We start from the raw sequence: 288,358 nt of genomic DNA, 5'->3' as shown, positions 1-288,358 counted from the left end.
GAAACAGGCTTCCTAGAGAAGTGGTCGATGCCCCAAGCCTCTCAGTGTTTAAGAGGCATTTGGACAATGCACTTAATAACATGCTTTAACTTTTAGTCACCCCTGAATTGGTCACACAGTTGAGCTAGATGATTGTTGTAGGTCCCTTCCAACTGAAATACTCTACTCTACTCTATTCTATTCTATTCCCCAGTACTTGGGGGATTCTCACTTTCAAAAGCAGATTACAGTTAGATTTTTAGATCTAGCCTTCTTTTCATTATTAACCATTCCCTTTTTCAGCTTTTGTACTCAAAAATCCACCACCAGATATATTCATGTACATGGTAGGAGTGTCAGGAGTGGAAGTATTGACTAGAACCAATGTTTTAGCCTTTCCTTTCTTCTTTTGTCTGTAAAAGGCTTTAAGGAGTCTTATGATCTTAGTGAAGTACTTCATCCTATGTGCTTTACTTCTTACTTGGTTTGGTCACGATGCTTTTGATTTTATCCTTGGAAGTTTCATTCTGATGCATTCTTATGGCATTATTCATTTCTAGTTGGTCTGTTTATTGTGAACAAAAGCACTAGGAGAAAACACCTGGCTCTGTAAAGTGTGATGCAAGCCATGAATTTGTAGCAAGTGAAAAGAAAAAAAAAACAAAACCAGAGCTCAAACCTTTCATTTATCATGCATGATCCAGTAAGTGCATCAAAGAAAAATAAGGAAGTTTTAGTGTTCCTTTTCTTCAATGAGATGACTCAAGGAAACCCAGGGACTCAGTCTGTTTGGATGAGGTTTGTTTATGGGGTAGCACAAACATAATTTTGAAGGAAACCTTGTACCAATAGGTATTTATGAGATAGTAATGTGTTTTGGCACTTAACAGGTTACTATCTTACAGTGATAGAAGGAAAAAAAGGGACAGTTGCTGCAAGAGACCTAGGTTATCTTCTCTTTTCTTCCAGCTGCTTACTCTCAAGGGATGCTAATGAACCCTCAGCTGAGGTGTCTCCCCCCCACTGTCCAGCTGCAGTTTGCTGGTAATGCAGGTGGAAGGGCAGGGGCTTGTTTAACCCACATTCTTATTCATAAGGGCAAATTCTAGTAATAGGATACATGTATGGTATAAGTATTGGGGAGGCAGGTAAGGTAACAATAACGCTTATTTCCTTTAGGGGATTATATACAACCAAAAATATCCTGTTTGTCACAAAATGAAGGGAATTGTCTTATTACCTTGATTTGTGTAAAGTGACAGTCCCTCTGAGAGATGAAATAGGGGCTTGTAGTGCCAACTGTGCGTGGGCGGGTCATGCTTTGGAGGGACTGATTTTTATCCATGGAGCATATTTCCTATGCCTGCAAAAAGAAAGCAGAATGTGCTAAGAAAGCTGTCAGCACTTCTGTCTTCATTGGGTTCCATGATAAACTGTAGGTTTTTTTCAGTATCTGTAATGAAAACACAGACTGTTAATGTGCTTGGAAGTGAACTCTGAAGGCCAAATTTCATCCTCTGTTCTCATGAGTTACAAGTGCAGTGGAGATGCTGAAGTGTTGCCTGCTTACATTAGAGATGAAATTTGGCCCAGAACATGATGGAAGATAATTTTGAATATCATTTAACCAACAGCTGTGACTCAGCCTTTTCTGATTAAAGTATAAAAACAGGTTTGGTTTTCACTGAAGCCTACTGCAATAAATTTCACTCCAGATCAGTTCAGAATGGCAAGTAAGAATGCCAAATGAAAATAGCCACAAAATGTCTGTCAAGAAGAGTGACTAACAAAGAATACAGAATCTGTTTGTTCCTCAGAATGGCGAAAGTTTATTGACTATGGATATGGTATCTGAATAAAAGCATATAAATGGTTATTTGGGAGCTCATTTCCTCACGGTTCTGTCTGAAGTCCTTTGCATGGTGTACTCTGCTTGCACAGAGAAACTGTATTTGAGCCTGTGTTTGTCTTGCTCCTTCTGCACCTACTGCAGCCAACCCTCGTACTCTGACTAGGATTTCTAAGTGCTATGGCAGTAGAATATGTAACAGTGTTCAGGCAATACTTGGAATTCTTAAAATAAATTTTACTTATACAAAACCAAAGCTATACCTAAATATTTTATATAAACCACATATTTTCCTTAATGCTAAGTTGAAAAAAAAAAAGAAGCAACAGGTAAAACCTGAACTGAGTAGGGATCCATAAAGAAAGCCAAAGAACACTTAAGTCTTGAGAGTATGTAATTCTACGTAGATAGATAAGAACTCCCACAGTTACAATTTGGCAAATGGTCAGGAGACAACAAAGACTAATACAAGAGAAGATATCATTGCTACCGTTTCAGTCACGGGGTATCAAGCTCCAGATGTAAGCCAATGTGCATCAATTATTGAATGAGGTCAAAATGAATATGTTCCTAGCACTCTTTCCCTTTCCCGTTTGATGTTGTTTCTAATTTTTCCAGATTTACTTTTGTTACTTTGAACATGGTAAAGGAGCTATTTCTTATTCACTATGATCTAAAATATTTAAAGGATATTACTTTATTCATGCATGTGTCTGCATTTTAAGTATGATCTCCTGAATGCATTTGTCCTCAGAAGACATTACTGTCTCATAGTGATTATTTTGTGTGCCGTTTGCATAGACATTTTATATAGGTCCTATTTAATACATGCTACTGGGGAAAATACATACAGTGAAACAAAATAAATTTGGAAATTATTTATTTTTATATAAACAGAAGTTAATTGGTCATGAAACCTTTGTTGTTATAAAATGCTCTGTTAGAAATTGCTCCGTTAAACCTCACTTTATGGAATACAGGTACTTGCTTCCTCATTTTAGATGACAGGTGTGGGTTATTTGAGAAGCTTGTCTCTAGTATTTAGCATATGAGGACTGAATTTATGAGTAATTGGGGATACAGAGAAAGAAATGTCTTTAAATGCAAAAATTAGAAAATATCCTAATTATCATAATGAGTACAACCAAATAAAAGCAGTAGTGAAAAAAAACCTCCATACTTTCAGGGAGGCACATTGGTGATATCACATGCAGTGCATTGTACACTGCAAATGCAAAGCAGACTTTTATTTGCACCCTCATTATTTAAGGTGTGAATAATGTACATCATCATTTCTTGGGTAGAGGGCAGCGACGTGCAGCTTGTTATCAAGCAGTACTCATTTTGCCTTAACTTGGTATTCCCAGACCCTTCAACCAGCTGAGAATCTTTTTATTAGTAATAAAGCGATCTTATTGTGCATCTTTGAAGTTCCCAGCTTTGCTATTTAATTATCTTCTAACTAAAATACCCATTTAAAAAGTTTATTAGATTAAGCAGAGACAGTTAGTAAAAGGTGTGTGTTGTAGATTAAAAAAGTAAGTCAGTAGCGTTTAACCTGATCTTTTTTTGGAAGTCACTAATCAAAAGGAAGGACTGTAAAGTGTGGCATAACTTCAACAATGACAGTCCAAATATGTATCAAACTTACAATGCAATCAATATTTTTCAGGCTTTCCTTTGAGATTGCTTCAGGAGTAGGAAAACTTAATTAGCAGGCCATAGTCCTACAAAATTTCTGTCACTAGGGAATACAGGCTTATTTTTCATCAAAATGTATACAAACACATTTTCAGGTTGGTGACGCCCCTCTGCATTCCTCCAGTTGCAAATGAACTTCCATCAGGACCTGGGATACCAGAAGAAATGTTTCTGTAATTTTTTTTTGTGTGTGTGTGTGCTGCTGTCTTGTTGACCAATGAATCAGTAGAAAGACACATGTCAAAATATCTTTTACCATAGAGAATGTGCAGCTGCATTAGTAGTGAGATTAATCTTTTCCATATTAATTAAAGCTTGGTAGTTCCTAGTACATTTGGCATAGAAAATCAATAAAACGCAATGTTGAATCTTTTCAGTAAAGATTTGTTTTATTTTTTTATTGTGGAGCCATGCTCCTTTCCTTGCTGTCTATGTTGAGAAGCTGATCTGCATCTGTGTACTTATCAGGGAGCATTCATTATTTGAGATTGTAATGTATTTGAGTGCCAGGTTTTACCAGCTACAATTATAATCTTTCACATCCTGATGAGCCCAAAAGACTAATAAATAAAGCAAGAAAGAAGCTAAAATCAAATTCAAATTGTAATCTAGTCAATGTTGTTAAGATGTGCAAAATATTTTTTTTCAGTAATGGGGAGTAAAGAGGGTACCTGTGTCCTGGTTGAGTATCTGCAATAATCCAAGAATGGATATTGAAAACTCTTGAAACATAAAATACTTGACTGTGGCATGAGATCAAGTGACAATGCTGCTTTCACTTGTGGGTGGAACTGTCAGTATGGTTAGTGCTCTTTACCAGCACTAAAGAGAAAAAAATGAATCCTCTTTTGTGACTTCAGTGATACCACAAAGAGGGCTGATCTCTGAAGAGGTGGCATATAAGATTCAGTAGATCTGATGTTTCATGAAGGCATCTTTTTTCTCAACTGATGCACTGGCAGATGGCATGAAACCTCTTTTATATGAAAGCATAATTTTTTTTAACTGGCACGACTATCAATGGATGTAATAATACTTTCTGTTGAATAAAAGGCACACTTCATTTGGATAGAACATGAGTTGGAGGTCTTTTTCTGTGTAATGGTGATATACCACAAAAATAAGATAGTGTTTTCTTTGCAGAATAACACATCTTGAAGAAATGTAGCCCATCTCTGCATGGAAAAAACAGAAGGGGAAAAGATCAATGAGATGAACTTATTTTAAGATGTATATTTAGAGATGGAAGTAAGGTGAAAAGCTGACTGTATTACAGCACAATGTGTGTGTAAGCATTTTTTTAGTCAGTTCATGCATAAAAAGCCTAGTTATGGTAGTCTAAAATATAAGCTTACCCAAGAAGCAGGACTAACATAGTTATGCAGTTTGTTTTGATCTGACCTATTTGGTGACACAGCAAGAATGCTAGCAGCTATTTTAGATTTATCTCTAGTCTAGTCGAGTCACAATGTGATGATGACAGACACATGCTATCTAAGATTACTACCTATTAACAAGGTACAAATGAAGACATTGATATCCATAACAGATTGTTTAACCTTTAACTTACCAAAAGACAAAATCTCTTCTGCTAGGATTTTGGATCTCTATACTGGGGTTGCATTGAAGAAAAAGGAAACAGATAAGTAAAATGAAAGCCTTTTCATGCTTTTTTTTCTTCTTAGTTTTTCCATCTTCTTTCTTTCACAAGTGTGTTCCAATGGTTTATTGATCTGCCTTTACTTGCATTCTAGTGAAAATGTCTGTTGTAATTGTTTAGTCATCCATGTGTTTACTTTTCTTTCAGTCTGAAATTGTAAATTGCCAATAAAATTACTGTAAGCCCATTCTAAACAGGATTTATGTGGCAATTGGTAGTTGGAGATGCCAAAGAAAATTGAGCTGTAATCTTAGAGGAGACAGTGGAACGTGAAGGAAATTATATTTACGTGGATCACAAGGGGAGAGACCACTGTGGTCGTTGCAGCAGCGTTATAATGTGTCTACTGAGGACTGCTGAAAAGAGCGAGAGAACCAAATCTAAGGTACTTCTCTTGCCTCCAAATAAGCTAGAAAAACAAATATATTTTCAAGATGTGGTATGAATTACCTGCAGAGCAGAATAGTTACCAGTAGACTGTGAAATACCATATTTTACGAAATGATAGTGCAGAAGACTTGTGAGCACAGTTCCTTGGAGGAAGACTTCCCAAAGAAAATTCTGGCTGCACTGAAATGGAAATAGTGACTCATTTGGGACTGATTTCTGGAAAACTAATGTCTTTAAAAGTATTTATTACTGGCAATACTGTTGGAGAGGTAGAAACTCAGGAAAGCCTGAGTTAATTTCTATAGATATTTTCCTTCTCAATCTCATATGGTTTCCGATCTCCTGTTATACAAGGTTATTTGTTTATTGTTTCCAATAATTTATTTTCATTTTGTTTGCTTTGATTCTTTTCTAAATTATCTTCTAACAATGTATTGTCCCCAGCTTTCATTAGCATTGATCCAACCTGCTACTACACAACAGGTAATGATAACAATATTACTCTTTTACTAAATTACTAAGCCTTTTTTTTTGTATTTACATTTACGTTTTTCATGGTTTTACAATAACAGGCAATTCTGCAACACCATGGTCAGCTTCACTGTCATATTTAATACCCTTAATAGCATTTGGTGAAGTGATTGTAAAACATACTCAAATAGTTTGCAGTATGCAGCCTATTTGAAGAAATACTGATTTTTGATCTGCATGAAATCTTAGTAAAGGAATGGAAACATCATTAATAAGCACAATAGGAGGATTTCCTAAGTAGTTGAAAATGTGCTAATTAGCAATTCCTGTTAACCAAGGAAATGAGGAATTTTGCAATGCACTGGCTAATATTCCAAGATAAATTCATTATTTTTCCTATGGAAAAGCTGTGACATTCCTTATTTTGACTCTTTTGCTCAGGAGTCTTCAATTCAGCTGAAATCTTGAGTTTAACATGTTGGTTTAAATAATTCAAATATGAGAGATTTGCTATGTGTAATTTCAATCAAACTCTTGAATGTCATGTTGTATTGTGGTTTCAGTGTCTAGAGCCTCTGAATCAAAACTGTCAAAATTTTTCTTCTAAGGTCCAGAAAACCAAATTCTAATTCATTTTTGTACTTTATATTTGGATTTTTAAATAAGTGAAGTAAAGGCATTACTCTACCATAATATAATTGAGTTGTACAAGAAATATTCAGAGAACTTTCTGCACTAAACATTGTGCCAATCTTTAGCCAGTCCTTCTTCAGAGTAAATCAGCAATTGATTTGGCAGCTTTTGTGGAGAATAATGGGATCATAAGTTGGAAGATTAAAGAAAGAAGGGAATTTAAAAGTGAACAGAAAGTTTACAAAGCAATTGCTTCCAGGAAAAGTGGAATACTGCTTAAGATCTTGTATGCATTTTTGTTCTGTGTATATGTTCATGCACGCTTATGCTTGCAGTGTTGTCTTAAATTTGTAATCACTTGCAGATCCCTATTTTGCTAAATCTTCTTTCTCTTGTTTTGCTTCAGATTTTTCTCTGGTTGGAGGGGGTATTTTTCCATGACTAGACAATATTACCTGAGTGTTCCCCTGATGAAATATAAATTCTTAAACACGTTTTGAAATATTAGTTTCACCTTAGACCATAGGTGCTAGAGGGAAAGCAGAAAGATGTACTTGTCAGATTAAGGTAGGATCATTCCTGCTTAGGATAGGCTAAATAATTTAAAGAGAAGGGAAATTAGTCAGATATTTTTATCTCATAACTTCTGATCCATTGTCTTGTGTAATGTGACTTAACCCGCAATGCCTTTTCTTTCATCTATCTCTCAACATTTTTGGATGTCATCTGTTTCCACAGGGAGATGAGATGGACAAAGAATTGTTTTAAATCTCTAGCTTCTTTTTTAATAACAAGTAATTACTGATACATGTTTTCAAGTATTGCAGTTGCCACCTGAGAAAATCTATGGTTATGGCTGTATGAGCTACTTCTTACTTGTGTCCTCCTGAAGAGCAGCAAAGTGGCTTCATGCAACCTGCCTTCCTTCTCATTTCATCCTCTCCTGTCTTGGTATTCATGCTGATGTCATTAATCTTAAAAGCTTTGTAAGAGTCTATTTCTATAGAAGTGTAAATCACTGTGATTTAATATGAGTCTTATTTAAGGTATTGGAGGATTAGGAAACTTCTTAAAAGTAATGCATAAATTAGACTAATTCAGGGCAATTTATAAACAAAATGCCACTCTGAAATTACAAGCACGATTTGAATGAGATGACCTATCTAATGCATGAAATGCAGAGAGGGAACATGAACATATACTAATTATCTTTGAGAGATGTTAATTTTCTTACTTTTTTGTTCTTAATTAGTATCTTAAATTTTAGTAGGCAATTCATTAGGGAACTGGGGTTGTTCAGTCTGGAGAAGAAGAGGCTGAGGGGAGACCTGAAAGGAGGTTGCAGAGAGGTGGGTGCTGGTCTCTTCTCCCAAGTGACTAGTGACAGGACTAGAGGAAATGGCCTCAAGTTGCACCAGGGGAGATACAGACTGGATATTAGGAAAAAGTTCTTTACTGAGAGAGTGGTAACACAGTGGAATAGACTGCCCAGGGAGGTAGTGGAGTCATCCTCCCTGGAGGTATTCAAGGAGCATGTGGATGTGGCTTTGTGGGACGTGGCTTGATGGGCATGGTGCTGTGTGGTGGGTGGTTTTTTGTGTGGTGGTTTTAGTGTGTGGGTGGGGGTATTTTGTGCGTGGGGGGTTTTTTTGTTTTTTTTGTTGTTGTTGTTTTGTGTTTTTTTTAATGGTTGGACTTGATGATCTTACAGGTCTTTTCCAACCTTAGTGATTCTGTGATTCTGTGATTATGGAAGACCAGGGAAAGAGTATTAGAGATATAAATTAGGATGGCCACCAATAATTAGTACTGAATCTCAAAAGATGTGGCTCAAATAATACATATTGATTTGCTTTTCCTGGGTTCATACAACTGCTTTGAATATGACACAGGTTGCTGGAAACGTAAAGTGATTTTATAAATATGTTTTTAAATCTAAAATGGCTTGCAGGTATCAGCCAACCTCAGATGTCAGTGAACGTGGATAAAACATCCATCAGTTAGGAAGCAACCTAGATTAAATGTAACATATTTTGACAATTTTCATGATTCTTAAGGTATCAAACTTGCGTAGATGAATGAACTGTGAGAGTGAAACACTTTAAATCTTCGCCGTACACATAGAAGCCCTTTCTATCAAAAATTTGCATATGCTTTGAGTGCAAATGTTAGCTGAGTTGCCTATGACTAAAAGTTAAGAAGAAATCAGAACTGTTCTCTTTTCCAAGTCACTTGTCTCTTTCATTTGACAGCACTTTGTGTATAACATTTTACCATTTTTTCATCTGTGTGGATGATATTGCTCCTAACTTAAAAATTTAAAGTTTGTTCCAGTCTTACAATTAATGACTAAAACATTAAAGTACATATTAAATAACACTTCCATTTAGTACAGACCTGGAATAACACACTGACTGATGCTCAATGTATGTATCCCACACATACACCTCCATGACTTATATGAAGTGATATATATCACTTACGAGACTTAAATTCTGTTTCAAATTTGTGAGTCTAGTTTCAGTTTCTACCTTTGGTACCTTCTTATTCATATTTTCTACATCTCAACCACTTTGCACCTATTGTAATTTCAATATTGGGAAACTCATGGTCTTAGTCAATGACAAAAATATTGTATTTTCTTCTTTCTCTGTAAGCAGGAACACACTTCTATCAAATTCAGCTTTTTTCAGCCACCTGCAGGAGATTCATAGTGCAACAAGAGTTAAGTTCCTTGTTCCACAAAGCCAGTAGGAATGGCAATAGGGTGAAGAAGCACTGTATTTTACTGCTCACAAACTCATGACTAACACTGAAAAAGCACTTGCACTGGATGGCAATGTATCCAGCCATTACAACAGCATTGTAAAAAATAGTTTAAGATACAACCCTTTCGCATATAAGAGCAAAGAAGAAGAAAAAAAAAAAAGAGCATATAGAAACATTTCCACAGAATTTCTTCCCTGTCCACCCAAAAAGCAATTCCATACCTATTCTACTTCATTATTTATATATTCTTACCCACTGGAGCACCTTTTGCTTCCCACTGATTCAGCCCTAATTTTCCATCTACCCATTAAGGCAATTACTAGATTTTTAAAGCAGGAAACAGCTTTCACTTCCATAGACCTGTGTGTCTTACAAGTGCTCCCAACCATCTATTACTTCTCTCTACTCTTTACAAGACCAAACTATTTCTAGTCTAATCTTAGTGGTAGAAAAGTGATGTCCATTATTATCTTGACTACAACTGACTGAAAGTACACTTAAGGCAGTGTAAAAGAAAATATGTATATTCTGAAGAATTTGCAAACTGACTACAGTAAAAAAGACACAATATACTGGGACACACAAGGTATTTAATTACTTATTATTTCACGTATTTCAAAAAAATGAAATAAATAAACTTTTGAATCTAGAACTAGGATTGGAATGAACAAAAAGACTATTCTGTATGCCAGAAAAATAATTTTAAAAAAACCCAACAACCAAAACAAAACCCTCATAAACTGAGTATGAGGCATCCAACTGGTATTATTGGAATGTGAAGGTGGAAGACAATCTTAACAGTAAGAACAAGTATACAGGTTGATGATTACGCAAAACTAAACAGTATTTCACCTTGAATGCATGTGTTGCATGATTAAATGAGACACAGCAGAAAAGGGTGGCAGGTAGGGAAATCTGTGGAATGATTAAAAATTAATTATGTACTGTGAAGAAAAAGTTAGCAGCCTATTGCTACATGGCAGAAGGGACAACATAACACACAGGTGAAATAATCATGCCTGTTAATGAGGCTGTTAAGAAAAGATGGAATTTTTGTTAAACACTTTTGGGGGAAGAGATGGAAGAAAGAACATTAAATGTAGCAGGATTTAGAAGTGTTTTTTCTGCAGGGCAGAGACACGTGGTGACATTCTGAATAGTGTTATTAATGTAGCTTCTTGTTGCTCTCCATGCTACTTATATAAGACTCCTACACTTAAAATAAAGAACTCTTACTTACACAACAACTATTGCTGGGAAAGTCGGCTTTCCCAAAACTTCACCCGAACAAGACATTAATATCCTACAGAAAGCTGCAGCAGCCAGTTACTATATGCAAGCAGATTTTTTCCAAAGAGGTTTAAGAAACTTTAGTTACAAGGATCACCTTTACTAACACCCATTAACATGAGCAATTGAAGTTTGGTCATACTAAGAACTTCAGTGTCTCTAAATTTTGAGTTATTTGAAATCAGTTCAGTTAAACTAACTCCTTCCATTTAAAGATAAAGCTTCCATTTTTATAATTACTTGTCCCTTGTAAATGCTGTCCTTGCCCCAATTTCACCCTCTCAGAACCAGCAAAATTTTTTGGTTTTTTTTTTCCTTTGGAGGCTCTGAAGGTTTTGTTTTTATTGTAAAAGTCAAAGGAAAGTAGGGGTTCAATACTGCCTCAAAAAGCCTTTTGTCTTACTCTAACCTGTTCACAAATCTCTAGCTGTCTCTCAAATTCTGTGCTCCCTAGAACTACTATAAAATTTTCTCTATAAATGAAAGCTTTCTTCACAAGATCTTTTTCAACTTTATTTTTCTTCTACCTCTTATTTTTACCTGCATCAGTTCTCTAATCAGTCCTTCCAACGGTTTTCATTCTTTACAACTTTCATTAATCATCTTTTGAAAAAACAAAACAAAACTCTGCTTTGCTAACAACTATATCGCTCGTCTGCATTCAGCTTTATTTTCAGTAGAAAGATACTAAAGCCTTACCTACTATTATTGAATTCTCAACATGAGGACATTCCAGTACCTGCCTAGTTTTTGAACAACTGCAAAATTAAATGGCATAAAATGAACTTTTCTAAAGAAATAAGGGAATATTTCCTTTTTCTGCATACCTAGTAATATCTAATGCTAAGAAATAAATTACAATACTTTCTAACGAATGAAAGAAAACCCACAACCACTTTCATTTTCAAATACTATGAAAACTCAGAGTCCTTTAGAAGAGTTTTCCAAACTAACTGCATCTTTTTTATTATGTATGCATTTCCCAGTAAGCAGCAATCTTTCACATTTAGACTTCTGGTCTGTGTGTTTATATTTAAAATTGATCTTTGGTCCATCATTTTAACTCTCGCTATTTGATTTCTTCATGACACAGTGAACACTGTTGAAAGATGTATTTTATGTTTATGTGCCATGAAAAATATTTCTAATAACAATTCATTTGTTTCACTGTAGTTATTCTTACAGAAAAGGCCAATATATTTTAATTTTTCTGGCACAGTAAGGGTGTTTGATATTACTGATATAATTAAATTCCAGATTTATTGATTTTTTTTTTCCCAGGTATCTCCTCCTTTCCAGTAGGAGTCATTTGCCCTGCAGAAATTTGTTATAATATTTAAATAAATTGTTAACAAGGGACTATTTACTGCTACACTTGCTCTTATCTGTAGCATTATACTGTGTAATCACTGTCACTTTTTCCTGACTCGGGTATTTTCTGGATAAAAGCAGAAAAATTAGTAAGAACTTTTTTTAGGGACTAAGAAGTAAGAGGAGGCTGAGGGGAGACCTTATCGCTCTCTACAATTCCCTGAAAGGGGGTTGCACAGAGGTGGGTGTTGGTCTCTTCTCCCAAGTGACTAGTGGAAATGGCAAGGACAAGGGGAAATGGCCTCAAGTTGCGCCAGGGGAGGTTCAGATCGGATATTAGGAAAAATTTCTTTACTGAGAGAGTGGTGAAGCATTGGAACAAACTGCCCAGGGAAGTGGTGGAGTCACTATCACTGGAGGTGTTCAAGGAACGTATGGATGAAGCATTGTGGGACGTGGTTTAGTGGCCATGGTGGTGTTGGTTGATGGTTGGACTTGATGATCTTACAGGTCTTTTCCAACCTTAGTGATCCTGTGATCCTGTGAAGTAACAATGAGTCGGTTGAAATCTTAAATGTATTGAAATGTGCAAATCTAAGTGTATTTCATAAAAAAAAAATCATCTGAGTAAAGCCCTCACAAACTAGAAGATAAATCACTGAAGGAGATTTTACAATACAGGAGGAAGAAAAGAAACTGTGTTTTGTCCTGTAGTATCAGCTCTTCTCTGACTGTCTTCAGCCACTTTTCATACGTTGTCAAAATTCTGGTTTTGGATAAGGAGGCAGTTGTATTTTGGAAAGTAAAATAGTAGCGATTTTATCTTACAGCTTCTGAGCATACTGGGCACAGAATAAATCTGTTGTTCCCTCTATAATAAACACATATATGTGGAATTATTAATTTCTTGGTGACCATTTTGGGCATATTAAAAAAAGAGAATAAAAACGAAAAAAAGAAATCTCTCTAATCTCTAATTTTACCATTCAACTTGATGATTTTAAGGGTCTTTTCCAACCTAAACAATTCTATGATTCTATGATCTAGAAATGCTAACTCCAATTACATCATACAGTTAGTGGCACATTCCTTACTGATTTCAATGCTCCCATGATTTCACCCAGCTTCTTGTTCTGCTGCTATACAGATTTTTAACTACAGTACACCAAACAGCAGCCATCTGAGCAACCACTGAGCTGGGTTGATGATTTGCTATCAAAGATTAATTTTCAAAAAGTGTTTTGATGATGATCTCACCCACTTCCAGAAACCAGTACCAATGGTATTGTATCATCAGTTTCTACAACTCTCTTTCCTACCAGTTATTACTTTGTATTTTCGATGTACAGCTCAGGCTGAGTTCAGATATCTCCCTTATTAGTTATTTATTTGAAATATATACAATCACATATAAGACAAGCTCCTTCTATGAAGATTACAACTATGACCCTAAAAATAGGGTATCCTATCTTTATTATTATCTCAGTATCACAGCTTATCAGATAAGTCAATATAAAATCTTATTTGTTACATCTTTCCTAGCTGCTATTCTTTGTAAAATAATGAACCAATAAATTTATATATAAAGAACTTCAAAGAACTAATTTCTAAGATAAATAAAATATTTTATTTTTTACTGCTATTTAGAAATCAGAAATCTGTTAATTTATTCCCAAACATTGAGAAACCCACAAAGCTAAACAAAACAAACATTTATGCCCAACATTTTGGAGGCTTTAAAATTTACAGATTTTGAACTTAATGTTTAATCTACTACATAAACCCCTTGTTTTATTTACCTTAAACAATCCATTAAGACTCCTCACCTAGTTATTTTTTTAAATCCAACAGGATCATAAATGAACATCTTGCTGCATAGCTGAACATGAACTTGTGACCAAAATGTTTGGATTGGAGACTGGGAGTTCAGATTGGAACACAGGTTTAGTCCCAAACTCAAAAAATAATCTAGCCCTTCCCTCATGTAATAAATAGCATTTAGTATACCTGTTTTGAAATTATCTTTTCAGTTTTAATCTAATCCAAGAAGCTTTGATTAAACTTGATGTTTACATTACTTAGTTCTCTACCCTAGAGCTCAGCATGAAAGTATAAAAGTGCAGTGATCCTTTGGATACGTTCTGTTTCATAAGCCATATTTCATGAATTCTTCAACTGCAGAGAGAATGTTAATGTGGTGAGCCTTGAACTACAATAATGGTGTTTAAAAGTAATTGTAAATAGTACAGTTTTCAGTTCAGAAACGATCTACTTTATCCCAGCCACTGCAATCCTAAAGGATGTTTGTCCTGCATGACCATAGAATCAACATAACACAAGGTGACCTCACATATGGAACCTAAGAAAATATAAGAAACAAATTAGCACTTAATTCATGGGCCAAGAAGCAGGAGGACTCAGTTGCTTGATTCTATTTCATTTATTTTGCAAAACTTCAAATTTACTACATTTGATTGGTATTTTTGTTCTTCACATATCTATTCCCCTTGCTTTAGGTACCATTTTTCTTCCTGATTAAGAAAAGGCAACTGCCAGAGATAAACATATTAACAGTACTAATTATTTAAAATTTCCTTCTTTTTTAACCATATTTATAGTCATTGCAGATGAATTTCACCTATTGTGTAAACTACTTGTGCTTCATGGTCAACAAAAGAATTGGGATGTTTGGACAAACAGGACCCAAGGAAAGATGCATCACTTGCTTATGTCCTACAGAATCTGTAGTTTTCTGGTTTTGCAGAAATTACTTTTTGGTACAGAGAGAGTTATCTGATTTGTTTATTGTTGCAAGAGAATTTAGCGTGGTCCCAGAATGACTAAGTGTTTATAACAATATATAGCACTAGAATTTTAACAAGAATGTTAATGTATTTACCTTTGCTTGTAGGGTCTGTTCTTGATATAATTAATAACACCCTTGAACTGCAATCCTAGTTTGTCTGGCAGTGTTGCAGAACTAGTAGGTGGGTAGGTGGCTCTAGTAAAGTAAAAATATGGTCAGTGGCTAAGAAAATGCTCATAGTGGAAACATTGAATTTTCTTTTAGTTTTGCAAGCTGTCAGTCCTAAAATTTTTTTTGTTTGTTTTCTTATGTAAAACAATTATGGAGAATATATGTTTCATTTAAAAACAACCAACCTTTGAACTTTATAATGGCTGTAGAAATCTGTGGAAATCTTGAACACCTGAAAATCATAAAGCAAATAGAATAACTGTCTGTCTTGGAAAATGTTCTCCAGAACAGTATTTTGCCATGGATTTCTATATGAAATTTGGGAATTTTACATTTTTCCTGCTTAATATGGTTTGCTAGGAACCTGCACATTCTTCTTACAGCAGAAATTTAGTAAAGGAAATATAGGCCTCACCTTTGTTTTTTGCACTGAAGGAAGCTTATTCTGTTTCTACACTGTGGCATGCCCTTTTTCTTGCTGCATCACCTGAGCCCGAACATAAGCCTGGCACTGAAACTAATTTCCACAATGTCTTCTTGATTTTTTATGTATTTTTTTAAAGATCCAGTCAGGTAATACCAATTTATTTTTAGGAAAAGTCTCATTTTTCTGATTTTACTAGTTATTTTCTAAATTTGAGTTTGGCAATAAGATCAAAAGTTTGAAATTATTAGGATCCAGTAATATTTGTTTCCACTTCTAGACCATTCACAACAGAAAATTACTCTAATGTTTATTTGTGACATCTGCTGTGAATAGCTGTTTTCTGACATGAGTGGTGACCGTTGAAAACAGTACCCATATAAATTAGTCTCAGAACTAATCTCTTTTTATGCTAATGTATTTTAAATGCAAAACAATTAAAAAATTTAAGTCTCAAAATAGTAATGCTTCTGAAGGCCTGGGTATCATTATCAATAGTTAGTACTAAAATCCCTAACTTATTAGAATAGTAAGGGGGTGTGTACACTTATAAGTACTTTCTTTTTGTAATTTATGGCACACATACATAGGTGAGTGGGGAAGAATAATTTGTCTTGGGGTGTCTTAGAGTTGTGTAAATGTTTTATTTACTGAATCCAAAAAGTGGAAGTAAAAGTTCTTTCTGACCTCTGCTGAATTAAAAAGACCTTCAGTTAGTCTACGTCTCTAATTCTAGGCAAAATGGAATCTAAAATAACATTTACATTCTTTTCACACACTATCCTTTCTAACCAGTTATTGCACCTCTCTTTAACTGCTGGATTTTAAAAAATATACTCTGGATTAAAATAAAACTGATTCTGTGTTTTTTGATTGGCAATTTCTTTAACTGTCATTGTGGTGGGGCTTTCCACCTGTTGACGTACAGGCTGGGGTTACCTTTTTCTTGTGCTTGTTTTAAATTTACGTAAGGCTTTTGGAAAAGGTATGAATTGTACCTGAATAAAAAAGGGCTTTTTTAACTATCAATGACAGAAAATACATAATAACTTTTCCAAATTATTTAAATGGTAGTTTGGGTACATGCCTTTGATTAATTTGTGACTGAAGTATTTTTGTGCTCTTAGTAAATTCTGTATAATTTATCTAGGTTTTTTATTATTCCTATTTTCATATATTGGATTTCAGAATAGTAGAGCTTGACAGAGATTGCCGCTTTGGTTTCAAAAGTAGGAGAGCGTTTAATTTTCACATTAGAATTAAGAGCTTTAAAAGGTAAGCACTCTCACATTAGAACTGTTATTAAGAATTTTGAAGTATACCTTAGGAAGGATGCAAAGCTTATGTTACCTGAACAAAACAGAGAACTAATAATGTCACTGGAAACTTTGTAATATTACTGAGATGGTGTTTGATTTAAGCCAAATTTGTGTAATGAAAAATTAAATATTGTCCTTTTTTAGCTTTAAAGTAGAAGTTGATGCCACTCAGATCTGTGTGCAGAAAGCTTTGAAGGTAACAGTTATGTCCCTTAGACAGGAGTGATGATTTTTTTTTTTTTCATTTTTGTTTCTCTAGAATGCGTACTGTCAAGTGTCTTTTGATATACACAAGAAAAAAAAATTCAACAAGTGAGCAAAATAGTTGTGCTTTGTTGTTTGTGATGATGGAAAGGGTTTGAGGCAACATAATTGGTTCATCTACAATCTGTAATTCTGCCTCAACAAGGGAGAATGTATATAGAAATGACTGATGAGCAATTCTCTGTCTTCTGGACTTGTGCATAAACAGTAAGAAGTAATTCTTGCTGTAGATCGTGACAAAAACCGTAGATGTATTTCCTGAAGAAATGTTATCTGTAGCTACACAAACTGAACTTTGGAGTTGCATTTATTATGTAATGTGTTTTAAAGTGATCAAAGCATTTTTGCCTCTGTGTAAATTCTGAACAAAAGTATATAAAGTACAGATTGTGGTCATGCAAAAACAGCTGGAAGCACTGAAGGACTAGCATACTGTGAGAGGCTTGTGCTACTGCTGTCAATGTATGGACCTCTATGAACCAGCTCAGAGTCCTGGAGAGATGCTTAGGAAAGTTGCTATGTATATAACATAGACTTGGTTTTTGCTATGGGTTTTTCTTTTTGTAACAGTTTTGGTCTGTGTTTTTGATGTAGTGTGACTGGTAGCCAGAGAATTACCCCTACCAGTGCCCACAGTGGAGATCTAGTGCGTCAAAATGGTGGTTTTGCCTGTAACTTGAATTTTTCAGTAAAATTTTCAGAATTTTACTTGTCTGGATGGAGAGACGTCAAACTATATTTAGTTTAAAAGCTGTTTTCTAGTTTAGTATGTCAGTATGGATCTGGCTTATATCAGGTCTCTGTAAAACAGGTAAATGAGTGGATGCAGTTTTAGGCCATATAGACTCTATTCTCCTATCCAGTTCAGGCAGGTGGGTTACTATTACACAAAAGTTTTATATTTTCCATGTCCATATTCATTGCATTGCCAAAGTTCTAGCAGATATTGTGAACAGTGGGAGGTACGTGGCAGCTGAAAAGCTGGTAACAGCCCAGTTCCCATGTAAACCACGATCCCAGTGGCAGAGGCAGAAGTATGTAAACAGAGATCACACCTTAGATCCAGGTAATCTGTGCAGAGGACTTCTGCAAATCTCTTGGCTATCAGGTGTATTGTTGATTGTTTCTGTGATTGTTTCTTGTTCTGCCAATATGATACATTGGTCTGGCTCTTTCAAGCGAAACCTGTAGCTGACATCTAGTCTGGCGTGTGGCTTATGGTTCCTTTTTACGAGGTTTTAGTATGAATTAGAAAACATGCCCTGTCTGATGATGGCTACATTCAACGCATTCAGAAAAAAAAACACAGAAAAGATAGGAGAAATGCTGGGGGTTTTGTGCAATCAGGGTATGAGTTCTGAGTCACTTTGCCACTCCAAGGCAAATCAGAACCAAGTAGCAGGCTTGAAAAATGTATTGCAAGAAAGAAGTATTGCTTTAGAAAACTTTTCTGGGGGACTATTTGCTATGTACTGCTATTGACAATAACACAGTTTAATAAAAGAAATATTTGATTCATTGTTGATAGAGCAAATGGCATATATTGCAATTTCAAGCCAGCAGAAGAAATTTATCACTTAGTACCATCTGCGTGAGTCAGATACACAAATATCACAGGGTGGCTTACATACACAGGCTGTTTCTCTAGAAGGTGCTAACAACACTAAACAATATATAAAAGTCCATGATCAAAGACAGGAATGATGAATCCTCTAATGAGGAATACTTACATAGGGTAAGGAATAAATACTGATTATAGAAAGTGTTCTCCTGCTTTTCCAGTTGATTGCATGTTAGAAGCTATCTCCAACAAAAGATACATCCTCTACCAAGTTGTGGAAAGTTGATGGACTTGTTTTCTTTACAAATTTCAGCAACTGCATTGATGTTGTCTTAAACAGAATTTATTACAGACTCAAAGCCAAAGCAAATTTGCTTCAATAGTTTTGAAAATGTTATTAAAAGTTTGGCATACAGTATTCATATACACAGAGAATTCTTCACTATACCTGGCTTCTTTCCTGTAATACCAGCATTTGTCTGGAGGTTTTTTGTGTTGGGGTGGGTTTTGGGGGTTTTTTTGGTGGGTGGGGATGGGTTGAGTTTTTGTTTCCTTGTTATTTTTAACTACACTGGCTTATCATAGGCTTCGGAAGCTTTTTTACTGGAAGTGTTGCCATGTACTTATTGCAGAGGTTAAGCTGAAGCTCTTTGCTGTACTGGACCCTGCATAAGTAGTGTAGTCTTCTGGCAGAAAGTTCTGCTATGCTCAAGGACTAATGCTAATAACTGTGAGGTTTAAGCCAGTCTATAATGAAATCTGAGAGGAGCTGGAACTGAGCATTTTAAAAAGCTTAATACTCTATGTTAGAGGCATTTGTAGAAGTCTGGAAGAAGCTATAACATTAAACAGTTTCTTAAACAGCTGATGGCATCATGTCATGTTACAAAAACAGATGTGAGGCAGCAGAAAGTCTGGCCAGCTTCAATCTTCCATCATAAGTTCATGTTTCCTGGCTGGAAGCTCTAGAAAGTGTTACCAAGGCTGCAGTGGAAGAGCTTCAAATCAACAAAGAGTTCACGAAGCAACTGAACTGAACTTCAATAGCAAACTGTACCAAGAAGGTCCCAAAGTATTGATGTTCATATTAATGGTATTGAGGTTCAAATTAAATATGTGAGATTGAACCTAACTATGGTATGGGAAATTAGTCAGAGAAGGAGTTAGATGGAATTGCTTGGAAGTGTCCTAGTGAGGAAATTAATGATCAGTGAAAACATGGACATTCCTGAGAATAAATTCAGTATGATGCACAGATATGCATAGAAAAAGCAAGATGGCTTTTACACTAAGTTTGCATGTTTTCTCTAGATGAGCAGGTGCATTTCTCCCTTTTTCCCCTTTAAAAAAAAAAAAGGCAGGCCATGTTATTTTATATTTGAAACAAGACCTGAAATTATACAGTGAATATTAACGTATCTGAACTGATTATTTTTTTTGTGTGTAATTCGGATTTACCTGGTGAATGTGTTCCAACAGATTTTTCTGTTGAATTATTAGCCATACTGTGAATCTCATATCATTCTTATACAAAACACAGGAGTTGACAGCAAGCAATTTCTGACACAATCACTATCATATGATCAATTTTAAATTCGGGCAGCATGTATGTTTAAGTTTGAAGAATGTTCCTAGTTTATACCCTGTATACCAATTTTGGAATTACTTAGGCTGCTGAAAGTGTCTACCAATCAGTTCTGCTTTTATGAGTAACTATCTCAGTTGTGAAAATTTCAAAACGTTCACTTGCATGATTTACTATATATTTGTACTTGTGAACTTTCACACTGATGTAACTCATTTGAGTAAAGAAAAATTAGTCCAGGATTTTACTTCTAATTCTCTGTATAGGATTAAATGTGTTACAAACAGTTTTAAGAGGTTAATGACTGGTCAGCTCATTTCAAGTATGACTCGCAGTAAAATTTAGAACTGGCTTCTGTAATCAAAAAAACCTAAGATTTGGGGTGCTAGGTAAGGATGAAGAGAAGTAGGGGTATTTGTGGTCAAAAAAGAGAAGAATCTTCTGCTTTAATTAGGGTTTTGTAGCTTTACTTTTGTACGATTAAGTTTCAGAGGTAGCCTATGTTATTAATTATTTAAGTTTAAAAGTGTTTTTGTTAGGGAGGAGAATATGCAAACACTTATATTCATGGGTATGATTAATACAGGCTATTGTATGTTTTGCATAAGTAAATCTCTAGTAATCATATTCTTAATTATACTTTATACTTGCCTCAGTAACTAATGATTAACATTGAATAAACTATTGTAATACAATTTAATGCATTTTAAGCTTTCCTTTCAGTTGCATCAGCAGTGACATCTATTTGTGTATTTATATATAGTCTTTCTTCAAAGTTTTAATCTTAAAGGAGGCTTCAGAGCAAGTAGTTTTGTGCAATTCAGTGTTTTGTTAGTACAGTCCAAAGTCTAGCATCTGCCACGTTTATTTCCTAACATCCAATATAGATTATAACGTGGTTTTTCTGTGTTCCCTGCCTGTACTTTAGAAAAACTTCCATTTAATAAAGGAGCGCAGCCTAATCACAGACCGAATAAAACAGATAAAATTACGTTGCTGAGTGCCACTTCAGTAGTTCCATGTTCTTGATGGAAGGCTATGTATAATAAACAGAAAAAGCAGGTCAATGCGATTGCTAATGCACTTGTAACAGTAGTTTGAATAGAGAACGTTATCATCAAAACATTGGGAATAAAAGGAATAATTCTTACACAGAAATAGGATACCTCATATCGTCTGTGCATTACCCACAGAAATTCTTTACTGATAAGTCAGAGAAATATATTTAAATTATAACACACCAAATAGGTAATTTCTTTCTGTGGTTCTCCATTTATTTCTGGGGTTGCTAGAACAGCCTGCCTGTAAATGTAGCTGAAAGGAGTTTTGCTCATCACAGTGTAAATTCAAACTACTGTTTGCTCATTCTTTAGCAAATGAACATGAAAACCAGAAGGGAAACTTGTGCTGGGCTATAAGTGCTGTAAGTCTGATAAGTACTAGTTTCAAAATCATGGATCAACTACTGTATTCTACTGGCTTTTCTTTTAACTACAGTGTCGTATGTGGCCAAGAGCTAGATCAACACAATTGCCCTGCGGTTAGGTGCTGTAATACTAATAGTTTTGCCATTGACATTGGAAATCAAAGCCAGGGTTTACCTCCTATGTCCCCTGTAGTGAGAGGGACAGGAAGGCACCTCAGGCTGGAAGACAGACATATGCAATGGGTGATCTGGGGCTGTCCGCTGCCCAGCACTGAACATGGCGTGGGATGGTTGTACAAGCTACATTTCTAAGTTTTTGTGGAAGGGCAGGGTTTCCTTTGGACCTGCTGCTTAGTATGTAGCTGTAGGAGAGCCTAAATATATTTAATGTTAGTTCAATTTATATATGATGAATTAAATCTCATCAGAATAAAATATCAGCTGTTTGTTGTAACAAATTATATGTTTATGTGGTATTATACTTTAATGATTTCATGATTAGTCTGATAGCTGCTTTCCCACAATTTTGTCTCATTAATGTCAATGTAATCTGCTCATCTCATTTGCCCTTTTATTTTTGCACACTTCAGGTTTTTTTGCCCCTCTTCTTTCAGAATTCCCAAATCTTTCACATCTGCATTATATCGTGTCTGCATCACATCTTCAGAATATGTATTGGTGTTTTGAAGTGTTTCTTACACAGTTTTCTTAATAGTATCAATGCCCATTAAAACTTTTAAATTTCACTTAACAGTGAAGTGTTAAACACTTTTCAGCAACTCCTGAGCTTCCTATCCTTTTACCATTTTAATAGTTATGTCATGCTGCTATTTCTTAAATACTTTGCCTCTTCTATATTGTAATTAATGATTTTATGCTTCCAGTCTAGTTTCAGACAAGACAGTTATAATTTTTGAGTTGTGTCTATAAAGATTTTGACTTACATAATCAAGGTTTTTAAATTGAGTGTGTGTAGTTCTGTCTATATTAACATATATAAAAAATTTTAATTTCTTGGACTATAATAACTTTCTGTTCACTTGTGCTTAATCAAGGGATATAGGACATGATTGCTTGCACCTAGAAAGCAGGTTGCAGTTTATATTTCATTGATCAGTTCACCTTTATCCGATGGAGGAAATTATAAAATAGTTACAAAATTGGTAAAATAGATCATATTCTGAATTCAGTTCTGGGTCATGAAGTCATGTACATGAGGGCAGAATCATGAAATGCCCAGAGAAAAGGTTATGGAAAATGTAGTAGATATTATACATTCAGACTCCTATGAATCATACTTCTTTTTATGATTCTCATTCTTTTATTTGATGAACAGTATATATGTATCTTACAATGAAGGGTATGTGGTTTTGATTTAGTTTTCTATTTAGTTGTCTTATGTTCAGAAATTATTCTTCAGTTTTACAAAGATGAGACAAGGAGACTCCACAACAGCAGAGTAACAAATTACAGCTCATCCCTTTTTCAGTTGTGGTACTATAAGCCTGTTCTCATTGCTCAAAGTCTAGGAACCAAGTATTTATCACCTTATAAGGAAAACCTCAGCATTTTAACTTCTTTAGATGTCTAACGAAAATCTTGCAGAAGTTAATAGAAAGTCTTTTTGGATAAGCCTCGGTTTTTAATAGCTTCATCTGCTGACACACTTTAGGATGGTTTTACTACTAAAAAGCTACACCTAGAATTGCTGTTTGGGGTTTTTTGCGCCCCTCCCCCCCCCCCCCCCCCCCCCCGGCCCTAAGCTGCAACAGTTGACACATTTCTGTTGGTGAATTGCAGTGCTGCATTTCTGTGGGCTTTCATCTTTTTTTGGGAAGTAAAATTCCTGACCTGCTAAAGGAATGTCAGTTCCCACCAAATACATTTAACAGTTTTAGTCATGCTACCATTGATTGTTAAAAACCCAGTAAGCTCACGACACTTGAAACAGGAAAACCGACCGTGTACGCTGGGTGCCAAAAGCCTTGTCAGTCAAGCCTGTGCTGGTTTGCTTTCCTTCTGCATCCCTGTTTGTCCGTGTAGTTAAAGACAGATTTTATGCAGATATGCAACCACTCTACTAGTATGTAGATATCTGTAGCCTAGGTCTTGTGGCCTATCTATAACCCAGTGATTGAGACATTGGTCCTGGAAGCACAAATTTAAACACAAGCAATGAACTAGACAACGAAAAGCTTTAAAACAGTTTCCTACATTCCTAATGTCTGTGTTACTGAGTGAAAGCTAATAGATGAAAATCAGGGTGTTCAAAGACTATTCCAGTAAGCCATGTAATCCATACTCATGGGTCCAGCTACAGTCTTTTTAGCATATTCTATTCCAGCTGCATCATTCCTTATTTCTTCTGTGTCTCAGTTCAGCAAAGCAGCATTAGCTGGTGAAATCGTTCTCGGGCCCTTTCTGATCCAAAATGGAGCCTGAGGGGGATGAGGAGAAGGAAGTCTTTCCCAGTATACAACTCAAATTGAACTTGCACAAGCTTAGCAGATTCATGGAACAATTTGTATTTTGAAAACTTAGACAGAATTTGCATTGTAACAGATCACGTGATAAAAATGTGTATTTCTGCATTGCATCTTGCAGTGTTGAATTATTACTGGCTTGATTGATAGGTGATTCAAAATGAGCGTGTTTTCAAAAAATGTTTGAATGAGGAGTAACTGCAAGACAACTTCAGTTGGTGAGAGTTACAAATAATAAAAATGGAAGCTTAAAGCAGGAGTTGAAAAGTTTCTGTGGAGTAGCGAAAATGAAACATACAGAAGGAGGAATATTCAGAATACAATACAGTTGAAGGGAAAGCAAAAGATTATCATGGTAGAAGGGTGTCAGTTACAAAGATCTGAGAAAGACGGGTTAATAAAGTCTTAGAGAGTAGTGACAGTCTCTTCTTTAGACATTCCCAGCAAAGTGTGAAAATAAATAGGTTTGGATAGGTCTAGAAAAAGATCAAGAAAATACCCAAACTTGTAAGATCATACGGGAACCTGATCTGGTGTTGCTGTCACTGAGACTCTCAGCCTGCATTATGATGGCTGCAAGGAAGTGGGACAGAGGTGGGAAAGCAACCTCCTTTTTTACTTGACCTTAAGTTATTTTTTCCATCTATAAAAGGTGTGTAAAGGACGGAAATGTGAAGATCTCAGGTATGATTAAAATGAAAAGCAACTGGTAAGTTTCTAAATAAGAACCCAAAGTCATAGCCTCACTGCAGTGTTTCTTCTTCATTTATTCCTATATTCTTTATACTGTTCCTGTACATTTACTGTATACAGTATGTTGTGCATACAATATATTTATATATAAATATATATTCTTATATGTTATATTCATATGTTCCTTCAGTACTCAGGGAACTCTCATTCACTGAACATATTTAGAGGTATATTATGGCTAATAATGTCTTTTTCTGCTGTTTTGGTTTGTTCCAGTGTTCAGATTAATTAATATAATTTCAGGCATTTATCACAGGATGTTTATGCTGAGAGACGCTTAGTTTCTCTGCATGGTTCATATTTTGTTGCTGGACAGTGAGTGACACTTTCTGAGGGCAGTTCATCCTAAATGAGTGCTGAATTACCATGTCAAGGTGCTTATCTTTTGCTACTATAATAAAGTTTTAGATAAATAGGCTGCCAATCTGAGAACACATTTAAATGACTGAATTGCACTGCTGAGTTAGATTTGAGTACAGTTGGTGTGTGGGTCTGGGGTGTTTTTTTTTGTTTGTCGAGTTGGGTTTTCCCCCCCAGCAGATATTTTGAAAAGGTCTGGGTAATTGTGTGGTTGCCTGCTTATTGTATATTGTACGTATTGTTTAGTATACTTACGCTACTTGTTGATTAGCACAAATCCGGAGCAGAACAACTTTGCACTTGTGTCTTGCGTGACAGGAAAAAATATACCTTTCACCTCTTAAATTCCCCTGAAAACTAAGCTTGGCTCTTCTGTATTGATGGGGATGCAGCCAACTCTGCAATATAAAGCAACAGAAAATTCAGTAGTAATTGATATATTTTTAAACTAGATAGTTGGTGATTAGTATTATTTATTTGTGAGTTGTAAATTTGCCTTTTAATTATGTACGCTGAGAAAACTGAATAATATTACAAGTAGGTAAAGGAAATGAACACTAATGAAGAGTTGCCAGCTTTTAATTATGCAAATGAGCACCACTGCGGAAGAATTATTTAGTAATCTTTTTGTGCTTAGAATTGCAAATCTATCTCCACAATTGTGTTTAGAACAAATGAAACTGGATTTGTGTAATCTCTGTTCTGTAGATCTTTGCAATTAACGAGATTGAGCAGAAGTATCAGTAGTCTTAAAAGACTGTATGTAATGTCAGGGTAGTAGAACTGAAATATTTACTGCCAATATTCTTCTTGTAAGGGATCCTATTATATTGTACTACATTACTCAAGAAACAATAAGTACTTGTTTTTCCTGATTTGTTTATATTATATTTTTATTAAATGTTTTATTAACTTTTTATAGCTCTATATTTTTATGTTCTCTTTCTGCTGTGGAGCCCAGCTGGGTATCTAAGCTATGGTTCTTCCCCTATTTTGTCACAGTCTCTCCCACTCTTGCAATACCCTAGATTATTTTCCTGGGGTGCCTTTTTTTCTTTTTTTTTTTTTTTTTTTAATCTCATGTGAATTCTTCAGCCTGGTGCTGCTCTTGCTGGCAGAGTACTTAGCACTCTGGCACTGGTTCAATGACTAAAGAGTACTGAAAGAGCAAGTTAATTTATAGTCTCTTCACATCACCCTAAAAATGTATCTGAGCTTCAGTAATGCTGGTAGGCAGTAGGAAGTATATTTTTTAAAATTCTTTGAGAAAAAAAGAAGGAATTAAAACCTCTGCAAAATAGTATGATGACAGAGGGATACATGATGAATAAAGTGCATTTAGGGGACTGTACACTAAACAGTGAATATCCTTTCCTAACCAGGGAAAGAGATGGGAGTTAGATGTGAGAGCGTTGTCCATCACTGTCCAGCTTGATTGAGCTTTCCTTTTCTGAGTGAGAGAGAGCTCTTGACTTTCCAAGCATAAAAGTCAAACTACGCTATACAAAACACTACACAGGGACACATGTCTTCCTGAAGAATAGGCATATATGGATGAGTCATGGAGATAATCTACCAGCCACCCATAGCCAGAAATATTGTTTCTTACATTTCAGTGATTTATCTATGCTACATAAAAAGGACTGACATGAGACATTGCATAACATTGTATAGTATTAACATTTTGTAAATCCTTTTTTTTTTTTTCTTTTCCTTTGTGCAGGACTGGGATTGTGGCATGGAAATGCTATTTGGAAAAGAAAAATGTGTATTTTTAGAGATGAGAGGGCTGAAATTCAGAATGTGACCAGAACTGCCTCTTGCCCATGGGCATTTTAGATGAGATCTCCCAAAATCTAGAAATATCACTTCTGAAAGCAGTGTTCCCCAGAATATCATTAAAATCTCACCCTTTGATGTCTTCTGCTTTTGCAGTATTTTTTTTGGCAATGCCACTTTATTAACAGTGACAGAAAGCACCACATGAGAGGCCAGCCTCAGAAGGTATTTTTGTGTCCTGAGCATCCAAGAAGTCTAGCTACTTAGTTTAAGTAAATAAATTAACCTAGATATGAAATAAGATTCTAAAAGCATAGCTGGTATTATTTTGTTTTTTTGTAATTTTTTTGTATAAGATTATGGCTAAACAAGGATTCTGAAGTTAATACTCTTAAATTTTAAAGAATTGTATGTCATCTCTTATGGAGTTCAGTTGTAAAGTTTAGCTAATACTCAATTTATGTTAATGATTTATCTTCAGTTAACATGGATATGAAATTTTAGTTATCAAATTTAAAATGTTAGTGGGAGGACAAGTAGTTAAAAGGGGGAAATTATTTTTATGGAAAAATAAAAATTCCAAGAAATTAACAAGTCTGATATCCAAACAAGCCCTTTCTCAAGACAGGAAGGAGAATTTGCTGTAAAGATTATGTGGAAGTCAGCTTCGAATATACACTGTGAGTGAAACACAGCAAAGGAAAGCATATGCTTTGATTCACCAGATGAACTCTCATAATGAAGTGTTGCACAACCTGTGTTCTTTGCTCTGAATGGGGAAGTTGTGGTGTGAAAATGTTCCAAATTTCACAACTTTTAGGAAGTTTTGCACTTCTCAGGTAGTTTGTTTGGTTTTTAGTTAAATATTCTACTCAATAAAAAAATCATAAAATAGGTTTCATTCTTATGTCAGTTGTTTATGAGCACTGCTCATTTGTTTGGTAAACATGAACAAGACAGTGCAAACCACGAAAATGTTTGTCTAAATGGAAAAACCATAGAAGCATTTGTTTGTATTTAAATGCACGTTCTGCTTAGGCCTTTGAGGCATTCAGTTGGTTTGGAGAACAAGAAGATTCTCTACATTATGTTTACTATTTTAATAAATCTTTCTTGTTCAGAAAAATGTTTTCATCTTGTTTCCCTGTCCTTTATTTCTCCTATCTCCTCCTAAAATTTATCCTTTTAGAGGTTTATCCCTTTAATTATTACTCTCTTTCAATCTGATGTATTTATTTATATGTTTAAGTACATTTACTACCTTGCTGTTACTAGTGCTTTTCACAGCATGTTTTTCACTATTATCAGTCTGAAAGTATTGCAAGCTTGATTTCTACACAAGTCAAAAGTTTAAATAAAGAAGAGAGATCATGGTGTTTCCATGAACTCTGGAAGTTTTGCAGGGATCAGCTTCAGTTTATGACTGGGCTACATACAGAAAGTATTCTTTCAAATTATCATTGTAACCTTGGTCTTGCTCTCTTCTTTTTCTTGCCGTGACCTACTATAGCTATTTTAAGTCTGCCATATAGGAATGGCTAGTATAAATCTGAGGTCTTGGCACCACACTCACCAAGAAAACCTCCTCACCCCAAGCACCTTAAAATTCAGATATATGTTTCTACTTGGTGCATACATGATATAAAATTGTTCCTCATGAGAATTATTAAACATGATAGTGTTTGGGAGACATAAAGGACAGGGAAACAGACCAAAACATTATTCTGAACAGGGAAGATTTATTAAGATAACAAACATAATATAGACAAGTTTATTGTTGTCCACCATTAATTTTGAGTGGTTCTCCTGAAATTATTATTAGCGTAGAAATAAACATGACCACTTAGTCATTCAGGATATTGTCCGTGAATGGGTTCTATTTCCTGAACATGTTCACTGTAATGTATTACAGGAGATTATGACTGCTTGGTATTTTGTTCACCTTTTGACATGTCCAAAAACATAAATTGTGGGTTTGTGTTTGCTTTTCCTGTAAGGGCTTTAAAACCTGTCTCGAATTATTTATATATGCAGCCATCAACACAATTCAACAGCCAAAGTCATGCTTGCATGTAGCTCTGGACAGGGAAATTGAGTCTAGTGACTGGAAAAAGGAATTTACCATCCATTGGCATCCATGAAGAAATAAACATTCTTCACTGTTCCAAATACTGATAAATTTTCAATTTCAGCTTTGATTGTCATTATCATTTATTCTCATAAATTCCAAGAAATGAAATGTTCAAGGCTGGAAAAAACTCATTGTAATATTAGTTCTGCTACATTCAGATTTAAAAAACAATAATGGCATAGTCACAGCAAGTATTATGAAATTTTACATTGTTCTTGCTATTAGGTTTGTCAGCAGCAGCGTGCTTTTTTCTCTTTATGCTTTGGCAGCAGAGGCATTGATGCTATTTAGAGGTAGGCTGGCATAACATTGATAAATTCTGCTCATTACCTGTTGATGTATAGAATAAAGAAATATATATTGAAAAAGGGTGAAAAAATAATGGTTATTTGTCCTACTGAACTGAGAAAATAACGCTCTGTCATTAGAAAGAAATTTAGGCCTGTGGGTAGGTATAATTCTGTTTCTTCTGTTTCATTTGCTTCTAGCTGGAGATGTGCTAATTTGGAGTCTGGGCAGTGAGTGACTTTGGTCATTCCTTGCAATTTAGAAAGACTTTGGGAAGACGGAAAATGCTTCTTCTAGAAATTGTGTGTTTTATAAGGGAGAAGTTAAAATAGGAAACTAGAATAGTTAAGTGTTATTAGTGCTAATAGTGCTAGGGAAAAAGGAAGAGTTCTAGGTTCATAGGAATAAATTATCCTTTTTATGCAAGATATAAGAAATATAATACATAATTATTTTCCAATTGATGAAGGGTATTATTACAGGATACTTGGTGTGCTGCCTGTCAAGGCTGTGGGTGGTTGAAGATAGTTTAAACAGTTTCTGTTTGCCTCTGTTCATTTAGGATTAATGAATTTCTCATCAAAGCAGCAGTGTATGCGTTTTATGAAAAGGAAGAGCAATATGTTATTTTTAGAAGCTCCTTAGCTTGAAGACCAAAACCCAAATTAATGAATGACATAAAAAAACTTACACATAGAAAACTGTGGAAAAACACATTTCCCACAGGACTTTCAATTATCATCACAACTTTAGCATTTCTGTCCATATGCATATGCAGCTTGACTTTAGGGAATTTTTTTTCAGAAATGCAAAATAAAAGTCACAACTGCCTCTTATCTAATTCTTTCCTTTTTTTTTTTTTTTTTTTTTTAACAAAATTAATTTAAATAGCTTTCCAAAAGGGATGTTTTTTATGTAATGTTAACTGTTCCTTTCAAAGGCATATGGTGGTGAAATGTAACAAATCTGGAAAATTCTAAACAAATGCTAGTTGTTGCAGTTGGCTGGTCAGAAGACTGAAAAAATGCACTAGATCCCTCTTCTGCTCTGGCAAATTTCTGTGCCTGGTTTTTATTAGTCTAGTTGTCCGTATGGTAAAATCTCATGTTGGTTACCAGCTCCATATATATAAAAATGAGCATAGTTCCTTAATTTCAAAAGTCTACGTAGCTCGTATAAATTTTGCTGTATTTGTGGGGGGGTTTTTCTGGGTGTGTTTTGTTGGGTTTTTTATTTTAATGTTTGTTTGGTTGGGTTTTTTTGTAATTCCTGAAACTAGTCTGAAGGGTCTTGATATTTCAATAAGACCCAGACCTCAGAATTCAATCAATCCTCATCTTTAATTGATGTTTCTCCTGGAATAATCCAAGGCTACAAATAATGATAAGGAGTACAACTACAGAATCAGAACTGAATACATGTTTCATTAATGTGTCCTTGGAGTGCTGATTAAATTGTCTTGAATTTCTCCCAAATTCATTGTCATGGTTGTGGGCAAGTTACCACTGCTTTATAGCTAATGTATTCCCGAAATTTTCCAGCATCCTATTTTATAGTTTCATATTCAACTCTTCACCAGGTATTTGAGGAGTTTTAAAATGTTTTGATAACTTTGTAATTGTAAAGCTGGTGCTTCATGTTGGGTTTTTTTTTTTTTTTTTGTTTTTTAGTATTTTTTAAAGTATTTTTGACACAGGCAGCATGTAATTTGAATAAAACTTGAATTTTATAGAAAATGTTGCTATTTCTAAGATGGTAATAAACTAGTCACTGAGTCACTTGAGTCAAAATATTTACATACTGCATCTGTTAACTTTTCATTGTAAAAATAAACATGGACATTTTTATTTGTTATATTTATAAGGCCTTATGCTTGCATAATTACTTTGTCACCTCTGAAAAAATTAGTGCTGTCATAGCTGAATCCTGTGCCCTCCATTTAGTCAGCCAAGATTGATTCATGGCTATAAGGACCTTCTTAAAGTGGTTGTGCTGTTTTGAAAAATTCAGAAATTTATTTATTGTTTTGTGTATTATCTTTTGAAATGGCTAAACAACTTATACAACATGGGGAAACGAAATGCATGCAGATTTCTTTTCTTGAATTTCACATAGACTGTTGGTTTCTTTTTCCTGTATTATGTGCTTTTTGTTCTTATTATTGCAGCAGCACTCACATAATGAAATGTCATGTAAGATTTTTTTTTTCCATTTCGTTGTTGAATTTTGAAGGGTTAATAACTCCAGATATAAATTGCATTGAGGCAAAAATTGACACTGAAGAACCTTCTGCAAGCAGACATTCTTTTTTGATTTTTTTTTGTGATTTGAAGGATTGTGAGTATTCTTAATTAAAAAAAAAAAAACCCACATTATTTCAGACTTTTTCTTCTCCTGCAAAGCAAATATGTCTGAAATGCATGATATGAAATGTACCAGATGCTTTCTTTGTTACTTGTCTACGTTCCATCCAAAAAGGTGGGGGGGGGGTGCGCGGGGTGGTGTCAAAATTAAAAAAAAAAAAAAAGTTTGATACATAATGTAATGTCTGCTGGTGCGGGAGAGAAGTCCAGGATCAGCCTATGCCTCAATTTAATCCTGGAAAAGTTTAAAGATATTGCTGCACAGGCCACGTCATCTCAGGCAGTTGTGAAAAGTTGTGTTGAAGCTGGGAGATATATTGCTATTCCACTATGAGTATCTTCATAATGATGTGTTATCTCAAAAATAGACATTTATTAGGGTAGGATTCTACCTACATCTTGTGGTTTGCATTTTATTATTTGGAATATGGTAAGCCTGCAAGAAGAATGCTCTGGAGATCTTACTGATAAAAATAAATGAATAATACAAAATTTTTTTTTTTTAAAGGAAACAGGCCTAAAGGTTACTTTTGGAATCTCAGGTGTTCCAAAATTATGTTAATTCTGGGGAGACTTTTCTAACCTCTTGAAAAGATATATCCTTTCAAGGTGTTCCATTTGTCATTATAATTTGTGGTGTTATTTTAGTAAATGTTGACTTTACAAATGCATTGTACATATTGTATTGGGTTAAAATATTAATTTTATTGGTAATCTAAACTGTAACAGTTTTATAGCATTTCTGTTGATCATTTTGACTTTGCTAAACAGTTCAGAGAAATATTGCTAGATGTAGAATGAGATGCAACTGTTGACGCTGTATGTGGCAGGCTTCTTGAGATTTCTTAAAAGGAAAACTGTTACAAAAGGATATGGAAGATCAAAGGGCTGTGTATTTTCTGGACACAAGAAAGGATGAAGAGCAGTTCTGAAGGAATATTTTGGACAGGAGGTAGGCAGATGAAGACAGACTTTGGTGGTCGTTGTCTGGAAATGTTCGTAATACTTAATGGAGGGGCAAAGTCTTAGTGCATGGCTGGCAGGATAGTGCAGGACACAGTAGTTCACATCCAATGGGCACTATCATAATTTCTGAAGCTGTGGGAGCTCCTGAAGTGATGAGAAGCATCATCAAAAGCCAAAGGGAAGTGGTTTAATACTTAGGTAAATTGAACTAAATTACATTCAAGTTAATTTAAATGGTTGTTTATATGGCTTCTTAATGAAAACAGTAGGAAATAATACATGTGAAACAGCAAGAGATTGAGGATAACGTGTTTTAGAAATGAACTCATGTAAGTTCTGTTTCTTCAACCAATTGATAGGTAGGGGCAAAATTCAAGTGTGAAACGGCAAGGAACAGCCAGGAGAGTGAGAGTCCCAAACAGGATGGAGACAGAGAGAAAAGAAAAAAACAAAACTGTTTCAGTTGCAAGTGTTGACAAAATTGATAAGGGAAAAGGAATACTGTCTTTTTGTGAGGATAATGACCTAACTGACACAGATTTGGTGGAAGGAAGATAGTTAAGGAGAACTGTAATGCAAAAGTACAGAGTATATAGGAAAGTTTAGGGCAGGGGGATTGGTGGCGATGATACACATTTTAAAAAGAGAAATTATAAAAGCTAGTAATAAATCCTTTTGTTTTTCTGATGGTATCAGAAATAAAAAATCTTTCAGACATTGTAGGAGCACCGTATGATCAAGAACGCAAAGCCTCTGAAAGATAAGGCCATGGAAGAAAGATTAAGTGATATTTTGGCATCCATTTTCTCTGTGGATCCACTTTTTCTCACAGTATGCTAGAAAATCTGTTTCAGATCAAACTGTTGATAGAAGACAAAACCAACTATAGCAAACCAGTTACTCTTTCCTTAAGAATTCTTAAGTAACACAGCAATGGGATAGAGGAGCTACTAACCATCACATATAGCCTCTTGCTTGAAGATGCCTTTGTATCAGGGGATGAGAAAGTGGCAAATACGATGCAGATTTTTAAGAAGGGCTGTAGAGTGCTAATCCCCACCATGAACTGTGGTAGGAGACAACAAAGTTTAGGGAATCTGCTTAGAGAAATCTGAGTATTAAATAATAGATTTTAGATTATTTTCTTTAGAACTTTAAATACATTAGGAGAAATTATAATAAAGAATAGAATTAGTGAATAATATAATGAAAAGAAATCAGGAAAAAACAAGTATAGCATTTGTAAAAGGAGCTGATTGATATAATCTATTAGAGTTTTTGAAGAATTCACTGAATATGTGGATAGGGGAGAATTTCTTGGTAGTTTTTAGTCAGCCTGGATTGCCAAAGGTCATGCAGCAATAACTCTGGCCAGATGGAGAAAGCGAAGTAAATTATTACCTGTAGGATGAGAAGGAAGGTGCTGATGTAGATCGAGAGCTGTTTAGAGAACAGAAAACAAAGGGATACAATAGATTAATGATAAAGTTTAGAATTGAACTCATTCTGCTGATTTGTGGCCTGATTCTCCACACGCGTATTGATATTAAAGTACAGTAAATGAACGCAATTCAAGTGTGTAAAATAAGCAGGTTTACAGATCTTTTCAGGGGTCTGTATATTTAGATCCTGTTGTGTTTTCTAAATAGTATGGAACTGTTCTTTAAATAGTATGGGACTGTTATATAAGTAGTGTGCTAGACTACAATGAAAGTAATGTCACTGTCATCTTGAGGTTATATTAAATGACATAAGCAATTTTAATTTTGTGGGGAAGGGGGCTTCACTTCTGTATACCAATCTAAAACAATTTTTCCATAATATATTAATGTGATATATAAGTGTATATATATGTATCTTATACCTTTTTCCTCCTCAAATTTGTCTCCCCATGATCAATTTTGTACAATATCTTTATCTCTAGAAAGCTGTGTAAAACTAAACAGTAACACGGTGACTCTAACATAAAATTAATTAATATTAACGATTCTTATATTGATTGTTAGTGACAGTCCCTTTTTCACTTGTTTCATCTGGCAATAACTTTTTCACTATTTTAGATGGTCCTCTGGGGTGAAAGCTACTCAGTCCAGGTGACTTACCAACATCTAACTTACCTATTGATTTAGTAGTGTACATAGACACTGTTAGACTGTTAAACACCTTTTTTTGGGGGGTGAGGTGATAGAAAGAGGAAAATCCTGGCTTGGAGGCCTCCTGAATGGCTAAGAAAGTCTCAGTAAGCACGCGGCCAAGGGGAACCAGTGGGTAAAAATTATTTAGATTTTCAGAGAGGCACTAACAAGCTTCCACAGTAAATGAGTTAGAAAAGCTAAGCAGCTGTTGGTGGAGAAAAAGCTTTTGGTTAAGACTGGTACTCTTTTCCCTATTTATTTTTTCTATTTGTTTGCTAAGTGTCTGTGAGCAGTTACTTATTGTTTTTGTCAAAATGCCAATTGCACCCTTAGATGTTTTCACAAAGAGTAATTAAGAAAAATTAGGTAAAATTGAAGACATAACCTTATCCTAAGTCTATTGGTGAATATTACCAAAATACAGGGATATTGGTGTGTGGACAAATGTATAATAGCTGGAATAGTTAAAGGGAAAATGCTAGCAACAGTTAGATGCAAGACTCAATCTTAAATATATAAAATATAAGATCCAGAAAATGGAATAAACAGAATTGGGAAGACTTTTATAAGAGAGAGTGTCCTTTGAATCTCTTTTTTTTTTTTTTTTCACCTAAGTTTGCCTCAATGTTAGGACTATATGTAGTGCTTTGTTATCTTCCAGGCCCTCAGTTAAGCAGCATTAATCTGAAAACAATTCCATATGAGGTGTGTTAGGATAAAATATGTGTGATTCTGCACAGATACAAATACTAACCAGCTTTAAATGTGCTGGAGTTGGATTTTCTATCCACTGTTTTATAATAAGCCAAGAATTCTCCTTTAATTAATTATGCTTCTACCTTATTAGTCTTTTCAGCATTTGTTAGATAATACAATTGTCTGTAATCTCTATAAATTGTGAAAAGCGTCAGATGGCATCTAGTCATGGTGATCATTAAAATCAGCCTTAGTTTCTCAAATCATATAATGCTTATCAGGATAAAGTTGCTCCACATATATATGTTTAAATATGTTTATAAACAGTTAAAAACTGTCTTATGTCCCAGTTGATAATAGATTTGAACCTCCAGGATTTTTTTTAATATCATGTTCATAGGTGTAGTTGTGAATATAGTTAGCATAACTAGAATTCTTAATTAAGCAATTATATGCTGCCACGTATTTTACCATTAGAAAATGCTGAGCCTATCAGCTTTCTTTTTGTGGCGTGTTTTGAGTGTGTGTATGTATACATGTCATAATAGATTGTGTCTGGATTTCAGACTCGCATATTCATCGTTTAGCATCGAGTTTTTCACTTGACAGTGGATGTAATGTCTTTGCATTGTTTAGCTTTCTTGATGAATGTTTAATAACCAGAGGAAACTAGATTTGAAAACGGTCCAATCATATCATTATAATTCCTGAATTGCTCATGATAAAAATGAGTTGACTGGAGTGTGCTGGCCAGCCAGTTTCAGTTCAGTTTTGATCTCTCTAGACTGATTCTACTTTCACATGCCTTAACAGGTGATACTCTGAAGTATAGATACAGCTTTTGTTTTGTTTTGCTTTCCAGTGATGCTAATGATCTTGAACTCCATTTCTGGGTGTGCATGTGCTTAGCTGGCTTCCAAACAGCATGTCACACATGGCCATTCAGAGCTTCTGTTAAGACACAATTCACATTATGGGACACTGGAAGATTTTTTTCCATCTATTTCATGTGGCCACATTTGTGTGAAATAGTCTAGAAGGATAATTTAGTAAAAAAACAAGTTCTGTCATTGGTGAATAAGCTCAAATATACAGTTCTAAGAGTTATTTTTGAAGGGTTAAATTCACCCTTGTCAGATGGACAACTTGGGTTAGATTGGTGAAATAGGTTATTTTGCGTGGCACTCCAGTATTAATTAGCTTCAAATTGAACTACTGCTCAGGGAAATTTTTTTGTCATATTGGGCATTTTAAAGTTGGGGACAGAGCTGTGTTATGTACTTTCCTCTTGGCTGAATGTGTCAGTCTATATGTAGCTTCCTGTTTGCCTTTATTTCATAGGTAAAAAGTTCGTATGTTAACATATTTCACTCCATTTTTTCTGTTGTCTTTCTAGTTGATCTAGTGAATTTCAATGACTATTAGTTATTTTGGAAAGTATGAGGAAATGACTGATCTGTTAATAGAAAGTGACAAACAACTTCAGTGATTTTAGGTAAAAGTTTGAACTGCAGATGTTAAATTTCAAACTTTTTTTCTTAAAGTAGTTGTTTAAAGAAGGAAAAAAATGCAGAGAACATGATTTTTCCTTGTGGTGATTAATTCACTGTAACTCTGTATTACATTTAAGTTTCAAAGCTTTTTAAGATTAGTCGTTAGTAATTAAATAATGGTAAGTCTTGAATTAATAATGGCAAAATTAATAGTTGTTTAATAAAGAGGATTTTAATGCTTGATAACTTTCAGAAGCTCTTTGGATAAATGGTGTTCTTTCAGATATTTTAAAATATCTCATGTAAGCCTAATCTTTAAGGAGATACCCTGCACATGAGCTGTGGTTCTGCCCATGGCAAGCTTTTGATGTTGCAAGGATGTTGTCCCTATTTAAGACTTTAGTATATATGCACTAATGAGCTAGACACTTCCATTGACAAATACAGTTTTTTAGGACAGTAGAAAGCTGTTAAGTGGAAAACCAGAGCCATGTGCTGGTTTTTTTTTTTTTTTTTAAATTGTGATCCTATTAGAGAGAAAGTAAGTACAGGGCATAGTGGGGTAAAATGCTTGTAAATACCATTTCATATTTCTATTTAAAGCTACAAGTTGTACAAAAGATGAGGTGGAAGAAATCATAAATTATTTCATTTTCCTTTATGCAGCACCTGGTGTATAGCTTCGTAAAATCTTGTACATCTGCCTGAAATATTAGGAGAATGAAAATAGAGCATAAATTAAAAGAGTTTGTCATAACTAATGACGAGGTAATTTGGCTGTCAAATACAATGCAACACAATAATTCAAGCAAGCAAATACTAATATGGCTAGAAAGAAATGCATTACCTTTCAAGTCTCTCTTTGAAGTTATCTTGAGAAGATTTGGATGGAAAGAAGAAACATTTGGAATGCATCGAGTACTTCATAACAGGAAAATGGATACAGCCCTTCCTAAAAATACTGCTTGAAATTCTGCTGTCCCTTAATCAGACCATCATATGACAAATAACATCATTCTGGGTAGTTTCAGTTGAAAATAAGGACCTATTTCCTAATCAACTTTATTAGGTTTCCTAGTAATTATTTAAAAAGCAAACAAACAAACAAACCAACAAAAAACCCATGGCATCAGCAATCTGTACGGCTAAGATTAACTCTGCATTCTTTTGTGACTTCAGGCACTAGGTCCCTGTTCACACATTTATCTAAGAAAATTACTTCACAATGCAGTTTAATCTGATAAAAACAAAGCTCCCCCTTTGGAATCTTCCTGAATGAAATAAAAAGGGACAAGAATTAACATCAGCTTCCAAAAGAGCTAGGACCTTATCTCACAAAGAAAATAATGAAATTGAGATGTGGTAAAAAATGAAGATAAGAATAAGCTCCAGAAACAAATCACTCTACTGACTGAAAAGAGAGGCATCTTTTCAAAAAAGATGGATTTTAACATCCTTACAAAATAAACAGAAAACAAAACAAACCAAAACCAATCAACTTAAAGCTTTGAAGAAGATGCCATCAAGCAGTGATCCTGGATGTCCCTGTAAGGAACTCCAAACTGAAATGTTGAAATTCTGTTCATTGTCAGTTTTGCCAAATTGTGTGCTAGAAAGAGATTATTTTCTTTGTCTTTTTAAGAAACAGTGCTTTGAGGTTTCTGGTAAAATGGGGCATTATTAATTTCTTCTAGTGTTGTCTCTGTGGGTAATCTATTATACAAGTGTAACTCTTCACCTTCAAATACAAATATTTGAAAGCCATGTGTCAGGATTGAAGAAAATGAGTGCAGTAACACTGCACCATGTCTCACCACTGTCTTTGGTGGACAAATTCTACATATTTAATTTAGTTTGTGTATTTTTGATATGGTGTTTCTGGATGTTTCAGAAGAAAGAAAACTTTTAAAATATGAGACAGTTTCTTGCATTGAACTTTATAGGGAAAATTGTGCTGCTGTTGAAGGGTTTACCCAAAGAACGAAAAGCTGTCTGCAGATTCCTCCTTTGAAATAAGGAGCAGAGGCTACTGTTGCAAAAGCACGTACAGAATTAGGGTAAAATTCCTTTTTTTTTACCTTTTTTCTTTTTTTTTTTTTTCCCCCCTCCCTTCACTTATTTCAGACAGTATAAAGCATTCTTGTTCCCTTGTCAGGAAGGTGATACCAAAATCTATCTAGACTAGAATACTACGTGAACAAAGATCATTTTAATAAATTGCTTTTTAAAAACTTCATCCACTACTGTTCAAGTTTCTATCCATTTTTTCTCCAATGGGTTTGTGATATATCTTTTAATATGGAAAAGCAGATAATTTAAAGTGAAGGTTAACATAATGTTATTGTGCTATTTTTTTAAATGACAAATTTATATTCAGAATAATTCTGACATACTGCGTATTTTGGAAAAAGATCAATTAATAATGCAACCTATTTTATTATATATACTACAGCTGGTAGTTTCGAAATTAATTATTAATAAAAGTCTACCATTTCCTCAATTCAATTTGGCTTAGTAGAGATTTTATCAACTTTTATTTCCCCATAGGAAGGTAAGTATATTATCGTGTGAGTACATTCCTTTATGACAAAAAAAAAAAAGCCTTTTATTTAACTACTTGTATTTCTTTCTGAAACAATTTTTTGTGTTTTTTTTTTTAAATAAATAGTATTTATTAAAACATGTACATGTACTTTGGAGAGGCCTGATGACTAAATTTGGAAGTTTTCATGCAAAATCAGATTTTTTTAAAAACAAGAGATTCTGATGTCACTGAAATAGGGCTACAGATGGAGATTAGATTTTCACTTTCAGACCATTATAAACTATATTTGTGGTTGGCAGACCTTATTAGGGTTAGAGGTATCCTAAATCAAACATGACAACTAATTAATTAATTTTGGGCACATTGTTCTCTCCTTTTCTTCTCCTTGCCTCCTTATTTTCACTACTTCCTTTTTTTTCTGGAAATAGGTAGGAAATTTTTGTCCAAATGACAACAGCGATTAGAACAATTATATGACTGAGAAGGGATGGAGTGGACATGCTGTGTTTAGGATCTTAAGGATCCTCCTGTCAACCTGCCAGTAATATGTATTGAGACTGATCTTGTGCTTGCCCCATTTAATTATTTCTAAATATCCCTGGATCAGAAAGACATTTTTAGTCTTACCTGGCAGTTGTTGCATCAAACTTGGACAGTGTGGAGACTTGCAGTTTTTATTAATGTAAATTATACTTTCAAGTCACAGATTTAAAAACTTTTTAGATTTTATTTTAAGATCATATGTGTAAAAGAAAAAACGAAATACCTTTTGCAACACAGTGATAATATTTTAAGGTGTTATAACACATATTGTATAAAAATATTGATAATGTATCTACTTTTCAAACAGCAACAAGTCATTAATTATAAGCTCAGAAGAAATGCCTGCAAGGACCAGTTTTTAAATAGTGTAGGATGGTGACTTATCCACAGCAATACCATTATAGTCATGCTTTTGAGAGATACTTGTGTCAATTTGAGATTTATTTGAAGAAGCTAGAAATCCATAGGTTGTAAGCAAATTAACCTCAGAAATTTTGATTTGGATGTGACTTTTGTTTAAAACAACTAATCAAATATGAAATCTGAGTTTTATACTTATTAAAAGCGCAGTAGGTCTTAGCTCCCTTGTGAATCATCTATTCATAGTATTATCCCCCGAATCATGAACAAACTATGAATATCTACAAAAACTTTATTTTGTAGTGAGGCATGGCTATTAGAGGCTTCTGAATTTATACCGTAATTGTGCTTTCTACATGTTTTATATAGACATGTATATATAATTTTATTTTACTAAAATATACTGTCTAACACAGAAACTTCAACAGCACACAAACAGGTCAAAAATCAATTGCCAGTGTGTCATAAGTACACTATTGACTGTAGAGAATGATACCAGAATGCTATTGAATATTGATTTTAAGTTCAGGCATCTCTTCAACAATCAGTAGATACATGCTCTGTCACTCTTGAAGTAGAAACAGCATGCTTATTTTCTTACCTATAATGTTTCCTAATTGTCATAAATAAGCTCCTTGGTACGCTGCTTTTATGTATTTTTTTCCCTCTCCTCTCTCTTTTTTTTGTTCAGTGTTGTTACTTTTATAGCATACATTACTCATTTTATGGCACAGTAATTGAAATACAGCTAAAGTATATTTTACTTTTTTTTTACGTTGTGGAGTGTAGAAAATACACAGTGGAGGGTTTGCCTGTGTGTGATGCTATGTTGCTGAAACTCACAACTTGGATTACTAAGTGAATTATACTGTTCGTGTGGAATCTACAGTGGCTTGTTGCTTTCAGTATTAACCGAGTTTGAGTGTATATTTAGGCATATATCCTCAATACCCATTGGCATCTTCATTTTTTTCCCACTGGTTTTGAGATAACATTTTTTTTTAGAAAAGGGTGGAGTCAGGACATAAAGACCTTTGTTTAGCTGAAATAATGATACAATGGGGGACTTGATTCCTCTGTTTATTCCAAGTCATCATAAGTTGTAGATGCCTTTAGTGCCTTTCAGTTCTTTTCCATTGCAAGGCTCTATCACCAGTCTTGAGCAAATAATATGATAAATGATTCAAGTGAACAAACAGTACAGTGAATAAAATTGCAGCAGGAAATCTTTACCAACAAATATAAAGCAAATATAAATATATTTTTGCAGATAGTAATTCTTACACTTTGAAGAATCTGCCTCATCATAAAAAGAGTAGAAAGGAAAATTCCTTCTCAGAAAAAAGAATTTCTTAGATAAGAATATGTTATCTTTATCTTTAGACAGAACTGGGTTTCCAAGGAGTCAGATAATCAGAGTATGCTGATATACCTGACCTAGAAATTTAAACTGCAATATTAAATTCATTCCCTCCCTGGTACAGAGGTTCCACTTTAAATTGTATAGATGCCAGGTTGCCTTGAAAATATTTCCCATGGATCTCATGAGATGATGTCCCAGGAACTTGACTTTTAAGGCAAGAATGACTCACTGTCTATAGACTGAATGCATAAGACAGAAAGTAGGGGTAAAAGTTACTTGCTAACCAATTTTGTCAGTGTTTCAGAGAGTAGAGTATTTCAGTGGTATTTTCTAATATGGTAAAGTAGAACTTTATTTCCTTTTCTTTTGGCAGTAGATACTTCATAATTACAGCTAATTATAATTAAAGGATGCAATGAATGTCACCTTTAAGCATAAATATCTTTTAACTTTTTTGCTTTTAACTTTTATCCATATTAATTCAGACCAGTTAGCCTTTCTCAGGAGCAATGCTGCTCATCATTAAATGGGTATAAGTTTAAATTGCACTACTTTACATTCTCCTATACTAAGTATAATGCAGACAGTGAAGAGCCCACAAGAAAAAATTTTGTATTCACTAGGTGAAATATCTTCCCATACAGAGGGCTCAGGAAGAAACTTAGCAGTTTAATTTTTTTGGTCTGTCTGAAATTTAAGAGCCTGTATGGTAAAATGAGATGCTTCTTACATAAACAAGAAGATCAATCTGAGCTCTCTGAGGGAAACATATTATGAATTATAGCAGTTGCTCTGCTTTTTTTTGTCTGTTACATTGATTTATGCACTATAAATGTTTGATTTCAGTCTAGATATATGAAAATGGGACTAGCGTAACATAGTACACATAGATTTTATTTAGTTTAGCAGGCCATAACATCACTAAAATTTTGGGTTTAAATACTTACTGATTGCAAAAGCCAGGCATATTGCTCTAAAACAAAGCAGTAAGCCTATCCCTAGAGTTAAAAAAAGATACCAATTTTTTTTATCTTTAGATCTTGTAAGCAAATTAATTGCCTTTTAGGCCTTATAATTCCAAAAGGGGTTGATTACCCACTCTCTTCCAGTGTTTCAAATAGATAAATAAAAATTCTTATCCAGTCATAGAGTCCTGAAGAGGTGGGCATTACTTTTCCAGCCTAGTTGTACATATTATAAGTTTACACATGAACAGCACAATATTTCATTTCTGATAATGAATGGCATTGTAGGCTCAGGGAAAAACAGTACTTTGGATCTGACATTTCTCTTTGTCACACAACCATTTGTAGTACTTATTGTCAATATTTTGTTATGTTTTCCCACAATGGCTTAGTGAAAAAAAAAGAACCCACTGATGTTTGAACATGTGCTTGATGTACGAGTGTGGAAGAGGTCAGAGTTGACTGAAGACCTTGTGCCTGGTTACGGGGGTAGAGGCTTCAGATGGGAAGAAGTCTACGCTATTTTGGCAAAGCTCAAAGCAAGCTTTACATACACTAAGAAGCTTTGAGGAGGAATTGTGCTTCATCAGGCAGCCTAACAAGTAGCTGTGCAATGCTTCACTACTCTGGTAGCAGTTTCCAGTGATGAGCATGCAAGGTGAAGCCCTTCTAGAGAATTTAGAAACAGAGTATGGTAGTCGCTGTACTTCCAGTAGCTAGAATCTGTGTGCAGATTGAGTGACTGACTCTTAATGCTCACTTTAGAAGCCAAAGATAATTCACATCTATCATTTTTATCAGTCTGGTTGTTTTTCTTCTTTTTGCCTTTTCTTTGTGAGGTGTCATAAATGCAGTATTTGAAGTTCTGTCTTCTCTGAGGTGTAGAAATAGTGTTATTACCCTTCTTTATGTCGTGGTTTAAGCCCAGCTGGCAACTAAACACCACACATCTGCTCGTTCACTCCCCCCCTGCCCCAGTGGGATGGGGGAGAGAATAGCAAAAGTAGAAGCAAGAAAGTTCATGGGTTGAGATAAGAACAGTTCAATAAGTGAAATGAAATAAAATAATAGTAATAATAATGATAATAATAATAAAAATTGTAATGAAAAGGAAAATAACAACAACAACAAATAAGAAAGGCAAGTGATGCAAATGAAAACAATTGCTCACCACCCTCTGACTGATGCCCAGCCCAAGCAGTGGTCTCCCAGCCAGCTTTCCCCCTAGTTTATATACTGAGCATGACATCATATAGTATGGAATATCCCTTTGGTCAGTTGTGCTCAGCTGTCCCAGCTGTGTTCCCTTCCAACTTCTTGTGCACCCCCAGCCTACTCGCTGGTGGGGTGATATGAGAAGCAGAAAAGGCCTTGACTCTGTGTAACCACTGCTCAGCAGTAACAAAAACATTTCTGTATTATCAACACTGTTTTCAGCACAAATCCAAAACATGGCCCCATACTAGCTACTATGAAGAAAATTAACTTTATCCCAGCCAAAACCAGCACACTTTACAATATGATACTTTTGACTATGAATTTTGAAAATTATTGCTATTCTTATCTGTGCCAAACACGTGTCCTGGTTTTGGTTGAGATAGAGTTAATTTTCTTCCTAGTAGTGGGTATAGTACTGTGTTTTGGATTTAGGATGAGAATGATGTTGATAACGCACTGGTGTTTTAGTTGTTGCTGAGCAATGCTTACACTAAGTCAAGGACTTTTCAGCTTCTTACACTGCCCTGCCAGGTGCACAAGAAGCTGGGAGGGGACACAGCCAGGACAGCTGACCCAAACCGGCCAAAGGGATATTCCATGCCATAAGACGTCATGCTGAACAAAAAAAACAAAACTGCGGGGAGTTGGCCAGGGGAGTGCGACCGCTGCTCAGGAACTGGCTGGGCATCAGTCAGCAGGTGGTGAGCAATTGCATTGTGCATCACTTGTTCTGTATATTCTTCTATCATTATTATTGCTATTTTCTTCCTTTTCTGTCCTATTAAATTGTTTTTATCTCAACCCACGAGTTTTACTTTTTCTCCAATTCTCTCCCCCATCCCACTGGGGAGGAGTGAGCAACTGGCTGTATGGTGTTTAGTCTCTGGCTAGGGTTAAACCACAACACCCTCTTGGTTCCACTTACCTTTTTTCCGGTTCACCACCAGCCTTACTTTTCCTGGTTCCTTTGATGATTTCTAAAATTGTTTTTCCCACTTAACAACTGACTTTTTATTCTCAATTTATTTATGAGAACCAGCTTGCATTTTGAAATAAAAAATTGCTGTATGCTTATTTTACCATTCATAATACTAGGATTTTTAAAGTTCACAGTTTCTTTATCTTCACTGGCATTTGTGTGAATAAATGATGCTGTGTAACCATTCTCTGAAGTTTGTAATGAAAACATTAAGTAAAAAGAGACTCACAATTCCTGCATCCGATCAGGTATTTCATTAATCAGTTCAGCAAATTATCCTTATATGATGTCATAGGTAATCCACTGGAAATTAATTTTGCAAAACATTTATAAGCACTAGTGTAAATGTTTTATGAAACCATGTTTGCATATTGTTCTTAGTTCTATTGTTAATTTTTAGGTTGTTATTTTCCATTTTGCATTTCATTAGACGGACGATTATTATTTGAAACAGAGTTGAAACAGGTATGTGAAGTGTTTATATTTTACCTCTTTTTCCTCAGTTAACTTTCTGAAAGGATCCTGATTTGTTGACCAGCATTTCTGCTAAACAACTCCGCCTAAATTAATGAAGTATTTAGTTATTGCTGCTTACTTTCATAGGCCTACTCCACTGCTCTTAATCAAAAGCTTATTATATATGTTAGCTAATTCCCGTAATTCCCTGAAATGTGTATTTCCTATGCTTGACTTGTATTTCTTCAGCCTCTCTTAACTGTTCTTTTACCTGACTTCATAGGGACTATTTTTCATGATCTCTCATGAGTTATAAATTGAAAACAAATACAAACCCAGGAATTCAGAATCATAGTGATACTCTGCTGATTTGAAGGCTTATGGTTGTGTAAGATTGCACAGTAGGTTTATGTTCACCAGATTCCTGTCTCCAGCGATATATTTATGTCATGCAACAAAAGAATCCCAACCAAATAAAATCAAGGCTTCAAGAAAATATTCTTTCATTGATTAGTCAGTGAGATTTTGCTTGCCAGCTTCTTTTCTGTATTTATATAGTACTAACTTTTAAAATTATCTGTTTTAAATCTTAAGAACACAAACTACCTGCTTATTCACTCTGATTCCAAAACTGTAGCACATCTTATAGTGCATACTTAAAAGTTTTGGACTGTGTTTTTCACAGTTATCAGTGTACCTTCCAGTAATGCATTATTAGGCCAATGTTTTTTATTTCTATCTTTCTACAAGGAGGATAATGGAATGTCTTAGAGTTTGTTACTAAATACTACATTTTTGTTATTTAATTTAGCTAGAAAAGCCAAGGTTGAAGAGATGTGACTTCTAAGTTTTGCAGTATGGTATGTTTTGTGACAGCCTCCAGTAGTTTTTGCAATTAGATAGTGAGGATGCTGATTTTCTAGTTGCATGTAATCCTGCTTGACAAAATGCTGATTATGTCTCCAGCAAATTAGTCTTTTTGAATCTGAATGCTGGAAGAAGTAAAGACTAAGATGGCTTTTAAGCCTGATCATGGGTTACTTGAAGAGATGGGAGGCTGAAAAAAGAAAGCAATTTCAGTAGCTATTTTAGAAATTAAGCAGGAGGAGCTTGTTTTTGGAAACAGTGCTGCTTTAAGTCATCTTGCATGGGTCTCAGACCACCGTCCATGAATTAGAAATGGCGGTCATGATCCAACAGCAAATTATAGGGTCACCAAATATTATAATGAGATTTCTCACATTAACTGTTAAATCCCTAATATTTTTCAGAACTCATAAAGAAGACAGATTTTTGTATTTCTGCAGCTCCCAAGTACCTTTCAGGTGTCCAAGAAAGCAATTCTTTTAATGACACAGAGATACATGAGCTGGATACATGGCATTTGTCAAACCTCCTATTTGGTTAATCTGAACAAATGTAGGGTGGAGGATCAGTCTGTTTTATTAAGTCTCTGTGTTGTGGATGTCACATAGTATGTCATGCAGTCTATCACACAGTACACATAGACTTAGGAAGACATAGCGATTCATTTATTCAGACTGTAATATAATTACCCACTGCTTGTTCCAGTAGAAAAATACTATTTATGTGTGACTCACTTGCCTGAGGAATTAGGTGTCTTCAACTGGTGTTGCCTATAAAATCCTTGAAATGAATCCATGCCAAAGAAAGAGATACCTTGCTCCGAAGGAGAAGTCACAGTTTGGAGAGGAGGAACAAGGAGTGGGATATTTAATTTCTAAGAGGACTCTAATCAGAATCCCTAAAATATTTCAGATAACTAAGGAAGCTGAGTCAAGAAAATAATTATAAGCATTTATTATTTTCAGTGTGTTTATTTATTATGTTGTTGTGAGGAAAGGAAAGCTTTGGAACCCTAAAAAGGTTAGGTTCCCTGTTGCTTTAGCAGATGAGTGGGAGCTTGACAGGGATGTTGAGGGTGGAAGGAATGGCTAATGTTAGGGCAATGATGAGGTAATTTTCTATAACTGCCTCAATAATATGCTGAATTTAGTGAGAAATTAGCTTTCCATAGAGCTGGAGTTTACTGGGGAATGGCCCTACTGTCTTAAGTCAAGATCCTAAGTCTGTTAATGTTTGGAAGCAGGAAGTCTTCAAAGGCTGCATCACCAGAAGTTTGCATAAAGAGGAAAAAATAGACCAAGAAATAGGATGCATCCACCAAAAATGAGTGTTGCTAGGGAAAAATCCATCAATGCAGTAGCAATTTTTTTAAGTGTTAGGGGCTCTATTTTCAGACTTTAATATCAACTATTAGTAAGTCTGTTGATCAGAAATATAAAATCTAGGAATTCTCATAGAGAATATTCTTTATCAGAAATACAATATAGAGAAAGAATTTCGGTATGCTGAATTGGATTTTTGCAAACTCTGCCTTTGTACATCGTTAATCACTACAAGTAAGAGAGGAACTATTCTGAACATTTCTGACCAGAAGGCTTGATTCATTGAAACAAACATGGGTGAAGTATAGGAAGATGATCAAATGGGAGATTCTTTTCTCGTTCTACCATACTTCCAGCATTTTGTCTCTGCCACATTTACAAAGTTTATCATTCACGTTGAGATGCTGGTGAGAGTATTCATTAATGACTTTTAATTATTGGTGAGCTTACAGTAGCCAAATTAACTCTGAGGAATAACATACATTGTTTATCAATCTGACAGACTTTATCTAATGGAAACTGCAGAGGCTTTTGCTTATTGATAAGACAAGCGCAATAGGGTGGTAAAGGCAAACTACTGAAGAAATAATCTCTTCCCTTTTTTTGTATTTTTTTTGTTGTGTTGCTGAGGATTTTTGCTGACTCTGGAAGTTTCATTAATTTCCTAGATTGTGCTCGGTAAGAGTTGCTTCTTGCTTTTTGACAGTCACAGCCAGTTTCTAGGGTATGCAAAGGTGTTTTCTGCTGATGCATTAGCTGCCTTCCGAAAATACAGAGAGAATTAGCTTACTTTTGCCAATTTTAACAGTGAATGTTTGGCTTCTGTCCCAGTTCTTTGTTTACGGCAAAATTTGTTGCTTCTTGAGCCACAGTTCTGTCCCTTCTCCTTTTTTTGGTGTTCTTCTTCTTTTCTTTCCATACAGTCTTCCTTTGCATAACTGTACTGATTGGATCATGCCAATCTTCCTCACAGCTCATTAGGTAGGCTTTTCCTCCTTGTGCATGGTTATCTGATTAGTTACAAATTCTGGTCTGAATCACTTGTAGGGCTAAAATGGACTTCTGGAGAACATCTGCTTGTTGTTCTGTCTTTTTATAGCTGTCTCCACACTAGCATCTTCAAAAATCTTTGGTTTTCAGTCTTTTTCTTCTTCCAGATCATTAAGGAGTTTGTCTGTCCCTCTTTGCTGTACCTAATCTCCCTTGAATATCTTGTTCACAAGAATCATACTGAGTAATGACATCTGAGTACACCGTCTCCAATAAATGAAGTGTTTCATGTTTGTCAGTTTTCCATTTTGCTGACCCTAGCTTCTTGCAGGGACGGGCAGCTGCACACTGTCTATTAATAAAGCTGGCTCAGTATAGTTCCAAAGAAGAGCAGTTATTTTTTCTTCCATTCTTCCAACAGTACTTACAAGTATCTTAGAAGATAAAATGGCGTAGTCACTGGATCCTCCTTCTGTCTCTTCTTAGTATAAAAAGAAGGCTTTGCTTGTTCGATTCCAATCAGTCTTCTCTTCATCAAGCTATATTGATTCTTTTTTCTTTTCACAGCAGGGACAACACCTTATATGTGGGGTGAGTCTCATCTAATTTTTATTACTCATTTGAGGAAAGTCGGGAAAAAGCTCCACCTGCATTAGACTATCAAAGGATTTAGCCCAGTTCCCTCCAGTAAAGAACTGAAGGTAGGTGAATGCAGTGAAGATGAGTTATAGATGACCACATGAATCTAAATTTCCCACAGTGCTTGAAAGGATTGGAGATTTGTACTCCAGAAATTATTTGAATTCAGTTCTATTGTTTAACCCATGATGTTGGCACCATCCATTTGATTGCTTAAAAAAAAAAAAAAAAAAAAAAAAAAAGAAAAGGAAAAAGATTAGCTCAGTATTGCCAACTTAGCTAGTTAATGTGTTAATGTGCCTGGCAGAAATGTGACATTACAAATTAAACATCTTCATTATTAGCAAGTTCTTGGAACCCCTGGTCAATAATAAAACAATTCTTGTGTGGTTAAGTTTCCATCCTTAGTGCTTTGTATCCTGCTAAATCTGAACAGGTTGACTGTTAGGGAATGAATGTAATTCTGCATGCATTTTCTCCTTAGAGAAAATGCAAACAGAAACGGAATGGAGAAAGTAAAAATGTGGAGATAATTGTAAGAATAAAATAAAGCATGTACTTCCATTTTTTATGGAAAGAATTTCCAAGGTGAAAATTTTGCCAAGGTGATTTAGGAGTTTAGATCTCCTTTTCCAAAGGAATATTATGCCTTTAATACCGTCAACCACATTTAAAATAGATTTTGAAAATATTGTCAAAATATTTTTCACCTTCAGATCTTAAGTCATTTAGGAGCTTTCAAACATACCTATTATGTTTCTTTCCAAAATACCAACTAAAATCTGAAAAGAAAGTAAAAGTTCTTTTGGTTTTTAAAACTGAATTGTGTAGTTATTAAAGATAGTCTTAAAAGTGAAGCAAACAATAATTCCAAATTTCATGTAATAAAAAAGCAGATGTTACTCCACTGTTGTATTTGTAATGCTTTTTTCAGACCATTGAGGAAGGTGGTTCTGAAGATTACTCAAAAGTTTTACAAATTGCACGTAACAAGGAAGATGAGGGAGCTTAATGTATGAAGCAAATGCTGAAGACTAAAAGGAAAACAAATTAGGGACTTGGTCCTATATATCATATTAAAATCAAAACATGTAAACTTAAGCAATGGAGCTGTAATTTCATCTTAGATTCCTGTTGTCTGCACAGACAATTTCAGTGTTCTCCATTGTTTTATCGTAATATCTGAAATACATGCTCAAATTATAGATTAATAACTGAAATCTGTATTTATTTTCTGTTTGTTTCTCCAACCATTTCCATCAATGCAATTTCATTAAAATACTCTCAGAATATTTTAAGTAATGGGTTGTTCATGAGTATTATCTCAGCACAATGGTGATAACCAAAATGTTAATATTTATCCTGTGGTAAAATGCACCTGTTTTTATAATTTTTAATTTTTGTTGTTTTAGACTGGAGCAGGACCCCATGGTGGTAGGTGCTATAAAATGAGCTATAATCTAATTCTGGCAGTGTGATCTATTTTCTTATATTAAGGTAAATTCTGCTATTTTCTGGCTATATCCTATCAGGCAGACAGGTGAAATACGGCTTATATTTTTAGAGCTGTGGATAGCAGTAAGATTTGATCCATGCTCATGTTCTTGTAAGACCAAGACTTTTGTTTGCATATTGATATCGTTATAATTACTATCGATTAGGAAATCTTCTGAAAGGGTGGGGAATATGATTCATACTGAATATGAGGTCATCAAATTCACATTAAGGTTAAACTGGTGAATTAAAAGCTCAGTGTCACTTTGGGACATGGTATTGTTGCCTACTTACATCACAGAAGCAGCTCAACAAGTACAAGTCAAACCCAAAATGTAATCATTGTCTTTTTAAGGCATACTCCTGTTCTTCATATCATAGCACTTACTCAGTGCGGCTTGTTCTGTAGTCTTTAATATCTGGTCCATGTATTTTTAATTTGAATTAACAGAGATGTACATATTAGGGCAGAAGAGACATGCTTGTCGCTTTAGATCTACAAGCATTTGTTTTCCAGCCATACGGCAGAGTTGCACTACACTTTTATGCAAATTAGAGGAAAAGGAAAAATACTTAAATGCTTGTTCTTCATCTTTCTAGCAATCCATTATTTGGTTCATATTTCCCATCTCTTTCCTGTTCTTTGATTGTGGACTACATGATTACACTACCACATGTATTTTAGACTTCAACCTACAGGTAGAAATGAACTAGTTAAAGAGGACGTTTCCTCTCATAGTTTGAGTGTTCATTCCACCTGTTTCTTCCAGTCCAGCTGAGTTTGTTTCCCTTGGTGAGTCTCCCACTCTTAAAACTTCTGTCCTGACTCTTGAAGATTACACTTTTCTGTGCCAACACCTACTAGAACTGATTTAACCAAATGTATCACCCACAGAGGAAAGCTAGTGCCAGTTTGTGTGAAGCTACTGAAATATTGGTCCTGCCATCTTCCATTGATGGTGGTTACCAGGTTTCCTCCTGATGGAATATCCTTAACAGAGACATTCTCCATCTTATCTTCTCAGTGGCCTTAAGAGAGGGAGCTGAGCAGAAGATGTAAAGTGATGGTCACAGTGCTTGTCGACATGCCCTGCCTTATTGAGATATGTAGAGTGACAAGGATGAAGGCCCACCAGGATTAAAAGAAAAGTGGTGTTTTTTAAACTGAAATATAATGATTTACTGTGGTTTTCCTCATGTTGTTGCTGTTTTAATAGACTTTTGGAATTTCTTCAGGAAGACAAATTTAATCTGTTTATCTAGTAGTAGGAATATTTGAGATAAAGTCCGGAGAGCTATAACAGGTGCTAGGGCTGTATGCTGCTGTATCTTTCAGCAGTCTACTCATCATCTACTTCTTTCCTCAGGTATTTGCTTTTCCCTAAGGCAACTCAGCTATGCTGAATCTTGTGTTGCTGCTACTAGACTACTTCTGTGATCCCACCTAGTTTAATTAAGGTTATCCTTATAATATACTACATTGGCAGTGTAGCTAGATAGAACACCTCAAAAGTTATTCTAAAACACAACATGCAAGTTTAGATGATTATAAAGCTAAATAAAGTGAAGTAATGAGTAAGCTTTTGAAACGAAAACTTCTTTAAAACAGTACACTGAAAGTACACTGGAATTGTTCTGGTTATTGAAAGTGTGTCTTAAAAAGCGTATTACTAGGAAACATCATAGCCTGAGATGTATTTGTATCCAGCTTCCTGAAGAATTTAGTATAACACATTACTACTTAGAAACATTTCAACTCACAGAATAGTGGGAAAAATATGATTCTATTCATTACATGATTATTTATTCTTGTTAACATACTGTGAACTTCATTGTGCAGTGAACATTACAATTAAATATGTTAGACACAGAACAGCCATGAATGTTCTCACTAAGTAATAATGGTAATAGTATCAACTCACTGGTATCTATTTTTGTGAAGTGATAATTTTATTGGAGAGCAATATTCAAAATGCAAACATTTATTGTCCTTTTATAGATAATTGTTCCAATAACTGTTTAGTGAGTACTGGCATCATAGGGAGAAAAATGTGTACCTCAGCTGCTGTCCTGCCTGTGGCTGTAATGAAGTCTCTGTAGTAATCTAATTGTATTGACTTTGCAAAAAAATGGAATTCTAATTGACAACATAAAGCCAAGCAAATTGTCAGTAAAGACATGCTGACTTAAGCCTTGTTGACACTGATGTCAAAACTGTTCTTTGTGGCCCAGAAGAAAAAAACAGATTCTTCTGAATTATTGAACTTCAAAACACATAAATTATGTAATCAACTGACTTTATGTACAGCTTGATGGTGAAGGTACTTGCATGTTCTTTCCTTTAGATTTTCAGGGTGCAAATGGGTTTCCAGATGTGTTGCCCAAGAAACATGATTTTGGAGTTTTGAGTACAGTTGCACCTCCATTTCTGAAAGTGGCCAGAGCAAAAATCCATGGCTGAACCAAAAAGGCATCAAACTCAGATTAGAATCTTGAAGTCCCTTGGATTTGGCACCTCTTCCTGGCAGAAGTAGTTGGGTGTCCCTATGTAGTCAATCTGGAAGTAAGTTTTTCAAGTTGGAGATTGAAGACTGAATGAGTGAAGTCTCCCCTGAGTCATCTTTCACTGTAATGTGGTACTGACTAGGATGTGGCCTAGCCATAGCCAATATAAAATATGGAGAATAACATTTTTCCAAAATCTTAGTGGTCCGTAAAGCTTGACTGAGGGCCTACTTAATGTAAGTACTTTCTCCTCAGTAATCAGTATCTGAAGAGATTAATTCTGGGATTAAGTGCTTTTTAAAAAGAAGTGGTCTGTAGGTCTGTATCTATACCCCAACTGGAAGTATTTTTCAATAGAAGATAGGACATGAGACAGCAATGTACCCTTGCCAGAAAGAAGGCTAACAGTGTCCTGGGCTGCATCAGGAGGAGTGTTTCCAGCAGGTTGAGGAAGGTGATCCTTCCTCTCTATTGAGCATCAGTGAGGCCACATCTGGAGTACTGTGTGCAGTTCTGGGCTCCCCAGTACAAGAAAGACATGCACATAATAGAGAGAGTCCAGTGAAGGGCCATTAAAATGATTAAGGGACTGGAGCATCTCTCCTATGAGGAAAGGCTGAGAAAGCTGGGACTATTTAGCTTAGAGAAGAGAAGGTTCGGGGGGATCTTATCTATGTGTACAGCTACCTGAAGGGAAGTAGCAAAGAGGACAGACCCAGACTTTTTCAGCGGTGCCTGATGACAGGACAAGAGTCAATAAGCACAAACTGAGACACAGGAGGTTCTGTCTGAACATCAAAAACCACTTTTTTTTACTGTGAAAGGGACTGAGCACTGGCACACGTTGCCCAGAGAGGGTGTGGAGTCTCCATCCTTGGAGATATTCAAAAGTCAGTTGGACATGGTCCTGAGCAACCTGCTCTAGGTGGCCCTGCTTGAGTAGTGGGTTGGACTAGATGACCTCTAGAGTTGCTTTCCAACCTCAAGCATTCTGGATTCTGTGGCATACCCTAGTGCAGGTCTCAGAAGTACCACACTTTCCAAATCTTTTTGAGTTACTGTAGCACTTTTAACAGTGATTGATCCATTTTATACTAAACAGAAAAAAAAATCTGACAAATGTAAAATTGTTCATCAGGGCAATAAGGATCTACACTGATTTCTGTTGCCAGTAATGTACAATAGAGTGATGTGGCTTTTATCATATCTGGCCAACAATTTGTGGCCCAATGACCATTTGTACCAGGGTCAGTTGCTGACATGCTTTTGGCTGCCTTTAGAAAGGCTTGAATGGCTAATACCATAAGGAGGAGACTTTGCAGGTGTCAGGCGTAGCCCAGATAAAAGAAGTTTTCAGAGGAAGCTGCTTTCTCCATCCAATATTTAATTCTCTAAGAATGCAGCTCTACTACCTTGTCAGTCTATTCACAGTGGTTAATATGATCCCCACTAGCTCAAGATGATACCATCTTTTTCTATCATTTTTGGAAATCAGCTGTAGAGTACCAAACCCTTGCAGAAGAGAACAAACAGTTTAGCTGCTTCAACACATGCTGGGAGTGAGAGCAAGAGCTTTGTGTACAGCCGTTTGGCATTTTAAAAGCTTTCCAAGAAAATCCATCCTTCTATTCATAGGACCTTTTCAATAGATACAAGCCACTTGCTTGCCATCTTCCTATTTATTGTTGTAATGAACTTACCACTTTCATCCCAACCCTTGATTTTAGAGTCAAGGTTGGGATGCAACGTACTAAGTATTTGTGTATTTGCTGTATAAGAAATGTTATGGTTCTTACAGCACTTCCTGCTCTGTGTGATACATTTTTCACTACAAATAGTAAACATCTAGCTAAAGTCTATAAAGAAAACAGTGAAATAATATTTCAACTGTAAGCTTAATTAATGCCACATACTGCATAGAGTGGAAGCAAAATGAATGACCGGCTGTAGTGTCATAGCAAAAGAGAGCTGTCCACAGCATGAGCTGCTGGCCCGTGGCCGTGTTACTGTCAGGGTGAGTGGAGAGTGCCAGCTGGTTCTGGTAAATCATCTATATGATCTCCTGAGCTATGGCTAGTTACAAGCAGATTGCTTTTTGATTTTTGTGTTTTTTTCTCTAAATGCTGATGTGAAGAAATTTCCCTGCTAACTGTAGTTTTTCTTCTATCTCTTCACCTCCACACCTCATCTGGTTGCTAATATGTTCCTATTATATTTTTATATTATAAAATTACTTTATGTTTTTTATTCTGTCTACGATTTAAGAAAATAACGCACTGAGAATCAATCCGTAATGAAAATGTCTAGAAGCAGTGTCATGTGCAAGGCTACAATTATAATACCTGAGGTAGCAAAAATCATATTGGTTTTTGGTTTATCTGTTTCATGATGTGAGTAGTAAACAGTTTCAGATTTTATCTGTCAAAATAGATGTTGATTTCTTAGTTTTTTTGAATATAGCTAAATATTTGCTCTGATAATATCTTGTCAGACTTGAAAATTCCTTGTAGCTTTAAATAAACATTTTCCATTCAAAACATAACAATTATCAAATCATTCCCAGAGATATACTTCTACCACCATTAAGGTTATTTTCTTACTTAAGTCTTGATATACCTGTGTCAGTAATTCCTGTTAATAAGAAACATCATTAAAAAATTGAAGTCTCAAAAGAATAGTCATGGAAGAAGTAATGCTTTTATTTTTGTTTCATATATAAATATAGCAAAAAAATAATTGTGTTGAAGTTCTAGATGTTGAATGTAGTAAAAAATGTTGGAAGCTCTTTAAAAAAAATAAATAATAGAATGAAAGTTTTTCTGTCCCGCCAAGGTATGAGTGAATGTCTGATGGCATCCATCTCCATTTTATTGGGTGTTTGTTTAAATGGATAAATTTCAATGAATCTACATGCTCGCAATAAGAGCACTCATCACTGAAAATTTCAAACCACTTTTAATCATTGTATTGATGTTTCAAACATACTCAGTTTGGTTTTTTCTCTTCTACACCCTTAGGAATGCAGGCAGGCTTTATTAAACACTTTAAAAAAATATGATACTGAATAATATTTTTCTCAAAGATAAGAGTATGAAAGCTTGGTTAATAGCAAGGACTGTCAAGTGAAATGTATTAACTGAAGCAAGCAGAAAATCTGGGTAAGATTAGAGAGCGCTGTGCATCTCTATGCAATCTGAGTTACAGAATTTGCTGCAGGGGTTGTGGAACTCTTGAGACCTTCGACTTGAGCTTCTCAGTAAGTTGAAAAGAAACTGGGAGAGAGCATGAACTAGAAAAACTAACTTTTGACCAGCTGTCATTATAATGCCCCCAAACTTGTATTGCCTCTAAAATGGAAAAAAAAACACCTGAAAGTAATGCCAAATGGAAGGCAGTGGAATGAGACTTAAGTGATTCGGGTCTTCAGTTCTTCATCAGTTTGCTTGTTGTCTGCGGAGAAGTTGCTTTTTCTCCCTCCCTGAGCTTCCGTTCCTCATATGTACGAAGACGCTGACACAGGTCTTGTTTGTTGTAAAAAGCTTTGCTTGCTTGAGACATAGATTTGGGATAGGAAAAACACTGGAGTCCCAGTGTTTAATTACAAGAGAAGAATGCTTGTTTTAGATCTGAAGAAAATGGTAGTTATCCTGGCAAATCATTTATGAAGTTTCTTTCTTTCCTCCTACCTTCCCCCATCCCCACTGGGATACCAGGTTTTTGTTAGACTGCCTGATTTTCAGACATGTAGAAGCCATATCAACCTGTGTAAAAGCCCTCTGATAACTTCTGCTGTTTCTGTTAAGTATAATCATAATCTTTTGTAGTCATCTTCATTTCTTAAAGCGTCTTGTGCTTTGATCAAAGGTATTGCACTCAGTTTAGCCTTCCACCTGTTTTAGCAGCTGGATGCACATGCAGAGAGGTGATGTCCCTAAAAACTCCTCAGTGTGTCATGGAGAAGCTATTGCATTAATCTTCATTTTCATTCAGTCAACCACACTGCGAGAAGAATTCTTTAATTGCCTTACTGAGATCTTATATCATATGGCATCCCACTCCTACCATTTAAGATTATGTATCTAAATGTATCTTTTACCACTTTTTTTGTGTGTGTGTGCAAAATGGTAAAAACCCTACCTTTTAACACATATACTTGTATTCTTGGGTGACTTTTTAAAAAATGTAGGATAAATGGAATCAACATAGGTTTAAAGTATATGTAGAGCTGATCCAGAAATAAAAATCCTATTTTGTCTTCAAAATACACAAAATAATATAATTTTCTTTTCAGAAAATCAGTCACCTGGAAGTCAAATTGCCTGCCCAGATGTTAACAGGAAATATTGGATTGTTTCTGGTGTTTGTCTAACTATTTGTAATTAAGAACAATGATCCTTTTATTTCATTCCTTAGTTTTGAATCTGATTCTTCTTTTGTGGCACTTAGAAAAGAGCTGTGAGCCATTAAGTCGAATTTATATTTGTCTAGAGAATTATTTGCAGGTATAATCATGTTCTAAACAGTTTTTGTTAACACTTGTTTAAGTAGATTGCCACCCCTAACTTCAGGAATTATACCAGCCACCTCACCCTCTGGATTTAGTTCATTTGCTCTTTTTCTTCTCTTTCATTTTTCTGCTTTGAAAATTTACCTCTGTAAGAAAGTTTCCCAAAGACTAAAATAAACTTTGAAAATGTAAAATGTCTCTGCTCCATTCTTTAATTACTTTTACAATTTAAGATATCTGTTCCAATAGTACATTATAGCCCTAAAATATCGATAGTTCAAAGGTCATTGCCTTGATTGTGATCTAGATTTCATGCTGTGTGCTTACTCAGATTCACCTGTGCCTAGTGAATATGCACAATCACATTTTTTATGGTACTGAAAAAGATCAAAAAGTGTAGGAGTAACCAAAAATGAAAATTAAAAATTGCAAAATATATTCAGGTACAGTTGTGACATGACTAAATAGTTTACAGTGCTGTGATAGTTTCCTTTCTCTTGTTCATGATACTTGTTCAGTGCAGTGTAAGAACTGATTTAATTTCTTTGTAGTTACTGAATAATGTATCCCATATTACTTTTTATTTGAATTAGAAATCTCATTACTTATCAGAGCACAGGAGTTATTTTTAATTTCTTTAGCATGTGGCTCTGTGTTGCTTATGACTCTGTGTATGTATGCATGTGTGCACCATGGAGTTTACCAGTTTAAGGTGCTAGCATTGAAACCCTTCAAATATTTAAAGGAGCACTTCTGTAATTCAATTATTTTTGTTTTGAGACCCTCAAGTATCCTAATGGCAGAAACCCAGGTAAACTTTCAAACCATAGTTCTTGTCTCATCTTGAAATGTTGTCACCAGTTATTTCATATTTACAAGACCTGAATAATGGAATAGCATTAAGTTTATATGGCAGTCATATTTTTTTTAAATGTCCATTTAATGATAATTCCTCATCAATAAGACCTGTCAGTCACTAGTTTAGAATGTGTATTTTTATAATGTATTTTGAAAGTTGAATAGGATGAAATAGCAACTCAGTCATCAAAAGTTTGCATGTATATTTGTATGTATTTCTATGATCTAGATATATACATATGTATTAATAAATACCTGTGTGTATGTATTTTTCTATATAAAGTATATGTGCATTTTATCAGTCAGAATTCTTGGCAAAAATTTGTCAGATTTTTTTAGATGTGACCATTTTTTTGAAAGATGTTCTGTTATATTGCATGGTTTAGCAAGGGTCATGCAAATCACTTTTAAAAAATATATAAATAGCTTACTTGTTCTTCTAGTATTCTAGAATTTCTTTTCCTTTTCATGATTTACAAAAACACAGAGCTCACAGCAGCTCCTCCTCAGTTAAAAATGCTTATCTGAAGTAGATATGGTGTAGTATCTTTTCAGTTACTGGTGATAAAAACATGATACTAAACGGAGATATTTATCAAACATTTATGTGTTTTTTGTCTTAATGCTCTTAACATCTCCAGGTACTAATTACCAGATCAACTAGGATTTGTTTTGGTTTTCAATAGCTTAAAAATCAGCTGATGATTTTTTACATGAGTATACAAATCAGTAGTCAGTGTTGCCAATAATTGTAACTGGCCAGATTAATAACCATAAAAAATAAAACCAAAATCACAACAATATTTTTATATTCATAGCAAATGGCAAATTCTTTGGGCCTGCTTATTATATATATATATATGTGCAGTTCTTAGAAAAACGAGGCCTTGATCCTTGTGGATGGTTGGGAAGAACTGGTGTTATGTGACTTGGGTCTGACCAACTTGCCTGAGGCCCGAAGGCAGCTGGTGATATGTAGTTTTATATTGAACAGTTTCAGAATTAAAAGGTTTGGTTTGGTTTTTGATTGGAAAAATATTCAAAAGATTTAAGAAAAAAATTGCTTGTAGATCATTGTGGTAGGTTGACCTTGGCTAGCCACCAGATGCCGACTAAGCCACTCTATCACTCCCCCTCCTCAACTGGACAGGGGGAGTGAAAGTATGACAAAAGGCTTGTGGGTCAAGGTAAGGACAGGGAGATCCCTCAGCACTTACTGTCATGGGCAAAACAGACTCGACTTGGGGAAATAAATTTAATATATTGCCAATTAATAAGAGTGTCATATTATAGAATCATGGAACACCAGGTTGGAAGGGACCTCAATCTCAGACCTTCATCTCAGCCAAAACCAATACAAAAAATGTTAAGTGACTTTTTTCTCCAAACTCAAATTTTTCTGAATGACCTCATAAAAACAGTCTTCAGAAATAGAATGTATACATGGATACACAGAATACATACATGGTTTACATTAATATTTTTCACAGTTTCTTGCTGATAAATTTGAAATGCAAATCCAATTTGAAGTATCAAACCAAAGGTTCACTTTAAGTTAATGAAAACCTCAAAATTCTTACTAAATGCCTAGTAAAAATAACATTGACGTGGTTTATGCTGAATGAATGCATCCCTTCTGTGCCCATAAAAACTGATTTTCTATACATTCTCAGATAATCTTAATGTAAGAAAATCTATGAAAAACAGGCCTCTCATTTGCTTACTTATACTTACATCTTTCTTTTCCAGATGACACGAGAACAGTATATATTAGCAACACAACAGAACAGCCTTCCAAGGACTGAACATCCTCAGTTTTACCCAGTAGGGATTTATGGATGGCGAAAGAGGTGCTTATACTTCTTTGTCCTTCTGCTGTTGGTTACCATGATTGTTAACTTAGCAATGACAATATGGATTTTGAAGGTTATGAATTTCACAGTGGTAAGTATCAGAGTAACTTTATGTATCCTGTTTCTTGAAGTAATAACTTGTAGCTTTAGTCCTTTTTCCTTTACCATGTCATATACAAATCTTGTAATTTGGGAATAAAAAGATCATATATCCTTCTTTGAGTGTTACTTCAGGTATTTATACCTTTTGTGTATATTCTGCAGTGAGAGGACCTGTGCCCTATTTATTCAGATATTTTTGGTTAAACATATCTGCTGAAAATATATCTGGATCTTAGATTTTTTTTTTTGCCTAACCAAAAGCATCATGGTGACTGCCCCAAGCATCTCTTGGTTACTTGTCACAACCAGTGATAGCAATCAGCAGGCATCTACTATGTGTGTTCTGTATGGTATCTCTCTTAGGAGGGAACTGGGTTAGTTAGGTCAATTTAGGGTGGCTTTTTTAGTTTATGTTGTTCTTAGTATTTTTTTAGAGTTCACTGACCTTTGGGACTGTGTTTCACCTAGAACTTAGGGGAGCTGTTTTGATGTTGATAAGAGGGCGTAGGTGAGTATAAAAGCCACAGGCTTTTATGACACAGCCTCCATCTGGAATCTTTAAGTGTTACCAAGTCTGTATTTCAGATGTACACCTGAAAGAACATCTGCGTTCAGTGGAAACTGTGTTATCTGCCCAGCTGTTGCCAAAGCTTTGTTTGGATAAAGGTGGTAGAAGTGCTCACTAGTTGGCAGTGGAGTAGTGTCCTTTTGTATATAAAAAGAAAAGATAGAACACTCCACAGTTTAAAATAGCTAAGATCAGTATAGTCTCTATCTCTGGATTTTGACATTCATAAGCCATATTTTGATGTAGCTAGTAATACATTCCTAATTCCTAGGTTCATAGCACATTTCTATTCTCCATTAGTTTATTGGAAGTAAAAAACAGCCAAAAAACCAGCATTAAACATATGTGTAAAATTTTCTATATCTGCTAATGCTCTGTAATGCATAGGGTTATCTGAGATCATAGCCTGGTGAGGCATATTCTGCAAATACATTACTACTTCTGTGTTGCCAGTAGTGGATGAATATGTTGGATTCATATTTTGCCAACTGTATGACTTCAATATTCATGTATTGGAGAGTTTGTTAGAAGTTTGGGGGGGGGGGGGTTGCTTGTTTTTTTGCTTTTTGTTTGTTTGTTTGTTTTTGTTTTTTCTTTTTTTCAGCATAATGTGCTTGCAAAACAGTATATCCACATATGCTTTTGCTATTTGTATTAGAAGCATATTTAGGCATACCTGTTTACTTCAGTAAAATTGTCTGCTATTATTCCAGAGGAGAATTAAGCATGGAAATTTAAATAGGTTAAGATGCAGTTTGAAAAAGCAAAGATTTTTTCTCTGTGCAGGAGATTGCTTTCCAATAAAATATCTGAAACTACTGCTTCTATATCTAGGCAATGTTTGACCTTCCACACTACAAGCTACTATAGCACTATCCAGTTTAAAAGTCTGACAATTTGAACATACAATCTTTTTAAAACAAAACCGAAAAAGATATTTTGAACTATTTTTCTTTTCCATGTGTCAAAGCTTTGTTAGAAGGATAAAGATTTACGGTGAACCACTAAAGCAGTGCTGGAATCTTGTGCAGGAAACAACCGGATTGTTTCAGCAGTTCTGGTTACTAGTTAGTGGATTGAAAACCTTTTTTCAGTAGCTTGAAAAATGTATGTACCTAAAATAATTACACAAACACTGGCTTAATAATGTCACCAGATTAGTGTTTGAAATGCCATGCACTTGATTTTCAAATTCGTTATTTCATTATTACAATTCAGAAATCACAAAGCTTATGTTCATCTGTAGTAATCCCAAATTTGTTATGAATACAGATAAATGGTATGCCACTGACTAGTGTGAGTTAATCTTTAACCCTCCTGTTAAAGAATCATAGAACACCAGGTTGGAAGGGACCTAAAGAATCATCTGGTCCAACATTGCTTGACAAAAGTAAAGTCTAGACAAGACGGCCCAGCAACCTGTCCAGCTGCATCTTGAAAGTGTCCAATGTTGGGGAATCCAGCACTTCCCTGGGGAGATTATTCCAATGGCTGATTGTTCTCATTGTGAAAAATTTTCCTCTTGTGTCCAGTCGGAGTCTCCCCAGGAGTAACTTTTACCCCTTACCCCTGTCTGTTCCATGTGACCCCTTGTAAAAACGGAGTCTCCATCTTCTTTGTAGCCACCCTTTAAATACTGGAACATGGTGATAAGGTCTTCCCTAAGCTTTGTTTTCTCAAGGCTGAACAAACACAGTTCTCTCAACCTTTCCTCATGCGGCAGGCTTCCCAGTCCTTTGGTCATCTTTTTGGCCCTTCTCCGGACCCTCTCCAGCTTGTCCACATCTTTTTTGCATAGTGGGGACCAAAACTGAACACAGTATTCCAGGTGTGGCCTGACAAGCGCTGAGTAGAGCAGGATAATGACTTCCTTATCTCTTCTGGCGATGCCTTTGTTGATGCAATCCAGCATCTTATTGGCTTTTTTTGCTGCAGCAGCACACTGTTCACTCATATTGAGCTTGTTGTCCACCAGGACCCCCACGTCCCTTTCCACAGAGCTGCTCCCCAGCCGGGTAGATTCCAGCCTCGATTATGTTCTCCCAGGTGCAAGACCTTACACTCGTCCTTGTTGAACTTCATAAGGTTCTTGTTAGCCCACTCTTCCAGCCTATCCAGGTCTTCCTGCAGGGTGGCTGTCCCTTCTGAAGTGTCCGCTTCCCCACTCAGTTTGGTATCATTGGCAAACTTGATCCCGTCATCCAGGTCACTTATGAAGATACTGAACAGTGTTGGGCCCAATATCGATCCCTGGGGGACCCCACTTGTGCCAGGTTGCCAGTTTGAAAAGGAGGTATTTACTACCACCCCCTGGGTGTGACCTGTCAGCCAGTTCCCCGCCCACTGCACAGAGCACTTGTCTAAACCATAACGTATCAGTTTATCTAGGAGGAGGCTGGGGCAAACCGTATCTAAAGCCTTGGAGAATTAAAATTAATTTTGTATATTCACATTTACCATAGTCATGTATACCAGTAAGCTATTTGGAAAACAAAAGTGGAACATATCACTCCTCTTTCATATGAACCCCGCCCCCCGCTCCCCCCCCCCCCCCCCAAATGTTGCATATGCTTGGGAACGCTGTTCTTTTGAAATATCATATACCCCTTAACAACCTCAGAAATGCGAATTCCTGCTTAACAGTTTGTTATGAACAATCTGGAAAAATTACTGTTCCCAAAGGATTTTGTACTTAAAAAGAATAACAGAAGCATTTTATTTAATGATAATATCACTACCAGATCATTCTTACTCAAATTTATATGTAGTATATCCCTGTTGACATAAAATTATTCTTTTAATGGCAAAATATTTCATGCTTTTGTTTAATGAAATGTACTGCTTTAGGACTGATTTGGTTTTGTCTTCCAACTTTTATATAAATTTATGGAATGATCTGTGGTTAAACTGTTGCAAAAAGCAGGATCCGTAGGCATAAAACTGTGGTTTACGACCTGATATTATGTATCTTAAAGTGCACACATTTGTTTTACAAAAAGACTGTTAAAAAATAGAGTAATTAAATGACATGGGTTATTTAATATTATAAAGCTACATGTAATAGCTGTAAGCATATTAAACAACTTAAAGCTGAAAGAATGAAAAAAGTCTGTGAGTGTTTGCTTCTGCTTTTATAAGCACTGTTACGTTGGATCATGTTCAAATCCATTTTGTTAATTATACTCTGAAGAATACTAGTTTTCTTCTGCAGATTGATGGAATGGTAGTCTTCTACTTGGACTAGTTAGTATTCACATTAGAGTCTCTGTATGGGTTCAAAAATTGATTGCTAGAAGATTGCCATATAAAAAGTTCAGTAAAATCTTCACGCTTATGTCCACACATGCACATTTGAGCACCAGTGGGAAATTTGTATCAAGTCTGAAGGAGTCACATTATTAGCGACAGATGTCTGAGAGTAAAATAATTTGGTTTTAACCAAACTCAGATATCTGAGAGTAAAATAATTTTGGTTTTAACTTCATGAATTTAAAGAATGCAATAGCTTTGAAATACACATATATTTCTTCCATGCACACGTATATAGGTATAGAAAGATACAAACTAAGAATTTATATTTGTATATCTGAGCAGTGATAGGAAATCAGAAGTGCAGCTAGAAACCTTTTGAAAAGGAAAATACTGTTGCTAAACTGGTTTAAAGAGTATTCGTACAAAAGAGGAATCTAGCCATGATAAAATAAATGCTGAAATTGAACTGCTTTGACATTTTGACATTATTTGAAATTATTTGCTGTTTTAGCATAAGCCAATGTTGAGCTTTTTATAAATACAATAGTAATTGCACCACTTCAAGGGGTCATGAAGAGCCAGGGCATGTGTTTGTCATTGCTGGCTGACAATTGCAACAATGTTAATTTGTATTAGCTGTTGACTTTCTATTTTTAACTGTACAGCTGCAGCCACTGGCCAATTGGCACAATAAAAGCCTTTCTGAGATCAATTTATAGATTCTCCAGTTGGAAAAGTTTTCTGAATATACTGACCTTGCATGTAAAAGTTGCATTCTGAATCTGAGCTAGTTACGCCATGCTCTTTTTATACACTAAGTGGAGAAATGGGGTCTCCTGTAAGGCCACTCATCTCATAGTAAGACAGGAAACTGAAGCGAATTGTCCTTAAGGGTGGATGTTGAATAGCTCATCAAAGTTGTTATTAAAATGGATATATGATTTATTTGCAATTGTGTAAAAACATAGTACAGGCAAGTTGTGCAAGTCTACTTTTTTCAGATTAAGTTGTATAGCTGGGAAAGGTAGAGAAACTTTTCTGTATAGAATCTCTTCTTCCAGTGTACAATGTAAGAAAGAAACTTGAAAGGTAAATAAAATTTACAAATAATTGCCCTGATATAATATGTATCAGAGGAGCAAAACTGAAGGTAATTATTATCTGTGTAGCAGAAGGAATATTAGATGGTGGAATCAGAGATGTAGTAATCATTTTTTGAAAGATATTGCCCCACTGGTAGTTTAGTGTTACAGTCCTTTAACATCTAGTCAAGATCTGTTACCTCACTGTTTGATCGTCTGTTTAGAAAGATACATGTGAAAGCATATAAGAACTTCAGGACAAAGAAGTCCCTAAACATGTCCACTGATAGATGCATGGAGCTGTAACACACCATACTATTCTGGGTTTACGTGGAAAGTAATCATTCAGGAGTAGGCTATATTAGAGGAAGACCTGACCTTGAACAAAATGCTCTGCCAATAACTCAACCCTGAAATAATCCCTGGGCTAAACTCGTCATTGGAATAAAACTCTTTGTCGTCTTACGTGCATCAAGTGGATCTTCTCTGTCCTGAGTGGTAAGGATAAAATAATTTGACAGCCTCTACGATATATTGTCCCCTAATGGAACCATCAAAACCTCTGAACCACATGCCTGAACTTCAGACTTCATCTATTGTATCAAATGCTTTCCTGAAAAGTAAACAACTGCTGTATTCAAGAATGAACTCAACTTTCCTCATGTCTCTTAAGCCTGATGTTCAAAGGAGACATGCAAAACTTCTTCGAAAAATCAAGCTGGGAACTGAAATCTGTAGCTTTTGTCAATATCAAAATAATAGACTTAGGAGACTTGAGTTTTGTGGAATATTTATAATTTCCTTTCCTTGTACTAACCTTGCCATGGTCCACAGGTTCCCCCATGGAAATGTCTGTCTTTCACTTTCCCTCAGGATTTAATTGCCTCTCACTTAGTCTAGGTTTTTTATGTGTCTAATGAAGCTCAAAGCTGTTGGTTACTTTTTTGTGTCTATACAATTGGCATGCTAGCTGTCTCAAGAAGGATGGGACACACAAGTAATAACTTGGTGACCTAACCACAGGGTAAAGTATGGATATGTTGTGCATTTATACATCCTGGTTATTTCACTTATGTAATTATATATGAATTTTAAAGGATAGCAAAGAAAGAAATATTTTTTACTGTGCCTGCATTCATGTTGTCATGTATTTGTATGGTCCATAGCATAGATAATTACCTTGCTTTTTCTTTAAATGTTTAATCACTTGAACACTATTCTCTGATATAATTTTTATCTTGTATCATCTTTAAGTTAATCTAACCTCAGTAGAACTATAATTTTATATAATTTATTCTTCATATAGCTGTTAACAAATAAAGTATATTGACAGTCTGTCAATCTGATTACTTACTCTGTAAAAGAGATTTACCTTACATTTTTGTCACTAAACAAAGACCAGTGTAGAATTATGCGACTGAAAGTTTTCTGCAGGTATTTCAAATTACAGTTTTAAAACAGAAATTCGAAGTATTCCTCTTACTGCTGTGAAGTGACATTGTGAAGTGACATGGGGCAATCAGCATAGAAACCTAAGTCACCCTTTTGGCGGGGGAGGCATTTAATATCAGTGCATTTATACGTTTTCCAATATGCACACAATTGGCATTGATATTGGCATTTACTTGATATTGCATTATTCCATTGCTTATTACATTACATTGAAGTTTAGAGTTTACCAAAGCTGAAAAAATTGTAATGGTAGGAAAAATGCAAATGTGAACCCGTTTAGTTCTTAGGATCTCTTTTGGGTAGGCCTGTCACTCAGCCACATATCCTAGGAAATATCAGCACCAAACTGTTTTACTGGTTTTGATTTTACATCTGGTTTTGTTCGTCTCCATATTCTGCTTTCCCCTTAGGAATTGATGTATGAAAAGACTTACTTTGTTACCCCTGTAAGAATGCAGTCGCCCAATTCTGATATTTTCTCTTGCTGTAGTTACTTGCAGTGTTGTAGTCAATTTTGACTGCTGTCATGGCACGATGTTTTCTGCATTGATACATGTTAAACTCCTCTTGCCAGTACCATGGGAATTACTTTTAAGATCGGGAATGAGACACCTTATTGTCTGCGTTGAGACAGTCATTTCTCAAGGGAACTTGAACATCAATTTAGCTTCAAACATAAGCAGAGCATAAACAGCAGTTTGAATTTCCTGGCTAGAATTCCCGTGCTTCATGCTCACAATTGAACATACTCTGGTTGCTGGCTGCCTCGCTCCAACTTCACATTGTTTGGACAGCAGGCGATTTGCAAGATGGTTGAATGTCTGCTGGAAGATACACATGCCAACTAAGCATGGTTTCTTTTTCAATGACAGCAGATATAATAATGCAGATATATGCAACCATTAACTCCTCTCTGTTTGCATCTTTGTAGAATGTCCTATATTCCTTTAGGAGTTTGACTTTTAGAGTTAGAATTTTTCGGATCTGCAAAAATCTAAATCTGAATGATAATATTTTATTAACATTGCTTACAGAGACCAGTAAGCACAGGTATATTTTCCTGGGTTTTGGTTGCTGTGCAAGAATGAGGAAATCTTTCAAATTTTTAACTTTCTGTGTTGTTGGAACACACACACCTGCACGCAGACATGCACACACTTCTGATCTTAATATCTAATATGGAAAAAATACTTATAATTTCTTTAAAAGTACAATTTGTCCATTAAAGCTATAATTTGATACTTAAGGTTTTAGTGGTACAGAACTAAAGCAACTGTGTTCAATGCTTTTATCTAGACTTATAGCAAACTGTCTTGGCATACTGTAGAATAAGAAAATAATTTATTTGCAAAACTATACTGTAATACTCATTATCCATTTATCAACAAGTATGACAGTGATATGAGCTGTCAGGTTTCTAAGATTCTTTGACCACCCAGGTTGCTTTATTTGATGATCAAAACAGTATTTGTTCTGTTACCAGTTCAGTTAGTTCTGCTGATCTATGCAAAGATTTCAATTAGAACTAAGAAAAAGCTTTTTTCCATTACTTAGCTAATTTTTATTGAGACATGTCTAATTTGTAGCAGATTGGCGTTTGAAATTTATGAAGTTGTGTAATAGCTGCACTTATCTCTACTCAAAAATAGTTTGGTTGTTTTGCAAATAGACAACTTCTTTCATTTAACAAAGGCAGCAGTTTAGTATTAGGTTTTGAATAAATACTATTATGATTTAATAGTAGCAGTTGCTGGATATTTAATAAATATGTTCTGTCACATATGCAGATTTCATTTATTTCAATGGCAATCATTCATTGTCAATAATTTATTTTAAAATGTAAATGATCTCATTTTCAAAACTTGTTATCTCTTAACTAGATAGAAAACTATTTCTCTACATCCCTCAATATTTTAGTTTTCAAGAACCTGATGTCCCATTTTGGGATGAATGCAAGAAAGCTTTTGTTTCCTTTTTGTTTGTTTTTTGTAGTGAGAAAGATCCAGTCCAGAGCAGGCAATATCATAAATTATTAATGATTAAGAGACTTAGTCAAGATATTGGAGACCAAGGTTCAAATTCATGCAGTGTCCAATATAGATCATGTCCCAGGTAAGTGTCCTACTCATAGGCTATTAGTCCTTCTGATTTCTGATGTTCCTTTTTAATAGATACATGACTTCTATCTTACTATCTTTTAGTCTCAATCATTAGATATCATCCTTATAATAAATTTTATTGAAAATTCCTATGAAATAGATGTGTATTCCTCAAGAATATTTTTTGCTCAGGTTTCTAATTCCTTTGAAAAAATGTTTAGAAAATTGGCAGCCAGCTAAAATGAGTATTCGAAAACCATATGCGTGTGCACGAGCACATGCATACACACACGCACAGGGTCTTATTTGTATTATTGGCTATGTTCTCACCTCCATTTTATGTTGCACTGGAAAACAGAGACGTAAGCTTCTTGAACGAACCTGTCAGCTCCATGCATGATTCAAACACTTGCTCATAGCATGTCAGCAAAAGAATCTTGCTACGAGTTAATTTTACTTGTGCTTTTTTATCTCTTTTGTTAACCTTCATGTAAAAGCACAACATTATGGAGCTGGAGGGTATTTTGTAAAACTTGTGTCCTCTTTCATTTGAAGTGCAGTGGGTAGGAATGAACTGATTTATTCTTACTCTCTTTTGAGTACGTCACATAGTTGTTGTCCTGAGTACAATGAAGAACATATTTTAAGTATTTCTAATACCATTTTTCTAAATCACTTTTTATCTCATTTTGTATATGTACCTCCTGTATTGTATATCTCCTTTCCTAGCACTTATGAGGGAAGAAAAAATCAATCTGTCAGTGCAAGTAGGGTGTAGGTTTACTTGACTGTATAGTAATTAACGTGCACAATCCTAATTAATTTCTGTAAATCTCTGTTATCTCCTTTTTTTATTTTTTTCCCCAATGAAAGGGAGGGGAAAAGTTAAAATCTGTCATTTCACAGTGGGAAGGCAAGTAATGTGAAAGCAAGTTTGCAATCTCCTATTTGTTACATATGTGTACAGCAACAGTTTGCATGAACAGTCAAGCCACTGTTACAGATATTTGGTTAGCTGTTTTACAGTGCTGGGCATCTCATGCAAATGCATCTTCCTGTAAAAAGTAGGAAGGTATTGTTTAAAACAGTGCTATTTAATAGCACTTCTTAGGAAATAAGAATTGCCTTGGTTTGATTTGCAGGTTACATTATTAATTCTGGGTGGCTGAATGCAGATTCTAAATATTTTATTTTATTCCTGGGATATACATCTGTACATTTTGGCGTCTATTGTTACAGATTGTCTCTGATGAAGAAAAAATGGAATAAAATTCATTTCTCATTTTTATTTTTGTTTGGTCATGCAGATTTAATGACAGAATACTAGTAAAGTTCCCAGCAGAAAAAGGGAATAAATACTTTGCACCCTACTTAACCTTGTAAAAATGTGATTTGATTCACTGTAGAAAAAAAAATCATCTATTTATACGATAGTTTAAGCAATTTCAACCTGACCTTGCAGTGGCTTTGGAAAATTGTACTGTAGTACCCAGAACTTGAATGCTTAGGGAAAACTGCCTATAGACAATGTTTACTTTACAGAGATTCATTAAGAACATAAAGAGGCGTTTGCCTGTACAAGGTCACTGCTTATTCATTTGTCTCATTGCTTCAGATTTGTTTCATGAAGTGTCAGGACTGATTTAGAATCAGCTTAAGGGACACAGATTCATAACTTGTACCTTTATCCAATGTCAGCAGTCCAGCATGCCACAGGTAGCTTGCCCCATGTTTCAAAAAAAGTGTGGATGGCTACCATTCACTGCAGTGGTTCTGATATGCATTAAACTATGACTTGTGCAACCTCTTGTAAGAGTTTTAACATTCAAAAAGAATGCTGAGTGTGGCTATAGAAAGTATAGAAGAGGGCAACAACAACTTCAATTCATGTGATAGGTTAGATTATAATGAATAGATATATATTTGTTTTCAGTTTCTGGATGTTTACCTTCTATTAAATAGTAATAATGTGTTTCAGCTGAGTGAAGAATGTTTACTAGACAGCTTATTCTTAATCATTCACTGTGTAAATAGGCTGGAACAAGTATCTCAGACATTTTTAAATACTTGCTTTCATGAAAATTGAATTAACTTAATTTTCATTATTGGCTTTCATCTGTGTTCCCTTCCCCATGTGTATTCTAGCATGACATTAGTGTTTATGGAAAGTGAGATTTTCAAGAGACTATTGTACAAAGTTCATTTTGAATTCTTAAAGGTTTATCCAATAAGCCAGTTCTGATGCTTGGATTTGTCCAGTTGCATAGCTTGAATAGCAGATGTTTGAAGAGAGTTGTTGGCGTGCAATCCTTTTTAATTGGGGGGGGGGGGGGGGGGGGGGGCGGAGAGAGAAAAAACTTAATTTTGGATATTATGGTTCAAGAAAACAATCAACAGAAAGTTATGACGTGAAAAGAAAAGGAGGCTAATGCATCAGCATGTTTGTCTCAAATAGGGCAACTAAAGCAGACCAAGTTAATTTTATAGTTCAGGCTAAGCCATAATGTTTTGTAATGTTATGTAGCAGTAATTAGAAAGATCTCAAACCACTTCAACAAACTTTAGTTACTTAAAGGCACCAACAATCTGTACGAATAATGAAATGTGTCATGGTTTCTTCTTTCCCTTCTACTATTGGAATGATTTATGTGGGTATAGAGAACAATAAAAAAATTACAGTCTGTGCTTGGAATCCTGCTTTTATTTGTACGAATCTTCCATCTTGGAATCAATACAAGTCTGTGTACAGGAGCAGAATGTACTCGTGTCAATCTAGCCTAAATTAGACCTAGTACATCTGGAAATTATAATAAAAAAGAAATAGAAGATAAGATAGAATATGTAGTGATATGTATTTTACATGGCAGAGTATTTCCTCTTCTTTCTTATAAGTCAGGATATTAGATGTGTGGTTGGAATCCCAGGCAGGATTAAATGATGAAATCAAATGTTTTAAGCAGGAATAATACAGCAACAAGAAGTTTTTTTTAATCAAAAATGTGAATAAGATATTTGTGTGGCCCGCAGGGGGCGAGGACAAAAAATTTTAAGATCTTTACCCAAAAGATGCAACACTGATGGGATATCTTGTTTATGTTTGACAGTCATATTTTACTCTGCTGCTAGATACAATCAAGGAGTAAAAATCAAGAAATTCAATAAAAGCAGAATATAAATGATATTGCCAGAGGCAATGTAGAAATAGTGGAACCACCACAAAATAGGAGTCAACATTATTACACAATCCTAAAGCTCTTGATTGCAATATAAATTTGGATGCCTTTCCTGGAAAAACCTGGTCCAACAGAGCTTGTCTAACAATGCGTTGTTGCAGGCAATATGGTGCATACCCTTTCTGTCACATCAGTGTCCATCATGCCAATAATATACTCAGTTGGGCATCAATCCTCAGAAACTCAGTGCAAATTTTTTTACTATGCCATTCAGTTAAGTAAAACAAATTGTGCAGGGCCTCCTGTAAGATCTTGAGAGTTTTGCATCTATTTATTAAATCTTAGAAAGAAAGAAAAAAGAATCAAGTACATATTTTAACATCTCTAATAATGAAATGTGCATTTTTATGGTGCACAGAATTGTTTTTAACTATAGATCTCCCTTTCCTCTGATCCCATTGAAATCTGTCTACACAGTAGAACAATACCAAGAAAAAACTTTCCCAAGCAAAACTTTCTACTTACTGTATTTACTTTTCATGTTACCTTCAAAGCTCAGGTTTATAAAAGCAAGGATGTGCAAGAGGGTAACAGATTTCTCTCTACTTCAACAAAACCTAATTGAAATAAGTATAACAAAAATACAGTATGAATTAATATATACAAATTTTGATTGACTAATTCAACTTTTAGTTAGTCATTTTATTTTTGTATACTGTGATGGCACAAGTCAAAAAAGGAAAAGGAGTCCTTTTCATGGAATGAAAATCAAAATTACTATCCTGCTCTCCTCTGCTCAGTAGAGATGATATTTTAATAGCGAAGGTAGATGAAGGTAGATGTATAAATAGAGAGAAATAAAACAAAAGTATACTTGGTCATCTTCAAATCATGCTTTTATGATATTTTTAATAGAGGTGGAGCCCTTTCTCATTTCCTTCATTGTCTTCAGGAATATACAACTCATTTAAGCCACCTTTCTGGGTCTGGGCATGCTACATAGAAGTAGTAGAGGAGACAAAAATCTATGTTAGCTCTATTGGATGAACATGCAATCCAAAAGACATTGAAATCTTTTTTGTCACATTATATTTTAAGGCACATATTCTAACATTTTAATTTATTTACCAAATGATGATAATAACTATCAAAGAACTTGTTCATTTTTACAGTAGTTAATTTAAAAGAAAAATGTATGATGCAAACAGTTAGTAATAAAAAGAAATTTGCCTGTGGATTTGTTCTCAGGGCTGGTTGATATAAGCTCATGTGTATATACACATCCAAAACTTATTTTTTCTCAAGAGGGATCTAAACTGTTTGCACTTCAATTTCCTGATGGCTTCATGTTGGTTTTGGTTCTTCCATAATTAAAATGCTAATTATAAAGGGAGAGCATTGATTTTTAGGCTTAGTTCTAAATTATCTTACTCTCAGTTTTAAATTTCATAAATTATTTGCAGTCATTTAAATCACTTTATGACTTAGCAACTAGCTTTAGAATTATTTTATTGATTATTATAATTATCTTGAGTGTAATTTTTAATATGGATACATTAGAATGCTTAAAGAGAAACAAATTTAGTAATAAAAGTAAGATACATAAAATTTTAAAATTAAAAGATGGTATAGAATTACTCAAGCTAGAATCTAGTGTGAGCTAGCAACCACATCTTTCTGGCACTTCTGAAGTTTTAATGGAAAGAACCTGAAAGACAGATAACCCTTGCTTTGCTCTTTTCCATTTCAGTCACTGGGCTCAGACATCATATTATCGTTATGTGTTTTGGAAAGATTACTTACATAAAAATACATTTTAGGGGGTTTTGTCATTATTTCAGTTATGAAGACTATATTGCTACTCCGTAACATTTAAAATTAACTGTTTTCATTTCTGCCATTTCATAAAACAGTCCTGTTAATGTGATCAATGGGGGCTGGAGATGGAAAGAATTAAAGCCTCAAAGAAAAGACTGGGGCAGAGATCAAGCATGCATCCTGAGCCTTTCTTGCTGCATTTGGATATAAAGATAATAATACTGTGGAAACACACAGGGAATAAAACCCCACAGTATCTTTTCCTTTTTTCTGGCTATACTGAAAAGTCCTAATAAGAGGAAATAGAATGATTCTGTAGAGTCTCTTAAAAAGAATACAATTGGATCTTTTTGTAGGTGTAGATCTGTTTTCCTTCTTGAGAAATAAGTTATGGTAGCCTCTTCGTTTTATTTTTTTATTGGGCCCATTGGGGAAGATCCTTGTAGGAAAGATCTGAATGGGAGAACTATTCGTGTCCAAGTAATCAAGTAATCTCTGATCAGGTTTTTTGTTTGGTTTGGTTCTTTTTGGTTTTGGGGGTTTTTTGCATTAATGATATAAGTAAGAAAATTTGGTATTTAAGTCAGGCAGATGAAGTAGGTAAACTATTATAAATTAGGTAAATAAAGTTTAGGTCTTTCTATAATTGCCTTCAACTTAAACCATTGCCACAGCCCTTTAAAGAAACCCTATCTACAGGATGCTACTGGTGAAATCCGTTTGTCATGGTTACAAAAGGATCACACTCTTCTGCGGTACCTAAGCAGGATCTGTTGGACAGCAAAAAAGGGCAAAAAGTATGGCAACACAGAATCTGTGGTGGAAATGAAGGTTTTGGGGAATATGCTTTCTATAAACTCTCAAGTCACTTCTGAATTTTAACAGGAGTGTTCCGATCTCTAGTTCTTAATAGGAACTGTGGAAAAATAAATATCCTGTTTTGAATTGTTATCTGAGCTTTGACCTAACTGTCAAAGGACTGCTATACTCCTGTTTTAAGATTTAATAAAGCTGTAATCTGTAGCTCACTGAAGGATAACAAAGCATTTACTTTCAAGAAAATAAAATTCAATGGCAGATGAAGGTTTTTATTACTGTACAAATTAAAAAAAATATTTTTTGTAGTCTGAAGGGAAATATTTATAGATTTTGGATTCATGGTGTGTGCGAATAAAATTACTTCAGATACCCTAAGGTTCAGGTGAAACCTGAGTCACTTATGTAAAGCAAGAGTACAACAAAACATCTGGTGAGAATTTTTGATTGAATAAGCTTGTAAAGGGGAAGCTGTTTTAAGAATTTAAAACATTCTTAAACCTTTGCTTCAATGAAAATCAAAATAAGTATAGATAATACCACAGGATACAGTATCATCACAGATTCTCAAAGGTATAAACCTGGCTGAAATATCCTGGCAGGCTACTAGTATTCGTTGACAGAGGGTCTAAGGAGTCCATCTGAGTAATCCAGTCATATAAATATTTCACAATATTCTGTCCTAGTTAACTGAAATTTTTTATTCAAATATTGCTCAACATTTAATAAGTTCACGATGTACAAATCATTTATTGACACAAAAAAGATATCCCTAACTAATCAAGTAATCTGTCTGTCTGACAGAAAAAATTTCCGAAATTCTTATTTGCTAGCTTTGTAGCTTACTGGGCATTAAAGTGTCTGACTACATGTAGTGTATTTTGTTGAAAGTGATAAGAATTATTTCTAGAAACTTTTTCACACTTCTGTGCGGTATTTTTGTATGCTATAACACTCAGTATTTTTCTTATACACACAATACAAAAAAGTCAAGTTTCAAGTTAGCAGTTAATGGCTTGGTTTTCAAAAGTAATTGTAAGTCAATCTTGATGATATGTATGTTGTTTTAAAAACACCATCCTGCACAGTTCTTTGCCTGTTGCTCTTGTAAAAACACCCTTCTGGAGTCATTATATGTTGAATATTTCCTTTTTGAGCACTAGGATGGCCACAGTATTTTTTGTGTGTGATATGCACAGTATGCTGGGTGGACCCTGGAAAATAACAGATGTACGATAAACAAATACTATGTTATAAAGGGTGACGAAGAGCAGTATGTGATGACTTGCACAGGCTCTGAAGCCTCAAAGCATGATGCTGAAAGTACTGATTCTCGTGGAGGTGGCGTAGTAAAGTGTGCAAACACATCATTTCTGTGCCTGGGCAGGATAGTGAAGATCAGTAACTGTATATTAAAGGTGTACATGAGTGACACAAGTCTTCCAGCTTCCTTATCATTTAGTGACAATGCAACAATTATAGGTGCTAATTTCAGGGGGAGTCCAGGGAAATAAGGCAGTTAGGAGGTGTCCATAAAGTGGAGAAGCAGGTTGAACATCGGCTACAGAAGAGAGACAGCGGTTTAGCCTGCACAAGGAACGTGCTATGGTGTTTTTTTCTTTCACATTTACAAATGTAATTATGTTTGTATTGGTTGTATAACTTCTGAAAAATATTCATATAGCTAAACTTCAGAATCTGTTGTATACATTTGAGTTCCTACATACTGCAAAATGAAAGTAAAAGGGTGTGCAGGAAAGACATGTATTGGAGAAGGATGAAGAAATGGAAAGGAGAAGAAAGAACTAACCTAATGTGGTAAAAATTATGAGATTGAAAAAGAATTATGAGATCAAAAAGTTGAAATAAGTAAAGAAAAAAAGCCATTTATGATTCATATAAAAAAAGGTTTCTTAGATAATAGATGTAATAGCCTCAGGCAGCAATATGTTTCAAAATGAAAACCAAGACATACTTTTTAGACCACTAAAATTAAAATGGTGACAGCCCTAGCAGATATGATATACTGCAAAGAAGTATTCTAATCTTCTGAGTAAATCATTGGACAAGGACTAAGAAAATTGGAGTTTGATTTTTAGCACTCTTTGCAGTTGCCTAGCTGTGAATATTAATGATTTATTACTTCAAAATGGAAGTTATTGGAAAACCCACTTGAATATTTAAAAACTAGATAATGAAATCAACATGGATATATAAGTTACTAGAATTTTACAACTGAAGAAATATATGACCCAATGGATCAATTAAAGTACCTGTGGTTTTTGGCAGCTAGTATATTCCTCTCAGTATTAGAGGGAATAAATGCAAGACGGCTTGATTACAATGTAGTGACGGAATATGTTTTGATCTGGGGGGGCGGTGTTTCATCTTTGTTTGGTTTTTCATGCTGTTTGAGTAAAAAGATAATGTCCTTTGGTGAGGTAGAATTAGCATTTTTGTTTATTAAGAAGGTTGATTTTTGACTGATTAAGTGTTTACCTTGAATATTGGTAACAAGCAGCCTTGGTGAGTTTCAAAAAGTACTCGATTCGTGTTTTTTTTCCATGGATTTTGTCATGCTCTTTAGTTATACAATGTCTTTAAATAAAAAAACCATTGTAATTAAAAAAGCTTTTCTTATAGTAATCAACTTAATGATGGAAACAAGATTTTTTTTATATATAGTTTTGGAAAGGAAAGAAAAAGAAAATGAGAGCCAAGAAAAAAAATTGTGGGAGAGAACAAGCAAAAGAAGACATTAAAAGCAGGACAAAATCAATAACTCTACTCCTTACTCTTTCAAAGTGTCTAACGTAGGACTATGCCAAGTTTTACTAGCACAGAGAGGTACTTGGAAATATACCTAAAACTAGGTTCTTGAAATGGTTCTGGCATTTTATTCACAGAGAACTATATTGAATATACTTTATTATCTTTCATTGGAAATAGGCACTTGGTTCAACTTTCTCTGAAAGTCTTTCCTAGAGGAAATACAAGTCTATTCTTATCAGTTATGATTACCTTTCATGTCACTGTAAGATAAATTCTACCATATTTAGCAATACCAGTAGTGTTATTTATGTGGGTGTGAGTTTTCACAGTGCTACTATAGAAACTTGCATATATGTGTTAGCAGAGAAGTATGAGGTACATGGCACATTCATTTTTATATGATTTATAGGTTTAAATGCATCTTGAAATATTTAAGTATGCTAAAAGTGCTTGAAATATCTAGAAGGTATTCATTAGTTGTTCTTTTATTACTTTGCCCAATTAATGAAGGGCTATAAATTTTATATTAATCTAGAAATGCATTTGGCCTCTAACCATTATGATCTCTCATGATGTGATGGTGACATAAGATAAACACAATTGCTGGATGCCTGAATGATTTTAAAAATATTTATTACTTACAATAAAACTGTCTCTAAACTCTATAATGATACTATAAAAATTACAGTACCAAGAGGGAAAGGTTTTTTCTAAGAAGTGGTTTCGGGGTAATAGTAAGGCAGAACAAAAAGGAGGAGAATACAGGCTGAGTCTTGAAAATGAGAGAAGATTTAAAAGGAAGAAAAGGAAAGAAAAGGAAGAAAAGAGAGAGAGAAAAGAAGAAAAGATCATCTCTTCAATACAAATTAAGTTGACAGTTTCTAGGTGTTGATCTGAGGCTCATTAGCCAGGTATAGCTAGCTAAATGAGCTCCAAGGAGAATAATTGCTGAGACAAAACATAGGTAAAGGTTGATGGATTAGCATAGAATTATCAATGCTGACAGACCTACGTTTTCCAGGGAAACATTTGTGTGGAGTTAGGAACAGATGCTGAACAATATGGCACATCTGATTTCATGCTGCTCATGCAAGCTGACCCCTGGCATTCTGTGTGAGGTCAAAAGATTTCTGAAATTTCAGTCAGCAGGAACAGTGGACATGTAGGTTGATGGCTCAAATCAGGTATGTGTCTTGCCTTTCAGCAAGTGTCTGATGACTGTGGATTTAAAATAAAATCTTAGGCTCAGTGAAGAACACCTGAAATGCTGGTTGTTGTATAATTTTGCTGCTTTTTAAGATGTGTTGTATAATCTGTAGTAATTTATTCCTTTCTTCATTTGATTATTCAGGGTAGAAACTATAATTGCAAGTTACTCTTACCATTGGGAATTAATTTCAACAAAACCACTTGTAATGCACAGTTTAGGAACGGATATACAGAAATAAATTGCTGGAGTTAGCTAGAATTGCATTTATTACCTAAAGCACTGTAATTTTTTTCTTAATTGCATAGGAAAAATAATGATTCATCCAAATAAAGATCCAATTTTCATTTAAAACTTAAATAACTGTTCTCTCTGTCCCAATAATTTACATGCTGATTTTCAACATTTAAATACTGTTACTTAACCAAACCCAGTGTATTTTAGAATCTAGCAGTTAACAGAGACATTTGTCTCCAGTTGCTTTCTCGCATGCACTTTTGATACAGATATGGAGAAAGGGATTTAAGATAGTCAACAGAGAACTATTCAAAACCTGTGTTCCTGTATGGCCTGCACTAAAACTAATGTTATTGGGATAAATTATTTGATGACATTTATCACATATCAGACGCAAGTTCAGTGTCTTATCTCTGACAACAGCCAAGAGTGTATGTGTAAGAAAGAATGTATACCAGAGCAAGTGTATAGCAGTGCTTCCTCAGTGCTCTCCCATGTTACAGATTCAAGGTTCAGACATTTTGAGTGCTCGGTGATAGCATTGTGTTAAGAGGCAGTAGATTAAGTTGGGGAAGAATGACAAAGGTTTAACACCATCACCCATAGTGGAATAGAAGACAGACAAAATTGGCTTTAACCCCTTGCTTCACAAAGTTTAATTGGATCCTGAAATATCAGGAAAAATACAGGAGGAAAAGGGAAAAATAACATGCCTTGAAAAGTGGTGTATTTTGTGTACTGGCAGACAAATAACACCAAGAGGGTAAACCATCCTTCAGTGTTCCTCAATCAGCCCCCCTCCTCCTTCCAGATAATGCTACAAGTCATTTATAAATGGGATATGGATACCAAAGTTCTTGCTTTAGTGAAGGTTTCAGCTGGCTCATAAGTATGACTGTGGCTTTCTTCTGTAAAATACCATGCCACTTTTTTTGATAAGGTACAATATTATAAACAATATCAAAATGAAAATTTGGGTTTTCAAAGAGTCAAATCAAATAATCCAAATCATCAAAGTCTAAATTCTACCTGCATTTATAAAATTACAGGTTATGAGACTAAGGTTTTATCCAGCTCTGTAAGAATCAGAACTGAACTCAGAATCTGGATCAGAAAACTGCTTTCAATATTGAGAATTTAAAGGGAAGAGGAAGAGAAAATAATTGCCTAAGATACTATGTTTCACTTCAGTTTTTACAAAAACTGTTACTGAGATCTTAAAGGTAGTTTTGGTCATCCCAGACTACCATACTCATAAAAGGAAACAAAGTATTCATGGGAAAGATCTGTTGTTTTGGACCACCTTCTTTCTTAATATAAACAATATGATTATATTTGATGGCAGTATTCTAGAATAGTATTTTTGCTTTCTAATAGCAGTGGAATGCAACAGGTTTTTAATAGTCAAGGACTTATTATGAAGCCTGTTATTGTTTGATTCTTTTGCCAAAAACTCTAGAATGTATTCAACTTCAATTGATTAAAAGAGCTTGCTTTTATTTTCTGAAGTGATAACCTTTTACATATAGATGCCATTAAAATGCCATAGAAATATTCATTGACTGAAAAAGCTAGTAAGAAATTTTATTAATTTTCTAATGAGGTAAAAAAACAACTAATAAAGATGTAATCTAGAACAACATATCAAATAGCACAGGATATAATCAAAAACATAAGCAAATACAACAATTTTCCTGAACAGTTATTTGCAAAAAGAAACCAATGTAATGAACGTCTAGTGCTGGACAATTTTATAGAAAACCTCATTATTTATTCTTTAAGATAAATCTTTCAGAGTATTCTTAGTACTGTTGTAGGAAAAACCTATGTGTGATGGTAGATGATGATAAAACTGGGGAAGGCATTTGCAGTGTTGTAGAATGACTGCTTTGATTCTAGGCTTTCCTTACAAAGGTGATTTATTCATACAGTGCTCTATGGCACTCAAGGACATACAGTATTTATTACACTATAAAGCAGCACAAAGAGGAAACAGCAGTTGTTGTCTACAAAATTGTGGTTTTTGTTAATATTGTGATATTCCAGTTAACCCCATGAGCTAGGTGAAAAAACCTCTTTGATTGTCATTCCAATTATCCAGAGCAGCAACCTGGGATGGAAGACAGAAGCCAGAAAGCAGGCCACCAAGGGAATGGAAACTCTTGAGAAGCAAAAGAGGTAGTAGGTGAAGAGTCAGGCCAGTGGTGTTAGCTTTCAATTTTTTTATTTTACAATTTTGATAACATTTTATTTTGTTTGTAAATAGACTAAACCAACATTATTCCTGTGGGCAATGTTTTGTTCAGACTTTCTGAGCTAATCATATATTAAGCAAGCAAGGAAAGCCTATCAAATAGTAAAAGTCTTTAACCTATAAAGTGAATGCAATATCTGATGTTTTTCTACATACAGTGTGTGCTGTTTAAGCCCATATTTGCAGTACTGATTCCTATGAAACAGATACTGATCATATATTATAGGGAATATATTTCTGTGTTTATAACTGTGGAACTGGTTGGCCAATTCCAAGGTGTATTCACAAAAACCAGTAAGTTCCTAAAGATTGTGTGAAAATAAGGAGCTCTACAGACAAAAGAAACCCTATAAATATCTCAAGTAAAGGGAAGGCTTTACTTGACAGATCTTACTTTAAAAGATGGGAAAGAATTCACTTTGGAGCAACATGGAAAAGCTCCAGTCACAACCCATGCCTCCCTTAACACCAAAATCAATCATCAGTGAGACAGGCTGCAGGATATCTGGAACTACTAGTCCAATACTTAAAGAATTATTTGGTTTTATATCTTCTGTCATCATCGTATATATCAGATTTCTTCCCCTTGCTCACAGAACTCCTTGTCATTTCTCTGAAGCAGTAATACAACTGGCACTCAGGGGTAAACTTTTTCAAGAACAAAAAACAACAAAAAGAAGGAACTGATCCTCCTAGTGTAAGTGAATTCATATAAATTGGGATACAGTAAAGGTTTCCAGAGAGAAAGAGGGGAAGAAAACCAAAACAGCCCCTTCCCCATTGTTAACAGCTTCAGAGAAGGAGTTACCTACCTTAATGAATGTTCAAGGAGGAAGTCTTAAAGGCATAGGAGCAGGCCATCCCCATGTGCTGGAAGACTAGCCAACCGGGAAGAAGGCCGGCCTGGCTGAACAGAGAGCATTGGATGGAACTCAGGAAAAAAAAGGAGAGTTTATGACCTTTGGAAAAAGGAGCAGACCACTCAGGAAGACTACAAGAATGTCATGAGGTTTTGCAAGGAGAAAATTAGAAAGGCCAAAGCCCAACTAGAACTTAACCTGGCAACTGCCATAAAAGACAATAAAAAATGTTTCTATAAATACATTAATAACAAAAGAAGGGCTAAGGAGAATCTTCATCCTTTACTGGATGTGGGGGAAACAAAGGATGAGGAAAAGGCTGAGGTACTTAATGCTTTCTTTGCCTCAGTCTTTAATAGTAAGACCAGTTGTTCTCTGGGTACCCAGCCTGCTGTGATGGTAGATAGCAGCGGGTAGCAGAATGAAACCCCCACAATTGAAGGGGTAATGGTTAGGGATCTGCAACACCACTTAGATGCCCGTGAGTCTGTGGGACCGGATGGGATCCACCCAAGGGTACTGAGGGAGCTGGCAGAAGTGCTCCCCAAACCACTTTCCGTCATCTACCAGCAGTCCTGGCTAACCGGGGAGGTCCCAGTTGATTGGAGGTTAGCAGATGTGACACCTATCTACAAGAAGGGCCAGAAGGAGGATCCGGGGAATTACAGGCCTGTCAGCCTGACCTCGGTGCAGGGGAAGATTATGGAGCAGATCACCTTGAGTGCCACCACGTGGCATGTGCAGAACAATCAGGACATCAAGCCCAGTCAGCACGGGTTTATGATCTCCTATGACAGGGTGACCCGCTTACTGGATGAGGGAAGAAGGGCTGTGGATGTAGTCTACCTAGACTTTAGTAAAGCCTTTGATGCTATTTCTTACAGCATTCTCCTCGATCCTCATGGCTTGGACAGGCACACTCTTTGCTGGCTAAAAAACTGGCTGGATGGCTGGGCCCAAAGGGTTGTGGTGAATGGAGTTAAATCCAGTTGGTGGCCGTTCACAAGTGGTGTTCCCCAGGTCTCAGTTTTGGGGCCAGTTCTGTTTAATATCTTTAACAATGATCTGGATGAAGGGATTGAGTGCACCCTCAATAAGTTTGCAGATGACACCAAGTTGGGTGTGTTGATCTGCTTGAGAGTAGGAAGGCTCTTCAGAGGGATCTGGACAGGCTGGATCCATGAGCTGAGGCCAACCGTATGCAGTTCAACAAGGCCAAGTGTTGAGTCCTACACTTGGGTCACAACAATCCCATGCAATGCTACAGAGAGCGTTGGTGAGACACTGGAATAAGCTGCCCAGGGAAGTGGTGGAGTCACCATCACTGGAGGTGTTCAAGGAACCTGTGGACAAGGCATTGTGGGACATGGTTTAGTGGGCATGGTGGTGTTAGTTGATGGTTGGACTTGATGATCTTACAGGTCTTTTCCAACCTTAGGGATTCTGTGATTCTGTGATACAGGCTTGGGGAAGAGTGACTGGAAAGCTGCCCAGAAGAAGAGGACCTGGGGGTGTTGATCGACAGCTGGCTGAATATGAGCCAGCAGTGAGCCCAGGTGGCCAAGAAGGCCAATGGCATCCTGGCTTCTATCAGAAACAGTATGGCCAGCAGGACTAGAAAGTGATTGTACCTTTGTACTCAGCACTGGTGAGGCTGTACCTCAAACACTGTGTTTAGTTTTGGGCTTCTCACTACAAGAAGGACATTGAGGTGCTGGAGCAGTCCAGAGAAGTGCAATGAAGCTGGTGAAGTGTCTAGAGAACAAGTCTTATGAGGAGCAGTTCAGGAAGCTGAGGTTGTTTAGCCTGGAGAAGAGGAGGCTGAGGGGAAACCTTATCTCTCCCTACAGCTACCTGAAGAGGTTGTAGAGAGGTGGGTGCTGGTCTCTTCTCCCAAGTGACAAGCGATAAGACAAGAAGAAATGGCCTCAAATTACGCCAGGGGAGGTTTAGGTTAGATATTAGGGAAAATTTCTTCACTGAAAGGGTTGTCAGACATTGGAACAGGCTGCCCAGGGAGGTGGTTGAGTCACCATCCCTGGAGGTACTTAAAAGACGTGTAGATGAGGCGCTTAGGGACATGGTTTAGTGGTGGACTTAGCAGTGTTAGGTTAATGGTTGGACTTGGTGATCTTAAAGGTCTTTTCCAACTTAAACGATTCTATGATTCTATGATTCATTCTAAAAATCTGTAGCTTGACTGCCCTTCAGATATAATTTGTTTGTGTTCATAGAATTCAAACAAATGAGAGTTCTGACACCTCCAGTTTTGAGGTGAAAGACAGAGAAAGGCTCAGTGACACAGGTCACCACAAGATAATTTGTGGTCAAATAGGGATTGATTGAACAACTGTCTCCCATAGTTCTTGGTGGAGTCTCAGTGGATTACTCATCTTCTAAAAATTATGTTTAGGTTCAAATATATGTAGCCTTTCTCATTTTTTTTTTTTTTATAATCCTCAAGATAAGATTCTAAGTAAAAAAATGCTTTAAATGAGCTCCAATTTTTAAGACTTTATTTATTGTGATGTTTGTAGATATCTGAGACTCTTTCCCCCCACCCTGAACTGTGATGCAAGTTAATGAGTTAAACTCTGGGTAAGCCTGAAAAGGAAAACTAGGAATTCATACTTGTTTGTGGTTTCTTTTTTGTTTTCTTTTCTTTTTTTTTATTTCTAACTTGAAATACTATTATGATGATGCAGTCTTTATTAAATAGGGAGAAACGAAGGGTTGCAGTATCATAAAGATATGATATGGCAGATTGGCCAAATTAAATGTTGACAGGAGGATATGTCTAAGAGTGGGAGAAAAAGAGACATGCTCAGATATAGGTCCTCCAGGCATTTTCCCTAGGAGAGTATTGGAATTGAAAGTAATCAGTTATCTGCCCCAGAATCAAAAGGTTTCGTCAGAAGGGTGAGCTGGAATCAAGGTTCTGTGCCTTGGCCAGGAAGAGACCTGCGGCAGTGGTGCTGGGATTGGGAAAGATTGTTATTGCTTGGTTTGATTTTTCTGAAAAGCAGATTGACAGAATTTCAACATGTTTGAGAAAGAAGATTCAGGGAGTGATTTCTCATATGAGGGGTTTGTTTCTTTGTTTGTTTACAACAATACATCATATGCTTCTCTTTCCTCCCATAGCTTCTTTGGCTTTTGCACTGTTTTACTAAGTATTTTCTTCAAGATAATAGACCCAAATATTTATAAGTCTTAAACTGAAATGTAAGAGTGGGAAGTAAAACTCTGTTATCTTTCCTGAACTTAATTTTCACTGAGGTAGTCTGAGACAAATTGGTACTCAATACTCAGTGAAGTGTTACTACTCTGTATGTTCTATGTTAACCATATAGAAGAGTAATTAGTGAGTAGATGATGGTTTCAGCTTCATGTCAGTAAGAACTATGGGGGATTATGAGAAACTGCAGCTGAATTAAACACACTGGAGTGTGGAATATCACAACTGTAGATATAATTTCATGTGGATAAACTTGTAGCAAGCAGGTATTAACAGAGCTGCTCAGACTCAGTAATAGGTTTTTTCTTGATTCTTTGAGAAATAATCTATTGAACATATATTACAGCTGAGTCAATAAACATATCTGCTGAATGTATTTTCAATATAAGTAAAATGTACTAAACAATAAAGATAAATAGATTATACAACAGATTAATGCAATCTCAATAGATCTGGTAAAGATTATTTGATTGCTTTTCTTGAAACAAGCTATAGGAATGATTGACATGAGTGGAACAAAAAAGTTTGTTCTGGACTGGGAAAACTTGCATTTAGGAAGTGACTATTACCTTTTGCAAAGGATTCAGTCACCCTCTCTGTCTCAATAAGTGTAAAAAACTTGGATGTGGTGACAAACATTAATTGTTAAACATGTTTACACAGAGAGATTTATAAATTAAAAAGCTAAGCAGGTAATAAGAAAGGATAGACATAGGACCACAAGAATTTTTGTATTTTGTATAAAATCCAAGGTAGTAAATATAGTGGAATGGCACAAAAGTCTAACTCCTGTTTAGTATTAATTTCTTATTATAGATGGCTGATTTCATGCCTGCTGATTTCATTTATGATAATAATTTTAAAAAGTGTGATGCAGTATTATTGTTTTGGATGTACATTGAATATTTGCTGGAAAGGGTAAAACTATTTTCTCTACTTAGTTCTTGAGCTACTGTATTGTATACTTTTTATTGAAATCTTTATTTTGCCAAGTAAAGACTACCATGGCATTGCTCTGGTACCTAATTGTGTGAAAATTATGACTTTATTGCAGCCACAAGGAAAAAGAATCATGAATAAGGCCTATGTATTAGTAACAACAATATACCTGCGGAACATTTTAGGTGTTGGGTACCATTTTGCCGTTCTAGATTAACCTTGGTGGCCTTTTATAACTTGGGTGTTGCATACCATTCTAGGTTATTGTCGGTGGCCTTTTATTTCTTGAAGGTGACACATATTTTGCAGGTCCTGTATCACGTATCATTGATGATGTCTTGTATATTCCCGGGCATTTTACATGCCTACCCTCAGCACCTTGGGGTTTTTTTATTCGTTTTCTGTTTTATGAGTCTTTAATATACGTGGTTTCAAGATCTTTTCTGTAACATTTTAATATTTTACTGAAAACTGAAGGAATCAAGTGATTCCAGGTGTTGAGGCACTTGGAAATGGAAGAAAAAGTCCTCATATAGTAGGATTTTATAGTCATAGGAGCTGGCAGGCCTTGCTTGCTGGCAAAAGATGTATCTGATATATAAACCTGTTATATTACTACTATCAACATGATAAAGGCAAATTCATTTACATCTTTTATAAAATTGAGCAGAAGAAGAGCTGCACTCTAAGATGCCTCAGATTCATGCAGTCTCAAATCTTTGGAATAATTTAGGTTGGAAGGTGTTATTTGATCTGACTCCAGTCAAAGCTGGGCCAAGTTCTAGAGACTTCTGCAGTCTGGCTGGTGCCTGTTGTGTTCCTGAGGGGGAGATGCATTGCTGCAGCCCTATGGGAGGCAGCAGATCTCTCCTCTTTGAATCTGACTAATCCTTTTAGCCTGTGATACATCCACAGAACATGACCTGATTGATCCCTTCTGCCCTTTATAGACTCTTTCTGCATGTGAGAAGAAGGTAATTGCTGCCTTCAAGGAAACATTGAAATTACTACTAAGTAATTACAGCTGGTCTCTTCCTAACCCCGTTCTGCTGTACTTGCTCCTGGGAAGCAGCTGGGCAAAACTGAGTCTAAATATGTAGACAGATTCCTACCTGCAAGAACAAAGTCTGCAATACTCATTTCAACAGACTTCACGATGATCTTAATAGGAACAGTGTGCATCCTCAAGGGCGGACTATAGCCTTTGTCCTTGTGAAGTTTCTAACAGATTAGGAGACCTTTTTGTTAACGGGAGTAGTTTGGTACTTTTGACTATATACTTAAATAACATATTATGGGGATGCATGAACATGGTGATGAAAAAATCCTTTCTAGTAACAGGAAAATTAATGCATATTAAGCGTGTTACACAGTCTATTTTTCTTATTTTTTGCCAAATAGTTATGTCTGGGATTTGAGGACATTGAAAATCAGGTGATTTGAGGCACTCTGTTCTCACAGTGACCTTTAACACTGTGGTTAAATAAATTCCCACTCACTAGAGGAGCACAAGTAATCTACTTAGTAAAAAAAATCAGGTTTACTCAGGTGGTTTTAAAATTTACTAGAGTGTCCTATTGTGGACTAGTTGTTCTTGGCAATACAAACGTATTAAGAAAAAAAAGTATTATTAATCATATTAATCAGGCAAAACTGTTCTGTTCTTAATTCAAATCACTCAGTGTTTACTGTTTGCTCCACTTTCTTTATGTTGAAGTGAGACAATGACTTTTGGTGGCTGAATCTCAAATTCATTTTTTAGACTATGGATTATGACATACCTTGTGCTTAAACTGCCACTGCCACTAAACTAAAGATACATTGCAAAATATTTGTTAATTTTCCTGATGGAAGAAGGGAAATTTTTCAATAAGGAAACTATATTTTCCCGTTGTACAGGAAGAATATTGTATAATTAATGCCATTCTTACATATGCACTAGAGAATGTAAAATACATTATACAGTTATCACGGGGAAGATTTGTTTATCAAATTAGATCAGATAATCTCCATGTTTCAATATAAATTCATGTAGACAATAAAGAACAGAAAATCTCAGTGAACAGTGGGAAAACATTTGTCCCAAAATAGTTTTTCCATTTCTGACCTAATTTCTGATCCCTAATTCTAAAGGGGAACTTGCAAAATATCTTCAGCAAATAGATCTTGGAACTAAAACTAGCAGCACCAAAAGATACCACAAGAATGAACTCAATGGAAATACTGGGTTTATGACACATTATAATTTTTCTCACACCTCTCTCCCAGATTACCCTTAATTTTCCATAGGTAATAACTACCTTTCTCTCTCTTGCTGTCCCTCCAAAGCTAATGCCTTAGTCCCTTGCTAATATCTCTTCCGCTCCATGGGTGCTAACCATACTTGTGTCTCACAATATCTAGCTGATTAACATAATTAAGTTAGAGTCAAAGCAATTGTACTCAATTTGTATTTGCTTCTGTTTCAGTGTGAGTTCAGTTCAGTGTGTGAGTTTATCCCTTTAACTATACCAGTCGGGCTAATAAGTGATATTACTTTTTCCTGTGTCTTTGCTTCTGCTTTCCAGCTAGTTACTTCTGATATTTTTCATATGTCATGGGGGAAGAGTGGTGAGAAGATGATCTACACTTGCACATGATCTACGTAAATCTTCACTGATCCTGCCAAATTATCAGAATGTAAACGCAGGAGAATGCCACAAGAGATTTGGTAGCAATAATGGCTTGTGAAATTCCTGTCCAAACTTTGTATTCATCACCATTTTAGACATTACAGTTGAATTTTTGTATCACTAGATGACTGGAATAACCCATTAAAAAAAAAAAAAAAGGCACCCTAGCCAGTGATACAGTTTACAGGGGAGCATGGCTGATAGAGGTGAACTGTGGCTGGTGGGTGCAGATGAGCAGCCAGGAAAATACCACTTCAGGCTGCCTGCATTGCTTTGAACCTGTTCTTACCTGCAAACAACCAGTTGTCCTCTAAGGGTTACTTACAGTAAGAGCTAGGAAAACCAGATTTGTAAAAAGCAGCGTCACTTTTATAAGAACAGATTTATGCTTTTTCTTTGGATTTCACATCCTGTTGGTCACAGAAGTCCCCCTGTGTCATTACTCATCTGTCTCACTAGATGAAAAAAATTATCCTTATGTTCCAGCACATAAACCAACAGTGCTTAATTCACAGCCTTCTTATATTAACAATAGTCTAGGTAAATGAATAAGTTTGATTTTATATTTTTCTCTTTTTGTGTATTGTTTTTCACACTGTATCGTAACTTGACGTGCTCTTTTCTGGTTCCTTGTGGGCAAGACTATCCAACTTTATTTACCAGGCATTAAGTTTAAAGCAAGAAAACCCAAAGATAAATGAGGTTACAGTTAGAGAATGGAAAGTCGAGGCTGTCAGAAGACTAGAAAAGCATTTAGAAGGTGTCAGCAAGGAATGCAGGAATAAAGATCTATTACATAATCGTATTAAACAGAAATCTCATCGAGTTATGGGCTCATCTCTGCTGCTATGGAAACTATTTTATGGGTAGTCATAGAATCAGTGCACTGAAGTGATTACAAACAGGGTAGGATGTGAAATACAATGTGAAATTTCTTTTTGAAATACTGATAAATGTCTAGACATATAAAAATGTGTTTAAATAAATGAGGAATACATAGTCAAATATTTTGAGCTTTTTATAAACTTTTCTTGTTCCCCACTGAAACAAAAATAAACTTTTAATTATTTTTAAGAACTATCCAGTAGTCTGGCACTAACAATGCAATTATGGGATGTAGGAGGCAAAGTTCAAAGGAGGTAATATAGCAGCTTGAATGTGATTGATCATGCACTCCAGTATTTCTGAAGAAATCTTTCTAAATTAGAAGCCAGCACAGCTGATAGATTTTCTAGTAATCATGGGGAGGTATCTTGTGAATTAGTATTTTCATTGGAAAAGTTTATTACTTGAAAATTTTGCAGTTACCTGAATAATGACAAATAATGTATCTGAGTTAATGGTATGCACTTCTTGGGATTACATCAATGGAACATATAATTCAATTTCACAATTTTCTTTGTGAGAATTTGTCATTGTTTTCTCTAGTTTCAACCACAGAAAAGCTCCCCATAGTGAATCCTCAGCTTTGAAATGATCTCTTATTTATTTTATTTTGTGTTTTTAATGAGATATCCTGCATGTAAAATTGCTTACAATTTTTAGTTGCTGCTTTGTGAATTATCTCTATGTAGTCTATTCTGGTAGTGGCAATGGCTTTCAGTTCATGACCTGCTAATGGCTGTATGCAGTCAGACAAAAAGGCAGTCCCCAAATATATCTTAAAAAACAAACCAACCCACCTTTTCTTTCACAATAGTGAACTACTGGCAAGGTAAAAATACTTTGTCTGTTCACTAGGAAGGCATATGTCCAAAATTAAACATTTTTAAACTGGTAATAAGCAAAGAGACTGCCTTGATCAAAATTATTTACTCATCAAGTGTTCACTTGGATATGTGAACACAGTCCTGCAAAAATGACCACTCCAGCTCTTCTCTCATGTTCTCTTACCAGCAGAATGAGTTCATGGAGCTTGTCATGGCATCTGTGGAGCACTGGCAGTTTGGATGGGGGGGCAGTGTCAGAACTCCCTTTCAGCTGTCACGGGTTATTATATCAGGTCACTTTTCTCTCAGGACTGCAGCCTGAGGCTGGATGGAGTCATACTTTCTCAGACACTTGTAAACCTCTGTTCTTCTCTTGATTTTAAAACAAGGAATAATGTAGCTTCTGCATTGTACCCTAGTGCCAGGACAGGAAATTTTCAGCAGCAGTACCATTTTCACATATCCTCTCCTCTATCTCACTACACATTTCTGTCCGTTCAACACAATAGCCTAGCTGTGCAGTTCTTCTATGTGAATATTTTGGGGGTTTTTGCATTGGGGCACAGAATCAGGAACTGTAAGGAACTATAAAGAAAATTAAATATTTTCATTTTTGTACATGTATAAATTTATATATATCTATTTTTCTCCTGCCAGTTAATTTTCCCCATGGCAAAGGGCTGGGAGACAAAAACAGAAGGAACTGGAACAGGAGCTGCTGCTGCTGCAGATTTCATGTTGTGAGACCTCATCTTGAGCCAGTGTAAGTCAGTGCTGCATGCAGCTACTGTCGCCCAGGCTATCTGCTGCTACGGGTGTCTCCCGGCTCTCATGTGTTCCTCTTCCACACTCTCCCATTTGATTTTGTAGAGTCTGACAGGGACCTTGATGGGTGTTTTTTGTGCTCCCTTGATTCAGGTAATAATATGGAATTGTGGATAGATGACAGGGTTTGTCCATGGCTGTCACACCTATATGAAAAGATGTCACGATTATAGTCAGTGCTTGTATGATGGGCAATTTATGCCTTTATTCAGAAGACATATATTTTAAAAGTTGGGGGTAAAATAAGCTATTGCAAACTTAATAGAAGCTTTACAGAAAGGCTGCGTCCTCAGCTTTTATTCATACCTTCTGTCGGTTTTGCAAAATCCAGATTCTTCATTTTGGCAATACTGAATAGCCAGTTTACCTCTTCTGTAATTGGTATTAAGTTATTTCATTTGCCAGTTAATAAGGATAGAATGCATATTTAGAAGGACAGAATTTAGCACCGTGTATTTCATTAGGCTTCTTGCCTTCTCTACGGTGTGTTTTGTTCTCATTTATATGAAAACCCCACAAGAGTCTGCCACACGAACCTATTGGCAACACAGTTGTGAACTCAGGAACACTTGCCAAAGAAGTGATAACTTTACTGTAGACAAATAAGGGAAAATCAAATGCACCAACTCTCCAATTATCTCACTTCTGGGTGTAAGACAACATTAATAGAATATTTTTTTTATTATCTGCTTTAGAACTGAAGTGGTAGAGATTGAAACAAATCTTGAGATAACTGCATAGTGGTTAGAACTAGATAGGACAGGCCTACTGCAATGAATTCTAAGATATTTTGAAAAATAGTAATATATTATTAGATCCATTTGGTACTCTTATATGAGAAGATAATTGCAAACAATGAAAAATACCAATAACATAAACTATTACTGAGATACACTATGGCTGTTTGAGTGGTGGAGAGATAAACAATTTCTGAAACAAAGTCAGTTCTAATTGTGCCAAAACCTTCAGCAGTTAAATAGGTATCATATAGATAGTGTGTATATATATATATGTATATGTATATAAAACTTTGTTTTGCCAAATATTATTTCTGTAAAAGCACATATGACTTATGCTGCTCAAAAAAGAAATACATTTAATATATGGACTGAACATTCATTTCACTTAACACACGTTCTGAAAATGAAATAGAATACTTTCTGATGTGTTGAATTCTTAGCTACTTGTGCCATAGCTACTTGGTAGGTAAGAAAGCACTGAGGAAAAAACTAATAGCATGTTTTCTCTGCTAGCAGTAAGGTTTCAAAGCCACCATGTTACTGCACTGTAGTTTCCATTTTTCAGGCTATTGTGTGAAATTAAACTGTTCATTTGCAACTCCGAAAACTGTTTTGAGACACTAATTCTGCTTCAGAAGGAGCAGTATTCTTTTTTATGGGATTTAGTATGAAGAAGTCTCTTCATAGGATTCTGCTCTATCTGCATCCTTCTATCCACCCAGGCCTACTCATTCACTTGAAATCAACCCTTTATGAAAAGATTAAGGGTGCTCTGTTTCCCTATGAACAGCAAGGAATTATAAGTCTGCAAAGGGAGCAAGTGGAGTGGGTCTGGGACTCTCTTCAGAGGCCTTCTTTCAGTTTGGCACTATCCTGAAATGGAATCTCTGAAGTGGGGATCTGTAACTTCATACAAAAGAACGCGCTTGTATTCAAAAGTCTGTATAGGTTCAGTAATGTAAGAAATAGGAATCTGTGCAAAGCAATGGAACATGCATTTTTCAGTCAATAATCGATAGAGACAGAACACAATCAGTAAATTTCTTCAGAAGCTAAAAATGATTCAATGGTATAGCATGGGTTGAAAATTATTTACTTTAGATTTTTTGACATAATGTTGCATTTCCATATGCCAAAAGAAGTGTTTCCCCACAGGCATTTGTAATATTGTCTTGATTAACAGATTAGTGACTTCTTTATACGTGCTGCTAATAGCATCTATTTCTTTGAGCCCTACAATGTTACCTTCATGTGGATTTATGGAACCGTGCTTTCGTGCTTTCTGGAAGCTCTGCAAAAATCTATACTGAATTAAAGAACGTATTCTGAAATTTACTTCAATGTCTTTCATGGAATTTTTAAACTGTTATAGCATTAGAATTCAGCACTATAACTAAGCTCTAAATGTAAGTGAAGTTGGAAGATCAAAAGGAAGGGACTTTAACCTAAATGTTTTAGTTGAAATTCTTTTATTAAGTCCAGTTGGAACTTTGCTTCAGTAAACAGTGAAAAGGATGCTAAGATTTGATCCTAAAATTTTTGAATACCTGGATATAAGGAAATAGGATATATCTTAGGATACCTTAAGATTCAAGAGTTTCATTTTTTTAATTATTTTACTGTAGCAGTTTTTCAGCATATGCAATTTATGCAGCAATCATCTAATAATGTTGGAGAATTAACTCCTAATTAAAGACTCCTATACAGTGATGCAAGGCATGGTAAAATAATAAGTGTCTTACAGAGAAGTAGTAACGTCCTTTCTTTCACAATGCTGTGTGGTTACTTCTTTTAATGCAGAAATATCTGACATTTTCAGTGCTTTTTGACAGTTTGACAGGCCATGTCCATGTCCACCTAGAAGTGTTTACTGTGATTCATTGAAAACTGTACACTTAAAAACCCTAAAACTTAACAGCTTATATGAAGAAAAAGAATTTATAATTAGAGTCATATACTGTGCCTAAACAGCAGCTGATTCAAAAATATTAAATGTCATTTGCTCAGTGACTATAGTCTGTGTATTTGAGTATTACCCACTTTTGTTTACTCTGGTTGACCCTTTCTCTGCTTACATTTAAACCATAACATGAAAGCAAGGATTAAAGTTAAAAAGTAGGAAGTGTTTGCTGTAACTTACAAGCCATTGCAATTTTTCAAGTGTATTAACCTCTCCGTGAGCTCTTTGCGGACTTCCTTCATCAACATCCTTGATGATCTATTGATGAATTTTTCTGAACATTCACAAAGTTCTCAAGAATGTTAACCAAAATCTAGCAGGATGTAAAATCCGACTGGATAAGATGGCCTCTTTTACTCCATTAAGTCCAACTATTATTTTTATTTTGCTGTACATTAGAAAAAGTTCTTGTTTGTCGATGACAATTTTAATTTTTATTTTCCGTTCAGAAGGATTAAATCTCCACTAACTAGATTAAAAGTTAGGTACAGGTCATAAATTGCACTTAGGTACAGGTCATAAATTGCACATAATAACGAGCGTATGACAATTTATAAATCTCTTTGTATATGCCACTACTTTATATACACTCGAATGCTTATTTACATAGATCTAAACTAATAAAGTAGAAGGCTTGATTATACTGTCCAAATTAATAGCCTCCCTGCACAACTCCGCAGGTGCATTAGCACAGTCTAGACCTAAGGAAAGAGCAAGTACAGAACCTCCTCACATGTCTGTTTGGGTAGTGTTTATTACTGAACTCTGACACATCATTCTGTTTGTGTGAATAATAGCAGAATGTTAGCTTTTCAGTGTAATGGCTACTAGACAAAAAGTTTGGGATTGGTTGATTTTGATTCCATGTGAAGCGATGTGCTACTTCGTCATATGGCATTGCTTATCAGTGTTGCTCTGTCGCTCCTTTTAAGTTTTCCCCTTGACTGTTCCTGTAGTACTGATGGTTTGGCCAATTTTCTGCCAATTTTACTGTTCACTCATCCAGTCCACATGTCCTTTGTTTTGGCTACCAGGTTACGGTGGGAGACTGTATCCAAAAGCTTTGAGAGGATCAAGATAAATTACATCATCTGCTCTCCCTTCCACCTACAGAACCAGTCATTTGATTATAAAAAGTTACTTTAATCAGGTGTGATTTGCTAAAAATCACCTTTTTGTCCTCTTTGTCCTTTAGTTGGAATATTAAATAATGTCAGCTACAAATTAGATTAACACAATATATTTAGAATATTAAACCACAAATTTAGTATTAAATCTTTCAACATAGAAAACACTTTGCGTTGCAATGGAATAAATTGTGTTTACTGTTAGCTTTTGACATTTTAATGAGTTACATTTAAATTTCCCCTCGATGGGAGCTGGGATTGGAGGAATAGATTACAAATAAATGAGAAGTAAAGTAATATGTTAATTATTAATGCCTCTGTGCTGCTTAATAATTATTAGATTAATAAAGTAGCCTTAGGGAAGATACTTGGTATTAAGATTTAAAATCAGTTTGGGGAGAATAACTGAGTGGACCAGGGAACATCTGCACTTGAATTGAAATTAATTACCAGAAATACAGCAGGTGAACAACCACATTTTCCTATATACGTTCAATTGGTATTTAGTCAATAAGTAGAATAAAACTTCAGATTGATCGATATATCACATGATATAGTCCCTATACTAGGAAAGTATATAGGAAGTCAAAGCATTCATATCTTGTATTCAAAAATTCAGGCAAATGAATAATCAACAGGAATGGGAAGAATCAACTGCAGTCTAAAAAAGTTCTAACTTTAGAAACATATCAGCAATAATTTTTACAGCACTTTGGATTTCTCTGGAATCATTGCACTTTGCATAAATTAAAGGTCAGCCAACCATTCACAAAAAAACCCTCAAAAAAATGAGTGGTCACTATCTTTTTACTTTGAAAGTATCAGCAATACTGGTTACAGTGAGAGACAGAAGTCTACCGAGAGGCCATTCTAGTAAAAAAATAGGGATCCTTATCTGCTTTTTTTTTCCCCCCGATAGTCATATATTAGATGTTAATGGTAAAGGAAAATGATTTTCAACTCTGGTCCTAAAGATTTCCACCAACAATATGAAAAAATATGTATTTTCTTTAAATTTGATTGAGTATATTTAGATGCAAAAAGAACATAAAACTTACATAAAAGAAATTTGGGAGAACAACTGTTATATGGGCAAAAGGTCAAAGAAAAGGACAGTAAATGCAACTGATATACTGTTCATATTTATTATGAGTTGAAATTGAAGCCCGTGGTCACTTACTTTGATACTATCTTAATGTGAAATTTAGCCCTAAAAGATACAGGACATTAGATATGATTAGATCATAGAAGAAAGCATATCACACAAAATAACTTTATATCTGAAGAGCATTAGTCTCTGTAAGTGCCTTAGATAGCTGAGACTTATATTGCAGTGGGCAATATAAGTAAGTATCTGTGCCTTGTTTCTGTAACTATTTCTTTGCAGATGATTTTCATTTCAGGCAAAGGTTTGTTTCCATACAATATTAACTGTGTTGGTTTATTGCTAGTATTTTAATAAGGTACCTCATAAAACCAAAATTAGATAAGGTGTTTCTTGTTTGAAAAGAAGTCACCTAAAGCTTGATGATATATGCTAAACTTGTCTTATGTGAAGCTGCAAACATATTTTAAAATTTGATCATCATCTGCTGAGATATTAACATACTTTAAAAATGCTGTAGCAGATAATAATCCTGTTTGAGGATAATCTTATAGTGATGCAGAGCTCCGTTACTAGAGATGCAGTGAGCTGGTAAGATAGTAGCGCATTCAATAACACTGCTAGAGAAATCAATTTATATTTCAAGGGCCAAATTTCAGAAACTCATAGCATAAACTTTGTGTTATTTAAGTGTCATATTAGCTGTATGCCTTCATGGTTTAATTATGTAGCAATCATTATCTTTACAGAATGTGGTGTATGGGATAGTAGTAACACAGAGGTAAATTCAGAGGTAAATAACTAAAGCTCTAAGAGCATTGCCAGATGCAGTGCACACTCTCAAGGTTACATGATTGGAAGATCTGCCATGCTGCTGCATGCTGCTTCTCCACTCTCATTCCCAGTGAGTGCAGCTGTGTCTGCCATAGATTATTTTCAGACTAGTCTACATTTGTGTATGTCTTGTGTTGTTCATTAGAAACATCTCAAAAATAAAATGTAAGTGGTGATAGAATAATTTAGAACAGTTTGTGGGGAGGGAGGAAATAGCAAAATGGATTCATCCCTAGGAGAGGGGAAGAAAGTTCACAGAAGGATTTGGAATAAACTCCAGTGATACTCCAAACCATAAATCTTACCTTTATGGAAAACACCATTATGGTGGTGTTCTCTTATAAATAGAAAAAAATCCTGTTAATCAGCATGGTGTCTTTGTCATCAGAGAAAATCATCTCTTGCCCCTACTTTCCCTTAACTCTCCTGCTGCTGGGGTATGGAAGGGATGATTGAGTGTCTGTATCTGTGTGTTTGTGGGAGATCTAACTTTGCTATAACCTTTTTTACATGATGGCAGCAGGAGCAGCTTGTCCAGTCAGTCTTAGGGACAACCTACCTCTCTCCTTGTCTTTCCTGGACTTTGTCCTTGGAATGAGTAACCTACCTCTTTCCCCTCCATGTTTGAGGAGAACAGTCTGAGAGGAACAAGACAGACTACAAGGAGAGGGAACAAAGTGTAAGTGCTGAGCAGCAGAGTAGACAACTTTGGAGACTTCTCTCGTCACCCCCCAAATCCCCACTAGACCTCACAGTTCCTGTGTTCCCACAGACTCCTATTTCTTCTCCATTGTTTTCACCACTGGGGAGTAACTCATATATCCTCTTTTCTCTGATAACAACTGCATTTCAAAGCAGTGAAGATGATACTGCTTTAGTCCTTACTACGTTTTCTAACAGGAATTGTTATTAAGGATTATTATAAGTATTTTAAAGGTTATTAAAATGTTAAGATAATTCTTCCTATTAGATTCTGTGCCACAAAAGGTTATTATAATGGAACAGTCTTTTCCCCTGCTTTCAAGGCAATGAGTTCATTATTTTCTGACTTTAAAGAAAAATACCTCATATTTGGTAACTTGTACAAAGCCACCAAGACCACATATGTCTATGAGTATTTGGGTCAGAGGTCCATCTGGAAAAGAGAAGCGACCTCAGTCTTTGTCAGTGAGTTGTGGAAAACACCTGACCGTTTTAATCATGACCAAAAAAAGTAAATAAATAAAATCACATGCTAGTGAGATTGAAACTTAATTGTACCAAAAATGTAAAAATTATAGACTGTGATCTGAGAATGCTAAATAAGACCCTTTTCTCTTCCTTATAGGTTCCTCTGTCACTAATCCCAAAAGTGAAACTCATTAGCTTAAACTGCAGTGCTATTTTAATGCCAAGTCAATCATACAGTAAGTTCTAGTCACCCTGACCAGAAGACAGAAAGTGTAATCCACCACTAGAAACCAACTTAACATTTAATCTATCTATTATAGAAGTTTTATGATAGTTTCTCAGATGACAGAGTACAAATAGGTTAAATGGGAATTGCAGGATTATAAAACAGTGGTTTAGCTGTAGTACTGTAGGTTATTGTCACCCAGCCAAAGAATTGAGTAGAAATTGTGCAATAAATCCATGAGCGATAAGAAAATGTTCATATTGTTAAAAGTTGCTTTCGTGTGAAACAGATGGCTCAGGTTTTTATCAGGTCTGCGCTTTTGATCATTAGTTTAACTGCAGTAATACGATGCTATCTTTGCAATACCAATGCAATTCACATCATTACTCTTGGGTAAGTCACACTTGTTAAAATCATTACAAATCTTATGTTTGTGTGTGTGTGTGTTTATACAGGAGATTATATTAGTGGGTGATGCAATTACTACATCAAGCACCTAAGAGAAATATTAAAAACAAGTTGCAGGAAAAGATATGGTTTGGGTTTCAGGTAGAATAAAAGCATCTTGTGCTCAGACCAGAAGAGAACAAATGAACAGAAAAAATACTCATTCCTGAATGAATGACCCTAACTTAATTTTTTCTGCCACCAACTAAGTCTTGAATACAGCAAACAATTTGCAGTATCACCCTACAAAGATTCATGTGGCTACTAAAGGATCATAAAAGATAAGACAAAATATTTGGTATCTGTATAATATTAGTCATTGAACTGAACAAATCCAGCAAGATAACAGCATATACAAGTTATTACATAAGCTAAGTTCTATGGTATTTTATAGAAATGAATGGAAGCAATGTAAATATTTCAGTCTCTATGCATAATTACACTGCACTAAAGATTGATGTAGGAGGAATGTTTGCTATATCATTACAAAAGAAATGTATCTTAAATTAGGTGCGTTTAGATATTAGAGTCATGCAAATGTATCAGTTACTTAAAAATTCTCTTTAAATACTGACTCTTCAGTATTCTTAAGGGAAACTATACATTGTAGTGTTGCTTTAAGTAGAAATTATCTATAATATTTCAAGGCAACACTGGTGTTACTTGACTGGTTGAAAAATTCTGTGAGACCTTCTTAGAATAGTAATTTTCTCTATCATCTTGATTTCATCAAGATTTAAAAAAAAATTTGTGCGTGTGTGAAAATTGCTTTTGCAGAAATGCATAAATTCTGACAAGTTCATCATGTTAAGGGTTGAATTTCGAAATTCTGTTTCCAAACTAGATGGAATCAAATGGTCCTAAGTGCCCATTAGAGCAGCTACCAGAGAAGTCACCTGGGATGTACTAGACAATCATTCTAATGCTTTCTTACATAGGGTGCGGAGAGTGGATCTGTGGCCCACCACCAGCATTGCTACCATGGTATACAGGTAAAGAGCACTGTGCAGAGATTCCTGATTATGTTGGTGGCATACAGATGATGCAGTTCAATAGTTTTTGGTCAATGCCTGGAAAAACTGTGTGTCTGTCTGCACAAAATTGACCTATATTTCACCTGAGTCTGTAACAAAATTGGTTGTCGCTTGTGGATCTCTATTTTCAATGTTGAATAGAAAAGGTTTCTAGAAGTTAGGTTTCCATTTAGGCTGATTCACAACAGCTGTAGATCATTGAATTTTATTGTCATGTAGAAAGTTTACACAACCTGTTTTCTGGTAGGTTATTACATACAGAGCTGGAAATAAAATTAATTTGGTGCAAGTCTTTCATATTTGGTCATTTTAATATTGTGAATTGGAAATGTGCTGCATGCTGGATTTATTTATAACTAGTATTATATTTCTCATCAAAATTGATGCCATAGAACCGTATAAATCCTAGGAAGAAAGATATATTTAACCTAGTTTATAAATTACACTGGAAGAATTAACACAAAATTGTTCTTGCATTTGTCATTAACATTTTCTTTAGACTGTACAGTCAGATTTGGTATTTTAAATAAGTGAATAAAAATCTTACTTCATTAAGCCTTGGCTATTATCTTTAAAGGGGACATACTTTCAAGGTGACTTGAAATTACTTCAGGTAATGGCTAGGCAGGGGAAGGTAATAGAAAACCCCCCTCAAAGATAGTTTCCTACACCTGTACCTAGATCCTCAATTTAGTAGATTTCATTGCTTGGAATTTTTTTTTTCCATTTCCGGCATTAATCAGCTCACAGGATAATTGACTGATTTTAATTATGTTTAGTCGGTTTCCTTTTATGTAGCTGTTGAAGAATTTGGATGCTTACTGGACTTAGTATTTTAAAATAATTTTTGAATTACTGATGTTTGCAGTGACATTATTAAAATAGGGGAACACAAGAAAAAAAGGAAAAATATTGCCAATTCCTTTCAAATAATTCTGTATGACCTGTACATTTCTGAGACTTCCACCTCCTTTTGTGGGAGTTCCCTCACTGCAGGAAGAATTCCTTTGCTTTGAACTTTATTGTGTGAGAGCGAGAAAATCTATTAAGACTTTATGAAATGTGACATAGGATGGAGTTCCAACCAAAAGAATAGGTTGCACAAAGCTACCTCTGGCAGCGCAATCTCATTTTCATAGTTTAGAGCCTCCTTTGGCTGTCACATTATGTTTCACTCTGTTGTTAAATCCCTACAGTAAAACAATGCTGAACCAAGGGAAAATGTGGATCTTAAATTATATTCCTGAAAAAGATACAGGTAAAATACTAGTAACAAAATAAATAGTGGACAAAGTAAAATGGGCTAACGTATTTATAAATACTGTTTTCCTAGAGGTCTCAAAGATATCATTGTCGACTGTAACGCACCAGAGAACTCTAGAACTGACTGATCAATCATTTCATCTCCTGGTGTAGTAGAAAAGTAAAAAGAAGCTGATAGCCTATCTCCGTATAGACTCTATCATCATATGATAGGTAGAACTATCCATCAACTGTGGCAAAAGGCTTGAAAGAGCTAAGGTTGGGGGTTTTGTGGTTTTTAAATGCAAAGGCATCACATTCTAATTAGGTGTAAAGAAGTTTTCAAAGCTGCAATTTTTCTTCCATTTCCAGAAATTGTTGAATGTTCAAAAAAATGGCTTTTTGAAATAAAGTTAGAATATTTTAGAGGGGAAACGTGAAGTTAATTTCTACCAATCTTGATGATACTTCTGTTTTCTGTTTCTGTAAAATATCACAGCAATAGTGGCAGAGAGAAGAATTTGGGGTATGACAATATTTGAGGGATTTTAAGCAGAGATTTCATGACTTGTTTTAAGTTTACAACATGAAGGAGTTGTGTTTTCTCAGATGTATATCTTAGACTTGAAAGAAAAAATGCTGCACACAATTAATGGCATTAGGGAAAAGATTGCAGAGCAAATAACCAAGTTTAGAGCTAGATTTGTTGCGCTCAGTCTAGAGGCTAAAACATGTTTATTCCTGAATAATGCCTTACCTGCCTTACTAAATGGATACATAGGAGCATGGAAACTAAAATCCTGTAGTCATGCTTCAGTCAGTTACATTAAGGTCATCTTATTTCAAACAGTTCAATCTTACCTTCCTTTTCTTCCTTGTACGAAAATGAAGACCAAGAAAGCCAACTATGACTATGCTAAAAGAATACACCACTAGCTCCTCAGATCAGAGAGTACAGAGCAAGAAAATATAAAGTATGACTCAGTAGCCCATAGGTGGGATTTGAATCCCAAATGTTTAAGCTCAGTGCTGCTCTCTATGTTGTTTCTGGCCACAACGCTGTCAGCACAGGTTGGATAAACATTTCCTCCATTAAATCTTCCCTTGTATTTCTTACATCATCTCCCTATTCATTGTGGTATTATCTACAGGCTAAGTATTTTCCAGGATATTTTTCATGGATGTGTGTGTGTCATAAGAATACTTTAGGGTTAATTTTATTGATGTTGATAGTACTAACACATATCAACATGAATTCCTTTGAAATTCCTCTGATTAACACTGTTTTCAAAGGGATTGCATTTTAATTCAGCAGCAATAAGTAGATGTTACATGTGTTAGTATGTTTTCTGATATCTGGTACCTTTACAGTTCCTTGCTAGTTCTTAATCATTGTGAATAGCTTTGAAATTCCATTGGTTTACAGAAGAGTTAGATATAATTCAGACATGTAACTAAAGCAAGTATGTTTATTTATAACCACCTTATTTGTTTTGCTTTTGCTTTAATTAATCCTTTGTTGTTTTTTTCCCAATTTCTCATTTCTTTTTCTCCAGCCCCTGAAATTAAATGGTTAGAAACTGTGTGTTCTGTTACTTATAAAAATATAGATAACTTACAGTATACATGTGTGAGTGGTTTCTGTACTTGCTCTGACTATGGAAATTTTTTGCGTACATATTTGCTGAACTTATAGAATATAGAAGGGTAGGAAAGAAAGGTGATTATAATTTTAAAATACTTTTTTTTTTTCAAAACAAAAGTCTTAGAATTTACTCCAGTAGTTTTAAAGGACATAATAAATTATAAGTTAATATAATTTTATTTAATGAATACTTTTCCTGGAGTGTGTTAACATATATTTAAAAAATAAAAAATTCATACAACTTGCACAGTGATTATTGAAGAAAACTGTAGAGAAGTGTAAAAAAACATGCAGTGTATGAGGGATTTCCATTAACATTGCAAGTTCATTCTGTTACATTTAACTCTAAACCGGTTCTTGAATCTGCTGATCAGCATTGAAGATGTCCAGTGTAAAACCACTATGATAATGCACTTGTTAATGTCAGTATTTCTGCCTCATTTTAATCAGTTTGGTCATCTAGGATCTTTGCATGTCATTGTGTACTATGTCCATGGGAATAGGAAGTGTATGACTAGAAGAAATATAATCAAATCTTTCAACAGTTATTTAAGTAACAGTGTTCTTGTTCTCTTCCCAGTTGGACCTTAATTTAGCTTCTTTTCAGCCTTCCATTTAGTAAAAAAAAAAAGAAATTGAAGAAATTTAGTCACGTGGACCTAATTTATATTTGTGCCTGAGGTATTCATGAAGGAATTTCATGTAGGTTTAAGAAAACTGTCTGGACTGTTTCCTTACATGGTTTACTGATATTAGAGAAAAGTTCTGTAACTTAAAGGCTCAGTAACTATCAACAAATTTGTCTGAGTCAGGAAGTCCTAATCTGGGAAGTTCTGTAATCACCTCTCACCAAGGGAATGATTAAGTTGGGACATGGTATCTTGAAAATGTGGTAAAACCTATTAGTGCCATGCCTTCTGTAAAATAGCAAGGACTTTGCGAATAGATGCACAGTATCTCAATACAAATGACTACAGAAGTGTATCATAAAAGTAGTCTCTGAAACACTTCAATATCAAAGGCAACAAATATCAGTATGTATTCCAAAATAACTTAGATAAGGTTTTGCTGCCACACAACTCCTTGGTGAAACAAAACCTCAAATGTATTAAAGAATCACACAGTCTGCATGTGGAAGTGAAATTGCCTCATATACTCTTGGTCCCACAGCTGCTTGGTCATGGCCATGTTCTTACACTTCCTGGTATGAAAGCTCCTGAAACATCTGGATATACTAATATTCCCCCTATAAGAAGTCTGAACACCATAATTCCAAGCTGTTGATGCAAACCATTATCTGTCCGTTGTGGTTTTTTGTTTGCAGGACCTTTTTTTATTTTTTCTTTATTTGTCCTAAAGAGTCTAACAGTGTGTTGGTGAATTTATACCTTATGATATACACTTCAAGCTGTTCCACAGGGACAGAATTATGCTGTCGTCCTAGCTCATGTTCCTCCATAAGGGGATCTCAGAAGTACACCTGAATCAGCCAGTGCATCTATTGTCTTTCAAATTATACATGACAGGATGCATACGAAGAATGGATATGGTCAGTCCTATTCTATTACTATAAAGAAATGGAAGTTGATCAGGTTCTATGGCTGGGCTTAATATAATTATCTCAGGGGTCCCAAAATACTTATATTAGCTGAATTTGAATCTTTAATGTGAACGCACCTTAATACACCATGGCATAGATCCTGCTCCCTACTCCTACCAGGCCAATCCTTAATTTTATCAATAGAAGAAAGCCAAATCTAGTGTGTGTGCCTGCCTGTGGCCATATATGGCCCTTCAGAAAGGGGTCTATTTAATAACAAAGAACCTGTAATTAACTGAGCAGTCTATTTGGTTTTAGATGTCTATTACTTGCCCCAAAATTTCTAAGCTTATCAAAACAGAATGCAGGCAACATCTTCTGCCCCTTTTAGTAACAGGCTGATAACTCAGTCTGCAAGGCAGGAGTGTGTCAAATAATATATCTTGGCTCTGTGGTTAGATCAGATATTTTCATTTGACTACTGAGTTGAAACCTGCCTCCCACCAGGAATATTTCTCAGCTGTCACCTAAATGGGAATTAACAATGACATATCAGGGAAAAAAGTAGATATCCTGCAAGATATAATTTATGAGTATCATAGAGTAAAGCCTATGACTCATTTTCTAAATTCTTCCTCTTCCAAATCCTCACCATCAACGTGCTTATAATTGTGAAGCCATGAAGACTAAAAAACTTTATGCCTTCTTGTAGGGTGCCCCTACAACACCAGCAAATTCTGGTATTCAGTGACTCAGAGCATGGATTCACAAATACAGTTGGACTTTCCTACATTTTCTTTCTAAAACTTGCTAGAAGTCACATCAGTAGAAAACAGCCTAAACAATGAACTATCAAAAAATCAATTTTTCCCCAACTTGCAGCATACGGATGTGTTGTGATGAGCTCTGTAGTGTTCATTAGAGGATCTTTTTATGAAGGAATACAATGAAGTTTCCTACAGCTAGGTAGAAATCTGTTTGGATGAAGTAAACCTCTCATTTTTACATTCTTTGAAATGAACAATGATGCTTATTTTAAGAGGTCTGGAAAATGGCAGAAAACTTGCTCAGATTCTAGTCTAATAACCTTTGTACAATGCTGTGTTCTTTCCTTCCTGAATGGCACTGGTGATTGATAGAGCCATACAAGAAAGAAAACTAAGCTCCATCCTTCCTAGCACAGAGAAACTGTATCAAGGAGCTTAATGAGTTTTAACTTCATAGCTTTATTTGCAACAAAGCAATGCCAATCCCAAGCTCTATTGTTATTGAGATAAAGAAGCATGTTCAAATTGTTGTAGGTTAATCTAATGTAAAGCTATCTTTGACAAAAAGGTAGTGGATGTGAATATTCTAAGCCTATTTTGATAATGATTTGATGATAGTAGAGTATGGAAATACACATTTTCATTTAATGTGGGACTACAGAAAGCCTTAGAAAATGCTGATTATGTTTTCTAAATTCACTAAGGGAAGTTTTGCATAATATATTAATTCTCTAGTAGTTTATGCCAGTAACAGTATCTCACCAAGTTTTTCTCAGCTGAAGCGTGCTCTAGGGTCATTGCTGACAGTGCTGACCCCTCCTCCTCTCATGATATATCAAAGTGTCAATAACATTCTAAATTATTTGTAGAGTAATGATAAATATCCACACTGAATTCAGAAAATAAAAATCTTAAGCCAAAATAAAAAGCTTTCCTCAAATTAAAAATGCAAGAAATAAAGGTTGATGTTATTTTTCATTAATGTATAGTTGATTAATTTCTTTGGTCTTTGGAATTTTTGAAAACTTTTCAAATCTGTCCCTTGCCTTCCTCTTCTTCAAGCATCTAAAGTAAAAAAGACAGTTATTTGGGTTTTTTTAAGACAGAAGTTTCAATATTAATTTCTTATCAATGAAAACCACCATTGTTTTTAGAATGGCAAAATAATATTGGTAGCCAGAATCATGGATTATCATTCTGGAAGTTATACTTCACAAGTTATTCCAGTATTGCATAAAATAACACACAAAAATATTTGAAGTGACTAAATAGTAGTAATACTAATATATTAAATTAATATTTAAATACAGACTTTCTGGGGCCTTATATTCAGATCATTATGTTTATCAGTGAAAATAAATGGGTTTGAATTTGCTTGTGAAATGAATACAGCCCCGATTATATATTAATGTACAGTGGAACTCAAAATTATGTATGTAGAAATAAAAGACTACTGACAGTATCAAAAGGAGAGGAAACTTGGAAACCTAGCAAGTACTCGCCACACACAAGCTCCTTTTGCTGTGCTCTGGTAGGTAAAGCCAGTGCATTGTGACATGCCATATAAAAATATTGTATAAGTTCCAGGATGTGGTCTTTGCTATACAAGATATCAAAACTAGATATGATCACGTAAGTCTGATACAAGCTTAGTGTATATAAAACTCAGGAAATGTGTTTTGACCCTATTAGTGGCACATCTCCCAACTACCACCACCACCTTAATTTTAAGAACTTGTGCTGAAGAATGAATCATCTCTGAAAATGAAAAGTTAAAGAGAACATTGCTATTTTGGGGTTGGTTGGTGTTATGATGAATTAAAAGGTTCTATAGTCTAGAAAATAAAAAGCAATTTGAAATCCAAATAACTTTTGGTGATAGAGATGTAGTTAATTTACATCACTGTTTCAGTGTGTATTCTGGACTGCTACATTTTTTTGTGGAAATATTTAACTGCATTCACACATTGAAATCCACTACAGAAAATAACTGCTTAAATGCATTAGCCATATCACACTGATCCACAGACCTGCAGTGTTTGAAAGGCTTCATTGTTTGGCTAGGGCTTAACTACAAATTGCCTTACGTGATGAGGTAATACAGGAATCTGAGGCTGGAGACTCACAAGATTATCTGTATCTGTTTCTTTCATGTGATCAGACAAGAATGGTGGAAGAGGGTGAGTGGAGTCTTGGCATTCACCCACTGATAATGTCAGACAAGGCATGGTGATGCAACCAGGAAGCATCCAGGACCAGCAGAACCTGGACCAACTGCAATGTACAAATAGGTTGTGCCTATTCCATCCCATAACCTGTGCATTGCAGTCTAAGATTACACTAGAGGAGTGATCTTGATTCTTAACAGAAACTGGCAATCAAGTACTGTCCAAATCAAAATCTGTCTGCCCTTGGAAGGAATAAACATACATTGTCCCTTATGACAAGGATGTAATCATTTACAATTTAGAGCTATAACAACTCTTTCCTGCTACCAAGAGGACTATTTATTTATTTATTTACTTGCTAACTGCATGCTAGTGTAGATGTGATTTTCCACATTGCCTTTACGTCAATATTGCTACAGCATGTGTGTGAATATTCATGATGCTACACTTTTCTGGGTGTTCTTCGATAAAGCCAGTGCCTGGCATTGAAAGGATGATAAAATCAGAGACCTTACTGAGTGAATAATGTTACTGCTCAGTGACAGTCAAGGGACTGGACTTTATGAGTAGAGATATCTCTTCTAGTTCTATAACCCTGTTTTAAGTCACAACTCATGTTCCTGTCTCAGCAAGTAAAAAAGTATTCAGTTTAACAAAAATAAAATAGGATTGAAACAGAATCTTATCGTTTGCATATGTCTCTCCTCAGATAGTGTTTTAAGGCCTAAAAATCAGCCTTTTACAGTCCTTTCTGATAGTGGCATCTAAATGATTTTCCTAATGATTATGCTTGAGAAATCTAAGGTTTTTTATGAATATGATCTTGAGCTTAGTAGAATTTTGACTAATGAAATAGTCTGATGACTGCATGAATTATATTTTAGTTGCTTTTGATGATTGACTCAATTCATAGAGATTAGTGCTCATGTAAACTAGAAATGAAACAGCAAAAGAGAACAGAATATAGACACTATGGTATAATTTGCCTCTGTTTTATTTGGATCCCTTTATAGTCTAAAACATTAGCATCTGGTATGTGATCACATATCAAAGCTGTGTATTGATATTGTAAATAGGCCATACTTGAAAAGAAAACAAAAACCAGAAAACAAAAAAATACAAAACAACACTGACAAAAATATTCCATTGTTCACCCAAGTATTATTACTGCCTTTTTGAAAAGCTTAGCCCAAACTTTAAAGCATAGACTGCACTTTTGCCTATTGAAAGCTGTTTTCTAACTGACTTCTCCAGATTGGATTGACACATATGATAATTTCAGTTAGTCTTTCTTGCTGGTACTAGAGAAGTGGCTTTGTGTAATCCTTTGCCATCTTAGGTAATGTGCCTCAGCAATGGATTGAGTACCATTGACTACTGACAGGATGTGCTTGGCAGCAGTAGACTCCAGATGGTGAGCTAAAAAAAATCTGCTTTTCTGCAGCAGCAGCGGCATCTGGGTACGTGACTGCCTTTCTCGTTGATTTCTGCTCAGCCTACTGGGCTCATTTTCTTGTTTTATATTATGATAGATATCAAACTGCTTATGAGAAAGGCTCCTTTTAGGATGCATTTTCTTGTCAATGAAAAGTGATTAACTCTTTTGATCTGCTTCATAAAGTTAAAAGTTTTGGGGTGGAAGTGGTAAAATATGAAGCATGCTTTTATTGTCATGAGTCGTATTTCCCATGGACTGAATACCCATTAGTGGTTAGAGCACATTAGTAGTTTCACTAGAAAAGATTCTGGTTTTCATGTGCTTTGACAATTAAGCAGCATAAATAGGAATGATCTGGAGATAATCTTCAGCAGATTCACACCTGAACTAAAACTATAAATTTAAATTCACTCCAGAGTTGTTTCCAAGGCTTATGCAGGCCTGCAAGAAGTTTAGAAAATTAGTATCAAGCTAGATAAGGAATATAAAGCACAACTGTTTTGCAGTGAAATTTGAGATGCAGGAATTTAGGATGAGGAACACTTATCAAATATGTTCTGCTGTATCAAGAGCTTGAGCTAGATGAAAACAAGGCATCTTTTTCTGTGATAATACGATGAAGTTCTGCATCTTTTCACATCAGAGTGAAAACTAGATCTGTCATTACTTTTTTTGTAGGGAAAAAACATAGAATATATTTGTTGGTGTTTGACAGCGTCAAAAATGATAGAACACCAATATTGGTCAGTCTTTGAACTTTTGTAAAGACGCTTCAAAGATGCTAAGGGCATCCACACTAGCAATCCAAGCAAAGGCTGCCTGTAGTTGTCTGTATGCACCACATCAGATCTCTTCTAAGACAAATCGTGTAATTGATGTTGTTCAGATATAACCGTAGGGTGAGAACAGGTGGGTTACAGCCTGACAAGTGGGTCATACAGCATGTAGATGTGTATGCAAAGAGGCAATGAAGATCTGTGTCTTCCACTTCTAAACATTTTCATTGTTAGGTTGGATTTGTCCACGCTTTAAGAAAACATTGTCATGGGCAAAAGAGATGTTGTGCACGCAGGTAATTCAAACTTCTTTGTTTCTTTATTAAAGCAAGCATCATATCTTAAAGCCCAAATTCAACTTCAAAGTAGGATTTCTCATGCCTCCATTTCACAGAAAGAACAGTTTGGTTGCAATAGGTAGCTGAGTTGCTACTCTATAATAACTCATGGGAAAGGTCCAAGCATAAATGTCATTATTTGTAATACTTACAAAGTGATAACAACTTTACAGCTCCATTTGTCAGGTAAAATCTCACACATTTTATGTGTGATTGGTTTTAAAATACCATCTTTGATAATGGCTTTCTGAAAAACTATAAACATTTTCTGTTAATAAACATGCTAGAATGCCTTGGTGTTATCCAAATGTTTGCTTATTGTAAGTTTATGTAATTGTACATTCCAGAAGCAATACAAAACTAATTCATATAAGTATTTGAATTCACATTACATTTATCTGTCTCTCATTTATGCTGCGTGTTGTACTGGCTCAAATATTTCTTTTTTCAAAAAAGTTTGGTTTTTTACTTTTCTGTGAGGTTACACTCTAATGTAGAGCACTAGGGGTTCCTCAATGTATGGAAGTTAATACATACAGCTTACATAAATTGATACTGAAATGATACTAAATGCTTCATAGACTCTGAAACCCAGACTATAATTACAGTTATTTAAAAGTAAACAAAAAACCCTGTTTATATAGTAACAACTTAATGTTTTTGAATAATGAAGGCAAGTTTATTTAAGATATTGTTCGCCTCCAAATGACCATATTTATACTAACATGTTCTCACCGTGTAACATGGATGGCCTTCTCTCTATGATGTCTTAATGTTTTTCTTAAAGTTTTTCAATTGTTTTCTTAAATTCTTAATTGTTTCTTAATTTACTTCTTAAATTCTTAAATGTTTTCTTAATGTTTTTCAATACTTAATGGGGCATATAAGAAAGATGGAGAGAGGCTTTTTACGAGTGCCTGTATTGATAGGACAAGGGGTAGCGGTTTTAAACTAAAGGAGTGTAAATTTAGGATATGAATAATGCTACACTATTGTTTATAATGGGACATGACCTTTAAGAAATTTACTTACCTCCCATGTGTACTGATATAAAGGGGCTAAGTCCTGCTATGCTAATCAGACAAAACAAATAGACAATAAAATAGCCTAATTTAGGACTGGAAAATGGGAGTCTAATAAAGAAACAGAGAAGTGAGGTGTATACACTTCATGATTTTGTATGGATTTCCATACTTGGGCTGCAGAGAAGATTAGAAAGACTGGGGTGCTAAGAGGAGAGTATGTGTGTGTATGCCTGTATCTCTTTTGCCCTTACGAGATTTTTTTAGTGTAACACAGATGAACATACTTATTATAAATAAACATTAACATGTTTAGCACAAAAATACTCTGTGGAAATGCCTCACTTTTTACCCCTTCAACAGGAAAAAAAAAAAGCTGGGGTGATTACAAACAAGGGCAGGATGACTTTTGGTATAATATGTGTAATGAAATACAAACTGTGTGGTTTTAGTTGCTGTTACTGTTGCACCACAAAAGTGTAGAGAAGGCCCCCAGGTCTCTCCTGAGAGCTAGGCTTCTTTCTCAAAAACACTGTCTGGTTCCTAACAAAAGAAAGATGATGGTGGAAACACTATAAAGGATTATCCTCTTCATTTTACATATGAAATGAAGCACAAGAAGATCTTGATCTACTCAATCTCACAGTGGCAGCCTGAGGCACAAGTGGGAAGAGCAGTTTGAGACTGTCCAATCTTACTTATTTGCCTCTTCAGCTAAAACCTCAGGGTTCCCCGGAGGGAACCTGAAATTATCAGTAGCACCATGAAACCTCTGTGAATAATTCTGAGATACATGCAAGCCAATTGGCAGCATTAACTCAGTTAATCTTCTACTTGATAATTTTCCCCAATAGCTAGTTATACAAGCTATTTCCATGTACTTGATTGCACCGATTAATGCTAGTGCATACTTTTTTATGGCATGGCTGAAACCAATCAAACTATGTAATGTATACAGACTTCTTGAAACTCCTAACTCAGTGGTCACACAGAAAGAATGTTTTATCTTCAGCCAGATTAGTTCTCAAATAGCTAAGAGCAGCACAACCTGCAGAAGTGCTAACGTTGGCACAACGAAGAGGCCAGGTACACTTGGCCAACAGCAAGGGTGAACAGATGCCCCAGAACCAGCATCAGCCTGCACTTAAATTGGCTTCAGCTGGTTTTATTTCAGCCCAGTTTCACAGAAGGAAAAAGAAACAGCAACAGCAAGTAAAATACCAAGAATGGAAATAAAATGCTCATTTTAACCTTCCATCCAAAGGAAACAGGGCTGTCTTGTATCACTTGTAAGACCAAGGGGATAGACTTCCACTTCAGCTCTGATCCCATTCATATCCCATTCCTTTAGTGCAGCAGGCACTTGTCATTGTTCTGGCGTTAGAGGAATTTAGGTTAAACTGAGGAGATCAGGACTGCATCCAAATATGCTAATTTACTCAAAGGATTTGACAACCAATAAGGAGCAGACAAACTCTGTAGGCTGTAGAAGAATGCAAGAAATAGCAGTCTCCTTGACCTTCTACCCCTACATTAGCAAGGCTCTTCTTCACAAATGAAGTTGTTTTCTCTCATGTCACCCACATTGATCTGCTTTGCTTAATGCTTCCATGTACCGCTTTTGTAAGCTGATCATTCAATTTGCATTGCAGTTGTCCAGTTCAACTGTGGCAAGGGGAGATTTGGCAAAAAACACTGAGCAGTGCAACAACTCAATTAGTCATGAGGTTGGTGTTAGTGCTTCATTTTTCTGGATAACGAGTAGATTATCATAAGTACCATGTTACTATTGATTTTGTTTTTCAATTGATGTTTGTAGTCTTCTTTTTTTAATTAATTTTTTTGGATGGTAGCAATGTGCATATCTAAACAGAGCTCCACTCTTTAAAATTCTTGGATGTTCACTGAATCAATTTAAAAGAAGTAGCTACAGCCACTGGTACTTAAAAATCTCTTCCAAATTACTTGTCTTTGTCTATTACAACAGGATTCACCTAGTACTGCTTAAATTAAATTCAGCTTCATAAAAATTCAAGTACAATAAGCTGTCATACTAGTTTCTGACAGCATAGACTTTTCTGTTAGGAACATCAGCCATGCTTTTTTTGGGGGGATACTGTATTTCCAATTATGGGATGAGAGTACCTCATGTTTTATAAAATATCAGTGATTTGCAAAAGTGTCACTTGTAAAATAACAAAAAATATTAGCATATGTACATGGGATGGATATTTTGAACTTATATTTTATGAGTTCATGTGCTGCTTGTTAAATTTTCTGTGATGCCTTTTCAAGATGCCCTGAACTTAGGGGAGAGTAGATCTACCTATTTCCTAAAGCTACACTGAAGCTGTCATTCTGAAATACTGTTTGCATCTGTAATAAATGTTCTCAGAGAAAATTTTTTGTTGTCTGGAGAAAATAATGGAAAAAGAACTGCTGTCATAGCTTCATATTGTCCATGATTCGTCATGGTTGGGGTTTTGGGGTTTTTTGAGGTTTTTTTGTTTGGTTGTTTTTTGATTTGGTTTAGGTTGGTTCTTTTAATGACAGACACCACTGGAAAACTATGCTAACTGAAGCTGATTTTGTGTATTGAAAGGCAGTTAAACTCCTGTGACTATGACTTGGCAAAAATAATCATAAAAGGTGATGGTTGCTTTGAGACACTTTGGCGAGAACGTCATTGCTGAAGAAGTTATGTCCGTTGAACAAGTGTCCAGATCAAAGAGGTTCAGATTAAGCCATGAATGTAGGGAAGGAGTTACATATATTCTCCTTCTTTATAAGTGACAAAATGAGGTACATTTTGCCATTGTTTCAAGGTGTTAGTGATGGATTGGTGTCTTAAAATTATACAAATGATAAAACTTCTTTTTTTTCCTGAACATCTTACTATTTCAACATCTTATAGTAATAAGTGTTACTACTATTCTGTCATTGTTGGCTGTGTGTTTATTGCTAAGTTAAAGAGGATCAAAGAACAACCACTGTCCTAATGGCCAAGTAGCATAGATTACCTACATCTCTACTACCTAGTGTTTGGCTTGTCTCCCCTCTGGATGCCATGTGGTCCCCTCTTGTTCAAAAATACAGTTACTATTTTTAGGTTTTAGTTTAAGTTGTATGAAATATTGTAGCCCATGCATACTTTTTGCATAGTACGGAAGTCAGGCAGTTGCATAACCTAACGTGTAACACAAAGGCATTTTGAATTTGAGGGTGCAGGGTTTTTGTGACTGCTGAAGCATGGTGAATAACAGGAGGATGCAAATCTGATTCAGGCTTGTACATGCTGTCTGCAGCAATAGTCAGTGGGGTATGTGTGTGCTCTCCCCTGTCATTCTGCTTGTGCTTGAGTGCAAAACTTGGGCAAAAACTGCCAGGAGGTGTGCTAACAGTCACTGTGTCAAGAGCTGGTGGTCCAGCTCTTGAGCTAACTCCCTAGCCCTATTTAGCAGTGTAGATGTAGATGTTTCCCCATTTTTTTCTTTTATAGTATATCTGTCTTTACATTTCACAGTTTTACTGCTATTAACAGAAGCACCTGAGTTACTCATTAAAGACATTTTTATTGAAGATTTTAGTTCAAGATGTAGTTAAAAGTTTTTAAATGCTACTTTTTCTTATACAAAATATGTATATGGGTGGGGTTCATCTATTTTGGAATCTAAGCTTTGCTTCTGAGTTACATAGATTTGTTGGTTTTAATTAGAAATCTGTATTTTATGGTACAAACATGACATTTTTCTCCTATTTCTTCCTTTATGTACTGTGATCAAACTCTAAACCCAACAAATGATTCAAGAATTATGCAGTAATTCTTTAAGGAAAGATATGCAGTGAGCATTCTGGATTGATTTTAGCTAACCAGTTAGTAGGCTATTCATTGGTTTAGCGTCATATAGATCAGAAAGTAGTGGCAAAAAATTCATTTAATATGCATATATTATTCATGTACAGAACAGATGTAGGTCCTCTTTGTAAAATTGCACCCAGTCAATACTATTCTTTGCAATTTTTGTTCTCACTGTATTTCTTTTATAATGTCTTATCTGTGTTCTGTTTTTAAAAGATCAGAATTGCCAAATTCTGACCACATAGAACTTCCATTTTGGTCAGCAAGATCCAATCAACAGTGCCTCTTTTGTACACTTACTCTTCAATGTGTCCTTCAGAGAGGTTTAATTATACACAATATTCTGTGACTTTGGCTATTTTATAGCACTCTTTCCATAAATGAACCTACACAAAAATGAGGTTATTCCTTAGAAAGATATGGTTGTTCTCAGCTCCCTAAAGTGGCCATCAGCCAAGATATCTCTGTTTAACCAGTCAGTAAAGAGATATTTCACTACTACCTCATTGTAATCTTTGTCTTTCCTGTTGCGTTACTTTGCAAACATCAAAAATAGTTTTGTTTTTCATGTCTGTTTAGCAACTATCATAATCACTCTAACATGATTAGCTTCTGTAAACAATACTGTAATTTAAAAAAAAATGTAGGAGGGGGAATTAATTCATCACACAGGTGGTAAAAGATCTACTGTGGTCATTTAGTCTAACTTCCTGTGTAATACATATGGAGGAAATACATCCTTTTTGTCTGTATTGTGCCTTGCTTTTATATTTAGTTCCTAGGTACTGGAATTTCTAAACTGAACAAAATCATTATAGAATTCTTATTCCACATAATGGGTGTTGTCTTTCAGATTGTATGCCTTAACTTTGACTCCTCTCTGTAACTTTAAAGATGGAGCTCCTTGAATATTTCAAAATAAAGTATAAGGTTTTGTAGTATTTTTCTTAGTCCTTTAATAGTTTGTCATTTCTCTAAACTTTCTCTTCAATGTATCGATGTATTTCTTCTTGAGTTTCTGTTGACCTTTACACTTTGAAGAAGAAAGAGCCAATATTTTAGCTCCCAGAACTTGGCAGGTGCCTCTCTGTTCCACCATGAAGATTTAGAATAAAGTTTTCACTTTTGAGATGAATGGTCTGCAGAAACTCGTTTCCCATCTGAAAGTATTTTTACTTCACTGTAAAGTAAAGTTTCTCAATTCAAAACCTTTGGTCATATATTTGAGTCTAAAAAGTGCTTTGCGTAATCAAAATAGTGAAAGCCTAACATGCAGTGATTTATTTTGATAAATTAATTGTTTCATTTCTAATGAAACAAGAAATGTTAGGCTTGTTATCAGCTGTGTTTCCAAACTTTACAAAAGTCATAAACTAAATGTTCTAAATTCATACCTACTCTTCTTGTGGTTGCATTTTGAGCCATGGAAAAATAAAATCTTAAAAATAAAGTAGTTTAGTTAAGTTATTTGTCCACCTGATGCTGTAGGAAATAATTTTGTCAAACAGCTTCTGGGTAAGGGTTTACAAAAATGACGTCTGTCATTGATTTCTTTATTTACTTCTTGGCCTCTTATTTGTTGCAGGATGGTAACCTGCCTAATTCACCTGAGCTGTTTAAAGGGTAATGGTTGTAACTAAAGGTGGATACAGAGCATAGGTACCCATCTGACAGTGTACATATTTTGTATAAAGTATATATATTTTTACAAAGTGAAGCTAGGAGAATTATATCATACTGTAATTCTCTATATGATTATAAACATACCTCTTTTTTACTTCATTATTTATGAATGGATAAATTCTCCAAAATATTTCAATTCTGTATCATTAATCTTGTATTATGCTTATTTAATGTTCAAGATTTTGTAATGACTATAGAAATGTATACCTAGTATGCAGATGTAGCTGTTCAGAATAATGCATTCTGTGGTTAAATATGTGAACAAGTAAGATTCCTTTTATATTTCCTGTGTTTATAAGCTATTAATGGAAATATTTACATTTGATACTAAAACTGAAATTATTAGTATTGACCAACCAGAAAGGCCACATAACACATTTCTGCTCACTGAGTGAATGGTTCCTGCAGTTAACATAGGTAAAGCTTGAAGGAGTAGAAGAGGGTATGATTCGTAACAGGAAAAATGGAATGGAAGAGTACTATACAACAGTGTTCATATATGACCTGTAGAAGTGTACAAGAACTTCTATACGAAAGACTTCAATAGAGATGTTTGAATTATTTTAATCCTTTTTTTGTAACAAGTGTGATATTCCACAGTTTTATAGGGAGGTTTTAAGAGTTATGTAGAAAGAAAAAGAAATCTTTTACATTTTCTAGCTCCTCAGCACAAGGCCTAGAAGTCCAATGGTGTTTCATCATACGTGAATTCAACGTGATTGAACTTTTCATTAGATAGTTTGTTCTTGGGGTAGCTACTGTAAGAGAACACAAGAAAGACATTAATTTGAAATCATTAGTGTTTTAGCTGAGTATGTACATATAAAGGCACACCATATCTATCCACATACAAATTATAGACACAGAATTTCAGAACTTGTCCAGCTTTAAGACTGGATCAGATTAATTTTATGTCAGTAAAATGTCTTGATAGCCCATCTTTATTGCCTCCTCCAAGTCATTGATAAAGACATTAAACACAAGAGATCCCCGTGGTACTCCATTTGTCCCCAGCCTCCAGATAGAGGATGACCATTGACCAGTACCCTGTGAGTCTAATCATCCAGCCCACTTTTGCTCACATAGTTATCCACCCATCCACATCCTTGGATTGTCTTCTTGCCCTCTTTTGAAGATGGGTGCAACATTTGTCTTTCTTCAGCTGCCAGGGACCTTCCCCGATCTCGATGACTTTTCAAAGATGATAGGGGCCTTGATAGTACATCAGCCAGTTTTCTCAGCACCCTCAGATTCAGCCCCTTGGGTCCCATCACTTATATGAGTTGAGTTCTCTCAGTTAGTCCTTGCTTCAGTCCTCATCCACTGCTGGTAGCTCTCCTCTTTGAACTGTTTCTCTAAGCGGAGAGGTCTGGGAGACCTAGCTGGTGAGGACTGGGTCCCCACTTTGTGTAACAGTTACTTTATGTTTACTAGAACTATGCAACATCACATTATATGTAATGTTTATTACCTCGTATGTAACATTTAATGTGTCTTTATGTTTTCAGGTAAAATAAAATGTCTCCTGTGATTTTTTCTTTTTTTTTTTCTCTGTCTCTGTATTATCAGTATTTGTAAAACAACATAAAACTGCTGTTTAAGATTTAACATTTACTGTTAAAATTCAGTATTTTGCAGCTATGAGAAATCCGTGTTTTGATGGCTGGGTTCTTTGAATTTTTCATGTAACTGACTGATAGAATAACTTGCCTAGTAGAATCTAAGCTGAATTGGAATTCATTACCATTGTTTGTGGGATTAGGCTTAGAGAAATAAAAGAAGAAAACAGGCTTATGTTTTGGGTTTTTTTTTTTCTACTTTAAGAAAGTAAATCCTCATCAGAACCCTGCTGTTAGTGATTACCAATTACCTGCAACTGCAGGAGCCCTAGTAAAGCATTGCCTTAATTAGGGAGGGCTAAAATGCCCTTGGGAACTAAGCAAGCATAAATGTAGCTGAAACGGTTTGTTTCTCCTTGACAGGCATCAAATTTTGTGCAAAAAGCGCTGATAGGTGTTCTTGGAAACACCTTCACTGAGCTGCTATGAATGTACTGCTATTCAAATTAGGTAAATTCATCATCTTGATATTAAGGGGTGTTTATATGACACTGTCTTAAAATACTGTTTTTGTAATCTTAGGCAGAAATACAATGCCCCTTCATTCGGAATTATTTGCTGTAATGTTTTTGCTCTTCCATGCCTATCAAACTCCTGAACCTGTAAGACTTTCCAGACTATATGTATTTTAAAAAGTATTTTTAGAAAGAGGAATGTGGGGTGGGTTTTGGTGTTTTGTTCTTAGTATGACTTTTTGTATAACTTCTGTATGGTCAAACAGACCTGTTCTTTGCTCTCTAACTCTTTCTATTTCTTGTATTACAACAGATAATGACTCTGAGCTATGGTAATTAAAGCATACTGAATGTTTTGGTTAGAGAGAACCCTATTTTTAACAGGTATCTGGTTTGTCTAGATATTCTTATTTCTTCTTGAACTGTGTTGCCAAAAGTAAATCTCAGTCTGCTAATGTATGCTGAGTAAGCTTTAGAAAAACCTTAATTACAGCTGTGTATTATAATAGTGCTATAGATGAGCTTTAGTTCTGTAGAGGGAATGCCTGCCTTTCTTTCTTTCTTTCTTTGCCTCTTCAGTAGTGTGTAAGCACAACAGGTCGTGATTATCTAGCAGCACATACTAGGTGCTTCCAGTAAGACTGAAAATAATGGTTTGGTAGGCATAAGGTAATGAGTATGAGACGTCTAATACTAAAGTGGTTACACTCAGAAGCAGCTTTCCATGAAAATGTATCACTCATGTTCACTTCAGACCTCCCTTTGCAGGTCAGGCATACTGTCATGAAGTTGTCAGTTTTTCTCAAAATAGCAGTCTTCCATCTGAAACAGTGTGGTTCAATGTGTCAGACACTAGACATGCTGGATTTCTTACTTGTCTGCTTTCTCCTGCTCTCCTGTTTCAATGTAAATGCTTTGTCTTTGGTCTTTCAAATGAATAGTGCATATGGACTATTTAAAACCTACTGGCTTTACAGGAATACTGTAATAAATACAACAATAAAAATACTACTTCTAACTTTCATAAATGAGCCAAGACTATTTCAGCTGATACATAGTAAAACAGAAAAGCAAGAACAGTCAACTTTGATTTAAAAAGGATCAAACTGTTTTGAGTAGTGTAAAAACCTGAAACTACTAGCATTGTAGACATAGCTGCTTTTAATGTTCACATTTCACTGTGCTATAAATCTTGTGATGACTCTGATATTTCTTTTTGCTTTTTACTTCTCCCTCTTTATGTAATGGTTGAGTTTGAGTGTTAAGTTACCTTTACATATGACTTCTAATCAAGTCTTTTTAATGTTATATTTGCAATATTATAATTAGCAAAATTAGAATTGAGGAAGGTTTGGGCATAGTTACATTTATAAACAGGAAACATTGTTTGTTCTAGTTTATCCAGGGATTAAATTATGAAACTTGTTTGTTTCCCAAATTTAAAACACCTTTCAAATTCACCTTTTATTGTACTGTAAGATATACAGTGAAGGCCCATTTGATGGTGTTGATAAAAGGTACTGCCAGATGCTTTGATAGGCATTTACAACAGTAATTCATTTAGTTGCTCCTTAGTTATTCTCTAAGTTTACTTATTTTCTGGCTGATAGAAAATTAATACTGGAATGTTTCTTGCAGTCAAGATGTGAAATGTATCCTTCTCCTATACTCTCCATTATATTTTACAGCCCTGCTTGCATTACCTTGGTAGAACAGTGGTTAAAGCACAGATGACTTAAGAGCAACAAGAGTTAGGGGTTTTTTTTTTTTTTTTTGCTTCGTTTGGTTTGGATATTTTTGTTTGTTTGGACTTTTTTTTGCTTGGTTTTTTAACTTTCAAGACTTTATTTTTCAAGTGTTTACAAGGTCATCTTTTAAATGTACAGATATCTAGATACTATGCAATGTTCAGGCATTAATTTTTAATTTGTGACAATAAAATTATGTTGGAGGTGATTGTTTCTACATGTGTAAGCGTCCTGTGGCTCTAGGAGGAGTGGAGTGAACTGGATTTGGAGGAATGGTTGTGAAGGTGGAGGATGCCAGCCTGATTCCAGAGAAAGGAATGCCTTACTCACTAGGTCCTAAAATAAGTGTCTCTGACTCTAAAGCCAGAACCTAAATAAGGTGTCCAAGAAAAAAATCATGAGAAGAGAAGCTTCTGCACAAAGTAATTCCATATCATTAAAACAGTACATATTGCCATAATCTCATTTGTTTAGAACTAAGTCTAACAAAAAAGCTACCTGGGTCCTTTTCCCAATACTTCTGTGGCTTTTCTGTATGAGCTGTGATAAATAACTACAGACCAGATTACTCCTGCTGCTTTTCAAGGACGAAGGTACAATTACAACTTGTTGTTCTGTCCCACAGTATAATATAGGTTAAATTTGTATTGGTAGGTCATCTGAGCAACGAGGGTTCAACAAACCATGTTGTACTAACCATATCTGAAAGAAGAAATACAGATAAGAACAGCAGTGTCTGGATACCTTTTCATTGTTTCTAGGGGAGAAGAGGAGTATTTTCCTTGTGAGGATTTCTTAATTCATAGTTACGGATTTTTTTTTCTTTTGAAATTAATTTGTAAGTAGACATTCCTTATTGAAATAATGAAGTTTTTTTTCATGTGCAGCTGAATGACAGAAAAACAATCTTCTTTAGAAGTGAGAATACCAGGCAATATTTCTGGAATAAAAATTTCGAACTGCCTATTTTGAAGTTTCAAGTTTAAACAAACCTTTTAATATCAATAATAGTAGTATATTTTTATAGTTTGTAGACTGTATGACTTCTTTTTTTTTTAACCTTTATTTTGGTCTTGCTTACCTTGTATAAATCTAAAATTTCCTTGAAGTTGAGCACTAGGATGAAAAAAACCTGATGCAATCAAGAGCTTTCTAGCCTTTATTTTTCTTCTTAGTTTTAGATCTTTTTGTCTCTACAGTACCCTTTCCTTTTTCAAAGGATCTTATCTGCAGATTCGACATGGTCTTTGGGGTGAAAAATTCACTAGGGCAGTATCTCTGATTTTCAAATGTTCTTATTTTCTGAAGAAGAAATATGATTTTACTAGGCTTTTTGGAAAAAGAAGAGGAAAGTTAAATTCTTGAATTCTGGATTTAGTGGTACTTTTATGGCTCATGGCCACTATGAACAGGAATTTTGTGAAGGGATAGAAAAATGTGTTGTTTTTTTTCTTCATATGAATTAAATTGCGTGGAGTATTGATTTATGCACTAGTCTGTGCTTTGCAAGTAGCTGAGGGGTGACAGAGTGGTGATCCTCTCAATAAGAGGGAAATCTGCTAGTGATCCTTCTAAGGCTCACTGCTTTTGGAGAAGGTGGTGTTCTCATGTGCAGCAATTTTTCTCCCTTATTTGTTATTTTATTCTGCAAAATGATTTCATATAAATATTTTGAAGGATCAAAATTATGAAAAATAGTAATCTTTTTATAATAAACTTTAGAAAGTGAAGCTGGGATGAAACAAAGCTTATAAAAGAGACGAGTGCTGGTACAAATTGCTCAAGTGAAGAATAGGTGTATGGGCTTGGCGTTAGTTTTGCATAATGCAATTGAATGTAATCAGGAAATGTTCACACTGAGTATTTAATTAGACTCGAGATGATCAATCTTGGTAGGGCTTTGCTAATTATCAAGTGTCTGAGTCACTGAGAAAGTCAAAGTAATGTTTCAGAGGACTGTACTTCACTGAGGAGCCTGGGTGTGTGAAAACTGTTTGAGGTGATAAATGTTAAAGAAGGTGGATGGAATAGGGAAAGATTTAATAAATGGTTTGAAGTTAATAATGATCCCTTCCCAGGTAGCAGGAATAATGGGCAGAGGTACAAATGTATGAGTCACTGGAATTGTAGCCTACAGTAATCTGTGTAAACTATAATTGATCATCTAAGACAACAATGAACTTCTGTGAGGGCAAGTATGTAGCGGTTAAAAATAAATATACATCTTAATACAAGAGGGGTCTGCAGTGAGCAGAAATAGTTAAGAGAAAAGCCCTACCTCTCCTGAAGAGGCTATGTTAGCTCTGAATTACAATAGTAGGAATAATTCTATTTTTCTCTACTCTTCCTTCCTTCCCTGCTTGTACACATCTCCCTGCTGTATTGTGTGAATTTTATAGACGTACACATACTTACAGAGAGCAAGCAAAATGGCTGTAGACCTTCTCCCTAAAAGAGATAAAGTTCCACTAGTTGCAAGAAGGGGTGGAAGAAAGATTGCAAAATCAGCATCTGTCTCATCTGTTTCCCTCTCTACCCAAAGATTTGTGTCATTCCTTTAAATTGTGCTCTGTTTCTATATGGCTTCTGTTAATGCCTTGCATTTCCCCACCATTCCAGCATTTTCTGGAATTCATTATTTATAGCATCCAAGAGACATGTAAAATGCTGAATCTGGCCACATCTCATTTCTCAAACATTGGACTTACTTGTTCCATGACTCTACCAAAAAAATTTCATATCCATTTGAATCAGTTCCTGATCAGTTACTGTGATCCTGACACCTCACCTAATTTTTTTCTGTTATTAGATCCTTTCTTTATTCCCTCAAATACATAATTCTAGTCCTTTTGCAGTCCTGCATAAGTCATCCTTCCTGTATAAGCAGTATCAAGACCTTGCTTCCAGTTACTGTGCCTGGCTGAGAACACAGAAATAGCAGTAACTTGATTTCAGTCTTAATGTAGTGCTATATATGACTACTGTAAAATGAAAGAGTTCAGTGTTAACGTGCGTTTGCTTCTCAGTGTCTTTTTTTTCTTTCTCCCCCTCTTGGTGTCCTGGGTAATTCACTCCCTCTGAATTTTGGAATGGCTGCAAAATGTAATTTTATAAAGTTTAATTATGAAAAAGCTAGGCATTGAGATTATTTTCCTAGCTCTTTCAGTGTCTCAGTGACTAATATTTTCTAAAGACTATCAGGTGAACTCAGGAATAGAAAATATTTTCCCTTTGAAGTATTTTACTAAATAGGAGTATCATTCTCTGTTACTGTCTGCAAAACCAATTTAGCTGTAGTCTGCAGATATCTGTCCCCTGCTAAGAAAAGCATAGTCTTTAATTACATTTAATAAATTATTTAATGAGAAATATAAACAGAGTAGGAGGAATTTGTTTTGTAATTGTAAGCACATTTATTGAGGTGAAATATATTTTAATTCCTCAAATAATTTAACTTTTTTCTGTTTTTATGAAGTGTCCCCAATGTCATGACCTCTTATATTTGAGAACTAAACACAGTGTTCATGGGGTGAGAATGTTTATTTACAGGACAGGATATTCGATAGGTGTATTTAAAGCTTCAAACTTGTATGTGCTCCTTCATTGTGTGAGGGGCAAGTTACCCTGCTGAACTCTTCAACATCAGATAAAGAAAAAGAGCTTCCCAAGCTCTACACGTGTGGAAAAACAAGGAAGGTATTTAAGGCCTTCAGAGTTTTAAATATTTCTTTAGTATATGAAGGAGATGGAAAAGATCCAAAGGAATCTTTATATGTCCTAAAGTTTTCATCGTCTAACTAACTACGGAAATTAACAGTAATTCATAAAATAACAGTCTAGACACCAATTCCATTATCTGAGTGAAGTTATCCTTGTTAAGAATGAAAACAAGCCAGTTTTCTTCTACAATGGAAGGTCTTTTGTTTTCCATTCACTGTTATTTTGGTGAAGGTAGTATTCTTCAAGTATACTATCTATATTTATAACAAGCTACACATTCAGAACTTCTGAAAACTTGAGGCCAGTGCTTGGGTAAATTCCAAAACCATCATTTCTTATCAGGAAAGTCCTTAAAGCCTGGAGAAAGCTATTATCCTACTCCATCCATCCGTACCCAAATTCCTACTGTAAATATGCCATGAAGCTCTTCTCATTGCATCTTAAGAAAAAATATTGGAGAAATGGATCATAGCATGGAATATCTTCCTTATGAAGAATTGCTCTCAAACAAGCAAGAAGAGATAAGGAACTATAAAATTAGGAGTGGAAACATTAAACACGTTACTTCAAATTCCTTTTAAACACATTTGAACTGTGAAGATCGCAGCTGGGCAAATGTATAAATAGATTAAAGAAAACATAGACCAACTAATAGAAGATATATCCATCGGAGATCATTAAACACAGTGATCAAGGTCTCACCTCAGAGTCTTTAGAGCAGGGAAAGTATCATTCTGTACTTGTCCTATTTTATTCTTTTCCTAATCAAATGCTACTGACAGCTGGCAGGACAGGGTGTGCTGCTGGACAGACCTTGGGTCTGACAGTACAGTAGTTCTTGAGTTCTTGAAACTTCTTATAAGGCTATTATAATGTTAATGTATTGTTCTGGATTGGACTTTTCAAAGCAGTTTCAGAAATTTTGGAGGGGTTTTTTACATTGTTTTGATAAATCTATACCTTTAAACAAAACCCTCTTGCATCCATAACTGAATGTGTCAGTTTTGATGTTATTCAGAAATGTTTCTAGATTTTGGGTCATGTGTGCGTTTGTTTTAATTTTTCTGATCAAAGCTTTTTGCCTCTATAACATATTAAGAGTTGATGAGAGCAATACATCCAACCTGCAGTGCTTGCTAGTGACCACCTTCATGGGCATTTCGGAAGTGGTGAACTGAACAAATTACTCTGGTCACATTAGTCTGCTCCTAATGTATACGTTTTCTGGGGATTGCCAGAAAACAGTGTCCAAGCAATTTCTGCAACTTGCATCTCTCTGCCTTACAAGGGAAGGATTGAATCTCCTGTTCATTTTGAACCTCCTGCACTGTGTATGTGCAGTAGTCCTATGATGGGAGCTGAGCAGTCCTTGTGTTCAGCCCTTCTCTGTACTTGCAACAAGCTGTATGGCTATTCAGCTGGAAGTAATGGAGATAACTGGACCACACAGAGATTACATCTTTAGCTTAGCTGTTATGATACATTATTTTTATCTATTGGGGTGTAAGATAATGTCAGAACAGGATTCTACCCTCCAGGGTATCTCATACCACGCATTAATAATAAGCCCTTCACCTACAGAAATATCAGCTATTTGAGAGTGATGTGATCTTTCACTTTAGTCCCTGGTATGAGAAAGTAAAACTAACACTGATAATAATAAAAAGTGCCAAAAATATTGGGAGGGACCTTTAAAAGCTGTTAAATTTTTTTCATAAAAGGGAACATTCAAAAATGTCACATATATATTAGGTAGGGATACCTGGTTTCCATCCATCTTTTTAATATATATTAATTTATGAGGTTTTATATATATGTATATCCTACTGTTTGGAGTTTTTGCTTCTTCATTTTGTTTTGAATTAACATAGGCATTTAACATAAAAAAAGGAAACATTGGAAACTAGTGTAAGTGATCACTGTTCATGTTTTCCATGCTTCAGGCAAGTTACAGTGATATAATGCAAACAGGACATAATGTAATTGCTTTCCAGCTGAAAAATAATTCATCTAGTGTTTTACAGTATATCATTTTCTCAAAGCACTGGCAGAACACTGCAAAATTTTTAATTAAAAATCCTTTTTATATCTCAAATTTTTCCTGTAATGAAAATCTTAGCAAATATTATTGAACTTTTTTTCTTTTTTTGAGAAGACAGAATAAAAGTGGAAATACTGTGTTAGTCTCTTTAAAGTGGCTTCAGGACAGAAAGAGAGACTTTTATTTTGATTTTACGTGAGAACTATGCTATGCACATACTCAGATATGTGTTAGAAATTTGATGTTCTCTTCTCTAAGGGTCACTCTAATTATCCCTGCACTCAGTCAGGGAGAGGATCTTCCCCTCCACATCCATGGTGGGTCTGGTGCTGTAAGGAAAACCCAAAAGAGGCTTGGCAAAGGCATTACTGCAGTTATTCTCTGGCCAGGCATGTAGCATACATAACAAGAGACTATGTAAATGCTAGGGCTCTACCTCTGCATGCCTGGACACTTACATTTCTGCAGAAGAATACTGTTTAAAGCTTTATGTTGCATCTTTGCTGCATTCACAGAACTAAGTTACCTTCTGACCATAGGTTCTAAGAATATTGTCTCTCTATTGGAATTAGTATTTAAGACAAAATTTTACCTACACATGCATCCATTTTTCAGCCTTTGTCAATTAGATTACATACTTTTTGATAAAGTAGTAGTGGTGATCAATGAATTTTAAGGCTTTTGACGTAATTTTATATTACCCTTTCTTATTCAATATAAAATGAAATAGTAAGAGATGCATTTACAAGTTTGAAAACTGGCTTGTCAGTCTTGGAGCATAAATGGATGTCATAATCTCTCAGGTGATTTAATAATCAATATTTTTATCGGTGACCTGGAGTTGATGCCAGACATTATTATTGAAAGGTGATACCTGCACATAGGGCATAACATAAACATTGGATGTGTGAAAATTATTTAGGATCACAAATTGCTAACAGTACATTATAACATGATATAGACCAAACACTTGTATAAATGCCATGTTAAAACAAGCAAACAAAACCCAAACCAACCTTAAATGAAAGTTATTTAGCTAGGGACAAAAACCACTGACAGTGCCCACAGGTTGAGGGAAGTTTTCTTGAAGAAAAGTGTTTAGAAAAGACTTAAAAATCATAACGGGGTCGATGCCCAAGAGGAATACTGGGGCATTTCTTGCATTTTTGCTCCCAAAAGATGAACAATAAGCTGAAAAGAACTTTAAGGCACAACTGTGTACATGTGCAGTGGTTCAAGAATGGAATACTTAACATGAGGAATAAATTGAGATCCTTAAGGGGGACACTTAATTGTTCTTTAGGTGTAATGTTGCACTTGGTGAAGGCTCTTAGATAACTCTCCATCTCACCAAGGAAGTGAATGCCATTAGAGGTCTTTATGCAAGGCTGGTGTGAGTTCCTTTGACAAGGAAAAAACCTACCTATACTTCTGTAAATATACTGACTATGCCATCCCTGAAAGATTACTTTTTAATTGAGAAATTAGCAATTTGAATTCCCTGAGCTCTCAGTACTGTGTTGAAATCCTTTATTGTGAAAACCTTTATTGTCTTTAATTGTTTTTTATTGCCTCAATTTTCTCATAACCATGGCCCCATTAAGAAAAGCTGTAGTGTCAGTCTGGGAAAATTTTATCTCTTGCCTTCAGGTAGAAAGGAGTAAATTTCTCTAAAGCCCAACTGCTGATGGCACACTTCAGCTGAAACCATAGCTACAAAGTCCTTACATTGTTGTTGTCATCTGTTAAGTGACATAATTTAAGTACCTGCTTTGCATAACATGACTCCTTAAAATGCCCAATACTGAAGAATCAGTCATGTTATATAAAGGGAACGTACAGCCATCATGATGTAATAAGTGTATGATTGGAGCCCCACGCTACTCTTTCTGCCTCCAGCTAAATCTCTGAAATAATATCGTTTTCCTATAAAGATAGTTCATGATCAATTTATTTCCTGATTTGTTTCCCCCTTCCCATGAATCCTGCTGGGTTGCGTTATGCAGTGCTAATGGGTGCATTTATTTGCCCCTGATTCAGAGTCTGTTCACATATTTATGACTCTGTAATTATTTCTATTATTTCTAATCAGGAAATAAAAAGGCATTTAGAAGATAGTTTTAAAAAAAGGTAATCATGTATATTTACAGAAGTATAATGTAATAATATATAAGATATATAAATGTAAGATAATAATGTAGTAATCCTAATAGTGTTTGAATGAATTTGGGTTCCTTTTTCTTCCCTAGGATTTCTTGTTTTAAAAGTCTGAAATTCTAGATTATAATTGCTGCTAAAGCTAAATGCTAATTACTAGATATAATATTTTTGCCTGACTATGTTTCTGCTTATTTAAAGAGGAGAACATCCTCTAGACTTATTTAAACTTTAACCTGACACCTGGCCTAATGTACTAGCCAGACTGATTTTCATTTTTTGCAGTCTCTATCTATCATGGTTTGGAATGTCAAACAGCTTATGAAACCAATAATTTTTAATTAAAGCTGTGTCATTCCTATGTCTATGAAGAGAATTTTGATGCCTTGTCATTTTGATGAAAAATACTTTTTTTTCTTTTTCTTGACTATACTTGCAAGCACAGTGTGCAAAAGCTTCACCACAGTTGGTGGTTATTCCTATTTGCTATTTGCTGCAAAGTGAACTCCAAAACTGGAATTATAATGTTGCTTATAGAAGATGCTCTCTGTAAATTGCAAATATCTAATCTTGATGCAAAGCACATTAAATTACCTAGTGAGTAGGTGGCTTACTTAAACTGAACAGCACAAAATGTTTCTGATAAGTTCTTATAATTTGATGGGTTTAGACTGGAAAGATAACCAGCTGGAAGATTTCTGACACTTTTAAATTTCAAAGGATAGCCATCAAAGGATACTTTGTATCCTTATTTTACATTTTAAGAGTTGAGTTGGCTTTGCCCTATAAATAATTAATACCACTAAGAATTTAACATCTGAAATGATAAATAGCACTTGGCAGTAATAATGCATTGTTTTGGAGCTAAGAGCGCATAATTCTAACAGCTGGACTTCAAAAGGCGTAGTAGAATAACTTGCATCATCACTTGATTTATCATTATGGAAAAAATGAAAGATCAAATTCCAGGGTCTCATCACATAGGTACTTCAGTGCTGTCAACCTTTTAAAAGGTAGAAGCTGCTTCAAACATGTCTTGTGTTTGTGAGCCTTTCCACTGTTCAAAGCCTTTTCCAGGTACACCAGTGAACTGTCTTGCCCTACATACTGGTAGTGGCCAGTACTGGTCGCAGGAAATGTTTCAGAAAGTCAGTTAGTGAATGCTCAGTTACTGAAATCCTAACTGGCTTTGTTTCCTGCTGTGAATTTCTGTTACTTAATGATGGGCTTATATTTTGAATCACCGGGATTTAATGTTGAATTGTGGCATGGAGTTCTACCATTTAGTTATGTAGATAGACTTTTTTTTTCAAATTTTAATTTTACTTTTGCTCCTGTCTTTCATTTTCATATAAGACACCTATCTCTGGCACTCACTTTTTCTGCTCTACTTCTAGCTGTGTTTTATCTTTTCATCAAGTTTCACTTTGTTCATATCATCTCTAAAATAAATAATTTCCTTTTTTTCTACCTTGGTTTTTATACGCAAGGTTTTCATTTCTTTACTCATTTTTGTTCCATTTCTACATTATTTTATTTTACAGGAAGCAACACTTTTCAAAAGCTTATACCTCTTCTGTAGCAGTAAATATGTACAGATATTTCCAATGGAATTTTTTAGTTACAAAGACTGACACAAATATTGGCAGAAAGGATGTCTGAAAGTCCTCTATCCCAGCCTCCTGTGTGAAGTGTCACGAACACCAGAGCAGGTTCAGCTGGTGTCCTGACAAATTCCAAGGATGGAGCTTCTACAGTGCTTCTCAGCATCTTGCTCACACATTGTCCTCTTCTCCTAGGAAAATAGGTTTTCCTAATGTTCAGCCTGAGGCTTGCAGGATGCAATTTGTGGCGATCAATCTTTGTTACATCGCTATTATTGAGGCTCCGCATCTTTGTAACTGCTCCCCACGTAATTAAATTCTGCGTTAAATCTCATCTCGGCCATCTCTTCACCAGACTAAACAGCTCCAGCTCAACATCATCTTGTAAGTCCTGTGCTCTGGGATCCTGACCATCTTAGCAGCCCTGCACAGGACTTTCTTTGGTTTTAAACATCACTCTTGAGCTGGGGTGGGGGTTACCAGGATACAGCTGGTTTTCTGGGCTGCAAGCACACATTGCTGGCTCTTGTCCAGCTTTTCATCCACCAGTACACCCAAGCCCTTCTTTGCAGGGCTGCTCTCAATCCCTTCATCCCCCAGACTGTATTGATACTGGGGGTTGCCCCGACCCAGGTGCAGGATCTTGCACTTAGTGTTGTTGGACCTCATGTGGTTCACATGGGCCCACTTCTTGAGCTTGTCCAGGTCCCTCTGAATTGCATCCTGTTCCTCAGGCATGTCAACTGCACCACTCAGCTTGGTGTTGTCTGCAAACTTGCTGAGGGTGCACTCGATCTCACTGTCTATGTCACTGATGAAGATATTGAACAGTACTGGTCCCAGTATGGACCCCTGAGGGACACCACTCATCACTGATCTCTATCCAGACATTGAGCCGTTGACCACTACTCTCTGGATGTGACCATCCAGCCAATGCCTTATCCACCAAATAGTCCATCCATCAAATCCGTCTCTCTCCAATTTTGAGAGAAGGGCATTGTGGGGGACTGTGTCAAAGGTCTTACAGAAATCCAGATAGATGACATCTGTAGCTCTTCCCTTTTCTACTGATGTAGTCACTCCATCATAGAAGGCCACGAGGTTCGTCAGGCAAGACTTGCCCTTGGTGAAGCCATGCTGGCTGTCTCGAATCACTTCTGTCCTCCATGTGCCTTAGCACAACTTCTAGGAGGATCTGTTCTACGGTCTTCCCAGGCACAGAGGTGATGCTGACAGGTCAATAGTTCCCAGGGACCTCCTTTCTACCCTTTTTAAAAATGAGTGCAATGTTTCCCTTTTTCCAGTCACCAGGGACTTCACCTGACTGCCATGACTTTTCAAAGAGTGACTTGGCAACTACATCAGCCAATTCTGTCAGGACTCTGCGATGCATCTCATCAGGTCCCATAGACCTATGTATGTTCAGGTTCCTCAGGTGGTCACAAACCTGATCTTCTCTTACAGTGGGAGGGACTTTGCTCCCCCAGTCCCAGTCTTGCAGTCCATCTACTCGAGAGGTGTTCGTCACTGTCTGCATACATACGTATTTCCATACGGAAGTCTCTTGCTCACTACATAGAGTGTGGGGATTTTTTACATTCAGGCTGTTGAATTTACTTCAAGCATATATGACTCAGAAGTATATTTAGTCACACTGAAATTATTTTCTGCTCTTATTGTCTGCATGAAGGGACTGAAGTGTTTTTCTAGGGAAATTGGAAATTGAATATAGCTCAGTGTTCATGATAACTGTTATAGAATGCTCTGTATTTTAAGCGGATATTAAACATCAATCAAAAATAATCTACCTCTAACAAAATTTTCAAAACATGCAATAATATAGAAAAAAATGTTGTGATGGAGTTAATAGAGAACTACTGTGGAATGTGTAGGGGTTTTTAATTATTATTTTTGAAAGGAACATAATGAGTCTCATTTCTGGTACAGGTAGAAATAAAGGCTATTTCACAAAAAAAACATCCATTGCTTATTTCCAAGAACAGTAAGGAGAAGCATGAGTACAAAGACTTATGGAGACCCTTACATGTAAAAGGCCTTGAATATAGCTAAAGTCAATCCACTCAGCTTTTGAAACCCATTAAGTTTAGTCTGTGTCAAGGTCATTGCTAAATAAGACTGAAAAGCAGGGCAGCTATGCAGTAACAAGTAACAAGCAATGGGTCTCCTAAGTTACAGCTCAATGGAAAGAGAGTTACAGGAATGAAATGACAGGATTGAGGGGGCGTGCACTAGCAGTAGAGAATTGCGCAGAGGTAAATAAAGGTGAGAAATGGAGACTTAACACGTCAAAATCCATCTTTTATACTAGTTTTTAGGATCTGAGGAGTTACAGATTTTTTTTTTGTATCAGCCATTTTGTAATCACATCTATTATAGGACTATAGAGAAATATTGTATTTCAGCTGATGAAACTAAATATCCTGACTACATGACATTAAATATTTGTATAGAAGTAAAATATCTATTACTCATTTTTAGGCATTAGCAGAGGTTTGGGAAAAACTCCTTTTAATCCCATTGCTCTAAGTATCTTTAAAAATACCATTTTTTTCCCCCTAAACGGTTTTATCTCAAATTTTCAATCAAATTAATTTTTTTAACTTCTGATCCTTAAGGGGCTTAAGGACTTCCCTTTTTTATGCAGTATTTTAAAAACACCATATAAGAAAATATTTTTACTATATTCTAAAATTCTTTTTAACTCATATTATTTGGGTTTTTTTGAAATGGGCGGGGGGAAATGTAATGTGCTTCTGACCTGCTTTGCAGCTAGAATTTGGCAAACAGTGTCCCAAGTCAAAAAAAACTTGGATCAGGATGAAAATTGTTTTGTGTGTATTTTATGTTTGTAGCTATAACATCATAGTGATGTGCTATTCACTATTTAAAAAGGTTTTGTCTCATTTTCAGTGAAATATATTTTGAGAACAATGGGGCTACACAGATTACTTACAGATCTGATAAAATATAAGCAAATAGTATTTCTGCACTTTACTGTTCTCCTTTTATTCCCAAGGTGGAAGGAAGAAGGAGACAAAGCTAGTTTCATTCTTTTTTGTGTGTGTAATTTTTATGTATAGTAATATTTAAAAACTTGTAATATTAATCATTTCTAAAGCCATGCCTTCACCCCTTCTCAGTAGTTCTAGTTAATCATTAGCGTGTACTGTCATTAAAAAGCCATTAATTTTGATGTATACTGATGCCAATATACAATTAAATTAATCTAATAAAACAAAATATAATCTATTTTAGACCTGTGTGATAAATTTAGCCTGTGCCAAGGGGAGTAATAAAACAGATGGACCTGCCAACAATTTTTAGTTATTTAAAGTTAGAAGCTGTATGATATACCAATGTAGAAGAAAAAAATGTTTGACATGTAATGTATACCTATTAACATTCTTTTTTTATTACTATTGCTTTGACTGATGTAAACATAGACTCTAATCTCAGAATGGCAATGCATATATTTCGTCTCAGAATCTGTAAAGATAAGACAACATCAGATTTTTTGAGAAATGTGGTAAAACAGAGTACATGTTAGAGATTAAAAGGCAAAAGAGTAATCAGGATTCTGGTAGTTTGTTGCTTGTTTTAATGTAGTCTTTTATTTACCACATGTTAATATTTCTTTTGTTGGCTAATTTGGGGTTTTTTTCCTTCTAATATGGTTCAGTGGCAGCATTAATTCATCACACAATTGTTACATACCTTCTTGAAATATACTGTGGTTTCTTAGATAACAAGAAAACTTGTTTGTAATGTAGGACACTTCAGCTAATGCAGTCTGTCTTCCTAGAGTGGGTGCTGTATTATAGTGCAGTTACTCGGCATTCTGTGACTGTATCTGTCAGAGTTATGCTTATGAGACTAGCTAATGAAAAATGCAATTAAAATCTGAAAATACATTCTGGAAAAGGTGAATGCGATTTGCCTTTCTAAAACTGTTTAAGTTCTTGATATAACTGAGGTTTTTTAAGCTCTATGGCATTGAAAATCAGGAGCTAGGAGATAGAATACTTTTGTTGTGATATTTGGGGTTAACAACATATTTTTCCTCCTCCTCTCATTATTACATAAGTTGTTTATGCTGAAGATAGGGACTAACATGGTTCTGAATGTTTGCAAACTTTGGATTTGTAAAGGTAGGGTTAGGAATATAGGGTTAGGATGCTTTTAAGTCTGCATATAGTATTAATCAGACCAGTTAAGAAATACTGTGGACTGTCTTTGTATGGGTATTTTTAGAAAAGGAGAGTGCATGGTGCAGCAGAAGATATTGCCAACAGATATGATGACTTATCTATTTCTTGGTATCATGGCATCAACAGTCAATACCTATCCGGGAGAAAAACTTCAAAGTTTCAGGCAAGCTCAGTGTAAGGATAACGAAGTAAAATTGAATTGCTGAAGGAATCAACTCAGGTACTTTATGGTCTCCATTTCTGTATGAGAATTATGGTAACTCCTGGGCTTCTACAATATCAATATGAAATTTGAAATAAGTTTCAAATTTGACCAGGTTGTCATTGGTTGATATTCACTGGGGTGGGGGGGGAAGACAAGGCACTAGATCTCATCTTTTGACACATTTATTCAACTTTTATTGTGAAACAACTACTTCACTAGGATATTAAAACTCAGATATTGAAAATTATATTGCATATATCTGCTGAAATACTGACTATAGTTAAATTTGTGGCAGAAATCTCAATGCCTTCACCTGACCCAAGATCTCCCTCACTGTAGGTACCAGGAGCCTCTCCATTTCTTTATATGCACTTCATGTTAGTTCTGTATATTCCAGGTTTGAGTCTGAGTCTGACAATGTGTTCTGTTCTCTTACTGGTTTTCTAATGTAAAAAATTGAGATAGAAACCTTAGCTTTTAAACTTATGTAAAGTGCATCTAAAAAGCCTGTTTTTCCTGTAAAGTTGATCAGGCAGTGAAAGAGGTTGCCCAAGGAGGATCTGGAGTCCCTGTCCTTGGAGGCAGTCAAAGCCTGAGTGGAGAGTGTCCCAAGTAAGCTGCTCTAGCTGGCACTGCTCTGAGCCTGCGGGTGGCTGGATAGGCAAACACCAGAGGTGCCATCCCACTGCGGTGGTTCTGTGTTTCTATGGCTTTCTTAATTGACTAAAGAAATACAGGCATCACTACTGATACTGCATGAAAATGTGTTCTGTAATTGAAAATACTTCTAAGTTTCCATGTTTTCTAGACCTAATTTTCAGGTGTATATGAGATTAGTTGATATGTATGCATACCAGGCAAATCAAATGTCATACACAATGTCTTTGAAAGCTTGGTGCCCTTACCTGTGTTTGAGTATATTCTTGCTGTTATTTGACAGCTGCATTATGTCTGACTATGGCATAATCTTAATACACTTTTATCACCCCAGTATGTGTCCACCATCTGACACAGACTTTTGCATCAACAGATATCTTCATTTTGCAGTGCATACAATGGTAGACTACCCACAAATGGATTTGTGCTCTCTGGGGTTTCATTTACGTTTTTTGTTAAAAGAATGTAATCAAATCAATTGTTCAGACTAGAATTCAAGGATGCCTCCTGATAAAAATGCATACCACTATAAAAAGATTCCTGTGTTTAATGACACTGTAACAGGCTGGTATGTTTTTAGAACATATGATTGCAGAAAGGTAGAAACTCATGTTTATGAATGGACCTATATTCACTCAGATGTATATAAACTTCAGGTTTATACAGCCAGAAATTATTATATCTGGAAATTCAGCTTATAAAGAGGTTGAGCTGGACATCTAGCTCACAAACTAAAGAAATATTGTTCTTTCGGGGGTTTAAAAAAACTCTTGCTGAGGTTTGTCTACATACAGTCTTTTGCCTGCTCAAGATCATTTTATAAGCCTAAGCATGAAATGTGTACTAAGTACAGTTTTCCTCAGCTAATAGAGGGATCTAGATAGACTGGGGCATCGGGAAATCATTAATGGGATGAAATTTAACAACTCCAAATGCCAGATCCTGCATCTAGGATGGAGTAATGCTGGGCATGAGTATAAATTGGGGGAGGAGTGGCTGGAGAGCAGCCCTGCAGAAAGGGATCTGGGGTGGCTGGTCGACAGCAGGCTCAGCATGAGTCAGCAGTGTGCATGGGCAGCCAAGAGGGCAAACCGCATCCTGGGTTGTATCAAACACAGCATAACCAGCCGGTCAAAAGAAGTGATTATCCCACTGTATTCAGTGTTGGTCTGGCCTCACCTTGAGTACGATGTGCAGTTCTGTGCCCCACAATTTAAGAAGGCTGTGAAAGTTCTTGAATGTGTCAAGAGGAGGGCAACAAAGCTGTTGAAAGGGCTGGAAGGCATGTCCTATGAGGAGTGGCTAAGGACTTTGGGGTTGTCTAGTTTGAGAAGAAGGAGGCTGAGGGACGACCTGAGGAGGGGAAGTGGAGACGGAGATGCTGATCTCTTCTCCTTGGTACCCAGTTATCGGACACGTGGGAATGGTTCAAATCTGCGGCAGGGGAGGTTTAGACTGGACACTGGGAAGGATTCCTTTATCGAGAGGGTGGTCAAACACTGGAACGGGCTTCCTAGAGAGGTGGTCGATGCCCAAGCCTGTCAGTGTGTCGTTTAGACAATGCTCTTAATAACAGGCTTTAACTTTTCGTCAGCCCTGAGTGGACAGGCAGTTGGACTAGATGATCGTTGTAGGTCCCTTCCAACTGAAATGTTCTCCTCTGTTCTACTTAGCAGGAATGGAACGCATGAGGGAACTACAAAGTGTTGGCTAATTTATGCTTTTATTCTACATGTGTGTACTTAAAAATGTAAGTTAATTTTCTTGTTTAAAAGAGTGTATGTTTCTTAAGACTGCCTGGATGACTAATGCTATCTGAGATTTCCCTAGAGTAAAAATTCTGGCTAGTTGATCCATAGCTAGAAATTAAGAAACTCAGTCTGAATCAGTGAGGAATATCATATTTGCTGTCAAAGTGCCAAATTAAATCATGAGGTTTTGTCTTACATATGAGCAAAGCAATAGGTATAAGACAATGTTGCTCAGTTAAGCAACTGTTACACTGACCAAACTTAGAGCAGAAACGCAGTTTTCAAATTCTTCAGGGATAAATTTTGTGTAATCTGACTCTACTCTCCAAGTAACATCGGTGAGTTGTCTGCTGATGTACAAAAGGATTAGCCATAATCTCACTCATCTCACTTTGTATGATTGCAGTGTTTCACAATTGACAAACTGCCTTAAATTACAAAAATGGCCAGCTTTATAAGGAGTATTGTTTTTAATGAGACAAACTTAAATAGCTGGAAAACCAGAAGAACTTTCAGAAATTAAAGTTCTTTGCACCTAAAAATGAAAAAATAAATCTCAAAACAACACAGCTGTGATATCACTGCTGTAAGTTATAAAATCAGTTTAAAGACTGGTTTAAAAATTCTGCCCAAGGTATAATAGAAGTTTACTGATGTTTAGGCAGTTAACATGCTCTATTAGTAAAATGATAATTTTTTTTTACCTTTTTTATGTAAATAAAATTTGTGGACATGACTGGAAAAACACTTAGCATCAAGGAAAACACTGCTCATACATGCTATAAATGCCATATCAGCATTTAATTAAGTTCTACCTATGTAGGTATAAGCATAAATAAATTAGTTGAGTTTTTTAGATATTAATGGACTGACTGGTAATTGTGTGTTTTTCCTCCAGTATTTTGAAGGATTAGCCAGTAGTCAATCATGCTGCTTTTTAATTATGAAAACATCTGAGGACAGAAGAGACAGTTTCGACTCAGTACTTTAAAAATCATTGTAGTACACAAATTGTCCAGCATTCTGTAGAAGCATCTTTTGTCCATGACAAGGCCATTTATTCAAACATCTGGGCTGTTAGCCAAAGTGTTGTAATGTCACCAACAACATTTTTTTTGTTATAAACATCTTGGTACTGATTTATATGGAATTACATTTTTTATGTGGCTTAAGTTCCCAGATGCCCTACTTGGATACAATTTGCAAGGTAAATGTCAAACAAATAAGATGGAGTTAAATTAGAAATAAAATGTAATGTTTAGAGTTTAAATAAAAATGATGCTTTAAAAAAATGTGATCTCTTTCGATCTAAATTGGACCTCAGTTAAGAGATCATAACTTGTAGTTCAGGTTATACTTGTTCTATAGGAATATTTTTACTACTTTAATAATGAATCTCACAGTATTCACTGTGTCATAATAGTGCATGAGACAGTTATTTTGTCACTGGTGAAGAGTCAAATCACTGGTGCTGTTTTTCAAAACACTGGGTAGGGAAAATCAGACAGCAGAGGTAAGTAGAAGTACCCATTAGGTTGCCTATACTGCTTACAAAACACAAGTAGAGATCTTAAATTTCTGTACTTGCACTACATTCTTTTTTACTTTTGGGAAAAAAGTGAATTATTCGCCATACTCATACGTGGAATTTTTGACATAAAGCACATAACGTGCAGTTAGGGTAGAATGGTGTTTTCATGCAGATGACTCACATTATTTTTTTTCTTTTTTCCCCTGCTTTTTACTGATTCTTAATTTTGAAAAAGTGTTCATTGCCAGTTATTTAACCTTCTTGGGAAATTGACTCTCTCTAAATGCACTTAATTTGGAAGTCATGCTACCAAAAGAGAAAGGCTGTATTGCAATTTTTTTTTGTCCCCCTTTTTTTCCTTTTTCCTTTTCCATCAACATCTTGCTGATGACATATTATGCAAGTGTACTTTCATATGCATTGCAAATGCATCATTCCAAAAACTTGCATGTCCCAACAGATGGATTGTTTCATCTTCACTGGAAACTGAAATTTTTGATCCTCTGCATACATACAAATAGCTTCTGAACTATAAATATAATCAAAAAAAGGATTCCAATTAACTTCATAGGACATCAGATACAATTCCTGCTTATGATGTGTGTTTGGGAATAATTTATCATTTGTTCTGTTCTTAAACACGTGATGGAGCAAACAGTGAAGGATGTCTTCCTTTAATATTTTTGATCAATTATTTTGTTTGGTTTTCTCATACTGCATCTTTCTTCCCTACCAAAAATACAGTCAAAATTGCATTAGCAAAATGTGGCTAATAAATCTCAGATGAGTCTCTTACTGGTGGTCATACAGAATGCTACTAGTAGTGAAATTCAGCAATTTCATGACACATGTAAGTGAAAGAAAACAACTCAACGAACAACTATTTGTTGAACATTTCAAAGCTATAGAGATTGTAGGCTATTAAGGATCTTTTCCTTCTGGTTAAGTCTGCACATTATACTGAAGAAGCGTATTTCCTTTGAACCAAGATAGAAGAACTAAGATAACCTTGAAATAACATACCTGTGAGTACTACTACTTTTAAATTAAGATACACAGAAGATGATAGGTCTTGAAAAATAGGTATGAAAGACTGAGTTTTAGACACTTCAGAAGTGACTTGACATATGTTTCTCTCCATTTTGTATTTTTCTTTAGTGAATCATTAGACACAGAGTACTTACCTAAAGTTTCAACAACTGCCAGATTCATCGTTAAATAATTTTAAGTTTCGTTTGTTCAGTAGAACGAAATGCCCTCATGTTGCAGATAGTGAAGATCATGAATTTAAGACTTTAAAGATTTGAGATTACCTTATTGCATTTTTTTCTTTTTTCCCCCACCATACCTTTTTTCTTAGTATACCTTTTTCATATGTTCAGGAAACCTCTGTACACAGAAAATACAGTTAGAAATCAACATAACAGCATTTAGTCTGACCTCCTTGTAAAAAGTTAAAAAAAATAATTTGACAAGACAGGTGACTAAACTGTGACTCTAGTGAAAGATGATGATAGATCAAAGGAAATGTATGGTGGGTGACACTGAGGAAAGAGTATGCAAAGAATAAAATTTCCAAAACATTTTTCCCCAAGAAATGCAGGCTCGAATCAGTCAGTTGTGGTCTTCCCCTGCCCACCCCAGCCTTCTCTGTCTTCATTCCCATGCCTCTCTCAGCATATGAAATGAGATACCTGTCTCTTAAGGTGAAGAGAGAAATGCCTCTACTATTTTCCTTCTTCAGATGCTATGGTACATCCTCTCTGTGCTAGCAGAAGTGGTTTGCCCATAAAATCTCCTCCTCTAAATCTCTCCTGTCTTCTTACTTTGATCTCTCTAAGGGTCTGTGTTCATAGGCATATTTTTGTACTTTTTTTTGTTTTATCATTATAGAAACTGATTTTCTTGCCAAAACTGACACTTATCCTGAATCCGTGTTCTCTGGATAGACTGTGCTGCATCTGCTTAACTGAATTTGTCAGTCAGAGCCTGTCACTACTGTCTGGACAGTCACCACATCCCAACTCATCTTTACTGTTTTCAGTCTGTGATCTGTTGTCAGCCCAGTTTTCAGAACCTTCTTTCATTTATCTTCCATCCTGTATCTAAACGAGGACCCTGTTCACCCGTATCCTGTGAGTGATGAGGAATATGAGTAAATGAATGTATGAAAGTGTTGATGTGAATAATTTACTGCATGTTTAATTGCACTACAGAATGCCTTATGTAGGTATTCTCAAAACTGCCTTACTGTCTGCACAATAAGAAATTATGCTTGTTCCATTACTCTACTACTTCTGCCACAAACACACCCCACCCCACCCCACCCCCACTTATGGATTATTTTAGTTGTTAAGACTAGGAACAGATACTTTGTTTTCTTGCAATCCAATCAACCTTTTTCAGTGTTTACTGCTGATCAGGACAGTAATTTTATCATAATCCTGAAACAGTCAAGACAAATCGCTTGCATAGTTCTTAAACCAACTAAGTGTACATACATTTTGCGAATTAGTGACATTGGCAATAAATATTGAAATTGAGATCATGCGTTAAATATAACGATTCTGTTTGGATTCAAGGGCAATGTTAGGACAAATTATGATGCATACAAGAGCTAAAAGGGCAATCACTGAAAATTCAGATATACTTCATTCTTTATCCCTTAAAGTCTTCCTTCTTTCTCATTATTTTTAATATTATCTTAATTTTTTGATTAAAAGCTGTCTGGGAGAATATGCAGATATGCTGCACTTGGACTTCTGTAAGATATTGTTTGAAAACAGCATTCTTATTTCCATTTCTCTGGAAATATACTCAGTAAAATACAGTAAGTACAGTAAACATGGGAAAAAATATTCTTAAAAGTATAAATTCCAATTTATTCTACTGTGTCTTTTGATTTTTCTTTAATTGCATGTCTTAGACATTTGCAGTGTTATAAAGTGGGTTTAAAAGAGCTTTAAATGCATTTTGTACAAGGACTTCTTCAACAAAGATGAGGCAAATATCCAATTCTGCACCTTGTGTTTGATAGTCTCTGCATGGAACTCTAAAAATAATTGTAGACAGAATGACAGAAGGATATTTCCAAAAGCCACCTGTTTCACCCTCTGCCACAACATAGCTTAAACAGTACATCATTCCTGGGACATGTTTGTCCAAAAAGTTCTTAAAAATCTTCACGGATGGATATTGCACCACCATGCAAAATCTTTCAGTTCTTATAGTCAAAATGTTCTACTAATAATCACCCGATTCTCAGTTTCTTCATTTTGAGTTCGCTGTTTATTGTTTAATTATCAGTGGACATGAAGAACATGTTTTCATGCTTTAAGATTATTATTGTGTGCCTCCTTAATTTCTCTTCTCCAGTCTGACCAATGTCATCAAGTTTAGCCCTTCCTTGTATGTCTTTTTTAAATTATTATTTAGTGCTTATTTGTATTGCCCATTGTTTCATTCTTACCCTGTTACTGTTTTTTTCATTGCTTTGCATCTCATTGATCTCATGGTCATCTTCCAGCTGCCTACAAATTCCTTTTTTGATTATCTATTCTGGTATAGAGCTCATGGTATTTTTGAAAGAGTTTGAGGTAAGTTGATCTTTGCTGCCACTGTTTTGCCTTTTAAAAGATAAATACCAATTCTGCCTTTCTAGTTTTCACCTTTAGAGTTTGCTCTCATCCATCCTTTACAGGCTTTCACAGCCTATGAGAACAAAGTCTATGTAATTGTGAGCCACACAGCAAAAACATGCAGTGCAATATGAACAGATCAGTAGAAAAGAAGCAATTTGTACCCAGAACCCCAAAGCTAGACTATAGGTATACATATTTGTTTACTTTATGATTAATCTGGTCCTCTGGACCAAACATCCCTGTTGCACATGTTGCTCAAAGATAGCCAAAAGAAAGTGATCCTACAAACTTGCTTTCAGATGTGTAGGCTTCTCAATGTTGCTTCAGCAGGTGCCAGAGCATCCTTTCATCCATTTAGTGGAGATGACAGCAGCACATGGGTGTTATCATGCCATTTTCCAGGGGAGCAAGTCTTATTTTTGTTCCTGTTCACTTATGTGTGACACATAGTGCCTGCTGCTTCCTGACTCTGAATTTGGGTATTGGCCAAAGAGAGGCTCAGTATGGAAGAAATGGTGTCTTAAATCTTGTGGCAGGGGCAAAAGTGGACACCATGAAAGTAATGACTTCCACTGTCTCAGTTGTTGAGGAAGAGGCAGGGTAAGTGAGAGAGGGTATGCAGAGTTTGGACACATGGAAATCCAAAGTCCTAGGGATGACTGGCAGTAGATGCAGAACTTAAAGATGCAAGGGGCATAGCTGAGACCCTTGACCATGATCTGGCACTATGACTGAAATATATTGAATCTTCTATGAGACTAAAGAAGTTGATTGGGAAGGAAAGATAGAAAAGGGAAATCATTATTAATTTAACAACAAAAAAAAGAAGAGGCATGTGAGACAAGCAATTCAGAAAAGCACTGAAAAGGGATACAGCAGTTGAAGGAAGACAAAGTATATTGAAACATAGGAGGTCTTTGTGTAATATAAAGGAATGCGCTTAGCTAGGAGCTGAGGGCATCTGTGTGAGCTGGTTACTGAACTCAAGACTTTCAGCCTTTTAAGTGGCACAAGAAGCAGAAGAACACAGGAGATCTCTCTGGTTTGAGAGCGTTCTGTTGGTGCATGTGCACTTGGTACTTGCTGTGGGACTTGCTTGTGCTGCAGATCACGCATTGATTGGGACCTTTCTGTTCCTTTTAGAGACTGTTGCTGCACTTTGAACAGATCTTCTGATTTAATTTCATCCAAAAGGAATCCCCTTCACATGCAGAAAAACTGCCCCACAGTCTGAACCGACATGGAGTAAGTGGGGAAACGAGGGATTGCTGCACTCTACTGCTCTGTGCTATGTCACTGTTGTAGACATATTTTTAGCTAATCATTTATGGCTTGCAGATTTTGGGTACCTCAGGATGAAGTTCGTTTTACTCAGCTGGCTTGAAAATACCTAGCTTATACAAGTATTTGTAAATGCATTCATCCTTTCCCTGCAGGATCTTAATCCTTTATCACTAGTACACCAATTAAAACAGAGAACCAATTTATGTTGACCTTTTGACTAAAGAAGAAATTTTAAAAGCACACAAAAAAAGCATCAAACGTCAATATTCTTCAGAATCTATCAGAAGTCTTTCTTCTCCTTTTGGTAAATTGGTTCATTAAGGAGCTACCATTTTGCTGTAATTTCTTTTCCCCCTTAGGCAAGTCTCCCAGGAAATCTTCTCAAAGAGTCCTTTTACTGAAGTCTGCCTTCTTGAAATACATTGCTTTTAGTTTGAGTTATTTTCCTTCTTATCTAACTTTCGAGAATTCTGTCCTTTTGTGACCAATCTCAACTGCATTACTACTAAATCTTCACATTCTTAGCTGTTTCTTCTCTGTTAATTAAAGACAAATGTGAAGCAGCCCCTACCCTCTCATTACTCTTATCATGAAAACATTTCAGCAGCTTCCTCTTCAACCTGTCTCCTGCTGCATTCACAAAGGATGTTAGTAACATACGTCGTCACTGAGGTCTATGCACTGGTTTACTCTTCACAAATACATCATCTACTTGATCCTTCTGGTCTGGGAGAGAAATCCCAAAGTGGCAATGTTTTTTTTAGATTTATAACTGTCCCTTGCAGTCACTTAGCAATTTGTTCTCCCTTTTGGTCTGAACCTCAGAACAAGTGTATTCATCCATGCTCCCTTACTGCTCTTCTTCAACAAGATGTACTACATGAATCTGAATTCTTCCATCTCCTTCTCTCCCTAGATTGTTATATTATTAGTGTAGTTACAAATGAGCTGCATGAAGTAATAATTAGATCGCTGGTGAGTCTCAAATCTAGTCAGACTCATGATTCTTGGTGTTAAGGATGTACAGTTTCTTTTTCACTAGCACTGGGATGGGTACTTCATTTGCTATTAAGGATTGGAGCATTGGCTGCTTCCCTAATCAGCTGCTTCTCTGGCGGGTGTCCAATTCATCCTCCATGTCTGGTACTCCTGCATTTCCTTCCAGCTGGTCAATGACTTTTTCACTGGAAGTCCTCATGCCTGGCATGTTATCGATATCCTTTTGGGTCATATGGGCTTCTCTGCTTCACCACTTTGCTTATGGGTCTTCTACCAGTTTCCTACAGGATATTTGCAGGGATTCTTTCATTCCTGGTTTCTGCTTTTAGAAGTGTGTAGGTCTGTGTTCCTCAGTTTGAGCACAGAACCTGGATTGAAGAATTCCCCTCTAGGGTTCCTCTGTGGACACAACTGCAGAGGGCCACCCTGTATCCACCCTGCCTCCTCAGAGCTGTAGACTGAGAAAGATTTGATGAGAGAGATGACCCTGATGCTGTGCTTTTAAAGGGCTGAATTGTGATACTAAACTGTGCTTTCTACAACTCCCTTCTCCAATCAGTCTCTTAAATTGCCTTGTTACAAAAGTCAGTGAGATACTGAACTGTTGATTCACAAATACATAGCTTTCATTGTCCTTCAGTGATCGGGTGTTCAGCCATACCATAGGAAGTTTGTGATATCTGAGAACACACTATGCAATACATTTGGTTTTAATATTTCTCTTGAAATTATCCCCTTTACAAGGCTTCTCCTGTTTGCCAACATAACTGATAACTTCTCAAAGTCCTTTGCCATGCTGAGCTATCTGCAAGGATATTAGGTAGGTCCCTTGATCATTGTGGTTATAATACTCCTCAAAAAAGTGGAGGTTATGATTTTTAATCACTTCGGACTGCAGAGAAGGAACTTGAAGCTATCAGTTAGGAGATGAGTGTTCTATTGGGCAGACTGTTATTTTCAAGCAATTTCATGGAATTTCTTACACTTTTTCATTTCCTTTGCCCTGATAGCAAGAGATGGATCTTTGCAGCAAGCTACTTCGCTCTTAGTCCCATTTATTTTATTGAGTGTATCAATAGAGCAAGGTGTTCTTTAAATAAAGATGTGTGGTAGCTGTTTTGAAAAACATGCAGTGTTTGTGCTGGAATACTAAGTAACGTGTATGAACTTAGATGCTATGAAGACTGTAGTGTTAGATAGTCACCCTTCTTGAAAATAAAATTCGGCAACAACCAAGTTTGATACAACGTTTTTTCCTCACATTAAAATGATCACTTTTGGTTTTGACAGTAATAGGTTTCTTAGACTGTCTTGAAAATTTATTTCTTTAATGGTTTTTGCTACAGTGTAATCAAGGAAGCAGTGTAATAGCTCCTACTTAATGATATTTGTTTTGTTACAAGAAAAGCACACTTTGCTGAATATAAGTGCCAAACCAGGGAGTTACTGAAGGATGTGCTTGTCTCTGTAGGTACTTCAGTAGCTCCATGGTATGGCTCATGGGTTATTGTATGTTAAGCCTTCCTCTATAACAATTACAGAGTCACACTATAAGAAAATATTTAGGAAGGTAGATGTGCCTTAATACATGACTGCAAAATATTAAGAAAACTCAGGGTAAGAAAGGATCTTCTGGGTCATTTTGCCTAGTTGTTATCATAAGCAACCCTGAGATGAGTGAATCCTCATAAAATTGATAAATTGTATCTTAAAACTTTTTAGGTGGGTTCCCTAGCTGCTATTATTAATCTGTTGTTCTAGAATCCTATTTCTTTAGATTCTGCAATGTAAGTTGGGGAATATTTTAAATCCAGAACTAAAATCTGCAGATGAGAGTCCTAACTTGGAAGGTTTATCTTAAAATGGTCCTCAGTCTTTTCTGATGGAGCAGCATGGGTTTACTGGTAATATTAAAAGATCTCTTGAAATGAAGACGCTTGGTGTTAAGGGTAGTGATGGGAATGACAATTTTTTCCAATAAAATTTTAATTATTTATACAAACTGGATTTTTACTGAGAAGAGAGCAAGGATTAGAGTAATGTGATTATAACAGTCATCAGTAGATTCTAGTTGTCTCAGGCTAAGGAGGAAAAAAATTAGGCCCTGTCAGATACAGAGTAAGTACTCTAATGAGTACATAAAGGAGGAGCTATCTTCCAGCCAGTTTGTGGAATCCAATCTTTAAATTAAATTAATTTGTTCTCATAACAAGTATCTGATTGTAAGCATATCATAAATTAGTAACAGAACAATATTGCAAAAAAAAAGATCCTCTGGAATAAACAAGTGAGGTAACTTTTCTCTGCTTAGCTATTGTAAGTGTTCTCAAGCTGTGTTGTTCTGTTTCTTTGGTTTTTTTATTCTACTTCTTGAAGAGATGTGGATAAACTAAAGTCAGACTAGGAGCACTGGGAAGCATAAAGATGGAAAAGGACATACAAGGAAAGACAGTGAACTGCAGTTATTTAGTCTAAGCAGTAACATGTCTGAAAGACAAACAGAAGTAAAGCAATTGCACTATAGCATTGGAGGTTCAGATTACCTATTAAGAAAATACTTCTAACCATAAATATAGTTTAGGCAGTACAGTGAATCATCTAAAGAAGGTACAGAATCTGCCTTTAAGTACAAGAACAAGAGAAAACCAAACCATTATGTCAGGAGTAGATGATTTTGCAGTAATGCAAGAGAATAGTATTTTGCAGAACCTCGCGACTAAGCCCACCACTCAATTCGAGACATGCTTTATCATTTTGTAATGGGAATAAATGCTGTTGGAAAGGCTACTAATGCTTGTTTAGCGCTTGCTTTCTTTGCTGCCCCAGTTTTTCAGTTTTGTAATGCCCAGTCCTGAATTGCTTGGGAACCATAATAGAAATGTGAGATGAAACTTGAGTTAAACAGGTACTAGGCATGGGTGAATGTTTTATCACAGCTTTTTTTCATGGACAATAAGGTTTAAATATTTAGGAAAAATCTTATTTTCTGTAACAAACTCTATTCTTTAGCTATAAACTAAAACATATGGATTTTGAGGAACTGTCTTATTGTGTAAGTTTAGTTGTCTTACATGATTATTCTCTCCTTCTGATTAGCTAGTTTCTTCTGAAATGGTTTTGAAATATTTTTGAGTAGAAATCAGCATGAGCATGCAGTAGATTTTAGTGCCACAAGCATTGAGTTTTGATTGTGTCAGGCTTATTGAAATGGCAAGGTGCAAACACGAAAAACAACAAGCACGTAATCCCACCAACACAACCTATTTTTTTGTATGTGACTGAATGAATTACAAGGCATCTCCACCCAAATCACATTTATACTTCTCAAAATCTAGGTAATCTAGCATTAGTTCAGGGTAAGGACTGGAATACATGAGAAGAGTAGATCCTAAAAATTTCTTGTAGAGATTCCTAGAGAATCAATCACAGAATCATTAAGGTTGGAAAAGACCTGCAACATCAAGTCCAACCATCAACCCAACACCACCATGCCCACTAAACCATGTCCCACAATGCCTCGTCCACAGGTTCCTTGAACGCCTCCAGTGACGGTGACTCCACCACTTCCCTGGGCAGCCTGTTGCAATGTTCCACCACTCTCTCAGTAAAGAAATTTTTCCTAATATCCAGCCTAAACCTCCCCTGGCATAACTTGAGGCTGTTTCCTCTTGTCCTGTCACTAGTCACTTGGGAGAAGAGACCAACACCCACCTCTCTGCAACCCCTGTTCAGGTAATTGTAGAGAGAAACGGCAGAGCCTGTGCTCTAACATTTTTAATTAAGCCTCATGTGTATGTACAAAAAATGGAAGTGTACAAATTTCTTATAGGTAAATATTTCTTACAGATTTATCGACAAAGATGACCGCTTTTGTAAATAGCATATTTGTTTGTTGTCCTCCAATATCAGTATGCTAGGCAATCTGCAGTTTTTCATTGTTCTTTCTGAAGTCAGGCGACTACTTATTTGAAAAATAAAGTACAAGGATAATGTGTGATTAAATTTTCAGCATGACTAAATTATCTTCAAGATGTTGTGTCAAAATTACAACCAAGCCTCAAAGGCAGGAAAGCAGATTAAATAACCTGTGCAATTTATGTAGACTAAATAAACACACACACCCCCAATAATTTATTATTAGTCTAATTAAAAAATTAGCAGTCTTATCAAAATAGTGTTATTAGTACATTTACAGTGATACTAACACCATCCAAAACATGCAATTATTACAGCTTTCTCCCAATAATGATAGAATTAAAAGGGATAAAATAGTAAAGCAGAAAACATGCATCCAAATAAAGAAAAGAATTAATTTCACGTCCAAAAGTTTGAGATGTTAGGTTTGAGATTGTTAATTTCTATACTATTTGGTCTAGACTTTGTATCCTTCTCACCACATAGTTTCTGTAAGATTTGCAGGTGTTCAATGGGTCTGAAAATTTTGTCTTTATTGTTTAAATTCCTGAAATGTCAGATATTTAGGGGGAGAAGAATTGTGTAGTTAAGTCCTGTATGTTTCCTAATTTATTAATTATGTTTGTTTTAAGAACATACAAATTAAAATTTATTGTAAAAAAAAAAAAACAAAACAAAAAAAACCAACCAGCAATACAAAATATAAGAATTCGAGAAAGATCATACCTTAATCTGAAATAGTTTATGAGAACAGATGACTTAAAATTCTGTCTTTTTCACTTGACGTTAAAGGATACATCTATGAATGAATGAAAAATAACATAACTACCCAGACCAGGGAATAAAATCAAACTTCTAAGCAAGAAAGATGCATTTGAACCTATTGTCTGGTCTGGATAGTTATATTTTCTGTTACTGCATGCACATACAGACTTTTATTTTCATTTAAAGATTACTTGTATAACTGAAGAAGCCAGGCTGTGATCCACATACTCAAAAACCATTCTAAAGGACAGAATATATTCAGGCTATTCTAATTCCATTTAATTTGAATAGTTTTCCACTTAAAATCTCATCATCAGTACTGAATTTCCACAGGGTATTTTTTCCCTCAGTCTGTATCCCTTTAAACATTGCTGCACTGTACTATAATAATTCCTTCCCTAACTTTTCCCTGATATCTATTTCTGACTGTCATTTGCACAGTGTCAGCTAGTATTTTCAGCAGAAGGATGAAGGCAGATATTTCCATCAGTCTGGATTTTTGCCATTCCAGTGTGCTTTCCTCGGTATATTTCTTTCATTTTACCTTTATTTTTGGCTACTGAAATTCACAGTTATCTTTCCTGGTAATCCAGGAAAACACACTCTGTTTTCATTGCTGATACCACTCCTCTTTTTCTGTTTATACAGGACGGTAGCCAACTACAGTTTTTCTTCAGATTGTACATCCACAACCATGTCCAAGCACCATTTTTCTCCAGCTGGAATTATGTTCCAACTCTGTTTATGAAATCCAGCTTTTTCTGTATGTGAACACAATACAAATAATTTCCCTTGTCGTCTTCTTCCCAAACTTTTGTGTATGTCTAGCAGCTACGTTGTTGACAAAATGGAAATGTCTTTCATCTTCCTAATCGTCCCTGTCATTGTCCCTCTACATTATCTGGTTTTTGCACCATGACATAGAATTCAGTATTCTTTTTCCATCTTCAGTATAGTTCACCACTGTTTCACTGCTTTAACCACCTTTATTCTGATATCTTACCCTCTTTCTTTCTTCCTTTTGCGTAGCATCTTTGTACACTTACAGATGTTTCATCTGTGCTCTTTCATAGTACTGCAATCACATCATCCAGATTTGTTTTCATGTTTAGCCTCTGCTATGATGCTTACAAGGCAACAGGCAGTGAATGTTTATTAATTTGTAGGATATTGTGTTTAAGCACTTTGCTTAAACACTACAGTTTTTAAATTTTTTTTTCCCCTCCATGTTTTGTGCAATGCTTCCCTCTTCAGCCTGTGAGCCTTTGGAGACAGAATCTGGGGACATATAAATATATATATAAATTTGTATATAAATATATACTCAAAAAACAAGCAGAATATCACATCTAACAGCAGAACTTTCGAAAAACTTGACTATTATTGATAATAATGTATTTCCTGGCCCACCAGCTACTTTGTTGTTCCTGCTGTAAAGTACTGAAACAGATATTTGGTGTATTTTATTATGAAGGAAAACAGGAAAAACACCATACAAAACCAAAATACAAAATGTTATTTATTAATGTTTTAGTCAATTCAGATTAACCAACACTTCAATTTACGTTTCACTGTGCCTGTGGATGTAAGTCCAATATATAACCCCAAGGAAAATCTTGCATTCTAATTAACAGGGATTTTGCTGCCTCCGAACTGCCCACTTTGTGAGATGCATGGCAAATTATTGGAGGATCTAGCAGAACTCTGTTCTCAACTCACTTAATGAGAGTTTTAATTCCTGAACTGCAGTATCACACTCTCCTCATTCTTCTCTCCAGACCAAGGAATTTTGAATTCTGTGACCTTAAGTAGAAATTGTAGGTATTTTCTCCACTTTCACATCTCTCACATAACAGTACTACCCACAGATTTGCAGGCCTTTGTAATATTAAAGGTAGAGATTTGATCCAACTCTCATGCAAAGAGGTTTTATTTCATTTAGGCTGAGTGAGTTGTAAGATTTCATTACTGTCCTCCAGAAGAAATGTTATTTCTAACTTAAACAATCCACAGCTTGGCTTCAAACCTGCCATTTCTGTAACTTAAAGATCTTCCAAGCCGGTATTGCAAATCCTGTCCTATGTCTCCAGTTCTTGTCATGTAAGGCACAGAGAGCTGGCTATCATGCAGACTGCTAACCTTGTTCTTGCATACTTCTTGTTTATCAGCAATTTGTATAGAATTCCTTATTGACTTGTTCCTTAGAATGCCTTAGTGTTTAAATATTTAAAAAAAAAGAGAGAAAAGAAAGCACAACACACTTCATGATACAGCAATATGTGTGGTACAGGATTAGTTACAGCAGATTGTATTTTTAGCCAACCTCCTGGCTTGTTGAGAAGTATTCATAGTTTTATCGTATGCTTTACTATTTGTAGTTGTCATAAAATATGCTGCTTTATTAGTTTATTTGGCAGAAAGAAAACATGCTATATAAGCAGTACACCCTTGTAGAATTTTCAGCACATTGTCAAGAAATAACTTACTTCTTTAAAAGAGCATCCTTTCTGTTTAAAAGCAGCTCGAATTAACTTCAGAGTTTCTTATATACCATTTACAGGACCATTTGAGAAAATTAATCTCTGCCCATTTATATACAAATCAAAGATTGAAAAAGTTCTGAATGTCAGTATTAGTTGTTTGACTCCTAGAACTTTTTTAAATTTTTTTAATATTTTTTAATAGATTTATAAAAAGTTATACTCTTCATCAGAGATTTATAATAAGTATAGTTTGGGATTTCATTGACTTTAATGTAGTGTTCAAATTCAGTAAAACTATTTCTAGATTGCTGCAGTTTTAAGACAAGCACCAGCATAAAATAAATGTTTAGTTTTCCTATTTTAATGTTTTAATAGCTGCTTGTTTGAATTTCTGGGGTTCATAACTGAAATATAATGTAATCTAAGAATGCCGTAAAATATTGATAGTGAAGATTTATTTTTTTAACAATGTTGGAAAGGTAGGTATATTTATGGGTATAAAGATGAGGGCATTGCTCACAGGTAGGGAAAAGAACAAAATAAGTGAGGCAGAGTCACTGGTAGTTTGTTTATCATCTTACATAGGAAAAAGGGAAAGTTATACATGGAATAACAACCTGAGAATAATCATAAATATTTAATAATCATAAAGAGGAAATAAAGTGATGCAAAGACAATCACTCATGACCTACCACAAACAGACTGATGCCCAGTCAGCCAGTCAGTCTCCAAGCAGTGGCCACCTTGAAAGACAATCCCCCTTCTACCTCCCACTTCTTCCTCTACCACCAGTTTTTATTGCTGACCATGATGTTACAGGTATGGAATATCCCTTTGGCCAGTTCAGGTCAGCTGTCTTGGCTGTGTCCTCTCCCAACTCCTTGCCCATTGCCACTCTACTTGCTGGGGGGCAGAGAGGGGAAAAAAGAGAAAGGCTTGACGCTTGCAAGCACAGTTCAGCAATAGCCAAAGCATCGGTGTGTTAGGAGCACTGTTTTAGCTACAAATCCAAAACACAGCACCATACAGGCTGCTAGGAAGAAAGCTAACTCCATCCCAGCCAGTCCCAGTATGTGAATTCAGCATTTACTTATTGTAAAAGAAGTACTAGAATAGTTAATTCAAGTGTATTTTTGCACTTGAATAAAATCAAATCACACCAAAATAATAATCTGGGTATTCATTGCCTGGAAAGCATAAAGTAATTTAGGCAGTTTATTTCAAAGATTAGCAGAAGGAATGCCTAAAATGAATTATACTAATAATATTACATCAAAATCATAACTACAGGAAGATGCAAGTGTGTTTTAAGACAGAATTCTTCTGTGGTTCTGTTTTAAACTCTTATATTAATTTTTGTCTTTCTGGAGGAACCCCAAAGTTGAACTGATCTTCATGGTCATAAGTACATTAAATAATCCAAGAATCCTCTGATTAATCTTTTCAATCCTAATAACTTTTTGACCAAGTTATGTTACTTCTTAAAACCCTTGAATTTTTCTCTATAACAGCATAGTTCTAACTCAATGAAACAAGAAACTCTCCTTATTCTAACTTCTGTTTAGACTGGATGGGGAATTATTGATGAAGAAAATGTACTGGCAGTGATTCTTTCAATGGAGAGAGCCTCATTAAGCACGTCGTAGTACATGTGTTACTATTTTCTTTATTTTAGTATTCAGTCTTATTTCATAGCAGTCATTACATACTTTCTGGAAGGTTATTGCATTTATCAAGCGACTAAGGTCATAGTCACTCTATTTGAGTTTTATAACACCATTTGTGGTTTATGCTCCAGGATGTAGTGTCTGTCTTCTTATATTGAATAATGTAATTTTACTGAAAATAGAATGCTCCTGTCTGTCCAGAGTCTGTCTGCATTCAAACTGTTGGACTCCAGTAGGTGGGTAGCCCATTGCTGGAGAACTAAAGAATGAGGGCTTAGAAATGTCACTCAGAAAAGGGGAAGCCCTTATGGATGCAGTAGGCTCTGTTGTTAGTTTGTTTCTGAGACTGCTGAAAATAAGCAGGGAAAATATGGTAAGTACCAAAACTTAGTGAACAAATTAATTTCTGTGCTTCAGTTCCCTTTCAGTAACATAAGAACAGTATCACTCGATATAAAGCCTCCAAAAGCATTTTGCAAATTAATTAATACTTGTGAAGAACTGTGTAAATTCAGTAATAAACACTTCTGAGAACAGAAGCTGTGAGGGAAAAGCAGGGTTTTAACAGAGTACAATAAATGTGGAGCAAAGCAAGTAATGAGGTGAAAGCAATATAGTGAGTAGCTGCCAATTAAGAGTAGTGCCAACCTTGTGTAGAATTAGTTGGGATTCAAGAGGGTAAATATTACGTCAAATTATAGACTTTATCATACACGTACATGCAAGATGGAACAGATGGAATTTTCCTAGGCAACATTAATTTCAGCATTTCCAGTTTTCTGGAAGTTTGACTTCGTATTTTTCACTTTTTTTTTCAGTTTTATTATGAATATTATTTTGTGCCTGGCAGTTACGAACATTCCACAGAAGCAGATAAAACAACATATTGAATTTGCCTTTTCAGTTAGCAAATGTGTTTATATCCAAATCAATAAATCACTACCTAATTCTTGTTGAGTAGTTATTCACTGCCAAAAATAAAGCATGGTTGCTGTCTTTTCTCAGGTTATTCTTTCCTATTATAATTTTATATGCTATTACTATAGCATATACAGAAAAATAGGATTGCTGAAACTGAGAATTAATGGGTATTAATGCAGATTGCACATTCAAAAGCAAAGTCTAATTTCTTTATCTTATTTTCTTTTCAAAAATAGGCACCACTGTCTCATATTGCGCTCTTTGTTAGAAAGCCTACAAAGGCCTGAAGTTTTATATGTGAAATGATTTGTATAGACATCTCCTATCTTGGTTTAAGAAAAATATTTTAGGATATCACTTCTTAAAGAAGCATTATTTGATAATTCAGCTGTCATAGTGTACTGGCTTTGGCTGGGATAGAGTTTCTTCATAGTAGCTGGTATGGGGCTATGTTTTGGATTTGTGCTGAAGACAGCGTTGATACGCAGGGATGTTTTAGTTACTGCTGAGCAGTGCTTACACAGAGTCAGAGTCTCTTCCGCTCATTACACCACCCTACCAGCGAGTAGGCTGGGGGTGCACAAGAAGTTGGGAGGGGACACAGCTGGAACAGCTGACTCTGACAGACTAAAGTGATATTTCATCCCATATGATGTCTTGCTCAGCAATAAAAGCTGGGGAAAGAAGAAAGAAGAGAGGACATTCAGTGATGGCGTTCGTCTTCCCAAGTAACCGTTATGCGTGATGGAGCCCTGCTTTCCTGGAGATGGCTGAATGCCTGCCGATGGGAAGCGGTGAATGAATTCCTTGTTTTGCTTTGCTTGCGTGTGCAGCTTTCGCTTTACCTATTAAACTGTCTTTATCTCAATCCACAAGTTTTCTCACTTTCATTCTTCCGATTCTCTCCGCGCCCCCCCCCCCCCCCCATTCCACACTGAGGGAGGAGTGAGCAAGCAGCTGTGTGGGGCTGAGCTGCCTACTGGGGTTAAACCATGACATATAGTTTGAATACAAATAGCACTTTTGCTAATAAAAAGGCAGGTCTTGGCTTTATGTAATCAGTCACAAGTTTTGGTTAACATTATATGGACTGTTACAGAGTCTGTAAAATTCTTTTTATGCCATATTACTTCAACAAGTTTATCCTATATTATACATAGCCTTAGCAGTAGCTTTTGGTATTCCATATTTTCTCTGCTTTGGAAAGGAGTTACATTTATTTTCTGACTCTGGTAGTTTCTGGTTTTGTAGTCATAGGCATCTAGGCTTCTAGTGCTATAACTGACATGTGGAGGCATGATTCCCAGCAGTATGTTCATTGTAAATCTGTTACAGTGTGGAAAGCTATCTATCACTATATCCTTGTTGTGTTTGGAAGATGATATCAGCTGAGTTACATTGCATAAAATGTAATTCTTTTTGTTGTCTTAAAGAATTAACATTTTCAGTCTTGCTTCAGATGTGGATGCAGTGGTGTCAGTCAAATATCTGCCATATTGGCATAATTGTTTTAGAAAGGTAATAGCTATAGTGGCATAGTGGCTACAATATCTTTAGACAAGCATAATGTTGTTTAAGTCAGTGTCCTCTTCCAGATTCAGCTATAGCAATTGGGAACACTTTTATGCAGCTGCTTACGACTGCCCAGCAAATGGAGGTTACTCGTTTCACAATTCAGGCAACAGGGCAGAAATGCAAGTTCTCACTGTTCTGCTACACTAGAGTCAGCAATTGTTTCAAAATATTTAATCAGCAATTAAGTTAAGTTTGCTAATTTTGCACTTAAGTGAATCAAAGTTGAATTCCACTGGCTGTATAGCAAAGAACTATCTTCTGTCAGGAATATAGTAACAAGCATCAAGGGATAAAAAGTCTTGAATTTCTATCAGTGTGCAAAATGATCCTGTCTCTTAAGTATCAAGGAGGTTTCATTGTTTTTCCTGTAAGAATACAGCTGAAGCCTTATTATGCCACCTCTCTATGTTTACATTTTATTTAACATTGAATCATTTACTTTGCTTGTTTCATCCAGTTTTTGTGATGGCCCTTTTCCTATTTCTATTCAGATAAACTAAAACAAACAAAAATAACCCTCAGCATTTTGAAGTTCTTCTCTTCACTAGCAACGCGCTCTTAGTAGCGATGAGCAACTTCTAATAAAAAACGCTTTTTCTTTCTTCCTATAGGACATTTTCCTATGTATTTTAATTGGTGGAAAAAGCAAAATCAGTTGATTCAAGACATAACAATGACATATTTTTCCAATATTTCACTACATAAAATACATATAAAATTTGGTAAAGCAGTCTATTATTTTTTAGAGATAATTAGCCATTTGTTTTACTTAGCAGTTGTAATTCAAGACCTAGTTTCACCTCTACAGTAAAGGAATACTTATGATCTACACTTGCATTAGGTCCAGCCAAGGAACAATGTACGCAGTTCAGCATTAGACTGCACAGTTAAATACCTCAATCCTAGGTGATGCTTTGCCTATAAATCCCCCATCTAGCTCCTGTCCAAGATCATCAGGAGAGCTGGGGTGAGTGGGACACCACTCATTATTCTTAGATATTAGGCCAGCTACTGTGTTCTTTTTACCTTGTTCTGGATAAGGTTATTTCCTAAAATGAATACATATGTATATTATTGATTGTAGGATGGAATGGGAAATTTGAGAGTCACTAAAAAAGGAATACGACTTGAAGGAATATCTGAATTTCTACTTCCACTGTACGTGAAAGAAATCCATTCCCGAAAGGTAGGTGTTTTTCATCTTTTTTTCTTAATTTACAGCTAATATAAATTAATCTCTTCAGTCTCAAACTACAAAGTTTAATTCTTGCACCTCCTAAATTAGCAATCAGTAGAGGTGTTCTTTGAGAATACCTTAACAGTGAAACCTTCCTTCATGTCAAAAATTATTTTTTTTTTTTTCCTGAAACCTTGCTTGCGTCTTAAAAGACATGTCTTATGCTAAAGAAAGGAGATTCAAATAATGTTTCTCAGCATTGAGAATGGAACATTTGACTCTTCATTTGATGAGAACTTCAGAAAAACGGGATTGGTGCTATGTACAAAATCCAGTGAAATAAAGAATGGTTTTGTATATGTTTAAGTTCTTTCTAGTATTTAGCTAGTGTGATTTATTTTCTTTCTTTCTTTCTCTCTCTCGCGCTCTCTTTTCTTTCTCTCTCTCGCGCTCTCTTTTCTTTCTCTCTCTCGCGCTCTCTTTTCTTTCTCTCTCTCGCGCTCTCTTTTCTTTCTCTCTCTCGCGCTCTCTTTTCTTTCTCTCTCTCGCGCTCTCTTTTCTTTCTCTCTCTCGCGCTCTCTTTTCTTTCCTCATTAGGTACAGGCAGTCTTGCTAAACTACATCATGTCTCTAGGATTTAATTTTTCCAATCATTTTTGATGTTGCTTATATGTAATTGTTTTATCATTTAGCAGCAGGTTGTTACAGAGGAAAAAAGAAAATCAATATATTATGTATTCAGAAATTCAGTGTAGCTCATTTTAACTAATTCTTTTTGATTCAGTCATGCTGTTTATATTAACATCATCAATTAATTAAAAATTATGAAATACTGTAAGTCTCCTTCTTTTTACTATGCAAGTGATGACCTATGATCAGAGAGGAATGTTACAATGGCTTTCAGTCAACCATCAGCAAAGGATTTTAATATGCATGCTGCAAAAGTTGACAGGAATGAAAAGTATGTTTACCCTGAATGCCTTTCTGGAAAATTCTATCTGTTGAAATCTGCCTTCTATGTATATAACAAATGTCTCAATTACATTCATAAATGAGAACATGACAGTTTCCCATTTCTCTTAATTAGTTCACTCTGGTGTTAACACATGTGTGAGATGAACGGGTAGTCTCTTGGTCCTCTTTTTCTATAAAACTAAGATGTTTCAATGTTTAACAGAGTAGCAATATTGTCCTAGGTAATGAAAAATTCTATAATATTTAAGTAACAGTATATTCCCCAACAATGTTGACTTTTGATCACTTGATTGAACAGATATTAGTTTACTTTTCAACTCACCATGCATAAAATGTTACAAAATCTTTTTCATAATCTTTCTTTTATAACAGTAGCTAAAAATACTAAATACTAGTTAAGGTAAATCTATAATCAAACATTTGGTAATTAATTATTTGTAAATAAATGCAAATATCATAGCTTTGACATTGCTCAGAATCTGGGGAGGGAACAATGGAGCAGTTAACGCATAGGTACATAAGTGACCATTTAAGTACCAAGCACTGCTACCAAGAATAAACAGATAAGGCCAGATTCTGCCTTCTAAAATTGGAAAGACATCTACAAAAGGGAACTTTGGCTATAGGTTTATTTTTTCCTAGACCACTTTGCCTCAGAAAGGTGTGAGCACCTCTAAAGTAGTTTCTGTAATCATCTAATATTTTCTTTACAACTTTGAAACTGTAGAATTCATCAAATTAACTAGAATACCTTGTCTTTTATCTATATCTAAATAGAAAAAATATTTTAAGGACCTTAAAATCTAGTACAACAAATCCATTTAAAATCGTGCCTAAAGCATGACCGTCTTTAGTATGAATATTCCAATATGTAGACTTTATGAAATTGGTGTAAAATGTCCAGGCTTTATAACCTTTCAGGGAGCATACTTTTTCTTAAAGGTTGCAAAACGTTAGTCATGGTTTGTACATTTTTCCCAGTTCCTTTCTGCAGGTGGATGGTGTCTTGTACTGTTCTATGTCTTGTTACTGTATGTGAGTTATGATGTGGGATATTAGCTTGCACAGGGCTTCAAATTGGAGACCACTGGTTCTGTTAAAGTAAACATGGAAACTTTTGTTTCAAGTGAGAGTAATGAGAGACTCAAGTAGGGTCCTAATTTCACTCTGAGCTGCTAACCAATCTCAGACAAAAATGCACACAGATGTAACTACTGTAAAAAAACAGGATGCAAAGTCTACCAGTAGCCTAACACAAAGTCACACTAGTCCTGCGAGGCTCATGAAAAACAGATAGACCTGTCAGTAAGTGCCCTCAAACCAGCAGAAGAAAAGAGATAGGGTTGATCATCAGCTGCATAAAGTATTTCAACTAAAATATTTTTGGTGTTGCAGGTCTACTTATATCTATTAACATGAAAACACTCATTACCTAGCTAAAAAAGTGGTATGTATGTAGACTTGGTTCTCATCTTGCAGTGCTTGTGAACTAGGTTCATGTTCCAGTCTTTTGCCAACTTGCTCAATAGTTGTTGTTATAAAGTTTCAGTAACTTGTGAACTATCCAAATGAGAATGTCATAAGGGAATGATGAAAAAACCCTCTGGAGCTGTATTAAGCTTCATGGTAGGGATTTGTGATGTCTCTGCATGGTGTTTCTCCAGGCATCTTGTCACTTACAGAATTGATCTCGGTGCTGTAGTGAGTGAGCCAGGTTTTCTGATCTCTTGTTATAGTCAGTAGAGACCAAATCAATACAGAAAATGGATTCTGAAGAGCTATCCTCTACCATTAGTATTTACTTTGGGTGATCCATCAGCCATTAGTGTTTACTTTAGGTGATACAGAAGGAAATGCTTTTCCCACCTTTTCCATGGAAGCAGTAATGATTTAAGTTTGATGTACACAGGAGTTAAAATGTACCATGGAATCGAGAACACATTTGAAGCTCATGTCTTTGCAGTCTTTTACATGCGTATGTTGCTTATTTATTTTCGGAAAGGAGAGTTTGCTATTCCTCTCTAAAAGAACACAGACATTGAAGTGACATTGTTTGATTAACTCTTGAGATGACTCGTAACATATTCAATAACAGCTTTTTGGAACGGGTATATTTCCTCTGCACTGGTGACATGGATTTTAGAATGGCTGCTGGGGGACCTCCATGTAGGGCTCTCAGCCCTGCAGGTCAGGGCATCACCGCTTTCCCGTTACACAGCACAAAGCAGAGTTAGGTGGGAAGACCAATGATATTAGCAGCAGGGTACAGCAGCAGATGTGCTATATTGTGTCTAAGAGGCATGAGTGGAGTTCTTATGCATATACTGGAGCTATCTTTAAGTTATCTAGATCTGGAGCTGATAAAATGTGTTCATTGATAGCACAGGGTTCACCTCTGATTCTGATAGTGAACTACTTCTGATAAGAGTCCTAGTCAGTCTGTTGCGCAGCTAGGCTAAACTGAGCTCTTCGCTGCTGCAATTTAAATGTGAAGGGTGGCTAGGTATGCTAGTGTAAAGTTCACATATGCTTACAGGTGCTGAAATCACCACTTTCGCATGCAGCACACCCAGATCCCCAAATAAGATCATGTATGCAGGGTTAAATGCAGACCTTAAACTGCCTTTATCAGAAGAGATGTATTGAACTTTGTATATAGGTTGAAAAATTGCCTTTTATCTTGTGATTGCTTTCTTAAAACCCTGAATATTAAAAGTAAATGCTAGAATACTTCAAGTTAAGTCAGTTGGAGAACAAATACGCATGAATTCTTAAAAACAAAACAAAACTTCTAGTGATATTTTCTCTTGCCAATATACAATTTTCTATTGAAAAGCAGTAATGAAAAATCCAGGTCCTGGGTAAACTGAATATTCATTCACGTTTTGTCTGTAGAAGTTGTATAAATGAGAAGGCTGCTCAGAGGGTGCCGTTTCCTTAACCTTGCTCTTCTTGCTTTGCCCTTTCTACTAATTTCAGTTAGTGGTGTCTGCAGAGCCACAGGTTCCTACCCAAAAATCTCATGTTTACACAAAAAAAATACTTCTGTATTTTCATCAAATGACTTAACTGCATATCAGAACTTGAACTGATACATCAGAACCTGAGCACACAAGGGCTCATTTGATCCTGAATTGACATCTTTATATCCCTGAAACAAGAGTACACATACTCTGAACTGAATTTTATGGAGAATTTAATTTTGACTATGGCTGGTCTAGTTGTATACTTCTGATCCAATTAGTAGTCTGAAAACAGTAAGTTTAATCTACACAATGTTATATTTTCTGTGTTTATATCATTTGCATTGATATGATACAAAGAAACAACGCAAACTACATTCTTTGTAGTGTATCATTTACAAGATGTATGAAATCAAATAACACATAATGCAAGAACCTGAATTATTACAGTATTTCAGTTCTTCTGAATTAAATTTCTTCATCCTACTACTGCATCCATACTACTGCATTTGAGAATGGAAACAGTCAAGGTACAGTTTTATTAGTTTGTTATATAACAATAAAAGCTGTTCATAGTGTTTTCTTGAGAATGTATTCTTAGCTTTATTGATCTTTTTCAGTCACATACAGTACTTAAGTGTTGAAGAAAATCAAGTTTTCTCTTTGTTAAACTGATTCCATTGAAGATAAAATAAGTAACTCATTGTCCCTTAAACTAGGGGGGATTGTGTTGTTTTTTCTGTACAATTCAGAAGGTTAAAAGTGTATTCTCTGAACTTAGAGCACATGTGTTTTTAAGAGATATCCTTAGAGAACACAGAACTTAGTTATTTAGTTAAAAGTCATTAGAAAAAGGTCTAGAAAACAAGAAGCACTGAGTACAAATAAACTTCTAACTGAACACAAGGAACTATGAAAACTCTCTGTGTATCTTGTATTTTTAAACGTGTGATTGTATGAGAACTAAGAAATTGTAGGTAGGTTTCAAAGCAGAACTTCTTTCAGGCATTCCTTCTCTCTAGATTTTCACTCTGGAGACTGAATATCCTTATAAATATTTAGAGAGCTTTTTTCATTTTGTTCTATTTCCAAACCTGAATCAATCTTGACAAAAGCAATTCTACAATGTATTTCTTCACTGTCTAAGTATGTATAATCATTAACATAGAATTAACCTTTTTAAGTTCCAGCTGTCACATTGCACATATTTAGGTTTGTGTTTGGGCCTTAGATGCCTTTGTGAGAACACCAAATTCTTTTTCTGAGAGAATGCCTTTGTTGAGCTTCTCTCTCTGATAGGGTTATAAAGAAGCAGCATAGGAGATCACATCAGAAGCCTTTCTGAAGTTGAGGAAGGACATCCACTGTTTTTGTCCATTGAGCCAGTCTTGCATTATACAAGACCACCAAATCAGGTGCCGCTTGCCCTTACTAAACCCATGCTCGTTTTTTTCCAATTGACTTCTTTTCCTTCATCTACTTAGCAGTGATTTTCAGGGGGACCTGAATCCATAATCTTCCTAGGAACTGAAGTGTGACTGACTGGGCTGTATTTTCCAAACTCTTCCCTTCTTGCAAGGTGTTCATAAACTCCTGTAAGGTCCTGCAAGTATGTCATATTTGTTGATTTTGGTGTTTGGGAGGAGGAACATGTTCCCCCACCATCCCTCAAAACATATTCTAAAAATTCAAGGCCAAGTTGTTTGCTATATCCACTCTCTTTTCTGATCTATAAGATAACCCACTGACAAGCAGAAAACTAGTTTGAGAGTCCTGAAGTCCTACCACTACTGAGGTTTATAGGTATCAGAGAAACTCCAGTTAGCAGATGTCGTTGCTCACCCTTTTTGTACTCTCAAAAAAAAATCACAAAGGCACCTAACAATCTGCCACCTTTATTGCTCGGTGTGAAGTGCAATGTTTGTTTCTGCAGCTACATGTCACAATCCTCTCAGATAAAATCTGAAATGCTCCCCAGTTCATTTTTCTGATACCTACTCTTCAGCCTTGCCCTTGGGATCACTCGTCACTGAGAATAAAGTCATTATTATGGCATAAAGGACTCCTTAAGTCATTTTGTCTCTCAACATGATATGGTTCCAATGTACTAAAAGCCTAGTGTCAGTTTATTGGCTATGAACAAGATATAAGGTTTTGTTAATCACAAGCTTTGCCAAAAGGCAAGTCACTCATATTTGTTGGTGGCCTCTGTAGGGACTGTCACTCTGAAATTGAGTTGGATGTGCTCGTTCTTCACTGACAGCTGATAAGAACTTTCATGATTCATGATTTTGTCCTTGATTTCCTATACTTCACTGAAACCTGTCTGGGGGTCATCCAATTGAACAACTCTATCTTTTGAACACATCATTTTTTCATGTCAACCTGTACTCCTCTTACTATTACTGTGACTACTTCTTCAGTCAAAGAGGACCTTAGCTTTTTATACTGAAAATTCTTAGTTACCCAAGCTTCTTACTTTGGTTGATTACAGCTCATGAATAGTGTCACAAGTGGCTGTATCCACCCAGTTTTATACCAGCCTAAGGAACTGAATTTGATTTGGGAACACTTCTTCAGGAGGATGTGGGAAAGTTAATGAAGTAGCAACTGTTTTTCTGGGGTTTGTTATTGTTGTTTTTGGTATCAATTGTATTTTCAGTTTTCCACCACGTCTGTGTCTGATCCTAATACTCATTCAAAGTGCATTTGGTTTGAGCTGTTTTAACTGTATGGGCATCTTAAGCTGAGGAATGATCTTTTTTTCCTGAACAACTTTAAAATAATGTAGTTGCAATTTAAAGAAGCTAAGCAATTACTTAAAGAAATCCTGTATGTTTAAAATGAAGAAAAATTGTTATTAATATTTCCATAGAAAATCTGATCCAAAGCAGATGAATTGCAAGAGTCTTGAAAAGGAGAAAAATCTATGTCTTCCTTTATCTCTTCATGCAGGAATTTACTCGTGTTTCTTCATGGAGAGCAACATTGATCCTTTGCATCCCATTTTATAAACTTAAAGTAGACCTTACTTTTTGCTCCTCTGTAGAAACCTTAGAACTACGGATGCACAGATAGAGCCAAGGGGAAAAAAATGGGAGTCGTTGGGGGTGGAAAAATATCCATGTAAGCTGTTAAGCACAAACAAACTACATTACATAATTTTATCTCCCCAAAAGACTGCTAGTCTGTTAGCCCTGGCTTGAGGGCTGCCGAGATCATTTGAAATGTATTTCTTGCAAGTCGGGCTGTGCAGTGCCCTCATTTGTAGGCCTTTGGTAGGCAAAGACAAATTTTCCCAAAAAAACATTGTAAACAGCATGTTTGTTAAGTTAGGAGGAAATCTATTTCATATCCAAAGACTTAGTGCTTTAACAGAAAAGAATATTCATGTAATAAAATTATACATTTAATGCTGCTGGGAGTTGTCAGCATGGATTTCTGAAGGAGACATCATGCCTGACCAACCTGTCAGCCTTCTACAACAAAGTGTCTAGCTTGGTGGATGAGGACAGCTAATATTGTTAATCTTGCCTTTAGCAAGGCTTTTGACCCAGTCTCCCATCACATACTCTTAGACAAACTGACAATGTACACACTAAAAGGACAGTGAGGTGGGCTGAAAACTGGCTAAACTTCTGGGCTTAAAGGGTTGTGACAACCGCAATGAAGCTCAGCTGGAGGCCAGTCACTAGTGGTGTACTCAAATGAATATAAGAAAGATTCTCAAGGTATTCATTCTGAAACAGAAGTTGTTGTCCTAAAGTTTGAATATGTAATTACCAGAAGTGTGAGCCAACTTGCAAAATTAGTTTTACCCACTAGATATAGAAAAATTTATTTCTTATCTTGAAATGAAACAATTATATTACAGTCCTTTTTCACTTGGTCAGCTTTGCTTTCAGTATACTTTGTGTCTTTTATGATGTTTCTCACTTTAAAAAAAAACCTGTAATCAAATTATATAAAGTAGATAAACCATTCATAATATGCAAAAATAAATATTAATAAAATTCAAACACAAAATCTGGTTGTTACTTTAAAGGAGATGTGAGTGGTCAAATAGATGTTTTAAAGCAGTTTTTGTTTTAATGATATCTGTGGTAAAGTTTTAGAAGCTTACTTCCGGAGTGTGATGAGGCAGTTTAGAAAAAATAATTCTTCTACCCTTTTACATAACTTATCAGATCTGTATTGTATTAGACTGAGGGGTTTGGGGTTTTTTTTTTCCAGTTATTGTTCTCAGCATTTCTGTATTCTATTAGGAAGAAAAAAGTTCTAAGAAAGGAAAGAAAACTACATTCTAACTGTTGAGAAATACCATATTTTTTTTGGACACTGAACAAAATGTGGTGTCTTACATGATAATAGAGAAAATTAATGAATATTCTGAGGTTTAAGATGAAAAAAATAAGAATTAATCTTACCTTTACTACCTGGAGTGAAATTCACAGGATAAGATACAGTATATTCATCACATCTTTTTGACAGTCTCTGATCAGGACACCATTGCTCTCTTAAAGGGAAAAATTCCTTGTCCCTTCGCAGCTTCTGATAGCTGACTACCACAAGCAAATATCATAATGATTGCTTTTATAACACTGTCCATCTCCTGTTTGAAATGAGCTTTGTATTTTCTTGCTATTCAGTAAGAACTAAATTGGATGTTACTGTTTCATAATCACCAACATTCATTCATTTTTCTTTTTTTTTTTTTGCATATGAACACACATATATAACTTGCATATTTAGGCATAACACTTTAAAATTACTAGTCAGTCTGAAGAACTGGAGCCTTTTATTCCAGATAGCAAGTATGCTTTCTGAGTTTCTACTATACAGCCTTTGTTGTCATAAGAAATCTATCATGCTATAAAACTCTAGTTTCAGAAACAACTTGTCATCAGCAATGAAATTTTCTGGTTTCAAAATGCATTTACAGAGTATTTCTTGTTTATTTTTTATTATTCCCTGAAGGATTTTCCTATGCATCTAGTACCGTGACTTAAACTTCAATCTCCTTTGTATAGTTCTGAAATCCCTCCCTCGATTACTTTAAAATTTCGTTTTGTGTTGCCAGATCAATTTCTCAGGAAACCTGCTGAACTTCCATCAGTTTTAGGAAGCAATGTAGCTGCAACATTACCTGTAGTGAGGAATTATCAAGTTAAAATAAGGTAGAGAAGGTAAATAGACACAAGAAGTTCTACAAGCATTTTAATTAAGTAGTATGAATTACTAAAATATTTGTAGGCACAAGTAATGTATTTTAGAACAAAAACTATCATTTTCCTTTTTAGGCAATACAAGAAACATATCAGTTATTTTTTGCTTATAGATCTTCAATATATGGTTAATTCAATCCCCCCTTAAAAAGGGAGATGGAGAAATCACTCTCCTTTTAGATGCAAAATAAATAGGTATCAAATTAAATAAGTATCAAACTTCATCATCTTACGGATTATGCTCTTGAATCTTTGCTAACATTGTTACTCCAAAGGAGTTTTGACTTTATTATTTGAAGAAATAAAATGGAAGCATTGATTATTCGATAACAAGGACCTTGCTTCCACACTGGCCTGCATCCAAGAGTGATGAGTAATGCTAACATTGAAAGCTTTGCTGACTTCAAGAGCATCCTCATGAAATAACTGCACAAAGCAAAACAATTGAAATACTTTTCATAACCAAGTGTATGGTCAATGATTTCCTTTGAACTCATTTTATTAATAGAAATTAAATTTTCAAATAAAAAATTACCTGAAAATTGTAACTGCTCACCTGTAGGAGGTAATCTGAAATACCATGCATTCTATAGATAAAAAAAAAAATAGATCGGACTTCCACCAAATTAATATATTCTATGCTTCCTTCCTATTTCTAACTTCGGATGTAATTATGCTGTCCTTTCTCAAGTGTAATTTCCTGTGGGTTTTATAGAAAAGCATTAAAATTTGCCATATTCCAATTTTTCCATTCAACATTTCTATGGAATGTGAAACATTATTTTCCCATTAAGACTATTCTCCCTTTATGTGAAGTTAAGGAAATGAGAAACTGACATAAGACACTAAAAGTTCATTTTTTCAAACCTTTGGTTTCTGACATCAGCATACTCTGCTGATTTGTAGGTGATCAAAAAAGTTCAGTTGTATCCATTTGTTACATCATAAGATATTATTAAAAGCTGTTTCAAAAAACCTCTGTGGTCGTCTTGAAAGTTTCCAGAACTTCCTCTGTGTAAGGATCTTCCAACTAAATTCCAGTTAATATCTTTATGAGTTACCTCCTCTTGCAAAATTAATACATGACATAAATTAGTTCTTCAAGTTAATCAAAGGCCCAGTGTCTCTTGTCTTCTTGAAAAAATAGTTCCTGATTTTTTTTTTTTTAAGTAGTGACCAAGTGGATTTATCTTTCTTGTTGTTGTTTTTGTATCTCTTCTTTGTTATAGCTATGCAATGATATACCTACTTAACATGAGTAAACAGCATTCTGTGGAATCCTCTTTGTATTAACCTTGGGCCCGCTCTAGAAATGTGAGCGTACTGTTGTCTATGTTACATTTTAAAACTCAGCTACAGCGCCAATATGCAGCCTGTCTAGCCTGTAGACACGTAAATTGTTTCTATATTAAGTTAGATTTTAAAAGCTTGGTGTTGATCAGACTCTGCTGATTTGCTATGAGGTTTTTTTAAAAAAAGCTTAGAGTTAAACTTCACGAAAATTTTTCAGGTCGTAACTAAGTGTGTAAGTTTTTCAAGGATAAATCTCCAAGCTATATAAAGATCTCAAATTAAAAAAGAAAACCATAAAACAGTAAACTAGTGCGCTGCTGTGCAATGTATTATTTATGTCTCATAGACACAAATTAAGGGTAAGATTATTTTTTATTATTTTTTTAATTTTTTTAGAAATTCAGTTGGAAATAACCACTGGCAAGAACTTCAAACTATAGATGTCAGAATTCATGGGTGGGACTGGGATAAAGATAACTCACAAGGAAAGCAGAAAACTTGTAATGGAAGCAGCTGAACAAGTTAGCATCCTGTACTGGAATTGGTAATTACAGTTTCAGCATTATGACTGTACAACAAACATCTGGGGATTTATAGTAAAGTTGGCTCTTGGGCTTCAGCCAGAGGCTCATTTGTATCTTTATCTGAATTCAAATCAGTTCTTCTGCAAAGAAAGTAACTGTTGTTCACAAAGTTTGTAAATTTAGGGTGGCAATCTGTCATGCACAATTTTGCAACAGCTACTACGGTATATACTCTTGCTGAAGTCTTTGCAAGTATAAGTGGTAATTGCAGTAGCATGGGTCTAGGTTGGTGATGGTGAATTTTCTTTTGGTCTGGAGCCAAAGTAATTTTTTAAAAATACAAAGTTACTGTACATAATTCTCATTAGTAAAAGTGAAACCTGTGTTGATACTAAACTTGTCACTCCAGTAGTGATTTAAATGAAAGATGCCACAATCATTTTTAGTAGAAAGGAAAACTGAAGTTTACATTAAGAGTATAGAATGGCTAGCAAGATTATTTTTTTTCTCTTGCTAGATCAATATATAAATGCAAGGTTTGGGCAAAGTTTATTTTTGTCTGAGTTTCTCCAATGGTATCCACCAGATCAGAATCTTCCTATAAATCTGTGGTCTCTCTCTGAGTAAACTAACTACAAAATCTCAGAAGGAAAGTGCTTTATACTTGTGTTGTTTTAATAAAATGTAGGCATTTTGGAATGTCGATTAACTCTCCTGACAAGCTGAGCCAAAACGCTGGCACAGAAAATGCAGAAAGCAGATCAGCTTTTTGCAGGCGCAACTACTGTACATTCTATAATCAGAAAATTTGTTTTTAAAAATATTTGAGTATAAATATCATTATGACTATTTAGATCTTGGATACTACAGCATGTTCTTTTAAGATGCAGGTGCTGCTTCTCTGTAAGATATACCGCACTAAGCATGCAGTAGTTTTTTGAAACACTGTGATTCATATTGAATAGTATACTAATTTTTGGAGTAGCTTCATTGATTGTTCAGCATGAATAAGAACAATCAAATTTTGTATTTACGAAAGTGAGGAAAATGATATGTTAGTGTATGAATTGGTAGAACTCCTATACTGCACAGATAAAGTGCTGGGATTACCTGAAAGCAGCTAATGCAAGAATGAAGTGGTGCTTTTTTTTATCTTATGTTAAATGGTGGTGATTGGATACTGGGGAAAAATTACGGTAACTATATGTAAAAGACAGGTATGTTGGGGAAAAAATAATAGTGTTTTTACTTATCTGTGGCACTTACTGTTCCATTTTATTTCTTCAGGTTTTCTCCTATTAGTTGAAAAAGAATAGCTTGAAATGCTTCAAAAGTTTTCACATGCAAACCACAGAAAATTGATATGAATATCTGAAATATTGTCAGTAGAATATGCAAAAGGCCATGTTTATATTCTCCCAATTGAAGACTACATTTTTTTTTTCTTAACTTCATACATTGTTCTTAGCATTTTAAGGCATTTATCAATTTCTCTTCACAGAGTCAGAGGAGCATTAAGAAAACTATTCTGAGCTACAAATAGGGTTGGTGTAGTATTTCTGTATTTATGGCTGTTTGTTCTGTACCTTTCTTAGGTTTGCAGTTGTTGATTGGTCTGGGTTTTTAACTGTGGATTTCAGAAATTTAGTGTAATTGCCAATCAAAATACTGGAAGAGGCACCTGGTGAGCATGGCACAGATGCTTTATGTGTGAATTAAAGTAGTATAAATCAATAACTAATGAGGCATTCTACAAAGAACACTTTGTTGCATGTGTGTATTTCTGTCACAGTATTAGGCATAAAACTGTTTTTGACCTTGAGTTTAGTGCTCAGAAGATGGTATCTATGTACATCCATATTACTTGATCTCTCCACCCATTTTTCAGTTAACGGACTGTGTATTTCACACATGCCCCTATCTCTTAGTGCAATGAGAACCAAGTGGGTACCAACCACCTCCTTATCTCCTATGTATCTCAGTTTCTACATAGGAACCACCTAAGGACATACAGACTACAGATACCTGTATGCATGACAGTTGGGCCAGAATCACAAGGTGTGCCCATAATTGAAAAGGAGTTGCAGATACATCCAGCATAACATAGCCTTGCTGCTAGATTCCCTTCCATTGAATAAACCAAGTTCAAATTTGGAACACAGCAAATAGAGTAAATAAATATAAACCAAGCCTTAATTGTGGATGAGTCCAAGCTAAAATCTAACATAACTTTAGCCTGAAAAGACCCTCCTGCCCAGGCAAAGGAGTCTAAAGCCCTTCAGTTCCCCTAACACAGTAATGAAATTATCCTTTATGAGGTATATAGAGACACTTGCTTCAGACCATCTGAGATTACCAATGTCTTCCATGTGGATTTCTGTGTGAAATGAGGAGACACATTTAATTGTACATTTGGGTCAAATTCCACTTCATCTACAAAAACTTTGCTGTTGCATCACTTATCCCTTAAAGCAAACCAGTCTTAGACCAAATAACTAAAAATACTAAGCATATGAATGTTTCCCTTAATTGTATGAAAGTCAATAGATATTTTTATCATTATTTTGATCTTCTGCAGATTTGTGATTTTTAATAGTTTTGCTATTTTAATTTAATAATAATCTTAAAATAAACATTTTAATGACTTTTTATTTATTTTTAACAAACAGAACTGCCATTCTAAACTGCATGTGATTTTGTCATAAATTGTGAATAAAAATGTGTTAATAAAAAAAAAAAATCATTATTGTATGAAGTTAGGAAACTCAACAAGTATCTGCCTAACTTTTTGTATGCTTTCGTTTTCCACCTTAAGGCAAGAATGAGGGGTAAGGTTGGTAAGACACTTTGACAGGTAAACAAATTTGCTGTATTTAGACTGAGATAAGCATTTAAAGGTAAAAGATTGCTCCAAAGAATATCTTGCTGCCCAGCACCTTCATGTTTCATACCGCTTTTGAGACAAGAGGGTATAATTTCTAGGAGTCATGTGAATGCTTAGAATTTAGACTGTTACTGTCTTTATGCCATTTTTTTTTTTTGTACTATGATGGGTACAAAAGTTAGGAGAAGCAGAACCAGGAACATTTTTTATTTCTAAATGTCGATAGCTTTTTCTGGGATTTCAGACAAAATGGCCTCTGCACCTCAATTTCTTGTCTGCAAAACAGGGATAATAGCACTTTCCTATCTCACAGAAGGTTATATGGATAGATACTTTGAAAGATTGTGTACGCTCTTAGAAAATGTAAGCAAATAACATCAGGTCATGGTGGTATTAATACAAAACACGGAAGTATTGTATTTGTATGGAGTATTCTATATCGAGCATACTGAGATCATCCATTAAAGCTCAGTGCCCTCAGTTACTATTACAGTTATTATTTTGTTTCCTGTCTTGAAGATCAAGCTTATAGGCATCATTCTAAGCTCATTCTTTTCTTATAATTTATTTCCTGTGTGTTTTGAGACTGATGAGCTATAAATTGCTCGTGAGGTGTGATGTTTTTTCTAATCAGAAGCTATAAAGAGTAGAGCCTGGCATTATTTTATTGCTTTACTAAACAGTTTTGCTAATGAGGCTACCAATACAATGTCCCCACTAAAAGATAAAACTGATAATGATGTTGCTCCTGATTGGGAAATATGGATTAGCAGTTTTATTATGAACTGTCTTTAGCAAATGTCTTCATCCTTTGCAATGCTTTGCGGGCAGGAGCACTAACATTAGAAATAGAGCATATGAAAGTAAGCAGCACTTCTGTCAGGGTAAGATAGAAAAATAAGAAGAGTCAATTAATCCTGCTGGTCTCAAATATTTCCTTCCAAAATAGTGCAAGTAAGCTCTGACTCTCAGCGAATGTATTTATAGCATCATAATACCTTATTTCTTAGAAAAATGCATTAGAAATGCAACATCACATCCTATAACATTTTCACAGGCCTGATGTTTCCTACAGCTTCTTTTGCTTGTTCCCTTTCAAAAGTGAATAAAGTTTGATCATAAAGACAGTATGCAAAGTGTACCATTTTCTGAGCAACTGAAGGTGTCATTGACTTACTGGAGACAGACAGCTTATGAATTGCCTTCTTCTCTCTGTGAAATGTTACTTTCTCTCTAGCCTCCAGGAGAATTAATCTTTATTCTCTGCAAGAATTAATCTAAAACCTTCTGACTCTCTTCTGTGTGCATGTACTTCTGCGTGTGTATAAAAGAGGGAGAAAGCGATCCTCATCCCAGACATAGAGCTGTGAGAGATTAATGTTCAAGTCTCTGATCTTAGTCAAGAGGACTGTAGTCACTAAGCTGATGTTTGCTGAGGAAAGGATTTTTTTCCTGGTTTTGATCTTAAATTCTTTCTCTTTCAAAATTTCATCTGATTTTATGTAACAATTCCTAATTAGTTTGTTTCCAGGCACCTCTTGAATTTCCAGAACAAGTGAGGAAACCTTGCCTACTTCTCATGCTTTTAAAGCACAGGAAGGAATGAAAGGCACTTCCTAAGAGTGTTTGGACAGCTTGGAAATGCTGATTACAGAAAGTGTTAGAAATTTGACCAGTTTGCCTGGTAGTAGATGCACGGTGCCAGGCTCAGGAGGAAGTTCGATACAGTGAAAAAGTATTTGTTCTTTTGAGTCTCATTTTGCCTTTTGGAATTGTAGAAGTGGGCAAATAGTGCTTTCTGATGTAGGTGCAAGTCTTGGTTTGAAAGATAAAGGTCTATGTTAGGTGAGTGAGTTAGTGTCTCTTCCTCTCACCCTTTACTGGAGGAAGCTACAGCTGATTGTTGGCTGGCCTTTGGATCCACATTCACATTGAGGTTGGCCATGTTTTCCTGGCTCTAAGAACCCGTGTCTACAGTTTTAGGTGTGGCTCTCATGTTTAATGTGTACCACCACCGTTGTAAATTTTTTTAATTGCTGGAAAATTTTCATGCTTTTTTGAAAATGATCCGATTTGTAGTACAGGCAAGCATATTGTTCCTTAGCCAGAGAAGAAGGCAGGGTCCGGGAAATTTTCTCTTCCCATAATTATTATTCTCAACAAAAAGAAAGCACAATGTATTGGCATACAGGCCAATGTGACAGTGAAATAACATCCATGCCATTTTGAGCAGGTACAATGCTGGACACAAAACGTCCAATATAATTTGTATTTCAAAATGTGAAGGCTCATTCAGTGCCAGAAGTACCTTAAGTCTGATTTCTCAGTGTGCATACAGATACCAGTGTAAGTGAAACAAAATGATCAATCTAAATCTATTTATATATTTGTTCAGGTTAGGAAAGTAAGTGGTTACTTCACAGAAATCTGTAAAGATGAATTTTCCATAAAGGTTCATATGATCAGTTGAGATATTTAATTACAACAGAAGCGTGTTGTTTTTTTCGTGAAACATTAATTATTTGTGCCCTATGTCTCATCTCTTTCAACAGCCACAGTACTGAGTGGTCATCTCAAACTTCAGATATCTCTCACTCCTACTCTCCTCTTGTGTGAATTATATATTATTCTCAGAAGTGCCTGGCCTTACAGTCTTACAGGAAATTCTAGTCATCATTCATAGTGATTTCCTCCCTTACCTAGCCCATTTAGGACACACTGAAAGGCAATTAAAATTAAAAGAAATCATGTACCAACCTTGAGCTATTAGTTTTACACTAGCTGAAAGCCAATAATTGAATTGAAATAGACCAGCAAATGGACCAAATTTAAATAGCAGTGATTTAGAAAAAGTGTACCAAACCTGAGGTGTTACTGTCAGTGGGGCAGATAAATACATTGAAAAATATGTCAAATAAAGACCTTGGTTTTTTTTCTATATCGACCATATAAAATAGCTAATTGCACTTTTGTTAAAATCTCTGGGATCTTGATTTGACTTGAACAAAGGAAGGATTCCATTTAAATACATAAAGTGAAAATATTTCAGTGTTGTTCAGTCCCAATACAAATTCTGACAGATCTAAATACTATCAGTTTCAGGTTGCAGAGAAACACATTTATTGCTAGTAAATGTATCATGTTGCTAGCAAGATCAGCTAGATTTTTCTAACTTGTAAGATCTTGTAGCAGTTAATTGTGTTTATGTCTGCATGCCCTATTAGGAAGAAATTAGAAAATATTCTTATTTAGGGTTTATCTTGTAAGAATTTTATTTTTATTCAGTCACATCTGTTTTTCAGTTTGGAAGTAAAAATAGCAAAGTATTGGTAAAAAAAAGTATTCAGGGGGAATTTGTGGTGTTTTCTGGTTTTTTTGTGGGGTTTTTAGCTTTTGGTAAGTAGTAGTATATACCTACAGCATTCTTTTTCAGTAGTTTTGTTAAGTCTGTAGTTTCTCATGGATTTTAGAATAAGGATACATCTGTGGAGAAAGCCAGAAATAATGGATAAGGCTTAGATTTGGGTCAAAATACAACTGCTGTTAAGTACAAAGTTTTTGGGTTAATTCCATAATAGATTAGGATTGCTTCCTCCTTTATAATTGAAAATTAGTAATTTTCCATAGAAGTAAGGTAGATGTAAGACTAGAGTAAATTAATTTTTTCAGACTTAACTTAAAATATCGGATGGAAGATGGGGAAAAAAAAAGTTAATTACTGTAATATTCACTGGCAATGCCCTTGAGCACAACAATTACTACTGTAGCTAATGCTAGTAACTGATCTGCTGTTCTAGTTTTCTTTCTCTGGAATTGTCCAATACAGAAACCTTGAGAGTGAATCACAGAAATATGTGTGATGTTTAATTATTATGCTCCTTCAATCTTCCCAATTTCTGCTACTTAATGAATGATTCAGAACCTGCAATATGAAAATTTAGATAGCTTGTTTTCTTTTTGTTTTCTATGTATTATCTATCGTAGCAGTAGGTATTCTGTTCCCATGTGATAATCTCTAATCCTTTCTTAAACAATGTAGGCTGCTGTGTATCCCTGGTAATTCTCTTAGGTCAATTATTTGTTTTGTAAAAATAACCCAAACACTCCCTCCCACCTACACCCCCCCCCCCCCCCCCAAAAAAAAAAAAAAAAAACAACACCCCACAATTTAAGAGTTTTAAATTTGTTGACATTGTGCTTTATTAGATATCTCTTGTTAATGTATTAGAACAGAAGGGAAAGAGAAGCCCTAACTTTCTTTCAGTATATTATGCATTATCGTCTTGATTCTGTTTCCACTTAAATCAACAACAAAACTCTCAATGGTCTATCTAATTTAGCTCCTGTCAGAAATAGGTACTTCCAAATCACTAGTTTAATTTTAAAATTATGGTTTTAGTCAATATCATTATTTTAAAATCTTTAAAATGGGATTCCTGTATAAGCCAGGGTTTTTATCAGAGCTTTGACACAGTGCAACTAAAACAGAAGTCAAGATATTAACTCTAAAGTCTATAGACAAAAATACAAACACTTTAAATTGTCAGTTATTTTTTCTGTTGATGGCTTATTTTGAATAAATGTTTCTGTTGAAGCATTCCAGATGTGTATCCATCAGCGGAGATTAAAAACCCAGCTATCAGTTAGCCAACAGCTCCAATCTTCAACTTTTTGACAACTTCTATGATGTAACTTATTAATTGACAAAAAGCTTAAAAATCGAAAAGCTGAAAGGCCATTGATACACTAAAATACTTTGTATTCATCAGCCTAATAATTCAAAAGAGCAGTTGTTCTGATTTTAATTTATATTTTCATTTTTAATCCAACAAAGGTCATTCTTAATTATAGAATGGCTGCAGTGAGATTTCACCTGCTACACCAAAGTGCAGTTGTAACCAGGAGCCTTTACCTAATAACATAGGTTCATCTGATTGCGCTGGGTTCTCTCTTGGTCCTTAATAATTTAACGTTGAATGTTATCTGAAACAAAATCAATAGCTAGCAGCTTTTAAAGATTTACTGAACTATAGAAGCAGTGCCCTTTAAACATGCTAGCCTTGTTGAGACACCGTTTGTGCATCCTCTTTATTTAAATCACAGAAAAACTTTGATCTCAAATACATTTAAGCTGATATTTTGAGCATGGTTGAAATATGTGTACAAACCTGTCTCTGACTTGCCTAATTTAAGCCCACTGTCCCTGTTATCTTATTCAATTACTCTGCATTTATGCAAATATACTTTATTATAGCATGAGCAAGTTCCACAGCAGAGTGTGCACATTGCATACCTGGTCTTCAGAGCTGCTTCTTCCGTTATATTTTATCTGTATTTATGAGGGATGGGGGGAGGCAATCAAAACATCAGTGAAGATAAATTAGTCTTATGTTAACATAAAAGAAATGCTCTGAAATATTTTGTGATATTTCAAAGCTGGCACAAATAGCGTTTTTAACAGATAAATAGCTGATCATCAACATCTCTCTGGTTGGCTTAAATGCAACCAGAAAACATCAAATTCTGTTGTGAAAACTGTAGTCAATAAACATTGTCAATTAACATTCCTGTGCAATCTGCTCTAGGTGAACCTGCTCTGGTGGGGGGGTTGGACTAGATGATCTCCAGAGGTCCCTTCCAACCCTTATTACCCTGTGATTCTGTGAACATTAACCTGCAGGTAACTAAAGGCCTGTGCCTTTAGTTCCCTTCCCAGAGCTTGTAAGTGTCTTTATAGCATTTTATTAATATGCCTGACATTTGTGGAGGCTGGATTTTTGTATTCTAAGAGCATATTTTTGTCAGGCAAGGTTTCCCTGACATTTTAGCTTCAAATTATGTTTTTAGGTATTTTCAGCTTTTAGTATCTGTAAACTTACAGTATGGTACAGCATAGGCACTTCTGTTTTCTTACACATGGGCTAATGCTACTGTCTTACCTTCCAATAACCAATAATAATTTGAGTCTGCATAATTTATACTTTATGTAATCACATTTTTTCTCTACTAGCTTTTATATGTAATAACTAGTGTGGAACACATAGTGGTTTTGTATAACTGCTGTGCCTGTGTAGTGTTTTTCTGATATATCTCAGCTTGTCCTTTTGAGTTCAGTCCTACCCCACAAGTCTTGTTCTTTTTAAGTTGTGCTACATATTTATTTTAATGAATGAAAAGAAGTGAAAGAACATGAAACTCTGATGGTTATGGTATTACACAGTATTAGTGGGAGTGACAGTTAGTTGCTTGGTGACTATATACATCTTGTCTTTGAGTTGCTTACTTGTTTTGAAGTTCTTCTAAAACTCATAGTTGAAACACATTTTTCTTCACGCTGGAAATGATCCCAATTTCTCTTTGGTTAAAATACCCTTGTTCTTAAGAACAAATGAAGCCTTGATTGCATTTTCAGTCTTTCTGATCGGGAAGGCGACTGTGAAATCAGAATAACAAGTTATTTAATTAGTTATGAGGCATTTTGCAGTGCTTTCTGTCCCACTTCCCCTCTCTCTCTTTCATTCTTTCTCAGGCCCTCTTTCTCTCTCATTTGCTCCTCTTCTCCTCTCTATCATTCTATGTTTCTCTCTTTTTCTGGTTGTTTTTTTTTTCTTCTTTGCTGGGTCTGTTTCATTTTGTACAAATAATTAAATATTCCTGAGGATTAGGAGGTATCATGATTAAGAGATCATTAATGTGATACTATGCTCAGGTGAGTGTTTGGAGCACTCACCTGGAGGATTTGCACCTCAGTTCCAGTTCATGATCCAAGTAAAATTTTGTAGATTTAACATGAACTTTGAAATGTTTTCAGACAACTTTAAAATTTCCTAAGAACAATTTGCCCAACTCTCACTCAACTTATTAGAGTAAATGCCTTTCCATAAATTTCATTCATCAAAATTTGATTCTTAGTCCCTAGAATATGAAGGATGTATAGGGCTGACTCATCTTCACTCCAAACACAGTTCCCAGATGATTAAAAGTGCTTCCTTCTACCATTGAAATATATTTCTATTTTCTCATCTGCATGGTGTACTTTCTTTGTATAATGCATCCTCCACAATGATTCTAATCCTCTCCTGTTTCAGAAATTCCTACTAAGCACAAACAGCTTCTGTGTTTTGGACTGGAGAGATTTGGTTTATGTTTGCTCTTCCTGATTGTAGAAAGCAGTAGTTTATCTAGCTGAGTCAGATGGCATCTCTCCATTTTCCCCAAATATGTAGAGGGAAGGGAGAGAGAATATAATGTGGGAAAAGGCTTAAAGGAATAAGTATCCTTTTTCTCCAACAGTTCATACAAACCTTTATATTGCCATGGAAATTATCAAGTATAGTTTCCAGCCTTTCATTAAAAAAACAACCAAGTAGGTCTAATCATAATCCCAAACTAACACAAGAGAAGCCCACAAATGGGATATTCTTACCACAGGAAAATGTTTCCTCCTCTTGATATCCTGCAAAGAGACTCAGTCTGTCTCAAGCAGAATAGCACTGTGATTGTGTCAGTATCTGCTCTCAGTATGGTATCCTGCAAGGTAAAGGAATTATGCTGAGAAATTTTGAACAGACTTTAAATAATCAGCAGGTTGTTACCTTTAGGACTAAAATTTTGCAGAGCTGTCAGAGATTTCAAAGCATGTTAGGAAGATTGCAGTTTTTTCAGCTGAAATATTAAATAAACACAATCAAGACTAGGTATAAACAGAAATAGAACTGGCAGGGTTTATTTGAGGGAGGGGGAACAGAAAGGAGGATATAGATACTTGGACACAGAAAACATTATCATATACTAACTTCTCATTCTTTTGGCAAATGTATTTAGAATCCAGACAGACTTTTCTGGTATATCAACGTAAGTGTGACTCTGGAGGAGGAAAATACATAAAAACCCTGGAACATTGAAAAGGTCCAAAAAACATTGTTTAAGTTTTAACTCCAAAATGTAAATAGAAAACTCTGGCAGATACGTGTAGTGAATACAGAGTTCTAAGGGTATTTTTATCCTCATGTTGTCACCTCCACCATTCTTTGTACCTTCCAACAATTACAAGAAATTAAGCATGGACCCTAAGTGTAATAGTCTTCTAGTGCAGTTTTCATACATTATATATAGACTTTGTAAGAATGACACCTGTAGGAGAAAAAGCATGAAATCATGTAAAGAATGGTTGTTGTAGTAGCGTGCAAAAGTAAAAGAGATACTGGTTTAAACTTGCACAAGCCATGATAATTTGGTGATTTTGTAATTTCTTGACTTTGCTGTGTTAACACTATTTCACTTCCTTAGTTTGATTTCCAAGTTAAACAAACCGAATGAGCAAAGAGCAAAATAGGCAAAAAAAAAAAAAGTAAAATGAGAAAAGAGCTCTGTATATTTTATTACACAAAATAATACCTACTTTAACAAGGTCATTGTCAGGGATAGAGCTCAGATTCTCAGTTCAATTTCTGCCACTTGAGCAAAAAGATTAAATGACACTTGCAATAAGCTTTTCACCTCTCTATAGACCTACCAGTAGACACAGATAGCAAGAGCCGTATGTCAGTGTGTCTTCTGGTAACTTGATGAAAGCAGTAGCACCACTGCTATATAGACTCTAGAATACTGGGTTCTATCTCACATTTCAGAGGGAATGTCTTTCAGAGATCAGAGATCTCATAACAGAGTTATGTCACATCTTCTAAAAACCACCTTCCTTTTCAAGTCTTCTGTTCCATACATCCTTGTGGCAGAATTCATCCCAAGCCAGGGCAATCTCTCCTGTCAATGATAGTTTTGGATTCAAATTCTGTATTTCTATAATACCTAGCTCTTACAGATTTTAAAAGAAATTGTGTATCTTAAGCTTCAGATATTTTCTCTCATTAAACAACCAAATAAGAATGCTATTTTTGTAAACTTGATTCTAGCAGGTGCTTCTTCCTTTCCCTGTACTCATGGACAATTTTTACAAAGCCAAATATGTTTAGAGTGCTCCCTCTGTTTTTTCTGAGCATTTTCAAAAGAGGAAAGACTGTAATAGAGATTTCCTGAAGTTGCCTATCCTCTCCCAACTCCTTGCTAATACCACCAAAATATATGATCAACTTGCATGATTTGGAGACCTTGTGTTCTGTTCACATCCTTCATGGAAGAACATCTGCTAATGGGAGTGTTTCCCAGAGATTTTAGAGTATTACCTAGTCAACACTGGCGAGATGTCTTGATGTTTTGAGCTCCCAGTGAAGATAGTATATGTTTAACAAACACTGCTAAGTTCATAAGCTTATTTGAATGTGTGTGTACACCCTCCTTCCCCCAGAACTGGAAGTGCATGCGTGTGGTTTGCTGCAATTTTAATTATGATTCTTTCATCTGTCTGCTTCTCAAAAAGAGACGATATTCGATGATGACCAATAACAGTAGGGATGATACTGTTATATAACGCACATGTTGATTGCAGTTTTACAAACTGGCTGCATAAAACATACAGTAAACTGTAATTCTCAGAAACCTATGGACATTTACGCTGAGTCATTATAGTTTGGAAAATGTGCACTGATTCAGATAGAAATCTGCTGAGTATTGAAATACACTTTCCCAGATACAGAAGAAGAAATGATTATGTAGATTAAGTCTGCAGCCTTTAAATAAATATAATTCTTTTATAAAAAGTGAAAATCTGAGGTTAATCATTTGAAGCTTGGAATTAGACACAGGGAGAGATAATGATGGAATGTCCATAGTGGTCTTCATTACAGTTCCTCTTCTTTCTCCTCAGTTTTCTTTTTCCCATCCTCTGCTGCACTTGCAAAGTAGACTTAGAAGTCTACTAAACTGCCTTCTTTTGGGGAGTTGCAGTGACCTCTGTGAGGCAAGCTTTTGTACCCTGTGCTGCTCCATCATCATTCACCACTTAAGCAGCTTTCAAGATACCTGCTTTATTCTATAGACATGTTCCATCTGGCTGCACATAACAAAAATCTTCAGGGAAGTCCTCCGAGGTAATTTTTCTGAGTATCCCAGCCCTTAAAGGGTTGGACTCTTCAGTATTTCAAACCTATAGTCTTCCTAATCCATATTTTAAACACTGTCATAGTGGTTACTTGTCCAGGTCAATGCACACATCCATTGGATCAGATCCCAAGCCATAGAGCAAACCCACAAATGCCCTCAATGGGACATTAATTCTTTTTCAATAGATGGTAAGAAAGAAGAACATGAAACCAACACATCTGTGCTTTCCCCAGTTTTTGGCCATTTATTTGATCAAATAAATAGAAAAGGCAATTTGCCTCTACTGTGCTGATCACCACAGTATCCAAAGATTATTGGATACTTGCAGCATAAACACACTTACTTTGTCTTATGCATCAGTGCTAGCACATATTTAGAACTGCAGTGCTTTTACTAAAGCAGGCAGTTTATTCAGTCCATGGTTGTAAAAGTGTCTCCTCGTTTCTTCCTAAGAGCATCCACTCATGATTGCTCTCATTCTGCAATGCAACCACACAGTAAACTGATAGTGGGCCACACTGCTTCATTTCCAGAGCCTTAGCCGAGTGATACTTCTCAGATTTCTCTAACAGAAGGTTAGTGAATAAAACTGATAACTGGATTCATTATTTCTCCAAAATACTAGAAATCTGGAATTGAATAAATAAATAATAGTAATAAATAACTACATTATAAAGAAATAGAATAAATCTGGAACAAAATAAATGTTTTTTTCAGTTTTGTGTTGCAACGGGATTGAAATATAGGAGAACATTCTTGTGCATTTGTAGAATTTCCTGTGTTTCAGATTAATAAATTCAGTTGCTGCTTGTGCAGTCCACTATTCTGAATATTATAAAATTGTAGTTGAGATTTCCGCGTTTTAGTTTGTACTAATATAATCATGTTTTTTCCATTGGTCTGTTTTTTGTTTTGTTAATCTTTTCTTTACTCAAATCAGATTTTATTAAAGGTATTTATACATTAATGTTGCAAGGCAAAGTAATAGGAGCAGAAATACAAATGCTCTGAATCTTAATTTTGTATTATTTTATAATTTGAACTCTAATATTTTTTTCCCAGAGAGCAGAACTTGAAGCGGTAGTTCACTATTGATGTTTGTAGTAACAACCTTTAAATCATACCACTACTATGAAAATCAAGTTAATGATTGGTGATAGCATGTGGCCTGAATTTCAAAGAGACTTTTCAGTCTTTGCTATTGTCGAATCAATAGCAGCATTGCAGTTAATAGACATACTAATAGATATTTAAGGCTGAGACAGTTGGGGTTGTTCAGCCTGGAGAAGAGAAGGCTCCAGGGAGACCTTATTGTGGCCTTTCAGTACTTAAAGGGAGCTTATAAGAAAGATGGGGACAGACTTTTTAGTAGAGCCTGTAGCAATAGGACAAGGGGTAATGGTTTTGAACTAAAAAAGGGTAGATTCAGACTAGATATAAGGAAAAAAAAAAATTATGATAAGAGTGATAAAGGAATTGGAACAGGTTGCCCAGAGAGGTGGTAGATACCCCATCCCTGGAAACGTTCAAGGTCAGGTTGGAGGGCCTCTGAGCAAGCTCATCTAGTAGATGTTCCTGCTCATTGCACGGAGGGTTGGACTAGATGACCTTTAAAGGTCCCTTCCAACCCAAACCATTCTGTGATTCTATGATATTACTAATTATAATTTTGTATGCACATATTAGAACATCCAAGTTAAATATGAGGGTGATTAGGTATAAACAACAACAAAAAAAGGACTCCCCTGAATGTTAGGCCTTAAATAGTTATTGTTAGGCATATATTAATTAACTAAAGAATTGACTGATAAAAATAAACATTCATTTATTCTTTGTGATTATTTAAGACAAAATAAGAAAATCTTTAAATAAATTAGTGAACCTTTCAAAATCTTGTTTCAGGGTTTTTTCAGATGAGGCTAGAAAGCCAGTCTTAAGCATATGCAGGAACCATGTCTCTAATGGAAGTCAAAAGCCATCAGTACTGCACAGCAGGGTTGGGTTTGGAAGGAGAAAGGAGTTTGGTGTTTTCTGAAGTGTCTAGTGCTTAAATATGGTTTGTATGTTTAGTATCTTTATGAGATTGTGTCGGATTTGTCATAGGTGTTTCCAGCTGGAGGCTTGAGGACATGACACAATGGAACTTAGAAATCACTCTAATTATTAGGTTATAAAATTACAATTCCTGTTGTCCCACAATGAAGCGTTATTTATCTTATTTTTGAGTGGTACAGCACCATCATTTTCTTCTTGCTCATAACCTGGTTGGCACAGTTGATGGTAAAGTGAGAGAGAGAGATTTGAATTCCCTCAGGCTAAAAAGGGAATTAGACCATATCTCCTACTTCTTGGGCAAATGCTCTACCTATTAAACAACTATAAAAAAAAATGGGTGGCAGTAGTGACGAAATCAACACATCTAGGCTCAATGCTGTATTTGTGGGTTGATGTTAAGAATCACCACAAGTAGTTAACAAATCCCAAATAGTTTTTGTCAGGACAGAGGTGCCTAAATAATACAGTTCAACCAGGACAGTGTTACTTTTGTATATGGACAGGACCAAAACTTTCAACACCTAAGTAATTTTTTAAAAATAAAGGAAAACACTGAAGGTGCCTGAGGTACAAGAGTGGATTAAATAGATTTTTATGGGATAGGTTTGATTTCAAATTAGCCTTCATATAAGACATCTTCGTGCTTTTTGCACCTCACCTTTAAATCCTTAGATGAATTTGAACACAGATTTTCAAGGATTGTATGATTTTCTTTTTTTAAATGTGTTTGATACCAGTTTAAGAACAGAACTGTATTTTATTCCCTAACCATGCCTATAGAAAGCGCACTTGGCTCCTTTAGAACAAGTGACTTTTTCCACAGTTTTTTTTAGTTCTTGCTTTCATGGTAATTCTTGATGGTTTATCACTGCTTATAAATCATAGAGGTTTTTCAGCAAGAGTAAAAGCCCGTATAAATCTCTGTTGCTGATTCCCTGCTGGAAATATACTTGCATCAAATTTGTGTATAAGCTTTTTTGCAATAATGACTTAAAGTTTACGTGATATAGCTTGGATTTCATATGTTATAATCGGAGGGTATGTTTAAATAAGAACAGTGCATTTTTTTATATTTTAATCAATGTTTTGAAAAATATATATAAGACAAAATTCTGTGCTTTGTATCTGCACTGAAAACATATAGTAGGTACAAATATGTCCTGGAGCTACCTTAGTACCCCAGTGATTTTGGTAACAGCCTGTAGAGATATGGTCCCTCAGTACTGACTTAAAGATGCTCTTATTTACACAATTTGCTGTAGGTCACTCTGGTTCAGATATGCTACCAGGACTGATTTGGCATGGATTTCTCCATGGATTTTTACTTCAGAAATGTCTCTCTTTGTATGCCATACCAAAAGCAAGAAATTACTTTGTAGCTGGCCTCAGTGTATAGAAGTTTCCATGCCAGTGGATGACTGTTGGTAGAAGCGTTCCTTTGCTCCTTCTTGGTGACACATCTAGTGAGTGCAGTAATGTGTCTCCTCAGTTAGTCAGCCTGCAGAGCTAAAGCTTATCTGATTTGAAGTAAGACTGGAAAAGTTTCATGTAGCCTGCAGAATGAAAGGAACTAAGAGATAAACGTATTTTGAAAATCAAAGAAAAATTGATTTCCACTTCAGGTTAGTCTCACTGTTTTCCTATTCTTGAATGGGGAATATCTTTTGAGTATTTGCTACTAGAGCTAAGATATGAGTATTAGTTATTTTAGAGGAGTTTTTGGTAAATAAAACTACTTAAACTTCTTCGGGAAGACCCAGATATAGCATTAAGGTACTGATATTTAAAACCCAGAAAGTTTAGAACAGTACTTTAGAAAAAATGGCTAAGTTACACTAAATTAATATTTTTAATATTAGTTAATTTATTAGTATTAATAAATAATGTACTCTTGACAATTGATTTAGATGACAACATGATGATATAGGTGACACAATTCTAAATTACCAGGCTGTTGTATTCTTCAGAAAAGGAGAGTTAAGTTTTGTCAAAGTACCTTTTTAGTCTACAACTTTTATAAGTAAAATAAGTGTGTAACTAGACCGAATAAGATACTGCCTGTTTCTGTGAAGGTTATCAAGTTCAAGAATAACCTAACTGTTCTTTTTGGGTGCAATTGTAAATGTCAGTCTAATCCATGTCTTTTTTTGCACTGATAAATACTGTCTGACAGTCTCTAATGCAGTTCTGGAAGAAAACTTATATCCATGTTTGTCACCTGGAGATCTCATAAGGTTCTAAGGGATATGCTTTTGAAGAGCTTCTCACTGAGGTATGGTGAGATAGCAGGTTTCAAGTAAAGGCAGGTCTTCATGCATGAACAAATACACAAATTCTCCTTGATCCAGATTGACTTTTTTAATTGTAATATTTATTAATTTACTTCTGAGGAAAGAAAATGCTGTCAGCTTTACTGGGAGTCATGTGGGGACCTAAGGAATAAAACTTACTATCATTCCTTACTCGTTTACATTCCTAGAATCACATAATCGCTGCAGCTGGAACACACCTCTGGTGGTCATCTGGTTCCCCTGTTCAAAACAGGGTCAGCTAGAGCAGGTTGTCCAGGATTGAGTCCAGTGAAGGTTTTGAATATCTCCAAGGACGGAGACTCCAAAAGCTCTCTGGGCAACCTGTTGCAGTGCTTAGCCACACTCAGACTATATTATTTTTCTTATGTCTAAATGGAATTTCTTCTATCTCAGTTTGCACTAATTGCCTCTTTTCCTGTCACTGGGCACCACTAAGAAGAGTCTGGCTCAGTCTTACTCCCTCTCATCAGGTATTTATAGACATTACTAAGACCCTTCGCCCTGAGGAGCCTTGTCTTCTCCAGGCTGAACAGTCCCAGCTCTCTCAGCATCCTTTCTTATGGCAGATTCTCCAATTCTTTCATCATTTTTGCAGCTCTTTGCTGGACTTGCTCCAGTATGTTGATGTCTTTCTTGCAATGGGGAACCCAGAACTGGTCCTAGCACTCCAGATGGTTCTCACAAGGGCTGGGTAGAAAGGAAGGCTCCTCTCTTTGACCTGCTGGTGATGCTTTTCCTAATGCAGCTCAGGAGGCTGTTGACCTTCTTTACCTGTTGAGGTCCCTCTGAATGACAGTACAACCATTAGGTGTATCAACCACTCCTCCCAGTTTTGTGGCATATGCAAGGTTTCTGAGGATGCACTCTGTGCTATTGTCCAGGTCATCAATGACAGGATTAAACACTGTTGGCCCCAGTATAGATCCCTGAGATAAACCCCGAGTGGACTGGCCTCCAGCTGGGCTTTGTGCCACTGATCACAACTTTTTGAACCCAGCTGTTTAGCGAGGTTTAGTCCACTTAACTGCCATTTTATATAGGCCATCAGTTTGTCTATGAGGATGTCATGGGAGACAGTGTCAAAAGCCTTGGTATAAACAACATCCACTGCTCTGTCCTCATCTATCAAGTTAGTAATTTCATTGTAGATGGCTGTCAGTTTGGTCAGGCATTTTTTCTTCATAAATCCATGCTGACTACTCCTGATCACTTTATCAATTTGGGGTTGCTAAAACTGTTTTGAGAGTGCAGTCCTTTAATACCGTATAAGTATTGAGGGGGGGGAGCAGGGAGCTATTCTAAGTGAACTAAATCAAAGAAAATAGATTAAGAAATGTTTATAAACATACTGTTACTCCAAAGTTTTTACTTTGGTAGATTGTTGCATGCTTTGTTTTCCCCACAGAAAGACAAAGAGAAATGTAGAATGTTCTTTATCAATCAAATAAGATTACATTGAACACTAATATAAAATGTATTAATGAACTTTACCACATTAGATAGTATTTCAAAATAAATAAGGCAAAAATATGAGTCGAGATGTTGACAGAATTTCCCTCCAAGCACATTTCTAATATAACATCAGCAGGGAAGAAGGCCATCTGTCCATGCATTTTTTTGTAAGGGTATTCAGGCTTGTTTGGAAAACAGCCAGACCCTCTCCTTGTAGAGGTTGGCAAATCTGTGATATAAAACGGAGTCATTTAACAGATTGAAGGGTTTTATGTAATTCAAGAGACTAGAATAATGGGGAAGGCAACTGCCTCAGCAGTAAAATTCAGTCTATGCCCTGTCCTCATCAAATAATAATAATGGCAATACTTAGTGCTTGATAGCTCTTTAGATGTTAATATATACAGTAAACCCTAAGCTAAGGCAATATCAACTGCTGCACTTACTTTTAAAGTTCTTAGTATGTTCTGAAATGCCAGGTAAGGATACAGACTTTTTTCTTCTCTGCCTTTCTTTGGTACTTTCAGTCCTGATATATTTCCTGAAGTGTGTTCTCTTCCTAAAGACATTGAAAATGGCATGCATATGTGGTACCTGTAGTTAGTATATTGAAACTTGAAGTTACATCAAGAATTAATTTGAACTGTAAAACTGATCTAGAGATCTTATGCAGTTTCTCCGAATACAGCAATCTTGTTAAATGCAAGGGAAAGTTTTCCTCATGTAAGAATTTTACCATCAAGCTATTTATGGTAGAGGTATTCCACTTAACAGCCATAGATGCTCTCACCTGATAGCCTCTTAGAGTTTATCACTAACTCACAAATCCTTGAAGGTGCACAAGAACGTTACACATTGCTACTGATATAATTAAGGTTGCTTCATAAAGAAATCTTCTGGATTTCGACTCTGCCTATATTTTTTTTTTCCTATATTTGAAATTAATTCTTTCAGAAATCTTGGCCTGTATTGATATTTTAATAAATATAATTAATTTTGCTTAGTTGGGAAAGACCATGGTGGTTTGCCTAAGGGATGTGGGAGAGAAACCAATGCAGAAGTTACTGGCTTAAGGCTCCATGGGCTACATTATACTGAAAGCCAGATTAATTAATTGTTCTGATTTGAAAATCTATGTATATAGAAATTTAACCTTTTTGTTCCCTGTCAAAGAGGCAAGATATTAGTTTCACAAATATCATTGGGCTCAGGCATATCTCAGACTGTTGAGAGAAATTATACTTTCCCTCCTTAATAACTTTTGGTTTACACATGCACTGTTTTTCTTTGATATCCTTGGTGATGCGTGCTGTTGTCATATACAGGAAGATAGACTATGCTATGTATAATTTAATTTTGGTCTCCAGATTATATAGAACTTCACAGTTTTACAACAATACCATGTATTGTGCTCAGAAGATGAGAGTAAACCAATTTAAAATTAACGCAATATGTTCCTTGAGGATAAAAGGAGGGGAAGCTGCAATCTGCTGTTGTGGTTTCAGCTTCAGGACCCTGTAGAGAAAATTCAGTTCAGCAATGATACCATAAATGCCAAAATTGTTTTGGGAAGGTCTTACAAATAATAAGCTAGGAGCAAGTGAAAAAACTGCCTTTAGGCAGTTATAATTTAGACATTTGAGTACCAAGCACAAGTTCAAGAATACCTCTTAAAAAGGAACAACCCTAGATGAAGAATAAACAAGATTTTTCAGGTACTGAAATTTTAAGAAAATGGGATTTTTCAGATTTCTTTATTTTTTTTTTAATCTCTCTGGAACACCTGATAAAAAAAAGTCTGTGAATGACAAATTTGGAATCCATAATATTTCAGCTTATATATTTATTTCATAACCTAGAGAGAACCCAAAGAGGCATTCAAGTTATGGTCTATACAAGTTACATGAGCATTAAACTCCCTTGAAATGGTTTTGGTATATTAAGCAATAATGACTCATAAACTCAGTGATTCAAAAATTAAGTGACAGGACAGCCAATGTGGATTCAATATACTTGTTAGTGCAAGAGAAAGTAACAGTTTGTTTACTTTAGGGGTTTTATGATCTTTCTTTAAGGGAAGAGTAGTGAGGCAGGAGGATCAGGAGGAGACAATATTTAAAATAAATTTCTGAACAGATCAGCCATAGAGAAAATTAATTCCATTTTTTAGCTGAGAAAAGAAATTGAATTGTTACATAATCTGTTGTTTCTGATAATATTTCATGATGTAAAATTATCAATTTTGAGTCCCAAATTAGCCAGTCCTGTGTGTTACAGATGTGAAATGTGTATTGTTTCATTTCAGTAGGTATAGCATGAAATAAGTTCTTGAAAGCAAAAACAGATATGTATCATAGGAATTGAAGCATTGAGTATTATTTTTGTATTTTCTTTGTTGAACAGATCAACTCATCTTACTCTTCTAAAAGACTCTTACACTGACAGTGACATTTGGGCTTTTATACATCCAAAGTTTGTAACTTTAAAGAACAAATAATCCCTGACAGCTGGCCTTGTGATAAAGCCTGGCTTTGTCTTGAGAAAGAATGCTTGAAAGTGATTTATTGGCCAAAGTAATTTTCTACTAAATTGTGGCAATTAGAATAAATATGAATTGTCATTATGACATACAATTTTGTCTTAACCTTTTGAAATCCCTGTACGAGTGAGCATACAGAACAGCTGAAGCAACAACAGCCCAGGGACACTGGTCTGAAATATGTTTCATTGCTATCTCACTCTCAGTAGTGAAGTTATTTTAATAATTCAGAGATGTTTCTGTAAGCCCTGACACTTAGCAAATTGAAAAAAATTGCAAACAATTTTTAGTACTCCAGGTGTAAGGCAGAGTTCCTTATGCTTGACCACTATGGTGTTTTACATGTATCCTAGGTTAGTCAGTGGCTGGAGAAATGGAAGAGCTTGCCTCAGAGAGAGCCAAAGGGACCCTATGCACTGTGCCACTTATGGGAATTCTAAGAGTCTGAAATGCTGCTAGAATAGATGGACAATTTTATGTGTCCTTGTTGGAATAGTTCTTAAAGGCAGCATAGATCTGGCCAAAAAGGCTACGGGAGAAATTGCCAGAAATTCTGGGATTTGTCTTGACTTCCTTTAAGTCCATGTATCTGTGTCTACAGCCTTATCCACCTTGTCCTTTTTCTCAAATGCAAGACGCCCATGGTTTTAAATACAAGTATGTGTTCTCTCCCTATTGTTGCCTGAAAATTCTAAGTGATCTAAAATATGGTCATTTGTTAATTTACTAAATTGTTGGTCATTCACAGAGTTAATATTTGGTTGCAGTTTTAACTCTCTTACTGTTTAGAATGGGTATGAATCTTGGTTTATGACCTCAAATCACTGTTTCACAGATTGGTTCCTAATGCCACACCAGTATTCCCTGATGATTTGTATTATTTATTATTTAAAACAAACCCCTTTTTTTAACCTCAGTAATGAACTAAAAATGATACTGCAACTTTTCTGAATTAGTGAATGAAGAAATTTAACGTAATTTATGGTTTACAGGCAGCAAAAGGTATAAAACACATACTTCTGTTGAAAATCCCATCCTTTTCCAAAAATCAGTTAGTGGTGCAGAAAAGGAGCTGCACAGATCCAGCACCCAGCTCAACCAGACAGGTTCATTATCAGCAGTGTCAGAGCAGTAGGCTTTGGTTCTTTGATGCTACAGTGACAAAATGGAAAAAATCGCTTAGAAAAATACTGCTGGTTTTTCTGTTACGCTTTACTTTGTTCCTGAAAGTTCAGAAGATTCAGATTTTGCCATCTATTTTGCAATTATAGTTTTATATCAGAAATATTTCCTCAATTTAGATAGCAGTGAAGCATAGATAGTACAGATAGATCATTGCTGCATACAGATACTGAAAGGCCATTTTGTAGTAAGCAGAGACCATCAGAAATGGGTTCATGAAGGGCAGGTCCTGCCTGACTGACCTGATCTCCTTCTATGACCAGGTCACCCGCCTAGTGCATGAGGGAAAGGCTGTCGACATTGTCTACCTGGACTTTAGTAAAGCCTTCGACAGTGTCTCCCACAGCATTCTCCTGGAGAAGCTGGCGACTCGTGGCTTGTACAGGTGCATTCTTCGCTGGGTAAAAAACTGGCTGGACGGTCGAGCCCAGAGAGTTGTGGTGAATGGAGCTAAATCCAGTTGGCAGCCGGTCACAAGCAGAGTCCCCCAGGGCTCAGTTTTGGGACCGGTCTTGTTTAATATCTTTATCGATGATCTGGATGAGGGGATTGAGCGTTCCCTCAGTAAGTTTGCAGACGACACCAAGTTGGGTGGGAGTGTTAATCTGTTCGAGGGTCAGAAGGCTCTGCAGAGGGATCTGGACAGGCTGGATTGATGGGCCCAGGCCAATTGTATGAGGTTCAACAAGGCCAAGGGCTGGGTCCTGCACTTGCGTCACAACAACCCCATGCAATGCTACAGGCTTGGGGACGAGTGGCTGGAAAGCTGCCTGGCGGAGAAGGACCTGGGGGTGTTGATCGACAGTTGTCTGAATATGAGCCAGCAGTGTGCCCAGGTGGCCAAGAAGGCCAACGGCATCCTGGCCTGTATCAGAAATAGTGTGGCCAGCAGGAGTAGGGAGGTGATCGTGCCCCTGTACTCGGCTCTGGTGAGGCCACACCTCGAATCCTGTGTTCAGTTTTGGGCCCCGCATTACAAGAAGGACATTAAGGTGCTGGAGCGTGTCCAGAGAAGGGCCACGAAGCTGGTGAGGGGTCTGGAGCACAAGTCTTATGAGGAGTGGCTGAGGGAACTGGGGTTGTTCAGTCTGCAGAAGAGGAGGCTGAGGGGAGACCTCATCACTCTCTGAAAGGGGGTTGCGGAGAGGTGGGTGTTGGTCTCTTCTCCCAAGTGACTAGTGACAGGACAAGAGGAAATGGTCTCAAGTTGCTCCAGGGGAGGTTGAGGCTGGATATTAGGAAAAATTTCTTTACTGAGAGAGTGGTGAGACACTGGAATAAGCTGCCCAGGGAAGTGGTGGAGTCACCATCCCTGGAGGTGTTTAAGGAACGTGTGGACGTGGCATTGTGGGACATGGTTTAATGGGCATGGTGGTGTTAGTTGATGATTGGACTTGATGATCTTACAGGTCTTTTCCAACCTTAGTGATTCTGTGATTCTGTGAAATATCTTGCATAGCACTCCCTGTGTACACACAAGGCCACTTTACCTGAATAAACATAAAGAAACCTATGTGATCTCTAGCACCAGTCTTTCTACAATTGTTATTAGCTATTTACACCTATTGGATTTGCTGTGTAATACTTGAGCACAAAATAACCTCTGGTTAGTAAAACATCTTTGAGATTTTTGTAAGTTGGCTACTGACTGACTGATCTGTGTGCCTTTATCCCTAACATCAGTAAAGCAAAGCCAGTGCTTTTTCTTCCACTTTCAGAGACTATAAAATATATTGTGATTTAATTTATGTCAAGCAACTGAACAGAAGACTTAAGAAAACATTTTAAGTTTATCTGCAGTTTATCTGCAGTCTATAGCAGTCTATCACTTGGTGACTGGACTTCTTATTCAAGCAATCTAAAATTGAAAATTAAATTAAAATTTAGTAATCTGTTGTAATTAACGTTATGAAACTGTTTACTTACATTTTCTAAAGGGGAAGTTCAAAATTCATCATGTTGTGCAGAATTTGATTTTACTTTTAAATTCTATGAAATTTCCATTGTATTTGTCATTCTACTGCAACACTTGAAGAAAGTTCACCCCGATTCAATCAGTCCTGCTGAGTTATGGCTTTAGAAGATCTTCCAAATATCAGGAATCACTGGTAATATGGTAGATTTGAATGACTCCAAATAAATCTCTATTAATAAAGGAATACTGGTAGAAAGATTATACAGTACATTAGGGAAATAAGATATGAGACAATAAAAGGCAGAGATGTTTCAACCTTAAAAGGAGACTGGGATTTATGGAATCTTCTTACAAAGTTAAAGCAAAGGCTGAAACAATTGATGTAAAACAGTTGTGCAGAAAGTAAACTGCCTACATGGGTTAGATTTCAATCCTCTTCTGTGGAAATTTGTTTTAAAATCATCTCAGATTAAGCCTCTTGCATTAATATCTAGCAAAATCTGTGTTTGGTCCTGACTATACTGGGAGTGAATTCTTTTGAGTGTAGCACCTCAGTTAGTGAAAAGACATGACAGTGATGTCTGAAATGTGTAAGGCATGGGGAAGCAAAAATCTTCAATCTTCTGGGGAAAAAAAAAAAAAAAAAAAGAACTTACAACCTGGGAAATATATTTGTGTTGGGTATAGAATTTGAGATTGGGAACTCTGTTCTCTCTCCCTTGCAGCAGACTTCATCTGGAGCATGAATTTGGTTTTTGCTTCTTTACCCTTACTTTAGGATAACATTTCCTAAGTGTTGATACTGAGCTGGCAGCAGAGGACATCATTGATTTAAATGCTGAATGAACTAGAGAAAATCACCTTAGACAATGCGCCATTTTGACCTAAGGAGAAGGGAGCTTCCATGACCATGAAGGACTTCACTTTAACAATGAAGTCCCTTGGCAAGATCTCCATCCACCTCATGGGAATTCGTAGCTTAGTCACCTGAAAGAATGATTAAGGGGGTAAAAATGGACAGAGTATTTGACGTATTTAACCTTTTTTAGAACCCCTGTGCAAAAGGTGCCAAGTTGTATAAATCATGTGCTTCCTTTAGAGTCAAATTGGGAAGAAATTCCATGGGACTCTGGAACAAATTAGGGAACCTGCCCTTGAAATGTGCAGTGCAACCTTGCAGCTCAGCTTGTCAGGAGAAAAAGCTGATAGAGTAATGTATTGGGGGACTCAGAGTGCTTCCCAGGTCCTGGGTTTTGGTCTTCTCTGTTCTTGACTTCACACTGGCATGAATGCCAGATGAACTGCATCTGTCCCTCCTTGCTCACCCTTCAGTAGTAAGAAATTCAGATGTTTGGGCCAAGAAAGAGGTGGCTGCCTTTAATGATTCCTTGAAAAGGAAGCCAGGGCTATGAGGCCTGTCATATAGACCCCCTGCCTTATTGTGTACGCATGACATAAAAAGGGTTTGTACTCCCAAAGGGATGTTGAGAGATAGCAAGATTAAAAGCTCTAACTCTGTCCCTGACTGTTTCTTCAGGAATTAGCTGGGGCTTTTAAAAGGATCACTGTATCAAAGATACTGGAGAGAAAATTATGTGGGAGAGCATTTAATTTCTTTTTATTTTGACTGATGGGAATTTTCTATTTGGGCAAGGTTTTTTGGCAGGATGTTGTTTTGAAAATACAGCCTTCCTGGTTTTGAAATGAGATATTCATTATCTTTTATCAATATAGCATATAAAAAGAAATCTAGATAAAGATAATGAAATTGAATGTCTCCTTCCTGATTGTGTGTCAAAATGAAACCAGTATGGAACTCTGTCTCATGTGACACAGTGGGAATATCATAGGTTTTGAAAATCTCCATTTCCCTCTATATAAACTTTGACTAGTGTTCTTATACTTCCACTGCTAGAATTCATTTTGTATAATTTATAAGACATGAAAATACGGATAATAGTGTAGGTTATGGTTACGTTTTTCCTTGCCTTTTGCATTCTATTTTAAAAAATTTTTCTTGAGCTTTTCTCACAATAAGCTACACGAACATTGACTCAGGGTAGAATTGTTCCCAACAATTCTTCCTTTTCCCTCAGGATGTTTGACGCTTCAGAAGTGCTGACCTAGAAAGAGCACACTGTTAAAATACAGTTTTATGGTAGACCCTCAAAAGAGAAACTGATAGATGACTAGCATTCAAAACCTTTGGTTGAGGTAGGACTATTTGCTGATGGCTGTACAGGAAACAAATTAGATTAAAGTCAACCTCAGGAAATGGGGAAATGCAATTGTGTTTCACCATGACTTTTGTAATTGTATTGGTTGAAAGCAAAATCCACTAGCTAATATTAGCCAGATGAAACCAAACTAATTCTGGTGGTTTTCCCACATCTGATGCATAGTTCTACATTTATTTTATTTTTTATTGTAGATAGATGAAAGTGTTGCATTTCATAATTGTTAGCACAGTTACTGAAGTTATCAAATAAGAGATATGAAGAGAACATAATTTTTTCAATGTATCAAGATCATATTGGAGTGTATTGTGTAGATTTATTGCCAGGCTATTAGAGGAATCAAAATAAATTTCACGCTATAGGCATGATTATTTATGTTTTCATTCAAAGGTCTCCTGGTGCAAGCTGATAGATCCATTATATCATCTATATATAGAAGGACATCTTCTACCACTCACTGAAATATTATCACCCTGGTTAAAAGATTAATGAGTTCAAAATATAATACAAATATAGCATTTTCAGAGGATGAAAATAGAACAATTCAGATTTCCTTATATAAAGGTTATAGGTTAGCAGAAATACAGCTAAAAGCAGCTGAAATTTATTTTTACATTGACATTTAAGCAGAGAACATTTTCTTGTATTATTGAAATAATGCACTTAACCTTCCTCCCACACCCCCATGGCATTGACAGAACACAACAGGAAGGATGATTGAAAAAAAAAATTGAAATACTGTATATGTGTCAGTTAGCTATGATTCTCTTTAAACGAGTTAAACTTTGCCAGTGATGGCAAACCAGTTGTTCCAAAGAGATGTTTCGTAAAAAAACTTACCAGGCCATTTTTTACAAGAAAGAATACTTCACTGCAGAGTGAGAATCAGTTACAAAACTTGACTTTAAATGGCTTTCCACTTCATTGCCTGGCAATCTCATGTACTCAGGTTGCTAACCATCTGCATAATCCCCCATGGCAAAATGGATAAAGTAAAACCAAAAGAAATGTGCTCTTCAGGGGAGGAATTATCACGCAGCCGGTTACCAATTAAGAGGCAGTTACAAACGTATTAGAGTCCAACAGGACTGAGTTTGACTGACAGGATGGTGCTGCAGTTTATCCTGAAAGTCTTTGCCGTTCACTAGTTAAAATATTTTTGCACAAAATTGTATTTTATAGGGTCTATAAGGTCTTAACTATAAATGTCACCCTGATATAAAAACACAGAATTATCATTTATTTACATTAATGTTGCATGTTGTTATGTGAAGGAAAACTGGAACCCTTTAAATCAATTCTTGTTGGTCTCTGCTACTTTGAATGCTTGCTATCTGATGTTGGTTTAAATCCTTAATGAATGTGACAAATGAATGCACGGTCACATTCTGAACAAAGAAAGGTTCTGATCCAGTTTCTTCCACTTTGCCATAAATCATTTGGACAGAAACAATATAAATATTGGAAGACATAAGCTCAGTTTCACTTTAGATCCTTTGGCAGAGAAATATTTCTCTATTCTCAAACATAGTTTAAGAAGTCTCTGCTCTTTGCTACCCTTGTTGGTCAACCCTATCCTCTACTGCAGGGCTTCCTTCTTACTTGTATCAGTTCAATGGTTTTAGTCAAGTTGCATTTTAGAAGACAATTAAATTATCTAGGTAAGCAACTTAAACTCTTTTTTTGTTATTGTGTGGGGTTTTTTTTCCCTTTGGTAAGTCAGATCATTTCAGTGATGGGATAAAGGCTAGAGGTAGAACCAATGTAAGCTTTTTCTTTGCTGAGAAAAGTTAATGAAAAACTGCATTCTGAGAGAAGATAAAACACTATTCCTTTCATTGCTGTTAGTTTGGCTTGGAGAAGCTGAAAATGCAGTCTTACATCATTGAAACCAGTCCTAGGAAATTTTCAATATATGGCTTTTATTTTAGTTCTGAGCCCATGTCTGTCTGGTTTTGTTTCCTCTATTATTGTTGCAGCTGAATAAATAAAAAAAATCTGAAACATTTTTCAGTGTAATTTTTAAATGTTTTTAATTATCTTTCAGCTTCTGAGGACTACTTCCATCTTTATTATTATCTCTATAGCACCATTCTTTCAGTCTATTTTGTCCTTAAAATTCTTGAGACTTGTCATTCCCATCTTTGTTAAAAAGGGTTACAAAGCCACTTCCCTACATCAAATAGTCTATGAAAGTCTGTTTTGTTTTGGGGTTTTTTTTTTTTTTTTAGGAAAGGTTTTCTCTGAGGAGGCTTGGTGTTATTAGCTCTGAGAATGTAGATCAGATGATAAATGTTTTTGGTTGGTTGGTTTTATAGTGTTAAAAGCAGCTTAACAAAATTAAAATTGAATATATGACAAACTAGTAAATTCTCTTCATTGCCTTTTAGAATCAAATGGGAAGATACATTGATTTAATTGCAATACTAAGAGTAGGGATTTTATTAATTTTAATATTTATTAAAATTTGAATTAGTAGACTGAACAATATGTTTGCTTAGTTCAATATCAGCTAATTTCTCATGACAAATTTTCTTGATTTTATTACAGTTGTAGGAATGAGTTTAAGGACAAAATGTTTAAAGTCACATTGGTTTTTAATGAGCATAAAGCTCTGGAATCCTGGAAGAGCTGACAAGGTTCAAGGAAGAAAGAAGTTATTAGACAGGTTTCTTAGGGTCCTGAAGAACTTAATGAAAAAGTTAACTGTTAAATATTTTAATTTATTATAATGGTGCATGTACAACTTTTAGAGTACATTTGGACAAAAATTTTCATATATACAAACGCTTTGAGAGTTCTAAACCAAAGACTATTCTTTAGAGGAAGCATTCTGTGACAAGCATGAACCAAGTCTAAATTTTCTTACCTTTGCTCAAAAGTCAGAGCTCAAAACACAGAGCAGAACTTCTTTCACTGCTTTTCAGGATTAATGTGGGGAAAAAAATTAGAGTCTTAAGTTTCACTGAAAATAACTAAGGTGCACTAGAAATATTTGACAGAGATTTAATAAGGTTATAGAAGAATATTTATGAGATTATAAGGGAAACTTATGTATAAATTTTTTTCCTGACAATTACTGTAATATCCTGATACAGAATTACCTAGAACTGTTTGATCATCCCTTTACATTTAGTAAATCTTGACTAGTTGCCAGAAATGCAACATAAAATATTACAACCACTATCATGCCAGTAATGAAGAAAAAAATGCAGAAGGAATTCTTAATTTTTGGGTATGCCTGCATGTGCATTGTTTTCCTTATGCAGAATTATGAGACGTACTCAAGCACTAATGCAAGCCTGAATGAGATCTTTTTGGCAGTTTAAAATTGTTGCTAAGGAAATGCAACAATTTTTAATTTCCCATATTGCTCTATGATCTTGAATTTAAAAGAAATTCAGTCTTTTGAAACTTTTCTGATTAATTCTGCAGGTTGCACAGATGATCCAGGTCCATGGCATTTCTCATGCTGTTTTAATCTAAGTGTCATCTGTGGAAAACTGCAAAGTCACGGAACTATATTTGTTGTAGTCTCTGTCAGTGGAGGCAAATATCTTCCATGTTTTAATATCTGCAGTAGAAAAGTTTTTGGTATGGAAAAATTAGCCGGTTACTGAAACAAAAGTAAATTCTGAATAGCTAGAGAGTAGAAAAGAAAGACAAATTGTTAATTATATTCTTTGGAAAAGATCTGTGTTATTAAAAAGTGGCAACTGCAAAGTTGACACTAGTGCTGTTCCCACTGGAAAATAATATGCTTCCCTGAAGGGGCATGTGCTGTCTCTTTCCCTGAACCATAATCCTCTCTACAGAATTTTATTTCCTCAATTTTGACCTTCAGAACAGGGCTGGTGACTTTTTTTTAGTCTGTGATTGGCAAGTCTCAAAGCAAATTTTCTAACAGAAAGACAATTTGTTGAACCACCAAGTCATGTCCTACAATAAAGGTGGGGATGAACATCTCCTTTCCAGACATGACAAGTTTTAAAGGAGACATGAAACAAATTCTGAGCTTAGATATTGGCCCAATTTGTGTCATACTAATGGCAAAGCTTCTTATTAAATGTTTTTTGCAAGGTTAAAGAATGTACAGCAAAGCCTGAGGTAATACTTTTCAAGGTCACTTTCTAGATGTTGGTATGTCAGAATTAAAGGTCAATGCATGATGTGTAGGGGATGGTTTTTTAATCTTGAAATACTCTCTTCTACTTGTTGTGTTCAAGATAACGTAGTTTTTTTATTGCTTTGTCATAACTTATGGTGATAAAAGGTACATACTTTATTAAAAAATAATAATTCAGATGAAGAACTTGTAGTGGTTCTGCCTGGAGAACTGGAACACAAAGACTATTCTGTCTTACTTACTGGCTGTTCACATACCTATTCAAAAATTGAGAAGACTACAAACCAAATAGGTATGAGGCATCTTAATTCCTTTTTATGTGAACAACCTTTGTTAATAGAGGATTTTATTGTTGTCTCAATATGAGACAACCACACTCTCCTCCCTTGGGTGGGAAAAAAGTTGCCAGCAGATGTTGTTTCCCCTGGGAATTCAGAGCAGCCCTAATCATAGAATCAGGAATGGTATGTAGTAGGGAAAGGAGGAGGAAGAAGACGTTTTACAGGTGCAATATAACCTAGGAAAGCCTAATGACCAAGAAGACAAAAGGATAAGAAATAATGAGATTGATCCTTTCTTATGAGCAGATAGGAGGCTTCCTGACCCAAATACTTTTGGTCCTGAAAAGAAGACTGTGACTGACTGCAGGGAGTATGGAAAGGTGTCTAAGTCATGGTTCCATAATTAAAACAGAAGAGTTAAAAATTAGCTTCTCCTGCTCTCTTAAAGCCAGAGTATGTGGAAAGTTGTATGACTCTTCTAGCTAGACAGCCAAAAGTGAATTTTCTCAATAACACTACAGATGTTACTTTCATGAAAGAAATGCTGCAAAGACATTTTTGGACTGAATTCCTGTGCTTAGCAGCTGATAAAATACATGCTGACACCTTTGCCATAAATGTGGAAGTCCTCAACCCTGGGCTATCAGGATCAAGATGTTTTCTGAAAATTTAGAGAATTATACTTTTCATAATAGACATTACTAAAGATAATCAGTCGATTATCTGTAAATCCTGTAATTGCCATTCTTATTCTCGTTCTTTTTGATGCCTTGATCAAAGCCTCATTATATATTATGCTAAACATCCATGGAATTGATAGTGCTTGCACCAAGTGAGTGCAATAATGAAGCCTGAAAGCATCTAACAATTGATATAATAAGCAATGGGTGCATGCAGGGGAAGGTTCAGTAAAGTAACAATAATAATATCCCTTCTTTTTGGTAGCGTGTTTCAGAGTTCATTTGAGATATGGGTGCTTCTGATTATTTAATACAGGAACAGTAGAGAGAACTAGCAATGCAGAAAGCATTGCCAAGGTGATTAGCATCCAGCAGTGAGTCATTCTTCTTGAATGAAAGCTTATCAGGAAATATCAGCATTGTAGAAACTAAGCTAGCTACATGAAGAAAGAAAAAATTCAGATAACCATTTCTGACTTTTGAAGCTGCTGGTAATACTAGTGACATCATTTAATCATATAGGTTGCTACCATCTTAACTTTCTGTAAAAGAATAAGTTTAATATTCACCTAAAATAAACCTTCTAAGTCTGTTTGAAATTAATGACTAGTCTTGCCTTACTTTTGGGTCTTATATTTTTCTTTAACATATTAATTTTAATATGAAATAAATAGAATTTTTAATACTTTTATTAATAGCAAGTCTGTCTTTTCTGCTTTGTCTGAGCTATACTATTAATTCCAGATTTCTGCTACAATTTATGTATTTCTGAAATTCTATTTTGTACCTTAACCTTCCTTTTAGAATTTGTTTATCCTTCTTCAGCTTTAGAATTTGAAAAGTTCTGTTGTAGAAATCATAGTGAAATAAAAACTGGTGATGGAAATATTATTTCCATATAGTCCTTCGCTGGATGTCTGCAAGGCACCACAAAAGTGGAACACAGAACCTATTGATATGCTGGAGAGTTCACATTTTTCAGAACTTTTATGTCAGATTTTCCATAGGATTAGGTAAATATAATGGAATAAGTTTATTTTGGCTATTTTTTCATTTATCAACATGTAAAACTGATATATATTTCCAGTTACGCATCAAGTGAATAGGGTTGGACACACTTTTTTCTATCATAGACATCTCAGGAACTAGGAATCTGGTAAAAGACTTACATATATCCAGGTTATCAAATCACTGACTACAGCATGTTGGGTTATTTTTTTTCCTCTCAGCTAGTGAGTCTAAAATAAATGCAATTCAAATTCTATAGATAAATACTCCCTCAATAGGGAATGGTGGGAAAATACTTTCAAATGTGTGAATAGACTTTGATTCGTATCAATTTTCCTGTAATGTCTTCAACCTCTTCCTGGAGTTAATTGCTGGTATATTTCAAGTTTTAGCACTTTAAGTTAAAAAGGCATGAGAAACGCACTCTTGTTTCACTGTAATGAATATCGTGGTTGACACCTGCACAGAAACAGGAACCAAAAGACTGCTTTCCAAGATTTAAAATAGCATAAAGGACTGTTAGACTACTGTTGGGCTTAACTTTAATGGCAAAAATCCATTCAATAAGTGATATACCCACACTGCAAGAAATGATAGTTTGAAAGGCATGAAGTACAGTGATTCCACCCTAAATGTCCAAACTTTTTGCAACTAATTCCTCCAAGGCAGTCTTCACACTTATTATCCCTCATTTGCCTGAGCTGCAGTTGTCCATGTAGTTATTGCAAAACTACTTAGTTGCTCTTTGACTCCCTCGGGCTGCTGGACTGACCAGAGGACTGAGTATTTTCTATTTCTTTCAGTTCCCATTTTGTTGCTATGGTGTGGTCAAATAACTCATGCCTTGTTGGTGCTTCTGTCTGGGTCATTGACCAGACACAGTTGATCAACTTGTTCACTATCACACACAGTATAAGCCTCTAAAGCAGTAGAGAAACTGTGGTGCTATGCAGCAGTGGAGAAACGTGTTTCCTCTCTTTGTTAGTGTCTTGCAATGCATAGCCATTGTGTGGTTGGTTATGGGGAATGCCATGGTGAGTTTCTCAGCAAACCAAAGTCTTAACACTAATTTATTTTTTTATATTTTTTTTATGCAAATGTACCTTGGAAAGACAATGGTCATTCTGAGTCACTAATTAAGAAATGTTAGTCACTGTATCGGGGTAGGTTTGTTAAATGCCCTGTAAGGAAATGTCCTGCCATAACTATCTTAGCTGCCCATGCCAAGGATGGGCTCAAATGACAAGAGTAGTATATAACCATACATCCTCTCACAAACTGCCAACAGATAGAGTTGGCGGATCTAGACCTACTTATTGCATTACTTTTTACATCTATATGATGCTGTGTGGAGGTCCAGAAACCTGAAGTGGTGTGCTTGCCCAAGCACAGGTATCAAACCAAACGAGAGCTAGTGCTTGCACTGTTAAGCCTATGGTATACATATTGCTACTATTCCTAAGAGTGTCAAAGTGGGTGGTGTTATCATAATTAACTGTGTTTCTGAGTGAAAGTCTGGGATTATATTTAATTATACAGTGTACCATGTTACCTAGAGTAAACTAAAGTTGTATTAAACTAACTGTAATTAAATTGTTCCGCTTAAACTATTTCTAATTTAAAGGGTGCATTTTGGAAATATTCTTCAAAACTGAGCTAATTAGCTGGGATTGCCTATTTGAATCGTGTACAAAAGGCATGAAATTTGTCCAAAATATGTTAAAAATAATTGAACCATCTGTAAAAAATGAGTTTTGCTATGATTGCTCGTGCAGAATATTTTTTAGTAAAATGACTTTATAAAGCGATCTATCAGTCTTTCATATACTTGCAGTAATCTGCTCATTTAATTCTAAAAACAAAAGTTGATATTTATTAGTACTGCACTGTGATACTTACTCCAAAAAAAAAACCCTACAACATTTTTTCTCTGAAAAATTCCATTGTATTTATAACTAGATTCAGAAAGCTTTTTGAAAATATCCCCTAAATTCACTTATGAATCCTAGCTGCAAACCTGTTTCAGATAAGAAGTGACTATAGTAACATCATGTTCATCTGGCTTGCCTTTAATACACTACTGAAAATCTTGAAGTTGTAACATTTTGGGCTTTATAACAGGAGTCATCTCATATGGTATCATGAGTATCAGCTAGTCCTTGAGGTCCTCATATCTGTCAGGGAGCAGCGAGGGCTGACTGCTCCCTAAGGGGTGGGGGGAGCCAAGCAGGACAACCCTGCCAGGAGGGGTTTAAATGGGGCTGGACTGAAATGGGCACCCCTGGGGGTGGGGAAGGCCATGGGGAGGTTGGGCAGGGCCAGTAAGGCCTGGTGGTGCCCTCATGGCCCTGAGACAATCCCTCTGCAATATTTGAGTTATTAGCATATTGTTGTTATTAAAAACTTTATGTAACTGTAAGAATGTTCTTACTATGTTGCTTGTTACCTACAGTATAATTTTTGAAATGGCACAATAAATCATTTACTACCTCTTTTCTGAAGACCACATTTACATAGCAGTGCCAGGAATAGAAAGTTCAAGTGTTCTGTTAATGAGAAGGTGTATATATTGCCTACTACGCTTCACATAATATAATATCTGTTTTTTTTAAGGAATTATTAATGAATTAATAACATCAAAGACATTTCTGTGTCAATGTGATATAAAGGATTATACTTCAGTACAAAATTTAAATCAGGAGAAATTGTATTTGAGGTGAAAAGTTCTTACTCTGATACATGGGATTCATTACGGATTGGGGAAAAGCACAGAAAGTTGCGTTCCCCAAACAAAATGTTTTGCCTGAGATATTTTCTTTTAAAAGGTTTAGATTAAAAAAAAAATGGACCTTTTCAAGACATGAGATTCAGTATTTTATTTTGCACAGCTGAAAAATGTTCCTTATTGAGATAACTGAGTTCAGAAATCATTTCCAGAAAAAACAGAACTGACAAAATCTCCCTATCTGAAATTCTTTGTTCTTTTTGGGTTTTCATGTGTTTGCAAAGCAAGCTTTTCACTGTCCTGTAAATGGGCAGTACAGCTGAAGGAAAGCTACTTTCCACTAAAGAACTAGCTGCCATTGGTGTGCATGAAGAATACTTACAAAATCATCACATGAACAGTATGACTTGTTCCACTTAAAGACTTTTCACTGGCTTTGCAGTATACGTGAAACTATTCAAGGAAATGCTTAACAAATACTGGTAATCTCAGAGCAAATTTATATAGCACACTAACTGCTATGCTTAATTCATCACGCATTTTTGCAGTTCAAGTTAGAATTATAACGAGTGGGAAAGAAGCCATGGTTGTATGTATGCTATGCAAAATGAAGAAACAGGAGGGCAAGATCTGAATTTCCATGACAGAAAGGGGGAGGAAAAAGGTCAATTCTCCAGTTGCAACTTTTTTGCATGTGCATTTTATGGAGGAAGATTTCATAATACAGGTTTCAGATTGTAGTATTGGATTTTAGGGACTACTTTGCTCCAAGATTGAGTAATACTGGTAATCTGAAAGTGGTCTAAGTTTCCTGTACCTCACGAAACTCCCTGTTCAAGCGTCCCATACTACAAAGTTCAGGCAGCAAGAACAGCTTCTGAAATCAGAGGACTGGGGCTAAAAGTATGGCATGGCCTTTTCCAGGGTTAGAAAGTAGGGATGGGCAAGAGACCTGCCTTTTTATTTCTTTCTTATGCATTCAAATTAACTCAGTGTCAAGAAATAACATTAAGTGATGAAGAACTTCTTCAAAGATGTTCCTTAGAGCTGCTCATGATAACTTTTACACTGCATGTATATGATTATATTCTAAATATGGAGCATGTCTGTTCCTGATATTCGTAACACAGAGCTACAGAAATACATGGAATTCATTTTATAGCACTACATTACTTTATTACATGTAAGGGAGTATGTTCTTTATGTTCACCTCTAAATGGAAGATCTGATATACATCTGTATAATGTCAGCACCAGACGTAATAGATCTTTGCCCCTTTTTTCATGTGTGTTTTTTTTGTCAGGTATAACCTAAAGCTTTTTTCATTAAGTAAATATACAAAAATTATTTACTAATAGAGCGATCTGTTTTATTATACTTTCTCAGCTGTTGAGTGACATCAGCCTAGAAAACTATATCAAGAAAGTAACTATGCATGTTCCTGGGCTTGTCAGACTTCAGAACAAATCTTCCAAATACTTCCACAGTATTTGGAGAGCTTAATCATCCAATTTTTTTTCTATTCTTTCTGTTTATATATGCATCAAAACTTTTTTTAAATTTCTAATTTCCAGGAAAACAGTGTGATGACACATTTCTAACTCCCTTCTGACATCTGAATGCAAACTATTTTGTGGATTATCAAGTCTATTAAATTGCAAGCTGAAGTTCGCATCAGAAGAGTAGCAGATATAGTGACCCAGAGATAAAATTATCCAACACTTTTATGCTGTAGATATATGCTAGTTCATATGACTGACACTCACTTTATACTCTTCTTATAGCTCTATAATTCCACTGATTTCAGCTAAGTTTCTCCAAGTTGCTAACTCCTCTGAGTAGACTACCTTTGAATACCTTGAACCTCTGTCTTTAGGCACTTCCTGTGGAAAACAGAGGTGCAGGTAAACAGTGTAGATGAAACACTGGACTGCTTAAATTGTAGGAGTTTTGCCACTGGGTTTTCTTTGGTTCAGAATTTAAGCTTGCAGCTCTATATTTGACATCCAGGGACTAAGGAATATAGATTTACTGTCTTAACTTCTTCATCCCTCTTTTTGTCTTTTAAATAAGACAAGGAAAGGGCAAGAAAGAAGGTTTGGCTCTCCCAATCTTTCATTATCTTGTACCTGAGATTTTGATACCCAAGGTCTTAATTTACAATTAGAGCCTGAGCACAAGAAACCTGAGAGGCAGATTTTAGTCCGAGAATCTTGTTAAGTATTTTCCTAAGGTGGAAAGAAAGAAACCTTCAGATAAGACTATGAACAGTGTTTGGAAGTGTAAGTTACCAAACCCTTAGCTGAGCAGGCAAAAATAGGTCTGGCAGTACTCTCCCTTGCTAAGGGTGAGATTATTCTAACTGAGAAGACTCTTCTTCAAATACTGACTAAGCAAAAGTGAAAAGGGCTCCTTAAAAATATACTTTGGCCATGCAGCTATCAGGACAACCTCCTTTCCCAGAGCAGCAGTTGCCTGGACTAATGATCTTCAAAGGACCATAAGGAAAGTGGAAATCAAATCAAGTGTTGAGAAAAAGGACCTTAGCAGCTGCTTTTGTTGCCACAAGCTCCCTTGATTGCATCACATGTTTAGCTCAAACCAGTCACATTGAACACAGTATCTCACTGATAATTATAGCTTTTTATCTAGAAAGATGCACAAGCCAAACAGCGACTTTAATCTGCCAAATTCTGTGATGCAGAGCTAATTGGCAGGATGTTAGAGAGGTCATAGCATGGTCCAGTGAGGGATGAAGCACACCTGAACTCTTAGAAATTAGCTCAAAATAATTTCAGACTTCCCATGGAACTAAGTATCATTTAAAGTTAATAATCACAGTGAAAACAGCCAGGAAGGGTGTTTCTTGCAGAGGAAAGCCCTGGAGTCAAAGGAAAGGGTTGCAAGGTATAGAAAATTTAAGCGCAAATCTAATGCATCATTCAGGTAAAAATACATCTTTATATACGGCTCCTTATCTCCTTTCATTCTCTTCTTAAAATACTTTCAAGAACAGGAAGAACCAAAATATTAAGTCACACACACACACAAGAAGTCTATCTAATCTAATATGCTCAGTCCAGGAATGACAAATAATGGATGCCCAGGGAAGAATTTAAGAATAACATGAGTATAGAATAATTCTTAGAAATGTTTTCTTAGCCCTTAATCATTCCTACTTAAGGCGCTTTCCCAGGTGTTTCTCTCAGGTGTCTTACTGGTGTATCCAACTGGTCTTGGATAAACTTACCTAAGCATAGGTAAGTGCTAGCAAACTGCCAGAAGCATTCATGTACCCATGGTCTCACTGCAGGCTTCAGGGGAAGAACAATGTTTGTCTTGGTGCTCCATCAGCTTGATCACTAATAGTACCTGTCAGGTACTGTTGGTGGTGGGGCAGGGTTGTCTGTTATATGATGTCATCTTCCAGTGCTCTCTTTCTTTGTTTTTTGAGAATAATGATACCTTTTCCCTTTAAAGAAATGCATGGCTGTGTTCGTAAGGTTTTAATAAGTGCAATCCAAATACTATAGTTTGTACAGATTAATAGAATAATATAGTATAGTGTTGATTAGGTAGTTAGAAAAGTATATGTATGTTAGCAATATATGGAAAAAGCCAGCGAAACAGGTTTGTGTTAAGGCTTTTTGAATTTGTAACTTTGTAATATCCTCAGGAAACAAAGCCCAATTTTATATAAATTAAGTTCAATTTTGATTTCTAAAACAGGGATACTACGCACAAAGATTTTAAGCTTAAAATAGTATTTTTGTTATTCTTTTATATAAAAATTTGACTTGTAGTATACTTTATGAAATTATTAAAAAGGCTATTATATTTAACACACCTCGCCTCTCAGCATGCATGTTTATATTTAGTTCTAGCTTAATTCTACCTCAATTTTTTGTTCTCTCATTTATTGTCTTATACATGTTTCCCAGGATAGCCCACTGGTCTTACAGTCTGACAGAAATGTAACAGTGAATGCAAGAAATCACATGGGACAGTTAACTGGACAACTGACAGTAGGTGAGTGTTCTTTATTGACTGTTTTGTGTATCAGTTTAGCTTTTGAGTAGGTTTCATTAATTAACATCAAAGATAAATATTGCTGAATAGTCAGAAAAAAATCTCATCACCATACTCAAGCAAAAAACAATGCATACAATGGATCATAAGAGCGTGAGTCAGCATTAGCCAAAGGCAAAGAAAGTAGAAATGCCTCAAAATAGTTAAAACATAGCTTAATGAAAAATGATTATTTTTGAGACAGCTGTAACAAAACAAACTAAAAAAAAACCCAACAACTTTGGCAAAACATGTTTCAACAACAATTTCAGTGGGAAAATAACCATTTTCTTACAAGTTCTTTCAGTTTTCCATTACTTCAGTGGGAATTGGTTTGTCCCCATTACTCTTGCAATGTATTTGTATCAACATAAATTGAAAACAGTTGGGGTAAAAGAATGTAAAAAAACAGAACAAAACAAAAATCCAAATGCTTTCCTAGTCACTACAAAACTTAAATGGAAAGTGATCATACTGCCAGTCATTCATTAAAATGGTGACTGGTATTTGCAAAGTATAATATATAACAAATCAAAGTTCCAAATGAAATCGAAATAAAAAATCCTCTACTTAACTTTTCCACTGTTCATGTATTTTTCCCTGCCTTTAATAAGTTTACCATGTTACACTGTGTTTTTAGTACAAATCATACATACTGTGTTAGTAAATATGAAGTAATATTTTTTATATTTTCAGTACTAGAACAGTACTGAAGATATTCATTGCTCTTTAAGAATATTGGCCAAAAAATTCAGTACAAAGTAATGTTCTAGATCTGTTAGAAAACAATGTATATTGACTGGGAATAGGATGAAAAATACATAAACATATACGTGTAAGATACTGATGTATGTATAAATTTGAGGAGACACCTCTTAGACTCCACATCTTTTCATTTTTTTCACTTCCGGATTAAGCAGTGTTTTATCCACTCTTTTTTCCTCATGTGCCGAGGATATGCCCACAAATATTTTTAACTTAAATGCTAGTTGTAGTCTACATTGAGCTTTCATACTGGCTGGACACAGCGGCTTCAAGTTTTAAAAAATTTTTGGCAAGTGCATACAGAGTGACACACCATCTGCACTTATTTTCCTGAATGACTGCATCAAATGAGTGTGCAAAGGTAACCAGACTTGCTAGCAGATACAGATGAGGAAAATTAAGCTAACACCTGTTCTAGCCATATTGTACTTGCCCAGTGTGTTTATGGAACGCAGTTCTGTTTCGTCTAGTAGCTGTATTATCGAAACCTTCCACTTCAGCTAGTAATTGCTAAAAGGTGAGTTGCCCATGGCAAACACTCACATTGGCTGAAATAGATATGATATTATGATTGCTGACACCATTCCTGCTAAGTGAACCCAGCACTGAAAATGTATGTGAGTGTATCGAGACTGACCTACTTAAAAGGCATCACAGTAGAGGTTAATATTCTAAAAACATAAAAGGCCTGAAGAAAACATGTGTTCTTACGTTACCATCATTAGAGTGCACACAAGTAAGCTGTTTGGTGTGCAGCTGGTGCAGAATGCCTGGAGAGTGGAAGTTTGCTAAATTGCAATATTGTATTTACATGATTTCTTATCCTTTATCTTCCTCTTTTTCATAATGGCTATATGGCCTTTATTCTTTCCTATATTCATATAAAAATCTGCTTCTTTATTTTTAGAACTTTCTCATACAGTATTTAATACATATTAAAATATTTATTTTCTTATTTAATATTTCTTACTTAGTATAGGTACTCATAACTACCAGTACAATCAGTAAAAACCTGAACATTCTACTGTTGGAAATCAAAGGAATTAACAGGCACCTAGAAGTCAAAATGTATTATACCTGCACTCCCTTCCAAAAAGTTTTTGTTGTGTAAGGTAGATCAGATAAAGACAGATTCTTGATTTTTGTGTAGGTAAAAGCATGGAAACATCTGCTGAGAGAAGGGAGGGGGACTTTCCTATACCAGGTTTGCTGACATCAGAAAGTATTTTTTCCTGTTAGTTGTAAATATGCTCTGGAAAGTCTCTGCCTCCTTCAAAAATACTCTTTGTCCCCTCACTGGTGCTGCATGCTGAAGCAGCTGTATGCGTGGCTGCCCAGTGAAAGGGATGAAAATAAACAGTGAAGGAAGCATTGAGGAGAAATATTTTTAAACTACAGAAAAAGTAAATTATTATGTCTTGGGGAAAAATTATCTAGTTAACAACTTCAAACTGTTTGAAACTTTGATCTGTTAACTTCTTTAAAAAGTTGAACAATAATAATAATAATAATTATTTAAAAAAGACTACACATTTATGTGCATGGCAGGAGTATTCTGAAAAGAAAGAATGATGCCCCTGCATTCAGGTGGATGATAATGCACTTCCTATACATGTGATATCATTGGCATTTTATCTATATTTCACAGGACACAAGTGATGTTACAAGGCAATAAATAAGCTGGCCTCTTGTCTTTGACATTCAAATTCTGGTCATGTCAAATTTTGGGACAACTAAAAATTCTTTCTGTGGTATTTGGAATTGTGCCATGCAAGACTAAGACAGCCTTAAGAACATATAATTAAAACTGTAACTGGAAGATGGATTAATGTAAACTAGTGGGGATGGGGCTGGAAGGAAGAAGGCTATCTGATTATCCAGGGAGATTGAAAAACTCCAGTGAAACACTTGATAACAGGTATTCAATTCTGTGAGCAACTATGGAAGACAAAATATTTCTGTAAAGTGCATCATTAAGACATCTTGGAACACATCCTAATCTAGGAAGAGTAAAGAAAAAGTTTATTTACAAAAAAAAAAAAAGCTAAGAGTACTGGATGATTCAGTGGGTACGTGTTTAAATAGTGTAAAGTCAAGTCATGGCTCCAGGTCTTAAAATATGAGATGTGCATCCATTATTACAGTACAATATATTTATACTGACACTGAAAACTGTACGGAGGGGAAGTCACAGGTGTAGCAATGCTTTCTGTCAGGATCTATATCAACTGAGCTAGAAATATTGGTTTCTGCCCTAGTCTATTCATGACATATGGTCAGGAAACTGCCAAGTTTGTATCTGGATCTCCAAAAGGACTCCACCTTCAGTTTTTAGACATGTTATTTAAGACCAACAGAGCAGATGAAGCACAGACATGAAGTATATCTAAAGAATAAAGATGTAAAGATGACCATCCATTGATTTTTGTATCTAAGTTGGATAAGGACAGTTAATCACATTTCTCCCCTCCCAACCCTTACTTATCAATACTCTTTGCCTTATGCATTCTACTGAATTACCTTCACACAACCTTTTCTCTCTGTTTAAGTCAATGTTTGCATAGTTTAAAGCTACATGGAAAAATATCTACTGCTTTTCTGCCAATCTCAGGAATGCACAATAGTTGCTCACCTCAAGGCAGAAGTCTGTTGTCTCCATGCTGTCTGCACAGATCATATATTCCTCTGCCTGTTTTTGAGTGGAGGACATTAGGCTGACAAGTGCTAAAGGGATCAAAATTAAATATGGCTGAAAGGAGACATTTGAAACCCACACGTGTACTTACCGTAACTTCATCTTCAGATTTATTACTTTGCCAACTTTCTCATTTTTTCATAAGGGTGTTTTCTTTTTTTTTTCTTGCTGAAGGTATTTCTGCTGTTGCTTGACCCTTTTCCATTCATAAAGATCCCTGGGGATATATGAAATGTGCAAAAATGTGCACTTCATTTTTGCTAAGTTTTGGGCTCTTTAAGACAGAATCATAACTCTCGTAGAGGTCCAGAACTCGACAAGTCACAGCATTAGAGGGCTCCTGAACCTGTAACTCTACTCACGGAGACCTCTAAAGCCATGCAAATTGAGAAAAATTATTTGAATACCAACGAAAGTTATATCACATTTTTGCAATTACTTTTTGAAAAATAGCAGGCAGATGTATACTTTTCAATTACAGCACTGGTAAAGACTGATAACAGTACTAAAATATATAGCTATTCAAATAACTTGTCAACCTTGATGACACTTTCCATCCATTTATCACAAAATTTGTCTTGTGTATTCAAGATTTTTTTTCTTAAAAATGTTCTTGCTTACTTGCTGTGTTCCACCAAGAATGCATGGGGTATTGTGCAGAAACTATTGGACATCAGAAACTGCAGGTATGTAACCTTATGGGAGTGGAAATAATCCCCTTTATCATTCTTGCCTGTATCATATATGCCAGTTGCCTGTGCCTGTATCTACCGATACCTTACCAGGTAACACATCCTGCTACTCCTTCACTTTGGAGGTGATCAAAGTAACTCACCTGAATGTTGCCTGTGATGTTCCCTTTGCAACATCTAGACATCAAAGAAGATCTGAAGCAAGAGACAACATTTCCAGCATTCTTGCTTTTAGAATTACCTGTGGTAGAACTTGTAATAATATGTTTGCTCATGTTGCTCTAAATATTTGATATCTATTGTCAGACATATACTTATTTAAGATTGTTATGAACTTGAACTAAGCATCCATTAAGGCAATGGAAGTAATAACATGCTTAAGTAACAATGGGTGAGAAATATTTCTACATTTTTAAATCTCATTTGCATACATAGTAGCCTCACGTGTAAGGTCTTTTCTCTGAAGTGTTGCAGGAAGACCGTAGTTTCAGAGCAGTCATACACATATACCCTTTCATCGCGGTAGGGAAAGGGAACAAAAGGGCTCAACTCCTCTCTTATCTGTATGGTTGTTCTTGTCTTGTCGATAGTAGGGTGCTGGGGAGGGAAGGGATGATGTTGTTTTACAATCCCTTGTTCTACCCTTCAACTGGGCAAACATGGATCAGAACTTAATTGTCAGGAACATGTAAAATAAAGCCTTTCTCCTTTCCCTTACAGGGATGTTTGCCTACCTGTAGTCCCAAACTATAGTGAAATTTCAAAAATCTAAAATATATTAAATATTCTGCTAGTCTAATTTTCATATTAAAGAAATTGCTGTTGTAACCACTGTGGTGCAGTAAGATTATGAAAATTGTTAAGAAGACATGTTGCAATAACAAGGTCAGATAAATGAGTTATTCACCTCTCAGCACTCTCTGAATTTTTATTCCTTAACTAAAATAGAGATTGAAAAAACCCCGCAATTTTGGTCCTTAAAACCACTTTAACGTGTGGAAATCAGAAATGCAGGCAATTCACTTCTACCATACCTAGATGAATTAGTAGTCCAGCTTTTTCGGTGATGTACAAGCAGGAGTATTTCATACTGAACTTCAGACTGAGTATGTAATAGCTTAGAATCTTCTTTTGGGGCATTTTATCATTAATCATGCTCTTCTCATTGTAGCATTATAGTTAATTTACTCCCTTTTCCTTTTCTAATCCAAAAGAATTAACACAGAATCTGTAATGTCTGTGCTAAATTACTTGCATTACTTACATTTTTTTCGGATGTTTTTGCACCTTAAATGGAATTTGCTGTTGAAAATTACTCTGTTGTCTAATGTTTTCCCTTGTTTTGAGTCAGTTACGTGTTGATTCAGAGACTATTTAGATAACTTACAAAGCAAAATATTACACATTGAGTATACAAATTTTACAGTACAATGTTTCTTACCAAAGTTCTGTAGCCAGCTAAACACTCTTTCCAAGTATAGGAATATAAACAATTTATCAGGAGTTGAAAGTACAGCTCATCTGCTAGTCTGTGGTACAGATCCATTGTCAGATCTTTTAAATGGAGGTAAATGTGAGATAACTTGCCCTTTTTTAGTACAGGTTAGCTACCTTGTGCTTAACTGCAGAGTTAAAGGATCTCTTCCAGCTTCAGAAATCACTGCAGAAGGTGCGATGGAGTGGTGCCTGAGAGGCCATATGGCTTTACGTCTTCTCCTGGCAAAGCACACGAGATGAGCCAAGAGGCAGTCAGAAAGTGGGCCGTGTTGCTCATAACAGTTGAAATGTCCAGCTGGAATCTGAGTCTCATCCCTTCTCATAATTTACAGTGCAATGTGACATTGCCTCTGTTTCTGTCTGTCTACTCCCTAGAAAAGTCTTTTTACAAACCATCTGTGTTATAACAGGTTTTGTAATAGGAGCTCACATAAAATATTTTCAGATATACTCTTAATGACTTTGGCTAAGCTATTGTGAGAATCTACTCCCATTAATTAATTATCTTGAAGTGTGGTATTAGGAAAATGTAAAGCTCTGAAAACTGGTCAAAACTTCAGCCTCTTTGCCAGCACTTTGATGGGTCTGCCAAAGTAGCCTTTTAAAAATTAACATGTTATTTTTTTGAAATTCATCCATATTTCTCCTGCAGTTCTCTGTTTAAGTAATCTTCCAATAATAGAAAGTCTCTTGACTTCTTTGTTTTAATACTGCATCAAGAGGCAGTAATAGTTAATGGACTAGTAAAAAAAAGTTGCAAACAACTCTTTTCTAGTTTTTGCTTCTATTTCACTTGTAAATAAGTTGCATCATTCTCTGTGTTGATCTGCATATGTACATTTGACATTCAGCAGTGGTGAACTTAGGCTCTTCTGACAAGCCCTTGCATTAACTAGATTGAAAAATAATACTTTTTTATACATCCATTACATAATTAATTCATAAAACTATTAAATATACTTGGTATCATCAACCATTTGCAATCCACTTTGTACTTGGGTAACGAGATCTCTTTGAAAGAGAGAGATACTTTACACGGTACTTCAGAGTGCTTTTAATCATTTAGATATCTTTTCAATTTTTAAGCAATGTATTTCATATCTTTATGATACTCTTATTATATGTTATGTGCAGACATAACACTACATTACTGTTTAATATTTGAAATACCCTATGGTGTAAAATATATCTTACATCTCCCTTATGAATTGCCACATGAAAACGATGCTATAAAAATAGAGTGGTAAGCTATTTCTCTGTCACTTATTAGGACCAAGTAGTAATTCTTTCTGGTAGGTATGGCCATTATTTAACCTGAAACCTCCTTCCTGAAATACAAGAGCATATCATGTCAGTCGATATGTCAAGAATTGAAAATTCCCCCAGGAATAAATATAAATGCAGACAGCAGTAGCACAATAATTAAATTCTGTGCAATTTCTGCGTGGTTATTTCAGGGGCAAGAGTCCTTGTGCATTGTTGGTTCTAAACAGCATAGCAAAGGTCTATGCTGTGCATATAAGATTCCTTGCTTTAAGTTTTATCATCCTCACTAGTGTGTTATACATAATCTTCTTTGAATCTTAAAAATAATAACTTTTCATTACATTATTTAAGCACTACATCAGTACTTCCAGAGCTGAGGTATTGAGACCTCTTCCTTGTATTTCTGCATTCAGTATATTTTTTTTTTTTTCCTTCTTTCTGCCTTCTTCAGACTCTGAAAGTTTTTGACATTTGAGTCTTGATCCAGCTTTTCTTCTTTTCCTTTTCTTTCCCTCAGTCTGAGCTCAGGAAGACTATTTCTATCTCGGATACAAGGTACAGCTTGTGTTAGTTCATATCTGAAGTTGTATTGATCTAACGTGGAGAGCACCTTTTGCTGTCTGTAACTGACAAACAAAAAGAAAAGCATACTTTGTACTTTTATAACTAGTCTGATACTTCTTTCTGTAATATTTGTCACATAGACAACATGCAGGTTATTTTCGCTCTCTTTTTCTAAGTTTATTCTTCATCTATGTTTGGAAGGAATTTTGAGGTCCAGTACCTGTTTATCGATGTGTTTTTCTTTCCATAATCTAGAGCTGGTTTGGAAAGGACAAGCACATGGAGGAAAAGATGCATTCTTAAGTTCGGACTTTAGAAATCCTCCAAGGTGTATGTAGCTACTGGGCAGAGTGCTTTCTTTTTTCTTCTGCAACTGTTCCAATTTTCTTGTATATATTCACTATAAATCTTAATTTTTGTTGAGCTGCTGTTATGAAATTGGACATTTTTTCTTTTACATGTGGAAAAGGTATGAAGCTGCATCAGAGGAAGTTCAGATTGGACTTTAGGAAAAGATTCTTCACTGATAGTGGTCGGTCACTGAAACATGGTTCCCCAGGGAAGTGGTCACAGCACCAAGCCTGTAAGAGTTGAAGGAGCGTGTGGACAATGCTCTCAGTCATATGGTTTAGTTTTAGGTACCCTGCGAGGAGCAGGGAGTTGGACTCGATCCTTATTGGTCCTTTCCAACTTGAGATATTCTATGATTCTATGATTCTTTCGAAGGGGTACAGAGTCCATGGAGGGAAGGAAGAGGGACAAGTAGCAGGTCTTCTTCAGGTAGCCTGCTGGAAGCCAGGCTTCAGGTGAAGCCTCAGGTCCCATCTGCTGACAGTTGGTGCTGGCAGGAGTAGCCAGGCACACAGAGGACTGGCTGCATGCTGGCTTCCCGCAGGATAACCTTCAGAAAAGCAGCAGCCACAGGCCTCTTTTCTCATGAGAGGGCAATAGTTAATGTTCTATACCCACTGGCACTTTAGAGATGATGGGAAAAGGATGAAAGGGAACACTAAATCAGTGTTTTCCAGGCAGTGATTGTGGAGGGGGAGCAAGAGTGCAGCGGGGACCCTGGGCAGAGGGGTGTCTGATACGCTAGGTATGAGCCTCAGTGCCTTAGTATTTCATCTCAACGCTAACTTTGACTCCACAGCATCTGTAGTGAGACTGGACATACACTGAAGTATGTTTCAATTATCAACAGCTATTTTGCCAGCAGTACAGCAGTCCTCCACTTACTTTTCTGCTTTATAGGCTTTTTATTTTACCTCATTGTATTTTAAATGCAAGTATGGATGTTTCCACTGTTTCTGAAAAATTGGCACTGAAAACTAGGAAAAATAATATTCTGTTTCAGTTCTCAAATATTTTATCCTCAATATTAAAATACATTAATTTTTTTTCACCATACCATACCAGAGCACATGAAACTGCAAGCAGTGGTTGGATTTATCTGTAGAAGTAGAGTGTGAGTGGGAAGAGGTCTTTAGTGGTTTGCATGGTGGTACACAAGTGTTACTGTTGAAACATTAATCCGTTGCCATCTGTCCTGCTGTTGTTACCCACATGCTGTTGACCAATACAGACAGCATAACTACCACCAAAATGTTCAGAGCAGAGAAGGAGAAGTGATTTCCTTTTGTAGGAGAGAGATCCCAAAAGTCAAAGAAATTTGTTATTTGGAGGTATTTAAGTAGGTTTTGAGGGCTACAGCATACATCTTCAAAAGATGGTTCTAATTCTTTGTCTTTAGCTTTATCAACTGCTAATACTTCATTTAACTGCAAAAACAGGTGCTATGCATGCATTGTGACATTCACAAGGCTGCTGCTGGGTGCTAAGCATTATTAAATTACCTAGAGCATCTGGACCTTTAGCAAGTCCCTGACAGGACATTAAGATTTTATTTTTACCCCTTTTTTTTCCCCTGATGTTCAGACAGCTCATTAATATTGGTAAGAATGTATTATTCTAATAGGAGTGGCTTAGGTGAAGGACAAAATAAGGGCAAATAAATGAGAAGACTTTTAAAACGTAGTTAAATACAAAAACATAATTAAAAAAGGAAAGAGAAGAACAGGGAGATCTTTCTGATGTTCTCCTTAACTTCAGAGCTACAGAGAACACTTGGAAGAAAAAACTCAACAGCATGCTGCTGCTGTTAAAGATGTTGAAGTGACAGCAAAGAGATTTATCAAAAATACGGGTGAGAAGTAATTTGATTGTAGACTTAGAGTCTTTATTCACTTACGTTATCTTTAAAAAGTCTGAGTCCTATCAGTTATGCTACTGAGCCAGCTATAGGAAATTAGCCTGTTTCTATATGTGAAAGAGATTTTTGCAAGTGGATAGTCAAGCTTCAAAACATTTGACTGTCTGTCCATGAAAATTATTTGTCCATACAAGAATCATGAACCTCTTAGATCACAAGCTCTATTTCATATCTATTAGATGACTAGTATTAATAAATAAAAAACCTTCTAGTTTTCAGAATTTCCTCTCACATGTCTTTACACTATCAGAAATTGCATCTCACTGTTATGTTACAATTATTGTGTGTGTTTAAAAACACTAATGTCAAAGTTTACTTTCTATTTATTGCACTGCTTTGTCTGTGTCCTATAAAAATATGCAGTTCCAAAACCAACTTCAATGTATAACACTGAAATTTTAATAACACACTGGAAAGTACCAGTTAATATCCATAACTAGAACATAGCTGTTTGTTGTTGTTCTTTATCAAGATAATTATGTTTATTTGCCTTTTAATTATTTTGCCTCCATTCAGAACAGTATGGAGTTTCAAATTCCATATTATGCCAATATTAGAGATGCTTAATTGTGCCATTTGTACATGAACAGAGCTGTCTTCATGTAATTTGTCTCAAGCATGTACAGGACATTTAAAGGTATATTTAATATGGATATTTAAAATTTCTATAATACATAAATGTATCTCTGAAAATACCTTCTTTTTCCTTAGGTTACTCTTTAGGTGATAAATATTGCAGTTGCGTGTGAATTGTGAACAGATGGCACTGAATTAATGATTAGCTGAATATTCTAAAATTTCAACTAGATTTCTTCCTGTGAAGAAAAGCATTCCATAAATCTGAAATTAGTTAGTCACTGGGAATAGTTATCACTCACTGAATCACTAACATCAGTTACATATATCAAAATAATACAGAGTGAGCATTTCTTTTCCAAATCAAAATTAAGGACTATATTGGCTTTAAAATAAGTTATTCCAACATTAGAGACCCAAATCTTCATGAGTTCCCTTTTGTGATGTTTTGGACAGATGTTTTGTTTGGAGAAGCTGTTTTGTTGCTCTTCTCTCACGTGCATTACCAAGGCACCTGGACTCTTTACCACCTTAAAGTTGTTAGACACTGAAATCATCCTACCCATTGTGCTTCTGGTTTTCTATTATGGAAGAGGATGACGGGATGGTTCTGACACTCTTTCACTCTTTTAAGAAGGAAAGGGAAATTTGCTAATCTTCTGTCGTCTCTAGTTTAGTCTTTTCTGAGTCTTCGTTTGCTTGTTTGGGGTTTTTTTGTTGTTTGGTTTTAACTTCTTTTCTCTGTGGAACTTACGTATGAAGCCAGATGCTAATTTGCCACATCTATTTTTCTCTGCGGTGGAGTGATTCTAGTTGGCTTACCATATTGCTAAAGCAAAAGCTTTCAGCAAGTTCAGACAAAAATTCCACCTATGCTGCAGGTCTTGCCTCTGAATTTATACATCCATCTGCATCTAGGTTAGATTTCTTTCTGGATACAAAATCATACATTCCTTTGAGGACACTTCAGATTTCCCCATGATACTAAACTTGTTCCTTTACCATAAGATCCTACTCCCAAGGGTATCAATATAGACTTTCCAAGTGATGTATTTGAAAGGTATATAGTCTGGGAGTGATTCAAATCACAGAAAAAGACACAGAATTTAAGTGGCTAGGAATCTGAGGTAGATGTCTTCATCTGTGAATTGAATTACACCTTCTGTGTTACAAGTCAACAATGAACTCCATTGAGAACCTTAATCAGAAGAGACGCTTCCAGAAGCTAAGAGCCCAAATCTGCTTTTATCCTGCTTCTGCAGCTTTCCTGGCCCTTGTTTCACCATCAAGGGCAAGGAGACAAGTAATTTCCTAAATGGGTAGTACAAAAATCCTGAGATCTGGGCTAAGCTATCATCATCTTCTGCTATCATCATAGAGGATGCTAGTTGTTCAGAAATCTGCAAATGCAGTTCACTGATCTACCAAGTAGCAGAAGGGTATTAGATTATAATTTTCTGGTCATCAGGCTATAATTTTTTACTCTTGTTTTACTACCCAGTGGTTGCCTTTTTGTGGATGAATCCTGTGTATCTTTTAATATTTTGCATAGGTAAATTCAGCATATTTGTACTCTCTAGCTAAAGCAGATAATCTGTGAAACAGTCGCTTTGGAAAAAATAGATTTTTCTAGTCCTCCCTATGTTATAGCTATCAGTGTTTAACTCATTTTATAAAAATGTAAACCATATTTTTTTTAACATTCCTTTTCCAAGAAAGCTTCTAAGTACTCTATATCCTTTGTTTCAGTTTTCTTTTCTCAAAAGATTAATTCAATTATTTATCTCAAAAAGTTTAATTTGCATTCAGAAACATTTTAACAGTCTAATTCAGTACATTGTGAATAATATTATACAATATTTTCTAGTTATATTTGAAGTCCATGGAAAACTGCCAAAAGCATATGGAAAAACAACTTGTATCTTTTTAATAAAATCTGGGTAAGGAACCGTTAGGTGACATGAATGTATTTCACTTCATTCAATTTCATTTCCAGTCCAGTTCACCTCAGAATGATAAACCAGGCAGCACAAAGGTACTTGCACTATTAGCAATTATTTTAGAGAGTAAGCAGATGAGAGATACGGTCTCAAAGGATGCAAACATATCAAACATCAGATCTGTTCTTAAGAAAAGAAAAAGGCAAGGTTGTAGAGATTTACATGTAAGTGATTTTCAGTAGAATTTCTGGGAAATATTTAGAACATTGAATAGAAAAGTCAGACTAAAATTCTGACCTAAAGGAAATATATAATGATAAATAGAAACAGTTTTAGAGAGGAATGAATGACCTTATGATCTGCAAGATGTTATATTTCCCAAGGAGAAATGCAACGTTCCTGTTTTGTGTTTGAGTTTCATCTATGTAATGAAGAAATTTCATACACCCCTTAGTGTCTTGTGCGTGCTTTTGCTATTTGATTTGAATGTGCTGTTCATCAAGCACAGCATGTAGTCAGGTATCTCATACTATATATTGTTCTGTCTTTTTTTAACTCTCATTTATTTTCAGTGAAATACACTGTAAATAATATACTTCAGTTACTTAGTAGGTAACTGGAATTTCATAAAAATGTAGTGGCCAAACAACGTAACAGTAACCTTATAGCCTAACTCAGCTAACAAAGACAATGGAAACTTTCCCACTGATTTTGTATGGAAATGTAATGCACAGGCTGCTTCACTAAGCCTCAGCTTCCAAAAGGTATATGATCAGTTTTGTAAATTATTTTAGTTGTAAAACACAATCGCATCACAGAAAGATGAAAATTCCAAGGTTGAGGATAATGCTGAGAACTTGGAAAATTCTGTTAGGATTTAGTACTATTCAGGTTGCATTCATCATGAGGAAGAAAAATTGATAAACTTTGTATTCCCATTCACACTTTGGACTACTCCAAAATACATTAGAGTTATAATTAATTCATTTGCATTAGCTGGACATTTGAGCTTGTCAGTGAAAACTAAGTTGATAAAGGCAACTATAAGAATTTAACATAGTGTGGCTATTTACTGATGTCACAAAGAAAGATTCCTGAACAATAGAGGAAAACATCCATAGGAAAGATAATGCAATAAGGCTGGTAATAAAAATAATAGATATTTATTTATAATTTAATATCTTTATTATTTACTTTGTATTTAAATATTTTTTCATTTAATAATTTAATTTTAAATTTAGCCATTTCTATGTACTATTTACTTTAAATATATTTATATTATATATCACTTAGATATGTTTATAATACATTTATAGTATTATGAGAAAAATCAGTCAGATAAGAAACTCATTATACTCACCACAAGCCTCAATTCAACTATCTAGCTGATGTTTTGAATAAACTACACTTAATGAGATTATAAATAGAGCAAAACATACAGTCTGAAGTCTTACACGTATAACTGGGTGCCTGGCATATCTTCCTTTGGCTTCCTTAGCTTTCCTATGTAAGGACCCATATAAGTGATTAAGATACGATAGCTAAAGTTACAACCTGTCAGCTGAGCCACAGGAGCAGAAAATGCATATGCTTTTAGCCATTACAGAAGCAAAGTAAATGTGTGAACTTAAAGCTCAAGCAACCTTCAAGAAGCACATTTTACTTTCATTCATCCATGTGTATTGCTCATAGCTGATGAAACCTATGGACAGCTGTATCAGGTCAGACCAAAGGTCTGTTTAGCCATGTAATTTCTGGAAGTCTCCAATAGAAAATACCACGCGATAGGGATAGTAGGAGGAAAAGCACAGGTTTGCTCTTGTGCAATTGTGGCCTCGTATAGAAGTAGCATGGAGGGTGCTGTCTGCTGCAACTTTTATACGACTTTCATATATATTTTCATAACCGGGGTTCCATTACCAAGATGCACCAGGAAGGCAGACTGAGAGAAGGATGTATTCTATCCATCGTGAAGGTGACAGGCAACATTTTAGGTGTATCTTTTCATGAAGTTCCTAGAAGTAAAATCTGCCCGGGAGGGCAGAATTTTCCTGTGATCTTCCATTTGACCAAGTCCTAAACCTGTAATACCACCAGTCTTTTATGGATACCAGTGGGTCTGTAGATCATGAAGAAGGAAAAGCCATGCTACCACCATACCTGTTGTCTGATTCGGATGGTTCTGCTTAATTTTCTTTGTTCATATATATTTCTCTTATATAAATGCATGGCTTATCCCTATGCTAATAATATATGTTGACAGCTGGTATTATTCAGTGTAGTCTGATGCTAGAAAAGGTAACATATATGTGCACTGCTTCTTCTGGCCTAGCACTTGCTCCAGTTTCCCTTGTCTGAGTAGGTAATCATTCAGACCAGGAAACGTCGAAGGTCAGCCTCTCCTAAAAGTAGTAGCTTTCTCACATCTCCATAGCATGGCCATCAACTAATGACAGACCCAGCTAGGATTTTTTTTAACTGCTACTTTCAACCTTTTCTGACATAACGAAGATGGTCCCTTCCCTTCCTCAGCAAAGAGAACACAGAATATATTCTGATTGCCGTGAATGTTTTCTTGTGTAGATGTCTTGCTTTCAGCTGAAAGCTCTCTTTATTCAAATTCCTCAATGCTTCTATTCAGCTGGCATGAGTCCTTCATTTGCATTATTAGATTTGCATTCACTGAAAAATTTCTGAGACCTCTGGTGGCCAAAATAATATAATATCTAACATTCCTATGAATATTAACAAAATTTTATCTAGATGTATATTTCACAAATATTGATTTTAGACCCGGATGGGGGTTGAATCTTTATTAAAAATGCTTTATCTTTTTTATCTCTGACCTCAGAAGCATCAACACATTCTCATAAAAGTAACTTTCTTTGTCATCCAAAAATACCCTGCATTTAATAAATGTTTAAATAACCCATTTTTCATTGAAGAATCAGAAGACAATACATTGAATTTCATTATGCATTATGCATCTTTGCATTTACAAAGATCATAAATTCATGGTAATTCCCTTTGAATTCTAGGCCCTATATTTAATTTAAATTGGTTGATTTCTTATCTGTTTCTGTGTCTGAATTTGTTGTCTGCCAGGTGGACATGGAAGGTGATTTAGAAACCAGACGCAACTGCTAGTGTTCATCTATATCTGATATAAGCACACAAAATGTCTTTATCAACAGAAGAGAAAAAATGTAACTTCTTGTGTATTTGGTATTGTTGATAGTTACTATTTCTCATGTATCTCAGTTTCAACTTATGTTTCAGTAAGTTGAGAATGAATGGAAATGCACTGTAGATGGCTGGATACTGTCCAGAAGGCAAAGCAAAGCATATGTTAGCTTCAGTCTGTTTTTAACATTTCTGTTACTTTTATTGTTGTTGATAGGAGCGGGAGTGGAGTGCTTTACTGCTGAGAAAGAAAGAACATACAATCTTGATATATAGGGTTAAAGTCCCAAACTTATTTTGTATGCTAAGTGAGTAATGAGCAGTATTAGATATTCTTAAAATTCTAAAAACTAAAGTAATGTTTAGGTGGAAACTGTTGCAATTGGGGAAATTATAACTTTTAGTTTGTCTCTCTTGTTTCCATAGTAATGACTTTATACATCACCATTTATGTTCACGAGTATCATACAAGCATTATTACTTCTATTGTATCATCTTATGGAAAATCAGAAGGGAGACGAACTTTGTGGAAAATAGGAAAAAAAGGACTTCAAACCTGAATATCCTTTCCCACAGTAAAAACCATGGTACAGTACATTCATTATAAAGCAAAACATGCATAAACACAGAATTAGTTGAGAAGAGGTTCAATCTGCTGGTAGGGGAAATCCGAACTGGCCAGCAAGCTGTAATGACTGTACATGCTCTCCAAACAGTGAAAAAACCCACTATATGCTACCCAGGATGAGCAGCGATTTCCAATCGCTCCAATAAGCTTTTTCGTGATGCCAAAAAAACCCCATTCAAACTACCTATGCACACTTATCGCATACAGAAAATTTGATGTCATCTCTTAATAACAACCACCAACAGTTTACACTTCTATCGGTATTATACAAATCAAGATTTTTACCTGATGAGCATTAAATTTCATTTGGTAAATGGAATGTGTTTACCCTTCCATCTTTAAAATTGTGTCTTTATAGTCATATCTAAACCTTGAAAGACTGGTGAGTTCTTGGTAGTATTTATTATAATTCCAACTAGTGGTTATAATTTGTTTTCCTGAATAATAATAAAGTAGTGCAAGGCATCATTGACTTTGACAAGCAAAATGTTAAAAGCATGCATTCTTCATGGTTGTTATTATGGTATTACTTAATAAGTAAGTCAAGCTAGACACTGTACAAATTCAAAATAGACACAGTTCTTGTCTTGAAATTTCATCTCTATTAGTGTTAATCTGGGTTAAAGTACTATAATTTTCTGTATCCATATTGAATGTACTGCCCAACATTTTCATTTAACACACATTCACTATAGCTAAAATGAATAATTTTATGCTTTGTACCATTTTTAACGTATCTGGTTTAATAATAGTTTTGATTATGCAACCGCTGTGCAACACGCAAGTGTTACAAACCATCATTATATACAATGTATGGACAAATATGAATGTTTTTTCATCTATATTCTTTAAATGAATGGAATTTCACAGAAACTTCATAATTTAATTCAGTATTATAAAACTGAATTTACAAGTAAATAATTTTCCTGGACACAAGGTGACAAGAGAGTTTGCCATGGACATCCCTTGATCCTGATTAAAGCTATTAAGAAGCTGACTGCATCTCTAGTATGAAGTAGGTTAGTAGTGCAGTATAAAGTATTACAGCTAGAAAGCTTTTCAAGTAGCCATATGTTTGGAATAAATTACCTTTCCAAACAAAATTTGGAAGATAGATTTTCTTGCATGTTTCTCTGGACTGTTTCTCTTGCGTTATTCAAGCAGATATGATTTGCTGAAAATAACCATAGTGGATCGTGTGATTGCTCTACAAGTTTGAGGTAAAAATTTCAAAATATTTGCTTTGTTCACACACAATATTCTAAGAGGTGATTCTCTCATCATTTTTGTTAGTAGTACTATTAAAGACTCAGACATTTTGAGATGTGTACGTTTGTAGTGTGTTTTTGGAATACAGCAATTTGCCTTACAGCTAAGAAGATAATACACTAATACATTGCACATGCAAGTGCTTGCTCTTACTTCAACTGGGAAATGAAAATGTAATGAAACAGAATTCCATTTTGATAGCATTGATTACTCTGTAGGCAGTTTAACTTTTCAAAACCATTTTCATAACATTCACATCTGGTTCTACGTCAAAGAGACAAACTTAACATATATTACGTTTTGTTAGTAATCTCTCAAGTGGCTTGAATACACTAACCACTGTTTCAGCAATAAGTCAGTATTATAAAGTGATGCATTGTTAAGTCCTGCGTGCAACATAAAGTTAAAGCCCATTTCTTTTAGCATAAAAACGTAGAGTTATATCCTGTAATGATATTTTGGACTAGCTGAATTCTAGGTATACTTTTATACAATGTGATGCTGAAGAAGCACAAATGCTGAGCACCTAAAATATATGCATTTCTTTGTAGAAGTTGCAGATCATTGTTCTGTAAGTCATTCTTCATGAAAAGCTGTATTATCCTAAATACATCAAAAGTTTTAAAAGGCAGTTATTGAAACATGGGCTGTCACTTGCAGTGATATATAATGAGTAAAAATGTGCCAGGTCTTTTTTCTCTTTGTTTTCTCTCACGTTCTCTGTTAATCCCTTTTCTTCACAGAACTAACAACTTTCATGTGTGTAAATTAACAGCATCACAGTACTTATAATGCCACTTTCTTTTAGACAGCTAAGCAGTCATCAGCTCTTAAATAAAGATGAAACTAGTTAGTATTAAGTTATTTGTGATTATCCTTTGGTTTCCTGACCTGTAACTATGGTTGCAGCACAAGGACACATCCAACCTTCCACCTTTTTTTCAGCTTTCCTTTCCTTTCCCTGCAGGATGCTGCTGCTGTTGTCAGGCAGGCAGCACACTGTGGTGGACTCCTTGCTTTGCAACCTATCACTGTGAAAAAGCAAGTCTCCTGGGCCATGACAATAAACACTGGTTGTATTGTATTATTTTTTTACTAATCAGTTGAGTGGAGTGTTTTGTTTTTCATAGAATCATAGAACAGTTTGGGTTGAAAGGGACCTTTAAAGCTCATGTAGTCCAACCCCCACTGCCATGAGCAGGGACATCTTCAACTAGATCAGGTTGCTCAGATCCCGGTCCAAGCTGACCTTGAATGTTTCCAGAGATGGGGCATCTACAATATCTCTGGGCAACCTGTTCCAGTGTTTCACCACCCTCATCGTAAAAAATTTCTTCCTTACATCTAGTCTGAATCTACCCTCTTTTAGTTTAAAACCATTACCCCTTGTCCTATTGCTACAGGCCCTACTAAAAAGTTTGCCCTTTGTTATGTTCTCATTACATGTCTCCATAAATGACCATGGTATTTTTACAAACAGCTCTCCAGACAATACTACACGTAAAGCAGAATGTACTCAGTCTACCTGTGTTTATTACCTGTTATAGCACAAATATCCTGACTGACCTTTATCTAGATGTTGTAGGAGGGATTTTCAGCTTTTTGTCCTCAGATTGTTCCCCCAAAACTTAACTGAAGTATGGTCTCTGACTGTTGAAATGAGAATCAAGTGGTCTCCCTCCACCTCCTTGCTGCAGAAATTTACAAAATGATTGAAAACTAGATTTGTGCAGAAAAATAAATACACAATTCCAGAATTGCTTTGAGATTTTGAAATGAAACTTGTGACTAAAACAGGAAAAATGATTGCTTTCAATTTTTCCTCAAAGGAATATATTTTAGCTCAATTTTTGTACGGCTTTCATAAATTTTGCATTAAATTAATGCCTTTTAATTGTATGCCTTTTAAATATTTCAAAATGAGGAACAAACATTTCCAAACTAAAAGTAAATGCTGTTCCAAAAGCATATCAAAGTGGAATGTTTTGATAGCATCAGAAATTTTTTCAATTCTGAACAAAATTTCAACAGAAGCAGTAAGAAAATATCTATCGATTAATTAGAGCTAGACACTGTAAAAGGCATATGTAAAATGTAAATGTTTTCTCTGCTTACCATAGTAAGGCTATTTGATTTTGAACCTTTGAGCGTACGATTTTATTAGAGTAACCTAAACAACTTAGTAGCGGGTGTCTTTTTTTCCTTTCCAGAGAACGCGGTGGCAAAATATCAATGATACACAGAGAGGGCACAATTGTTCTTCCAACTATAATGAAATGGCTAAATAGCAGCATGCATTCTTATTTCAAATATGAAGCTACCACTTATTTTGTCATCAATAATTTTAGCAATGACTTTGATGTTATCTCAGGCATCTTCCTTCAAACCACAAGGTTTCTGGAAGCACTTATATTCAACAGGAAAGCATTGATTTTTTTAGCCTCTACAGGTCTTCCCATTCCAAACCATGAGAATAAACATTTTTTGTGCAGCAATATCTAAAGAAGATTACATCTTGGTTTTACTATTGCGAACAGTGTTTGTTCATGACTATCATATATCATTTTCAGCACTGAATCATGGCTGTGTGTAAATTATCAGTGGATCATATAATCTTCAAAAGTCATCTATAAAAGGCCATCTGTAATTTCTGCAAGTATTTTAAACCAGTCTAAAATTTATTATATTTTCTCCCTCTTCCAAATGAATTAAATAGTAATATTATCTGGTTTACTACAGTTCTTACAATAGTCTGAATTATGTGGTCATCCCAATTTCATAGAGTAACTGGATATAGTCAAAAACAGTATAATTTATTTTGCAATGGAATTGTTTTGCAAAACAACATATAAGCTTAACATATTTGTAAACTAAGAAGTAAAATTTAAAAAATTGATAAATTGACCTTCTACTTTCCTCTTGTGTTTCTGCCACTGGACTGGTTCACAAGAGTTTATTGAACTCACCAGAGGCCTGATAATGCCTAGATCTCACTGGGTTTCATAAAATAAGCATTTATATAACAAATAAATATAAATACGTATTTAACAGCTTTTTAAAACAATATCTTTACCTGTGACGGTGCGAAAGAACAGAGTGTCTTTCCAAACTGTATTGCTAGCATGCCTCACTAGCTAAATGCTAGCATTTTAAACAAATAATTCAGGTGTGCCTGGGGGCAACACTATCAGGGACGCCACCACTGATCTTTGGAAAGTATTTAAGAGTAATGGATTAATTCAGTAAGACACTATGTGTGAATATATATTGTGATTACATTTATTGTTATACCTTTTACTAGTGAGTATCCTGGAATGTTTGTGAGCTGTAGGGTTTGTCCCATAGCTAACATTAGATTATCTGAAATCTGTCCCTGTCTGTCTTTACAAAAATTTAGTATTAGCCAACAACCTGTTTATCACATTTAAAAAAAAGTTCAATTGTACAGAGAAAGGGAGAAAGTACCATTTTACACTTTTACAACAGAATAAACATGTACAAAAACTTCAATAAATTGGGGCACCACAATTATTTTTATAATTCCTTTTCATTTTCTTTTTACATTCATGAATTAAAAATAACCAGAAATTTTTCACAGTACAAATGTAACTTCATCTGAAAGTAAGGGGAATTGTTGTTTTGATTTTACAGCTGATTCTTCAAATTAAGGGCTGCTATGGCAATTCCTCATCCAAAATTGTGTATCACAGCTTTTATATTTCTCATTATATATTTTGATAATATGCATTTGCATATTAAACTGAAAACTTCCACATTATGGAAACAGGTGTTTTGTACAAACCTATAAGCCAGATTGATAAACTGAAATGGATTTCTTTGTCCATAATGCCTTCCCCGTAATTTTTACCCACAGAGATTGATGGGTCATTCCAGGTGTACATTAGAAATGTAATTAGGGATCAATGAGAAAATTATCAGTTGTGCTCCATGCAGTTCACTGCTTTTCAACCCCATTTTCAGAACTAAAGTTTTGCTTTTGCTTATTAATAAAATAAAAATTTTCAGAAACTATTTAGCAGACAAAACACTGAAGCATAAGGATAAGACCTGACATTGAAATGCATAGTAAACTTAACAGAGTTTTGGTATCTGCAAACTTTTTTTATTGCACTGTTAGATGCAATTCCATAGGTCTGTTTGATTTCAGAATTATTTTAGGGTTTTGGAGCTTTGAGACATTTGGGAGTTTTGTTTCACAGAATGTGAGATAAATTGTGATATCTCAGTTCACCTTTTTTGTTTGTTTTGTCGGGTTTTTTTTTTTTTTTGTTATTCCGCTGTTCAAGTCTGCAGTCGAACTGAATGAAAAACACCCTTTTCTGCTGTGTTGGTTTGTTGGTTTTTATGGAGTAGGCTCATACGTTATCTTTTTTTCCATTGGCAAGAAACTGCAATTAAAGATGAGCAAACCCCAGAAAGCTCTGTCTGAATTGGCATTTCAAGAACTCAGAGTTTACATGCATTCTAAATTCTAGTGTTGACTTCTACACATGACACTGAAATAGATGTTTTTCATAGTTACTTTAAATTCTATCCTGATATGCAATAGTTAAATAGTTATGATGTAAATTAATTTAACAATATTTTATAATATAAATTACCTAATAGGCTTACAATAAAGCCAAGTATTTTATAAAAGCCTCATCTATTCAATATTCGATATGTTTTGGATATTCCATGTTTGCTGATGATTACTTTTATTCTTACAAAACATCTTAGATGAAATATTCACTTCCTGGATTTCAGGAGCTGATGCTGTGGAGGCCCAGTGTAAGAGATTTGAAGTAAGGGCAAGTGAAGGTGGAAAAGTATTGTTTTCTGCAGATGAAGATGAGATTGTCATTGGAGCTGACAGACTGAAAGTAACAGGTATGGTAATAATAAAGTTTCTAAGTGGATGTAAACTCTCTCTTTTTTTTTTTTTTTTTTTTTTTTTAATACCCTTGGTAATAATTAATCTATCAGTCTTCTACAAAATTTTCATCCACTGGAGAGGAAAAAGTCTTCTCATCATCAGTGATTGCTTGACCAACCAAGAGGTATTGTATAATCTAAAAATCAATTCCTCTGAAGGCAGATTTTAATTTAAACTCTGAAGGACTAACTGTGGTACAAATCACCCTTACCACAGTGATTTGGCTTTTATATGTTACCATTAAGCAGTGTTTTGTGGTACCTATGCCATTTGTTTAGGCAATGCCCCTTCATAATGACCTTTGTTTTTTCTGTATAAAAAGTATCAAGTCTAACTTCCATGTGAATTAAGGGTATGTACTCTGCATTACTTCAGGAGGCTCAGCTGAAGTTAGTAAGTAGAAACCTTGTCTTGACTTGAACATTTATTCAATAAAATAAGAAAAAAAATTCTCATTGGTCTTTTACTGTCATTGTTACATATATACTTATCAGTAACTCACTTGATAGTAGAAATGTGTTAGCTTATAAAAAAAAAATTGGTTACCTAAGTTTGTTTTAGATAAATGCTTTAACTTTGACTGCTTAATAAAATCCTATCTGACTTGAGATATCCACTCATAATCTAGAATAAGATACAAAACTTGAATTGCTTCACTAGTAAGTGGTGTTTAGCTTTAGGTCAGTCTATATCTGGGGATGCCTGCTTTACAGAGTTTGAAATCAACCTACTAGTTTGAAAGTTCAGTTGTGTAGAAAGTATAGATGGTTCTGGTTTATGATGATTATGATAAGATGTCCTGTTCTGGTCTGTAAAACTAAGAAATGCATTACTAGCAACTTCAAGCCTTTTAAAATAATATTAGTTAGTTCTACTTCTGTGTAATGCCAGATATGGCATTAAAATAGATCCAGGAAGCCCAGAGTCAAGCTATGACTGAACTTTCTTCATAAGCCTCAAGATTGTTGCTTGCCAGTCTATGTGGGATAACTTTTCTTCCCCTTTCATTCCTATCTGACCTCTGTCTATCTTCTCTAGCCAAGCAATCTGTTTTAATACTGCTAAATCAAAAGAAAAGCCTTTTACAAGCAAGTAGTTTAGTGATGTTGCAGTATCCAATATAATGCACTAAATTGTATCGGTTTACCAATTGGGGGTTAGGAGAGGGAGACATCAGTGTTTTGTTGTATCAGCAACAATTATTCATAGGTAGTAGTTGTACAAGAATTTTACCATAGTAAAACCCAAGACAGTAACGTAAGAAGAAAAAAGAGAATCATGCTGAATCCTGCTAAGGTTCAAGCTTGATCAGAATATTAAATGCTGAGAAAGTTAATCTTAAACATATAATTGACACAGGAGATTTCAAAGCATCTATCATAAGTTAAAAAGTAAAACATCTTACATATGGCACTGAGGATTAGATTTCCTGCCATTAAGAAATGTAATCACAAGTTACAGATGTCATGGTAATTTTTTTAGTTGAACTTCAAAAGTAAAACACAGCTCAACTATCTTTAACTTCAAAGTGTATTGAGTTCCCACAGCACCTGTTGACATTGGTGGTATAGAAAGCAGAACAACTAATGAAAATTAATTCAATTATGCTTAGCATGGGATATAAGATTGTTCCTTGTGAAAAGAACAGGAATTTCTCCTTAATTCTAGAAGTACACATGACTGTATGTGTATTTATATTAAGCTCAAATTTATGAAAAAAAGTAAAAAAAAAAAAGTAAAGGCTAGGAAAACCTAAGTTAATACTGCTTTGATATAGTCATCTGAGTTTCAGGGATTACTGTATACCTGTTGAGTCCTACCAGAGAATCTCACTACTAGAGTTGTTTGTACAAGTAATTGATTTTCCTTCTGTAGCTAAAATGAAAAATAAACAAGAGTTAGGATTGAATTTTCAAAGAAATTCTTTCATTGAACTAGAAAAAATATTTTAGGGTTAAAACAATAATAAAATTGACTTTAATTACTTGCACACACACACAAAAAGAAAGAGGCAGCATTTAAATATCACAAAGAAAATATGTATATTGGAGAATTTATCACGTTCTAAGTGTTGTCATTTAGGTCATGAAGTTAAATACAAATTATATTCTATTAAATAGCCCAATGTCCAACATTTCCGGCAGTTTTTTAGAAAAACATGTTCAGGTGTTTGTAATTGTAATTTGACAGAGTAATTTACTTCTAAAAATCACTTGAAAATTATTGTCTTCTTTCGTGTTTATTCAAAAGTCATTTAATGAAGTTGGGATCATTCTTTCTAATCTGGATAATCGCCTTGTCTTGAAATCAGAGTTTATTCGTAAACTATTTTAAAATGAGGCTATAAAAGGCTAGTTTCAAAATTTTATGCTTTAAATCCCTAGGGCCCACTTTAGGTTAACCCTTCCGTCATCTTGTTAGAGAAGAAAAATATTATTCCACAGAATGAAGGGAGGAGTATTAGATTTCTAAATGAATGAGTATTTCTGAAAGGCTTAGACAGAATAACTTCATATCCCAATTTCTGTATCCCTAAAAGGCTTTTTGCAGCGTAAGTACTAATCTGCAAGCCAAATAATAAAGCTATAATGAGACATCTATGCTTTACTGTTGATTTCACCCTAAAGCTGAAATTATTTAACATATATGTCCCAATGGAGACTAAAAGTTGTATGATCCATGCAATCTCAAGAAAAGCATTTTTTTTTTAAAAAATCTCCCACAGGGTAAAAAAAATATAATTCTACGTTAATGGAAAAATAAAATAACAAAATCTTTCTTTCATATAATAGCTCTTTGAATTCTGTCCAAAGATTATGTGATACCTTTAAATTCTTCAGCAAACACATGAAAGGTGAGGATTCCCTGTGAGTTGCATCAATCAGACTGCATTACTCTCTAGGACATGATATGACTGATGAAACCTGGCAAGGTATCATAATGTCAAACATCAACCAGAATTTTATTTTAATGTGTTGTTTTGGGTCTGTGTTTTGAGAATCATGATGCCTTGGGGCGAGTATAGGAAAGGAGTTATGAAAGAACAGAGAAAAAAAAAAGAATATCAAAAAGCAAAAATAAGCTGTGCTTATTTGGAGATTAAACTCTCATATGTATTTACTTAAGTGTGGTATTACAATGAAAACCTGATTTTATTTTCTTGCTTAGCTATGAATAATGTCTCTTTGGAAACACTTCACTGTAAATGGGTCCAACGAATGATGCATTTTGGTAATTAATTTTCTAAAGCATGCTCATTTCAATGGCTTTTATAAGCCACTATGGCAGTGTAGGACTTACTTTATATGACTTTTTTCCTCAATTCAGAAGAATGCTTTTGTAATGCACAGCTTTAAAAAGCAATCTATCATAAGGCAGGATAAGAAATTCTTGATTAATAAAAACTTGAAAGATTAAGTTTACAGTTTCTCATTGATTATTTTTGTAGCATTTTTATTTGTAAATTTTTATATAGGTGGCCTGTTCACAAGAAGGGTACAGTAGAAACAGGCCAGATATCAATATATTTCCCAGATAAGAAAAATACAGAGTCAGAAGTAGTACTTTTTGTTTGAGATATTGCAGCTATATATTTCCCTATTAAGAGTCTTTCAGTTTAAAATCAGGTAGTTGGCGGATTTCATTTAGACTTCTTATTCTTCCTTCTATCGTTACTTTTGCCTTTTCTTTTAACTGTGTTAGCTCTTTTCTACTTTATCATTCAAGGAAAGAAGAAAAAAGGTTCAACTTTTGATTTGTTAGATAGAGCTGTTACAATTACAGCTGACTGTTGGCCCTTTGCACAGGGATGCCTCCTACCACCAAGTTTCATAGAGTTTTGTAGGGAGGGAAGAGAAAGGCATGATGCAGTAAACATATTGCCAAAGAGCTTGGAAACAAGCAGGAATGAGGAGCTGAGTTTCTGGTGGGGTCACAGGTTCCTTTCTGCACATGATTAAACCTTTCTCCATCCCTTATATTCACCCTGTCTCCATGAATGGTGGACGGCATCTATAGCATCGTGGAGTCTTCTTCACTCCATCTGCAGTTACAGAGCAAGTGTAGCTCTTTGACGTTTACTTGTATTATTTAAATCTTAATATGAAGTTTTCTGCCCTATGCTTTTATTTCATATTTCTTTTAATTACAATACCATCTCTCTGAGATACTCTTGCAGCAGAACTTGAAAACACTGTATTGTTCACACTTGTCGGTGAGAGTACAAGCATATATTGTGACTCAGTTTTATGCTGCCAGAGTACGTTTGAGAAAACAGATTAAGAAGTTCTAGCTCAATATACATTTTTCTGAGACACTGCTACAAAAGAAGGTTGTAATTCTTTCTGTAAAACTTTCACTGTATGTCTCTGTTAGTACAGTTTGTCTTCCTCTTTTTTCTTAAACCAAAATCGTAGTTAGCAGCTGTATAAGAAGTATTAAGCACAGTGGAGGTCATCTAGTTATATTCTAAGCAAAACACCTACTTTTTTGGACAACGTAACTGAGCTTTTTTTCCCCTATGACTTTTAAGTGAGCAAACTACCTCAAAGCTAAAAGCACATTATCAGAAACCTTTTTTTTCCATTAAACCTACAATGTTTTATCCAAATTATACAAACATTTTGCTTCTTTGAAAAGAGTATTTCTCTCTCTGATTTTTGAAGGACAAAAGACTGCAATTTAATTCTCATATTGTCTCCTACACGTTCTTCTGATCTATATACTTCACTCAGACTTGCTATAGTGTTCTTTATTTAACCATGATTTTATCTCTGACCCTTTTTCCAAGACCCATAAAAACAATAGCATAACTTGATTTGTTACAGGTTTAGATATATTCTCCTAAATTAGTTGTATTTGCACATATGGCTTTTTTATTAATCATGTTTAAAAAAAGGCAAGGCAAAAATGGATTTGCAAATTAAACCACATAGGTTTTCCATCAGAAGCCATTGCTGTTCTGCAGTCAAATCCAATTATGTTTTCTAGATGTAGCAAATAAGCCTTATCGCTTTTTCTAAATAACCCAGCCTAGACTGTTTGGAAAATTTTACACACATTTATGGAGAACTAATTTATTTTGTTTGTTATTACTTTCTTAACCGCTCGTTTATTTTCTTTCATCCCATATTGCTGTATGTCTGAGTGTTATAATCTGTTTTAGCACAGGACCTGAAGTCCTTTCTGGATAAAACTGAGTTTTGTTATAATGATAACTAATATGTTAACAGTAATATTTTTCCTCTAAAAATAAATAAGAGGATAATTAAAAACTTGTCTGTTAATGTTTTACCAAGATGTTAGTAATAGTTCTATAGAGTTCAACTGCTTCCATAATTTATTGAAACACAAAATTTTTCAGATCTATGGAGCTCCATGTCTGTATTGTGTGAGCTGATGTAATTAGCTGAAGATCACTTTGTTTGCATATTTCAAACATAATAATAGATCTCACTGTAGGAATTGGGATTGTAATAAGGCTTGCACGTGTTGCTAGCAGTAGTAGGAGAAACAAAAAGTAGAGGCATAAAAAATTTGCAGACCATTATGACCTCCTATGAGCCTTCTCCCTTATCAAATAGCAAAGTTATGTAGAAAGACAAGTCAGAGAAGGACAGGAGAGAGCATACTTCAGTTTTAGTGGAAAGTTTCTCAGATTAATAGGAGGACATGTTTAGGTCAAATCTACTTTGACGTCGGAACCGTGTCAGGGAAAAATCTGTGAAGGGCTGCAAGTATCTTTTTCGTTACACTAAAGTATATCCTTACAGTGGGTTCAGTACGGTTTTGATCAAAGCCATTTACTTCACTAGATGAAAGATGAGAGCCTTGATGTATCAAGGAAACTTCAGAAGATACCTACATACTTATATTCTAATAACATTCTAATAAAATCCAGAATTAACATGCAGAGGTATGCATCAGTACCTCAGTTTTGATTTTAAGGTTATGCTGGAGGACTCTGAGTCTGCAGGTAATTGAAATATACAAAGGTCTTCCAGAGTGGTTAAAATGAAATCATAAAGCAGAAGTGTGGCTTATGGCTATAAAAAGGAAATATGACAGAAATATGAGGAAATATATGTGAAGTGCAAATTAGATTGGAAAAGTAGAACTAAAATATTTATAACAAGTACTGAAATGTAGAGAAATAAAGGGTTATTTGATGTGTGTTGTTATTGCAGTAGGCGTATATCTAGTGCCTTCAGAGACTGAATAGGTGTTTCAGTATGAATGGGAAAGAAGATCTTGGATTTGCCACGTTGAATTGGTGGATTGTCATTCAGGACAGATCGAGTTTGGAGAGTGAAGTGGCACAAGATGAAGGGGAAGCACTTAATCACTTTAAGCTGGCTTACGCAGCCAAATTATGTGACCACAGTAAAACTACTGTATTTCATGTTGTAGTAAAAAGTTAAACCTTTAAGTAGATATGCCAGACTCTCTGTACCCTGAACAGAGAATGAACCAGAATTCTTTTATCATCATCTGTCAGTAACAAAAATTAATTACATGTATAGAATTTCTGTGTTTCCTCAGTAATGACTACATTAATATGTACCCCAAAATGTACTGGATGAAAAAGGTTTCTGATAAGCTTATTTAGATCTCAAGGAAGCACTTAACATCCAGACTTGTCTGTATGAGAGCTCTGATTGAAAGATAACATTATTGCAGGAGTCTAACCACTTGGCAACAGAGCAACCTGTCAGAGCATTACCCTTGAGGTACAACTGTAGAGCTAATTACAAGGATATATATGTGAGCTCCAAGCTGTCTATGAACTGGAAGTTTTATAGGCAAGCTAAAAGTGGGTGAGACTAAATAAATTTCTTATCCAGGACATTGCACAAATAGATTTATATCTTCTAGTTAAGGGTAGAATGCATCCAGCCAGCTCAGATTACAAGCAGTGTGTACTTACATCAGTCTGCAGGTGACTATGTAGATTGTTGGAGGACTACATTGACCTAAGGATAATAACAATTTGTTTGCAAAAGAAAGATTTTGATTTTTGGCACTTGAACAAAAACATGCCAAGGAACAGAACGATTGGTCTCAGGAATGTATGTAAAGAGAAAGAGCCTTGATAAAAAGTTTTTCTGAAAAGGGAATAGACTCAAAAGCAGATAAACATGGAAGCAGTTCTGCCAGCCCAGGAAAATATGTTCCATTTCTTACAGACATTCCACTGAAAAATACTCAACAAGGCTGTCCTATAGACAGAGACATAGAAGGAGCCAGCATATAGTCAGGCAGGAGAAGGGAAAAGGAAGGAAAAAAACCCTAGCAAAATGACACTTTTGATGTTTAGGCAGAAGAAAATCATCATCTACCTAGAGATTCAACCTTTCTATAATCCATGCTTTCTGAATGCCTCTCCTTCTGCATTCAACTTTTTTTTTTCCTTTTTTCATGATAACATCAGTTATAAGAGAAGACAGATTTTAATCCTTTCCTCTCCTTCTGGGCTGTAATCTATTTAATTCTATTAAATAGGGCTTATGTTTTTAAACTGATTCTATACTTGTCTGAGCTGTTCCTTTGCAGAACACAGCCAGCAGCTTCCCAAAGTTAGTGAAGAGAATATTTGCTCTGTTCTGATCCAGAGACTGATTCTAACTTCCAGATTGAATCTGTTTTTCAGGTTAAACCTTTGACACCAAGATTAAGTTATTGGATAATTTGTGACCAATGTAAGAATTAATATTTTTAGGAAAAACTGCCAGTATCTGCATCATGTTCCTAACCACATTCCACATTCCCTGTTGAAGGACTCTGCAGAGTCCAGAGATGCAACTTAAAGTAGTTCTAGTTTTGAAGGGTCTGAATTGCATGATACCAGGCAAATCTACATGGCCTATGTAAGGATCAAAGTCCAGGGGAAATTGCCTCATTATTAGTAAGCTGAGATAACTCTTAAATCAAACCAAAACAGCTTGTTTGGAAAACACATGCTAAACATTCAGAAGGTTTTGATGCAGGAACTGCATATGAATTGGGTTCAGATTTTGTAGTAAATTTCTAACTCTTAGAACCTGAGCTAAGCCTGACATTCGCATGCCCTCAGGCTCTGGTAGTTTTGAAAATGCACATTTAAATTACAGCAGTCAAAGCCGTCTTCATTTTTAAGATATAGCTACTCACAGCAGAGAAAGGTGAATCATAAAGGAGCTCCAGCATTCCCATTTTCTTTTTTTGCCTTAAAGTACTTGCTTGTGATTTATTTCTGCCTGGAAACAAAATTCTATTGTTGGAGAGAAGGGTCAGGCTGCAAAGCACTATAGGATTTAAGTTCCATGAAAAGAGTATTTGGTCCTACAATGATGATACTACAGGCCAAAAATATCTTGCTTTGTCCTGGAACAGTATTCTCATTAGATGCTAGAAGATGAGATCATTTGGATTTCAATTTGTAAAGCCTTCAGAATAGGAGGAATACTGTTGCTTTTTTAGGAAATATTGCAGGCATCTGACTTTTCCCAAACAATATACGGATGTACCTCTTACTGTGAGCCATGTAATGTATGTCAGAAGTGCATTTTTCTGAAACCACTACAAAGTGGCTTTTTTATTTTTACCTGATCTCAAGGCAAATTTTTTACCCAACTTTCAGTACAAGCTAATGTATTTAGTAGCTTTAAACTGCATGGTGATATGATACAACAATATGTCATGACATACACCATACTTTTGAAACTTATGTGAATGAACGGGAAGATTTTGACTCTAAATTTAGGTAGAAGGTAGCAGAAGGAGTAAATACAGAAATCCTCACAGGGAGGTACTGTTTGAGTCCATGGCAGTCACAGTTTGAAACAAAGCTTTACTCAGAGGGAAAGTTAGCAGATTTCCACCAGTAACATCTTGGACTTCATTGTTATCTGTAGATCTATTTATAAAGCAGGTATGCAGTCAAAGCTGTGAAAAACATAGATTCAAATAATTTCTGCTCTGCAATACATCTCAAAGCTTATTCATAGCAGACTCTTATAAGCTGGGAATAATTTTACCCACAGGAAGCAACTCCAGAAAAAAAATTATATCACCCACAAATATATGGCCTGCAGCCTTCAGCCTACGTTGTGAATTTAAATTCCTATCCTTGTGGTGGCTAATGATGAGTTTACAATTCACGGTGCCTGACAGCATTAAATTCAGCACACCTAGACACAAACATAATAAGCCATCATTTTGGCTCTAGAAAAATATCATCAATGTATATAGGCCTTTGTATTTGAATTAAAAGTATATACAATGTGGTTTTGCTCAAGGTTCAGAAAGTACAGAAGTGTGTAAGTGTGTATGAAGTTTAAGAAGTATAGATAGAAATGTATAAGAATTCAGAATGGGTAATGTAAATTCCAGAAAGACGAGTGGCAAGGATCAACATATATTCTATAAAAGAAATGAAATTATATGTAGTAAGAATCATCTCATAAAACGAGAATGAAGAAAAAATCCTCAATATCCAGGCAGAAGTGGGTGTATCTTAAGAATGTGTAACTGCCCTGAGATTCAAAATGCAAATGGATTTATGCTTCATGTGTATTGATGAAAGGGCAAAGAACCTATGTGGTAATGTTGACCACCAAACCGAAAAGATTATACAGATGAAGCTTTTTATAAACAAAAAGAGTCATCTAATGCAGAGTGCTTGGTGACAGCATTTTGGAATGTTTGGGGGCCTCTTGTTTCTTTTAACTACAGAGACAGATATCTGTTAGGAAAAAAAAAAAGATCAAGACACAGACTGTACAAAATATTTATAGATTATAAGCATGACACAGCTTTGAAAAAATAATGTAAAGAGGTAAGGAGTGTTGCAGATCAATGAGGAGGAACTGAGAATTTGAAGGTGGAAGGAAATCTGAGAGATGGCAACCAACATGTAATTAGAACATCCCCTGTTTGAAAGTTACAGGGAAAGACAACAGAAAAACAAAATTGAATCGACTTCCAGAGGTCAATTTTAAAATCTCAGAGAATTCATAAGTAAGATCCACAGGGGACTCCTCAGAAAAAGAGTTAGGAAGGATTTTGGATCACAAGCTAAAGAGCATCATGTGATGCAAGAAAGTCAAATATGAAGCTAGAATGTGTAAACAGAGGTAGACCCTGCAGATCTGCTCTATTCAACACTGGCAAGGTTCTCTCCAAAGTGCTTCGTCCAGTTTGGTGTACCATTGTTCAGTAAACATCTGGATAGAATCCAGAGCCATGAAATTGATTACTTGTCCAGAACATGATCTCTGAGGGAAGAGAGAAAAAGATGGTGCTGTTTATATTGAAGAAAAAAGTATCAAAGGGAATATGATATCAATCTTGAGGCCTTGAGAAAAACAAGGGATGCTCTCTATCAGGTTAAAAAAAAAAAAAAAGAAAAACAAAACTTTTTAATGGAAAGAATAGCGAAACACTGGAATAGTTTGGCTGTACAGAATGTAGAATTTCCTTCATTTTCTTCTACAGAACAAATTATGCCATCTGTTGAAGATTAGCTGGTTGATCCTGATTTGGTTTTGAGCTTAACGATCACAGCAAGAAATGAGCCTTAGAGAAGATCAGATATTTTCTTTTTATCTCTAGTCACAAGTCAACCAATATAGATTCAGTAAAATTTGTTCTTTCCAACCTTAGGAGATTAGAACCTTAGGTCCTACTCTTTGCAGCTGTCACTATTATAGGCAGGCACACTTCTCATAAGTTTCTGCTTGTTTAAAAGAAGACTTCTCTGTATTAATTTTATTTTAAATGTCACATGTAGCTGTATTATTCATGTAAAATTGTTTATTATTTTTACTAATTTTAAATGCTCCATATTATTTATTACTGCATTTTAATACTTTATGACTAACTATATTTGGGGCTTTTTTGTGAGCTTTTATTTATCAGAACAATCAGTCACTAAAGGAACCCTACCTCACCCTTGAATTTATACCAGAAATTATAAAAAGTTTCTTTCCATAAAAAACAAGGGGTTTTTTTTGGAACAATCATTTAAAGTTGATAAAGGTAATGTGCCTATTATTTACTAAGACCTTATAGAAAATATGAAATTATCAGACTATATGAGTTTTTAATGTAGAACACTTAGCAAGACTAGATGGAGATTACAGACAATTTAACAAGGTCAATCAGGTTTCAGTAACATCTAGGAGGTGCCAGCATAACAATATACTGTTGCTGTTCTACATGCAACACTGATACAACTGTCAGAATTCTGGCAGAAATTTACACTCGAATAATTTCTACTAATGTGTGTTAGATAGAGTCCTCTTCACTGTAGTTTTCTTTATCTTCTTAAAGGGTTTTTTTATAGCTATAATACAGTGTTTAGTATGAAAAAACAGGTGGATAGCATGACCAAAAAAAAAGAGAACAGTATATGCATTTGCACCTAGCTCTCTATTTGTATCTCTAACTAACCACTCATGAAACCTATCAATTACAAAACTTTTTTTGAATTATGCATAAAAGTGTTTCTGTTCAAGCTAAGTGTAAACTTCTTTTTTTCTCTTTTACAAAGTAAAAGAAAAACCACAGCAAATAATTTTATTCTTTTCTTAAGATTTTCCTCCTCATTAAGTAGAGGAACACTGAAGTCTCTCCATAAATCCTGAGCAAGTCATAGCACAATGGGACATTGCGAGAGAGGTGGAATATCCCTCTGCTATAGAAGGAAGGGCATGCATCCCCAACCAAGGTCCAGCAAGTAGTGTTTGTACAGCAATAGAACCAACACCTACTTTCTTGGCTTTCCTTGCTGCCTTTCAGTATGTGCATTCAGAGACAGGCAAGCCATTTACCAGCTCTACTGTCTGCACTTCTTCACATACACTTAACACCTTTGCTCTGGCTTGTTCCAGAGAAGTCCTTCAGAGTTCTCATCCCTTCCATATGGTTGTTGACCAGTCAGAGGTTGACCATTTCTGTCAGTGACTGGTCAACAGCTTTATTTCTTTACCCCATGAATACATCTGTTTCTTGGGAGAGCTGTCATTAAGATGAGCACAAGGCTTTCCGATAGAGTAGAACTTCATTATGTACTACCCTACCACTCCTATTCAAAATTCTTCCATCTATGAGCCAAATCAGTTTTTCCCAGCAGGCACTTCTCCAGGGGCAAGCCTCCTTTTTCTGAGATCTGATCATCAGACAAGAATCTCAAGGTAAGTCTAAATAGTATATTGTATGTGGATGCAAATAAGTTTTCCCCTTACTTGAAATCCAACTATCACAGAATCACTACGGTTGGAAAAGACCTGTAAGATCATCAAGTCCAACCGTCAACTAACACCACCATGCCCATTAAACCATGTCCCACAATGCCACGTCCACACATTCCTTGAACACCTACAGTGAGGGTGACTCCACCACTTCCCTGGGCAGCTTATTCCAGTGTCTCACCACTCTCTCAGTAAAGAAATTTTTCCTAATTTCCAGCCTGAACCTCCCCTGGCGCAACTTGAGGCCTTTTCCTCTTGCCCTGTCGCTAGTCACTTGGGAGAAGAGACCAACACCCACCTCTCTGCAACCCCCTTTCAGGTAATTGTAGAGAGCAATAAGGTCTCCCCTCAGCCTCCTCTTCTCCAGGCTAAACAACCCCAGTTCCCTCAGCCGCTCCTCATGAGACTTGTGCTCCAGACCCCTCACCAGCTTCGTCGCCCTTCTGTGGACACGCTCCAGCACCTCAATGTCCTTCTTGTAGCGAGGGGCCCAAAACTGAACACAGTATTCGAGGTGTGGCCTCACCAGAGCCGACTACAGGGGCACGATCACCTCCCTACTCCTGCTGGCCACACTGTTTCTGATACAGGCCAGGATGCCGTTGGCCTTCTTGGCCACCTGGGCACACTGCTGGCTCATCTTCAGCCGGCTGTCAACCAACACCCCCAGGTCCTTTTCCGCGGGGGAGCTTTCCAGCCACTGTTCCTCAAGCCTGTAGCGTTGCATGGGGTTGTTGTGACCCAAGTGCAGGACCCGGCCCTTGGCCTTGTTGAACCTCATACAATTGGCCTCAGCCCATCGATCCAGCCTGTCCAGATCCCTCTGCAGAGCCTTCCGACCCTCGAGCAGATCAACACTCCTGCCCAACTTGGTATTTTCTGGCACAATCTAGCATGAATGGTCTTGAAACTGCTAATTGCATTGGTGTAGACCCTAGTCTTACTGAATTTGCCTTGACTCTCAGCAGCTATGTGATAGTGTGTTTGTGTCTGGTCAGATATTCCTGGCTTAGAAACATATCCTCCATAGACCTTCTTCTCCTACTTTGTCCTCTGTTATAAGCAATCCATGAAGTTTTTCAAATGGGCTTTCCAGGTCAGAGTGAGCATCCTTTTTGGTGAATCCATCTCAATTTCTTCAGACCTCAGATAGTCTCTTTCTTTAAGGAATTAATCTCTTTCTTCCTCTTAACTCTTTCTTAGACTTTAACTCCTAAATTTCAGTGTCACTGGGTTGTTTAGGTCCAGATAAATTGAACATGACAGGGACAGTAATTTTATAGTCATAGGACTGATCTAAGGGCCCCAGACAGCCTAACTTCTCTAAATGTATGAATATTACCAGGCTCAGACAAGTTTCTAAGAACAGAACTAATACATTTTTTTAAAAGTTGTGTTAAGCACTTCCACTGTAGAAATGGGTGACTTTCCAGTTGTGAAACATCTGTGAACAAATTGCAATTGTTTGAATTTCAGTAAATAATTTGTGATGGTGATTTGATCATGATTACTTTCTTGTGACTTCTTAGGATTTGAAATCCAAGCTTTTTCGACATACATCAGAAGTATGTTTGTTTCATTATTGGATAAGCTTAATCCTTGGAAATTGAGTTGCCTGTGCAAAACTTGTAATTAAAATGCCAAGATTTATTTTGCCAGACTCATTTTCAAAACATTTTGATAGCAAACATACTTGTCATAAATTCATTCTATAGAAAATTTACTGAAAGCAAATATAAAACAGATGATGCTACTTCTCCATCCTTGCCAGCCCCCATCAACTGGAACTAGTAGCCTGGAGCTTGAAATCAGTGTAAGGGTTGCCTTTTAATTGTATAGGAGCAAGAATGAGCCCTGAATTAATAAACTAAATAGATGCTTAAGTTCACTAAAATTTTTTAAAAGCAGTTACAAATTGTATAGATTTTTAAAATACACATTTTTCTCACCCATGGTTTGTCATTTTATTTGCCACATTGGTTTGAGCGCTTTTACATTTTTCAGAGCTACATTGCACATCCTTTGGGTTTGAATTTGGAAGGCCAATAGCTAAGCATTCTGGCAGTGATCCTACAAAGCATTTAAATGTGTGCTTGAATTTTGGTCCTGAGAGTTGTACCACTGAAGCTAAAGCATACAATGAGGAACTTTGCAAGACAGGAGTAATAAATAGTTCTTAGGATCTTGGACCATGGCTGAGATTTTGAGTTGCTTGATTTTCCTTCTGCACTAATTAGCATCCCCATTTATTAATTTATAAATAATTTATCAAGGACCTCATCCTATTTCGTATTTAAATTCCTTGGGGATAATTTATCTTTTCACTTTTCTTCTCTGTTTTTCAATTAATCTACTTTCACTAGCATATACTTTATGCTTGATACATTTCTAAAAGTCATTCTCATTAGTTTCATTGACTATAATTTCTAATTTTTATTATTTTTTCCAAAAGTGTTAAAACCTTATTCTTTTTTTTTGCATTATTATTTAATACTGTACAATTGTGCATAACACAGTGTGCAATTAATATTATATATTTTTCTTTGAGTGATCTCCTGTCAGGTCTTATTAACTATTTTCGTTTTACTTGAACTGAGTACAGAGTTTGGGGATATTCCATTCCAAACCTAGGAGATCAGTGCTAATCTAGGAATGCAGACTTTTTGGTTCCTGTTTGAATAAATGCTGTCACAATTGTGTATACTTGTCCAAACTGTATGCTTTGATGAGGTGGGCATTCCTAGGTATGATACTGAGCAAAGTTAGTGCCAAACTGTTTTGAAACAAAGAGCAACATTACAAAACACTGTCGTTTCACAGGATTAATTCGCTAAATGGCATTAGAACTGTATGAACGGAAGAACACACAATAAATGTGGCTGGTTTTGATCATATCTTGGCAAACTAGAGCATCCATGGGTAACGACACTGATATTCTAAAATAACATTATAGAGCTACCTTTTCGTTTGCTGCAGAGAAAATTAAAAGAATTTGGGTTTGGCCATAAAAAGGGACCATTCTCTTGTCCTTTATTTCTTTCTGTGTACAGTTCCTCTTTGCATAGTGTATTTCCCATACTTCTGTTTTAGAAGTCAGTTACTTTTGGTACGTATTTTCAACTTCACTTTCAAGTAAGATTCTGTATGGTGAGGGGAAGATGAGAAAGCTGCATGAATAAGCACACTTCACTACAAGAAGAGATAGGATGAATGAGCTTAGCAAGGTAAAACAACTACAGACCTTTCCTTTCAGAAATCATCAAACCGTAGTTGGTAGCCCACACTAAAACCTACATGTCAATGTTTCCTGATGGTATATGTTAACATTCATAGATAAGCTGAAGTGACTATGCATACCATAAATTTTCCTGTTTTGATATATGAGGAACACTTGTATTGATCCTATCAACACTCATATCAGTAATGTGTATAGTGGGATGTTTATCTAGCTGTTCCTACTTAGAAAACATTAGAAATCAGTTTTATGGTAACTGTTCTTTAGCATATATCTTGGTTTTCATTGAAGCTATTAGCAGGTTTGTAAAACATTTGAAACATATTTTGTAAGCATGCTAGAAAAAGACTGCTAGAGCATAGATCTAAGCACACACATAGACACACACGCACAATCATGCACACACAAATGCCTTTCCGTTCTTCCAGGCAGCCTTATTAACTTACAAATGCCAAAATGTCATTTAGCTCAAGTGGAAACGTTGCCCTTAAGTCACCATCATTCTGAACCAATCCGATGCATAAAGCGTGATAGAAGTGACAGCAAGTACTGTAAGTTACACCACTTACAGTGTAACTAGGAATAGTGCTTTTTCACGTCCTTTTTCTTCATCACTTTCTGCGAAGCAAGTATGTTATGGTGGTCAAAGGTCTAGATACAGCAGCATGTAAAACTTTCAAAGTACCTGGATATCACGCTAAGACACAAGATGTATCCAAGATCACAAAGCAAAATACTGGTGGTAGCTGAATGCTAGCTTCGCTTGAAAAATTCCTTTCCTGATTTATGGTCAAAAGCATGAGGTGCGATTGGTAATTACACCTGAAAGTCTTTCTTATCAAACATCAGAGGGAAATACCTTTTTTAAAAGCATTTATTTTCACATCAAGCAAGTTGTATTATTTTTGCTATTTTTATCTTAGCAGCATTACCGAATGATGGACTGCTTTTTTAATCTGTTTTTACACTCTCAGTGTGGAGCAGAGAAAATGCAATAGACAAAGCATACTGTGCAGAAAGAGTATTTATCAACCAGTTTGTTTCATGTTTTAGTTGTCAGGACTGTTTTAAGGCTTTTTATAGTTGCAATTTTTTTTCTTCTCACTCTTGGCCTTGCCTCCCTGGTTTATATTTAGGTTTAGGATGAGAGCAAAAGACCAGTTAGAGTTTCTGAACTGGAAGTTTTAATGAAAATAATCTTTTTTTATTTTCTTCATGACAGCAAAACTAGCAGTAACTCAAATCAATTTCATTTTGGCAAAACCTTAATGTGAAAAATTAGTATAGCCATTAAAAGGAACTTTTAATACAAAACAAGGAAAAAAGCAGAGGGAGCATCCTACTGAAAAAAACCAGAACACATCATTACTTACAGACCACTTCCAGTGGTCTGGAGGCCAGAGGGAGACTAAAGGACAAGGAAGATAGATTGAATCTAAAAGAAATAAATTCCTTTGGAAGTTTTAAGACTATAAGAATGGAGATCTTTCCAAGTAAGGTTCTCTTCAGTGAAAGCTGAAAGGTAAGCATCATGACAGTTTGTTAACTGGGTAATATAGAGAAATACCTCTTAGAGTTAATCTGAAGAAAATGCAAAATAAGAAAGGTTTTCTTTTTTGTCTCTTAACCTATCTCTGGACCTGGTAAGGTCTTTTGTTGATAGCTGGACATAGGAAATATATACTTTCTGTAATTTTAACTTTAAAATGGTAAAGCAAAATAATTGATTTCATTATGACTGTCAAATTGTAAAATGTTCTGTTCCCTAGACATGACAATCCTGGTGCCCGGTGTTCAGTATTCTGTTCTGAAAGTGCCTGAACATAATGTAGTTTAATGTCTAAGAGGACGTGAACAACAGGTTTCTCTGGCAGCTGACCACACTGAATTTTCACGCAGAAGTAAAGCCTGCTTTGCTAATTTTAGCCAGACATGCCTTGGTATGTAGCAAGGCAATGGAAAGTGCTTAAACCTTAAAAGTCTTGTGGTGAATTTATGATAGGTGTATTGCAGCAGTGACAAGAGTGTGATTTTTGATTCTCTCCTGACTCACAAACACTAAAAGAGCAAAGACTAGACTAGGGTTATGCCACAAGACTCACAGCAGAACTGGGCTATTACAAGGTTTGCCAGGTAATCTGAACTGTCGTTGTAATCTGAGTCCTGATACTGCTCCTTGGTGACATAGAAGGGAGTATTGAGACTGGCACTGATAAATTACTCTGTGACCAGCTCGGTCCCGTCTTGAAAATGGAGTTGTAGATTTAGCAGTAAATTGCTGCCATAAACCCTCTTCCCACAGCCTCTGCAAGGTATGTGGTGACTCTCTTGTGGTTCTTGCCTGCAAAAACATCTGAGTCTTTGGTGAAAGATGCGTATTTCAGCCAACTTTATTATATTGCAGTATGCTTTAGTATCTTGTCCTTTCCTGCGATTAATACAGATCACACACAGCCACGGGTTTGCTAACATGACCATTGGTGGTTTACAGTCATTGCAGTTAACTGATTTGAAATACACCTGCTTCCATTTTGTTGCTAAATTAAAAGGCTTGCTTCACTGCTATGCTGACTTGACGGTGAGAATATTAAGTGACAAAATTACTGTTGCACATTCACCCTCTCTTACAGCTGCAGAATTTCCATTTAAAACTGCAGTAAAGGCTTATCTAAGTTAAGTCATTTGCCCTTTTGCATTACAGTAATGCCAGGTTTGAACATGCTGTATTCATCTGTGTAATTTACTTCTAGAGAGAAAACCAGAACGTTAATAAAGAGCAGGAATAAAAAGACAGTCATAATACGTGATAATCAAGCTAACTAGTGGTAATATCAAATAGAAACTTTGTAACAACCTTGTGAGGAACTGATATTATAGCTTCGTTTTATTTCTCATATCTGCAAAAAAAATGATTACTTTCAATAATTGGAGATACTAATAATTTTGTTTCATTTTGGTCTAATAGGCACCAAAATGTGTTTTATCAACATATCTCCATTTCAGCATTGTAGAAATACACGTGAGGATTCTTCTCACATTTTCATTTTTTTCATGAATTGAAAAGTATTTGAAGTCATATTTACAGTCACTTTTTAAACATATGCTATATACTTGCATATGATGGACGTTTTATATGTATATCAGTGCCCTCTACAGGGTGCACAAATGCACTTACCTAAATATTTGTTTATAATTTATCAATGGCATGCTAATTCTTATACAGTAAAAATGCTATAGTAGAGCTATTTCAAAAATAATAGTCCTAGATAATAGTCCTGCTGTATTGTGGCTTCCTTTTGCATAAATAAAACAATTTACTAAATTGTAACAATGCAGCAATAATTATCACATAATCATAACAATTCCTCAGTATGCTGCAGTAACAGCAAAGTAGAGAACAGAAAAAAATGCACATTTACATGTGACATAAAGAACTGGCCACTAAAACCTATATAAGACACCCTATTAATCAATTTTAATGCTAAGGGTAACTTAGATGATTTCTGATACAGTTAAAGTGAGATTTTGAAACAAGCTTTCCCAATTTAAATAAAATTCAGATGTGTCAACTGCTGACCAGATGTTGAAGGCAAAAACTTCAAGGTGCTTTTTTTCACTATAGATAAAATATAAATAATCTGTACTCCTAACTTAGGCAACTAATGAGATGTCTAGACTTAAAGGAGAACCTCCTGATAAATTCGCTGAGCTTTTGACTTTTCAAAATCAAACCATTTATTTATGGAATATCTTAACTGAAGGGCAAATGCCCTTTTCTTTTACCAAAAGCTAATCATTAATTCTTTTGTTTTATAGCTCTTTGAAGCAAATTGGATAGACATTCCTGGCTAGGTTTTGTAGGTAGGCAGCAGTACATCACAGAATTTTCAGAAAGCTTCAAAATGGGAAGTTATCGCTGATTGTTCTTGAAACTAGGTGAGAGAGAATTTTCTCATTGTCACCTTTTCTCCCCTTCAGATTCTAACAGTTTCCTGTAGCATTCTATACAAATACATGACAATTTGCTTTTAGTAAAAATCAGGACAAAATTACCAGTTAATTTAACTAACTTTGAAGTTAAAGCATTCATTTTGTACTCAGGATATTCAAGTTCATGTTCCATTCTTTTACATCCCAGGTGAGGCCCCTGGTTATGAAGCTATTGATTGCTGTTTGATAGTCGTCTCATTCATTTCTCATCAAGGAAACAGCAATCCTGTTTTGTAACTTGAGTATTCGTTAGAGCATAAGCCTGAGTGTTGCAAATCCTAGGGTTATCTTCTACAATAAAGTGAAAATAGTATTTTTGATCTATAAAATACAAAAATAATCCTATTAAAATTCAATTTTTTGAATGTAGACAAGGACAATTTTTGCTCTGTGTTCCACTATTGTGAATTCAGAATCATTTACATCATTTTAAGAAAAATGCAAATCCAGACTATCATATATATCTAGGAAAAGAAGATGATTTTTTGGTTTTATGCATTATTTACTGTGAAATCTAAATGTAAGCTTTAAATCTATTCATATATCTAGCATTTGTAACTTTTCAAGGAGACTGTATCAATTCAAGCAGAAAATGGTTGTAGTTAATCATTTTTATTGTCATGTGTATCTCCATCTGTCATACATCATAGGGGAAAAAGTAAAAGATGTTACAAAAAATATTATTTTTTAAAACTTGTTCTTGGTAAACCCCTTTTACATTTTTCGATTCATGTTTTGAAGAAATATTCAATTTTAATGTGGCTTCTCAGCAGTTTCATTTAAATATATTGCCTTTTTTCATCCCAGAAGTAGCATTTAGAATAGCCATTTCCAATTATTTATTGAATTATGTTACTACTATGCTCATTCAAAATGTTATTCAAATAGATTCATTTTTTCAGCAGAGTAAACCAAGTGGTGGCCAAACACAGAATTTGGATGTGAACCTTCAAACAATTATGTGGATGAGCAACTGAACGCATAGGCATAATCCAGTTTCATTAGCATTGTAAGACAAGAGGTATCTGAGCTGCCCACCATTAGGAAGGAATGTTTCAAATGTTTGTACTCAACAGAAGTTAAGATGATATTTAAGAAGATAAATTCTGACTGTTGCAATTTTGCAAGTATTTCCTGGAGTTTTGATTTGCTTTGATCAAGATTACCACACTGAAGATGGTAAACTTTAATTTATTGGGGAACTCATTCTTCTTATCTAAATGAAAGGATTAGTAGAAATCTTGCTTCAGTAAGGTTGCCATACAGAAAATATGCATCAAATATTAGCCGTGTTCAAGGGCCTCAAGTAATGACTCTAAATCATTCATTTTAGAGTTTAATTTTTAATAATGACTTACCTCTGAAGACTTTGATGCTCATGCTTTAGTTCACAAGCTAACAGCTGCATCTAGTCAGGCCATACTACAGCTTCCTACCTATAATATACCTCAAATATGGCCACATCAGTATCATACCAGAAACCTTCACTATTTAACATTAGTCAGTTTTGCTGCTAAGAGACTCTGCAAGATTGAAATCCCAGCAATCATGCCAATCATCTTTTCATAAAATAACCTATTGATTTTCGTTTTAGTTATGTACACCTCCATAGCAAAAATCCAGTTGCATCGTACTTTTTTAATACAGGTGCCCAGCTAAATTACATTTCAAGCCATTTATTAAAACTGAAAGTCTTGAAGAACTGCCCAATCAACATGTTGTCCAGAAGCTGCATTCTGACTCATTTGTGTTTCTAATCAGCCCAAGATAAATTATAATAACTGGGCTTTTGAAAAAGAAGCAACAAGTTGAATATTTCTGTTTTTTTCAGTCTGGTAGTGAACAGCTCTTCCAAGGTCTTAGTGTTGAACAACAGCTATCTAATCTCACAAAGGCACTTTTAAATTTTAGCTATGTACACATGATAAAAGAATTAAGAATTGGTTTTTTTAATTGCAATTAAACTTTTAGAACATAAAGTCTATGTTTTCGAGGTCTCTTCAATGGTAAAGCAGTCTTGATTAATTACTCATATTTCTCTGTGAAACCTGGGGATGCTTTAACTTAATAATGGGTTTGCAATAAGTAAAATTGCAAGCTTCAAAAATGATAAATATTTTACAAACTCTTCTTCAAACTCGCTAACTCAGAGGACAAATTGGCATTACAGTCTAATACTTGCTTAATCTTAGTACTTCATCATATTGTTACTTGATGTTTCTGAAAAACCTAGAGAAAGATCAAGGCAATAAGATTCAGCTGTGCCTGTGATGCTGCAATGCCAGATAATTTGTACACATCAAAATACTACACAATTCCATGGTCAGTACATTTGAGGTTATTTGCTTACACGGATGATGTGAAGGAGTGGGATAATGCTAATATATGGCTTATTTTTCACAGCAAAATAATTTATTATTTTTTTATTCTCGGCTCATCAACTCTTCAGCCAGCATTTTTTTCACAAAAAAATTAGCTCTACTAATCAATATGCTCAGGTGCCAGTCTTTTCATGCTAGTCAGTTATTAAGTCACTGAAAGGTACCTGTGTTGTTGTGTGAGCTAACTCATAAATCACAAAAGGATTATTTGCTGGTTAAATAAATACAAAATTTCCTCAGCATGCACATACATAAGCAAATATAATCCAGCAAATATAATCCAGCAAATACCAACATTGTACTTCCATTGTTTTTATGAAACTTGTCATTTGCCAAAGGCTGAATTTCAGGAACCAGTAAATTGAGCAAAAATGAGTAGTTTACACTGGTCTCTCTGAATTCTGAATATTCTGTTTCAGCAGGAACGTGTGACTAGTTTTGCTTGTAGCGAAAGGGTCACTTTGATTTGCTCTGTGTCAAAAAAGTATGTTTTAAAGGCTGCATAAAGAGGTTTCTCTGTGAATACAGAATTGGACTTCAGGCCTTTTTGCCTGACTCATGCTATTTATAGAGTGTTCTCCAGCAACCTCTATACAAACTAGTATTCTTTGACCAGCAGGTTGCCTTCGCAGATGCTTCTTTCTTAGCAAAGTCTTTACTTAACTCATTCTATTCCACTGGAAGCTGGAGGTGGGAGCAATTTTATTCAGTTAGACTTACAGTTTTGATTTTACATCTTTGCACATACTCCGCTCCCTTGCTATTTTATTTCCTCTGAAAGGTTCACTTTTTATAGCCATACATTCTAACTCATGTTACTTTGAATTCACTTCCCTAACTACTTCCTTTTGAGCTATACTGGAAAGGCCTTGAAGGTTCAAGTCTTTTCTTTTTATTCTTTTTTTGTATTTATTCATCTCTCTAGAATTTCACTCATCTCAAAGTAGGTCTTGGGTTTGATTCTGTAAGTCAGGAAATACAGTTAATAGGTCCTTGTCTTATTTCTGTAAAAAATAAGTGTTTTGACATTGTAAATTATTAAATATCTAAAGTATATTTATTTCATTTAAAAAAACCACACTATTCACTTTGAACCCTGATTTATATTGTTATATTTATTATTCATAGAATGGTATGTTTGTAGCACCATTTCCTAAGCAGTACTAAACTACATGATCTAACTTCCCATCAAAGCACTACAGATTTACATACAGTAAATAAAAAATTAAAGAATACCTTCCTATAGTTTTTCTTCTGTTCTGTATTTTTTAGTAATGCTGATCTATGTCTTTTTTTTGCTGTACGATCCCTTTCTATTTTTCTTGATCCTTCTGTTTAACTGCAGGAAACACGTCAGTAAATTCTGGCTGGCTGATCTTTTTCACCTTTCTTACTAAAACAAAATAATTGTAAGTGCCTGCTTTTCTTCCAGTATAAAATAAAAGGAATTGGAGATATTCTTGAACTTGTTGATAGCATATTTTTTGAGGATAAAGCATTTACCACAAGAACTGTTAGACTTTCACTTTTGAGGCCGTATGAGAAGAAAAAGCGTATGTGGGATTATAACTTCAAATAGCAAAAGGAGCATGTTTGGTTTGTTTTGAATTTTAATTAAATTTTATTTAATTGTATCAGTTCATCCTTAATTCTACCTGCCTGGATTTTCAGTCTGCTTGGACAAACTTGGTCTTTCTTTCCAAATTTTTGTTTTTTTAGGGGAGAAACACAGTCTCATCTTTTAAACAAATGCTGCTGAAAGTGAGGAAATACTAATGGTGACTTAGAACCAGCTGTCATTTATCTTTTCTTATCAGTCTTTGCCTAATATTATCTTTGGTATTTCTGATTGATTTAGCATCTGACATGTACTACAGTGATGTTTTATACATCTTTGCATTAATTCTGCTCTTCCAAACTTTACAGCTGTGGTCTTCTCAGAAGTAAAGACTGGCAAATCTGCATCCTGCTCAGTTATTTACATCTTCATATTCCATTGCCACCTTCAAAAATACAAAAAGCCCTTGGCCTTGAAAGTATTTAATTTTGCTCATGAAAAAAGTGAACGGGATCTGGAAGCACACTCTTTGATTTCTGATATTCAGCTCCCATAGAATTTTTTGCATGCCATTGTAGATGGGGTTGAGATTTATTTTGAGAGACAGAAAGCCTGGCTATACAGACATGCTATTCCTGTGTCTTTAAGGTAGCAGAATTGCAAGGCAATGTCAGGTTTAAAAAGCAGATTCTGCACAGCACCTCAGTGAAAATTTTTAGGAAAAAAAAAGGTGCTGTTTTTTCCCTCCTTTGGTTCTCCATGACACTCAGCAAAGTTTGGTTATAGAAAGTGGATTTGGTTGGTTTCTTGTGAGATCTTCAAAGCAGCAGTTGTAATAAAATTTTTTCAGTATGCTTTGCCAAGGTATTTGCAAAGCTTATAGATTTCTGAAGATAAAAACCTAGGACTTTACTTCATTACTCCCTGAAATCCAGTCTTTCTCTCTTGGATACTCCATACCAGTAGAGTATTTTACAATGAAGGAGGGGGGTTTTTTTGTTGTTTTGTTTTTTTTTTTTTAAATAAAAGTGGAGTTTAGAAGATGACTAACAATGATGATTTTCTGACAGTAATTTAGTTTAATTTTTTGTTAGATTCCTTTTGGCTTCTTGCTCAGGACATTTTCTCTTTAACACTGAAAAATGGTATTATCAATTAAACATTCTATACCCTCATTCTGCTTTCAAATACTGGTAAGATCAGTTTATTAAATGTTATTGGTTAACTGCAAAAATATCTAAATATCTATCTCCATTAATAGCCAAACTTTCTGAAAATACTTGTGAAATATTTAAGTAAAATATTTAAATAATTGAAAATACTTTATTGTATTTAAAATACTGTAACAATTAGTGTGGTGCCTCTGTTCTGTTGAGCACTTCTTACACAGCTACTGTGAGATATTGTTGGTACATTTTTAAGTTTACTCAAAATTCAAGGCTCAGAACAGAAGAAAACTTCTGTTGAAATACGGCAATTAATCCCAGAATATATAGTCATCAACTATAATTATCCCAGACAGTTTCCTTGATCTTATTTCTAGTGATAGAAGGTAAATGCATTACCCGTTTTACACAGGTCATAACTGCATTATTCAGTTCTTTCATCTTTACTGGTGGTTCTCTGTTGGAAAGACTTTCACACAACAGTTCTAGCCTATTTTCATTACACGGTGCACAGTACGCCACCTTCGGAGAAGGAAAGTAAAAGCTTACAGGCACATGGATATTGTTTAAAAAAAAAAAAGGCAAAGTTTATGTAAGTGGAATACAAAAATAATGGCATTGGACAAATCAGTAAACAAAAATAGATACGATGATATGGTTCTGGGAAAAAAAAGACAAACTCTTGAACACCTAACAACATAGGTAGACTATTACTATCTATTAAATGTAAATTGAGTAGTATAAATGACTGTTATACATTCAATCCTTGTGTCTGAGAGTTATGAGAAATACTGATTTAATAGTGCTGTTCACTACGTGTCAGTTTCTTGAGTTTTCTATTATTTTAACAAAGAACTTGCTGTAATCAGATCTATATAATTTCTTGGTCTTTTTTCATTCTCCTTAAAAAATAATTACATTTAAAAATGGATTGTGTAAATATTTGTCTTTTTTTTAACCCTAATTTTTTCATTGAAGAGCAGTTTTTCAATGAAATGTCTTGGTCATGTAATTAAAAATGTGGAATTATAATGTGCAACTTGAACCTAGTTATAGAAATCAAAATCCAACAGAGAATCAATTCAGTTTTAGGAAATAGTTACCCATTTCCTTTGCCTGGATTTTGAGTGCCCAGTCGGAGATGAGCATCCACTACCAACAATATAACCAAAGGACATTCCAGATAAGTCTCTAATTTCTTTGACAACAGAAGTTTTCAATGAGAAAGGTCTGATAGAAGGAAACTCCAAAGCTGTCAGATACTGAGATTCAGGCTAGCAACTTCAGATGGTAGACTGTTATTTCAAAACTTTTGAAAGCTTGGCATCTCAATTTCAGTAATCAAAATGAGCATCTTGCAAAAAATTGTAGACACTTCTAAAATGTGTTTTTGTCAAACAAACCTATGCTATTCTTCTCCTTACCTGTAAAACAATCCATCTCCAAAGTGTTGAGATGAGCATTCAGGCAAGTCAGTGCTGAAAGTTTGGATCTATAAATCTTTTCAGATTTGTATGTGAAATTCATGTACTGATAAGCAGAAATCTACAGTTTCATATGATGTCAGCCCAGATTTTGATATAGTAATGCAAGCATAAATATGAGGAAACACTGATAATCATTAATAAAGCATTCAATCAGATATTTTGTCCTAATAATGTCAATTCGTGGTCATACATTTTAATGTGTTTTTATTTTCCAAAGTAATTGTACTGTATTTTATTTATGTATTTTAGGCACGGAAGGGGCAGTGTTTGAGCACTCTGTGGAGACACCCCATATCAGAGCAGAACCTTCCCAAGACCTCAAGTAGGTGTTGTTCAAAAAGTTGTTTTAAAGTCAAGTATTCTCAAAAATAATTAAGTCTTGATTAAAAGCGAATATCTGTATAGTAATATATACTGCCTACTTAATGACTCATACATATCCAAAACACTGGTAGACTCCAATTTGTTCTAACTAGTCAAAAAACCCCCACAAATTTCTATTGCATAAAATGTAAAATACATTACCTTTTATAAATTACTTGCCTCCTGTAGCAGAATCCTTGAGAAGTATATTTTCCCCAGAGATTGGAATAGTCAGGTGTTTTTAAGGTCAAATGAGTACAGTACTGTTTAGTAGCATCAGACCCATATTTTGATTTTTTTTACGAGCTGTTACAGAATATATAAGTCAAGTTAAAGTAAACAGTCCCAGATTTTTTCTTCAAGTGGTGTTTCTGGGTTTTTGGGTTTTTTGAATATTACATACACACACTTCAAAAATTCATTACCAAGTGAGTCTACGTTTGCAAATGTAAAAAATCTAAAGTTTTCTGTACATAGTCACAAAAGTGCAGAAGTAAGTAAATAGTAAAAGATCAAGTCTAAAACTTACTAACAAATCTATAGACTGAGAAAGAGAAAATTTAGAAAGGTTTATAGTGAAATCTTTCTCTTGAAGTGCATGTATGTGCACCGCTAAATACTAATCTGTAATTTATATGGTTAACTAATGAGAATATATGGCAATCGCAGAAAATCAAAGGTCCTTCCTTGTGTTTCTCTGAGCAGATCTGGTGAGAAGCAGTATAGACTTTGATTCAATTCTGCGATGATTCCTAAACATTATATATCTATCCCTTTACCTGCCCAGCAGTGTTTACAAGGAATTGCTACAGAAAAGCATTGTTAAATGCCCTTCCCTATATTTATTTGCAAAGGCACTTAGGATCATTGACCAGTAATGATGTTGCAGAAATCATGTGCAGGAAGCTGCCCATGTGGACAAGTTTGACCATTGTATGTGGGGTGTAAGAAGTAAATGATTGTGCTTGGTTATTTATACTAAACATTTCAAGGTACTGTAATGGTTTGGTGTCTTCCAGAGGATCCTACTCATTAGATTTTTATCTTAAAAATCTCTTTCCACTGCCAAGAATCCTGTCCATCCTTTGTTGAGAGTAGTTATAAAGGCATTTATTAGTGATGACCACCAAGGTGGTATGGTCTCTAATCAAAGGGAGTTCAGCAGAAATCAAAGTGGAAACATAACAAGCTTTTATTTTTTCAGGGGCTCAAAAATTTGAGTAAGAGGATGGAACTTGTCCCACTCAAAAGAATGTGGAGATGCTGCTTTGTCTATTTCTTTTTAATAATTAAATAATAATAACAGCGTGCAAATGTATGGTAAAACAGATAACCTTGTGTCTTCAGGATTAATTTCACTAGGCTTACAATCACTCTTGTTGATTGTGAAACTTACATATAGGGCATTCACGTCTCCTGTCTTTTGGCTTTATTCATTGCCATGATGCCCATTGTTGCTTAATGTTTTCCAGCTCCACTGTTCCTTCAGCTCATTTTTCCAAGGTGGACTTAAATTAGTGAGAATTTACCATTCAACTTTCTGCCCTCTCATTACTAATGAAACTAACCCAAACTTTTTATTAAAAAAATTGATGAAACAGAAACCCTTGCATTAGCTTATGTCTAAGTGATTTTATTCTTAAGATATTCAATCTATATTGTGTTCTGCAAGTTTCTGTACACATATGCTCCTATATATTAGTTAGGATTCAGTGATGTTCCTTTTTTAAAACTCTCAAGTCATTTTAGTCTTTTAAAAATGATGACAACTACTATTAGGACAGAGATTTCTTGGCTTTTGGCATGAATCTTTCTAGAAGGTAACCTGCAGACCCTCTTTAACCTTGTAGCTTGAAAGACCTATGAATAATTGTGGGTTTGTGTGATATTTTCTGACAGCAAAATACAGTTAGACACTCAGATCATATATATCCCTTTGAAAATTCCAGTTACCTTATGCCTTTTAATCTTATTTCAAATTATTTTAAAAAACCAAACTTGTTGGTTGGGTTTTTTTAAGTTCAAGCCCTGCATTCATTTTCCCAAAAAATAAATCGGCTTTTTTTTGCTAATACAAAAAATGTTGTCAGAAATCAGTGATTTATTGTTTAGATGATTGCAAAATACACCCAAACAAATAGGTCACCAACCATAATATGGCATTTCCCCATGGCCTCAGAAGCTACCTCTGTGGCAGAAACAAAACATTACCAGAACCCATTTTCTGGCCTCAGGCCCAACTGATACAACTACACTGATACTGTAAAATCATTTTATCCTCTAAAACAGAATAGTTGCATCCTAAATGCTGAGCGGGAATGGTCTTTGACTCATGCTACCCTCCAAATAGTGCCTGCAAATTGTTTGGGAGAGTCAGAACTGCCTCTCAATTGACACTCAAATATGCTGGCGACTATTTAGCTGCATAGATGGTCGAGTTCCAGTGCTTTAGCCTGAGTCCTAGCACTTTTTAATGTTTTAGTATAAACTTAGCCAAAGTGGCCAGTAGACCATACTGGCAGTCCTAAAATGATGTGGAGTATTTTTCCAAATGCCGCACCCCTACACCTTGGGACTTTTGAAATTAATGGTAACATGGGAGAGTAGAGAGTTTTTGTGCTGAGTTGACATTAAAGTTCATTTTTTAAATGGACACAGGTGATGGCAGTTTGACAGCAAGTTGCAATGCATAAATGCAAATGTATTAGGCTATGAGAATACTTGTATACAGGGCTGAAAGACAAAAGAATTTACATTGTTTAGATAGTTAATTAAAATATGAATGATCCCATATTTTTCCTGTTGGAATATGTATTTGTGGTCAAGTAATAAACCTCAGACATCAAGATATGAGTATGTTTAAATAATACCCTTTTTTTTTTCCCCAAAAAAACACACTGGAAAACTATTCATAACCTTGGATATGCAAAACAATTCACTAGTGAATATAAAAAGTGGAATTCTGACCACTTTGATTACTGGGAATGAAATTGAACTATAAAATTTGGACTTAACCACAAGGCTCATAGTGTGTGCCCCAAAAGTCCTGGGATTTTAGCTCAATTTCTTCTGGACAGGGACCCAAAAAGAAAAAGTCAGATTAATATTAGCTCCACATATCTAAACTTTGCCTCAGCTACTTTTTGTTCTATAGCTAGATTTTGAGGTCTGCAGACAAACATCTGTAATATTTCCTATTAAAAATGTGTTATGTAAAAATAAAATTCACTTGAGAATTAAAATAATTCCTTCCTATGTGCCTAACCACTTTGGTCACATCTTTCTTCTGTCTTACATTTTCAAATAGTAGCTAGCAAGGTTTTGCTTTCAGAAAATGTTTTTCTACAATCCTTTGTGAAAGCTGCTAAGCCCTTTTGTGTAAAATCCCAAAAACTAATTAAATCTGACTTTCATTAGCTGGGATAAGCAGGATAAAAGAATCATGCCTTAGAATCAAGAAAATGAATTATATCTTAATAATTTAATCTTCATATTTCTCTCACTGCTTTTTCTCACAGGAACACAGTTAGGAAAACTAAACTGCCAATATAATAGGTCCCCAAATATTGGGTTTCAGCTAATAGTGCATTAAAACATACTGCACTAATAGGTAATATGCATGCATAACAGAGGCGGACAGTAGTTAAATGCAGATAGCTTTGCCCTCAATAACCTTCTTAATAAGGGGGTAAATTAATTTCTTGTTGTTCTCTGGGGATAACTGCAAGATCAAATTTAATAGTTCTTTTCCTCTATTATGTCAAGCCTCACATACCATTGACTATCAGCTAATCCTGCAAGCTAATGCTGGGCATAATGAGATGAAAATTGATCAAGCAGCAAGGAACCACCCAAGCTAGTAGCATCCTACTTTACCTCTGATAAGAATTAAAAATACACAGTTCTTGTGCAAAGGGCCTGTTTCACTCAGAGTTGTCTGATGGTTTGTAAGAGCCATCTTTTGTGTCATATAAGGGGTGGTTTACTAACAGAACAAAATATCTATTCTATAAAAGCCTGGAGCCAAAGAAGGCATCAGAAAGGAATTTTGACATTGACTTGTTAGTCGTCTGAGCAGGCTGACAGTAACAAAAGCACCGGGATTCTGTTCATCTATTTTACCCAGAAATCAAATAATAAACCAAACCTTAACAAAAGGGAGAAGATGCAGTGGAGTAAAAAAATCCAGCTTCCTTCCTATGCTATTTTAATGATGTCAGGTTCTAGTTACTTTCTAGGTATTCTTTTTTAATAAAGTGTAAATATTTACTATATATGTGTTCAGAATATGTTTTTGGTGTTTAAATAGTTATTTCAGTGTTTGGGCATGTGTATTGACAGATACTTGTTTGCTTAGTCTTATCCCTAGCTGTTGAAAGTATGATTAATTTTTTTTTAAACATAAGTGTTCATACAAAAATAGAAATGGGTGTAGCAAAAAATTGAAAACCTTTCAAAGGTCAAGCTTCTTTTTTTACTTACATATATGCTTCTATATATCACAGAATCACACAGAATCATTAAGGTTGGAAAAGACCTGTAAGATCATCAAGTCCAACCATCAACCCAACACCACCATGCCCACTAAACCATGTTCCGCAATGCCACATCCACACATTCCTTGAACACCTACAGTGAGGGTGGTTCCACCACCTCCTTGGGCAGCCTGTTCCAATGCTTCACCACTCTCTCAGTAAAGAAATTTTTCCTAATTTCCAGCCTCAACCTCCCCTGGCACAACTTGAGGCCATTTCCTCTTGTCCTGTCACTAGTCACTTGGGAGAAGAGACCAACACCCACCTCTCTGCAACCCCCTTTCAGAGAGTGATGAGGTCTCCCCTCAGCCTCCTCTTGTCCAGACTGAACAACCCCAGTTCCCTCAGCCGCTCCTCATCAGACTTGTGCTCCAGACCCCTCACCAGCTTTGTCGCCCTTCTCTGGACACGCTCCAGCACCTCAATGTCCTTCTTGTAATGAGGGGCCCAAAACTGAACACAGTATTTGAGGTGCAGCCTCACCAGCGCCGAACACATACATATATTTAAAAAAAAAAAAAAAACAAACATTGAAATAAATAGAGAAGAAATCCAGTAATAAAAGGTTATAATTACTTTGTAGATAGGACACAGTAGGAACAAAAGGTAACTAGGTATGGCTCTTAAATTGAAAGAATAATTTACTTTAGTATTCAGTGATGAAGATTATATTTGACATTGGAGACAGGAAAAGTCTCTATTATGAACTGAGATAGGAAGGAAAAAAATATTGTTAACACAACAGATGACAGCAAAATTCATTGAGTTTCGTGTGGTTAATTTAGGGTGCTGAATAATCTCTATCACTGATCTGTGACTGTAATAAATGTGAAAATAAGGTCAAATAGACAAAATTTATAATAAAGCTTTCAAACTGGAAAACAGACTCTGTGGGACTGATGGTTTGAGAAAGGTAGAACTTCTAGTGAAATGGATGGAAAAAATGGGTTAAAAGAGTCATCTAATATGTTAGACCCTTTAGTCTGAACTCACCAGTATTCAATGCTTTACGGTATTTTTAAAAGATTCATTAAAGAAAAGAATTATTAAGGGCTTGAAGATAAGTAAAAACTGGGATGAAATAGAAGGTGAGTAGATTGTGCCAATCCAAAGAAATATTTTTCCCTTGATAAGATACATGATCTTCTAGAAAACAGAAAATAGGTAGATCTCCCATGTGGAGTTTAAGTAAAGTATTTGATATAGTGCTATATCTAATGAGAAATATAAAGGCAAGACAGAGAAGAGTGTATTTAAAGAAATTTTAAGTGGTATATAATAAGCATGTGTTGTTGAAATCCCTCCTTCAGCCCTGGAGGGTGATTGCAAGGAGAGTTTCTTCAGGACTGATCTTATTTCCAGTTTTAGTAACTCTCTTTGTGCTAGAAGGATGTACACAGGTTTGGAAGCACTGGCAATCAGAAGATCTTGAGCACTAGAATAAGAATATAGTGAAACTCAACAGTATGATGGTGAATATTAGATGAAATATTAGATAGAAATTAGCATTCTGCCTCTCAGATGCAAGAGGTTCTGGAATAGCCTTTCAAAAGGAACAACAGGGACAACTAAAACTCTTTATTATCAGTGACTAGATTATGATGTTTGCTTTATGATTATGCCATGCCATGGTTTCAGGAACACACAGATGGGCTCCAAGCGTATCTGTCTCAGGCTAACAGGGTTATGAGTGTAAATATAATACCCTATGAATCCTATCTCAAAACCTGTATAAAGCTTGGAGCAGTAGAAAACGTTTGTACAGTGCTGAGTTAATGAAAGACAAGGCAACTTTACACTCTTCAGATTAGTGTGAAGGCAGCTGAGGATCTTTCTTTACGTGAAGCCAGCTCAGGTCTAACAGCAGCTGTGACCAGCAGAGGTGCTTAGAGTCCTGGGGGAGATGCTCAGGGTTTCATTAGCACCCTGCTGTGTGCTTTCTGCTCCAGCAAGGCTTGCATCTGAGTTTGCCCGAGGGCTGTTACACCACTTCCAGACCCAAGCTGCTGCTTGGTGGTCAAGAAATTCTAGTTCCACATAGTTCCAGCCTAGGACTAGATACGAAAGCACATGCTTTGTTCAAGTATTTCTTTTTCACAGATATTCCAGCTAGAAGTGCTTAACTGTTCTTTAATGGAAATTGAACAACAGTCCTCAATGCCTAGGGGCTGATGCTAGTGCCAGAACTCATTTCTGAAATGCTTTGGATTCTAAACCAGATACAGTCTTGTTCCACCATACCTGCATACTCCTTTTTGCTGTAGTTTTTCTGATGAAATGTGATTTACTACTTATAGTCCATAAAACATGTACTATACACCGTTAAGGCCAAGTAATGCTGCTGTAACATCCATAATATTTTAATTTCCTGCCTCTCTTATTATTTTCAGTGAATAGGCTTACTACTGCAATAATAAAAAGTGCTATTTATATTTTTTCATTTGAGCAACATTTAATTTCCTTATTCTTTCCCTATACTAAATTTCTCTCCAGAGATTTTTTCACTCTAGTTCTTCTTTTTCCCATTCCCAGGAGTATCTCCATTTTCTATGCCACTGTTTAGCCGCCTTCCCAAGAAAATAAGGCTTCTTAATTTTGCTGTCTGTGTATCTATTCTCTCCCCTCATCTCCCTGATAATTTGTGAAGCAGCTAGGCAGTTTTATCCATATTTGATAGAAAGGCAAAAGATCTTAAAGTTTCTATGTTTTCTGCAAACCTGTGCCTAACTAGAGATGCTAACAGAAAATCAGCTAGTATTATTAGTATTTACTGCTGTCATTTAACCCATTTGTATACACATAGCTTCAGACTACCCTCAACTTCTGACATATCTTGCTTCATGGTTATAGTACACGGAGGACATGGAGTTTCTAGCAGCATTGTGGTTGTTGGTTCAGAGGGTATAGTTTGGGTTCCTGTCCTAGCACCATGTTGAAGCCAGACAAAGGATCTGAAGATCATACAGGATGGGTGTAAGAAGAAGGAGGTTCAGAGGATGGGATGTTATGTGGTGTATAGTTACTGGGAGTACCTGAGTTTATAAAACTACCAAACAGCTCCTATTGCTTATATCTATAATTATACAGAGAACTCCAGAGGTAGCCTAAGCAGTAGAGAAGAATGAATGATTTTACATGTCTTATCCTGCAATTTTCATTGTATCCTCGCTTGTATTTCAAGATAGAATTCACTGCCAAAAAAAAAGAAAAAAGCTATTTGGTTTCTTCATAGTCTACCACTCTATTTTGTATTGCAGAAGGTAAAAAAGTCTCTGTCTAGTTCTTTCTGAAATGGTGCTTGCACTAAAAAAAGTGACTGAAAGTAAACTCACCAAACCTTTTCTGATTTTTTTTTGTTTGTTTTGGACAGGCTGTTTTCTTCTTGGACTGTTTAGATACAGTCCAAGTATGAGCCACTGGAGAGTATATTCCAAGCTCTCTACTATGCTTAATCTGCAGAGGTTGAAGCAGACCTGTCAAAGGAATTTCAACAGAATAATTTTCCACATGAGACGCAGTTTCCTCAAGATGTGGATCAAAACCATGTTGCAGTTTATCTCAGCTAAAATACATCCGTTTATATCAGCTTAAGGCCCTTTGGGGAAACAATATTGAAAATATCATTAGAAGATTACAGGTGGTCACTTCCTAATCACAGGAAGCTAATGGATTTCAAAACTGTGAAGAGTTTATGTCAACTAGTTTTCATGTGTTTCCAGTTGTTCAAAGAGCCCAGTTTGGCTCTTCAGCCTCCCCCAGGCACTTCATGTTCAGATCTTGACAGCCACTTGAGCATTATCGGTGGGCACGTTGCTTCAATGTCTTTCTGACATGATATATTCTGAAAGACAACTCAGGTAATGGAGCTATTTCTGGAAAGAAAATAAACTTCATATGAGGATGTTTAGCGGAGTGGCAGGGCATGTGTAGAAGGGGTTTCAGGTCAGAACAGAAGTAAGGAAGATTATGGGAAGGGGAATTTTTTGGTTGGAATAGGGCAGGGGTAGCTCTAAGATGTCAGGGCTATGAGGAATCCTTTTCCCATACCTTTCCTTAAAGGACTATTTTGGATTGTCTCATATGCAGATGTTTGTCTCACAGCCTGAAAGTTTAGATTTTCAGGCATGATGTGGTATTTCTCTGAGGAATGAAAGCTCACATTATAAACTTTACATTCCTACTAATATTCTTGATTTTCAAAAGTTTGAGTTTTAGTGGACTTTACATTCTATAATGCATGATTTTTTACTACCTGAGATTCCAGTTAGGTTTTTCGTTTATGTTCTTAATATTATTTCTGACTTTGATAGTTTCCCTGTCTTTAGCTATTCTGGCCAGGTCCTCACCCACTTTAAGAAATAACCATGCATTACATTCTCTTTAACCTTCCTCACATCACCTGCTTATTTTGTCAAGCTCTTGCTTTGAACATTTGCTCTTTCTAGTACTCCTTGATGCTTCTTTGCTTTTTCTAGTCGTTTAATAACATCACTGAAAAACACTTCAATGACATTTTATTCCTTACTTTTCCTCCTCAGTAACTAATATTTTTTATATTCTCAGAAGAGATCCTTTATTTCCCTATGTGGGGAAATTGTTTTTCTGATTTATCATCTATGTCAAATAACATTAAAATATTCAGTTGTTTCAAGTGTCGCTATGATAATGCAGACCCACTGAACTGAAACCAGTGGCATGTACAAGGCAATTAGAACTCAGATTTGAGCCCAGTGAAATGATTCCTGGGTTAATGAGAATTTCAGGAGTTATAAAAAGGGCATGCTGACACATGCCAAAGTCAGTGACATGCAGAGCATGGACATAACAAGAAATGCTATACTGAATGCCATTCTACTGTTCTAATTTAAGTCAAGAAAGTTTCCGCTTTATTTAAGTTTATTGTCCATGAGTTGCAAAACTGGATATTGGGAAAAAAAAAGTCATGTTGATATTTACTGATTTAGGCCATTACTTATTGCATAAAACATTTATTTAGCTTTCTATTACTTAAGACTCATGTTCTGAAGTCACAAAATAGAGAGCCAAATTGTGCCCTTGAAGGTTAGGTTCCCACATAAATCAAAGAGAGCTTCATATTAACATATGAGAATTTTGCTTCTTGATAAAGGATAGCTGATGATCAGTGAACAATCTTAAGCATTCATGAGACCTGTACATTTTCCCTTCCATTTCAATAAAAACAATTATTTAATCCTGAAAATACAAGCATTTGGTTAAAAAAAAAGAATACAACAAGCTTCCAGAAAAATAACTATTCTAACAATGATTCATATGCATCTTGCAGAGGTGCACATTTTGATACATGTGAATGTATCAAAAAGAGATTTTTAGTCACTTTTATAGATATGCTAAAAAGTCCATGCATAATGTCATAAATAGTATAAGTAATGAGAGTGAAATGAGTGAACAGTAATTTTATTTTCATAGCATTCCCACTGTGATGTCAAATGCAGCTAATCAAGAATCCTCTGTTTGAATAGTTTCAGTACCTTAAAAAAGGGCTTCCAGGTTTTTTGTCATCATGATCATAGAAGTTCCTGGTTATTCTTTATGGATACTACTGGAGTTTGCAGCCTGACTTCCAGGAAATGGACTGAATGGAAACCCTAATTTTATCTAACACCAGCACTGTTCAGTGGACTCCTTTAGGGACTCTTGGTCTCACTGGAGGACTCTTGAAATCAGTTTCCTTGAGCGTTAGGGCAGCCAGCTGTTCTTTTCATAATAATAGAAATGGAAAGAATATATATTTTAAATTGTTTGACGTTTATGGAAAACAACATTTTCAAAATTGTTTTTTAAAAAAATTCTTAATTCTAATTTGGAACAAAATAGTTTCATTTGTGGGAGAGGAAGGCCCTGTGTTCTATGGGGTTTCAGGGTTTGGAGTGCTTGTTTACAGGGAAGAAGAAGGGGGATAGAGAGAGGCTTGGCACAGCCATTTGCCTTCCATTTTCTTTGCATATCTTTACCGCTCTGCAGCCTCAGTCTGCCACAACTCTTTCCCTACAGGCATCAAGACTGATGTCACAATTATTTTAATCTATATAAATCTACAAAAAATTTACCACGTTAAGGGGTAGATTTTCCATTGGCTTCATATTTGCAAAACTTTTTTTTAAATAACAGGATTCCTACGCTAATAAAGAAAGACACAACAACATATGTTGGCAAGACCATCGTATATCAAAGTTAAATTCTTGGAAGTATTGAAGTATTTCTTGACCCCCAGGTGTAAAGATGCCAGTAAAGGGCTTTACATGTGCAATCTCTAATTGACAGCATATTTTTTAATCCCCTGTTTTGAATACAAATTCCATATTGGTAGAGGTTCATATCAGTCATTTTACTAAGTAGCATGGGTTGGATCCACTGCTTAAATAGACACGAAGCAAATAAATTATTCACGTTAGCACAGGGGAATCTTCTATTTCCCTCTATTTTAAGAAATACCTTCTGCTAGCCAACAGAGCAAAATTAACATAGATAAATTATATCCCATGTGAGTATGAGGGATATGCAAGATGTATATCTAAAATATTTCTTAAAACACAAAATTAAACCTTTTGGTTCATTTTTTAAATTATTTTTCTCTAATACAATCTAGGTCAGCTTGTAAACAGAAAATACCAAATGAAAAATAAATATTTCTGCATTTCTGATGAGAAATATTTTCATACCTTCAAAGGAACGTATTCAAGATACTTTAAAAGTTTCCTTTTTAGCAATAATTCTTTAATGAATGCAACTCAAATTCATATAGCTTTGATCATCTGAAATTTATCTTTTTTCACAAATTAACCATTGATAATTAAAAAGAAAAAAGCCCTTCTCTGCTTTGGATAGATCATCTGTCTGCATCACATATAGCGAATTGACAGATTATATTATTTAAAAACCTCCTTTTAAAAGCCTCTTTGTCTTTTCTACAGTGTTGTAGTTTCTGTTGAATTATAGCACTAGTTACTTTCTCCATCATAGCTGTTTGTTGTTTGGGAAAGAAAAATTAAATTATATGAGTAGGATTCACTCATAGATGTAAATGCCACTGTGACCTGGCATCAGTAAATCTGAAAGGAAAGTAAATTCTTGATATGCTATTGTAATAATGCATTTTTCCTTGGAGGGATGAGTATTACAATGTGGAGTGTTACAATAAGTTTACAGTCGATATTAATGCTTTCAGAAATATGACAAAGAAAAATATTATAAAGCAGCTGCATATCAAACATAATTTATCTCAAAACATTAAGGAAATAATCTCTCTATGTGTATAGACTTTTGCATTTCCAGTAACATGCTTCAGATTGCACAGCTAAGTCACATTTCAGATGTAGATCATCTGAAGAATATTAATAAGAAAAGTACATTAGTAACTGTAAAACCAATTTAGGCATTCAATTTTACTAATAGATAAGCGGTGTTTTAAAAACTACTCTGCTGATCATCAGTCATTCATTGACATTTCTACCACATTATTTGATTTCAGGAAACTGCTAAAAAAAAAAAAATCTATTGTCTGAAAAAGAAATTTCTTCTCCACAGTGTGTAGAAGGCTGATATTAAAAACTTCTTCTCAAGTTCAGAAATTAATTGCCCAAATGTCTTCATTTTAGACAAACTCGAGGTCGTTTATGTTAATGTAGTTCATGAAGAACAGTAATGAAACTAGACAAAACAACTCTGAACTATACACTGTTGTGTTTGGGGGAAAAAAAAAAAAAGTTTATTCTTCAAACAAATTCATAGTTTCATGAAAGATATTCCTAAATAGATTTTTATTGTCCACCTGCTCAAAAATTTCAGTCAGGTCTAAGAGTGGTTTTGATGTTACGAAACCAGAAATATTTGTGACTTTGCTAATACTGATCAATTCAATGCAATAAATGTAGTTAAGAGCACTTTTGTCTTCATGATTATGAAATGGCAGCTGAAACCACTGAGAAATGTTAATGTTCCTGGAAAGTAGGTTATAAATCACAAAAATATGCTGCTGAAAAATATGGAATGGTAGTATTCAATCATTTAACATTTATATAATTCAGTTTCCTTTTAAATTCAAGGTAAAACCTCATTAAGGCAACAGAGTACTTCAAAAACCTAATTTCTAAACTTTGTCGTTTATGTGGTTTCTAAAAGGTTTTGGAAGCTCTTTTTCTGCTGTCTTATAACCATCAGGAGTTCACAAACCACCACTTGAAAAAGATTGGTATACATGATTAAATAATTCATAATATTTAGGTTCTTCCCTGGTACAAAGAACTGCAGAACCTTCTATTAACTTCTCCCTACAGAGTGTCAAAAAAATGAAAGAAAATGGCTTAGCACTAACAGAAATATAGATTTTTCTACTGCTCCTACCTATATGTAGCCCATGTATGCTTTTTATATATAGGTAGCTACAAATAGTGTTTTCTTCTATCTGGACACCGGCTTTTAATAGTTTCATTTTGTGTTGTCAAATAATTGCTTTCCTTTTTTTTTTTTTTCTTTTCTTTCCCTATTGAGCATCAGTGACATGAAACAAACAGATACATTTCATGGACACCATCTCAGTGACTTACTTTGCATGCAAATCTGGCATTTTGGTTTCAAAATAAAAATCCATCACTATTCTGTACACTTAAAAAATTCAATAGTTGAAATACACTGAAATTCTCTTGTTCCATTGTTTGATACATCTTTCATTTGGCTTTTCTGTAGCAAATTCTTTGTGAAACTATTCTTTCCTTTATACATCTAGTATCTCATTATAGTTTTGGATGGATGTGACCTAACACTCAAAATACAATTTGTTGGAGAGGGAAATACAATGTTTTCTTCAAGCTATTCATTCTAGACATTTCTATCGTTAATATATTTCATCTTACAAAGAGCCTTTGTTCAGGTAAAGTGGAACTGTGTTCTGTCATTATATTATAGAGATATAAATATATTAAAAGATTTGTCTGGCTCTTAATGGGACTATCCAATAAGTCTACAGCTGAACAAAACCGGAATCCAAATTTTTGTTTCTAGTTCAATACAATTTTCATCTGATTGTCTTTCCTATTCAGTGTGTGAGCATGACTGCTACAAAATCCCTGCATTAGTACTTCCCTTTCAAGAGAAACCTGTACAATATTGAGAGATAACATAGCTAAGAAAATATCATAGTTCTGCATTAAGGTTGATGGAGAATCTTGAGTATGGAGCAGAGAGAAATGGAAAGACTGACAGGAGTAGAACAATAGCTGCTTTGAGGAAAGGTACCAAGACCCAAGGATATGTGTCTTAACCCTGTTATAGCAGGGTTAAAGAGCATAATGAGTATTTTGCAGGACAGAAAAATAGCATGCAAAAAACCACAATAATAGAGACATAACAGATTTTTTCCTCTCTTCTTCATACATAATGCCGCTACACCCACCTGAAATATGAATGAGCCTATGAAGGCTAAGTCATTCTAATCAGTTTTACATCATTACTTAAAGCTTTTTAAGTGTTTTGTTTTTATTTAGATGAGCATTTGTCATTGGTCACTAGGCAGAATTTAGTTATTAACCTGTCATTACAGAAGCACTCACAGAGACAAGTGGAATCTCACGTACCTATATTTCAGTATTAGTACAGTCAAGTAAATTAGGCACTAATGTCGGAAAGCATCACTAAGTAGACAAGCTTACACCAGTATATGCTTAAATGCTGTCTTAAACAGAAATAAACACATACTTATTTTTTTCTTTCTCTGGGCCATAGAGACTAGTGAGAGAATCACACATATAACTAATTCTCACTTCTTTACCTTTCAAACTACATTTGTATCTACATGCACTGTTGGTTTTGGGCTGGGTGGATTTTGGTGGTTTGATTCAGTGGATTTTTTCTCAGTGGTTGTTTTTGTCTTTCAGACTTGAATCTCCTACTAGATCTTTGGTGATGGAAGCACCCAGGGGAGTGCAAGTCAATGCAGCTGCAGGAGACTTAAAGGCTACTTGTAGGAAAGAACTGCATTTACAGTCCACAGAAGGGGAGGTAAGTTCAGCTGGTAGAGAAATGTTCTACAGCTTTGCCCAGCATAATGTAAACAATGTGAGGATAGTTTATTCAGCAGCAAGGTAAACATCACAAGAAGTGTTCTGCATTTGCCTACGTTAAAGTAATTTTGGTTTAGCTTGCTCAATTATTAATACTTATTTGCTTTTTGCAAATATTTGAATCACTAAGTTTCATTCACACTGAAAAAAAGTGTTAGTTAAATTAATATAGATAAGAATTATTTTTAATCTGAGTCAAGGAAAAAGCTACCCAGTCCTTCAGCATGTCAGTGGGACAGAGACGGCTAAGTGATAGTGGTAAAAAATTACTTCGGATGAATCTGACAAACTAAGAGAAGTTTGGATTAATTTGGATTACTACTTCATTAAACCATGATGAAGAAGTTTAACAAATTTGCTCTACATGTGGTTTATTTCCTTGAACTGTTACTATCTCTGTAAGAGAGAGAGAGTACTTCAATGGTATTTTCGCTGTACTGTTTCATCAGTGTCTTGTTTCAGTGATCAGCTTGTCGTAAAAAGATTTTGGTATAGATTCTTCATGTGTAAACCTGTGCAAACTCATGAAAACAATTTTAAATTGGGTCACTGGTTTGGTTGGCAATCCATGTATTGCAGAAACGCATGAAAGATTACTGGTATGAGTGTCTTTTCATCTTCAATCCTTAAAATGATATAACATTAAAAAAAAAATGTGCAAGGGTATCAAAGGCTCTTGGATTCCTATTAGGCACTTTGGAGAAATAGATAGATTTTCAAATTGTTCTCAGTGGGACTTGCCAGGTTACAGCATTTTTGGAAAACCAGTTGTTTAATGTAAATATCTAGTTGAGAATGGAGCTCTTCAGAAATTTTTTGCCTTTTGTGTTTGTATTTTGTGTTTTCTACCAAATGGTCACAGATACTTTACAAACTATCCAAGTAAGCAATAACAAACAAAACCAGCATTCACATCTGTGACAGATAATCCCCTGCAATGCATACTCTCTGCATTACAATGCAGACAGGAACATTTTTGGCCAATATACTGCATCAAAGGCCTACTTTGATAATATATTTCTATTCATGCAAGTGTCTTTCCTACATAATTAAAGCACAATATTTTCCTAATTCAGACCCTCAAATATTTATATACCACGTGTCCCATCTTACTTCTGAGTTTCTCCTAAAGCCAGCTCTTCCCACAATCTCATCTTTGCTTAGCATCCTCTCTAAACAGGAAGTCTGTTACTGTTTACTAAAGTTGCCAAGACAGAAGTAAGGACACTCTAATCCTCTTTTAATAGTAAGTATTGTCCTCCCTCACCTTTGTCCTTTTTGTGGGTGTTTTTATTGCAGGGGCTACAGCTTCCTGTAACCTTTCCTGCTTCCCTTCCATAAATCCCTACCTGGCCCAATCTAGTATGTTTCCTACATTTATTAACATGAATTTTTCACCTAGAATGTATTTCTTTGTTCTTTCCCTTCCTGATATTGCCAGAGGGAAAAAAGTAATACTCAAATGAAAATGAAAAAACAAACAGAAAAAACCAACAGAAAGGCTGTTATCTTTCCTCAATCCCCCATGATCCCTGAAGCAATGGTTGTATCTATAATGTCTTGGTTTAGTATCGTGCACCTCTGTGGTGCTTTGTACAAATATTTAATCTGTGGATTCATCAGTCATTTTTGCCTATATCAACACTGTGAGTTTATTACATGACTTCTAATTTTTCTTAAGTATTTACTACAGTTTATTGAAAAGGTAGTTTTGGAAGTAATGTCCTATGATCTCAGTTGGACTTTCAGAATGGAAACCCAAGAAAAGTTATAATGACTATATTATGTATTATTCAAAATTAGAATTCAATTCAGTATTAAATGTTTTGTAGGAAAAAAATGCCAGTGTAAAGCAGACTTTTCTGAACTTCATATTAAAAATCATTATATTCCTCTACATGGTAAGACTTCGCACATCTGTGATTTTCCATGTAGATGTTAGATTGATAGTTATCAGAAAACAATCTACCAACCTTTCCCCACTCTTTCCTAAGGAGCTGTTCTGTAAATATACATCCGACAAAGTTCAAAGTGTCTAATTATCTCTTGAATACTTGCAGTTCCAGTAAGATCTGTAAAGAACTGTACCCTAAATCTGCAGAGAAATCCCATCCTGAGGTCTGACCAATGAGTTTACAGTCCACTATTTTATCTCTTACACTGGAGAGGGTCAGAAGAAAATGCAGAAACACTTCGGAAGGCATATGATGAGCTTCCACAGCATCACCGGTTGCGCAGTTACCGTGGCCACATTACTAATTACAGCCTCGTGTGAGGAACCAGAGTAAGCATCTGGTGGATAAAATGTCTGCCTAACAAAATATTGATTGGTGTCCTCACTTGCAACCCAGCAAATACACCACAGATTAGCAGACAGTATGGAAAGAAATGTAAGGGGTTTATCATTACTCATTTTTAAGAAAATACATTCTAAAACAAAACAAAGTATCTATGTCAAAAATAATCTTCATTTTAGCCTAAAAATGCATGCTTTATCAGTCAGATTTCTTTCACGAATAAAAGAATGTTGTCTTTGTGAATCGGATCTGTGAACCATTTTTGTGATAAGACTTTTTTTTTGCTAAAAAAAATACAAGGTCTTTGTATTATTCTCACACTGGTTAACTAAATTTAACTTCTTAATGTTTGTAAGCTTATTCAAAAAAATAATCAAAGATACATGAATTAATATTTTCCTTCTCAAGCATAATTATTGTCATATTATGCCAGAAAATAGCTTTGTGGCATCTGGAATCAACCAGTTATAGTCATACAGCATAACATTATGAATTTACTGTGGATTAATCTATGCAACATATATTTTCCTTCTATTTAAGAATAACTTCAGAAAGTTTTTTAAGAACATAAATGTGATTATGAAAGACTTTTCCTCTAGCTTCATTCCTCATGCAGTTTAATATTTAGCCTCCCACATCCTAAACTGAAAGCCTCTGCAAGTATTCTGAATTTTGCTGTTTGATACATTTTCTTTTTATTTACTTCAGCATTGTAATAATCCTCTTAGCCCTATTACGAATTATAATGCATGATCCCAGACTGAATACTGGGGACTGTAATTTAGACTCAGATTCTGCTGCCCTTTATAAAGCTCTTGAGCTGCATCCTTGTGAGTCAAGGCATCAGCAGAATCCTTTGATTCAATTATAGCTTGGCATTTAATTGTGAACTATGTATTATTTTATAAATAAACCATAACCAATGGCTTAAAGCAGCAATCATTTACAAGCAAAATTAAATGTGAAGCTCCAGGCTCTAGCTGAATCTATTGGTTCACATAAGAAGAAAAAGAACATTTCTTGTCTGGAAATTCAGCACAATGACTGCTAGTTGACTGCTGCTTCTTTCACATATAAACGCAATGCAAAAGCACAGATCAATTCTGAATTCTGTAGATACTAAATTTTGCTAGGCATAAAAGTATGCTAGAATTGAACCTGAAACACATTATCACATAATGATAACAAGCTTAAAGGATTATTTGATGTTGTCCACTCGTTGGTCTAACAACTAATTTTAATGGTTTTGACAATACATCACCCTTTGAAGAAGGCTGCTAACTAGCCTCAGTTCTTATGAGGCTTGTGCAGCTGCTATTTATTTTTGCAAGCAGCTTCTATGTAAACTAGGCTCTGCACTTTCATTGCATCCCATTACTATCAAAGTAAATAAAAGGAGAAAGACGCACAGAGGCTTCTCATTTTTACAAACATATTCATATTACTCACCCTGTCTGTGACCTTTATCCTATTTACTTCTTTATGCCCTTGTATTTCCTTGTCAAATTACACTCCTGCATAGCATCATTTGTAGACTATATTTGGTTGTTTCTGGCATAATGAGCCTCATCCCTTGCTGAGGCTTATAGCTGTCACGTTGAAAATGAGCATTACTCTTTTAACAGACAAAGTTTACTCAAAATCAGTGTAGCTGACAAGAGACCAAGTTTGTATTTACCATTTCAGCACAACACGGTTTATGAACCATATGCCCAAGATTATTTTGTAGAGACTAACAAATGCATATAGTACTAACATTTGATCTATAATCCTATCCAGTTCTCTCTCTTAGTCCAGGAGATGTATTTAACACAGAGATTAATGCTTAATAAAACTGGAGTAATCGTTACTTGTAAGCCCAACCAATAATACCATTTTAAAGCTTTGGGTTTGGTGGGGTTTTTGTGGATGGTTTCTATGTTCTGAAATAGAAAAAAAGAAAGGATTTTTTTATTATCTAAATACACAGAAATGGAATTACCTTGTTCTGCAAGCTGCTTGCCATGACTACGGAGAAATGGCTGATCGAAGGCAGCAACATTTCCTAGATTAGTTCAATTCAGCTGAGTTATGTTTGTCTGAGATTAAATGTTTGAAAAAAAAATTTAAATGTTTGATATGAATGAAGTGAGTTCAATAAAACATAAGCAATGGCAGGCTCTAGAGCTCAAAGATCCACTGTTTATTCACCAAAAATTGTCTAACAACTGTGTGCTGCATTTTTTTTTTACAGCCCTTTTTCATGGTATTAACCAGTTGACTTGTCACTGTTATCTGGGAGGAAAGAGATTAGTGGAAATGAAGGGAAATTTTTCTGTGTTTTTTAATTATTGGTTTCAAGAATTCTATTAAGATGTTTTGACAGATCTTTAAAATTACAAAAATGCCATGTTGTTTTTAAACAAAACCTTTCATTTCAATTTAAAACAGTTATTAATGTGTAAGTTAATTTATAGTAAAAAACGCTTTTATGTAGAAGTCTAAAATCAAAATACAGTGTTCCCAAACTACAAAAGTAAAGTGTTTTAACTGACATCACCTATCTTTGAACTGTTTGTTCATGGGCAAATTTTGAAGACCAACACCATAAGCCATTTTATTAGAAAAAAGAAGTGACAATTAAAAATTTATTATATAAATAAAATATTTTTCTATTAATATCACATTTTAATCTCGTTCTGATTTGAATTGTAATTAATCAATAAGTTTTGGTACTCTGTAGACTAAGCACAAATATTCCAAATACATTTCCCTTTCTGGGTTGGGTACATAAATCACAAAGAAGTCACATCTGTTCCCTGATTGAATGAATTTGCAAAGACTTTTAATATCATGTAGAATTTGATTCTGGGAATTCTTGTGTAGAAAACTACCATTGGCATTCCGTAAGCTCTGGAGCTTGTAAACTTCTACTGGTCAACATTTACAGCAACCTCATTTGATCATCCCTGAAAATTATTTCCTTAATAGGAAGAATAAATACACCAGAAAGTTTTTGCTTCAGTAGCCGCCCATATAAATTGCACTGGGGTTATAACTCAGAAGTTACAATATATGCTTGTGTTTATTTAACATAGATTTACAAAAATGTGTACTTAAAATGAAACATGACTTTCATAAATACTTCAGTACTGAAGAGTCAAAACATAAATTCTTCCATTCAAGCAGGAACTGCACACTTCACTAATGTACAATGTTATACTTAAAATAGTTACACGTTAGTTTTCAAATCACTTTCAGTTGTCAGTAGTTCCAGGCATAACATGGAGGTGGGAATGGGAGCAACGTTAACAAAAGAAGAAACTTGCCAGGATGTCTCTGTCCAGGTGTACCATGTACAGTCTTTAGAAAGAGAACGTTCACCACACTAGACCATGCTTTGGCCTAAAGGTCTCATTTGTCTTGTGGTCAATTGATCCTACTCCTGTAGTGAATATATTTTCAATACACAGGTTGTACTAGATCTTTTGGTCTTCTCTGAATATTTAGTATATTCAGTTTCATCCGAGTCATCACATTCATTTCACTGTTTAACTGTTCCTCAATACTATTAATCATTATGACACATATAGTTCCAGATATTGTGCCAGCATAGGTTTAGATTTTACAGTATATATGTTATCGAGTTAATATTTTAATTTTCCGTTATGATTTTTTTTCTTTTTCTCAGAACTATCTTTCAGATTTAATGAAAGCTAGTTTAGGTGAATGGTTTTAAAATAAATGTCAAAAATACAGATAAGTGTTGGAACAAATGGCCCACATGAACTAAAGTACTGCAATTTATCCTATAGTTCATCTTCACCTTGAATGTTAAAACCAGCATATGAAAATTAGATCGTTTAGTCTAGTGACCTGATCTATATAATCCTCTTTGTGTGTATCCTGCTGATAGCATATGCAGAAGAGCAAAAAGACTAGAAAAAAATCTTGCATTATAATTCAGATTAATTCTGAAGAGCCTAAGGGAATCCAAAAGGTTTATTTAGTGAGATGTCATTACGCTGTCTCCCCATACTGGTTGATGAATATCAACCTTTCAGCTTTCCTTCTCTTCTTCCACATTTCCTGCCATTTCTTATTTACATTAGCCCTGAAATATGCCTTTGCAGCTGTGTAGAATTACCTGTCTAGTGAAACTGTACATGAATACAGAAAATTCTTCAATGTTTATAAATCCTAACTCTTTCATTTGGCTTTATCAACTTAACCTATCATCTTCTCTCGAGAGGACTTAGTCAAGGACCCAGTGGAGAACTTTTATACGTGGCAGGTTCATAACTCTGTATGAAATGGCTTGTAGGAATATTTGATTTTTTACCTCATGCCTATATGTTTCTCACTGAAAGTTCTCTCCTTTAATGTAGTTCTTTAGTTTGTAGATAATCTATATTTTCTGGCTTGCCTTCCTCTCCCTTTCCCTCTCACTGTTAGATTAACAACACAGTCTGATGAGCAGATGACTTGCAGATCTCCTTTAGCAAAAAACGTATGTAAAAAGAGTACAATTTTTCCATTCCTATCACATGCCCTACAGGCTGATTTAGTTTGCTACTTTAATTAGTCAGGTATCAGGTCTACTTTTAAATATTATAGGGCTAATATAATTTTCTCGGCACTAAGATGCACAAAACAAAGCAGTGATGTAGGATTTCTAAATCTGAAATATTTAGAGCGAATGGTGCTGCTCAGTGCTCTACTCTCTGTGAAATAGCATTTCTGTGAGTACCTGCTGCCTTTTCCATTTTGTAATCCATCTCTCAGTCAGTCTCCTACAATGTTTCAAGAATGGATAAAAGTTTTGGTTTTATCTATACCTATTTATCTGCTGGGGTGTGAGACTCTCAGAAAGAGCATGACTGGCTTGCATGGCCTTGATGCATATGAAGTATTAAATGGCTTATCTCGTACCTTTCAAAGCACAAAAGATTAGAGAAAGACCATGTATACAGGCACTTCCATTAACTACTGTCATCTAGCAACAGCATTCCCTGGGAACATAATACTGTTCAGTTTTTTTGTCTTGCCACTTCTTCCCTTCTCTTTAAACACCTCATAACATCAGGCATAAAATGGTAAGTAGTTTATGTTTTACTGATGTTGGAGGACTTTTCAGACATGAGTTACAGTTTTTAGCAGATGATAGGAAGGGAGAGGGTATATCCTCAAACACGGACTATGTTCCTCTGAAGTTCCTTATGTATTGGGTGACCATGATGATATATTTGGACCCGTGCTTAACTAATAGACAGCAATGTTGCATCTGTAAATTTAGTCTTTTATGTATAACCTTGACAGCATACGTACAGAGTAGATTTTAATGCTGGCTTTAAGCCGTCTTTATTAATCCTCTTCATCTTAGGCTTCCCCAGGGAATAGCTATAGGAGTCTGTTTAAATTGCACAACCTTCCCAGCTTTCTGCAGAGGCATAGAGTTTGTTAGGCTCACCGTAGCACCCTCACAAGAAGCCACTTCAGTGTTTCTCAGACACTGTACCCTGGTATTGACGTTACTCACCAGATGTTCTGGGATGCGTGCTGGGACAGGACCTCATAGCTACCGCTCAAGATTATGACACCAGAAAAACCTGGATTGATCTACATCACAGTGTGAAATTTGTAAGCACCAGTGGAAAAGCATGCACAGCTATGCTTAAAAAGATCATTTAATTTAATGAGCAAAATAACTGAGCTACATTGTATTGTAATGCACACTGGAGTAAGGTCCACTGAATTAAAGTCTAAGAGCGGTACGCTATAGAACATCGGCAATGAGAGGTTGCAGAAGCATAGCTCTGCTGATGTAAACAAACATAAAAATATTGAGCTCCTAGGAAAAAAGATAATAAAGTTCAAGAGATTTTAATCTAGCCTGATCTCCGACACATATGCTCTCTGACTTTTTTCTGAGTTAATTCTTGTTTGAATCAAGACATGTCTTTTAGAACCCATTTAATTTTGATTTACTGATTTCTCATGATGCTTCCCCATCACTGCTGCAGCTGAACTGTTAAAATGGCCAGTCACATGCTCTGTCAAAAGCACAAATAGCTAATCTTGGTTTGGGAGACCTCATCGCTCTCTACAATTACCTGAAAGGGGGTTGCAGAGAGGTGGGTGTTGGTCTCTTCTCCCAAGTGACTAGTGACAGGACAAGAGGAAATGGCCACAAGTTGCGCCAGGGGAGGTTCAGGCCGGATATTAGGGAAACTTTCTTTACTGAGAGAGTGGTGAAACACTGGAATAAGCTGCCCAGGGAAGTTGTGGAGCCACCATCACTGGAGGTATTCAAAGAACGTGTGGATGTGGCATTGTGGGACATGCTTTAATGGGCATGGTGCTGTTGGATTGATGGTTGGACCTGATGATCTTACAGGTCTTTTCCAACCTTAGTGATTCTGTGATTCTGTGATTCTGTGTTGTTGGATTTTCTTACATGTATGTCTTCTACACTGAAATGCCTTTTATTATCACATATATATTATTCTAATATCTCCTGCTTCCATTTTTTTAAACAAAAGCATGGAAATAGTCCTTTTCTTATCTTCTTTGATATTCCAAGTATATCAGGGCTTACTGAAAATCAGTATTAAAAGTCCAAAAGGCTGCTCAGATTTTTTTTGACATCTATTTGTTAAAAGTTATCAAGAGCTGCTGGTTAAAAGTATATGACATTACTGGCTCCTGTTTAATATCCTGTTGAGTTACTGTTGAAATTGAAAGTATTTTATCACAGTCATGTTCTGACATCAATACTTGATCTTTCTCCAACTACTGCTCCATGCTGAGGACTATACAGTATAAAAGATACATTTGCACTTACATACAGTTTACACTGTTCAATGCTACTGGATTTTTACACAATACTATTGGTAACTCCACCATTGCTACATTAATAGTGGAGTTGTTAACATGTCTTTTATTATTGATATGAGAAGTGAGAGAGTACTTTTTATTACCCATCACTCCACTGACTGATGATTACATCCTTTGTTTCCTTCCTACATTTTACCAATTCCTAGCTTCTAGTTTGCTATCAAATTCTTTTTTCACCCCATCTGTTATTTTGTTTTCTTATTACGCTTGCTATAGTTACTTTCACATTTACTCCTAGCTACGCTGAATGTTTTCACATGTGTAATTTTTTTTTTCCAGTTATAATACTAGCAGAACATTATTAAATTGTTCCCAATACCATCTGCATTTCTTCCACCTAAATTATTTCTGCGGGGGTTTTGACTCCTAATTATGTCAGGTCTATGATACTGGACTTTTAAAGCAGCTATGCATGTATGTGTGTAAATACATCATTCCTTTGTCATATAAATTACAGAACAAAGATAATAATTTTGCTCCATTTTAGTTTTGTAACTAATTCCTCTATCAGTCAGGATGTGAATTAAAACAGGCATCGTGCCATGCAGTTGTCACCTGTGCCTCCGAGATTCTCCCTTTCTGTCCCTTTTAGTGTAAATTCCCAGTGATGACAGTATCTTACTCTGGGAGCTGGAGAACTTGCAATGATGGGGGGTTATATTGTTTGGTGCTGCTTTCAGCCTGATTTCCTTCCATGATCCCAGTCATTTACAATGCTTCTACTGTGAATGGTAACATGACTGTGCGTCAGTCTTTGTATGGGATTTTACCCAGTCTTCTCTCCTCAAATTTTTCCCAGCCTGCTTTCCTTCACTTCTCTCCAGCAGGGGCTTAGTAGTGCTTCTCCGCTGTTTTTCTGCCATATACCACTGATTTTATAATAAAATAATACTTGTCTCCTGTAGAAAAAAGCAATGCATGCCTTACCTCCTCAGATTCTTTACATGTACTGCCAACGTTTTGATATAACGGTGACAAGTTGTCTTTGTTGATTTTCAATAACTTGTAAAAAACACTAGTAAGAATTTAAGGAACTCACCTTTTCCTAAGCTTCATACTGCTATCTTCAGGGCTTAAAGCCATTTTGATTTGTTACCTGTCTTCTTGAAGTTCATAGTCTGTCTTATAACCTGACTATTCTGAGGGGTTATGCATTGGTTAAGCTTCAGGCTGCTGCTGAGGCAGATCTGGTTATTTGACTATAACCACGGTCACATACCCAGATTCCTCCTCGGCTGCCTTACTTCCTCCCAACTCTCTAAAATAGGTGTATGTGCAATATCAAACCAATGTCCACAGAACGACGTTTGTGAATAAGAGATAAAAGAAAAGTGTCTACTGGGCCCCCAGAGGAAAAGAAATAAAACAATCAAACATTGAGATTGCCAAATTATATACGATTTACTCAGCATCTATATATTCACGAATAGAAATTACGTGAGATGTAATTCTATGCAAATACTCATTGAAAAAGATATACAAATGCTTTATCAAAACTAAAGTTATAGCAATACAAATCAAACTTACAATTACAATGACGGTGACTGGCAGTGTCTTATGGTCAAACATCCTTGGCTGGGAGGATCTCACCACGCTAGTGAGATCCTCAGCTAACTCTATCCAAAACTCAGCTTTTGTATGCTAGGTTGCTTTACCTACGCGCAACTATCTGCAGCTATGATGATCCGAAATCAAACCACAAAAGCCACAGGCAGTCTGCCTTTTCTGCCAACTGCCTTTCTGCCTTTCTATCAGGCACCTTCTGTACTGGGTACTTAAGAGTAGTTGCGGTTTGTATCTGCAATGTTCCCGTGTTTCTGTGAAAAGAGGAAAGGGGGAGGGGGACCGTCAATGGGCGCGGGGGGCGGGGGGGGCGGGTCATCGATCGTCTACTACAGTCTGCACCTGAGGTAATGACTGATCTTACTTTGGTTCTCATTTACGCCTTCCATAAATAAAAAATAAACTCTAAGCAGCTGGAAACTCGTGTGTTTCTGGCAGTGGAAGACATGGGTTTTTCCTGCTTTAGTTACCTAATTTCATGACATTGTTTATTCAACACCCTGAAAATGTAATGTAAGTGTAAATATTGCAGATCTCGGTACAGATTTATGAACATTACTGGTATTTACAGTCTCATACTGACTTATGTTATTTCCAATAGAAGGAGATTAAAGAAAAAATATTTTTTAATTGTATTCAATGTTCAGAAACAAATGAGAATAGCTTGATGACCTTCTTAATAAGACTTTAACCTGAAATCTTTTCTCTTCTTATTTTAGGTCACATAAGCGCTTTATTTTGTGCATATGACTCTGTACACTTATTTATTTATTCTCTGGATGTAGCTGTTGTTAAGCCCCTACAATTTAGCACAGTTCAGCACATATTTCCAGCTGCTTACAGGAAAACACTGGGGAATGTGGTTTAATATCGCTTCACACTTATTAAAATACAAATTCTTCCAAAGCAAGGATATGCTACTACCATGAATGAATAAATTTTAATCATAAAATGTACAAGTGAAAATTCAACCTATTCAAGAATATTTTCAAAATGTTTTTGTGTGACACTGCTTGTATGTGAATAAACATGTTGGGTGAAGTGTTTCTATATACTGTAGTAATGAGTGCTAATGGGTATACAATTACACAGAGTTGAAAAACAAGAAATGTTGACAGATTATTTATTTCTAAAAATAATTCTTTCTAATATTTAATTATAATATTTCTAATAATCTTTCTAATGCTTCTAATAAAATATTCCTAATTTTTTTATGTATTTCTAAAAACCTCATGACTGTGCCTCAAAACTGTGCCTCTTTAAAATACGTCATGACACTGAAAGAAATTTGCTTACTCCTTTTTTTTTTTCCCCCTCTTGTAGATATTTTTAAACGCGGATACAATTCGTCTGGGAAATCTACCAGTGGGTTCCTTTTCCTCCTCCTCCTCCTCCTCACCCAGCTCTTCAGCTCCTCGCCAGACTATCTATGAGCTCTGCGTCTGTCCCAATGGTAAACTTTACCTGTCCCCAGCAGGAGCAGGCTCCACATGTCAATCCAGTAGCAACATCTGCTTGTGGAGCTAGAATGACTCCAATGTATCCTCACACCAGAATAGCCTTTTGTTACTATCCCTCTGCTTCACAGTTCTGCTCGGTTTCCCTTGTGACAAGTTCGATGCTTCAAACGGCCTGCAGAGCAACTTCTTCCAGTGTAAGCAGGAATGCAGCGCTGCCTTCTCTTGTGGTTTGTGTGGCCACTCAACGTAGAGATGGGAGTGAGATATTCAGAAATCAATGTATTCTTCATCAGGAAACCTGGAACATAATATGACCTTTTGTCCAAAAGGGAGAATAACACAGGTGCCTTTGCTACATGAAGTGAAGCACATAGTTTTAGATTTTTGCAGGACCTGGATATGAACTGCACATATATATACAGTATATAAACAAATTTGCCCAGAATCTGATGGTGAGATGAATTGGTTCCCCCTGTATGATAAATAACTTTACTGTCTGAAAGCACAATTTTCCATTCATCTTTTTGGATGTAAACTTTTATCCCTGAATTTTAAAATTTTGAAGCATTGTGTGATGCTTGCTTTACTAAACAATTAAATTCAGTAAATGGTTTTTAACACAAAAAGAGACAGAATCCCTCCCTGAGTTTGTTTTCTTTAAAAGTGTGTTGTTACTCTTTATCTACTACGTCTAGGGTTTTGTACACCAGGTAAATTTTGGAAGTGCTCAGCAATATTACCTGCAGAGTCAAAAAGACATCTGCTCTTGTTCATCAGATCTGAATGGCCTTATATAGTATTTTCATGGCTACTGCATGTGAAGCGATTGCTTTAAGTAGAACATACAGCTTCTGGAAAAGAAGGATAAAGAAGGGTAAAGGGAAATACTGATGTTATGTTTGTTGATCAGTGTATTGCTCTTCACAAGGTATTTATAATTGGCAAATGCAAAACTGAGAGAAAATCTTCAAAGGTACATCTTGTCCGTTTTCTAGCTATGTCTAACTGCTGCCATTTGAACACAGTACAAATGTTAGAACTAATGTAATGTGTAATGCTGAGAAGCAATGCACTAACAACTAGTATGACATTCACATTTATTATTCTCTTTCGTTTACCATCTGCTGCTAAGGTTTTCAAAGTAGTAGCAATATATATATGAAAACACATATTAAATGATGTTTGGTATTAAAAAGTACATTGATATTACATTGACCTTATCAAGTCTGTGTTTAAATTGTGCAACCCCATTTGCACTCAGATCTCACTACTGACTTCCTTTTTTTGACAAGTTTGATGTGGGATTTCTTTCTTGTATCAACGTTCATACTTGTTTGTCTTGGTTGGTAATTGAAATCTTATAAAAAATGCTTTGGTATGCTACTAGTAAATTTATCACAACATTGATTAACAAGAGTATCTTGAAACTTGCAGAACCCAGGAATGTAAAACAGTATAAAAATGTTTCCTATTGCGGAAGATGATTTGATTATGTGAGGTAAGTGTGCTTTTTAATTCTATCCTTTAAGTTACATGATCCAGAACATAGATTTAGAGGCTTCTGAATGTAAGATCACCAATGCAATGACAGCTTTTGAAAGGTAACTCTAAAATCAGGGCAGACAGTGCAATGGGGGTATTTATACACAATACTTTTTTTCTTAGAGAAAAAAAATGAAAATGAGCAAACTAATAGTATGATTACCTTCCTGTTTTAGTACCACCTAATAAGGTTGATTTTCTTTTCGATTCAGGTGAAATTCACTCCTATGCAGAAGACCAGCACAAGACGTGTCCACGGCTTGACTGGTGCTTGCCTTTCCATTGGCCCTCTTTAGAGGTGTGAATTTCACTCCATAGCAAGAATGCTATATTTGCTGTTTCTACCATTTAAAGGAAGATTTTAAATTTATTATCTCTTCAACAGAAGGCTGTTAACAGCTGATTTGTTATTTCTTTGAGAATTTTATTCTTTTACTTGGAAAGAAAATATATTAGAAAATATTGCAAGAAAATATATTAGAAGTCTGAGCATTTTTAGTAAGAGGGACAGAAAGAGATACAATTAACAAAGAAGTTGATAATAAAACATTGGAAAGTGTAGCCATACAATACACCCTTAAAACTGTAGGGAAATAGATGTCTTTTTCTTATGCACACAAGTAATAGAATGGTAGTGTGAAAGTCATGTGGATAAATAGTATTTCAGGAGGAAAAGTATGTAGATCTGTATGAGGAAACATCTATATGTATTCATTATCTGTGCACACCTACATACACTGGTTACTTAAAAGATGAACAAACAGGTTATAATGACTAATTTATTTTGTGAATTAAATTTTGGCTTCATACAAATTGCACACAAGTAGAGTAAGAATTTTTTTTTTCTCTCAAAATAAACCCACGGGATTCCTTGTAGATACTTTGTCATGAATTTTCCGTTGAGAATTTCTTATTTGTTTGTGATTACTTACCTCTAATACATACGAAAAAGGTTTCTGCCCACTGGATGGAAAGATCCAACCTTTATAAATTTTACATAAATTTGGGTGGGAGTGGGCAGGTAGAAAAAAAAAGAAAGCTTTTGTTACTTGATTCATTTTAACAGCAAGGCTGGAATACTTTACCACTTCGTGTGAAGAAAACTCAGGGCAGAGGTGCAGATGGCACATTGCAGTCAACAAAACCAAGCCAGTAAGTCCACGCAGCTCTGCATTGTCAGGATTTTCTTGCTTGGAGTCCCTTCAGTCTGAAGTAGAGAGTATTTGAGAGCTTCAGCAACCTATGATATAGCAGAATGAGTTCTCATAATGTCTTAATATCCTGGTGAGTTTCATAATACTGAAGTTTTACCTTAAATCCGTCGAAAACTATAAGAAGGGGAAAAATCTCAGTTTTCATTTTAAAGAATATTTCTAGCCCACATGATTTCAGAGAGTATTGGAAAAGTGATTTCAACGTATGTAGAGACCTAAAAAAATCAGAACACCAACAGTCTGTAAGCAGCGTCATCATTCCTGAGTGGAAGGAGAAACAGACACAGTGTTTTTTAATGTTTCGAGCTGGCAATAGTGAAAACCTCAATATGAGAGTTCTTCTGCTTATAGTGCATCCCAAAAATATCAGAAAAATGGCATAATCCCACAATGTCATTTCAGATGGAAGGAAACTAGAAGAACTCAGCGCAAATACCGTGTTAAAACATGGAGCCATAGCTGTGCTATTTCAGTGCTGGTTTTATAATGCTGAGGTCATTGTGTGCAAAGCCGTAGAAAATTTTCAGATTCTTTTTGTCACCCTCCTCATAGATTCCTGGACCTGTCTCTAAGTTATTTCAGTCTTTGTTGGCCATTTATAATATCCAACATTCAGGTTATGATTAAGTCCCAGCTAATGTTTCTCCAGGTAGAGTGCTTATCTGACTGAATATTTTGATTGTGTATTTTAGAAAAGAGATGTCACTTCTTATTCTGGTTAAGGCAAGAGTTTGTCATTTACAAATCACTCTGTTGCGACACTTCTAGGGAAAGATTAAAGATCATAGGATATTTTTAAGCATTAATATTAGGGCAATTTAAAAAAAAAAAATCAGTGGCTAAAATATTCCTCTGAGTTTTTTGCAATATATGAATACATGTATCAAATAAAGCTTCTTTTTGTGTTAGAATGTTTGTGTGGGAACCACTAAGGTGGTATTGCAGCTGTTTGACTTCTTCAGGGCTATCCTTATGACAACAACGAAATATATGAAAAGACCTTATTAGCTACATGTATTTAATATATATGATAGATTTATCTTCTGTAAAAATATCTCTGTCATGATATTATAGGATACTGTCTCTTTCTTGTTTAAAAAAAGAAAAATAAAAGCATCAGACAACCTATCTGAGCACTGTTAGCTGTACGGTTTTGTATTGCAGTTCATTCATTGGTAAAGTGATAAGACCAAAGACTGACACTTCTATTATATCTAACACTATGACACTGCTGCTTCTACTAATTCTGTTGGAATGAAGAGATGACAAGTTGTAATTACAACATAAAATTGTAACATAGTTTAGATTTGTGCAGCATTTTGAGCTGTAGATTGTTCACTTTTTTCCAGGGTTTAAATTTTTTGTCAGTGTGGTGCGATTCTATTACTGTTCATACATACAAGGATCTTTTGGTGTTCCTAAGAAAACGAAAGACTATGTATTCCAAAACATGCCAAGACATTGCTTGTTTCAACTGGAGTTATACTGTTTTGCTTGCAAAACAGTGGCTTGACTGGATAATGGAATTCACTTTAAACCTTTTTAGATGCAGAGGGCTGTTAAGATAGAGCCGTTGAAGATAGAGCCGTAAATGTCTAGAATGATTTAATGAAGGATGTTTAAGGTACTCAGTTGCTAACACCATGTATTATTTTTTATGGGTTTTTTTTTAGATTCTAAATCATTGTCTAAATAAAAAAATAAAAAAAACCAAACCCTAGACTATGGAATTGTTATCAGCTGATTTACTGTAATGCATATGTAAGCTGGATCAAAGTTTGAGTGTCATATTGTTTCAATCAGTACTCAGTAAAGGTCTGTTAATCATTTTTGTTTTGTAACCTTCATGATAATGATTTTCTTGTGTATATAAATGTATAGAAAAAGATGGGAACTATTTTCTTACGCATACTATGCAATATGTTTGTAAAACTGCAATATTACCAAAATTACAGAAGCTGTGCTTTTGTACTTTCTTGCTTTATGTAAAACAAATATTTTTTCTATTTAATGGACTGTCTGTCTTATAATTGTAGCTAACATTATTCAAAAGCACTACACTGAAAATTTAAGATTTTTTATTTTATTTTCCTTGGATTTTTTGTTTTATGAAAATAATAGCAAGGTTTTGGAAGTTGGAAATTGCTTTCTCTTGGAAAGCTAGAACTTTTACAGCATGTAATTAACACAGTCAGTTTGAAATCTCTCCTGTACTTCTTTCATTTGGTCCTAGAATTTTCATCTGGTGCTACTATATAACCATAAATAAATGTGATACATAAAATAAGAAACATATCAGAACTCATTTCAAGAATAATCAGGTGGGAGACTTTCTAAGGATGAGAGGAAGATGTAGGATAACTCATGAGAAGTTTTTAGGTTTTCTGTGTATTTTTATTTGATAGATTTTTTTGTTAGTATGCATTTCCTTACTTCTGTCTACATTAGCTGTATGGTAATAGCTTTAATTTGTGTTTCAATTTTTTGTCTTCACACAAAGTATACTAGAGTTTTAGTTCAAAAACGTTTTTGAAAACAACAGGCGCTGCATTTAAATGCAGTGCTTATGTTAAGAAAATCCAATTTTAAAGAAGTATAAGTTCTATTTCTAGATCAGGATTAGTAAAATTAAAATTACAGTGCTGCATCTCATCTACAGTAAAAGCATATTACACTACTCAAGCTCCTTTGTACCTTGCCAGAATAAGCATAAACTGTATGTTTGTGTTTAAACTGCAGCAATTCACAAGCCACTTGACAATTACACAGTCATGTAAAAGC

General features: G+C 35.4%; 1 protein-coding gene across 2 annotated transcripts; it reads left to right on the top strand.

The window, feature by feature from the left end:
- The first annotated feature begins 55,238 nt into the window (after nt 1-55,238).
- SGCZ (sarcoglycan zeta) lies at nt 55,239-282,888 on the top strand. 2 transcript variants are annotated; one of them, XM_059817946.1, is made up of 8 exons: nt 55,239-55,343; nt 60,417-60,611; nt 156,768-156,869; nt 207,177-207,264; nt 229,415-229,537; nt 255,880-255,952; nt 270,440-270,563; nt 282,685-282,888. In XM_059817946.1, the coding sequence occupies exons 1-8, from the start codon at nt 55,239-55,241 to the stop codon at nt 282,886-282,888; spliced, it is 1,014 nt and encodes a 337-aa protein (XP_059673929.1). The 2 variants fall into 2 exon arrangements, with proteins under 2 accessions (XP_059673929.1, XP_059673930.1); XM_059817947.1 differs by lacking the exons at nt 55,239-55,343; nt 229,415-229,537.
- The last annotated feature ends 5,470 nt before the right edge of the window (nt 282,889-288,358 follow it).

This window comes from Gavia stellata, chromosome 5 (genome assembly GCF_030936135.1).
Source record: "Gavia stellata isolate bGavSte3 chromosome 5, bGavSte3.hap2, whole genome shotgun sequence".
Lineage (NCBI taxonomy): Eukaryota > Metazoa > Chordata > Aves > Gaviiformes > Gaviidae > Gavia > Gavia stellata.
The sequence above is the reverse complement of the archived record's forward strand: the minus strand, read 5'-3'. Positions and strand labels throughout refer to the sequence as shown.

Coding starts and splice junctions, on each gene's coding strand:
- SGCZ (XM_059817946.1), top strand. CDS start 55,239: ATGACCGGCTGTAGTGTCATAGCAAAAGAGAGCTGTCCACAGCATGAG. Junction 207,265..229,414: donor AACTGGACAACTGACAGTAG/GTGAGTGTTCTT, acceptor CCTGGATTTCAG/GAGCTGATGCTGTGGAGGCC. Junction 255,953..270,439: donor GAACCTTCCCAAGACCTCAA/GTAGGTGTTGTT, acceptor TTTGTCTTTCAG/ACTTGAATCTCCTACTAGAT.